Source organism: Dama dama, chromosome 29 (genome assembly GCF_033118175.1).
Source record: "Dama dama isolate Ldn47 chromosome 29, ASM3311817v1, whole genome shotgun sequence".
NCBI classification, from domain to species: domain Eukaryota; kingdom Metazoa; phylum Chordata; class Mammalia; order Artiodactyla; family Cervidae; genus Dama; species Dama dama.
In genome coordinates this window covers 53,610,711-53,854,503 of record NC_083709.1, presented here as the reverse complement: position 1 = coordinate 53,854,503, position 243,793 = coordinate 53,610,711, and the positions used below count along the sequence as shown (strand labels likewise).

General features: G+C 40.7%; 2 protein-coding genes and 1 non-coding gene across 5 annotated transcripts; 1 reads left to right on the top strand and 2 right to left on the bottom strand.

Moving 5' to 3' along the window:
• Positions 1-4,877: 4,877 nt before the first annotated feature.
• MAMDC2 (MAM domain containing 2) lies at positions 4,878-156,755 on the bottom strand. Of its 3 annotated transcripts, XM_061132353.1 has the most exons (14): positions 156,341-156,737; positions 155,899-156,012; positions 89,289-89,560; positions 87,497-87,581; positions 84,185-84,322; positions 67,467-67,723; positions 63,369-63,462; positions 54,632-54,775; positions 51,515-51,780; positions 27,818-27,911; positions 25,699-25,851; positions 12,298-12,557; positions 6,006-6,090; positions 4,878-5,867 (listed from the first exon to the last, which is right to left on the bottom strand). In XM_061132353.1, exons 1-14 carry the CDS (start codon positions 156,372-156,374, stop codon positions 5,803-5,805), a joined length of 2,061 nt encoding a protein of 686 aa, XP_060988336.1. In that variant the 5' UTR covers positions 156,375-156,737; the 3' UTR covers positions 4,878-5,802. The 3 variants fall into 3 exon arrangements, with proteins under 3 accessions (XP_060988336.1, XP_060988337.1, XP_060988338.1); XM_061132354.1 differs by lacking the exon at positions 84,185-84,322 and having other exon boundaries at positions 156,341-156,743; XM_061132355.1 differs by lacking the exons at positions 4,878-5,867; positions 6,006-6,090 and having other exon boundaries at positions 12,390-12,557; positions 25,703-25,851; positions 156,341-156,755.
• An 11,860-nt stretch (positions 156,756-168,615) lies between these two features.
• On the top strand, positions 168,616-168,687 carry TRNAC-GCA (transfer RNA cysteine (anticodon GCA)). The gene has a single exon. It is a non-coding gene; the product is annotated as a tRNA-Cys (tRNA).
• A 27,072-nt stretch (positions 168,688-195,759) lies between these two features.
• Positions 195,760-196,624, bottom strand: LOC133048672 (small ribosomal subunit protein eS1-like). Its single transcript, XM_061132454.1, has one exon. It carries the CDS (start codon positions 196,602-196,604, stop codon positions 195,849-195,851), a length of 756 nt encoding a protein of 251 aa, XP_060988437.1. The 5' UTR covers positions 196,605-196,624; the 3' UTR covers positions 195,760-195,848.
• Positions 196,625-243,793: the final 47,169 nt, after the last annotated feature.

The window sequence follows — 243,793 nt, the reverse complement described above, 5'->3', positions numbered from 1 at the left end:
GTAAGGTAAAATCGTTTGCTGGGGGAAGAGGAGGCAGCTGTCCTGTGTATTGCAGGATAGTCAGCGGCATTCCCGGCCTCTACTCACTAGGTGCCAGTAACACTTGCCCAGTTTTAATAACCAAAAAGGTCTCCAGACTTTGACAAACGTCTCCTGAAGGATAAAAGTGCCCCCAGTTGAGAGCCGCTGCTCTAATCCTACCCACTTTTTCAGAGAAATGATTTTTTTTATTCAGCTCCGCTTATGAATCTAACCTTGTCTAAATCTCCTAATTTCTAAGGAAATTAAAGATAATTCTTTGTCAATCTTACTCATGAACATATTTGCACACAGGTAGCAGTGTTTAAAAAAGTAAATATGTCAATACTAAATGGGCTTATTACAGAATTTGAGGGTGATTAAATATTGTCAAATCAAATCAATTAATATGATTCTTCATATTAAAAGATTGCAGGAGAGAGACTGAAGCAGGAAAAATCATTTAATTATTTTCAACACACATTGATATTTAAAGTTTCTAGGGAGCTATGCGTAGAAAAAAACTTCATTTAACCAATAAAAGGCAATACTAGAAACCTTTAGCTAAATCATACTCAATGATGAAATGTTTAGAAATATTCTCAAGTTCTGGGAAGATGAAACTATCACTACTTCTTTTGAGCACTATATTGGATGTCTTAGCCTGCCAAATAAGCTATGAAAATAAAGCAACTAGAGTTGAGAAGGAAAAACCAAAATTGGCCTCTTAAAGAGATCTGACAAAATAGCAAAAGAAAATTGTGGTAGGCAGAGCAATGGCTCCCCAAAGATGCCCACATCCTAATCCTGGGAGTTTGTGAATATAACACCTCCCATGGTAAAAAGGGAATTTGCAGATGTGATTAAAGATCTTAAAATGGGGTGACTATATTGAACCATCCAGCTAGGCCCAATATAATCACAAAAGTCCTTATAAGAGGGAGGGAGGCAGAGGAGATATGATAATGAAAGCAGATGTTAGAGTGATGACACAGCTGGAAGGGTGCCATGACATCTTGGGTATCTGATTCTGCTGTTTGTTGACATCTGATTTGTGCTTCTAGTGAATTGTTTCACTAAATGTTTTGTGCTTTTGTATTATGAGCCCTTCCATGTGGTTTAATATGTAGGAAACTTGTACAGCCTGGGTGTGGCCTTCCAAGGAGTCTTTATATTTGTTTCTACCAGGTGCCCCAACTGGTCAGTGACATATTTTTAAGTTAAACTTTTAGTGCATGGATTTCCAGACCATGAAATTTTGATAAGCCAAAGAGAATCCTTATATCCTTCATAATTTCTGGAATCAACATATGTACTTGTACTAAACTAAATGCTTTTATTGAGAATTTGTTTATTTAGTTCAGCAATATTTGTTGAATATGCTGGGCAGAATAGTTATATAACTGAATATGCTACCATCTTGAGGAGATGGATGTAAAAGCAAGAATTTAGGTTTAGCATGATAAATCTTGTGAGGGGTATGAATACAGGTAAGAAGCACAGAAGAACCATTTACAATGGCTGGAGTAGGAAGAACAAAGTGAAAGGCATTGCCCACATGCTGATTAAAATGAACCTTGAAATGCAAATAATAAAAAAAAAAAATGACAAGAGCATATGGTTGCTTTATCCTTAAGATGGCACTATAAACTCACAATTCCTTTGTAGAGAAAGGCTATATAAAAACAACTGTGATTTATCCAAAAATCTCAGTCAACCCTTATAAACTAGAAATGCTTTTGTGTGTCAGATACTAAGGACTCATATGTATCACTTTCATTTAAATTAATCTTTACAGCACCCTTATGAAGTAGAGATGAATATTTTGCTGCCCCATTTTGCAGACTAGGAATAGGAGTCAGAGATGGTAGAAGTGACTTGCTTTCAGTCACAAATCCTGTAAGTGGCAAAGCCAGGATTTAAACTGAGACAGCCTGAATCTGGAAACTGTGCACTTAATCATTGTATTTCATCTCTTTATAGTAATCCACGTGTTGAAAATACCATAATATTAGAATGGTCAGTTACAAAAACTCTCCCCACTCCCCTGTTCTGGTTAAATCACACTGGAGAACACATCCCTTGCATGAGAAGTCAGACAGCCCATGCCTTAAGCCCCAGAGAGTGACAGAAGACATCCAGACACCAGAACACTGTGTTAGTGTTGGTTCTGTCTGCTCTGCCCAGACTGAAGCTGGAGGCTTGGCCTGCCCTCCCTCTCAGATGCTTTTCCTAAGCACTCCCTGGGAATATGGTTTCTCCAATTTGGCACTCTGCTTATGGTAACAGGTTTAGATCTCTCTTTTCCTTGCTGACATATGAGGACCTTTGTGATCTCCGTGCTTAATATAATAACTGGAGCATAGATTTCTTAATATATCTTTGTTAAACATTTTATTCTTCCTCATTTAACCAGACCTTGCATCAGAGCCCTATTTTCCTTAGACTCTCCTTTGTTCCCCTCTAAAGAATTTCCAACACAAACAGCAAATTATAGGAGAAAAGGCAATCTGTGTGAAAAAGTAGTTTCCATCTGAAGCACTTGTGTGTTTAGGTGAGAACTGGAATAAATGCTAACACTGGGTTTAAATGGTTAAGCAGTATTTATTAGCTAGTGTGCCTTTCTCAGGGGCGTTTCTAAACCTGAGAAAACTATACTGTGCTTACGATACTTTGCAAATTTTCATCCAGGTGAAATATAGTTAAAATAAAGGGCAAGGGCAACATGCAAAGGAAGAATGGCATCCAATCAGTGAAACATGAAAAGGGGGCGAAAGTGAGAGAGGATAAGTAAATCCTCTCACCTTTCATCTCTCTTCTCTTCTATGAACATCAAGTTGTTTTTCAGCAACAAATGGTAATAGTTACTTCTTTTCTTTCTGCCCTAAGTCAATAATTAGCCCCCAACCCCTACCCCCTCTACTTCCCACCCCTACTGTCAGGGGAAGCACACTGATTGAAACCGCCCATCCTGGCCAGGCACCATAGTAACCATTTGCATGAGTTGTTTTACAACAGGAGGTCCTGGTAAGGAACACAGAACTAATAAGCCACCACCAACGGAAGAGTTCTGGAAAGGTCTAAAGGAGACACCACCTGTCTGACCACCTCCCAGAATCCTTCTCTCTGGCATCCATCTTGACTGAACAAGGCATGTACCACCAGGAAGGACTCTGAGTCAGAATGATTGGCTAAAGACAACCCGGAAACTAATCCCATCACCATAAAACTGCAAGCCACTGGCAGAGCTGTCCTTCTGGGTTCCCTTACCCTCCTGCTCTCCTCCCGGGTGCCCTTTCCCAATAAAGTCTCTGGCTTTGTCAGCACATGTGTCTCCTCGGACAATTCATTTCCGAGTGTTAGACAAGAGCCCAGTTTTGGGCCCTGGAATGGGTCCCATTTCCTGCAACACTTCCACCACCAACTCCCCCCACTGCCCCCAACCCCCCCACCTACTCCCCAAAGCTGCTGTCCCAAGTAGTATTTCTGGTTTGGCAACCTCCAGGGTAGCCAATAAATCCTCCTGCCTGTGGGAAACTTGGAACCTTAGGTATTGGGAGTGGAGTTGGTAGCGAAGCCGGGAGGTTCAGGAGGCAGTCTTGTGAGGATTAGAACACAGGTTTGGCAGTGTTGAGTAAAAATTCAACCAAGTCGACTGTCATGATATAATGGCTTTACTGAACAATTCATGAATTGGGCAGCATTCCATCTAGTGAGCAGAGAAGAGTTCCAAGGATTTCTAAAAAATGGAAGGCTTTTGTAGACAGGAAGGGAAAGGGAAAAGGAGAGAGTGGATTACTTCATCTTCTTTTTAGGGATGGGAAGGGTCTATGTGGCTGATTACCTCACTGCTGCTGACCAGAAAATTCCAGACTGATCTGTTAAGACTGCAATCCTAGGGGAGGTTATAACTGCAGTTAGGTTAGCTATTAAGTCTTGGTCTGCTGATGTGGGACTTAGTACAAGTAACTACATTTTGGGCCTGTCATTTCTTTTTTAAAGAACAGTGAAACCAAGGTTCAAAGACAAGCCCTACACCAGTTGCTGAACTTAAACAGATTTAATTTCTTACTTACAAAATATAACAACCACCACTAGCTCTACCTTATGGATTGTTATAGGATTAACTGAGCAAATTCATGTAAAGCTCTTTGAACAATGTCTGATAATAATAAATATTCAATACATATTAGCAACGATTATTACCACGTGTGCATGTGCAGTTGCTCAGTTGTGTCCGATTCTTTGCAACGCCATGGACTGTAGTCTGCCAGGCTCCTCTGTCTGGCAAGAAAACTGGAGTGGATTGCCATTTCCTTCTCCAGGGGATCTTCCCGACCCAGGAATCAAACCCTCATCTCCTGTGTCTCCTGTGCTAGCAGGCACATTCTTTACCCCTGCTTCACCTAGGAAGCTGATTATTACCATGGGTTTATGTAATCTGTAAGCAGAGTCTGGTTAATTACTTCATTCATTTATAGAATCATTGTCTTCACAGAGTTTACATTCTAATAAGATACAATTTTGGAGAAAATTGAGATCGCTTATGTGAAATGAAACACTTTTTAAAAATTAATTATGTATCTATGCTTGCAGTGCTTATGCCACTAACAAAAAGGATTAAGAAGCATTTAATTGTAGCAGAGAAGAGATTCAAATTAGAATCAGCAGTTATACAGTGAAGCTATTCATTCAAAAAAATATATTGGGACTTCCCTGGCAGTCCGGTGGTTAAGACTTTGTGCTGATCCCTCATCAGGGAACTAACCACGCCAAAGAATAAAAATAGAAATTTTTTAAAAACAGAGAGAAAAATATGTTGAAGAAGGTTACTTGAGAGTGAGAGATTTTCAAATTATTTTTTATTAGGTAGTCATAATTTCATAATAGCTGTTTGGATATATAAACATGTCTATATAATTTTTTAAACATGTAAATAAAAGATAGTAGTTTACTACATCTGTTTGAATTCATATAACTCAAAACATTACCAAAACATTTATTTTAAAAATCAGTAAAATTGTTTAACACACTAGAAAAATTTAGGGGTGTGTGTACATAAACATTTTCAAGCTTGCTTTATGAAAAAAAAGAGTGCAATTTCTATCCAAGTGTTCAGAATGACTTTCAAAAATAGAAAAAAGAAGGTAGCACTGCTTTGTAATACAGCATTAATTAATACTGACTTACCCTGGAACACTGAAGAAAGATCCTTTGTTATCACATATGGTAAACATATTTAAAAATTAATACTCCATTTCTATGAATAAAACATAGAAAATAGACTTTATTTTCTTAGAATAACTTGTTACCATGAAAAACTGCATTCATTCTGCAGATATTACTGACATCACACATTATTACTTTAAAAATATTTATGATACTTGAAGTTCAAAAGGAAACCCACAAGACCTGTCCTCCTCCCAGTACATTCACTGAATGCAGATTTAAGTGAGCACATCTCATTTGATTGTGCCCTTTATTTGTATACTTTAAAATGACTACAATATAGTACATTTGTATTTTTAACTGGTACCAAAGTTAAGATGTATGATCTAGGTAAAACCAGCAGCCTGTACTTCTAGTAACAGTTGTCATATGCAAAAAAGAAAAAAAAAAAAAAAAAGCCCTGAGTCAGTATTTTTTGCAAAAGTTATGAAAAAGAGTGCTCTGAAGTCATTTTATAACTTATGAAATGGTTAAGATTGTCCAGTATTATTTTGTTTTCATTTTGATTGAAGAGAGGTATGGCTTTTGTTTAGTTAATCCGATTCAGATCATTGCTTAATACTCAATTTCATTTAAGTCCTCAGAATATCCTGATGATTGCTGACTTTGATCTTCCATTTCTGTCAGGAAAGACAAACAGACAATATAGTTTTCTCTATTTTTAATGTAGAAAATACTGAATTTGCATTCTTATGATTTGAAACTACTGCAAATTCCCTTTTCAGTCAAACTTAAATAATTTGAAAAAATACTGTTACCTGCACAGGATCCTGCTTGAAATTTAACATCATCAATGGCAGTATCACTTCTTAGTGACATTCCCCGAATGGCTTCAAAAATTATCTGAAAAATAATGAAATATGAGTTTAGAAATAGAGTCATCCTGCTAAAACAATGCTGGTCAGAGGCAGATCTAGGCTGTGTGGGTTTGGAAGCTTAGATTGTTCTCAGGGGCCCACTTTCAGGAAAAGAATACAAAATCACCAATTCAAATTTAGGTACAAAAGAGAATACTTATTTGGAATGTAAAGAAATTCACAACAAATTACTGGAGCCTTGGAAATTTGAGTTCCTTTCTTCTGAGACCTCTTTAGGCAATTTCCCAGAAATGTTCACAAAGAAATGCCTCTCGGTGGTGACCTGTTTTCCCTTGCTATCTAGAATATTCTACTCCTGCCACTCACAGGCCCTGTGGAAGTGAAGGGCCCAGGAGCTTAAGCTTCCGTAGTCTCTCCCTAAATCTACCTTTGTACTAGTTCTAGGTGGGAGAATTAAAACAACAGATGAGACCCAAGTATGAGCAGCACTGTATAATAGTTAAATTTACCAAAAAGACAGTGGTTCACTGATCATGTTAAATACCATAACATCCAAGACACAGCCCAAGAAAAAGAGGAAACCAGTTTCACGACTTTAGATCCTAGAAGAAAATAACTGATCAAATATTCAGGTTCTAGGGAAAATATATTATCAGCTCTAAAACCACTCTAATAATAGCTAATAAACCATGGAATACTCCAGGGAGGCTTGTAGGTAATGAAAATTATCCAGAAGACACACTTGCTCTACTAATTTTATGAGCAAATTATTCCCCATTGGACTAGTTCATGATTTAAATTAAATAAACAATATAAAGTGGATAAATAATAAGCATATGAAACTATCTTGAATTTAATGACTCAAAGAAGCTTCAACAACAGTAACGTGGCAAGATAACATTAATAGAAATTCTAAAAATATAACCCTAAACAAGAATTCAAGTAAATGGTAAGAAGAGGAAAAAGTGTTCTAATATATCTAGATAGGAGGATATATGAATGTAGTTAATAACTGTTTTGGTTTTCTGGACAACAATGAAATCTGTTTTTTAACCTCCAACTCTGCAATGGAAGTACAACAGAAAAATCACACGATGGAATTATATTCTGAATAGTCTGTGATTGGGCCATAACCTTGATTTCATACAACTCTTTCCTTTGAATTTCCTAAATATCTGAGTGATAACCATTTTATAGCATTATCATTTCCCCTTTGTATTATTCCCCTATTTGTATTTGTAAAAATTCTATTAAATAATTGTGGTTATTTTAGAATTAGATAAAAATGTAACTTTTTCTTTCAGTTTAAGTGTATTTTATTTTCAAATGGTTACTAAGTCATTGTGCATGCATGCTAAATCACTTCAGTCCTGTCTGATGCTGTGCAACCCTATGGACTGTAGCCTGCCAGGCTCCTCTGTCCATTGGATTCTCCAGGCAAGAATCCTGGAGTGTGTTGCCATGCCCTTCTACAAGGAATCTTCCTGACCCAGGGACCGAACCTGCATCTCTATCTCCTGCATTGGTAGGCGGGGTTCTTTACCACTAGCGCCACCTGGGAAGCTCAAGTCATTAGGACATAAATACTTACAGTTTTGACTCAACTACTTGATAAAGGGAACATTAGCTATCTTTTGGTCCAGGGGCACCAGGAAAAAATTTATTGAGATTAAGGGCACATGAGCAAGAAAATTTGAAGACCCGGTCTTAGTTCAGTACCCAGCACATAATAATTCCTACTAAATGTCAGGCAGTATAATGAACAACATGAATGATAGAAATATTTCACTGAGCTGAGAATTTGTCTAACACTCTCTTTCAATGACATCAAAGGATAAGAAATCAGGAGGAAAACACCTGAGAGCAAAGGAGGAAAGGTAAGCAAGGAATTCAAAGGAAATAAAATCATTCTGTGTTTTTGATCAACAGTGAGTCAGCTTCTGCTTAGCACTTTAATAAATCCCTTAGGAAAGGACATGATTAAAATTTTGCTACTTGATACATTTTTTTCTACAAAGAAAATTTGATGACTGGAATATCATCCAGAGGCCACCCAGATACTTCTCCTATATCAGGGGTCTCCAACCTCCAAGCGGCAGACTAATACCTCCTGTCATTTTCTTTTTTTTTTAAATTGGAGACTCATTACTTTACAATATTGTAGTGGTTTTTGCCATACATTGACATGACCCAGCCGTGGGTGCACATGTGTTCCCCATCCTGAACCCCCCTTCCTCTCCCCTCCCCATCCCATCCCTCAGGGTCATCCCAGTGCACCAGCCCTGAGCACCCTGTCTCATGCATCCAACCTGGACTGGCGATCTGTTTCACATATGATAATATACATATTTCAATGCTGGCAGATCAGTGGTGGCATTAGATTAGAAATTAAGTGCACAATAAATGTGCTTGAATCATCCCGAAATTATCCCCTGTCCCCCCATCTGTGAAAAAAATTTCTTCCATAAAACTGGTCCCTGGTATCAAAAAGGTTGGGGACTGCTACCCTACAGGATAAATCACAAATGGCAGCAGCACTGCAGTATTCTAAAAATCATCTATACCTGACCACTCTCTCTGATGATGTACAGATTGACTTGACTTCTCTAGTTCTCTGCATTTTCCTGATTGCCTGGCTCATAGCCTACTGTCCACTTGACATACCCACTTTGGATGTCTAGTAAGATCAAAACCTATGTGTGTTAAAAACAATAGTAACTGTTAATTTGCCTCCTGCATAAGCTGCCCTCCCTCTTCCAGGTCTGTTCCACTAAGGTCTTCCTCATCTCAATAAATAGCAACTCCATTCTAGCAGTTGCTCAGGCCAAAACTTTGGTATCATCCTGGCTCCTCTCTTTCACTCAAACCCCACTTTCCACAAGGAAGGCAGTCCTGTGGGCTTTCTGATGACATCTCATCTCTGCTGCACAGCCCCGCCCACCATGTCTGTTGCCAGGCCCACTGCAGTAGCTCCCAAAGTCTCCTCGCCCACCACCACACCACCACAGTCTGTAGTATGGAGTAAGGAGCTCCATGTATAGCTAGAATGATCATTTAAAAGTATAAATCAGAACATACTACCTTAAAAGCCTCTAATGGTTTCTTATTGCTCCTGAAATAAATTTCAAACTGTACCATGTGATCCAAGGCCTTTCATGAGTATTTCCTGATACTTCTTTGACCTCATTACCTGATCAGCTTGACTTATTCTTTTTCATAGCACTTACTATCACTTGATGTTACATTATATATTTTTGTTTCACATTTTCTACCTCTCCCCCGCAACTAGAACGCAAACTTAAAAAGTGTAAGAACTGTATGCTGTGTTCATTGCAGTATCCTCAGCACTTAGAAAGAGTAAATGGTCAATAAATACTTACTGAAAAGAGATATTTTGGCCTGAGCTCCTATAGTAGCTCAGTCTGATAACTGATATAGCTATTGAGAATACCAGGTCTGCCATGGTTATAAAGACCAGAAAGATTTGGGAAAGAACATATTTTTAGAAACAATTATATCTTTTTTTATAGTTTGGTACTTTAAAGTTTATAAAACCCTTTCACAAACATCATCTCATTTGACTGTGACTTTAGTGATGTCAGCATGGCAGGCATTATCATCCCATTTTGAAAATGTATTAACAGGCTTCCCTGGTGGCTCAGATGGTAAAGAATCTGCCTGCAGTGCAACAGACCAGGGTTCAGTCCCTGGGATGGGAAGATCCCCTGGAGAAGGGAACGCCTACCCACTCCACTATACATGCCTGGAGAATTCCATGGACAGAAGAGCCTGACAGGCTGCAGTCCAAGGGGTTGCAAAGAGTTGGACATGAATGAGCAACTAACACAAACAGTCTCAGAGGGACTGACATTCCTCCAAGATCACCCAGTGCTTGTGACATCCAGGGCAATGAGTGTATGTTGGGATTTCTATGGCAGGAGGGAGTGTAAAACAGGGACTTAGGGATGCAAACATTGGAACCAGTTAAATCTGGGACTGAGTTCTCACTCTGCAACTTACCAGCTGGACATTTGGTTTTCCCTATCTTTAAAGAAGAGCTACAAGATCAGCTGAAAGAACTTATGCACAGCTCTTAGCACTGTGAGTACTCGGCACATAGAAGATGACCATTTGCACATGGGTGTCTGCGTGTTTTATTAGACACTAAGATGTTTTGGAGAAACTAGTTCATCCTGGTCTCCAGATAGTCATTTGGGATTCCTGAGGGAATCAGAAAATCAAGAAGAGCATTCCTCATGGCAGATTCATATCTGTTTCATTCTAAGCCTAAAGGAATGATATAGAATCTTTTTTCCCAAATTGGGAGCCAAAAATCTTTCAGGTCATTCTTTACCCTTTGAGCTCAAATATCCCAAGATGCCACCCCAGGTGCCTCACTACTTTGTGCTCAACAAGTCACCTGGCAAGTCTAGTATATGCAAGGACCTATACCCAGGGCTCAGATGCTGTGAAGTCACCTGCTCCACAGATTTCAAATTCTAGAGCTCTTGTGCATCAGCACCGTTTGGGGGTTTTAGAAAACATCAATGCTCAGGCTCTGCCTGAGAGACTCAGATTTGTTCCATCTGTGACACAGGTTCTCCATCTTTAGAATGCTCCAGAATCACCACAATTCTTGTTAAGACAGATTTCAGGGCCCTAAGCCCCAGAGTTTCTGGTTCAGTAGCTCCGAGGCAGGGCCTGAGAGTGTGCATTGCAGGTGAGTTTCATTTTAGATGAACATACATTTCAGGGGTTGCTGCTGGTGTCAGGACCACACCTTGAGAATCTTTGAATAGTGTGAGTACCCTGATAACCTAAAAAAATTAATCCATCATCTCTGAATGGTGATCAGTGATATAAGGAAGTTCGTGAGTGATCCATTTTCTTTCTGTAAGCAGACATTAAATCACTATCAAAATTATTCCTGGGGCTACATATTTTCCTTTACTAAATGTTGAGATAGTTTTATCCACACCAAGATAATGGGACATCCTTGAAGAGTGGCGCATCTTCCCTCTGTCGTTTGTTCTTAGCAATAGCAGCCTAGATGGCACTGCAGCCTGGCCATTCCTATTTAGATCTGTAGAAAACCAATTTTGATTAAGGGGTGGCATAAAATAATGTCTTTATTTTGGATACTTCTTCCTAGGAAGACTTGCTTAAGCCAAGCAGCCAGTGGTTAATATTAAGGGGTGCTCTGGTCCAGAAGAAAGGATAAGGAGGAAGTAGGGCTTTTAGCTGAAGGTCACTCCTGGAATTCCATACAGCAATTTCAGGAATAGTCAAGGGTCTAATGTTATCTGCCCTGAGCTTTCTGGAGCTTTGACTCATGGTAGGCAGGTAAAGGCTTCCTTGCTAGTTCAGCGGTAAAGAACCTGTCTGCCAATGGCAGGAGACATGGGTTCCATTCCTGAGTCTGGAAGATTCCCTGGAGAATGAATGGCAACCCACTCCAGATTCTTGCCTGGAAAATCCGATGGACAGAGGAACCTGGCAGGCTACAGGCCATCAGAGCCACAAAAGAGTCAAACATGACTTAGTGACTAAAGAAAAACAACCGGCAGGTAAAGTCATAAGCTTTTACGAGGCTGCTGCTGACTTCTAGGCTAATTGGCTGCTTGATCTCACCCACTGGAATTGAAAAGGCTCCTTCTTATTGCTGCTCAGATTCCCTTATAATTGGGATCCTGCAGGAAGGAAGTCTTCTACTGCCTCAAGGCAGGCCCAGGACATAGGATCAAGATTCAGTTTCTTCTGCATCAGTGCAGACAGAGGCTTAAAAATGTACACTGGATCATGTACTCTGTTAAATAGAAGCTTACAACAGCAGCCCTTGCATGTGGCTAATGATGAGTGAAAGATGCAGCTGCAACAACTAATTAGGTAATACCAGGTTTAGAAGAAAGAGAAGCTCTGTTTTGGAGGTTTTCAGGACACAGAATGTAACTGACACTCAAAATGTACCAACATGAAAATAGCTATGGTTTCACTATTGAGTTGCGAAAATTACTCTATGTACAAATACCCAAAGCTTTCTCTTTCTAATTCCCCTTTCACTGCTTAGGTTCAATCAATATAGACTAATTATGTTTACTCTTAAACAAGTACTGCCTCTGTCTTTGACCCCGAAAAAGAACAAAGCAGTCTTGATGGTAGCAAGAAAAAGAAAGAGCATCAGAAGCGTACAGGCACGTTTCCCATCATTTGGTTCTCGTCTCCCTTGGCTCACCTGGTGCTGCCTCTCACAGCTGTATTCAATCAGCGCCCGTAGCCAGGAGATGCTCTGTTCACCTCTTCTTCTCCACAAGAGAGACTCTTCACTGTCGCCTTCCTTTTTCAGATAAACATTCAGGAGGCCGGTCCCTGCTCCATACATGTGGTAGAAAAAGGTCAAGCACTGTTTTCCAGTGACTCCTCGTAGAGGCCTGGATGAGAGTCGTGCTTTTTGTCCATATACCAAGTGGGAAGCCTCTATGTACATGTAGTAGCCTTGAGAGCAATGCAACATCAGGTATTGTTAAAAAGGACACATCATATTCTCTTCTAACATATATACATATTCAGATTATTTTCCATTATAGATTATTACAATATATTAAATACTGTTCCCTGTGTTATATGTTAAATCCCTGTTGCTTATCTATTCTATGTATAGCAGTTTGTATCTGTTAACCCCATACTCTGAATTTATTCTGCCCCTCATTTCCCTTTTGAGTACTTTTCTGGAAACAAATTAGAGTCAATGAACGACTTGACTACAGTACTGAGAAAGGAGTTCATAATTTTGGAGAATGTGTATAATCCAAGAAAGATAAATATGCTACAAGATTTTGACCATCAAAATAAGTGTTTTCATGTAATAATTTATAATTCAGTTTAATATACAGGAGGTAATTAATATACTAGTATTGTGCCACTGAGGTGGTAATTAACATGAGAATTTATCCTACTAATCCATGGACAATATTTTGAACTTCCATCATTGGTTTAGGGGAATGGTCGGGTAGATGAGGTTCAAGTCTTGGTTCTAATAGTTATTGTCTGTGTGACTGTGATCTAATGGATTATCCCGTCTGAACCTATGTTCAATTAAAAAAATTTGTTTTTGTTCAGTTGCTAGGTTATGTCTGACTCTTTGCAACCCCATGAACTGCAGCATTCCAGGCTTCTCTGTTCTTCACTATCTCCCTGAGTTTAAAACTAATGGTTAATAAACCTGGGCTATAGAGTTGTGAGAATTAAATAATGTGTGTGACATATGTCCACATGTAATATGTATTCAAATATGTTTTCTGCCCTGCTTTCCTGAGATTTTTCTGTGACACTTCTTGAAAATATAATTGTACAATATTTCAGTTCAGTTCAGTTGCTCTTTGCTACCCCATAGACTATAGCACACCAGGCTTCCCTGTTCTTCACCAACTCCCAGAGTTTGCTCAAACTCATGTCCATTGAGTCAATGATGTCATTCAACCTTCTCATCCCCTGCTGTCCCCTTCTCCTCCCGCCTTCAATCTTTCCCAGCATCAGGGTCTTTTCCAATGAGTCAGTTCTTCACATCAGGTGGCCCAAGTATTGGAGTTTCTGCTTCAGCATCAGTCCTTCCAATGAATATTCAGGATTGACTGGTTTGATCTCCTTGCAGTCCAAGGGACTCTCAAGAGTCTTCTCCAACACTACAGTTCAAAACCATCAATTCTTTGGCACTCAGCTTTCTTTACAGTCCAACTCTCACATCCTTACATGACTACTGAAAAAACCACAGCTTTGACTAAGCGGACCTTTGTTGGCAAAGTAATGTCTCTGCTTTTCAATATGTTGTCTAGGTTTGTCATAGCTTTTCTTCCAAGGAGCAAGAATCTTTTAATTTCATGGCTGCAGTCACCATGTGCAGTGATTTTGGAGCCCAAGAAAATAAAGTCTCTCACTGCTTCCATTATTTCCCCATCTATTTGCCATGAAGTGATGGGACCAGATGCTATGATCTTAGTTTTCTGAATGTTGAGCTTTAAGCCAACTTTTTCACTCTCCTTTTTCACTTTCATCAAGAGGCTCTTTAGTTCTTCTTCGCTTTCTGCCATAAGCATGGTGTCACCTGCGTATCTGAGGTTATTGATACTTCTCCCAGCAATCTTGATTCCAGATTGTGCTTCACCTAGCCTGGCATTTCGCATGATGTACCCTGAATATAAGTTAAATAAGCAGGGTGACAATATATACCCTTGATGTACTCCTTTCCCAATTTGGAACCAGTTTTAACTGTTGCTGCTTGACCTGCATACAGATTTCTCAGGAGACAGGTAAGGTGGTCTGGTAGTCCCATCTCTAAGAGTTTTCCACAGTTTATTGTGATCCATACAGTCTACAATATTTAATGTTATTATGACATTTAACATATTTTATATCTTATACTTTATACACTATATACTGTATGTTAATTATATAACACTTTACATTTGTATTTTCCTTTGGAGCCTGTCTCCACTGGCTCCAACAGTCAATTATGTGCCTTCTGTTGGTAGGTCCAAATGGCTTCACTCTGGTAGTTTGAAATGGTCTACAATGGAAGTATTCATACTACAGAAATGGGACATAACTACAAGTCAGCCCCCCCCCCCCCATAAAAAATAGAGCTGGTTGGTGTTAAATAATTACCATGAAGCCACTAAAATAAGCAATATAATAATAGTAATTTCCAGAATAATACACCCATACTATAATTCTATGTACCTCTGGCTCATGTTTAAAAAAAGCCATGAACTCTATATAAATAGTTCTTAACCTTCCCTCATTTGATGAAAAATTTATATCTCTTCAACCTGAAAAAATATGCATAAATTTTTATATCCAGTTGCATCCTCTTCTTTGCCAATATTGACTTTTTTACATACATGATGTAAAAATTTTTTACATAGTGTTATCTCTCTATTATTTCACATGGAAATTAATGGCTGCACTGAAGGAAAAAAAGAGTTCCCAAATATTGCATGCAAAGAAAATGGCTTCTAGAGCATCTTTAAAGTTTCAAGTTTAGTCAGTGAAGTCTATTAATTTCTCAAAAGGCAATGCTTGAGACACCCCAACCAGAATTGATCAGAGGCTCCATCCTTGCTCCTTCAAGGCATTCCTCCTTTTCCTTTCCCTCATTTCCACAGATCTGAGAATCCAACGGTCTATTATAAGGGTGGGAGAAAAAGTCCTGCCCCATTTGGTCTTATCAAATCTTGCGCACTGTGCAAGCCCTCCCTCAGTGTTTCACTCAGCAAAGTTACTACCCTGCAAAACTGGGCAATCGGTCATGGGCTTTGTCAACCAGTCATCCACATGACCTCCTCTAAACTTCTGGGATACTGTTGCATGTCTGCTGTGCTCACCAGTGACATCCTCATGACTAAAAGCAAGGGTCAGTCTTCAGTTCTTGTCCTTCTTGCCATTAGTAGCCCTGGACACAGTGGATCACTCCTGCCTCCTAGAAGGACTTTCTCATTTGGTTTGCAGGACGCTGACCTCTCCTGGTTTTTCTCCCACTTCTCTGGTCACTCCTTTGCTGGTTCACCTTTTCTTCTCTGACCTCTTGATCTTGGAGTGCTCCAAGACCCAGTGTTTGAATCTCTCCATTCTCGCTCACTTCTTTGGTGATCTCATCTTGTTTCAAGGCTTGAAATACCATATGTGTTGTTATATCTCAAATTTTAATTTCCAACCTCTTTCCTAAAATCCAGACTTGTTATTGAAAGTTCCTAATGGACATCTCCTCTTATTGTGAAGTAGATATCTCAAACTGAACTTGGTCAAAACTACACTCCTAACAGCCTCACTCTAAAGCTCACCCCGCCCTTTTTAGTTGTTCAGGCCCCAAACCTGGCCATTCTTTATATCCTCTCACTCTTCACAACCAGATGGTCAGGAAATTCTGTTGGTTCTACCTTCAGAATATGTCCAGAATCCAATCACTTCTCTCCTTTCCACCTCCAATGCTACCTCCCAATCTGAGCCAGTATTATTTCTGACTTGGATTAATTCAACACCTCCCAACAAGTCTGCCTGCTTTTAAGCTAGTTCTCTGCAATCTAATCTGAACACAGCATCCATAGTAAACTTTCTAAAACAATAGCTAAATTTTACCATTCCTCTGTTCAAAACCCTCCAGTAGCTCAGCATTTCACTCCAAGTAAGAGCTGAACGCCTGACAACATACACGGCTCTACATAACTCCCGCTCATTCTCCTCCCTCTCTGATTCCTACCACCTTTCTCCTCACTCGCTCTGAGTCTCGAGGACACACTTGAGCTCTATACCATTCCTGGAATGTAGTAAGTTTGCTACCACCCCAGGGCCTTTGCATGTGCTAATCTCTGCCTACAGTGGCTTTTCTCTCAAATAGTCTCACGTCTCACTCTCTCACCTCTAAGTCTTTGCCCAGATATTACCTTTTCTATTAGGTCTATTCTGACTACACTGTTTCAAATAGCAATCCCCCCTCCTCTGGTACTCTTCTTTCTCTATACCCTAATTTATTATTTTCCATACCATTTAATTGCCTGTTAACATATTATATAACATTCCTGTTTTTATGTTTGTCTGTCTCCTTCCTCTAGAACACTCAAAGGCAGAGATATTTCCTTATTTACTTTACTGCTATGCCCCCAGGTCCTAGAGCAGTGTTTGGAACATAGCAGGTGCTCAATAAATATTTGTTGAATGAACAAAAAAGCACAGACCAGTCTGACCATTTCCAGAGCACATGGCTCTACCAAGGTTACTCCAGTTGTGTGAAGATCTTGGCAATGAGACATGTACTTGACTAGGATGCTCCAAAGCAAAGTAGGAACAAGTCCAAATTTTGAAAAAATCACATTTTAAAGAAAATGTTCTCAACCTAGTTCCATACCATCTGACTGTCTTTTTTGTTTTGTTTTTTTTTTTAGCCAAACACACATTCTTTAACTTCATTACCTTCATTCTTTCACTGGCAAGAAAATTGCTACACAAGAAGCACTGGGGTTTTTACACTTCCAGCAATGAAAGAAAATCTTATTGTTCTTTTCTTTAATATTTTCTAACTCAAGCTAGGCTTGAGTTAGAAATACTGATACACAAAATTGATACACAAAACAAATACTGATACACAAAACTCTAACAGAAGGGTGTATTTAATTTAATCCCATGGAAAATAAAGTCAAAACATGAACATGGTTTATCACCTACTATGCACAAAGGTGTTCTGTACTAGCCTAAACGTAAATTAGTATAGCACACTGAAAAATATTGCCTCCAAAAATAATTCTTAAGGAAATAAGAAGAAAGTCAAAGGAAAATAACTTTGGTACCTGCCTTCGGGACTCTCAAAAGGTCCACTTGAATCCCAAGAAAAGGATTTTCATCTTAGCTAAAGATGAAACACTTAATGGGAGGGGGAGGCTAGGGGACAGGGAGGCTCCTCTGAAAGATGCTGTCACTGGAAAACTGGAAAGAAAAGAGTATTGTGGGCCTACAACAGGAAGTCTTTTCAGAATGGAAAGAAAGCAATGGGTCCATTATAAGTGAGAGATGACGCAAGAAGTATCTTCCATCTAGCGATGATGGTATGCAATCCCAGTGATGACATATGCTGTCACATGTGATGACATCACATATGTGATGACTAGTGATGACATCACTAGTCGCTCAGTCATGTCCGACTCTTTGTGACCCCAGGACTGTAGCCCACTGGGCTCCTCTGTCCATGGGGATTCTCCAGGCAAGAATACTAGAGTGGGTTGCTATTTTCTTCTCAGGGGATCTTCCCAACCCAGGGATTGAACCCAGGTCTCCCGCATCACAGGTGGATTCTTTACTATCTAAGCCACCAGGGAATCTCAAGTCCTGGTCAAAATCATCTGAGGTCCTGCTAGAGGGGTAAACCTCCAGGATTAACCAACTGAATCTTCCTTTTGTGAGTACAGTGCTCTAATCAGTCAGCCTCAACTGGGTGAAGCATTACTCATGAGTCTCTGGGTCTTGGGTATCAGGCTGAAGCCATTACCTAAGGTTTCTAGTTCCAGAGATCACTGTGTTTAGTACCATGATATATGAAAGGAAAGCTCCTGAACTGTTTGACATGTGTAACTGCTGCTTTTGGAAGAGACGGGGAACAGCCAGGGGAACATTAGTATAATTACACCTTTCTGGGGCACAGGCACCAGTCTACTTTTCTGGAGTAACGTTGACCTTTCTAAAACTCCTTCAGGCTACAGTTTCTGTTTTAAGCCCATACATATATCCCTTTAGGCAATACTGATTTAGACTAATCTAGACCAACATCTATACCTAAAAATATTTGTCCCATATTTGTCAACTGATCAGAATCTGTCTGTCTGATGCCCAGACCAATTATTCCTCTTGATTCCAAATATGTTTTTCTTCTTGACTTGCATGTGACATTTCCTTTCCCCAGAAAAGATCAGAGCTTCATGGAGAGACAGTCGGCCTCACATGTGTTTGGAAAGCAGAGAAAAGCCCTGTGTGTTGACAAGCGTTGCCACATTCCAACTCCAAATGCTGTCTGTCTCAGCAAACAAAAGCTCCCTGGGTGGGAGCCAGGCACCCCAGCGATGAAACCTCAAACTGGCTCATGTGTCCCTGCACATGAAGGAGTCCAGTCTGTGGAAGGGATTATTAACTGGAGAAAACAAATTACTTTCTTTCTGTGGATCACTGTTTAACATTCAAGATAGGGGTTCCAGTGGGTCTACTGGGAGATCAGGGTCCCATCTGTTCTTTGCTCAGCAACTGTGATGTGTTGAGACACAGCAATATTCGTAATTGGGAGCAGTGACGCAGCTGTTCATCTAGCCTTGCGGCCCTCTCTCACCAGGGCCGGGAAGGAGTGGGAGGCCATGTGGAATGAACAGCTAGCTGCTTCATTAAGCCAGAAGACAATTCTTAACAATCAGGGGGAAAAGATATCAATATTTTGGGAAGAACAAGTGCTAAATATGTCTCTCTCTAAAATTATTGTTCTTTATTATATCTTTTAAATGGTTTTTAAAGTGTGTCATAAATGAGTGGTTACTAACTTATTGGGGACAGAGTTTCAACTTGGGAAAACTTTTAACAGTTCTGAGGTGGTGATGGTTACACAAAAGGTATATGTACTTAATACCACTGAATTACGTATGTACAAATTACTAAAATGGTAAATTTTATGTTTTGTATATTTTACCACTATTTTTAAAAAAGCCTGTCATAGAAGTCTCCTCTTGGGTAAGTAGGGTCCAATAATACCAGAAATTAGTGTGATAAGATAAATTATGAAAAAGCTGAGGAGACTGGAGATTTTACTGTTCTAGAGCTAATTGCCCTTATAGTTTCAGACTAGTTGAGTAGCATTGTTACATGTCTGGATATCAGCTACCAAAATTCTTAAAAGACAAGGACTTGAATGAGACTGCTATTAAATTTCAGCTATTAATATATAACCAACACATTAAATATACAGTTTTTATTTTCTTTTGTGTCAATGGAATAATTTATAAGTGAATGCCATTATTTGGTATTTTAATGTATCACTCATCACAAGAAGGTTCATATAAGACTCCTACCTTTATTTAGTAGTGTGTTGGAGAGAATTTAATTGCCAGAAGTACAGAAGATGTAGTGAAACACTGAACAGTACCACAGAAGAAACTGATGGTGTCTCTTTATTTGGAAATTATTTTTTAAAAAAATGATGAATAGCTACTTTTCTAGGACATAGCTGTGGGAAAGAGATAGGGAAAACTGGATGACTTTTAATCTATTCACTGGTGGACTCAGCCAGCTAGGAAATGTTACAGTTGAAGGCATTTTCTCACTAAACTGGAGAATTATCTGTTGACTTATTTATTCTATTATCTTTTGGTCACAAAACCCATGTAAACTCCAGGACAACTAAAACAATTATTTAAGAAGAATTCTGACAGTATGGCATCACATTAATAATATAATATTATTATATAATCATATAATAAAATTATAATAACCAATAAAACCCTTGGAACTTTGTTAAGATTTGTCTTTACTATCTTGTAAAAGAAATAGCATCAGTGTCAAGGAACTTTCTGATTCTGCCAGGATAGAGCTATTCAAATAGATGCTGACAAGAAATGGACAAACAGGTCCTGCAGAGTCCATTTCAGCTCAATGGAAGTCAAGATTTATCTGTCACAAGTGCTTTTATTATTTTATCAAACAGGGAGCCAAATGGTTGGGCTAGAATATTGTCTTTGTTGTTGTTCTAGTAGAATGACATGTTCTATTAGATGACTGACAAACACTGGAAATGTTTCCCCAACTTTAGCCACACAAATACCACTATATTTATATTACTTATCCATATACTACCTGTACTATTATTCATTTGATATATTTCTTCAAATAGATTTCATTTTTTACTCCTTTGATCTTAAATCCATTACTCAAATAGGAAACTGCATATTAGCATGAAAACAGAAAATAAGCTATAGATTTGGGAAATAATGGTGTTGCTGTACTGATTATATATTTTGCTTTTACATGAATAGTACTATCAAATTAAAAATAGTCATCCACTTAACCCTTAAATCACCCAGTGGTACTCTGGAAGACACTGGTTTAAGGCCTAGCAAATCTTTTGATTACTACTGCGTCATTTTATTTGTAATTATATGCCATGGTTTTCTATGTATAAAAACACAAATGACACAAAAGACTGAGTCCAAGAAAGTCTCCTAGAAATGAACCCCAGATGAACATAAGATTTTGTGAATGAGTCATTAACTATAAAAATAGTAATATCATTTTCATTTTAGTGGAGCTTATATAGTATTAGTTCTTTCAGAAATACAACCTTGGTTAATCATCACAGCAGCCCGAAGAGATTAGCAGGGCATCCGCTGTTATGTGATGCATGACGCATAATAGGTACTTAGAAAATATGGAGTAAATCAAGATCGTAGAAACTCTGCTCTATATAACATGACAACTGCTCCCAGTTCTAAGATGTTTCATCTTATAAACATGTAGCTTATGACACTGGTGGCTTTAACAAACGTTCGTTTTAAAGGGGTATTTAATTGCTTATACCTTAATTTATGAGTGGGTGATCCTTGTCATATTGTAATATGAAAGCCAATATATCAGCCCACATTTGGCCATTAGAGGCCATTGTGTATATTAACCCTCAAAGGTGAAGCTACCCTTTGTGGGTTTAGGCTACACAGTGGCTGTGGGCACTGGTCCTGCAGTTAAACTGACAATATTGGCTCAAAGACCAGAGGAAACTTAGATACTTTCTGATGGGTTACATTTCAGTGGATGTCTAAAAATACCATCAGTTTGAATATATCCTTTCCAAGAGCAGACACCTTTTTCTGGTATGAAGGGTGATAGGTATGATATTATGTGGCTGTGTGAAGAATTGTGCTTTTCACATGTAAGCTGTCCCAGCTGTTTGAAGTCGTGTGTGGTCTCCTACGATCATGTGGGCTAGAAAACTCTGGTGAGACAGTGTGGACAGAATATGGACATGAGAGCCCAGCATTCCTGAGATACAGTCCCTGCTCTACCAATCATGGCTGTGTGGCCTTGGAAAGGCATTTCTCCAACCTTCAGTTCTTTCATATGAAAAATGGATACTTTCACTTACAAGTCATGGTAAGGCTGTGTTATTGATTTATTTCCCCTCTTCCCAAATTTATATGTTGAAATCCTAACCCCCACTATGATGGTAATTGGAGGTATGGTCTTTGGGAGGGGTTAGGTCCTGAGAGCCAAGCTCTCATAGGTGGGACGAGTATCCTTATAAGAGTCCTCAAAGAGCTCACCTGCCTTGTCTGCCGTGTAAGGACACAGCAAAAAGACTGCTGACTATGAACTAGGAAGTGAGCCCTCACCAGACCTCAAATCTGCCAGCACCTTGATCTTGAGCTTCTCAACCCTCAGAACTGTAAGAAATAAATGTCTGCTATTTAAGCCTCTGAGTCTAGGGTATTATTGTTATAGCAGCTTAAACTGACTAAGGATATAAAGATCCCAGCACAGTGGCTGCACATGGTAAACACTCCATAAATGATCAGTAGATGTTATTATTTCCTTAGAAGGATAACTGTTAAAGTAATTTAAAGAACAAGATCAAGATAGAAAACTCCAGCACTATATTATCTGTAGGTAACCCTGGGCACAGCATAGCAAAACTTGCAGCCTTTGCATTGTTATACTTAGGAATAAAAAGGTATAATCTGTAAAGATTTTATGTGGTTAGAAAATTAAAAGATGTCCCAAGACCCTTTAGGAAGTTTGCATTGAAACAGGTGAAATAAATGATGGAAAAAAGGGAGACCCTAGAAAAATTTACCGAAAAATAATCAGAATGCTCTGTATTGTTCACCAGAGAATCTAATATTCTCTGGTCAAGTATTTTCTGGGAAAAAATATTGAACACACTAAGAAGTTTTTACATTACAATTTTTGTTATGAAGTTTCACCCCAGTCAGCTGAAATATTCTTCAAAGTTTTCAGAGAGACAAAGCAAACACAATCATACCATTTTCTTTAATCAAAGCCACACCAAGTAAACTAACATGTGCCCCTACATGTAAATAAGGAGCAAAATTATGAGTAATGAAATATCTACTGCATGTACTTTTGTCAGATTTTCATAGATTTTGTCTTTAGGCAGGAGGGAGAATGTCATCCCCAAGTTGATTAAGTTTAAACTCAACCATCCTTTGAAGTACATAAACAGACAAGTAGCTATAGTTATTCCCATTTTCTAGATGATATCACTGAGACCTAGAGATTTTAAGTAACTTTTTCAAGGTCTCATACCTAGTGAGTGGGGAACTTTGACTCCAAAGTTCATGGGTCTGTTATATACTGGCTTGGTGACCCTCCCTCACCCTTTTCAGAGACTCCCTCCCTCCACTCCACCTTATTTTTGTTTTGTCCTCTCTTCTGTGTCCAAGACATTGCACAGACTGTCACCCAGAAAATTCCCCTGTGGTACTCTACCACAGCACAACCCTCTTCTCAGATCTGTTGTTACTAGATTTTTTGGTGTCCCTGAAAAATGGGAGAGAAGCTATCAACTCCCTCCCCAGAAAAATGTACATACAGACAACATCGTGATTATAATGGACTCAAACTAAAGCTGATTTATTCTTGATACTTCTCTATCCCTCTCATAATTTAGTTTCTCCCCATTACTACATTTTCTATGGGTCTTATTAATTAAGTGGTTATTCTTATATGCACCAGGGAGGGCTTATCGATTCATTATTTCTTCCAAGGACTTTTTTGAGCCTCTGTAGTGTATAAGGTACAAATCCTGTGGGGATTCATACAGGAATTTGATAGTATTCTGCCCTCATGAGGCTTCCCTCATAATTCAATGGGTAGAGAATCTGCCTGTAAGGCAGGAGACCCAGGTTCGATTCCTGGGTTGGGAAGATTCTCTGGAGAAGGAATTGGCAACCCACTCCAGTATTCTCACCTGGAGAATCCCATGGACAGAGGAGAACGGCAGGCTAGAGTCCATGGGATCACAAGAGTCGGACACGACTTAGCGACTAAACCACCACCACCTGCCCTCATTACACTGCCAATCAGAGTTAATGAGGCTAATTTTTTGTTTGTCGATTTATCTCTTTTCACTAGATTCAGTGTTGAATGGCCACGAGGCTGCCACTGCAGCAGCCTCTTGCTACCATGAGAGGACAGACTGTTTGCAATTGGAGCCAACTCAGAAAAACCAGAGCAGAGAGGTGGAGAGAAGGAGGTCCCAGTGACATGGTTTTATCCTCTACATCAAGCTGTGCCTCAGGTCAGCCCTAAAATGGCATTTTTTTTCCTGTTACAAACAGCAACAAACTATTTCCAACCAAAATAGTCTTAACATATACACATCTTTTTATTATCTTTTTAATTTCATTGTCTTTCCTGATATAGCCTCACACTCTCTTAGAATCTTCTACACACTGCTGGAAGTAGAAATCTGATCTTTGAACAAAGGCTGAATCTCTTCAACAGCTACCCTAGCTGATGCAACACTGTCCCAGAATCTCTGAAGTAATGGGAAGAAAAGAGGTCAGTGGTAGGACCAAGCTTCACATCATCTTCTTAGGCAAAGGTGCATTTAGGATCCAAGGCCAAATGGATACTCACTACTCACAGGGATAGTGGCTGGAACCAAGTGTTCTTGAAAAGACCCAAGTCCAAACTGCCAGGAGGGATGCAAGTAGAAAATCTACGTGAGTTGTATCTCTATAGTACAAGTACTAGGGAGAAAGAGGGTAGCCACAGATCATCAGCCAGAGAGTACAGTGCCCAAAATGGTGAGATGCAAGAGAGCCAGTACTTAGATATCTGTCATAACAGAAGGTATCCAAGAAAGAATTTGAAGAAACACTAAACATTTTAGAAGTTATTTTCCTTTAATCCATCTTCCACTCACTCTGGCTAGAGGATCCTGATGATGCTGGGCAGGGGAGGAAGTAAAACAAAGAAAGTTCAAGCACAGACAGTCTTCTCTTTTACCATCTCCAAACTATGAACCAGGCCCATGCTGAGGGAGAGAGATGATTCGATTGAATGGGAAACTGAAGCTGTCGTTTGAATTGGACATCTTAACACACCTGAATGTGTGACTGCTCCACTACCTCAACAGGACTGGGAAACTATGGGATCTGCCAGGGGTGGGAAAGGGAGAATTCTCTAGGGTATGTTTGAATAGAGTGTTGGAAAGAAAAGACAAAGCTGTTCCTGATTGCACCCCACCAAGTTTAGCCAATACAGCCAATATTTTTTGTTGTATTGCTGCTGTATGGTGTTATACCCTAGGCTTATTTTTGAGGTAGACCATAAGAAACAGCACTATGCCACTCTCTGTAAGGACCCTTCAGGAAATATCTCTTTAATATTAATATCAGGGGTAGTTCTGCGTTGCTGGACCAAGTGATGTGCTTTTATCCAACTGGTGTTCCTAGAGAAATTGAGAGCCTTAGTGGAAAAGGTCTATTCTTCAAGGAGTATTTTATCATGGACATTGTTTGCAACTGCTGACACATGGTGATAATAAGAAGTAGAACAACTTTTAGTCTGGTTTAGTGTAGTTTACACATTTCCTATAGAAAAATGCACTGCTTTATTGCCTCCATCCCTTGGTGGACTGCTTCATCTGTTTCTATCCTAAGAACACAGTAAATCATGTTTTACAGATGACTTTTCCATCTTTTTCAGCTTCTGGAAAGTGAGGACTCATACTGATACATCTTTCCTGTCTGCCAGATATTTCTATACTAGGCCTCAGTCCTGGGCTTCATTTTAGACCACTATTTTATTTTTTTCATTTTTGCCCATCTCTCTCTTATTTTTAAACCTTACTTCTAATTATCTTTGTGTGCATATCTTTGTAAGCTCATTTAAATCCTTTTTGCATCTAGATAATGAGCAATATAATAAACAGAAAGAATGATTTTAAATGCACATACTGAATTACCTATCCCATGTGTGTAATATCCCACATGCAGTTCACTTTAGACACCTTAATTTTCACATATCAGAATGCAGTAAACAACCCCTAGAAAGCTATTTCGGGTTTCCTTAGGAAACAGCACCATGTGGCATAACTCACCTACCCCAGTAGTGTGATCTCCCTTTGGTCCGGTGTAGGAGGTGGGAGTTTCTCCCCTCCTCCTTTGCCAGCTGCCCCGGTTTCTTCTCTCCTGAGTAAATATACATTCATCTTGTTCAAAAGTACACTCTCCTGGTGGAGGCAGGAGCTTATCTGCAAGGAAACAGCAGGTGTTGTGACTGCTGAGGCTCTTTCAATGAATATATATTCCAAGACTCACTGGAAACCCACACTAATGTGTGGTTATCATCTGGCCACATGCCCCACATAGAGAGGCAACCCACCCACCAGCACTCCCTCTAAGCCAAGCTCTTGCCTCTGGCTAGAGTCTGGACTTCACCCTGGTTCTGCCATAGAGGCAGAGAACAATCAGAAATCTAGATCCAAAAGTACTGGAATACTTTGAGAAAGAAACTTTCTCTGACTTGTGAATTTATTTGTATGAATGAGATTTTAAAACTCTCTGACAGTTGGAGGTATATTGGCTTTATGGAAACATAAAAAGAATAAAATTGCAAGCAGGAGGTTTCTTCAGAAATCCAGAATGAGTGAAGGAAATCCTCAGAGCAAAGCTATAGTCGCTTTGGAAGAAGGAGAGAATGTGAAAGAATTAAATGTGATTTTGGAGACACAGCTTAATACATGTGGAGCAGGTTACTGAATTTTTCTGTGCCTTGGCATTCTTATTTGTAAAGTGGGAACATTAATGGTATCCACTCCAGGGGGTTGTGAGGATTAAATGAGATGATGTATGTAAAATGTTTAGAACATGAAGTTCTCAGTAAATATTAGATAAATAAATATTAAAACTTGGTGTTTTTCTACCTGGAGGCTTATTTTCCATTTCCAAAAATAAATGTTTCTGTCTTTGGGTGTTATCTTTAATAACTCTAATAATGATTATATTAGAGTGGTGCCACCTCCCAACTTCTTGGGAACTTTTTTGGCTGAACTTGGTTGTACCTTCCTACATCTAGATTCTCCAATAAACAACCCATCTTTTCCTTCTCTAGCATGATAATTGTTTTACTTCATTTTATTTTACATACACTACAAGCTAATGAAGGTTCATTCTCTTTTCTATGCCTTGAGTATAGAGATTTTTATCTTGTTTTATGTTGTCCTTGTAGTGCCACACAAATCAAAGGACTACAAACAGTCTTTTAATTAAATAAACATGGAGATTATTCTCCAGTGCCAAATAGATACCACGATACACCTGCTTGTTAAAGAAATGGATACCTCGTGACTTAGGATGCAGTGGTAATTAATAGATAGATACCAATGATCTGGGTTGAGGTATGCATAATTTTCTCATTAGACATAATGTCCAACACATAGCCATAATATTTGTCACTATCATCAATGCTTGGTCCATTGTTTCATTGTCATTTAATCCAGTTAGAAAACATTTATTTTATTATGATTTAGAAATTATATGCTTAGCCTAGTATATGTATATGTACAATTTCATCAATATAGCTTGAAAATCTGCATTCAAGTAAGGCAACAACAGTAATCGTAACAAGAGTAATTATCAAAGACGGTATCTGTTTTTAAAGCACTGCTTTGTGCCAGGTCCAAAGCTAGGGAGTTTATATGTGTTATCCTCGCTACTCAAGTAGGTATTACCACCTGTCTTATAGATGAGAATATAGGGGTCAAGTCATGTGCAAAGTCATACATTGCATTTAAGTCATCACTTCTAAATGAGAGAGGCATTTCTGGCAAGAAAAGCAAAGGACAGACTGCTGCTGCTGCTAAGTCGCTTCAGTCGTGTCCGACTCTGTGCGACCCCACAGATGGCAGCCCACCAGGCTCCCCCATCCCTGGGATTCTCCAGGCAAGAACACTGGAGTGGGTTGCCATTTCCTTCTCCAATGCGTGAAAGTGAAGTCGCTCAGTCGTGTCCGACTCCTAGCAACCCCAAGGACCACAGCCTACCAGGCTCCTCTGTCCATGGGATTTTCCAGGCAAGAGTACTGGAGTGGGGTGCCATTGCCTTCTCCGAAAGGACAGACTAGGAGAGATTAAATCTATGTTGTATATTATTAGACAAACAGGACATGCCATGAATTGGCCAGGGAGACAGAGAAAGCTGAAATGACAGTCATCTTACCTGGAGACAAGCAGCTTCCCAACTCTATTGTAATGTCATCCAAGGCTACTAGACCACAGTCCCACAAACTTTTGCACAGGCTCATGAAAACCACCTACAATGAAGAAAAATAAAACTATGAGTTCAGTTAACTGAAAATTGGAAACTCTTACATCCTGGGATGTCCATAGCACAATAGGAGTACAGAAGCAAACTACAGGCATGTCTTCATTGTCTGTGAACTACAGATACAGTGGCGTGAGTAATGGTTAACCACTTATATATGACCCGGGAATCACTTCTTATTTTTTTCAGCAGAGTCAAGCTCGCAATGATATAGTGTATACACTAATGCTGAGATTAGTTTGCATTCTTTAAAGAACTGAGAGAGGAAAGCAAGAGGTTAACTGGGTGACAGAGGAAAACCTGTCAGCTTTTAAATATTTTCCCCCACATAGTCCACAAAGTGCATACAGGGTTGATGGCAGGTCAAGCATTTTTACAAACATTTCTAGGCAAACACTACTGATTTTTTAGAAGTGACTTTCTTACAACGTGGTTCATTCATCTGGTTAATGAAATCTCAGTGATTCGCCACCTGGACTCAAGTTCCATTTCCAAAGTAAAGATCTACATCCCTGAGTGTTATCACTAATAAAAGCCCTAAATGCAGTTATTTTATCAAGTCAAACATTTTGCATGTGAAGGAAAAATAAATCTCTACAACAAATTATTAAGTCCATTGTGCCAAAAAGAAAGAAAAGTCTTGGATTTCTTAAAACAATTTAAAAGTCTCCTTTTCATATATAGGATGAGCAAAGAGCACTTTTAAAAACATTTTTGTTAGATTTTCACTGCACTTTGCAGTGTACAAAGTTGTTTCACATGTATAACCTAACATTTAATGAGCACAAAGTCTCTAGTCCATGTTCAGTCCCTCAAATACAAATCTTAATTAAAAAACAAAGAGATACAACAAAAGAGCAACCCAGATTACAAGCCATGAGAACATTTGATTTTTTTAGGTTCTTAAACCTAAAAATCCTAAAAATTTTTTTAGGTTCTTAAACCTTTTTTAGGTTCAGGATGCAATGTCTTCAATTTACCTGTGTTATTGGTAGGATCCCTTTGGTCTTTGATGATCAGAGCCACCAGAATATAGAATTTATTTAAAAAGAAGCTGAAAAAGTCACATGATAGTTTATCACTATGCAAAATATAAAATGTCTTAGCCCAATATCTTCAGAATAACTAATTATAAGATGTGTGAAAGTTTACTGAACTGGATTCATATTACTATATATTATAAGAAAAAGACAGTTTAGAGATGTAATACATAACTCTGTGTGTGTGTTAGTAGCTCAGTCATGTCTGACTCTTTGCAACCTCATGAACTGTAGCCTGCCACACTCCTCCGTCCATGAAATTCTCTAGGCAAGAATACTGGAGTTGGTTGTCATTCCTTTCTCCAGGAGATCTTCCTGACCCAGGGATCGAAGCTGGGTCTTCTGCATTGCAAGCAGACTTTTTACCATCTGAGCCACCAGGGAAGGCCTAATATATAACCATATGTATCAATATTTACAAGGAACAAACTAAAAGGGGTATTTCGGTTTTTTCATTTAACTTTTGTTCATTTTCTTACCTTTATAGATTCTAGAGATGATCTGACTATGTAAAATATATTACTTGCAGGATTTATACATAGGAACTTATTCTCCATTTACAAAGCAGAGGTCTATGTCATCAGCCCTGAGTGCAATTCCATTTTTATCAGTAATTTTTCTTGTTCTATGGGAAGGAATAGTAATCTGCCTTTTAATTTACTGAATTAATTGTGCTGCAGATAAAAATCTTGGCTTTCTTTTCCTTTGGCAGCTTTAAAGTCTATTTTTGACATGAATAGTGAAAAGCACTTTTTCAAAAAGATTCTGTGGTACTGAAATGATTCACCATGTATATTATTACCTAAATAAGACTCAAACATATGGCATGTAAACATATCCTAAAGAGGAGAAATGTTATCATGCTTTCACATGTTTACTACACCATTATTTTATAATGACCATAAAACCAAGCAAGTAAGCAAGCAAACAACCCAAGATTTCAAAAACAGAAGAAATACACAAATCATGGTGCTGCAATCTAAAAAACAGGCCATTATTAACTCTGATGATTTGCAAATATTATTTAGTAGTAGAGAATATATTCCTCTCATAATGTTAAGTGATGAAAGCCAGTGATATTATTATTATTAATAAAAATTAATAAAATAAAATAATTTAATTTAATTATTTAATAAAATTAAAATAAAATTAGATAAATTACATCTAACTCATCTAAAAATACATAGGAAAAAAACCTTGAAAATTTACTAAATATATAACACTTTTATTAGGTTTGAGAAATTGTGGGTATTGAATAGAATTTCCTTTTAGTTTCTAAACATTCTTTAATTTTGTTATATTTATAATTGAGGAAAAAGAAGGAATCAAGATATCTATAATTAAGTTGTGGAATAATGGGCTACTGTTTTTCAGATTGGCATTGTTTATTATAGTGGCTATGAGGACACGTGGCTATTGAAATTAAAATTAAGTAAAATTAAAAATTTTCTTTCCTTAGGTGTACTAACCACATTTCAAGTACCCAATAGCCACATATAACCAGTGATCAAGTGAGTTGGTCATAGCAGATTTGTAACATTTCCTCATTGCAGAAAGTTCCACAGGATAGTGCTTCCTTTTTGACATTCCAAACAAATTTGTGAACTGTCATAGCGGGTTAAGTGAAATGTTAAAGATATTCTGGACAACAGCAGGCCACTAGGTTATTACTATCTTAGAACTCTTTCCACACTTAGAGTACTGGCCAGACCACTTGTTGTTCTGTCTGATGTCTGACGAAAGATTCACAGTCTGCTACCTAGCATATTCAAACTATGGCCTCAAAGCACAGGTCTGTTTGGCAGCTGTCTATCAGCATTCCAACACACAAAAGAAACCTGACAAGATCACTTGTTTGCTCTAACACATTGGATTTCCACCCTGCTATTAATAGCGAAGACAATGTCAGTTCCTATTTTTGTGCTGCCATCTTTCATTTTGAGGGCTACTTGAGGTGGAGAGGTTATTTTGGGGTAGTTGATGACTGAGTAAGCTGATGACTGGGTCTGGCCGACACAGACAAAGAGAAAGTCAAACATTTTGGTCTGTTCTTAAGAACTCTGTTCTGGGTCCTGTTAAGAATGTGACAAGAAAAAAATTCCCCGTAGTCTAAATTCTTAAGGGGACTGAACTCTTGTTTAATTACAGATCTTAAAAAAAAAAAAAAAGTTTATTTCATTTTAGGCAGCATTTCAAAGCAAACAATACCTCTAAAGAATGAGAAAAAGATCTCAGGCAACTTAAATGTATACTAGTATCTATTTGAAAGAGAAGAGGGACTGCCTTCCCTTAGACAGATCTTCTTGATTTTATGTAAACCTCTTAAAAGTTAGGGGAAAATTAGATTTGTGTAAATCAGTTTGTTTTAGTGTACTAAAGGTTCTACTACTTTGGGACTAGTGTTACATTAAAATTTTTGTTTTGATAGAGAATATTAATTATTGAAAAAACTTAGCTAGACTAATTTTGGAAGGCAAATAGGCAGTGAATGGAGAGCTATAAACACACATTTGCAAACAAATCATTTTAAATATAATTAAGTAAGGTTAAAAAACATGATTTAACTTACTTTTTATCATACTAAAAATAGACATTATACATGCTCATTTATCTACAGTAAGGTGTTCCAATCTTAGCACTACTGATGTTTTGGGTCAGATAATTTTTTGTTGTGAGGGATGCCCTGTGCATTGCAGGATGTTAAACATTCCTGGTCTCTACTCACTAGATACCAATATCACTCCCCAAGTCATAACAATAAAAAAATGTCTCCAGACATTTCCAAACACCCCTTTGGGAATGGGGGGCCAGGGGAAAAAAAATTTTGTCTGGCTGAGAACCACTGGTTAAGGGTAGTAGAAAACTGTGTGGATTATCAAGCCCCATTTGCTAAATTCGTATTAGGTATAGTCCCTATGTGAGGCACTTTCAGATTCGTTACTTCCTTTTGGATTCTCAGTTTCAACCTGTTCATTCTCCCCAGTCCGTTGTTTATATTTTAAAAGTGGACTAGATTGAATTAGTTTGCTCTTCCTCACATCATCAGGTGGTAGTTCTAATGAGCATGAAATATCCTTAAGCCCTAGAAACAAAAGGCAAAGGAAAAAAACAGCAAGGGAGATGAACTAACTCTCCAGCTGAATAATCATCATCGAGCCGATCAGGGCTTCACTGTTTCAATTTCCTGTTTCAGAAAAATTCAAATTGTCAAAGGGGAATAGAATCTCTTCTTTGTTTTCACTTGTCTTCCTTTCAAAAAAGAAACATCTACTCCCTCAAAGTAATAGAATGATAAGGAACAGATCTGAAGGGTTAGGGTAACTGAGCAAACTTTCCTCATACTATACAAATTATAATTCTCTTTTAAAGTTACCTTTTTCTTCCCCCCAAGGAGTGGGAACAGTGGGGTGGAGGAAGAGTCTGTACAGACATCCAGCTACAAGGCTGCCTTAGTCAGAGGGGCTAGACTGCTGCTAAACCAGTAAAAGTCCAGAGAAGTTCCTGGTTAAAGCATGAGGGAAAGAAAAAGTAGGGAAACAGATAAGTCAGGAACTTATTTTCTCAAACCAAATCAAGCTGGATTTTTAAAAAATAATTAGGGTTACTAATTTTAACTTTATTAAATGTCATAGTTTAAGTGATACCCAACACAATGAATAGGATTTTGCTGAGGGAGGGAAGAAATGAAGCTTTGCAGGGAACTGTGGAATATATAACCACAAACTTTTGTTGTGTAGTTTAAAAAATATGGTTAGTATTAAACAGCTCAACATTAGCTGAATTGACTGGTTTTTCACTGTCTTTTAAAGTACCAGGTTGGCCAAAAAGTTTGTTTGGGATTTTCCATTGGAAAATCCTCAATGAACTTGTTGGCCAACCCAATAGTTTCACGGCCTTCTGGAGATACATGGTTGGCTAGATTGCTGGGTTAATCCACCACCTACATTACCAATTGAAGAGCCCAAATTGGGCCTATAATGAGAATGTAAATGATAGTTTCCAGAAATGGCCTCCTATCTTCACATAAAAACATTTCAATCCTACGCCAACAATACCATAAAATATTCAAGTTCACAAAACAAACTTAGGTTGTTTTAAGTGGTAGACCTCAATAATTTACCAGAGGGTTTGATTCTGGGTTAAATTTAACTTCTCTTCTGATGAAGTTTGAAGTCTTTTGGAATCACTTGCACAGATAAATGTGGAAATGGTGACTACAGAGTTGGTAGAATAATTATTCACTAAATTACTATAATCTAGTCAGTGAAGTTCTAGAGCCCTTCATTAAGATGGAATTGACATAACTGCAGGATATACTATACTGTATAATGCAACTGCTTTCATTTAACAGTTTGACAATAAGTTGTGAGAGAATTTAAAAAATAAAAAATAACAAAGCAAAACAAAAATTCTGACATTAGACACTTGGCTAAAAGGATGGAATTTTCACAGATCCCTAAGGACAGATTGTGTGGAGCTTTATCGAGAAAAATGAGTGTAAGACTTTAATATTTTTAGAATCCCAGCCATGTTTGGGGAAATAGTTGCTGAACTGTAATAGCATGCCTCCTGCAGATACTATATTTGGTCTTCAGATCCCACAAAAGGCAGAATGACCATATGTTTTTAAATAAGTCTTTAGCTGACCAACCCTTTTACTTAAAAGATCCATCTGGTTTTGGTTTTTTCTTTTTTAAAAGACCCATCTGATTTAATTCTGCTCTTGGCTTTCACAAGCAACAAAGGTTGAGCAGCTTCCAGCTTTACCCAGCATGAGTCCTGCTCATGCTTCCGTTCTAGGGTAGAGGGCGCCCTGTGGTAGATTTGCAGACCTGCAGCCAAAGATTTTCACAGCTGTTTGGGTGATAAACACCCACATGATTCAGTTCAGTGATTTTAGAAATCGACTTTATTTTCAAATCATTTGGTCACAGAAAAGGGACCTCAGAATCAGATGCGTTTTAGAATGAGGAAAAGAGAGACCCTATGATACTAGCTCAAGGCCATCCAATAGCCAGCTGTAGACCTAAGCATGAATTATCATACTCTGAATGTCTGACACAGCATATTTCATTATACCAATCAGCTCATTTCCTCCTTTTCACTTTAGGTATTTTAAAATATGATTATGGAACTCCCCAATTAACAGCATAATTAATAGCAGTGGACAAATACGTGTCTGACCAGCATTTAGAACCAGCTTCTTGTCATTTTGCCTTATGTATGTTATAAACAGTTTTTGGTCACCTGGCACCAGAACCTGAATCTTACATCAGTTGGGACTAAATTTCATGGCTGGTGATTGCTGAAACCTCTCCTTTCCACAGGAGGTGTTCCCTCACCTCAGGGATATCCTTCTCTCTCTTAGCTGATGACCTTATATTTGCTCCACGTGGAAAATTTACTCCACATGGAAAAAAATGAGGAAAAAAATGCCCTCAACTCCCCACATCTACTCCTTCAATCTTATCTTCATTTGCACTCATTTTCATTTCCTTTCCTTTGTTTTGGAAGCAAGGTCTGTCTGACTCCAAAGTTCATGTTCCTCTTTTTCTGGGACATAAATCCTGTACAATCCTGACAACTAGTATTGGGAGTTTAAATGGAAAATAAACATGAAAAGCCTTTGAAAAAATTAACATCAGACAAAGGAGAGATGGTATCATTTTTAGTGTTTTAAGGGCTAATGCCACACCAAAGTAATGAGGACATAATTACATATAATATTCCTATAAACCTTTCATCATCAGTAAAGGAAATAGGCGTGAATGCCTTCCTCAACATACAATGTGGTTTATCTCTGGTCAACGTTCCTTAGGGAGGACCTCTAGTTAAACACTTCCCTGACCAACATAATATAAGGACCAATTTATTTATTATGAATGGAGATCAAAATACAGACCTATTGTGATTACTTGGATGGAGATATAAAATGTCAGTCTTCCCAGAAGACTCAGAGAATGCAATCAACTGCAAAAAAGGTGGAATCTATGTTTTGTCTTGACTCTCAAGGGCTCACCCCTGCTCTGTATGAATTTCTCTGGGTCAGGAGAAGACAGTGACTTTAGCTAATACCCAAATAATGACTTCATTTTGCTTGTATATGAACCATAGAGACAGTTGTGGGTCTAATTTTCATTGATTCCCAGGGCAAAGTGGAGATCTTTGATGCAGAGCTGCAGCTAAAAGCTCATATAATGTTAAGCCCCTTTTAGTTGTGTCACAACTTATTTAACCAACATCTACAATTACACTAATTTCACAAGCTAGCAAGGGAATGCCCCAAATCCTTCAAGCTAGGCTTCAACAGTACGTGAACAGAGAACTTCCAGATAAACAAGCTAAATTTAGAAATGACAGAAGAACCAGATACCAAATTGCCAAAATCCATTTGATTACAGAAAAAGCAAGAGAATTTCAGAAAACGATCTCCTTTTGCTTCATGGACTACACTAAAGCCTCTGACTGTGTGGATAACAGAAAACTGTGGAAAATTCTTAAAGAGATGGGAATACCAAGCCACCTTACCTGCCTCCTGAAAAACCTGTATGCAGGTCAAGAAGCAACAGTTAGGACCAGACAAGGAACAATGGACTGGCTCCAAATTGGGAAAGGAGTACGTCAAGGCTGCATATTGTCACCTTGCTTATTTAACTTATATGCAGAGTATATCATGCAAAATGACAGGCTGGATGAATCACAAGCTGGAATCATGATTGCTGGGAGAAACAGCAACAACCTTAGATATGCAGATGACATTTCTACCCTAATGGCAGAAAGCAAAGAGGAACTAAAGAGCCTCTTGATGAAGGTGAAAGAGAAGAGTGAAAAAGCTGGCTTAAAACTCAACATTCAAAAAACTAAGATCATGGCATCTGGTCCCATCACTTCATGGCAAATGGATGGGGACAAAATTGAAACAGTAGCAGATTTTCTTTTCCTGGACTCTAAAATTATTGCAGACAGAGACTTCAGCCATGACATTAAAACATGCTTGCTCCTTGGAAGAAAAGCTTTGACAAACCTAGATAGCATATTAAAAAGCAGAGATGAAATTTGCCAACAAAGGTCCATCTAGTCAAAGCTGTGGTTTTTCCAGTAGTCATGTATGGATGTGAGAGGTGGACCATAAGGAAGACTGTGCTGTGCTACGCTTAGTTGCTCAGTCAAGTCTGACTCTTTGCAACCCCATGGACTGCAGCCCCCTAGGGTCCTCTGTCCATGGGGATTCTCCAGGCAAGAATACTGGAGTGAGTTGCCATACCCTCCTCCAGGGGATCTTCCCAACCCAGGGATCAAACCCAGGTCTCCCACATTGCAGGCAGATTCTTTACCAGCTGAGCCATGAGGGAAGCCCAAGAATACCGGAGTGGGTAGCCTATCCCTTCTTCAGTGGATCTTCCTGACCCAGGAATCAAACTGGGGTCTCCTGCATTGCAGGTGGATTCTTTATCAGCTGAGTTACAGGGAAGCCCAAAGAAGGCTGAGCACCAAAGAATTGCTTTTGAACTGTGATGCTGGAGAAGACTTTTAAAAGTCCCTTGGACAGCAAAGAGATCAAGCCAGTCAATTCTAAAGGAAATCAATCCTTAATATTCATTAGAAGGGCTGTTGCTGAAACTGAAGCTCCAATACTTTGGCCACCTGATGTGATGAGCCAACTCATTGGAAAAGACTCTGATGCTGGAAAAGATTGAGGGAAGGAAGAGAAGGAAATGACAGAGGATGAGATGGTTAAATAACATCACTGACTCAATGGACATGAGTTTGAGCAAACTCTAGAAGATAGTGAAGGACAGGGAAGCCTGGTGTACTGCAGTCCATGGGATCACAAGGAATCAGACATGATTCAGTGACTGCACAACAACTGATAGATGGGCTTCCTTGGTAGCTCGGTTGGTAAAGAATTCACCTGCAATGCAGGAGACCTAAGTTTGATCACTGGGCTGGGAAGATCCTCTGGAGAAGGAAATGGCACCCACTCCAGTCCTCTTGCCTGGGAAATCCCATGGACAGAGGAACCTGGAGGGCTAAAGTCCATGGAGTCTCAAGCACAACAGCTGGACATGACTGAGCGACTAAACCACCACTACCATGCACTACATAGCAGTTTCCAGTTTCTCAGTATTACTAACAGGGCTTGGTAAATGTGGTAGGTAAATCTTTGTACATAACTATGATCATTTCCTTATGATAAATTCCTAGAAGTAGAATTGTTATGTCCAAAAGTTTGCATAATTGGGGTCTTTCTTTTGGTACATATAATTTAATTATCATCTAGTAATATTATATTGAGCTTCCCAGGTGGCTCAGTGGTAAACCACCTACCAATGCAGTAGTCGCAGGTTTGATTCCTGGGTCAGAAGATCCCCTGGAGGAGGAAATGTCAACCCATTCCAGTATTCTTGCCTGGAAAATCCCATGGACAGAAGAGCCTGGTGGGCTACAGTCCATGAGGTCACAAAGAGTGGGAATGTCTTAGTGACTCAACAATATTACATCAGTTTACCATCATACTAGAGCTTATGAGAATTCTTATTTCCTTGAATTCTCACCTCTCTATGGCAATACTTTATGTATCATATACTTAAATATATGGGATCCCCTGGTGGCTCAGATGGTAAAGAATCTGTCTGCAATGTGAGAGACATGGGTTCAATCCCTGAATTATGTAGCTAAATATATAAATATTTAATACATCTATAACTCATATATTATATACATATATTTTGGGGCCTAAATGAAAGATCAATTTTTTAATTGATAAATTGAACAGTATGAATATGATTGTGCTATTAATACAAATATGCTTCTTCAAAGTATTATATTTTAAAAACATCTTTATCCATTTGATGGAAAAATGTGCTGTTTTGCTATTTTTCAGATTTCTTTGGTTATAAATGAAGTTGGACATGTTTGCATATTTATTTTCCAGTAATAGTCCTTTTCTTCTGATTTGCCTGTATATATTCATTGCCCACTTTCCTATTGCTTAGTTCATCTTTTGCTTATTGATTTATTAGAGTAAATTGAAATCTTAAACATATTAGGAGTTTGTCATATATGTTGAAAACTTTTTTGTCTGGCTTGACATTTGCCTTTCAGACGTGTTTATTAGGCAATCCTTACTTGGAGAAAGAAATTAAAGGAAAACTAAGAAATTAAGGGAGTACGTTAAGGCTGTATATTGTCACCCTGCTTATTTAACTTATATACAGAGTACATCATGAGAAACGCTGGGCTGGATGAAGCACAAGCCAGAATCAAGATTGCCAGGAGAAATATCAGTAACCTCAGAGGTGCAGATGACACCACCCTTATGGCAGAAAGTGAAGAAGAACTAAAGAGCCTCTTGATGAAAGTGAAAGAGGAGAGTGAAAAAGTTGGCTTAAAACTCAACATTCAGAAAACGAAGATTATGGCATTTGGTCCCATCACTTCATGACAAATAGATGGGGAAACAATGGAAACAGTAACAGACTTTATTTTTGGGGCTCCAAAATCACTGCAGATGGTGACTGCAGCCATAAAATTAAAAGACGCTTGCTCCTTGGAAGAAAAGTTATGACCAACCTAGACGGCATATTAAAAAGCAGAGACAGTACTTTGCCAACAAAGATCTATCTAGTCAAACCTGTGGTTTTTCCAACAGTCATGTATGGATGTGAGAGTTGGACTGTAAATAAAACTGAGCGCTGAAGAATTTTGAACTATGGTGTTGGAGAAGACTCTTGAGAGTCCCTTGGACTGCAAGGAGATCCAACCAGTCCATCCTAAAGGAAATGAGTCCTGAATATTCATTGGAAGGACTGATGCTAAAGTTGAAACTCCAAAACTATGGCCACTTGATGTGAAGAGCTGACTCCTTTGAAAAGGTCCTGATTCTGGGAAAGATTGAAGGCAGGAGGAGAAGGGGACAATAGAGGATGATGACTGGATGGCATCATCGACTCAATGAACATGAGTTTGAGCAAACTCCGGGAGTTGGTGATGGACAGGGAGGCCTCCTGGTGTGCTGCAGTCCATGGGGTCACAAAGAGTTGGACATGACTGAGCAACTGAACTGAATTGACTGAAAATACTTGAGAAAAGATTTGCTAAAAATCCACCCATTATGAAATACCAGATTAGGAATTTGGAAGTATGGAGGGAGGTAGTGTTTTTAGGCTCATAAACAACCTTTGGAATAAATGTTTGCCTAAATTAAGCTTATTAATAAGACTATGGGGAAAGAATATCTCAGATATTCCCATGTTGCTGGAAGGATGAATGTGGTAATCCAGCAATATTCCATGAAATTAATTCCTTGGGAAAGTCATGTAAGAATGCACTGGCATGAACATCACCCTCATATAAGCTGTGTTAGCAACTACCAGTTGTCCTAGTCAGTCTTTCCAGTCATTCCCCTATAAACTGATATGAAAGACAGAAGCCCAACAACAAATATCTGAAGGGAAATTAAAGAGAAGGAAAACCAGAGTAGATCAACTCTGCCTTACTCATATTTAAAGTAATTTATAATTCCTGTACTGACAGCTGACACTGAGTTTTGCTTGGAAAAACTCAACAGTAGGCTCCTTTCCCATACTTAGCTCCTCTATCCAATTTCACATTAAAACTTATTACACTTGACAGTATAATTTTCCTGGCTCTGTATATGGAACTACCTTAATCTGTTCTAAAATGTGTTGATTATCTTGTCAGAAATTAACGATCTTGCTATTTCTACTTTGCACTCAGCTGCCCTGCTTTAATTATGCTGGAACATTAATATCCTGGAGCAGCCATTTCTCAGTGTTCCCAGACATAAAGAAATATGATAGGAAATTTATCTTTTCTCATATATCTTGTCTACACATTGGCTTTCTAGTTCCTTAGTCCCTTTATAGCAGGGTGTCTTGTTATTAAATATGCACTTAAATCTCTTCAGAAATTTACTAGACCTGCTCTTCTATCTGAGTGAACTTGCTAAGTGTCATCTTTAAAAATTTCAGAACCCTAGATATTTTATATCTAGTGGCATTTCCATTATTAAAGGGCAAAGTGAAAAGGAAGATTTTAAAAGCAGAAATCCAAATCACAGACTTAAATTTCATTGATGTTTTGCTGAAACAAAAAGATTATTGTGAGAGGAAATAAACAGAGAAAGCTATGCACAAGGACGGTGCTGCACGATATTAAAAAACATTGTTTTACACTAAGATGCTTAAAAATATCTTAATGAAGGTAGGAGAGACTTAGCAGACATCAGGAAACATGTTTTCATTTCATAGAGAGGTGACATGACATTCTGATTTGCCAAGTGCATGCATGTGTGCTCAGCTGCTCAGTCATGTCCAACTCTTTTGTGAACCCCAAGGACCAGAGTCAGCCAGCCCCCTCCTTCCAGGGGATTTTTCAGGCAAGAATACTGTAGTGGGTTGCCATTTCCTCCCCTAGGGGATCTTCCCAACCCAGGGATGGAAACCACCTCTCCTGCACATCTCCAGCATTGGCAGATCCCTTACCATCTGAGCCACCTGGGAAGCCTCCTGATTTATCACAACTTGAAGCCAAGTCTTCCTATTTCTGACTGGGATCTTTTATTTGTATAATCTCAACCTAACAAAACACAAATTAATGACTTATACAAGATTCAAAGAGGAAGGGACTTTTGAGATGGACTTTGAGAGAAAGGTGATTTTCTCAGGTTGGTTCCTGCAGCATGATCAATGAAAAATATTTGCTGTTGATAAATCAAAATTCTCCAAGCTAGGCTTCACCAGTACATAAACTGAGAACTTCCAGATGTTTAAGCTGGATTCAGGAAAGGCAGAAGAAATCAAATTGCCAACATCCATCAGATCATAGAAAAAGCAAGAGAATTCCAGAGAAACATCTACTTCTGCTTCATTGACTAAGCTAAAGCCTTTTACTGTGTGGATCACAACAAACTGTGGAAAATTCTTAAAGAGATGGGAATATCAGACCACCTTACCTGCCTCCTTAGAAATCTGTATGCCAGTCAAGAACCAATAGCTAGAACCAGACATGGAACAACAGACTGGTTCCAAATTGGGAAAGGAGTACATCAAGGCTGTATATTGGTCACCTTACTTATTTAACTTGTATGCAGAGTACATCATGTGAAATGCTGGGCTGGATGAAGCACAAGCCAGAATCAAGATTGCTAGGGGAAATATCAGTAACCTCAGATATGCAGATGACATCACACTTACGGCAGACAGTGAAGAGGAATTAAAGAACCTATTGATGAAAGTGAAAGAGGAGAGTGAAAAAGTGGGTTTAAAACTCAACATTAAAAAACTGAAGATAATGGCATCCAGTTCCATCACTTCATGGCAAATAGATAGAGAAACAATGGAAACGGTGACAGAATTTATTTTCTTGGGCTCCAAAATCACTGCAGAGTGACTGCAGCCATGAAATAAAAGATGCTTGCTTCTTGGAAGAAAAGTTATGACCAATCTAGACAGCATATTAAAAAGCAGAGACAGTACTTTGCCAACAGAGGTCTATCTAGTCAAGGCTATGGTTTTTCCAGTAGTCATGCACGGACGTGAGAGTTGGACAATAAAGAAAGCTGAGCGCCAAAGAATTGATGCTTTTGAACTGTGGTGTTTGAGGAGACTCTTGAGAGTCCCTTGGACTGCAAGGAGATCCAACCAGTCAATCCTAGAGAAAATCAGTCCTGAATATTCATCAGAAGGACTGATGCTAAAGCTCCAATACTTGGTCACCTGATGCGAAGAACTGACTCATTGGAAAAGACCCTGATGCTGGGAAAGATTGAAGGCAGGAGGAGAAGGGGATGACAGAGGATGAGATGGCTGGATGGCATCTCTGACTTGATGGACATGAGTTTGAGCAAACTCCAGGAGTTGGTGATGGACAGGGAGGCCTGGCATGCTGCAGTCCATGGGGTCACAAAGAATTGGACATGACTGAGCAACTGAACTGAAATCCTTTGAGGAAGCAGTGGGGGAGTAAGGCAAGGATTTGAAGAATGAGAAACTGCACTGGATCCTAGACAGTGATTGAAAACACTTTCCAAAGAGTTTGAAGACTAAAGGGATAGGATAGGGTGACAACTTAAATGGATAAAAAGGTGAAAGGAAGGTTTGCTGTTCATTTGTATGATCAATATTTGCTGGCAGTATGCACAGGACTAATGAAATTAATTAAAGATTTATGAGAGAGAGAAAAATTTATGAAATAAGGGTGGCAGGATGGTGAAATCAAATAAATGACTGGTTGGTTTTGAATGAGAAACCAACTGTCAGAGTCAAAGAGACGCAGGTGAGGATTTGGAGAGAAATGGAATTGAAGGGGCTTGTTCTCAATGGCTTCCTTCATTCTTTTGGGAGATGAACCCATGAGGTCACATCCTAAGAATGAGGCAGAGAAAATCAAGCTGGAGACTTGTGACTGAAATGGATCTGAATATTTGGGGTAAGGAATGAGAAAGGAAGTCAGTGAGAGATGATCTGAGTAAAAGATGTTCCCAGCAGCTTGGATCCAGTAGCATGGAGGGGACAGAGGAAACTAATCTTATTTTCTCCAGTTGTGCTGAAAAGCTCAGGGCAAAGAAGATGAAAATAGTTGCTGAGGTTCCCAGGGGTTCAGAAGACCAAGGAGGAAGAAGCCAGAGGACCTGTGGAAAGGAAGATTATGAAGTGGAGGTGAGTGCTCCCTGGACCACAGCACAGAATGGAGGCTTGAGAAACTGTGTTGGGAGACAGGAAAAGGATCAGGAAAATCGAGACGGCTGGGAAAAACCTCATCTCAGTCTTTGGGAACAGGGAAATGGTGTGATGTAAGTTGTTCCAAAGAAAAGAGTTACAGCTTTTGGTCTTAATAAAAATCATCATAAAAAGCCTCAAACCAGATTCAGCATATATGTGTCTGTGTGTATCCTTATATCTACTCCAGCAGGTTATTCCTGCTTTTAACTGTTCATATTCAAATTCTTTGCAGGACCCATGGCACTGGGCTATAAGAGATTATGGTTTATATGATTCAAAGGCAGAAACAGTTAATTTTCCTTCTTCCTGTGATTGATTTACATTGTTCTTCCTTGCCATCAACACATTTTCCTTGAAAGCTCAGTACCCTTTGAGTACCCACTTTGTTCTAGAAATTGTGTTACATTAGAAATCAAAAATAAATAAATAAGATATAGGTCTCTGTTCTCCAGAAGCTTACAGTCTGATGTAAGCTAATGAAGATAGGTAGCTAAGGAGATAATTTCAGTACAACGCATGATGCTAGGATAGTTCAGTTCAGTTGCTCAGTCGTGTCTGACTCTTTGCGACCCCATGAACTGCAGCATGCCAGGCCTCCCTGTCCATCTCCAACTCCCAGAGTTTACTCAAACTCATGTCCATTGAGTCGGTGATGCCATCCAACCATCTCATCCTCTGTTGTCCCCTTCTGATCCTGCCTTCAATCTTTCCCAGCATCAGGGTCTTTTCCAATGAGTCATTTCTTCACATCAGGTGGCCAAAGTATTGGAATTTCAGCTTCAGCATCAGTCCTTCCAGTGAATATTCAGGACTGATTTCCTTTAGGATGGACTGGTTGGATCTCCCTTGCAGTCCAAGGGACTCTGAAGAGTCTTCTCCAACACCACAGTTCAAAAGCTAGGATAGTAGTATTTCATTAAAAGGGGCTACACAAGACAAGGGGTCTATGTCAAGTACTTTGAGAAAACTGCCACCTTACACAATGTTAAACAGGATTCTTTAATGTAGAACTTACCAGAGTTTCTAACATGTTACTGTGCAGGACAAACCTTCCTATGTGTATGTGGAAGAGTAGAGACCTAGCATGCAAAATTTCTCCAACTCATTTGACCACATAACCTGTTTTCAGTAGAACAACTCAAGGGATTTGTACTCCATAGGACATACTCTGAGAAGTGCTGACTTATGGAAGCACTTTGAGACCCCAAAGTGACTCTTTGTGACCCCATGGACTATACAGTCCATGGAATTCTCCAGGCCACAATACTGGAGTGGGTAGCCTTTTCTTTCTTCAGGGCATCTTCCCGACCCAGGGATCGAGCCCAGATCTCCTGCATTGCAGGTGGATTCTTTACCAGCTGAGCCTCAAGGAAAGCCCAACAATACTGGAGTGGGTAGCCTATCCGTTCTCCAGGACATCTTCCTAACCCAGGGACTGAACTCAGGTCTCCTGCATTGCAGGCAGATTCTTTACCAGCTGAGCCACAAGGGAAGCCCAACAGTACTAGAGTGGGTACCCTATTCCTTCTCCAGTGGGTCTTCCTGACCCAGGAATTGAACTGGGGTCTCCTGCATTGTAGGTGGATTCTTTACCAACTGAGCTATCAGGGAAGCCCACTGATATAAGCTTCTTGCTTGGTTAAAAAAAATGTATATTTTTTCAAACTGGCTATATGGAGGTTTTCTCTATATTCATAAATGACTTTTGAAGTTTGTTCTTTAATCTTGCAACAGAATAAAGATGTAGATTTAGAAGGGTTTACCATGCAGATGTTAATGACTACTGAGCTGATCATTAAGCCAGAGCCAGATGAAAGAGTATGTCTGGTCATGCTTTCATTTATGGGCCATTTAACATTTTTTTTCAAAAGAAACATTTAATGAGCATGATACTGAGTTCCTTCCAGTGCCTCTAATTAACAGATCACTTAATGATTTTTGTTAAAGGGAAAATTCGTTTCAAGTCAAAAGATATTGCAGGACCTAACATAGGTTCTTTAGTGACCAAGCATAATGTCAGCCCAAGGACTTGAAAATAAAGGCTAATATTTGTGCTTCATCATTACAGACTTTCTGACAATGACTCTAGTCTCTCCTGACATTTGGCTTTCAAGAAAAGCATTCTGGAGTGAATTGTTCCCTCCTCATGACTATCTCTGGTGTGTGAAAGACTCAATGTAAGCCTTGATTACCTGCTCTATATTTGGTAATGTGCTGAGGACAAACAGATCAAGAAAACCCATTTCATAGGACTTCTCTGGTGGTCCAGTGGATAAGAATCTGCCTTGCAATGCAGGGGACTTGGGTTAGATCCCTGGTCCCACATGCCCTTGGCCTTCTAGAAGTCAAAGTTATACCAACCCAGGGTCACGTCTGACTAGAAATGGATGCCTAAGCTCAGAGTTCACTGCACATGTGTCACTGTTGTGAGGAAAACCCTTCCCTGCCTCTGCTTCAGGTCCTTACCGCCCCATTCCTGAAGCCAGTCAAGTGCCAGTGGTCAGGGCCCAACTCACCGAGAGTGAGTGGCTGCCTTTTCATACCTGTTCCCTGGCTGAAAGCCTTGTATATGAAGTTTGAATACACCTAGCCTAATTTTCACTGGTAGAGATGTTTGGTACATATGTTTGAGTATCTGTGCTGTATAGTCAAAATAATAACAATAATCTCTCACTTTCACATTGCTCCTTAGTGTAACCTGCTTTCATGAACATTATTTTCACCTCTCAGTGAATTGTCTTGTGAGACTAGAAATGAGCTGAGTGAGGGCAGCCTGCACAGGACTGTAAAAAAGTCAGGACTTTTGCCCTCTTTCCTTTTGGTTCTCCCTACTTGTTACCTCATCTGTGCCTTCCCAGGTAGCTTCCACTCTGGATGCTTGTTTACCTTTATTTCAACATTTGCTCTTACCCAGACCATTTTAAGGACAATGGCTTGGTTTGATTAACAAGTCCCTGCTAGCTCCCCTACATAATCTAATATTTGAAGGAAACTATACTATATATTAATATTTCTATTTAAGGAATAATAGCAATGGTAAGAATTTTCCTGAGATCATTCTAGCCAAGTAGCCATATGGATGGATTATGTATAATGTCACAGCTGCCAACAGGACTAGGAACTTCCATTGAATGCTTTCCATGTGCCAGGAGCTGTGCTAAATATTCGACATGCGTTACTTCATTTGATGCCACAACACCTTAGGAAGGAAGGCTGTGTAGTCCCATTTAACAGATGAGGAAAATTAAGGACCTTGTTCAACATCACACAGTGACTAAGAGGCAGAGCAGAAAGGTAAATCCAAGTCTTTTTCAATCCAGAAGCCATGCCTTTTGTACTATACCTTTATGTCCCCTAGCTCTCTTCTGGCCTATGTCAAAAATATAGGATCAGGTGAGGAGAGACCAGCCCTAACTGAAGACTTCTAAAGATTTCCAGGACTTTATTATTGACTCTCAGTTGTTCTATTTTAGAAATCACTTTGGCTCCAAGGAGCCAAAATTCAAGGCTCCAAAGTCAAAATTTTGGCTCCAAAGGTCAAAATTCAAGGTGGTTCAACACAGACAAAGGAGATCTGTGGGGCAGAGGGAAGAATGGCATCATGCCTGAGACTTGGCTGTGGATTCTCTGGCTTTTATGCCTTTATACTTGGGGCTAGTTTTGTGAGTCTCTCTGAGCCTCGCTTTTCTTCATGTACAAAATCGGTATATTAGTAGTACCTACCTCATAGGCTTATGGCGCATGTAAAGCCCTTAGCTTAGCGCCCGGTGCATAATTGGCATTGACTAAATGTAGCTGGAGAGAGAGCAAGAGTGAGAGAGAAGAGAAAGAATTCTTTAGTCTCTTTTGAACAGAGAGACTACAGGATATTTTTTTCTAGGTCCTGATTCTCATAAGGATTCACAGGCATCATCTCTTTAGTACATGACTAATTCTGCACCTTAACTTTTCTTTAAATTAAAAATCAGGTCCAAATTAAATCTTCATTTTGATAGTACCAGACTGCTATGCTTACATAATCATCAACTAATATATTTGTTAACGTTTTTGAAACATTTTGAAAAAGCATGAATCATGAAATGTTTTTTTTCCTTTTTTTAAAATGTATTTATTTGGCTGCTTTGGGCCTTTGTGGGATCTTTGTTCTATCATGCAGGATCTTTCATTGTGGCACTTGGGCACACTAAAAGGAGATACTTCACTTCCCTTACAGGAATGCTGTGAGAAGTAAATAAAATAAAAGATGATGCCTTTGCCCCAAGGCACATTTGGGAGCCTCACCTTCTCCAGCTGCAGAAGAACAGGCCTTCCCCAAGACTGGATGGAAATCCTGAGCACCCAGGATTTCCATCCTGGTAAAGGGCAGGCTTCTGACAGTCTGTAGACCATGGATTAAACCCCAGCTCTGTCACTTGCCAGCCTTAGAAAGTCCACTCTCATTCTTTTACTTACTCATTTTTCACTGTCATATTTTTATGGGAAAAGAGATGGACAATGGACAAGCAGACAAACAAATGAGACAATTTCAGATGAGGGTGAATGCTATGCACAAAATAAACTAGGTGATATCTTGTAGAATAATCTGGGGATGGAAAAAGCCATTACAGACCAGGTGGTCAGGCAGTTCCTTTCTACAAGGAGACACCTGACTGAGACAGTAGAACAAGAACCATCTTGACGTAGGATAGGTGGGCGAGGGGACTGCAAGCATGATGTCCCCAGTGAAGGAAAGGCCTTGGGACTCAGAAGACCGAGAGAAGGCCAGCGTGACCATGGGGACTGTGTGACCATGTGATCATGGGCAGAGCAAAGGAAGGTGAAGTTCGTGAAGGATGCAGGGGCCAGATGGTACAGGGCCTTATGAGCCACAGGAGGGAAAGGGGCTTTATTCTAAAGACCACAGGACAGTTTCTGGCAGGAGAGTGGCCTGATCCTATTTCCATTTCAAGATGATGATTCTGGTGGCTGCATGTGCATGTAGAGAGCAAGGTGGAAGCAGGAAAACCAGACAGAAAGATACAAAGCAATTTAGGTAAGAAATGATGGTGGCTTAGACTAGGGTGGTGGTTGGGGACACAGAGGTAAACATATCTGAGATGCATTTTGGAGGCACAACTGTAAAGGATTTTGTCTGGGGTACAGTGGCAAGGCAACAGCAAGAATAGGACTATATTAACTTTTTGAAACTTCAGTTTCTTCCCTTTTAAAGTTATAAAGAGCAGCATGGTGAGTATATTTAACAAACTATATTGTATATTTATAAGTCGCTCAGTGAGTAAATCTTAGAAGTTCTTATCACAAGAAAAAATACTCATTAACTATGTGAGGTAATGGATGTTGACTAGATGCACTGTGCTGATCATTTCACAATGTATACATATACCAAACCATTACACTGTGTGCCTCAAACGCACGTCAATCATACTTCAATTAAGGGAAAAAACCAAGATTGCAAAGTCATTTAAGTGGTAGAATGGAGATTTGAAAACGGACTCCTCGGTCATTTCTTCTAATTGCTGTGCTAACCTGTCTCCAGAATGATGGTGAAGAGGCCTAGGAGGCCCAGGGAACACCAATCTATTTTGAGGAATGAGCCAGAGAAGGAGTCTCTGCAGAAGGGAAGTTCAAGCCAGTGACTGAATTAACAAAAGTGTAGGCAGAGGAAACTGGGTGTTCAATGGCCCAAGGTGGAAGAGAGCAGTGTGTTCCAGGAATGGATGGCAATGTTATTAGAGTGGTGGGAGTAAGAGGCGAGGCTAGGGAGGGGCTGATGTCGGAGCATGTGAGCCTTTTCCCAGAAGAGCAACAGGAAGCCAGAGGGTCATTGAAGGGGAGGCTCCCTCATCACCACTACGCTGCTCCGCAGAGCACAGATCCAAGGACTCAAAGGTGGATTGTCGGCGGGGCTAGTTCTTAATTTCAATTTTCAGAATCAAGTTAGAAAGCTACAGTTCTCATCCAAGGATGGCCTGGCACCTCTGGGGCCATATGGAAACATGTGGAAATAACTTGGGTTGTTACTGCCATTGCAGATGTCAAAATCCCAATCATGTGAGGTATGGCTGCCCACAGAGGCAGCACTGTCCCTTCCAAATTGCCAAGGGGGCCCATATGGGGAAATCCTGCTATTGGCAAAGCTCAAAGTCTTCACTGTAGGAATAGAAATGTTTTAAGCCAATTCTATGTACAAGCAAATGTATTGCTGAGAGAACTGAGAGGTGGAGAGGGTAAGTGAGGGGGAAATAGAGGAGTGAAAATGTATTCACCATACATAGTGGAGTGTCATAGGACACGACCTGAAGTTGATGGGAGCAAAAACAGATGGTTAGGTGTATCACAGTCACAAAGGGAACCAAGAGAAAGTTAAAAATAAAAATACAACTAAAAAATTGAAAGGAGGATGGAGAAAACAAAAGGAAGTAGTATAAATAAGCTAAATTTCTTATCTTTTATAGAAGGGAGTCAGCAAATACTGCTAAGGTTGATGAATCAAGAAATGAGGCAGAAATAGAATATCTGGAATTATAGAGAAAAACATCAGAAAATCAGGGGAAAAACCTGTAGAAAAAGAAGTAGAATTGGAGTTTGAGTACTGGGGTGGCAAGGGAAACTTTGACTTTTCATTTTATTTCTTCTCTGAAATACCATGTGTATGTTTGTTTCCATCTATATATGTTATGTATTAGTTTCCTACCTTACTCAGTGCTGTCTGTATGAATGTCAAATGCTTCTCTCACTCTCTGAGAAACTGGTTCTGTTTAGCAGGGACCTTCCAAAAACTACTCACCAGTTTCAGACAAGTGTCCAGAGTTTGCTTGTGTTGAACTGTACTGTCTCCTCATCAGCTCCGGGACTGAATTCATACTAGCTCCTCTGAGGCTATGAGAACTTCCTTGCCCCCACTGGATCTAGATCAAATTTTCCTGAAGTAGATGGGTAGGATTTGTGTGGTTGCTGGGAGGGTTGGAAGTCAGTCAAAGAAGAAAAGGGCAAAGTCTCTGGGGGCATCCTTAGTTGCTGGGTGGCTTCCTCCCATTCCATGGGAGTCAAATAAGAGCAGGGACTGACACTTAGGAGCAGATAAATTACTAACAACCCATGTTTTGTGAGTAAAGGATGAGGGGCTGGGGGGAGGGAGGAGAGAGGAGTCAGGTGGGTAGTGCATGAGAGGAGTTAGAATCTAGCATGGCCTGAACCTTTACCCTCCAAACACCAGCTCAGCTGGTCCTCTATTCATCTTTATTTTCATATGTCCAGTGGTAGAACTGCTCCTCTATTTTTCTGTATAACCGTTCTGTGAGGCAGTGAGATTGTACTGTTGTTAGCTGTTTACATATTTGTATCTTAATATTTTATCATCTGTGATCTCATTCTCAAAAGTAGAATCTGAGCCTCATTGATCTTTATATCCCTTACACTGAACTTACACCTAATAAATTATGGTTGAATAAAAGAATAAATGAATAAGTAAATGAAAGTCAAACAAGTGAATGAAATGCTTGTTATACTTCCCCTCTTTTAAAACATTAGCAACAGAGGGTGTGGAGTACAGTAAAAATTTTATTATGTGCATCCCTGATTGTATGGATCAGGTACGTGTTTGATGTGTGAGTGTTACCATAAGTACCTGAGAGAGTTAAATAATTGGTAATGGGGACTACCCATTTAGTCAGCATGAAAACATTAAAAGCAGTGTCTATGAGAATGTGGTAAAACTTCTGTGCTTATATTCTACTATAGGTATCACAAATTGGTTTGACTCTTTTAGAAATCAGTAAGTCAAGGAGGCTTTCATGTCATAATCATCATTTTTTCTTGCCTAGCAATGGGAAACATTTTTTTTTTGGTAAATATTTTCAAAAGATCTTTGATTAATCATTGTAAAGGTTTAATCATGCCCTGGTGTGTATTCTAATGGACTAAGAGTAACCAAGCAACATCATGATGGAGATGGTGTACAAAATTTCTTTGCTAGGAAGTTATAGACAAAGCTATGTTTCTGTCCAAATGGTTATAACTAAGAGAAATTTTGACCATGAATGTGTATGAAGAAAGTTCTGCTCTGCTCTGTATATCTTTTCTTTGGGAGCCTAGTTATGAACATGATCAACTGAACCAGCCATTCTTCAATGATATATCTATTGCGCTTCCATTGTGTGAGGCATCTGCTTGAAGGAAGGGACCGTCTTTCTTGCACAGAGGGTGCATGAGGGAGATCTTCTCACCAACCGGCAGGTGAAACAAAATGGGTTTTCCCATTCTAGTTGTAATCTGGGTTGTATTAATAGTTGACAGAATTTATCGTATCTGTTAAGCTTCCTTAAGTTTATGAGCTGTAAATTCAAGAGATCACAATTTTCTTTTGCATTTCCTTTGCAATAAAGATCTCTTTGTTTTCTTACTTCTATCAAATAAGCTTCTGATGGTTCCCTTATGTAAATTCTTTCTGTCTGAGTTGGCTCTCATATTTTACTGAGCTTCCCCATCCTGTGTTCAGCTAGAGGTTCAGGATGCTGACCTTAAAACCTCAATGTAGAACTTTATTCACATATTTTCTCTCTTTGGACTATTCTCAGGGAATCTAAGAATTAAACAACAAGCAAACTCCCTATGTGGCCATGATTCTGAGAGTCAGAAAACTGAAAAGAAGTGAAGGATATAACTCACACATGCCTGGGGACAGGATGTGAGGGTGGGGCTTTCAGCTTGAACAGAAGAAAAACAATGCATCAGCAGTTGAAAATAAGTAAACAGAAATTCACTAACCCAATCCAGTGACTGGAAATTGCAGAAAGAATCTACTGTACCTTGGTACGCATGGGCTTTTTAAAGGTGATTTCAGCTTGCATCCAAACGCCCCTTGGGGACTCCAGGACAGACCAGATCTTGTCTTGAACCACATGGTTCTCTTCAAAGATATAAACTGCTAGGGTGTCACTCATTTTAAAAAATCCATAGATGGCATAATAAAAACGCAAACAATACTGCAGGTTTCCTGGCAGGGAGGGACCGTAGAGCCTTCCAATGTAGCCAGGGTGTGATGTAAATTTTGTGTTGGCCAGCAAGAAATACCCTGTGAATAGGACAAAGCTTTCAGTGCATCAGCAATGAAAAAAACCTAAATAATTCAGCCCATATCATCAACTGGGAAAATTTGGTTAAAGTAGTGGAATTTGCCAAAAGAGATTACTCTATAGGCTTTAAGTGATAGCATTTAACAATGTCTGTGGCTTCGGTGATAGAAAATATCTGTGTGACTCTTTTGCTAATAAACCTCCAATTTTAAGGTAACTTCATAAACCAGTATAGATTTCCAACTGCGTATGCTCAGGTTTTAGCCATCAATCAGGATTTATACTTTTTTTTTTTTGGCCATGCCATGCGGCTTTATAGGATCTTAGTTCCCTGATCAGGGATGGAACCCTAGCCCTTAGCACTTAAAAAAAACAACATGGAGTCCTAACCACCAGACTGCCAGGGAATTCCATAACCTTTCATGAAACAAAAAGGATGAAATCATCTTGAGGTTCTCCACTTTTTGGACAAAGAGCTGACAACTAGACTGAGTATTACTGGGTTACAGAGAACCCAAGGACCAGAGCAGACTTTCCTATTATCTCTGCAATGACCAGTGGAGTGGGAGAGGCTGCAGGGTCTGGCAGTCCTTGAGGGGTGAAGGGCAGGGGTTGTTTATGTATCCAGGCAGAGCTTACTCTCCTGGTCGTATATTAAACTGGATCCTAAAAATCAGGTTTTTAATCAGATAGACCCTCTCAGGTCCTGAATATCTGATTTTCCCCTACTTCTTTTAAATAACATGAAAAAATAGGATCAAGAACCTCCCCTACCACCTGCTCTACCATCCCCATGGTAAACTTAAAACAGGTCCCTGTGTCTTACAAAGATGGGGCAGAAAGAAAAAGCCTAATACCTTAATTTTTTTTTTTCCTTTCCTTTTTCTGAGCCTCCTCCATCAATTCTCTTTTGGGAGCAGTCTTTGGTATAGTTTAGTTTTATTTAATCTGACAAAAGCTTCTTTGGTAATTTTATGAGTGTTGTTATGGATTGAATTATGTCTCCCCCACCCCCACCCCAATTCAGATGCTGAAGCTTTAACCCCCAATGTGACAGTATTTGGTGATGGGGTATTTAAGGAGGCAATTTAAGGTTAAATGAGGTTACAAAGTCGAGGCTTTATCACCTATGCAACTGGTGTCCTTATAAGAAGAGGAAGAAACAACATCTCTCTCTCTCCCCTCCTACCCCCGCCCCACGCCCCCATCTCCCCCTGTGCACACACAGAGGAAAGGCCAAATGAGGAACAGTGAGAAGGTGCCTTGTCCAAGTCAGGAAGAGACATCTCACCAGAAACCAACCCCAGCGGTGCGGTGATTGTGGACTCCCCAGCCTCCATAGATGTGAGAAAATAAACTGTTGTTTAAGTCACCTAGTCTGTGGTATTTTGTTATGGAAGCCTGAGCAGACTGACACTGGTAGGCATACACCAGCCAGGGCAATCTTTCTTAAGTCTAAATTTAATCCTTCACTGCTCTACTTAAACCTATCAATAGCTCCTCATTTCCTTTGTACTAAAATTCCAGTTGCTTACTCTGGCCTGCCACATCTATGGTCTGCTTCCCTTTCTAACTTCATTTTACTTTACTTTCCTCTCAATGGTACAGCCACACTAACCTAATTCCTGGCAGTGTCTGGCTGTTTCCAAACTCCAGGCCCTCACAGATGCTGTTCCCTCTGCCTGGGTTGCTCCCATCCTTCCAGCTAAAACCCACTTCTCTGAATCTCCAACCAAAAGGAGGTTCTTTCCTTTATTCTCTCTCAGCTCACTCTTTATGTCTTTCTTAGCACACACCACAATTTGTAATCATGAGTCTATCTGTGTATATGTTTGCTGTTTCTCTTGCCCACTAAAATAATGGTCAGCCAGTGAGGGTGGGATACAGACCTGATTTGTTCACTATCATATCCCCCAGGGGTTAGGCTGGCCAAGGTCAGAATAGGTTTTTATTCTGTAATTTTTTAAGTTTTGCAACCTCTAAGCAAAGAATACAAAATTACAAGTATAAAATTGCAAGGGCCTGGTGAAAGTGAGGGGCCCTGAAACAAGCTTCATCAGCTTTCTGGTAAGTCACCCCCATACCCAGTATATAAATATTAATTAGACAGTAACCCTTTGAGAACAGGCCCTTTCCCGCAGTCTCTACTGGAGTGGACTTCACATGGGCTGTCTTTATGGCGATAGATAATCCTTACACAAGGGGAGCTCACACTGATTTCTAAGAGCTTCCTGAAGGCCTACCCATCAAGTGCCCACCCAACATTTCCCAACAGCTTATGTGATAGCTTTTATGTCCCACGATGTATTATTTACTGCAATAAAACACACATAGTGCAAATTTTAGCATTTTAACCATTTTAAAGAGTACAATTCAGTGGCATTTAGTACTTTCACAATGGCTGTGCAGCCACTATTACCCACTTCCAAAATATTTTCACTACCTCAAAAGGAAATTCTACACCCATTGAATGTCACTCCCCACCCCCTCTCCTTAGCCCCTGGCGACCACTAATCTGCTTTCCGTTTCGGATTTGCCTATTCTGGATATTTCACGTAATTGGAATATAATAGGTTTTTAAAGGTACTTCTCTATCTAAAGTGAAGAGCAATTTCCAAAGGCTTGACTACTTAATTAACTGGTAAATACACCTGCTAGCACAACAACTTGAATTCCAGTTTTGAAAAACGCTCATACCCAAGATTACCTATTGTCTTTGTTTCTTCACAGCTGTCCCCACACCCACCCCCTCTTTCAAGCTGGTGTCTTGGTGAGAACAACTGGGACATGGAGCATGAATACTAACCCCCACCCCCACCATGACACCCCACACAACAGACTCCGATTTACCTAGGCCTGAAGTGTGGTCTCCTGCCTGAAACATGTTTGGTTTGACTTTCACTCGGGTCCAGCCTGAACCTTCTTTGTCTTGGTAAAAGTTGCAGAGGTCTTCCTCAAAATTGCAGCTTGCTTCTAGGGCACTAAAAGGACGCTCTGAGCAAAGGAGAATCAAAGTTAAAGTAGGCCAAACCCAAGAATCTCAAAGAATGACAATTGATTGACAAATATGTACACATTTGTACTAGGGGAGCTTGGAGAAGCAACACACAACAAAAATATTTTTACCCTAATGGCATGCTGACAGGTTAGCATCAAACCCACGTTTCAGCGTGACAAGAAAATTGTTCTTTTCCTCCCTAAATGGGTAGAAAGAAGGAGCTCTGTTCACGTTCTCTACAAAAAACCCAAAGTACCAGACTTCAAAAGAAATTTCCTTCCCTGATATAAAGATAGCATTTATTCACATACTTCTTCACAATTCATACAAAATTAAGAGAAAAAGTAAGGATTTTATAGAATTCTTAATTTCTTTCTGACAGATATGTAGAAATAATATTTTCCAGAAATAATTTTCCTTTGTTGATCAATCTCTATGTCAGAAGCACAGCCACTGTCTATTTATAATTGACATTAGTAGTAGGAGCTGATCTGCTGGAAGAGAATCATTATTCAGTATAAATCACACTGTTCAAACACCAATTCTGTCACTGGTTCTGCTTTTATTTTGGCTTTTGCTGAGTTCTGGTGTCATTTACTCTGTATAAACATCACCTCATTCCAGATTGCCTGGAGGAAATGGAACATAAAAGGTTCCTGCTCTTTCAAAAATAGTGTGGTCCTGGCAACAAGTAAATGTAAACCTCACTGTTCATATTGCCCACCGAGTCCAGAGGGGATGAGACTGCAACAGTCTGGGACACACTCACTGTGGCCAAGTATAATCTTATTCTGCATGCTGACATATACTGGCTTAACCTTTCAGGGCCAGAGACAGCACTGTTTCGAATAAGCAGAAAATTATCTCTAGACTCAGTGGTAAAGAATTTGCCTGCAATGCAGGAAATGCAGGAGGCAAGGGTTTGATCCCTGGTCCAGAAAGATCCCCTGAAGGAGGAAATGGCAACCTAATCTAGTAGTCTTACCAGGAAAATTTCATGGACAGAGGAGCCTGACAGGCTAACAGTCCTCTGGGTCACAAAAGTGTTGGACACAACTGAGTGACTAAGCACACACAACCTTTTAGGGCCAGAGATAGCACTGTTCTGAATAAGTGGAAAATTATCTCTAGAGAAACACTTGAGTTCTAGGTACGGGAATCTGATGCAAGAGAGTTGTTCAGGGACAAAGACTCACTGTTCTCTCAATTTGTCAATATTCAAAGCAAGAAAACATTCCAGTGGTCTGAGGAGCTGGCCTAGCTAAGTGGATGAAAGACACATGACAACCAAACGCTACAAGGGATCCAAGACTCCATCTTGGTCTAGGAAAACAAACAGCTCTAGAAGACTTTATTGGGGCAATTGGTGAAATTAGCATATGGACTATAAATTAATTGATAATATTGTATCAGTGTTGAATTTCCAGAATTTTATAATTATTCCATAGCATGTTGGAGAATGTCTCTGGTTTTAGAAAATACCTAATGAAGTATTTAATGATAAAAGGACATAATATCTATAACCTATTTTTAAATGGTTGATAAAGCAAATGTAGATTTGGCAAAATCTACATTTGTAGATCTGGGTGAAGAGTATATGGGAGTTCCTTATCATAATCTTGGAAATTGTGCCAGAGTTTAAAATGATACACAAGTAAAGAGTTTTAAAAATGCTAAATTAAAAAGAAAAGTAAGTGACTAACACCACAATACAAAAAAAACAATAGGAAGAAAATGTTCTTTCATAACTGGAATCTGAGTATATCTGAGACAATATGCCTTCGCAACTTGTACAAGGAGAGGCCCCTGAAGAGCTAGCCAGAAGAAAAGCAAGAGAATTTTCAGCAGTCTAAGACTGGTGGTAACCCACTGCTCTGCCTGACTCTGTCAGCATCAAGTTGAATCTTGAAGCTGTGAAGATCAAGTCATGAAGATACACATTTGAAAATGATTATGATAACATACAAGCAAGGATCCTTTGACATCCCCCCACAGAAATTTGAGCCCTTGGGAAACCCCATAATGGTCTTCAGTCTTAGTCACCCCTCTGCCACCTGGTAATGAAAAAGCAGATGGAAATTCAGACCTACAGATAGCCATTCAGCTCAGAAAATAGGGCAGCACTCCCAAAAGCCATGGATAAGGAGAGAGGAAGGTCAGTGACATTATTCATCAGGAATATATCCCAAGGAATATCTACCTGGGTATCCAAAAGAGATCCATAACCCATTTTCTAGGTGTGTGGGAGGAGGTGAGAGGTGATAGTAAAACTTGTAAGTAAGCAAGACTCTGTTGTCTCCATAGTGACAAACTGAGTCAAACGGAGAAGATTTTTCTGAGGACACAGTTATATTCTTTTGCTAAACACTTAGTCCTAGCAGTGGATTTGTTGGGGGTCCTGAGACAGTCTGATAAAAAGAAAACCTCAAAAGCACAACTCAAAACCTAAATCTTTTTCAACTAGAATGCTTATTCTAGCATGAGACACTATCTAATTCCTGAAGATGGGGGCCAGAGGGCTTATGTATGACCTAAAGTGAGATCCCCAAAGACTTGGGGTGAATGAAAAGCCTTTGCTTCAGGCTTGTTTCAAGAAGCCTGTGTCAAGTGGCGATTGGATTTGAGGAGTGTTAATAACATATTTGAAGCATAGGAAGGAATCAGAGGAAACTGGAAGCTCCTGAGCATCAGTTGATCACCCTGTCCCATCAAAAAAAAAGTTCTCTTTGAGCATCACAATGTACCATTTAGTTAATTACTTGATTTCCAATGTTTGAACTTTTTAGAATCAGGAGGCTCTGAAGATAAACTAATCTGATAGAGGGTATTGACGTTTGAGAAGAATGGTTGGGAATATTTCTCATCTTTTCCTCTGCTTCATGGAGTTCAGAGATGAACTCAGTATCCATCCTTGAGATCTAAGAGGATTATCAGCCCCTGTAGTGCTAGAGAGACTTTGGGTGTGGTGCTCTTTAGACTGTTAGACTTGCGCAGTAGCTCTTATTTTAGCACAGGCCAGCCTGAAAGCAGGCTGGGACAGCTCAAAGCTGGCAAAGGACTACAGTGAGTGGGACCTAGCACCAGACTGAGGAATCACGATGGAGCAGGGCTGGGCCGCTGATCAGGCTGTGGAGATGCTTGAAGGCCTCTGAGTTAAGGAAGTGAGGAATCACGACGGAGCAGGACTCGGCCACTGATCAGGCTGTGGAGATGCTTGAAGGCCTCTGAGTTAAGGAAGTCTGTAATTCTTGCAGCTGTAGCCTAGACAGCAACTAGAGCCGTGTTTCCAAACCAGACAAGAGGTCTAGGCAGTGTGTTATTGGTGAATGGCCAATTTGGGGACTTAGGCCCACACAGACATCCTTTTAGAGGTATATCTGTGAGTGTCAGTATCCTCCCAGAGCCTGGCCTGGGTGTGGGGTGGATCCAAGGTCAGAGAGGAAGCTAGGTCTGCATATGGCAGAGACTGGAGGTCTCTGTCTGGCAGTTGGGCATTAAGGCATTATTTCTAGAAGTGAGAAGTGAGTGGAATCACCTGTTAGGTATTCAAGGACTTATTCCTATGGTCTAGGTTCTGGGCCAAATGTGGTAGGATGGGGAGTTTTCAGATGGGAGAGGCCTGGAAAGGGAAGGGCTGTAACTCAAGCTGGGAGGGATGGGATAAGGTCTCACTGTCCTCTATAAGCATCCTGGGGAAATATCTGGGGGGATGACAAGCAGCTGGTGCTTAATACCTGTGACTCTGAGATAGGTCTCAGGTCTGGGAAACTGGATTAATCTAAGAGCAACCAGATGGTGGGAACAAGATGCTTCATATGTTGAAGTAATTCCTGTCTCAACCTACTAGGGAGATGAGGGAAGAAAATGTCAGATCCAGCTGGGAAAATCAGAGACAATAAGTGTGGAGGTAACCAAGATAAAGACAAAAATGTTGGTACCTACTGTGAAACAGAAGGACATAAACTATTTGTGAAATGTAAAAGAAAGTATGAAAACTAGAGGGCTCAGCGTCTAAGACTCAGAATCTGGCCCACAGGTGCTTAATGAAGGGCATAAAGCAGACTCCAGCTTACACATTCTTCAAGGCAGTACCCTTTGCTGGTTCTCTTTAGTTTCAATCTGACTCCCTGTTCTCTAGGGAATGAATGGGAGTATTTTGAAAATTAAGTAAATAATATTAGGTCTCATGACCAAGCATTTTCTGTGTGCCATACTCTTCTAAGGCTATCACAGACATTAAGTCATCAATCTTCCTGACAATTCTATGAATCAGATTCTTCCATCCTTGTCCCATAAACGTGAAAACAGTCTCAGAGACGTTAGGTAACAAGCTGAAGGTCACACAGCTTGTAAATGGCAGAGTAGGGATGTGAGTCCAAAGTCCTGGTTCTTAAGCACAATACTTTGATCATGCAGTTAAACCATTTAAAGCAAAGCTGGTGTACTAGGAAATTCTGAAGGCCAGTAGGGAACCTTGGTCAACTATAAAAATGTGAATCCCTCCCTCCCTATGGAGGAAGGGTCTTTATCTGGGCTGGATTTCACTGAGGAAGTGGTCACCATCTCTCTTTACAAATGGTCCTTATTGTGCTGGAAAATATCTTTTCATCAGTCAGCAGAAAAGAGTTCACGTATACTCTGTAACTTTTTTAATGGGAAAATGTTTCTAAACGTTACTTCTATGGTGGTTCACTAGATTCTATCACCTTCTAGCTGCCTTCACTCCACCTGCTATCCAGTATAGATGTTAAATAAATACCTCTTCTTCTATATGCATAACTTGGAAATATTTTTAAAAGCTCAATGTAAATGTCCAGTGAGTGAGAAGAGAAATTTCTAAAAATAATGTTAAAGAGGTTGTAAAACTATTATTAACATCACTGAAACATTAACTGATGGAGTTAGGGAGCAATCATATTTAGAGAAGTAAAGTCACTTTGTTTTCTGTGTTCTGCCAAATTTAGAGACTCTTAATTTTTGGTTACTGTTAGGATTAAATCATTTTAATTAGAGCATATAAATATGTAAATCAAGTCTGTTCTGTTTCACTAGTTTTTTTTTTTTTTTCAAATTAGAATTAGTAAAAACTAATATTTGATTTCAGCTAATTAGTAAGTTTCTCTGTAATTTGGAGGTAAAAATTTAGCTCGCGTGGAAAATATTCTAAGATCCTTTGCTTATAGAATATATTTGAAACTCTCCATCCCCATTCTGATGTCTATATCAGAAGCTTTCTCTGTCCCTTTTTATCCTTTAATAAAACTCTGCTTCACAAAAGCTCTTGAGTGATCAAGCCTGGTCCCTGGTCCTGAAGATAAATCTTCTTCTTTGGAGATCAAGAATCTGATACCGTTCACCATAAGCTATCATCTTGGGGGCTTGTCTGGGATCTTTAGGACAAGCTTTCAGCTTTTCAACCTCCTCATCAATTGAAGGCTTCCCATGGTGGGTTTCTCTGCTTCAAGGAAAGGACTTTCTTCAACTCTGCGAATACCTTCACCAACAGCAATCATATGTGACACCTCTTCTTGATCTGATGACATCTAACAATCCTAAGATGGACTGATGTAACTATGGACATAATATGAATTTGTGACTGTTTTGCCCCATAAAATCCAGAGGAAGTGATGGTATGCAACTTTTGAGGCTGGGTCATAAGCGGTGTTACAGCTTCCTCCCGGTTCTCTAGAAACATGGATTCCCTGGAAGTCAGCCACCAATGAAGTAGTCTGACAACCCCAAGACCACCTTCCTGGAGAGACCATGTGTAAGTGGTTCAGGAGGCAGACCTAATTGAGCTCCCAGACAACTGCCAGCAGCAACTGCCAGTCACGTTTGTGAGTCGGCACCAAAACACTCTTTTCATGGTTCTTTAATCTTTTCTAAAGAAAAGCCCTTTTGATTAAGAAGGAAAAAGAATATTTTATGGAAAGCTGTGAGGATGTAATAGAAGAGGTCGAGAAGGCTGAACAGGAAGGAGGCTGGCAGGAAGGAGGCTGGTAATTCCAGAATGCCTTGGTAGAAAAACTGCTCAACTATCTCCCCTTAAGGTTTCTTCCATCTCTGGTTCACTCCAGACAAGATTAAAAGTCCTGAAGAGAGTTTGGTTGGCCCCAGCTTGAGGCATCTAACAGTTCTTTGGTTGATCCAGTGTGATCAGATTTGCAAAGATGTAAAATTTACCAAGACCCGTGGTTGGTATAGGTGTGTAGAAACAGGCTTTCTCACATGTGACTTTCAAGTAAGTTGCCTTTGCTTTTTCTGGAGGCTGATAGTACCCTAAGATATATATATATATATGTATATGTATATATATATATATATATATATACAGACAAACACACACATATTCTTAAGGACATACTCTTCAATCAAGATATTTCATAATGTAGAATTTTTCTAAGAGAAAAAAATTAGTTAATTGAGTGATGATATAGATAATTGGTTATTTTATTATTGCTTGGAATAGCAACATTTGTTATTGTTATTCAGTTGCTAAGCTAAGTCATGGCCGACTCTTTGCAACCCATGGACTGCAGCATGCCAGGTTACTCTGTCCCCAACTATCTCCTGGAGTTTGTTCAAATTCATGTTCATTGAGTCAGTAATTTGATCCAACCATATCATCCTCTGTCATCCCCCTCTCCTCCCGCCTCCAATCTTTCCCAGCATCAGGGTCTTTTCCAATGAGTCTACTCTTCACATTAAGTGGCCCAAGTTTTGGAGCTTCAGCTTCAGCATCAGTCCTTCCAGTGAATATTCAGGGTTGATTTCCTTTAGGACTGACTATTTTGATCTCCTTGCAGCCCAAGGGACTCTCAAGAGTCTCCTCCAGCACCACAATTCAACAGCATCAAGTCTTTGGCTCTCAGCCTTCTTCATGGTCCAACTCATATCCATACACGAGTACTGGAAAAAACCATAGTTTGACTACACAGACCTTTGCCAGCAAAGAGATATCTCTGCTTTTTAATATGCTGTCTGGGTTTGTCATTGCTTTTCTTCCGAGGAGCAAGCATCTTTTAATTTCATGGCTGCAATCATTGTCCGCAGTGATTTTGGAGCCCAAGAAAATAAAATCTGTCTCTGCTTCCACTTTTTCCCCTCTGTTTCCCTGAAATGATGGGACTGGTTGCCATGATCTTAGCTTTTTTAATGTTGAGTTTCAACCTAGCTTTTTCACTCTCTTCTTTTACTCACATCAAGAGGTTCTTTAGTTCCTCTTCAATTTCTGCCATTAGAGTGGTATCATCTGCATATCTGAAGTTGCAAAATTGGAATGTCCTAATTGTCCAACAGTAGGAAACTGTTTAAATAAATGATGATAAAGCCATATGCTAGAGTGCTTTATAGCCATTAGAATTACGATGTAGTCCCATATTTGTTTACATAGATACATGTCCATTATGTACTGTTCTATGAAAAAAAGCAAGTTATATATAGTATGTACAGTATGACTTTATTTTTGTAAAAATACATACATACATATATGCACATTAAAAAAAAGAATATATTCAAAACTATATTAAATTAGAGACCAACTCTATCTTAAGCGAAAGTTACACTACCAAAACCAAGTTCAAAAATTTACTTCCCGCACTCCAAAACCCAGAACAAAGGCTCCTTAATAAGATCGATGACCACTGTGTCTCCCTGGGGCCTCTCAAGGAATCAAATTCATTAAAAGGTAAGGTCAACTGCATTTATTTGTGCATGCATGCATGCTAAGTCACTTCAGTTGTGTCCAACTCTTTGCGACTCTATGGACTATAGTCTACCAGTCCTCTGTCCATGGGATTCTCCAGGCAAGAATACTGGAGTGAGTTGCCATGCCCTCCTCCAAGGGTTCTTCCTGACTCAGGGATCAAACCCATGTCTCTTATGTCTCCTGCATTGGCAGGAAGGTATTTATCTGGGTTATCAATTATAGTGTCACCCTTCTAATTCTAAAACCTTTGTTTTCTACTTCACTTTGAACTGATTTGCTTACCTATTTTCCAAGGAAGTAAAAATTCCCTCTCTTTACAAACACAAAGTTTATGGAAATTACAGAATTGGTCATGATAAAATTATGTGAGCATTCACTTGGAAAGAGAAATTGAATACATACTCTGAAGTCAAAACCATCATACAGAATGTATACCAAATACTAACATCTTTAAACAGGAGGACATTTAAAAATTAGATTCATAAAATTAGAAAGAGTTCTTATAATTCTACTCAGTAGATTTTGAGAGTTTTTTCTGTCTACTCTATATACATGTCTATGGACCCAAGATTTCTTTTAAAAAGAAAGATGGATGTGGGGGGGGGGGTATTTAATTTTAATTTCCTAGTACGTAGAGAATATAAAATCTCCTTAACTCAGATAACTGACCTCTGGTGTTAGGAAAATCAGTTTCATTCTGTGAGAGGAAAAAAAGAGTAAAATAACAGAGAAATGACTATTTGGTTAAATAATTTTTTAAGGATGAGATAAAAGAGGAAAAGAAGAGGAAATTAGAAGGAATTAAAGCAAGTCCTGACCATAGGCATCTGTTGACAAAAGAAGATCCTAAATGGGAGGAAGAAGAAAAAGAGAATGCTTACCTGTCTGATTTTGGCAGTGAACAGGAGAGAAAGAAATATCATCCAGGGCCACATATCCTCCTTTGGGACCATTGAAGGCAACTTCAAAAATAACCTGCAGAGGAGAAAGACATGTTACATGTTTACATATTTTCTTTTAGGCTTAAATGCTTGTACTATGACTTAAAATGGTGTGTTGGTCGAGCCAGGTATATAGGTATTTGAGCAGCTCCCTCCTTAACTCACAGTTTCTTCGGGGGAGAGTGACTACTAAGCCCTAAGTTGCATTTTATTGGTGGACTTTTCCCCCTCCCTTGCATGTCCAAGTACCTATATCACTTGCTGATAGGACTGCAGGCTCAATAATCTGTTTTATGAACTTCAATTAAAGAGTCAACATGCTGCTTGCAGAAGGCAATCCTGCCCTTCACAGAGCCCTAAGCCCTTCCCAGGACATAAAATTCTATGTCCATCTAGACAAAGATGCAGCAATCAGAGATGATTACCTGATGCCTAAGGCAGAATCAGGCCCAGAACTCCCATGTACAAATGTTAGGTTTTCGGCATACCCTGGCATGCTCAAATAGAGAGAACATGGGATTATTAATGAGTTCAGGCCCCTTTAGTTATACTGTCTTCTCTGCCACCACGTTTAACTTTGAGTTCAATGGACGACTTTCTGTTTGTGACTCTCTGCTTCCCATGGGGATCAAGTATGGGGAGCACAACACTCATCTGTGTTGGGAAAACCACCGACGTGTGCAGACCACTCTGCTGGATTGATAACATAAGATACGCTGTTGAGCAGGGGTGGACATCCAAGTGCCCACCCGGGCCAGGCACGTAATGTAAATGCATGATATGGGTTTCATCTGATGCAGCAGGAAATGGTGTGACTTGGGGAGCAAGGCTCATCTACCAGGGCCAGCTGCTACTTAGCTTCGTCAGCTGCTGGCAGGTGCGAATTCAGGCCTAACATGCCTGGACTCACCAGATTGTCAAGAGGACTTCATCGCTAGATTTTTATTTGAAATCTTCAGATTTTTCAATGCTAACAATTCATTCAAAAACTAAAACAAATGTGTGTACAAAATAAAAACAAATACCACTATAGCAGCTAGACAAATCCCTATAGGCTAGATCTAACCCATAGGCCTCTAGTCTTCACCCTTTGCTAAGGAGAATGGTGTCTTAGAGGCAGACAGACCAGAGTTCAAATCCTGTTGCTGTCAGTTTATTAACTAGGTGATCTTGGGGACATAGCTAACCCTTTCAGAACAACACTTTTCTTGTTATAAAATAGCCATTTTAACATCTTCCTTGTAGGACTGTAGATATGATTAAATGAGATACTGTATATATAGAGCCTATGGAGTCAGGTGCATAATAAGCCCTGAACTAAATCCATGCCTTTTTCTCCAGGGTGACCCCCTCCTGAACTGATATTCATGTGTGAGTCTAGTTGGCCACTAATTAACTCTAGTTTGTCCCTTTTCTCCTCTAGCTCTCAATTTCTTAATTTTTGAGAAAAGAGTTTGGATAAGATTGTCCCTTTCAGCTTAACAACAATGGTCCTTAGACACTTGGCCTCTCCAAAATCTAAGACAACCCTGGAAGTTTGTCTCTGGCAATGGAGGAAGGGCTGAGAACCAAGGGGACAGATTTGGGTGAATGAGGAGGAGCAAATTCAGCTTACAAGCTCAACATAGGCCTATGACATTTCATTTTCAAGGTGATAAAGCCAACAACAAATTGATCTTACTGATTGATCTAAATATCCTTACTGGATAAGGATATTTCTAATCATAATTTGCAAATCACAGCCTTTGTGTCATTGTGTTCTCTCTTGTTCAGATATTTGTCTTCCTTTAAAAAATTCATTTGAGAATACGGGGACATTAAATTCGCTGACTTCCACAGGGTAGGTTTCTTTTCTCGGCAATTACCAGGAGCCAATAATCCTGATGTAATGAGTACCAACTGCCAGGGCAAAATCATGCCTGTGTGACTCAAAAGGATATGTACTTAAGTTTACTAGTAAACTTAAGCAGTAAACAGAAATGGTAACTTTTCAAGCATTGATTAAAAAGAAAATTCAGCAAAGTCTCACTCGTATAAATGTTGCCCCAGGAGTTTACGGTTGGATGAAAGGAATTTGCAAGGACAACGTCTGCACTGTGCATGTGACTTGTGACTTTAATAGAAGGAAAACTTTCTCAAGCAGCATGTGCATTTCTTTTTCTCCTTGTAACCCAAACTCTCAGAAAATTTTCCACTGGGCTGCAAGAGCAAATCAAGGCCTGGTTAGACTTTGGAATAGGAAATAGCACACATACTACAGAAGTCCCCTCTCTGGGGCTGTCTGGGGTAGGGGGAATTGGAAGAGGGAAAGGGAGTGGCAGGCACACGATCCATGGACAGAACACTTCCGAAACCGAGACCCCACCCCAACACTCACTGAAACGCCACATCAGGTGAGCAGATGGCACTACTGAAAAGCATCCAGAGGATCATCAGCTTCTTTTGCACTCTAAACAGAACTAGGGAAGATACTGCAAAAAGTGCAAAGTGAAAGTAGGGGATGTTCATAACCTGTGGGAACTAAGACTCTCTTTAGAGCCCCAGATCTGCAACCACAGTGCTGCATTCCTGGATTCTAGAGGTCCCAGGGGTCACTGGACAGAGCTCCCCTCTTCCTTCAAATTTAAGTCAGATTTAGTGCAGGAAATTTTCTTAGCACCCTGGCACTCACCAGTGGTGTGACCTAGAACAAAACAGCAAATGTCTTGCACTTTCCGTTTCCTCCTCTTTCATCTGGAATATGGGGATAATTTTATCCGCTTTGTTGGATTGTTGTCAGCACTGAAATACGTGTGTGTGTGTGTGTGCTCAGTTGTGTCTGACTCTGCGACCCCATGGACTGTAGTCTGCCAAGTTCCTCTGTCCATGGGATTTCCCAGGCAAGAACACTGGAGTGGGTTGCCATTTCCTTCTCCAGGGGTCTTCCCAAGCCAGGGATTGAACCCGGGTCTCTTGCTTCTCCTGCACTGGCAGGCAGAGTCTTTACCACTGTGTCACCTGGGAAGCCCAGAATACATGTATAGATATGTATTAATATATGTGCTTACAAAAAAGTCTTCAAGGATGAATACAAAGATGTTAGTTCTTTTCTTTGCAGGGCTGGTGTAGGGCGTTTTAGTTTGCTTTGCTTCTCTGAATTTTCTAATTCTTCTGCACTGGACATTTACACTGAACAGTTTTAAACCATAAAAACTTTAAAAAAACTTTAGAGGCCCCAAGGCTTGTTTCAAATTAGGGCCAAAATCATGTTTATTTCTGACTTCTATGACATTATTTATACTATAAAGTAAAAAAGAAAAAATAAGTCTTTTTTTTTTTTTTCTAAATTTAGAAAGAGTGTTTCTTCAGGTAAGGGGAACCTTCACAGCTGCTGTCAGGAGCTGAAGTTTCAGAGTGAGGTTCATGTAGAAGGAGTTTCACTAATCACATCTGAACTCACATGACCACAGTGCAAGTTCAGAGGGAGAGTGTGGCCAAGAAATCTAGTTGGTTGACTGGCTTTCCCATATTTGTCTTTATTAAGAAATACTCGTCTAGGGAGAAGGCAAGGGTGGGATGTTTCGAGAGAACAGCATGGAAACATGTATATTATCAAGGGTGAAACAGATCACCAGCCCAGTCTGGATGCATGAGACAAGTGCTCGGGGCTGGTGCACTGGGAAGACCCAGAGGGATGGGGTGGGGAGGGAGGTGGGAGCGGGGATCAGGATGGGGAACACATGTAAATCCATGGCTGATTCATGTCAATGTATGGCAAAAACCACTACAATATTGTAAAGTAATTAGTCTCCAACTAATAAAAATAAATGAAAAAGAAAAAAAAAAAAAGAAATACTCGTCTAGAAAATGAAGTGATAGAGGAGGAAGGCAGAGAGAATACAGAGGAAGGGATAAAAGTGGAGAAGGCCAAGGAAGGGAAAAGGGAGATTAGGACTGAGACACAGAGGCAAAGGAGGAATGAGTATGAGACTGCAGTATCTCCTGAACTCCACGTCTGGGTGTGGGTGGCATCTCTGCAGAGTGGCCAGGCACACCTACCTGCATGGGGTACGGGGCACTGAACTCCACCTCAGCAAGGTTCCAGCCAGCAGCCCCTGGATCGCCTACTTTCCAGATCTCCTCATACAGGCCGGCTGCATCCCTTGTGTACACAGAGAAGATGTTGTCATTCCCCTGCTGGAGTTGGTAATAAAATGACAGGCAGCCAGACATGGGGGCCGTAGTCATCGGGGAGATGAGCTGGGCCACCTCCTGGAAGTGCTTGACGTACATAGAGTCCACGTACATGTAATGGCCTGAAATCACACAGAGAAAAAAACCTAAGACCAGCAGATGGATTCTCAGACGCGACTACACAACTTGAGATTTACTTCAAAATAACCCGGTGGGAGTGGAGGAGGGGAAGAGAGTGAACACTAGATGAAAGAAGTTTGGCCATGGATTGATGAAAGTTGCAGCTGGGAGATAAATAGTGGAGTTCACTGTGCTCTGCTTAATATAAGGACCACTCTTTCTCTTTCCTTTACCTTTGATTGAAGCAAAACATACATATAGAAAGGTAGGTATGTCATCTGTAAAGTGTTTGAGTGTTTATAAACTGAACACAGTTGAGGAAAAGAAGCAGAACATGACCCTGAAGGCCCCTCCAACAAGCCTTCTTTGAGTGATGAGGTTTCTAAGAACATATGGAGCACACCATCTGTTCTCCTCTACATCTTTGCCATATGCATGTAATGTCACTGTGTGTTCTTTGAGTGAAACAAAGATTTCGAATTCAAACTAGATGACAGTTTGTACCTCTTTAATAGAACATGGAGGTCAGTCAACACTGTCAACAGGGTTAGGATTTGGGAAGTTGAATTTGGGACCACGCCCCCTTCTCTTGATGGTTGGCAAGGCCTTGGTGGACTCCAGACCCAATAGCTGATCTTCATTAGAGGCATTTTGGTAAAATGAAGAAACTGAGAGGTGGAAGTGGGAGAACTTGGATTTGGCATTAAACCCGCTGGCTTTGAATCCAGCTCTACATCTTATGCCCTGTGACTTTGAGCAAGTTACTGAATATCTCTGGACATTTTCCTGATCTCTAGAATAAGAATCAAATATTTCTCTCACAGGGTTGATCTGAATGTTAAATGACATTGTATATGTGAAGTGGTCAGTGTGTACCTGGCACATTGTAATTGCCTAAGATAGTTATAATGAAGTAAAGGAATGCCATTAATGTTTTTATACCATGCTCCTCTCATATGGTACTATTAATATCAGCAATTTTATTTATTAGTCTAAATTTATTTGAGCTGCAGTGACAGAGGAGTGTGAGGCAATGCATCTATGATAGAATGGCCTTTCTATTTATAAGTTCAGAACAATTACAGCTTAATGTCTTTGCTTTTATTACATGGTGCCTGGTTTATAATCTTTTCTTTTATTGCCAGCAAAATAGCAGTAAGTATATTAGGAAGAATATATGCATTCACATACTGGACACTTGTTTTGCAGCTAACACATCACCTGGAATGTGGTGGGCCCTCAACAACTGGTGATTCAAAGCAGAAACATGGTCTCAGAACAATCCTCACTGCAATATGGCAGAGGGGAAAGGTGGATAAATCAAAGCTCCTTTCTCCTGGTAGCAAATTGTTCAACCCACTCTGAAAAATCTCCCTGGCTTAAATAGAATTGTCTGACTATCTTGCCAAGCTATGTGACTGTGAATAAACAGAAATCACAAACTCAGATGATCAGAGGAGTCAGCCTGATCAAGTATATGACTGAAGTGGAGTTGGTCAGGGAGAAAATGGAGAGTGATGGATTAGCCGCCAACAGTGGAAATCACATTTCACCAGCAACGGGAAGCAGATATCAAACTTCCCCGAAAAAAATCAGAAAATCTGATAGTGCTGGGCCTGTATTCTTGGGCTGTGACAATCAGCTGGGGGTGAGGGGCGCTGGCCCTGTGCATGGACCCATGCTCCTCCCTGAGAACCCATCCGTCTACTTCCTGCCGATGCCCTCACATCAGCCAGGGGCTGCAGGCTTCTCCCGCTGAAACTCAAAATCCAGATTTTTCTGGCAAATACGTTCGTTTAAAAATGACACCACCTCTATTATTTTGTTAGGGTTACCATAACAGTAACTTAAACTGGATGGCTGAAACTAAAGAAATTTGTCTTTCCACAATTTGGGAGGCTAGAAGTCCAAGGTCAAGGTATGGGAACAATTAGTTCCTTCTGACAGATGGCAGGGAGACCCTGTTCTATGCCTCTCTCCTAGCTTCCATGGCATTGGCAATTTTTGACACTGACTGATAGATCTCTGCCTACATGGTCACATGGTATTCTCCCTTCTAAGCTTGGATCTCTCTGTGGCCAAACTGCCCTTTTTTATAAAGACACCAGTCATACTGGACTTGGGTGGAGCTTAGGTTCACCCCACTTTAGTATGACCTCATCTTAACCAACTAATCTTCAATGACCCCATTTCCATTCCCCCATTCTGAAGTTCTGGGGGTTTAGGACTTTAACATATGGATTTTGAGGAAATACAATTCAACCTATAACACCTCCCACCACAATTTTTTAAACTTTGTGAGTGCCAAATAAATGTAACTGCAAGACTGGCAGCAGCTGATGAGCTCCCAGTTGGCTGCCTCTGGGAAGGGATTTTAAAGGAAGCATCAGAATGTTGGACTGAGCAGAATCCAGGAACTTCTGATAAGGAGGCAAGGCCACGAGTGCCCCTGGTAAGGTCAGTGTCCTCTGAAGCACTGCTGGTGGCCAGCCAGACATGAAGAAGGAATTCAGTCTACCCAGGTGAAGCACACCTCCAAAACTCCAGGAGACCTCAGGAAATCTAGGAGACCTCACAAATCCACTGGAAATTATTTGTTCTGCTTCCAGAGTACATGGTAACTCTGTTTAGGAGCAATGTCTCACACTCCTTCCCATTATGAATGTATCTTCCTCACAGCTGACAGATATCTGACAGTGCTTCTTAAAGGCTACTTACTCACCTCCTGGGTGGACAAAATTTAAATACCTGAATTTGCAGCTAGTGCCTAGTTAAAAACCCACGCACAAGACAGGAGGTTAATGAGCCACAGTCCCACTTCTGGTCCCAAACAACAGCAAACGCAACGTGACCTGCCCAAAGTGAGTCAGAGAGGCTGCTGGGAATCCGACCAGGACTGCTGACACCAAGTCTCCCATGGAACCACTAGACCAGACTCCCCACCCTTTCCTCTCTGGCATTCATTTGTTGCCAAAGTTAGGTACTATTTACTGACTATCTGAGTAAGACACTTTCTCACTGGGAAACAGAAGGTAACTCATCAGAAGCTTATCATCTCAGTTGAAGGAGTGTGGATGATTCAGAAATCACCAGGTGTCAGCTGCAGGAAGCTGGGCCACAGGAATGACCACCAGCCCAGGCTGAATATGTGTCATCAGGTACAATCTGCTCTGAGGTTGGGAGCAGGTGGTGGTGCGGGCACTGTTCTGTGTACCCTTCCAAGGGGAATGAGGAAGGTAGCCTGCAGTGCTTGGAAACTTACGGCTAGTGTCTTATATTATGAGAACTTTTCTGCCTAGCTCAATGAGGCCAATTCCTTAACTGGTCCGGGGTTCTGGAACCTCCAGAATCTCTAGAAGAAGCCTTTTAGAAAGAAAAATCAGATCCTTTAAGTCCGAGTAGATTAAAATAGGTATAGATAGATCTTAGGTGGAAAGGATCCTTATAATCAACCAAACCATTGGGGATCCTGTTAAAAGAGCAAAACTCTCTGTGACGCAAGCCAAAGCTCAGGCCCCTCTGGCAAAACGCCTGTGATAGGAGCACATGCACGCTCTCTTCTGAAGAGGGCTTCCCTCCTTTCTTACAGAAGCTCTTTGTCTTAGCTCAGCTTTTCATGTGGAACCAGTGGCTCACTGGTAGTCAGCCATTTTCCCTTGAATTAGGAAAAGAACTCTGAAGGCAGCTCCTGACCTTCTATTTTCAAACAGTCTGGCTAACCAGCATTCCACAGAGATTGCCCTTGGCTTGGCTGCAATGCCAACGGTATCCTCTGACTCAGCCGTGATTCGGTCCTGTTGGCCACATTTGTGCTCCAGTTGCAATGTCTGCCTCTGTGTCACAGTTGTCTGGACGAGCTCTCTCCTGGGTGTGGGGGAAGACCCAAAGAAAGGCATGCCAGTGGGTCTGCAGCCATTGTGAGGAGGCAGCACCCAAAGGCATCTAGTTACCATGCCTGCTCTCCAGTCTACAGGTCTGGCAGTTACCTGCTGAACCTTTAGTTCTAAGGGTTTAGTAAGTTTTACTATAATAGAGTCTGACCCTACAGTAGAGTCAGTATATGAAGTGGGACTTCTAGTTTCTGCTAAGATCTCAGTGATAAGGACAATGGGGCAGAAGTCCCTCTATTTTCTACAGAGTGGTGCTAAACTATCCCTGTTGTATATGCTACATTGTGGCAGACCTGGAGTCTAAACCTGCTCTACCAGATTAGACCCTTTCACCTCCCTAATAATCCTAACCTTCCCTGCTCACCCGCCTCCACCGGCCTGTATATATGAGAAGGCCAAGGAGGGATCAGAGAGACTGGAGGCAGTTTCCTCGAAGAGACTTGTGGAGCTGACCCGCCTTGTGTTTCCTTTTGATCCCGCAAGGGAATGGGAGGAGCTTGCTTCCCCTTTCTTACCTTTACCCAAGGGAGGGGGTTTCAGAGAACCACTTGTAGAGAAGGTGGGGGAGGGCAACTACCATCTAATCTCATTCCACCCATGCTTGCAAGTTCCTGGGTTCTGTGACTGCCTTGGGCCTTGAGAGGAGGGTGGCAGAGTTACTGGGAGAACTCCAGCAATAGCTGGAGTTTGTGCATTGCAGAGGCTAGGCCTCTGTATCAGCCTTGACGGCATGCAGCTAGAGGCTGTGGGGACCTGGGGGCAGAAGGGAGAGAAAGGACTTTTGTTGCCAGTGAGCCGGACTTCCAGAGTTTGATGGGGGAGACATCTGAGTTTTCCCAAAGCCTAGGTGGAAAACTCAGAAGGTAGCTGGGCTAGAGTGCCTTAAGACTCTTCTCAAAAGGACTGCATCCAGGGCGGTAACCCTATCAAAAAGGGGCTGGTGGGGTGTACCTCATAACCATCACTAAGGGGGATTCACAGATGGCCAGAGAGTGCATCATTTTTGTCGTTGGCTGTGAGAGACATAGCCAGCATCCAGCCACCTGCAGTGTGAAGGTCATCGACTCCAGATTAAAGAGCAGGTCACATATGACCTTTCGTCCCCTTCCCTTCCCCATCTTGCCTCCCCCAACCCTGGAGAAGCCAGAAGCAGCATCATGAGTGGGGAAAGACGAAGAAAAGAGCAAAGGGAAGAAGTATGAAGAAGTAAAGCCCAATCCCGTCTCTACAGCTGCTCTGTGTTCTGGTTGAAGGATGAGAAATTGGAGTTCCGAATCAACTGAACTTAATCCTTAAAAATGAGGCAGTTTGTTAATATCAGAAGGTGCCTGGAAAGCCATGGTGAAGTCACCCAAGGACAGAGAAAGGAGACCCAGCAGAGCTTGCACAAAGGTAACGGTGAGAAAATTAATAAAGCTGCTTCCCTGTTGAGTGCTTTTGCGATGAACCAAATGGATCAGTGCAGATAGAGAACGAATAAGTGCTATGAAGATGATGCTTGAACTCAATCCAAACTGAAATGAGAAAAGAATGTTGTGAGTTATGGAAAGATGATCCATCCATCTCAGGGTCTTTGATGGAGTGAAACAACTCTGACCTTATTCTACATTTTGAAACTTTGTTCAGCTCCTTCTGTAGCAGCACCAGATGCAGACCTGATTTTTAAAATTTCAGCAAAAGAACAGATTTCCCTTGTTATCTTTCCAGCAATTATCTTCTTTTTGCTAAGACAGGTGGGAAACAGTAATGATCTGAGCTGTCAGTAGCTTATCCCCTGAAGGATTTTGTTTCACTTCATAAAATATTAACAAAGGAAAGAAATCCACATGTGGTGAATCCAAATTGAGTAAGAAAAAGCAAGATAATATCCCAACCCCTCCAGTGTTCTATCACACTCCTACTGCATTAGTCATTTCCACCATAAGACAAGAATTTGAAGACATAGAGCTCATTTGAAAAATCTGACTCACTGTTTGAGGCTGTTAAAAACACATAGGCAAGTGAAGGAAAACTGACATCCACAGAGTATTTTTCAGATATCACATTCTCTGTTCTCTTTTCTAAAACACATAGGCCAGAGTCCTCTGGAGAAGACTTCCTTCAGCATCTCTGCAGCTCTGAAGTTTCTGAGCAGGCACATAGCTTCCCTCCCCCCTGCTGTTTGTTTCTCCAGTTTTTACCTGAAAGCAAAAGCATAACCTGCTTCCAGGATATGAATGAACAGGAGATGAGTTTATATAGAGCCAAATCTGCTGCTGCAGGCAGACAGCTGAACCATTTAATCTTTCCTCTGCCACCCAAATTGATGGAGCTCAGGGAAAATCAATATACCTGGTAGAAGGCAAGTGTAATAAGAAAGGCAGCCTTCCTCTTGTTTAGAGCATTGGAGGCTTTTTTCCCAGGAGTAATCCTGGTCAAACCTTTGAGTCATATGAGCAAAAAGTGTTTCAAATAAAAAATTTTAGAATGTTTAGAACTCATCTTTTTTAGCCCCATCCTATGTAGGGAGAAGTCTCACCTAGGAGTCTAAGTGTGAGGAGTGTGAATGTGTGTGTGTGTTGGGTGGGAATGAGAAGGCTCTTTGGTTATTCACTGGGCAATACCTTACTCCAAAAAGAGAAGCCAGAGTGAAATACGAGAGAACAGTTGGAAGAAGTGAATGGAAGGGAGGCATCCAGGCTTCCTGCTGATCACAAGCAGAAATACAACCTAGGATCTAGGCCCTACTCTGTCATTATCATGCATGCTATCATCCTCAAAAATGCTCCAAAACATCAAAGAAACTACCCATTCTCATGCCTGGACACCTCTGCATACACTATTCTTATCTTCTCCTTAGCCATCAGGCCAAATACCAGTTCTGATGTGACTTCCTGTAGAAAGCCTTCCCCAAACTCCAAAACCAAGGTGGTCTTTCATTTTTCTGTGGTCCTATATCACTTATTTCATAACTCTACTAATCATACATCCCTGTGCATATTTACATAGCACCTCAGTATTTGAACATTTTGAAAAAGGCCATAATATATATTAACACAGAAGTATATTAAAGGCACTGAGCAGCCATCAAATAGAGGTTGTCCGTTTAGCTTTCTTTAGCTCAGCATTCCCCCAGTTCACTTGATGACATAGATATCCCTTCTTCTCACATAAAGATTATTATTCTCAAATAGTGACATTCTAGGGAACAGGTGGAAGTTTTTGTAGCACTAGGTTATGCAAGAATACCTGGTCTATAAAGAGGGTTTATTATGTATTTGTTGAATGAATGAATGAGCGATCAATGAAGAAGCCTCATTGTGATTAATGAAGAAGGCTCTGACTAGGCTGATTATAACTCAGGATTGCTGGAAGCAAGTAAAAGTCTTCCTTCCCTTCAGTTCAGTTCAGTTCAGTCACTCAGTTGTGTCCAACTCTTTGTGACCCCATGAACCGCAGCATGCCAGGCCTCCCTGTCCATCACCAACTCCCAGAGTTTACCCAAACTCATGTCCATTGAGCCGGTGATGCCATCCAACCATCTCATCCTCTGTCATCCCCTTCTCCACCTGCCCTCAATCTTTCCCAGCATTAGGGTCTTTTCATATGAGTCAGCTCTTCGCATCAGGTGGCCAAAGTATCAGAGTTTCAGCTTCAGCATTAGTCCTTCCAATGAACACCCAGGACTGATCTCCTTTAGGATGGACTGGTTGGATCTCCTTGCAGTCCAAGGGACTCTTAAGAGTCTTCTCCAACACCACAGTTCAAAAGCATCAATTCTTCAGCACTCAGCTTTCTTTATAGTCCAACTCTCACATCCATACATGACTACTTCAAGCTTAGGGTCAAATACTTTGTTGGGCCTTCATACTGATGTCAGTGAACTAAGCAATGCTAGTGGACAAAGCTGCCTGCCTTTGGGAGAAGTTTTAGAATAGCCAAGGAAGAAGAGAAAAGATAGGAAAAATGGAGAGGAGGAGATGGGATGGGGAGTGGGAATGAGAGAAGAGAGCAGTGAGTGCCTATGGCAGGGCTGACATGCTCTACTACCAAGTCTTTGTGCTCCTCAGGGATGACCACATCATCATGCCTTGATATAGATATTAGAAAATCTATTGGTCAAGATATTAGAAAAGCCAGGTCCTCTTTTTCTCATTCCTTACTCCCTTTAATCCTCCTTTTTCTTTTTTTCTAATGCCAAATGCAAAGTGTTTATACATATTCAGGAGGGACTCAAACGCATTTTATTTTTAAAATTAATTTTTATCAGAGTATAGTTGAGTTACAGTATAGTTTTTGCTGTATGGCAAAGTGAATCTCACACACACACACACACACATATATATTATATACACACACATGTATATCCATTCTTTTTTAGATTCCATTCTTATATAGGTCATTACTGAGTACTGAGTAGACTTCCCTGTGCTATACAGTAGATTCTTATTAGTTATCTTTTTATATATAGTAGCGTGTATGCGTCAATTCCAATCTCCCAATTTATCCCTCCCCCATTTCCCCCTTGGTAACCATAAGTTTCTTTTCTGCATCTATGACTCTATTGTAAATAATAAATAACCCATTTGTAAATAGGTTCACTTGTACCATTTTTTTTAGATTCCATGTATAAGTGATATTGTATAATATTTATCTTTGTCTGACTTACTTCACTCAGTTTGACAATCTCTAGGTCCCTCCATGTCGCTGCAAATGGCATTTTGTTCTTGTTTTAAATGGCTGAGTAATATTCCATTGTATATACGTACCACATCTTCTTTATCCATCCCTCTATTGAAGGATAATTAGGTTGTTTCCATGCTCTGGCTATTGTTAATAGTGCTGCAATGAGTATTGGGGTACATATATCTTTTTAAATTATGGTTTTCTCCAGATATATGCCCAGGAGTAGGATTGCTGGATCATATGGTAGTTCTATTTTTAGTTTTTTAAGGAACTTGCATACTGTTCTCCATAGTGGCTGTACCAATTCACATTCCCACCAACTGTATAGGCTGGTTCCCTCTCCACCACAACATCTGTAGTATTATTATTTGCAGATTTTTTGATGATGGTCATTCTCATTGTTGTAAGGTGATACCTCATTATAGTTTTGATTTGCAGACAGGAGAATGTTGGATCCCACCAAAGATAGGCCATACCCAAGCGCAAAGGAGAAGCCCCAACAAGATGGTAGGAGGGGCAAAATCGCATTTAGAATCAAACCCCATACCCACCAGATACACTCAGAAGGCTCAAACAAAACCTTGTGTGCACCAAGACCCACAAGAGACTGAGCCAGACCTTCCTTTGGGTGTTTGAGTGTCTCCTGCAGAGGAATGGGTCAGCAGTGGCCTGCCACGGGGACAGGGGCTCTGGCTGCGGCAAACCTGGGAGGTGTGGCATGTGGCACAGGTCCTCTTGGAGGAGGTCGCCATTAACTCCACCATAGAGCCACTGAGCAGACGACCCACAAACTGTAGAACAATTATAACAAAGAAGTTCTAACACTGTTGCAAAAGTTCTAGGGCCCACAATAGATTTCCCAACCTGGGGACTTTGACTTCGAAAGCCAGTGGGATTTGCTTACAGAACTTCCACAGGCCTGGGGAAACCTTCCCCAGACACAGGCCTGTGCCTGCCAAGAGTCTTCTTGGAGGGCACAAATAGAACCTTGTGTGCACAAGGACTCAGGAGAAAGGAGCAGTGACCCCAGAAAAGACTGAGCCAGACTTGTCTGTGAGTGTCCAGAAGTCTCTGGTGGAGATGTGGGTTGACAGTGGCCTGCCACAGTGTCAGGGGCACTGAATACAACAGGCCTGGGAGCCACAGCATACAGTCTTTGGAAGGAGGTCACCATTGCTTCCATTACCCTACCATAGTTTGGCTTCAGGCCAAACTACAGAGAGGGAACACAGCCCCACTCATCCACAGAAAATTGGATTAAAGATTTGCTGAATATGGCCCCACCCACCAGAGCAAGACCCAGATTCCCCCACAGTCAGTCCTTCCCATCAGGAAGCTTCCAGAAGCCTCTTTTTTTCCCCCCAGAAGCCTCTTATTCTTATTCATCAGAGGGCAGACAGAATGAAAACCACAATCACAGAAAACTAACCAAACTGATCCATGGATCACAGCCTTGTCTAACTCAATGAAACTATGAGCCATGCCACATAGGGCCACCCGAGATGGATGGGTCATGGTGGAAAGTTCTGACAAAATGTGGTCCACTGGAGAAGGGAATGGCAAACCACTTCAGCATTCTTGCCTTGAGAAGCCCATGAACAGTATAACAAGGCAAAAAGATAGGACACTGAAAGATGAACTCCCCAGGTCAGTAGGTGCCCAATATGCTATTGGAAAAGACCAGATAAATAGATCCAGAAAGAATAAAGAGGCTGAGTCAAAGTGAAAACACCACCCAGTTGTGGATGTTACTGGTGATGGAAGTAAAGTCTGATGCTGTAAAGAACAATATTGCATAGGAATCTGAAATGTTAGGTCCACGAATCAAGGTAAATTGAAAGTGGTCAAACAGGAGATGGCAAGAGTGAACACTGACATTTTAGGAATCAGCAAACTAAAATGGACCAGAATGGGTGAGCTTAATTCACATGACCATTATATTTACTACTATGGGCAAGAATCCCTTAGAATAAATGGAGTAGCCCTCATAGTCAACAAAAGAGTCTGAAATGCAATACTTGAGTGCAATCTCAAAAATGACAGAATGATCTGTTCGTTTCCAAGGCAAACCATTCAATATCACAGTAATCCAAGTCTATGCTCCAACCACTAATGCAGAAGAAGCTGATATTGAATGGTTCTATGAAGACCTACAAGACCTTTTAGAACTAACACCAAAAAACGATGTCCTTTTCATTATAGAGGACTGGAATGCAAAAGTAGGAAGTCAAGAAATACCTGGAGTAACAAGTGAGTTAGGCCTGGGAGTACAAAATGAAGAGTTTTGTCAAGAGAACACAATGATCATAGCAAACACCTTCTTCTAACAACACAAGAGATGACTCTACACATGGATATAACCAAATGATCAATACCGAAATCAGATTGATTATATTCTTTGCCTCCAAAGATGGAGAAGCTCTATACAGTCTGCAAAAACAAGACCAGGAGCTGACTGTGGCTTAGACCATGAACTTATTGCCAAATTCAGACTTAAATTGAAGAAAGTAGGGAAAACCACTATTCTATTCAGGTATGATCTAAATCAAACTTCATATATATATATATATATATATATATATATATATTCTATATATTCTATTCAGGTATGATCTAAATCAAACTTCATATATATATATATATATATATATATATATATATATTCTATATATTCTATTCAGGTATGATCTAAATCAAACTTCTTTTTTATATATATATATATATATATATATATATATATATATATCAGAATATATATATATTATATAGCAGAAGTGACAAATAGACTCAGGGATTAGATCTGATAGAGTGCCTGAAGAACTATGGATGGAGGTTTGTGACACTGTACAGGAGGCAGTGATCAAAACATCCCCCAAGAAAAAGAAATGCAAAAAGGCAAAATGGTTGTCTGAAGAGGCCTTACAAACAGCTAAGAAGAGAAATGAACAGCAAAGGAGAAAAGGAACGATCTGAATGCAGAGTTCCAAAGAATAGCAAAAAGATAAGAAAGACTTCCTCAGTGACCAATGCAAAGAAATAGAGGAAAACAATAGAATGGGAAACACTAGAGATCTCTTCAAGAAAATTAAAGATACCAAGGGAACATTTCATGCAAAGATGGGCACAATAAAGGACAGAAATGATATGGACCTAACAGAAGCAGAAGATATTAAGAAGAGGTGGCAAGAATACACAGAAGAACTGTACAAAAAAGATCTTCATGACCCAGATAACCACGATGGGTGTGATCACTCACCTAGAGCCAGACATCCTGGAGTGCAAAGTCAAGTGGGCACTACCAACAAAGCTAGTGGAGATGCTGGAATTCCAGCTGAGCTATTTCAAATCCTAAAAGATGATGCTGTGAAAGTGCTGCACTCAATATGCCAGCAAATTTGGAAAACCCAGCAGTGGCCACAGGACTTCAATTTTCATTCCAATTGCAAAGAAAGGCAATGCCAAAGAATGTTCAAACTACCGCATAATTGGACTCATCTCAAACGTTAGTAAAGTAATGCTCAAAATTCTCCAAGCTAGGTTTCAACAATACGTGAACTGAGAACTTCCAGACGTTCAAGCTGGACTTAGAAAAGGCAGAGAAACCAGGGATCAAATTGCCAACATCCGTTGGATCATAAAAAAGCAAGAGAATTCCACAATATTATCTACTTCTGCTTCACTGATTACTCTAAAGCCTTTGACTGTATGGCTCACAACAAACTGGAAAATTCTTAAAGAGGTGGGAATACCAGACCACCTGACCTGCCTCCTGAGAAACCTATATGCAGGTCAAGAAGCAACAGTCAGAACTGGACATGTAACAACAGACTGGTTCCAATATGGGAAAGGAGTACGTCAAGGCTGTATATTGTCATTCTGCTTATTTAACCTATATGCATCATGAGAAATGCTGGACTAGATGAAGCACAAACTGGAATCAAGATTGTGGGGAGAAATATTAATAACCTCAGCTGTGCAGATGACACCACCATTATGGCAGAAAGCAAAGAGGAACTAAAGAACCTCTTGATGAAAGTGAAAGAGGAGACTGAAAAAGCTGGCTTAAAACTCAACATTCAAAAAATGAAGATCATGGCATCCAGTCCCACCACTTCATGGCAAATAGATGGGGAAACAATGGAAACAGTGATGGACTTTATTTTCTTGGGCTCCAAAATCACTGCAGATGGTGACTGCAATCATGAAATTAAAAAGATGCTTGCTCCTTGGACGAAAAGCTATGACCAACCTAGTCAGCATATTAAAAAGCAGAGACATTACTTTGCTGCCAAAGGTCCATATAGTCAAAGCTATGGTTTATCCAGTAGTCATGAACAGATGTGAGAGTCGGACCATAAAGAAAGCTGAGCACTGAAGAATTGATGTTTTTGAACTATGGTATTGGTGAAGACTTTTTTTTTTAATTAGTTGGAGGCTAATTGCTTTACAATATTGTAGTGGTTTTTGTCATACATTGACATGAATCAGCCATGGATTTACATGTATTCCCCATCCCAATCCCCCCTCCCATCTCCCTCCCCACCCGATCCCTCTGAGAGTCCCTTCGACTGCAAGGAAATCAAACCAGTCAATCCTAAAGGAAATCAATCCTGCATATTCATTGAAAGGACTGATGCTGAAGCTCCAATACTTTGGCCACCTGATGTGAAGAACTGACTCATTGGAAAAGACCCTGATGCTGGGAAAGATAGAAGAGGGGAGGAGAAGGGGATGACAGAGGATGAGCTGGTTGGATGGCATCACCGACTCGATGGACATGAATTTGATTTCAAAATCAGTCTACTTCCATCTGGTGATGGACAGAGAAACCTGGCTTGCTGCAGTCCATGGGGTCACAAAGAGTGGGACATGACTTGAGTGACTGAATTGAGCTGAGTAGTAATGTTGAGGATCTTTTCATGTGCGTCTTGGCCATCTTTATATCTTCTTTGGAGAAATGTCTATTTAGATATTCTGCTCATTTTTTGATTGGGTTATTTGCTTTTATGATATTGAAGTGCAATAGCTGTTTGCATATTTTAGAGATTAATCCTTCGTTGGTTGCTTCATCTGCAAATAATTCCCCCCATTATGTGCATTGTCTTTTCATTTTGTTTATAGTTTCCTTTGCAGTGCAAAAGCTTTTAAGTTTAATTAGGTCCCATTTGCTTATTTTTGTTTTTATCCAAAGTATTTTTGAAATAGATCTCAGCGAGTGGTGAATTTGGAGATTTTGATGTATAGCATTAGGTAAAGAAAAAACAGTAAAATATTAGAACTCAAAGGCATCTTAGGGATCATTGAATTCAAATTCCTCATTTTCAAACAGGCTGGTGGAGACCCTCAGAAGTTAAGGGACTACCCAAAGCATTGAAGGACATTTGATCCTGTCTAAAATGTCCCTAAGACAGTCTGTGCACAAAGGTCCTTGATATTTGGTCCTGCCTAAAACCATTTGATACAGACCAAATAATGCTCACAGGTGTTTTGGAAGGGACCAAATTTCAAGGACCTTATGGAATAGGCCAAATAACATACAGACATTCTGCTGCTGCTGCTGCTGCGTCACTTCAGTTGTGTCCGACTCTGTGTGACCCCATAGATGGCAGCCCACCAGGCTCCTCCATCCCTGGGATTCTCCAGGCAAGAATATGGGAGTGGGTTGCCATTTCCTTCTCCAATGCATGCATGCTAAGTTGCTGTAGTCATGTCCGACTCTGTGCGACCCCATGGACAGCAGCCCACCAGGCTCCTCTGTCCACGGGATTCTCCAGGCAAGAATACTGGAGTGGGTTGCCATTGCCTTCTCCTATAGACATTCTAGACAGGATCAAATATCTGCAAATCACCTAAAGTAATATAGCACTCTCATAACCGGGTCTGGAGCACAAGCATTCTGACTCCTGGCCTGGTCCTCCTCTTCATCCCCTGTTAAGACAAACATGGTTGGAATGTTCTGTGGTCACAAATGAGAGAGAGGAAGAACTAGTGGTGATGCATTTTTCAAACAATGGGTTACATGCAGTTAACATAGGCTTCCCTGATGTCTTAGATGGTAAAGAATCTGCCTGCAATGCAGGAGATCTGGGTTTGGTCCCTGGGTCAGGAAGATCCCCTGGAGGAGGATATGGCAACCCACTCCAGTATTCTTGTCTGGAGAATTTCACGGACAGAGGAGCCTGGTGGGCTACAGTTCATGGGGGTTGCAAAGAGTTGGACATGACTGAGTGACTGACACACACACACACACAACATAGTAAAAGGGATGATTTGACACTAGTCCATAAGCTTGCTGCCTCTCCCAAGAACATGTGTTCTCCCAGCCAGCTGGTCCTTGCCATCATTAAGAATGAAAAATTACGCACTGAACAATAGTCATTAGATTATGACATTGGTTACCCAGAGGATCTGACTTTAGAACTAATTTTTTAGTGATTTGTGAAAAGTTCTCTAATGCCAAAGGTTGTATCTCTGTGGTAATGACACAAAGGATTATTGCAATTTTAATACACTAGTCTTTCAAGATTCTTTCTATTCCTTGCACTAGAATTTTTAAAGATGGCAGAAAACAATCTCAAAATCAGTCTACTTCCATAAATTAAAAAATGTCATCTGGCATTTGTTTTTGAAACTCCAAGACAGTGTTAGTTGTTTTATTCATTTAAACAAAGGTTTCAAGAGGTAGTAACATTTTATTATTTTGAGCTAACCCTATTGTCATTTAAAATACTCATGCAGATTCCTGAATTAATCTGTCATAACAGCTGATAATTCACTCTATACATAACACTCATTATAGGTGTGGTTCCTACAATGGCCACAAGTAGAGAGGGGTTGTGTGTCTCTGGGACCAAAATATGTACATACATTTGGAAACCTGAATCTTTTGTGCTACACCTAGGAGCAAAGAGAACAGTCAGGACCGGATGAAGACTGTCCAAGGCCAAGGTAAGTAACAAGATGGACACTTAAAAAAAAGTTGGAGACGTGGTTAAAAATATTCACACGAAGAGAAACTACAGTGAATGAGGAATGATGTAAGGTTGCCATAAAAAGTTGCCATGTGTTCAGGCAGCTGAAGGGGACACACTGTCACCATTAGCGATTTATTGCGACTGAGCAGATCACCTAAATATCCACATCACAAAGGATTAAAAGGGAAAATGTTGCTGTTTGTAGCAGAACCAACATTCCTATTCTGTCCCTGATGGAAAGCCAGTCACCAGAACCTTCTCTCTGGTCAACAAGAACTTGGGAGTTGACAAAAGGAATGTGTTGCAACCGTGAGGAGACCTGGGTTTTCATGAAGCCTACCAAGGTCCAGGTGAGAGCTGCCATAATCCACAAGGAAGCAGGCCCTTGCCGGGTCTCCCTCAGTAGGTTCTTTCTCCCCCAAGCCCATTGATGACTGACACCCTCTCCTCTCCATTTTCCCTGCAGAGAACCAGCCTACTTGGCCACTAGGGGGCCCTGTTGCTCACCACATTCAGGACTGATCATCAGTATTGGCTCACCTCCCTGCCAAGAGAGAAGTTCTTACCAACTCCTTCTCATCATTCAATCTAGTTTTAGAGAAAAGTAACTTAGGGTTATTCCAGCTTTGTCTTTAGAAATGCTGAACAACAAACAGAAAAGAAAATAAAGCATAGTATGGAAATGGGAAAATAGCAAGGCCTGGTCACAGGGCAAGAAAAGCCTTGAACTGGGTGGCATTCTCAGTTACAGCGCTCATGTCTGCAGATTGTCTCTGTCTCAAGGCTTACTCTTCCCTAGTCTCCTGCCAGGTCTCTTAGGGCCTACTCACCTTCCTCTCACTGCCTCCTTTTCTGTTGACAGAGCTATGGACTGGTCAACATAGTGGGGAGATAGCAAACACAGTTATCCTGGAAAAAGGTGTCCCCAGCTCACCCAGTTCAGTCTTGAAGGTGTGATCCTGTGGGAGGATAGAGTGGGAGCTCCGAACATTTCCTCCTCCAACAAACCAGTTCACGTTGGGGTTCCAGTGGTTCACAAAGCCACAGAGATGGTTTGCTTCAAAGTCACATTCTGGCAGAAGAGAAATAAAAACAGACTTGATGGAGATGTGGTTGTGCCTGCAGCTGCCCAGACTCCCTGCAGTGTGCTCTTACTCAGGTATGTTTCTGAGGCCTTTGTACCAGGAGCCCTGGACAAAGTCGGTCAAGAGGAGAGATCCTGTAATGAGCAGAGATAATAATTCATCATTGCTTCTTTGGACTGTGGCCCATGTGGCTTGCAGTGTGACCTCACCTAGCCGCCATCTCCTCCTATGGGAAATGGGGGAACACGCCCACCACGCAGGGCTGTGGTAACGGTGGACAGCTGCCAGCACGGTGCCAGGCGCGTGGTTGGTGCTTGGTAGATCAGCCAACTCTGTGTCAAAGCACTGTTTACAGCTACACTTTTAGCTCCAGAAATTTTATCCACCACCTTTCTGGGAACCCATTCTTTCATTCCCTTCTCTCTTGATGGTAGACAAGGTACTAAGCTGACGGCTAAGGTGCATGTTTTCAAGATGCTAGAGTTCTCTGCTTTTCTTATAAACAAGATCTTAGAATAGTTGAGACAGGACTATCTTAGGCATTGGGCCCTTTGGCAGCTACTGACTAGAGAAAAAAAGAGAAGACAAAGAGACCCTCTCTCTCCTTTTTAGTAGCATTGACATGCTTGCACAGATAAATTGTTCCCAGCCAACAGACTCCTTTGGGGAAGCAAGAAACTCACAAGCCAGTTCCTCCGTTGACCCCCATGAACAACAGTTAAAAATATGAAGTTGTGATTGTGCTGGTCATCTCCTATTGGCTCCTCCAGACCCACCCACCTTTCTTCCACCCTACTCCATCCTCCAGAGGGTGATGTGTATGGACCTGTATGGGCTTCCTTGCCTGCTGGCTTCTAAAATGGATTCAACCAATGGAAGATAAGAGGAGAACAAGGTTGGGCTTGTTTATTCCTGCAGTTCCCTTTCTGCCAGGATGCCATGAGTTGGCTGTGCCCCGCTACCGAGGGACCACACAGCTCTATGTTCTGGTAAACCCTCCTCTCTTGCCCCTTCAGACCTCCAGTGCTGATGGTTCATGAGTCATCACTCTGACTCGTCTTGGATTACTGCATTTTGACAGGCTTCCTTCACCCACCCATACCTTTGCAGTCCCTTTGGTGAGTTTTCCTCAAATTACTAAGGTTGAATGTAATCTGTTTCTACTTTCTTGCCAGGGTCCTGACTGATAGAGTTAACAGTGTGCTTTTGCGTTAGCAAGCACTTAACATTTTTAAGATTTTCATTTTCAACTTTTCTACTACAGGATCCACTAACCTATGCCCAACAGTCAGTGCTAAAGGCTGCTGCAGAGTAAAAGAGAAAAGCAAAATATTCTTCAATCACCAGGCACTAATCTGAGTACTTTATATGAATTAAATTATCTAATCCTCAAAACAACCCCACAAGGTATGTACTATTATTAATCTCATTTTACAGACGAGGAAACAAGAGAGGCAAAAGGAGTGTACAGAAAGAAAGATGAGGTGAGAGCAAGATCATACAGTTCAACAAGATAAAACATCAGGGCTCCTTTTGTGTTTAAAAAAAAAAAAAAAACCAGAAGCCATCCAGTGATTTGAAGAAAGGAAATTAACATTTTTGAGTGCCAAGTACAGTGACAATCACCTTCATATCCATGATCTTACTGGTCTCCACAGCAGTCCTTTCCTATGAGGGAAAGATTTGAATCCCCATTTTGCAGGTAATGAGACAGAGGCTGCGGGGCACAGTGCATTGACTGAGCTATAGCAGATGGTGCTCCACCAGATGCGTGACTAGCCTGTGAGGGTGTTCAAGCCCCGGGCAGCTGACACTAAAGAGCTACACGGAGGACCAAAGAAAGAAGATACAGTTTTAGCTCACTGTATCTTCACGAAGTGGTAACAATCCAGGTCTGCTTTCTTTCACTTGCATTAGCATCATCACTAGCAGGTCAAAACAGAGAGGTAAGACTCCAGGAATTAGTAAAGGCTCCTTTTTGTTCAGAATTGCCCTTGACTCCTGTCCCTTCCTTTCCACAGCCATTCAGCCTCCAGTACCGTCAGTGCTGGAAAAAATCTCTCACACCTCCCACCTTTATCCCATTCCACTGCCGACCCCAATTTTAGACTCCTATGTCCCCTCTTGGAGGTTGCAACCACTTCCCAAGGGTTTTCCTGTCTCTTAAATACTTTCCTTGTTCCCAGCTCATTTTCCAGGTGGCAGCCAGAGTCAGCATCTGAAAGCCCAGCTGCAGGCCCGTCCCCACTGAATGACTTCTGGTGCCTCCCAACAACATAATCCAGGAACCCAGGCTCCACAGCTGGGATCCAGACTCTTTCGTAACAGCCTCCCTCAGCACTCCTGACTCACACTTCACACACTACCCAGTCCCTGGCCTTCGCCTGGACACGTTCTGCACTGTCCTGCACTGGGGTCTGCCCAGAATGAGTGCTTTCCTTCCTGCCCTGCTCCTTTGCCAACTGAATTCCTAAACTTCCCCTTCTTGAAAATACAGCTCAAATGCATCTCCTGGATTCAGTCCTGTGCGGTTTCCTCCCCACCCCTCTCACCTGCAGAGCGTGGCATGTCCTTCACCAGCAGAACTGATCATTTACAGAGACAGCTTCAGTAGGAGGCAATGGAAGGTGAGCAACCTCAAACATAGAGAATGTCTGCTCTTGATGCCCTCCAAGAAGCTGGCACTTAAGAAGAACCTCACAACCCTGCTCAAGGGAATCTAAGTGAAAATTGTGATTGTAAGGACAGAGCAGTGGGGTGTAAGAGAGGAATGGAGGAGAGTGAGGAAAGGAGGTAATATGGAGGTAAATAGGATGCCGCCTTTCTGGCAAATGTTACAAAAAGCTGAATTTACAGCCAACTGGAAATTATGTTTATTGGAATATGGAATATGTTGAGTTTAAGGCAGCAACTCAGGTTACAGTCACTTCACCTACTTTTCTTTCATCAACCCAGTCAGTCCAGGCAAACTCTTAACGAGCCTTCCTCTGCTAAAGACAGAGAAACCTCATACAGCATTCAAATGATGCAAAATTCAAAATGCACTACAGAGTGTAGTTTGTAAAATACTCTGCCTTTATGATTGATTCAATTACCTCTGGCAACAGGAGATTTTAGAAAAAGATGCATGCTCTGATACAATGAGAAGGAAACCCACTTACCAATACAGTAGCCGGTTGTCATCTTGATTTCAAAGACTGCGATGCCGGTTGTATTTCCATGTCCTAGCACACCTTCTATTAAAATCTGCACAATACATGGGGTAGAAGGGAGCTAGACTTTAAAACACCATATGTCCATTTTTAGTATTTCATCTATTAGTCAGAAGCTGTTCAGCAATTCAAGGCAAAATGAGATTGTTTGTCTCAGTTCGTTGCTGTTGGATACTAATCCCATGATGGACTTCACTGAAAGAAGGCAAGTGTGTGCATGTGCATGTGTGTACACAAACCCATACACATATTTTCAGAACTTTGAGGTGATATCCAGTAGAAGCTCAGTTGCCTTCCATTGTAACCCCAGCCACCACCTTCTCCCATACCTGTGCTGACACCAGTTGGCTGCAGATGGAAAGGAGACTTAGGTCCCTGGGCAAACCCATTCTGAGCATGGCCAGGAACTGAAGGCAGAGGCCTCAGAGGGAGATAAAAATCCCTTGGAAGAGGAGGCAGGTATGGAAATTTGACCAGTGGTTGGGGGATTTTGGCATGAATGGAAGAGGCTCAAAACTCAACTCAACTTGTAGCTTCTATATCAATGAAAATTTGATAATTTTACACGAAGAACAGAGATTTTTTTTTGCTTCAGTAGTATCCGACTCTGTGCAACCCTGTTGACTATAGCCCACCAGGCTCCTCTGTCCATGGGATTCTCCAGGCAAACATTCTGGAGTGGGTTTGCTGTGCTCTCCTCCCAGGGATGTTCCCAACCCAGGGATCGAACCCAGGTCTCCTGCATTGCAGGTGGATTCTTTACCATCTGAGCCACCAGGGAAGCCCCAAAGAATAGAGAGAAGCAAAACAATTTATGTGGCTGATTTCAAGCACTGTTTACCTTGGGTCTTGCTTCTGAAAATATTTGCCTTTCCTTATGTGATTTTAGTCCAATATTTTGCAGCTATTCTGGTAGATATCAGGTGTGATATACTGTTAGGGGGACACTTTATAATAGGGAACTCAGACCTCTAGTGCTCCTTCCCTCAATCCACCCTGCTGTCTGATGGGAGGACTATATGCAGATATGGAATGTAGAGTACAGTATTCCAAAGCTTGTTGAGGAAGAAGAGATAAGGGATAAGGAATTGAAAAGGGGATTAGAAATGGACAAAGTTTTCTGGAAGCCTCCGCTTTTCCCCCATGACAAGTTCTCACTAAATGTCACACTTCATGGCCAACTGAATCCAGGCTCCATCCTCCTTCCTGCTCCAATCTACATCCAACTTTCTGTTATATTCTCTACCATACTTCCCCAATACTTTTGATGGAACAACTTTCATCTTTGAAATCAGAACATATCCTTTAAATATCTTTCCTTTTTCAATGTATTTTCATTTTTTATCATAGTTACTGTTTTGTTAAAAATTATAGCAAAGGAAGCATTAGGAAGACAACACAAACATAAACACACAACTTAGGAGAACAAAACAAAATTATAAGAAATGAGAATACTCCCTAAACCCCATTGGAAAATAAATTTTCACTGAAGAGGTTGGTTTAAGCCCCATTTAGATTCTTACACAAATCCCACTTAAATAGAAAACAAATCCAGGAAGAAATTCTTCTAAGGAATAAACAATATTAATTTCCATTACTAATGTTTTTCTGTGATGCAGCTCCTTCAAAATGTCACATCCTAACACAGGAGATAACTAACTGCCATGAATGGCAGAAGTTTTCATAAGATCTCAGAATAGTATAATGTCAAACAATAAGCCTGCATCTAAATTTTTTCTACCTTGAATTTTTTGGAACTGTTTCGCAAATCCAAGCTGGCTATGAGCCAGCTGTCCGAAGGCTCCTTGGCTGACCAAAGCAAGCGATCAAAGTTTTCATCTTCAAATCTCATGTAGAGGTTCAGCCGGCTGGGATCTGATAGAGACCCTGAAGATGTGGTTATCTGGTAGACCAGTCGGAGGCAGCTCCATTCTTCAGCCTGCAGATCAGGACTTAGCAGCACAGCTTTCTCCCCTTCCTTGGCAAAGGAGGTGTCCACATAAATATAATGTCCTAGAAGAGAAGGGGACCCAGGGAAGAAATCAATCTTCTGTTTGTGACTTAGGAAAATGCACAACTGCAGTCCGGTAAACCCCAGGGCAGACACAGCCAGCACATGCATTATGCGGGCCCACTACATGTTGCCTGAACACTGGATCTCTGCTTCTGGTGAGAAATCAGAAGGTCTGGGGACACAGAGGCTACTTTCACACAACAGTAGCCGCGCAGAGCTCAGCAGCGCTGCCTCTTTAGAGGTGGCATGTGGGCTCCATTTGCCATAATCCCCACTTCTCCCTATCACCTCCTGACCTTGAAGCCAAATATCTGTTGCTTACTAGCACCTACCATCACTTTATAACAGGCCCATCTAGCACACTGCTTTCATCTCCCTGGCCCCCAAAGGCATATGAGTTCGAGAACCCAGGCTAAGGAGCTTCCGAATCTGGGGGAGCAGTATTCCTCTACTGGAGTCAGAATACCTTGGTGGGTTCCTTCCCTTTCCATCATTCCCCTCATACCTAATGATTCAATCTGCATTTAATGTGCCTCATTATAGTAGATTAAATTGTTTTGGTTACTTCAAACTTGGGGCCCAGGCAGAAAAAAAATTATCACAAGCTAATTTTTAATTAGCATAGGACTCTCCTTCTCTGGGTCAGGAAGATCCCTTGCAGAAGGGAATAGCTACCCATTCCAGTATTCTTGCCTGAAGAATTCCATGGACAGAGGAGCCTGGTGGGCTACAGTCCATGGGGTCATAACTGAGTGACTGAAACTTTCACTTTTCTCCTCCTCTAGACTCTTCCTCAATTGAATCTCCTAGTTCTGACAGCTAAATGAGAAAGCTCAGGTCAAACATGTAGGACAAGGCTTGGAAATCAGCAGAAGCGCTGATTATTCCCACCCCCATCCCCTTGCCCCCTTCCTCGCCCTCTCTTTCCTTCCCTCCCTTCTGTCTTCTCCTTCCTTTTCCTCCCATCCCCTTCACCCCTCCTATTCTCCTTTCCCTCTCTTCACTCCTCCCTCCTGCTGCCTCTCTCCTCCTTCTTCTGATATTGTCAAGGGCTCCACTGGCTACACTAGGATGTAAAATAGCATTTCTATGACCAAAAAAGGAGGTTGGAACCAAGAGCTCTCACTTGAGCTTTCCAAATCTAACTCTGGCCATTGGCTTCCTGTAGCAATGATGTGATCTGCTGGTGGGTCTTGAGGACCCTCTGCCCTTCTAACCTGCACCCTCATATTTGTTCAGAGGTTCCCACATTCATGGCCAGCATCTAACATGCAGTCTTATATATGTGACCACCCACCTCACCCCTTGCATTTGAGACTCCCCAACACTAAATTCTTACTGGAAAGGCCCTAAAAGGCCTCTTTGCTTTTCTTGATGTTCTTCAGCCCCTTCTCCCACACTTGCTTCCCAAATCTGATCCCAGCCCGAATCCTGTGGTGAGTGCAGACAGGCTAGCAGTAGCTCAGTGAATGGCCATCCTCACAATTAGGACACAGTCAGGGCATTATCTTCAAGGAGCCTCACTTGCCTGCAAAAGCTTTTAAGATCAAGATTTATCTCCAGCTGGCAGTCTTCTCAACATAGCAACCACCCACTAGGTGCAAATAGCAACTGCTTCTAGATGCCAACCCGGGCACTCTCTGAGAATAAATCTGGTCCTTGCAGTAATCACCAGCAATACCACTACCTCCTCCATACAGCAAACACTCATTAGGAACCAGGTGCTGCTCTAAGTGCTTCATATATGTTTAGTAGCTGTGGGGCCTGTTGGGTTTTGAAGCACTAACTAAGCTGGGGTTCTTGATGCCAACTCCTTTTTGAAATGTACTGTTGCTTCATTGTGACATGAAGGAATGCATAAACATATCCTCCTTGTCCCACTCTGCCACCGCCATAAAGGAAGGGATTCTAAAAAGACTAGTCGTGGGGTAGGGCAGGGATGGGAATTGAGGGAGATCCTGAGAGCACCTCAAACCTTTCCCGAGGAAGTAGAGAACTGAAACACGGGGTATAAAAGAGGAAAGAAAAAAGAAAGTCCATGCTGTGTCCTATGACTGTTTACATCACCTGCCAACTTGGCTGCCGAACAAGGCCCACTTCTCCCTGGATACTTGCCCAGCTTCTCTCCCTCCTGCCTTCCAGAAGGGAAACAACTCACAGCAGGGGCTCTCAAACTTGAGCTGAGTCACTAGGAGAGCTTGTTCAAACCCAGGTTGCTGGACCCACTCCTTGAGTTTCCAATCCAAGTAGGTCTGGGGTGATGCTGCCCTTCTAACAGACCACATTTCTGAAAAGTTCCAGAGAGCGCTGATGCTGCTGGTCTGGGGATCACAACGTGAGAACCACTGATTTACATATCGGCCAGAGAAACAGGACTCACTCTCAGGACACTGCTAATCTATCAAAGAAAGCATGCAGAGGAGGGAGGAAACAGTTTTACTTGGAGGTAAAATTCAGACATATGTAAATGTGTGTTATAGGATGCTGAATGAGTACATCTGCTGGTGACTATCTTGACTTTTCAGTGAATGCCATAAAAATTCTTTCTCGACATAACCTTTTATCATGTCAGATTTTATTATAAGCATACGCTAATACTCTTATGTTAAAAACCTTTGAAAGCACAGAGTATATAAAATGTATTATTTTAAACACCTTGATATTATAAGAAAGCTAATGCTATTTATTGAGTGATTTTGACATCTTGACCATAAATATTAGCTATTTAAATTATAAGATTTTACATGTAAATTACAGACCTCAAAATCACTCTTAGGTCATGCTGTGTGGATATGCCAATTAGCTATATTACAATCCATCTAAAGATTTATCTACCCAAGTGATTTTGCAGCCACTCAGCAGAATAATGCATTTTCCTAGATCAAATAACTAGCCCAGTTGCTAACTACCTCCACTACCATTGCCAACCTCATGTCAGATTTTCTTAATTAATTGTTACTGTTTTTTTCCTGCCTAGCTTGGATGTAGCCTCTGAATCCTTTTAAATATATTATTCCATATAACTACTACCAATCAATCTGATTTGGGACCTAAGCTGGAACATCCCTGCTTGGGGTCATATTATATCCTGTGGTCATATTAGAGCTAAGTTGAACCAGAGGAAATGTGGCACATTATGAAGGCGTTTTAGAAAATTAAGAAAGAATGAGGAAGATACTGGTATCAGGATGGTGCCTTTCCCTGGACTGCCACTAATAAAACTGCCATTCTAGAACAAACTGATAATTGTTTTGGTGAGTTGTTTTTTTCTTACTTTATTAAAAATAATGTTTTCAATAAACAAATGGGGTCTAATGAAACTCACAAGCTTTTGCACAGCAAAGGAAATGATATAACAAAACAAAAAGACAACCTATAGAATGAGAGAAAGTATTTGCAAACAATGCACTGGAACAAGGGCTTAATTTCCAAAATACACAAACAACTCATACAACTCAACAACAACAACAACAAACAACCCAATCGAAAAATGGTCAGAAGACCTAAATAGACATTTCTCTAGAGAAGACATACAGCCAATAGTCACATGAACAGGCGCTCCACATCACTAATTATTACAGAAATGAAAATCAAAACTACAATGAGATGCCACCTCACACCAATGAGAGTGGCCATTATTAAAATGTCTACAAATAACTAATGCTAGAGAGGGTGTGGAGGAAATGGAATGTTCCTACACTGTTGGTGGGAATATAAGTTAGTCCAGCCACTATGGAAAACAGCATGAAGATCCCTCAAAAAAAAACAAAAACAGAATTACCAATGTGATCCAACAATCCCACTCCAGGTCATATATCTAGGCAAAACTATAATTCAAAAAGATACATGTGCCCTTATGTTCATAGCAGCACTAATCACAGCAGCCAAGACACGCAATCAACCTAAATGTCCATTGGCGGATGAATGGATAAAAAAGTTGTGGTACATATATACAGTGGAAATATTACTCAGCCATAAAAAGAACGAAATTATACCATTTGCAGCAACATGGATGTAATTAGCGATGATCATACTAAGTGAAGTAAGTCAGAAAGAGAAAGACAAATACCATATGCTATCACTTATACGTGATGATATGGTAAATATTTTAAAATATGGTAAATATTTGGTAAAAATATGGTAAATATTTTTTCCCATTCATAGGTTTTCATTTCACTTTCTTAATGGTACTCTTTGAAGTACACAATTTTTCATTTTGATGAAGTCCAGTTTTCTATTTTTTGTGTGTGCTTTTGGTGTCATAACTAGGAAGTCATTGTCTAATTTAAGGTCATGAAGGTTTACAACTCTGTTTTCTTCTAAGAGTTTTATAGTTTTAGCTGTTACATTTAGGTCTTTGATCTATTTTGAGTTGCTTTTTGCCCATCGAATTGTCTTGGCACTTTTGCTGAAAATCAATTGAGCATAGATGTAGAGGTTTATTTCTGAGCTCTCAATTCTATCACATGGATTTACGTCCATCCTTCTGCTACTACCACATAGTCTTGCTTACTATAGCTTTATGGTAGTTTTGAAACCGAGAAGTGTGAGCCTTCTGATGTCATTCTTCTTTTTCAAGACTGTTCTGAGTATTCTGGGTCCCTTGCATTTCCATGTGCTTCTAAAGATCAGGATAGGAATAGAATAAGTTAAAATGCACACAAGTTTCAGTGTCCTTGCTGATATTCAGTTGTTTTTCTTGAATAAATGCTCCCAAATATTGCAAGTCTTTGGTTAATTTCAAGTTCTTAAAAAGCTGATTTTAACAATTGTTGCCAGTGCTTTCATCGCTTTTGTGGGGAGAGGATTTTCTGAAGTCCTTACTCCACCATTCCCACAGACACCACCCCCTTTCCCAACTTTTTTAACCATAGGAAGAGAAACAACTCTAACACAAGTAAGAAAAAGGCAAAGGATGGCAGAAATCACATGTGGACAGGGTTGTTGATTATAACACAAGGGGTGAAGGGTCTGGGGGAGATTTAGTAGCCACAGTGTTGAAAACATGATGATAGGAAGGTAGGGAAGGATCTTCTTCAAACACAGCTACTTAGGTAATTTGATCTAATTTATGAGACAGTTATTGGAAATGATAAAATCTTTATAAGGGGTTAGAAGAGGGCCATAAACTTCCAAATAGATTTTTAAAAAGGACGGCAATCAAAATCAGTAATTAAGCTATCTTGCCAAAATGGTTAGGCTCCATATGCCTCAAGGGTCTGAATGTGTCTTCCAGTCATGTGCAGGCGTTAGAAAACAAAAAAAGGCTTCTCCGTCTCAGTGAAGGCAGACTAAAGAACTGACTTTGAGGTTACACCCCAAAGCTAGACATATCTGCATGGTTTGAGTTCAATGTATTATTCATGACTTCTAACAGCCAAAGCACAGTATGATGGGTCTAAATCCCAGGCAATCACTATGGGGGACTTCTTGGTAACCCATGCAGTTCTTTTTGCTAATGAATGTTCTGTCATTCAGATGTAAAGATCATGGTGGGGTGATCATAGGGTACAGTGGACCCCACCCAGGATTTGCATAACTTTGGCTTAAAATTTCATCATGCATATGCTAACTGTATCATCAGTTTCTTTGTCTACAAAATGGGAATAATAAACAGGGAAGTCCTATTACACACACATTCAATATTTGAGAAATCACTCAATGTACTTAGACAAACCAACAAAAAACAATCCTATCACTGCAATACTTGCTTACTTGTATGAAATAAGTTTTTTTATATGAATAGTCACAAAGTGGGACTTATGTATTTCAAAACAAAAAGGAAAATCAGCTGTGTTGTACATAAAAATGGTAATAATATATAGAAAATCATGTATACTACATTCCATGTGTAATTTAAGGAATTTTCAAGGGCAATTTTGATGGTATTCCATTTTCATTTTTCATGCTGACTTTAGAATACAAAGCTCAGGTGAGAAATGACTTCTTATCTACAGAGTTGTGAGAACCTGATAAATGGCATATATAAAAATGCTTTGTAAAGTGTAATGTTAATTGTTAATTATTTCTCTTATTATCAGGGGAGGAGTCCTTTAGTTGTTTCAGAGATAGAAATTTCTATTGTCTTCTTTTTTTCCACTATGGTTCAGAGATGCTATTTATTCAGCTAACAGACCAGCAGCACATTCACAGTGCTGATGTGAGAACAATCTTCATTCGTTTCATCTTACTTGACTCTTTGGTGCTGAAGGCTATACCTTTGTCCTCTTGAGTACTGGGGTTCTTCTGGCTGCCAATCCTCAGCAGTTCCCTTCCTGACAGCTAAGCACCCCCTTGCTCTCACACAGGGTTAACCACCATCTGAAGTACTGATAGAATTCAATATATTTACCCCTAGTATGATTCTGGCTGAAACCTCTGGTGACCCAGGTTTGATAATAATGCCTACTTCTCTATTTGTTTAACTCTCAGCATCTTGCATGTCTAAGGCAAGGACACTGCCTTCTTTTTGGCAGCTTCCTTCCCAGGGCTGAAGTCCAGTCCCTGACCTAAGGCAAGGATCTTCTTGCCAGATTTCCTGAATGCCTTACTGCCTGCCCATCTGGACTGGGCCCTGTCTGTGGAAGCAGAGTGCTTAAAACTTGGTGGTTATCAACCCCAGCCAGATGTTGGTTGAAATCCCAATTACACTACTTACAAATCATGTCACTTTCAGCCAGTTGCATTTGCTATCTGAGGCACTTTCTTCACTGGTAAAATGAGGATGCTAAAATACTGACTTTGCAGAGTTTTACAAAAGATTATATAAGTAAAGCTCTTAGTACAGTGCCCAAGGGCATGTGATAAGTGTTTAATAAATGTTGGGTCTTATTTTTCCAAATGTCTGACCAGCATGATTTTCCTGATGGCTAGCCCATCTCATCATCTCATATTGGACCTCCTTGATATTAACTGCTACTAGCTCTGCCTGTTGCCCTTTGTCTTGCCCTTCTGACATTGGTTTCTGCCCACTATTTCAAAGATCCATATGCATCTGTATTCATTCTCCCTAGTGCCTGCTCTACTCCTCTGGGCACAACTTTTTCTACATCCCAGACCCTCCCAGTCTGTCCTGTCCCATTGCCGAACTATGCTATCTGTTGACAATCATTTTTACACTCCACCAGCTGATCAAAGCAGCCTGGACAATAATACATGCAAAGCATCTGGCAAATGCTCATAAAGTATTTTGCAAAGGACCCGATTCCTATCATGGAAAGAGGAGGCTTCCAAGTAATTGCATCCTCAATTATGTATAAGCCATCAGTTTATATTTTGAAGGAGTCTTTCTTTCTTTGCACATCAAAGACTTTTCAAAAATTAAAAAGTATAGAAAATGCAATGGGCATAGGGGTTCTCAAAAACAGCTGATTGTGCTATTAGAAAATAAATGTCATAGCATTCACCAAATGTAGAAATCTGTATTAAATACTTGTTAATCAATCAGATTGATAATAATTCATAAATGTACTGGTTACCTCTGGCAGAGGAATGTTTTGTTCTGAAAATATCTAAGAAAAAATCATAAATTTCTATGACTACATAAAAATAATCTTATCCTCTGTTTGAAGTTTCCAATTTTACTATTATCCTCTAGTTTATTTAGTAAGTCACTATATGAATATAATTTTGATCATATGAAAATGAAGACGGCTTTCAAGAATTCATCTTAAATCATCTGTTAAGAATAAAAGATTTAAAGGGAACTAATACTCATGGAGCTGCAGGCATTAGGTTCTCAACCTAATGAGTAAGAGAGGTTCTTCTCTCTTAATCCTGATGAATGATCCTATCATGTGGGAGTTACCACTTCACAGTGGAGGAAACAGATACAAAGACTAATTGAGCAGTCCAAGGTCACAGCTAGTAAATGAAGGTTTGGCTCCAAGTTTACTTGATTTCCCCAGCTCCACACTGTTTCCAAATACTTTCTTGTATGCTCTATTAATTTATCTATTTACAATTGTATCAATCTTCCCATGGCAGGAGAGCAAAGTTTCCCTCCTTTCCCTTACTCTGAGATCCTGAAGGTGTGGAGGCTTTTATATGGAAGCCTGTATAGGCAGGAGGAGAAGGGGATGACAGGATGAGATGGTTGGATGGCATCACCGACTCCATGGACATGAGTGTGAGTAAACTCTGGTAGTTGGTGATGGACAGTGAGGCCTGGTGTGCTGCAGTCCATGGGGTCACAAAGAATAGGACAAGACTGAGCAAATGAACTGAACTGAACCGATAGGCTTTTCTACACATACTGTTCCTGTCGATAACACAACAAGCAGATTACCTTTTCTATCACATTGCCTCACATCTGAAAGAGTTATAAATACATAGTTTTCTAAAATTTCTAAAATTAGGGTATGCCTTGTACTTGATCCACAGGAGGGCACCTTTCCCCTACCGAAAGGATGTTAACAAATCAATGGTTAGAATTAATGCATACAGAGTAAGTTTTTGCATCCATACTTTGGTTAGTGATGGTGGACAGAGACCCCACAGTCTTGGGCTCAGAGAATCCTAGGCCATACCCGAGCAAGTGCTGGGAAGTGGGAAAAGGGGCAACATGGAAATGAAGAGTTTTCAAGTCACTCAGAATGAGGGCAATACTGACAGATCAGAGAACGCTAAGTACAAGGCACAGCCCAGAATTTCAACCCAGTGTCTTATAAGTATTTACTGACTTGCATGGAGCAGAAGGCACTGCATGTGCTTCTCATGGGTAATCCATTTCCAGGCTGGATTTGGACCCCTATGTGCCAGACACTAGGGTGCTCTGTGCTGTCCAACATAAAACAAATCCCCCAGATTCCCAATCTCCCTGCTGGGTTAGAAAGAATCTCTCTACAGAGTTTTGCAAGGCACATCTGCTTTCGGTAAATGTTTTGATGGGAATGGCTTCTTTTCTTCCTTCTTTTTTGCCTTATGAGGTTCTTAATAATGACAGTTTCAAGAAATTTCTCATTCTCATTCAATAAAACGGCATGAGCCCCCCGGATTTTGGTTAGCTTCCATGGATAAGGAGATGAATGAGATTTAAGAAGTATGAGCTTAAATTTAAATCCCCCCAGAAATCAATATACTGAGGGTGGTTGATGGGTAGCACAACTTTATAGGCAGGACCCGCTTCTGAAGTGCAATGGAGAGAATAATTGAGAAGTGAGTGCATTTACAGTTCTGTTTTGGTTCCAAGGAGTAAGAAACCCCTCCCAGAATGAAACCTTTCATAGTGCAGTGAAGAGGCTCTTAAGTTGGGGAACATTTCAAATATCACCTTGCTTGAGGAAAAAGAAAAGCCTGCATTTAAAGAGCAGCATAAAATTGCCACATACAGGCTTCAGTGACATCCTAGCACACAGGGCTGGGGCAGGGTGAACCCTATTCCTTGATGTGGAAACTGACTTTTCAGTTTTCCCAGTATTCATGTATAAACAAGAATTTGCTCCTTTCACCAAGGGAGCCAGAGCAATGTTTTTTTACTTCAAACTTTTGTTGCAACTTCACATGTGGGGCTGGAAGGAACCCTGATGTGCAACAGTGGCCATGCAAGACTTTTTCACTGATGTCACTTTGGATTAAAATTGAAGAAAACTGTGAGGCCCAGTACAGACCCACTGAACTGTATCACTATCAGTCCTGTCTGTGCTGGTCATGGGAGAAGGCTGGGGGTGGGGGGGGGGCAGTTAGGATCCCACTTTGTCCTTTAACTTACTCAGCAACTTCTCCCACATGTGGAGTGTTTGGCTCTCGAGAAGGAAGGGGAATTTCCACAGGAAGCTTGTGGCTCTTTTTTCGAAGTGGCCTATGTTAATAAAACCACACTGGGGCAGCATTAACCTCTGGACCCTCTCTTGGTCTTAAAGCACTTTCTCCCTCTGAATTCCTTGACACCTGCTGTAGTAGTTCTGCTCCTACCTCTACTTTTGTGTCCTCTCTGTGGGATCATCTAGCTTTGTCTGATCTTCAGAGTTTGTACTTCTCTGGGTCTGGGTCTGGTTTCTCTGCTCTCAGGAGTCTTCCTCATTGGGGCAGGAACTGCTAATTGCCCACCCAATATCCATTCTCTCCTTCTTCCTCTCTAGAGAACCATACTTTATGATGGGGCTGCCCATGTGCCCAGCCACGACACTGCTGTTGCCATTCACCCTTGAATGGAGAAGTGGCCAATGACAGTTTTAGACAGAGATGTAAGAGAAAGTTGTCAGGTGGGGCTTCTGATAAAACTCCTTAAAGAGGGGCTCAGTCAGCTGACCTGTCCCTTTTGTCCTTTCTTCCTCCTTCTTCCTGCCTGAAGTGTGGGTGCAAAGGGCTGGAGTTGCAGTGGCCATCGCAAAACCAGGAGGTGCAGAGGTAACCAACTCATCCCAGGTAGCTTGGGACTTTCCTGGTTTTAAAATGGAAAGTCTCACGTCCTAGGAACCCCTTCAATCCCAGGCAAACCAACACAGTTGGTCACCCTAGCAGGCGACCCTGAGGATGGAAGCCATTGTAGTGGGCAGGGCAGAAACCCAGAATGAGCTGGATTACTACTCATGTTGTGGAGTCTTATAACCAGTTTAACTTCCTACCTCTGCACTGTTCACTATGAAAGAGAAAAACAGATCCCAGTTTTAACCACCGTTATCTTTGTTTTTTTGTTACAGGCTTCCAAACTACCTGATTCACCACCCCTATGTCTTCCAGAGTAATTTTTATACAAGTGATTCCCAAGTCTAGTTCACCAATTGGATGCCTTAATAACCTCCAGACCCATGCATCTAACTTCCTGTTGGTGTCTCCATTTGTACAAGTCATAAACACAAACGCCTCTCTTCCCTCAAAATCCTGCTCTTCTTCTGTGTTCCAAATTTAAGTGAATGGAGTTCTGGCTATCCAATGACCTGACTATAGATGACTATTGATATCTGACTATCCAATATAAAAAAATCTTCATATTTTCATTGATTCCTTTACCTCCTTCCTTCTCCAAAATTGTATGGATCTTGATGACTTAATTTCCTAAATTTCTCTCAAAGCCATCCATTCCACCAAGTTCCCTCCACTGCTTCAGTTTAAACCCATCTTTTATCTAGATTGTTGCAAGAGATTCCCAATAGGTCTCCAAGCTTCAGTCAATCTTGCCCCACTAGAATCTGATCTCCACACTGTGTCCAGAGTGTTACTTCCACTGTGCTAAACTGATCATATTACTTTCTGGCCTAAAACTAAATCTGTTCCCCACTGACCTTGATTTATAAGGCCCTGTTTTTCTAACCCTCATATTTAACCACTACACTCTTTTCACAGTCTACGCGGCAGACACAGAATTTCTTTTAGTTCCTCTACGTTAAGTTATCACATACTTGCTTATTTCCAGGCCTCACATGCTTCTCCTTTACTTGGTATGCATTCCTTCACATGTTCCACTCCACCACCTCCTGCTTCCTTTCCTAGGTCACTACTATGTGTCATTAAGGTCTTAACAGAGTCAAAAAGTATAGTTGTGCAATGCACCACCTAGATAACTGTACACAGTGGTCCTGTTAAAAACTGCCTTTGCCAGTAGTCTTTGCTAACCTCCACCGCCAAACTTGTTTAAATGTCTCTTCCAAGTCTCTTTTAGTATCAATATTATAACTTTTATTCTTAATTTTCTGATCACTTGTCGATATTCCTTGCTAGGCTGTAAGCATCTAAGGACATATACCACATCTATCTGGCTCCCAGTAGCTACTTTCTATATTTGAAAATAAGGTAAACTCCTCCCTAGATTTAGTTATGTTTACACATCAAGGACACCTTAAGACTCCTTTTTATTATGGAGGTTTTGCATTAGGTTTGGATTTCATAAATGACTCAGTTTACTATTATTCTGGAAGCTGTGACATTTAATGAGAGCTGTAACTTTACTGGAAACTTACAGGACACAATATTTTCACATATACTTCGACTGTTAACACTTTCTGAAACACAAATTCTCATTATGTCAAGGTACATAAAGGATTGTTAAAATGCATAATCCTTTGCCTTTCTGGGATGCAGAGTTTATGAGACACATTCAGGAAATGTTTCAGTGTGTACATTTCTAGATTAAAGAGAGCTATAGTTTTAATAGCTTCACATTTCAAGGAGTTCTGTAAGTGCAGGGGTCAGCGATACATCAGGAAGTGATGAGGTCAGCATTGCTCAGATGTCCTGAATGCCATTTTGGTTCCCCCTGGCAACAGGGAAATTATTCTTATACCCTGACTAACACTGCAAAAGTAGTCTTAAAAGATTACAGAGCATTAAGCCTAGCAAAAGGAAAACAAATGCCAGGAGGCAATCTCCAGTGTAAACAGTACACCAACATTTGAAACCACTATCGCAGATGTTCGCTTCCCTGTTTTTCACAGGGTCTGGGAAGGGCACAGCTTTGAACCCTGTTGGCCCCAGTGGCAGTTTTAGAAGAAAAGTTTACCTTAGCAACTACCAACGGAAAGCCAAGTGATAAGTCCACAGTGAAAGGTCATGGGGTATTTGGAAAGGGAGCTACACTTTACATAGTATTTAACAAAGTATGAAAATACAAAAAAAAAAAAAAGGCTGCATCACCAGATAGTGTTTATTCTACCAAAGACCAGTTCTCAGGACATATTTTCCACTACATGAACTGCCAGGGAGGGGAGATATTTCCTGGAAACTTGGAAGTGCCCTCTATTTAAGATAAAGAATGCAGAGGGTGATGACATCCGGGGATGGTTATGCGTAGGTAACTGAATTCTCTCTTCAGTTTCCCTGGGTGTACCTGGAGGGAAACAGGTACTGTTCTTCCGTGGAATATGCATTCATTTACAAGGAAATTTTCTTATTTTGACTTAAAAGAGACCCTAACTCTCTATCTTACCAGTTTTGCTAAAAACACCACTGAGAGCACAGCTGAATATTTTTGCTTATACATTATGCAAGGCACTTCTGTCAAACAAAATGAGTTATACACATTTCAGCTTCACTAGCTTCATTCAAATCAGAATAAAGTAGGAGTGCCTATGAAAATTTCACCATGGTACAGATAAATAAATAAATCTGAATTTAAACAAACATTTATACACATGTGTATATATGTATGTATAAATATATACATATATTACATTTATTTGCACATTCTCATTTCAGGTTCTGCATTTTATGCCTATTAAACAGTATAAAAGCTAGTAGGAACAAGAATGTTCAACTTGAGAATATATCTATAGAGGTAAACACATTTTATTTTGTTGCCTTACAGAGAAGATATAACTTTCAACAGTGTGAGCATAATAATAGAAAGAGGAGTTTAGATAAAAGTAAACCCCATAATATCTGTAAAATGACTGATCTAGATTTGCGGTTTCTTCTGGTTTTTCTATCATAACTGAACACAGATGTCTATTAACAGATCAAAGAAAAGAGGCTGTGACTGCCAGGTGGGTTCAATAGTTTTATGCAGTCATTTGAGGTCCAGGGCAATTTTGCCTACCAAGTCTGTAACCTCCCAATCAACCTCCTTTCCAGGAGCTCTGAAGCTCACTCTCAGGACCAGATTTAGACAGTCTTGAGCCTCCCCAATAGGGCAGTCTACGTACACCACTGAACTGCCCACTCCAAGCTGGACTCTTGCTCCTTTCATGTCTGTTTCATCCAAATAACTAGGTGTTGGGTCGAGTGCATGCACTCACTCTCTACATGTCTATGTAAGCAACCACATTCTTAGTGGCTGAGAAGTCCTCATTTGCCAAATAGACTCTATCGAGTTTGAGGGCCATCATGCTCTACACTCCTTCTAAGTCAGGCATTCTCAACTGTGGTACACCTTGAAATCACCAAAGGAGGCCTTGGTCTGCAGTGCAGACTTGACATCAGTCCACATCCTCGGGAATCCCTCCAAACTAGATGAATTGGCCTGGTTGGTCACCCTACTAATGGTAGAGTTTTCAGAATCCCTCCCCATGTGATCTAAAGACAAGCCAGGCTTGAGAGAAACACTCATCATACCTATCAATCTCCCTTTTTGGGCCTACCATGGCTGAATCTCAGCCAGCCCATGCATTCAAGGAAGGCAGGATCTAGGTCTGTTTCCTCACTCCTTTCCTTCTAACACCTGCCACATACTGGGTGTTCAATAAATATATGCTAACTGAATTAAGCTGTACACTAATGCCACTCAACTTAGGGTAAAGGTGGTTTAAAATAAAGGTGAAAAATTTAAGTCCCAAAACAATAATAAAGTCCCTGTTAATGTATTTTAGAAATCTTTCTTGCACCTAATCAACAGCCAGGTTCTGGCTCCCACTTGGATAAATGAAATGTATAACTAAATGCCTATGGCTTATAAGAAATCATAGCAAAGCTGGCAGAAAACAAGACACTGAGTTTCAATAAGTTGTCTACCGTGGAGACTAGGGTTTTCATAACAATGACATAGAAAGCAGCTGTGTTCACTCTTTATAATTTTAGAACACTTAGTTATTCAACAAGCACTGGGGCATATTTAATCCTCAAAACAACCCCATGATAAAGCCTTCATTTCACAGATCACGAAAGGCAGGCTCAGAGAATACATGCAGACTGATGAGCATCTGGGTTCTGGATCCCACTCAAACTGCCAGATTAAGCAATTTAAAATACTTTTTGTGTTCCAAATTCTGCAGGGGACATACTTATGCTGAAAAAAAATTACCTTTTTATTTGAAATTCAGACTGAATTGGATTTCCTCTATTTACCTAGTAACCCTAGGCTCCAGGCCATTTTTTTTTTTTTCCTGTGAAAAGAGAATATTTGATTGGAGGGTCACTGTGGACCCTCTCAGATAAAAGGGCTCAACTGTGGCTCTTTCCTCTCCCATTCTGACTCCTCAGGTATCAGGCCTTCCTGAAGGTTCCGTGCCTGCTGGCCTGAGATGTGTGCCTTACTCCAGTGCAGCAGAGAGCCAGACCAGGCAAAAAGGACATGAACAATGACTCAGGACTCCAAGGCCAAACTCTCCATGTGGACTCAATGCTTTATTATTATTTGAATAGGTGATACGGAATGGTGCAAACTTAAAGATATAAGATAGTGAAGGGAATCCTGTTTGTTACTCTCAGTTTCTGGGACAGCCTTCCAGAGACTTTATTAATATATTAATACTTGTATGTATCTTTAAACATAGCTTTTTGAGTTCTTATACAAATGGTTAACAAAAACATGTTTTTTTACTTAATAGATCTTGAAGATGATTATATTATTAATATCTATCAATCTATCTATGTATATCTAAAGCTGCCTCATATTTTTAAACTGTTTCACTGTATGTGCATGTGTGCTAAGTCACTTCAGTTGAGTCCGACTCTTTGCAACCCTATAGCCCACCAGGCTTCTCTGCCTATGGAATTTTCCAGGCAAGAATACTGGAGTGGGTTGCCATATCCTCCTCCAGGGGATCTTCCCAACTCAGGGATCAAACCACTTCTCTCTGTCTCCTCCATTGGCAGGTGGGTTCTTTACCACAAGAGCCATCTGGGATTCCATTGTATAGCTATGCTATTAATTTAATTATTGGTGCCCTAGTGATGTACACTCACATCCCTCCAATCTTTAGCTATTAAAGCAATGTGGATTTTTGGAGGAAACTAAGATGGCAGAGGAATAAGACGAGGAGACCACTTTCTCCCCCACAAATTCATCGAAAGAACATTTGAATGCAGAGCAAACTACACTTCAACTTCTGATCGCTAGCAGAGGACATCAGGCGCCCAGAAAAGCAGCCCATTTTCTTCGAAAGGAGGTAGGACAAAATGTAAAAGATAAAAAGAGAGACAAAAGAGTTAGGGACGGAGATCCGTCCCGGGAAGGGAGACTTAATAGAGGAAGTTTCCAAACAACAGGAAACCCTCTCACTGGCGGGTCTGGGGGAAGTTCTCGAATCTCGGAGGGCATCCTAACCAGGAGGAAAAATAAACAAAGCAATGTGGCAATAAATTTCCTTGAACCTATGACTAATGCACATTTCTAGGTATAGCCCATGGGAGGAAGTCCTAGAAAGGGAATTGCTAAATAAAAGGGAAAATGGACTTATACTTGGTTTACATAATGCCCAATTTTCCTTCTTGAAGTACAAGTTGATGCTTCCAGCCACAATAAGTAAGAGTATTTTTCCCGTCCTCATTAATAAAGTGTGTATTACTTAACTTTTTGATATTTATCTCTTATAGAAAAAATAGGATGGCATTCTAGTTGTAATTTGAACTTTTCTCACTATGAGTGAAGTTGAACATCTTTTTACATGCTTTAAAACCATTGATATTTCCTTTTTGTATTGTCCTTGGCCCATTTTTAATTTTTCATTATTAATTTACAGAAATTCTTTACATATTAAGGCCATTAACCTGATACCTGTCATATGCATTGCAATGCTTCCCAGTTTACCATTTGTCCCTTGATTTATGACATTTGTTTACAAAGAAATTAATGAGTTTTCAAACATCTTATATTTAAGGGAGCGTAAGATATATCACAGAGAAGGCAATGGCAACCCACTCCAGTGTTCTTGCCTGGAGAATCCCATGGATGGAGGAGCCTGGTGGGCTGCAGTCCATGGTGTCACTGGGAGTTGGACACGACTGAGCGACTTCACTTTCACTTTTCACTTTCATGCATTGGAGAAGGAAATGGCAACCCACTCCAGTGTTCTTGCCTGGAGAATCCCAGGGATGGGGGAGCCTGGTGGGCTGCCGTCTATGGGGTTGCACAGAGTCGGACATGACTGAAGTGACTTAGCAGCAGCAGCAGTAAGATATATCAAGGTTAGAAAAAGATTTTCAATGGCACATGATATTACACCATAACTATGATTGCTACCATTTCCACGAGGTATAATTTTGGGTCAAGCTCTGTGCTGATCACTCAAACGCTTATCTCTTTACATCATAACAGCAGACCTATGAGGGAGGCACAATCGAGTCATTGTACAAATGGTTCCTAAGATTTATTTTGGACCTAGAGGTAGACTGAGAAAAATTTATAGAACCATGTGGGAGTTTGTCTTTGGTACCATCCCAAGTTTTTCATCAATCTTCTTCCTTCACCATGGGATTTCATTCTTCTCTCTCCCTCCACCATCCTCACTCTCCTGATACCTCCTGTGTACACTCTGAGGAACTGCCTATTAATAATTCCCTGGGTTTTCCTGCCAGCTATCAGCTATTTCCTACTAGGGTATGAACTATATGGTAATCTCAAACTTGCAGAGCAGGGAAACAATTTTTTGAGATGCAAAAAATTCATATATATATAGAGAGAGCTATAATTATGAATTGACAAGCTAGAGGGCAGAGAGTTATCACAGAGTCAGACAAAGTAGGAAGTTTCATATTCTGTCTGCTCACATGTCCAGCCCTGCCCAGGCTGTAAAGGGCTTCAGAAAGCCCCTCTTGAAGCTGAAGCAGTGAATTTTAGAGAAAAGTCTACCAGGAGTTGAAGTCAAAGATACAAGGTTCTGTCCTGGTTTTACTTTTTGATCAACCATGAATCCTGAAGAGAAAGTGTGGCTGGTGGAAAGAGCATGGTTTTAGAATCAGCTAGTTCTTACTTAAATAATAACTCAGCCAACAACTTCCTGAAAAGTTAATTAATCTCCTCCAAGCTTAAGTTCCTCAGGTGTAAAATGGGAATAAAAATATGTACTTTGAAGGATGTTTGTAGAAATGAATAATTTCATGCATGGGAAGTACCTAGCATAGCAACAGGTGTAAGTAGGTTCTCAAAGTGTGGTCTCAGTTTCATATTTGTCAAATCATTATTATACTACTCTATCAAAAAAATTTTTTTTTTTAGTTTTGAGGTTATGTATAGCAGAGTTTACAAAATTGTATAATTCGCATACCATGTTTGGGATTTTGCCATATCTATGTACCAATAATACTAATATTTTTTTTTTCTTTAACTGTACTCATCTTTGAAAAACTATATTGATTTTATCTGGTTCCTTAGTAATACTATCCATGCAATTGGGGAGTTGCTGTGCTGGCTAATCTAGTATACATGCATAAATTGCCTGTCAATTATATCTCAATAAAACTGTGAAAAATACAAACATAATTATAAAAATTTAAAAATACAGCCACATGCCATCTAAAATAATCTTATGAACCATCAGGGTATGCATGGTAAAAACTCTATGTGAAAGTTAGTTGTTATTATATTTTCAACCTTTCCTTTTCAAGGTTTGGAAACTAAGGCCCAGAGAGAGTAAGAAATTTGATCAAAGTCAACTCAACAATCTACTGCAGAATTGAGACAAGACCCAAGTGTCTGCTTTTCCAGGGCTACATTTCCATTAGCCAGTCTCCTGGCTGGCTACGGGATTAACACTGTAATATCATAAAGCAATATTGTTCTTCTACCACTGTTAATATTTTGTCACCTAGGAAACCTGAAAGGCAGGCTTTTCCTCTCTGAGTGTGCTCACCTGAGCCGACCTAGCCATGAGCCTTGCTCAATTTATAGCCTTGCTTGGTACAGGAAAGCATTCCACCTGGGTGGGTGGTGATAGAACAGAGGAGAGCAGAACAATCCGGGGTTGTCAATGCTACGGGCTGTTAAGAGATTTTCTGGAAGTTTTCTGACTTTATTCCATCCTCTCCCAAACAAACACTCTCAAATGTATCATGCCTCTGATAGATTATCTGGCCATTTCTACCAACTGTCTCCAAAAAGAAAGGATATACTTAAATTCTGTGCTTTTTTAAAAAACCAAGAAATCCCTATATGTTCTCCAATTGCATAATGATAAAATAAAGAGTCCATAATACAGAAGAATTTGGGGTCCTACAGAAATAGAAACTGAGCAGGCAGCTCTGTGGTGAGCCCTCTCACCTCTGATATCAGTCTCACAAGCCAACTAAGAGTTGAGGGTGTTTCAGTAGAACATATTGTTTTTAACCTTCCCAGCCTCCATTTCCTCCTAGTCCTGATGAACAGCAGCCTGTTTCTTCCCTCAAAAAGAGGCCCTTCCTTATTTTCAGTCCAAATGATTTGATTGGGACTGACCTCAACCTCCCCTTGCAGGGGTGGTCACTTGACCCGGGCTTGACCAATCAGATCATTCAAACCCTTTGGTCACAGAGGATGAGCACATAGACCAACTCAGGTAAATGAGGCTCAATTCTGAGAATGCTGAAGTCAGGAGAAACTTTCTTTACACAGGAACTACCTGCTATAAGAACATTGGAAGCCTCCACCTGCTAGAGTCCATGAAGGAGGCCCCCTAGAAATGAAGCCAGCACAACAGAGGCTAGAACCAAAAGATATGAAAAGAAGGAGACTGAACTGGATGCAATTTTTAAATCTTCTCATCAGATATCCCTGAACTTCTAATTTATATTAGGCAATAAAATCCTTTAATTGAAGCCAGTTTAAATTAGAGTACTTTTTAGTTGAGGACAAACAAGCCCTGTTAATACAAAAGGCAGAGTGAGTGCATGATGCGCTGCTTTCAATCATAGGACTAAGGAAAATGGAAAGGAAGCAGGTAGAGGTTGAGTACTGGGCAGTAGAGGATGGTCAGGAGACAATTTTTTTCTCAACTTTATTTCTACTTAGCAATGTAGCCTTGAACAGTGAGTTAATCTCTTCAAGCCTGAGTTTATCCAACTGTAAAGTAAAGGAACTGAATAATCAGCAGTTCTCAGAGCTTCATGGAGCCCTGCAGTGCCTCAGGTGACGGGATGGTAATGGGGACCCAAGTTCCCAGACTTTCATTCTGTGGAATTCAGTCTCCTTTTATTGATATTATTTTCCAGGCTCTTTAATAAGGTTTTGGGCTTCCCTGGTGGCTCAGCTGGTAAAGAATCCCCTTACAATGTGGAAGATCTGGGCTCGATCCCTGGGTTGGGAAGATCCCCTGGAAAAGGGAACAGCTACCCACTCCAGTATTCTGGCCTGGAGAATTTCAGGGACTATACAGTCCACAGGGCTGCAAAGAGTTGGACACAAAAAGAGTCGGACACGACTGAGCGACTTTCACTTTTTCTAATAAGCTTTCCTGGAAGAATAGGCTCTACTACTACAATGGATTAGTTGACCATTAGTTCTGTTTATATTGAAGTTTAAATTGAGTTAAGACTAACTCAGGGGAAGAAAGAATGTGGTCCTTCTTTGGTAAGAGTTGGTCAGAAGCCAAGAGCAAGAGCTCAGTCCCTAGAGGACTGATTAGCTTAACGCAGACATAAAAAAATTTTAATGGCAATGATCTGCATCCCTAATCTTCAGAACTGTCTTAGAGATGCGGGTCACTGCTCACACAGGGACTGGGAAAAGGAATGGGCATTGTTCCATATAGTCATTAGCTTTGCCTTAAAAGCCAATACAAACACCACTGGTAATACTCAAGGCAGACAATCTCTTCATAGCTAGAAAACAGAGGGTGTTGTGCTTGAAGGTTTGTTTTTCTTTCTCAAGATAGTGTGATCATTGTAGAAGAAGTGAAAGAAACACAGAGCAATTGTTACACAATCAATTGCACAATACCTGATGTGTGTTCACAGCGCTCTAAACTAATATTTGATTTTCCTTATAGAGACAACATACACATGTAGAGAAAATCAAATGAAACAATAATTTTTATGAAAGCACAGAAAATCATTTTTATGGGATATAAATTATTATTCTTATATTAAAATATATTTATTTGCAGGCAAATTTGACACTGCCTATAAATTTGGAGTGTTCCAAGTATTTTTAAAATGCATCTTAAAAATACATTTTAGCACCAATTGCCAGAATGGGTTGTCTACTGCTATTGATGCTAAGTTGCTTCAGTCGTGTCTGACTCTGTGCAACCCCATAGACGGCAGCCCACCAGGCTCCCCCACCCCTGGGATTCTCCAGGCAAGAATATTGGAGTGGGTTGCCATTTCCTTCTCAATGCATGAAAGTGAAAAATGAAAGTGAAGTCGCTCACTATAGTCAAAACAGTTTTCTTTGTTTTATTTCACATAAAAACTGAAAATGTGACTAGAGTCTTTATAACAAATACATGTTCCTGGAATAGTATTTATTGCTCCTTGGAAGGAAAACTATGACAAAACTAGACAGCATATTAAAAAGCAGAGACATTACTTTGCTGACAAAGGTCTATCTAGTCAAAGCTATGGTTTTTCCAGTAGTCATGTATGGATGTGAGAGTTGGACCATAAAGAAAGCTGAGCACTGAAGAATTGATGCTTTTGAACTGCGATGTTGGAGGAGGCTGAGAGTCCCTTGGACTGCAGGGAGATCCAACCAGTCCATCCTGAAGGAAATCAGTCCTGAATGTTCATTGGAAGGACTGATGCTGAAACTGAAGCTCCAATACTTTGGCCAATACTTCCAGTACTGATGCAAAGAATGGGCTCATTTGAAAAGACCCTGATGTTGGGAAAGACTGAAAGCAGGAGGAGAAGGGGACAACAGAGGATGAGATGATTGAACGGCATCACTGACTCAGTGGACATGAGTTTGAGCAAGCTCCAGGAGTTAGTGATGGACAGGGGAGCCTGATGGACAGGTGTGCTGCAGTCCAGGGGTCTCAAAGAATCAGACACAACTGAGAGACTGAACTGACTGACTGAGGATAGTATTGATCTTGTCCACAATAACTGAATATTGAATTTACTTTAGCAAATATGCTGGAAGATAATTAAGAATGAAAATTATTTTTTAGTGTGTCCATCTAGGCTGTACACTTAGAAGTTTTCTCATTAGGGAACTTTTTCAACTGTATATAACTTAGGCAATTTATATTAATACAAAAATAAAAACATATACAACAGGGTTTAATTGCTCTTGTCGACTAACTTCTGATTTATATTACTTTGCTTAGATGTGGTATGGATACTGAAAGCCCAGATGGAGAACAGGGTGAGAGAGGACAAGTGTTAAGTCAGACCAGGCAGAGTCAAGACAATGCGGGCAAAGGGTTAGTTGAGAGCAGGCTGTGAATGCGTCACAACATATCTCAGGATTTGGAAGCAAGTAGTGGTCAGGAAAGATCCAAATTGGGAAAGACAAATGGTTTCAGAATTAGACAAATGCAGAAGGGTGAGGCTCAAGAGAGGCAGAAATGTATGTCAACACTGGGACAAAATATTCAGATCTACTAGAAGACAAGGAGTTTCAGATAGCACCTTGGATAGCTCCCTGGGCAAGAGGTACACTGACAAAGCTGGGACCCTAAGAAATGAAGGCTTTCATGCTCTCTGCCCCAGAATTCTCAACTGGTACCTTCACAGATGGAACGAACTTGGTCCCTGGAGGTTTAGGGAGCCAATTGCAACACTCCACTGAAAGGTTTGGCTTAAGGCTCTAGGGATGATGTCTGTGCCTTCTGGTAATAGTCTCTTTGGTTATGCGCCAGGCAGGCTGGAGGGGTGGGGAGCAGATGAAGTAGTGATGGAAAGTATTGTCCTCTCAAAGTTCAGATAATTTGTTTTCCAAGAGTCTATCCCACTTGATTTGGGAACAGAAGTTCATCCCAGTACTAACACTGGTGTGAACAACAAGGGGCTTTGTGGCACAGTTTTAATGGGCTAATGTGTAACCTTTGCATATTGATTCTCCTGGGCATCTATACTGTAGATAGGAGGAAGTAGGGTACAGTATCTATTAGATGTTATAAAGTCTTTTATTAAAACAAGTTTAATTTTTCCCATTACTCCAACTTCATTCATAGTTTATAATGATTCCTGGGTGTGACTTTCATGCCGGCAACTGTTCCCAGACTATATTCCCCTCTGACCAAGTACTATTAATAGCATAGAAAAATTTGTTTCAGTTGACTCTTTACTAGTAGAGCCCAAAGTCTCTTGGGTTCAAAGACAAGCAATATCAGTTCTCTCAAAGTTCTCTGGATGTATTCACTTTATGCAGCCAGCCAGTGGATCATAACAATAATTGGGAAACCAAATTCAATCCAAATGGCTTATTCATTAAATGATAACATGACATTTAGATAATAAATTAAGTGACTAGGAGATTTTTATAGATTAACCTAGGAGAAGAATCAGGTAGAAGGAAGGGGAAAAACCCAAGTTTTAAGTAGAGTGATGGTTGAGCATGGGATGGGGTGGTAACAGAGAAGAGACTGACTGGTGACACCCATCCAGTGTGTGATTGTGACTATGTGGAGCCCAAGGCATTATGATGTGATGCTAGCTCTGAGTTTAACAATATTGAGATACTCTGTACAAGACATGTTCTAAGATCCTGGAGATATAGCTATAAACAAAATAGATGCTCAGAGCATTATTTACTCCTTTCTGATGGCCTGAAGTCCAGTCACTTTGATTGAGAGCTATCTGAATAGCAACTCTTCAAAGACTATAGCCAAGATATAAAATAAGGAAGAGGCAAAATAAGGAATAGACCTGGATAAGAAATTTAGGAGCTATAAGTCCCTCACAAAAACCAGCCCACATTACATAAGTTGAGAGTGTGCAGAAAAAGAGAACTAGGTTCCAGTTGGTATTTTGAGCTCAGGAGGATTTGACGTACTAAAGGAAATGTCGGTAATATCTAGTTGGGTTTCTTCATATGGTTTCTTTGAGATCACAAAATATTGACATTAGGAAAGACTTAAGACATCATTGAGTTCAACCCCCTCTTCTCAACTCTTAAGTTTCCCAGCTAATTATCATTAAAGCCAAAATATGCTAGTGTTTGTTAAAATAGAATCAAGATGTTTAGCTGTATGACTTTTACATCTCAACCGTGTCTGGCTAAAGAATCTCCTTACTAACAATAACTAACTGAATCCACATTAATAAATATAAACTTGAGGGAATACAAGGCAGTTGTCTCTGTTGCTTCCTCAGGTCCCTGGGAGGCTGGGCTTTGGGTTGTGATGAGGGTTGTGAGAGGCTTGTGAGAAAGAAGAACTCATCGGTAAGGAGGGAAAGAGGAATGAAGCCATGGGAATAGGATGCAAGGTCTGACCTGGAGCTCACTGGCTTCTCTCATTGAGACAGATCATCCTTGTTTTTGGTTACAACTCCCTCTGGTCTGGTGATTGTTACTACTTTTTAACAAAAGAGACTGTCATAAGTGATCCATTATACATGACTTGCTTTGTCTTAGAAGTAGAATATCATCACTGAACTATGGAGCCCTTCATTGCTTTGATTATAGAACAAACAACAGAAAATAAAAAACTGAAATGTGCACTATTTTCCAAAAACTCAGTCCAAAACCACTGTAAGACTAAAATTAGAGAATCCCTTAGATATACACTTTTAAATGAATTGGACTAGAGAATTTATGGCTAAACCAATGGTACAACATGAATATAAAGACAGAGGGGAGGGCAATAACAAACAAACCACCTGTTCATATCTGAAATTGTTCTCATTCTTGGGAAAAGACAACCCAGCCACTGCTCACTTTCACAATTTTGAAAACTTGGTCACACTGGCTATTCTGGACTTTGATTTTACTCATAAAATAAAATGCCTTAGGTTTCCTTTTGTTCTTATCAATCCTTGGTGGAAGATACTAGGAGCTAAAAAAACAAAACCATGCTTTGAAATTTCATGATGATAGTGTCTCCCAGAATATTCCAATAGTAGTTTTAAATATATATACTTAACATTTTCAACATTTCTCTGGTGCAAAAAGGCTAGCATTTATCAGAAAGTTCCGATTTGCAGGTAGTGTTGTATTAAATGCCAAAAGTAAATCAGGTAGAGGAAACTGCTTGTTAGGTTTGCATGTCTGAAAGAAGGGAATTCTCTCTCTTCAAAGAAAAGTAACTTCCATGATTGGCACTATTTCCTAAACAGGAATGACACCAGAGACAGACCCAAATCTGGACTAAGTTTATACTTGTAGTAGGCTCTTTAGGTATAAGGCTGCAGGAACACTTGAGCTGCCTTTCAGAGAGAAGCCCAGCCACTTCTTTGAATTTTTGGATTAAAATACAGGATATACATATAGAGAAAAAACATACCCCAATATTTTTTTGCAGAGATTAAAAGAAAACACTCCAAATCAGAAACAATTGAGGCAAAGGCATAAACAACCAGTGACATTAGATGAGAGAACATACTTTTCACCAAGTTTTCTCATATGTGGATAACAGACTTTCATGGGGAAATTACAGTAGACTGAAGCTAGGCTTTCAAAGACAGCTATTTTTAGAATATTTAACCTAATGAATTTTGTATTCTAGAACAAGTAATAAGTATAATTCACAGAGCTTTCTTTCTTCTTTTTTCACAGTTTCCTGAAGTTTACAGAGAACTTCTGTCCACACTCTTTTTATTGAGTTTTGCAATACTCATTTGAAGTTTCTATCATTCCTTCATGTTCTTCACATATTAACTCTTCATGATCTGTATCAAGGAGCAAGATGGAAAGTACTATTTATCTTTCTCTTTGCATTTCCCCCTGCCTGTTAGGCTTAAGCCACACCTATCTCATGGGCCTCACTAGATCTGGGACAGCCTGGTATGTCCAGGTGTCCAGACAGGATATCTTTTATTCCTAGAAATTAGGTCATCACAAGTAAGAACATCCAAAACAGGTATAGCAGCACAGAGACAAATATTAGGTAAATCAGTTTTAGTTGGTTTTATATATTCCTGGAAGGAAGTGTTGGCCTACAAGGACCTCCAAAAAAAAAGAAAAAAAGATGATATTTGAAGCTTGTTAGTGAATTGAGTCTAAGGCTAGCTCGTACAATGAGTTATATTAATAGCAGAGATCCCCAACCTTGGGGATCTAATGCCTGATGATCTGAGATGGAGTTGATGTAATAATAATAGAAATAAAGTGCACAATAAATATAATGTGCTTGAATCATCCTAAAACCACCCTCCAACCCACGCCCTATCCATGGAAAAACTGTCTTTCACAAAACCAGTCCCTGGCACCACAAAGATTAGGGACCACTGAATTATATGACCTCCAATTTTCTGAATCTATCCACAAATTTCTACAGCCTTTGAGAGACTGGCTAAAGTTTTGGAGGCCACCAAGAAACTCAGGAGGATTGAGGACTAGGAAGGAAGTTTCATCATTCTTGAAGGGTTTTTAAATTGTTCCCCAATTTAAAAATTATATTTTTAAATATAATATAAAATAAAAATTTTATATATAAAATTATATAAAAATAATATAAGTAAAATTATATATTTCTTGATGCATTTGTAGAAATGAGTGGTATGTATATACATGTACAAAAATCAGACTACAGACCAATTCACAATATGAAAAATTAGAGTTTTGTTTCTATTGTTAGCAATATTCTTTGGTGTATAGAAACCTGGTAGAACAAGCTATAAAAATAAGGTATAACAAACTCATTCCATGCAATGGGCAGGAGAGAACAGTCCCAGGTCATCAATCATAATGACATGTAAAAAGCCCCAGTCAGCTTCTCCACTCACTGATTCGGCCATTCCCTCCCGATCTCCATCCCCCCAGAAAGGTTCTTGTGGCTTTCCATTGCTCTCAGGCCCAAGGTAAACATCCTCAAGATCTGATTTAGCATCTATCACTAGAGCAAACCGCATTACCTCATTTTCCTGGTCTCTCCTCCTACTCCCAAACAGAATCTTATGCCAGGGCTGGCGTTTCCCTACTGTCTTACTGTGTATGTCTCACATTACACAAAAGTACAAAAAGAGGCCTACCTTGGTAAGCTAATAGCCTAGCACAGAAGCTCTATGTTAAAAACATTCTCAGTCTTTGCGTGCAATGTAAACACTTAAAGGGAATTTTTTTTTAAATTACGTGTTTCCAGGCTATGCTTCACCAAACAAAAACTAGGCCTTTCTTGCAATTAAAACCTTCCTGACCCTTTAGAAACTTTGCAATATTTTCCACTCCTTGACGTCCAGTCTGCATTTGGCCACAAGACATGGTTTAGGAAGAGCTATTGGCCGCCAAGTCACACAGATTGGCAATGACACAGAGAAACCTAGGAAACGACCATGTAAACAAACAATACTCCCAATGCTCACGCAACCAACCAACTACCCTGTAAGCTTTACCATTGTACAGAAAGGCACTTTTCTCTTCCTCTTTTCTTAATAAAGGGTACTAAGATGAATATATATATATTTTTAAAAATCAACTGCCATGTGATGGAAAATCTAATTAAGAGGAGCTTAAAACAAACTAAAACTCAAAATGAAGCACATGACAGAAAGTCATAAAGCCAAGATAACAACCTTTGCTTTTGTTCTTATCACTTAAAAATAGAGGAAAAACTACAGTGGCTAGCTCTGGGGAAATGATTAAACAAATTATGGACCACATTATAGACTATTAGGCAACTACTAAAAAGAACGAGGTATTGCTGTATTGACTTGGAAATATAAGTCTATAGAAAATATATGTATATATATACACACACATACATATATATATATATTGGTATATGTACATAGCCATAGAATATTAAAGGCATATCAGTGCTTTTGTAAACTATAAAGATAAGAATTTATATTTCTACACACATAGAGAGGTTATGAAAAGTCACCTGCAGTGCATTACATTGATAACATTAGTTACCTCAAGAAGATTCAGTCATTTATACAATTCTGTACTTGAATTGTTCTGATCATTTAAAGCAAACACAGGAGACTGGGAAAATATCCTTTTTTATAGAAAATGAATGATCAATTTTAAATGTCATAACATATACAGAATAAATCAGGGTAATATTTAGCAATAACACTTGTAATTGCATAACATCTAACCACTAAGAGACTCTGTTTGCAGACAAACATTCGTTGGTTCTAATCTACTGCAGCTGCACACTCAGCCAGATAAAGAGCAGGTGTGTTTTGCTTGTGTTGGGGAAGACGGAAGGCACACCTGGCCAAGACTTTCTCAAGGTCGTGCCGGGGGCTATGGATCACAGGGAGGGCCTCTAATCTCACCCCAGAGTCCATTCACATGTCCATGCTGGGGCTCTGATTTATAAAGGGCGGGTATATTATGACATCTGAGAATAATAAACAAGTAGCCATTTTCCTATCAAAACTCCGAAAGTGGCCATTAAATGTGCAGTTTAGGATCAATTAGTCAAGTGCTCACAAATAACATGTGGAGGTTGACCAAAGCACAAAACCTTTTGGCTTTGACTCACAACCCCCAGCAGACCACCCACACTGTAGGCGCAAGGACCATGTGTGCTCATCAACAAAACAATAAGATCTGAAATTCCAGGGCTGTTTATATTCATGGTGCTCTGCTGGGTGGCTCACTCAGTAGGAGAGGAGAGTAGTTCATGTCATTGTTACAGCAGCTTGTAATGCATTATGAATTTGTTCCTTGAATAAGCCGTTTGGCGAGTTTCTATGTCTCAGTGTCACAAAATCATCTTAGGTCCATGAGACATACACAGCAGCCTATGCCAAGAGGATTCACCCTTTCAGGAGTTCTAACAACTGTAGTTGTTACTGGTCTAGAGTATTTCAAGGCTTCCTCTTAGGGGAATAAGTAAAGCATGCTTTATTACCAATGGGCATGCATCAGAAGACAAGAGTTGGTGGCCCAACACTGGGCCCTGACCATAAAGCACACAGGCTAAGTGGAGTCTGGAGAGAAGACGAGTTCTGGAGGACGGTTCCCTCTCAGCTAACCCTGAAGGTCTTGGGATTCCCAGAAGGACAATCTTAGGAATAAAGATCAATGGGACTGAGGACCTGAAGCAGATTGTGTTTGCTTTGGGCCATCCAACTTCCCCACTTCCTAAGGAAACAGAATTCCTAAGGGAAAAAATGATTAGACTTATCTCTTAAAAATTCTGGAGTCTAGGCCTAGAGATGTGAGTATATGGGGTTGAAGATGAAGACTTTTATTGTTAGGACCTCATGGATTACATGATGGGAGGCTCAACTATGCACTGTTTTTTAACCAAGCAGCATAAAACAAAATATTAGGTACCAGGTGATTTGGAAAATACCACTGATTAGACTAAGATAAAACATGAATACTCTGAAGGGAGAAACAGGAAGTAAGAAAGAGTGATCAGACTGACTTAGGGTTAGCAGGATACACAAGACTGAATGATGTTTGCTTTTACAAAGTCACCTTGGATATCTACTTTACATACAAGATGGTTTTATAACAATAAATTGGTCCCTAGTGTTACAACACCCAAAACTTTGCACTATGGCAATTAGTTCCTTTCTATTTCCTAGTAAAACTTATAAGCAAGAAATGGGTGGAGTTCAGTTTCATGTAAGGCAAGGTAAGTCCCTGAAATTAATGAACTGATTCTGCTTTGAAGGAATATACACACACAAAAGAAGAGTTCTCACTTGTGATTATCAGTGTTGTGATTTCATACCTTCTGCTGTTTGAGCATGCTTTCATATCAGTCTGCCTCTCCAGGACTAAATCTCTTGTTCAGTTCTTGCATAAAGACCAACACAGTCAAAGAACAACTTGGCACTGATATCTCTGGTTCACAGAACCCAATAAGGAAGTTGGGAAGGCCCATTCTTCTCAGAATATCCAAGTGGGGAGGCGAGGGTCAATTATATATTCTAGAAGATGAACAATGAATGCACAAGGCACTAATATGACAATACTGTCATTTTAATTTGGCATACAGACTGGTTCCAAATAGGAAAAGGAGTATGTCAAGGCTGTATATTGTCACCCTGCTTATTTAACTTTTATGCAGAGTACATCATGAGAAACGCTGGGTTGGATGAAATACAAGCTAGAATCAAGATTGCTGGGAGAAATATCAATAATCTTAGATATGCAGATGACACCACCCTTATGGCCAAAAATGAAGAAAAACTAAAGAGCCTCTTGATGAAAGTGAAAGAGGAGAGTGAAAAAGTTGGCTTAAAGCTGAGTTTCCAGAAAACTAAAATCATGGCATCTGGTCCCATCACTTCATGGCAAATAGATAGGGAAACAATGGAAACAGCGACAGACTTTATTTTCTTGGGCTCCAAAATCACTGTAGATGGTGACTGCGGCCATGAAATTAAAAGACAGTCCTTGGAAGAAAAGTTATGACCAAACTAGACAGCATATTAAAAAGCAGAGACATTTCTTTGTCAACAAAGGTCCGTCTAGTCAAGACTATGGTTTTTCCAGTAGTCATGTACGGATGTGAGAGTTGGACTGTAAAGAAAGCTGAGTGCCGAAGAACTGATGCTTTTGAACTGTGGTGTTGGAGAAGACTCTTGAGAGTCCCTTGGACTGCAAGGAGATCCAACCAGTCCATCCTTAAGGAAATCAGTCCTGCATATTCATTGGAAAGACTGATGCTGAAGGTGAAACTCCAAAACTTTGGCCACCTGATGAGAAGGGAGGCCTGGTGTGCTGCAGTCCATGGGGTTGCAAAGGGTCAGACATGACTGAACGGTTGAACTGAACTAAAAGACAGAGTTCAGAAATCATAATTCCTGACTCCCGCTCCAGGTTCTGGGAGATATGCTATCCAAATGGTAGCCACTAGCCATTTAAATGAGACTATTTAAAGTAGTTGAAAGTGAAACTGAAAGTCACTCAATCGTGTCCGACTCTTGGTGACCCCGTGGGCTGTAGTCCATGGGATTCTCCAGGCCAGAATACTGGAGTGGGTAGCCGTTCCCTTCTCCAGGGATCTTCCCAACCCAGGGATCAAACTCAGGTCTCCCGCATTGCAGGTGGATTCTTTACCAACTGAGCCACAAGGGCAGCCCAAAGTAGTTGAAATGAAATACAATTAAAAATATGGTTCCTTCGTTACACTATCTACAGATCAACTGCTCAATGACCATTGGCTACTGGACAGAACATGTTCACAACATTCTCATCATCACAGAAAGTTTTACCGGACATGGCTGGTCCAAATTAACCTTGGATATAACTTTGGGCCTTTGTGACAAGAACCATCTACCAGTTAGATTGCCAAGGTGAGGCCTGACGGGGTGGTGAAGGAGAGCTTTCCTTCTGCTGTCCATCAGCTACCCCTTCACTCTTGGGCACAGTCAGTTTATACTTCTTTGATCTTACATAAAGGGCCATGAAAATGCAGCTTCAAACTCTCCCACTCCACATTCTGGAACCACTACTGGCCATGACAGTACCCAGAAAAAATTAATCCAGGCCCCAAACACAGGAAGCAACAAAAATTTTATTGTCCTAACAGATCATCTACTATTTATCTACTTCCTGATGCTAGAGTATTTTTAAATTCTTATATTTTAAGTAAAGAAAAAAAGAATTGACCTGGCCTTTGGGTTTCTCTCTGCTTAACTCGTGAAGTCTTCCAAGTTCTGCCTTCCTGGGGTTTCACGGCCATATATGACAATCTCCAGGGAACACTCTGTGCTGCTTTTCCTCTAATAAACTGCTCTAACTCTGAGCTTTGACACCTAGTTTAATAGGAAAAACTGAAGGGACTATTTTTAGAGAACAATCTGTTATTGAAACTCCCTTGTATTTCCAGTCAAGAGTGTAAGCCTTCTCTTAGGTACAAAAGAAAGCAACCTAACAGGAGAGAGCGATCTAAATGCAAGAGGAGACAGGCATCGTGCAGAGCCAGAAGAGCACCGATCATCCAAACGCACTTAAAAAGTAAATACAAAATGTCTGTTCCCCACAAAGGTCTGAGGCAGCAGCCTTTCCAGCGGGAAATGATGAAAAAGTTAACAGTCTAGGAATCATTCAACACTCAAGAGCTAGGTTTACTGTTTCAAGAGATGTGACAGATGGTTTTCTTTTGCCATGGAACTGATGAACAGGACCTGCTCTGCCTAGGGCAGAGAGGTCCTAAGTACCTCCGCTAGTTCTAAAGACAGCTCTCAGGGCACCTTTAACAACCTAAGGTTTACTAAGAGGGGCCACAGCGGATGCTACTGCCCCCACCTGCCATGCCAGCCCTGAGATCAAAGTTTGTAAAGAGAGAACTGTTTGTGGGAGCACTATTCCTGGTGAGAGGTGATTCTCTGATCTGTCTGTACTATGCACACTGTTGGCACCGTGCTTTCTTCACCTCCCAAGATGTCCTGGAACCTTCCCACATCAGAACTGTGTTCTTCCTCATTCTGTGCTACTGTGTGGACGGACTTGGCCACCTCTCCACTGAATGTTCAGGCCGCTTCCATTATTTTGCTGCGATGAACAATGCCACCGTGAATAACCTTGCACCTCTGCCATTTCATACATGTGTAGGTCTATTTGTAGGATAAATGTCAGGAAGTGGGACTACTGTAACACAGGCCAATGCATCTGTAGCCTCCATAGATATTGGCAAATTCCCTTTCATTAGGTTGTAATATTTTGCTTTCCTGCTGCAGGGAGCCGGCCTGAACGTACAGGCCCCTTACGGCCCTAAGAGAGAACAAAGGGTCTCTCTTTGTCCTGCCACCCCTTCTTGTTAAAGTATAGACTGGCATTTGTCTCCTTCAGGGAAAAAACACACCGGTGACCTTTTGCCTGTTTTTCTGGTGCTGATAAACTCATCATGCTCGAAACCTGTTTTCCATCTAGATAATGTTCTATTGATGAAGCCTGTTTTCTATCTAATGTTCTATTGATCTTAATCATGTTGGGCGCTAGGGTAATTAATGCTTTACTGATCTTAAGTGTGGGAATGCAAAACATCTGTAGCTCTGCACGTATGCAAATCCTCGATCTATTCTTAGTAACTCCTGTTAGCGTATATATAGGCGTGGTGTTCTTCAATAAAGTTGGCGGAGTCAGACGCAAGCGGACTCCGTCCCTCTCAACCCCATCTTTCTCTTTCTGAGTCTTCTTTCTGAGTCTTATTTTTCCTAGGTACTCTGGTAATTGCGTGCTTGAACAGTTCGTTTGCCGGCAGGCTCCGGCATCCTGCCACTGCTGCTAAGTCACTTCAGTCGTGTCCGACTCTGTGCAACCCCATAGACGACAGCCCACCAGGTTCCTCCGTCCATGGGATTTTCCAGGCAAGAGTACTGGAGTGGGGTGCCATTGCCTTCTCCGACAGTGTATTACTATAAGTATCCATTTCTCAGCTTCCCTGGTGACTCAGTGATAAAGAATCTGCCTACAATGCAGGAAACTCAGGAGACATGGGTTTGATCCCTGGGTCAGGAAGATCCCCTGGAGAAGGAAATGGCAAACCCACTCTAGTATCCTTCCCAGGGAAATCCCATGGACAGAGGAGGCTGGCAGGCTACCACCTATAGAGTCACAGAGAATCGGACACAGCCATATGACTGAGCAGGCACACATACCCACATACACTTCCTAATTCTCACACAACATTTCTCTCAGGAAGTGTACAGCAACCTAAAATCTTTGAGCAACATTTCTTAAAGTTGCTAAGAATCACCTGGAGGAATTTGCTTAGAATGAAATTTCTTGTGACCTATCCTCAGATATTCTGGTTCAGTAGCCTGGATTAGAGCTCAGGAAGCTGCGTTTTAAACAAACATTGCAGTGATCCCATGATCTAACTTTTTATAAGGCTGTTCACTGTCTTAGTAAACTAGAGCATCCCTGCTGAGTCACAGAGGATGGTTTTTGCTGAACTGCAAGGGCAGTGCCACAAAGAGATGCTCGACTCAAAATCCAGATTGCCCAGATTTGAATCTTGGATCCATCACTTGTGAGACTGTGTTCTGGGGCAAGGGATTTCATGTCTGAGTGCTGCTGCTTTATCTGTAAACTGGAGCTAACAGTACTACTGCCTTCAAGATTAAATGAGGTAAAATCTGTAGACATTTTCAATAATCCTTGATTCCAGGTAATTATTTTTAAAGTGTTAACTTACAAGGTGGAAACTGCTAGTTATCTACCCCAATATCCATTATCCCCATCTTCCATGGTAACAGAACTCCTGATCTGGGACTGGGCACAGTCACACAGAAAAAAGACTATATTTATCAGTCAGCCTTGCAGTTCTTTGTGGCTGGCCACTGAGACAGAGCAGGCTGACTACATAATTTGTAGGGTTTGGTGCAAAATTAAACTGCAGAGCCTCTTGTTGAAAAAGCAGGAAAAGGGTGCTACTAGGACTTCCCAGGTGGCACTAGTGATAAAGAATCCACCTACCAAAGTGGGAGCTATAAGAGATGCAGGATTGATCCCTGGATCTGGAAGATCCCCTGGAGGAGGTCATGGCAATCCATTCCAATATTCTTGCCTGGAGAATCCCATGGACAGAGAAGCCAGGTGGGCTATAGTCCATAGAGTCACAAAGAGTTGGATACAACCAAAGTGACTTAGCACACATGCAAAGGTATAAAAATAAAGCTTTTACCTTTTTTTCAAAATTTCTCTTGACCTGTCATGATGATTTTTACTTTCTGGTTACTGTTTCTCCTTTGGGCACACAGATATACTGGTGGGGAAGGGGAGACACTCACAGGCACCAGGAGGACAGCCCAGGGGCTGCTGGGTTCCCCTCCTGTTCAACACTGGGGGCTGGGAAGTCACGCTAGACATCTGCTCTTTCTACAGGCCTGCTGCCCCACCCACTGCAGATGTGGGACGTCCAAGTGTGTTACGACCTCTGTGTACTGGGATTGTCTTGGCTTTTATGGTGAAGGTGAATGAATTGCTAAGTCCCCGGTGAGCCCTGCTTTGTGAGCTCTGACATTGGTCCCTCAGGGTAGGGACCGCAGTAGCCACACCCTGCCCCAAGTCGCCTTGGGACATTTCACCTGATCCCAGTCCTCCATGGGTGCATGGGCAACTGCAACTCTGCACAGAAGGCCACAACAGCTGCTAGGTGGAATAGGTGATGGGGAGGCTGAGATGGCCCAGGGTACTGGGGGAGAGGGGCTAGCTGTGGAGAAATAGTCCTGGGGAAATAAAAAGAGGCAGGAAGTGGACATTCTCCATTGTTTCAGTGAACTTCACTTACAAAACACAAATTCAAACATGAATTTATTAAGCAAGTTAAGATGGTGGCTACAGAGCACTAAACCCCAGCCAATAGGCCTCATGTAACTGTACCGGTTGCATGCTCATGGAGCCAGTCCTGCACAAAAGCATATGGATTTAGGCAACTTTTGGGAGATGCCCTTTAAATTATCTTTCTTATCTACCTTGCTGCCTGGGATGCATTTACAATGGCTGGAACATTTACCACTATCTGAGACCATGAAGATAAGGGCTACAGCTGGGGATGGCAAAGTGTGAGATAGGAGGAGCCTGGATCCCAAAATAAAACCTTTCATTTAAACTTATCAGGGCCAGGATTCCTACCCTGGTTACAGCAATGGTTTCAGAAGTTCATGACATTGTAGACAAACCATTATATGCCTGGATATTTTGCTGGGGGAGAATCCATAGCTTTCATCAGAGTCTCAAGGAGGCCCATGACCCTAAGAGTTTAAGGACTGAGCTTCATGCAGCTGCAGACAGAGTTATCTTTAGCTGTTTACATGTTGAAGTAATACCAAGGCATTAACCAGAGCCATGGAAGATACTGAAGTGAGTAACATGGATAAGACATCAACGGGACTAGAATGATGAAAGCAGGGGATTGTAGCCAGGCCAGAAGAGAGATTCTAACCCCTTTGTTCCCAGCACTGTTTTGGTGAGACGAGCTTCATCATTTACACCAGAAATATAAAGGACTTCCACTTGATCATGATCTGAAAATTGCCAGGTCCCTGTGTATAATTCATTATTCAAAAGCTGCTGCACACTGTTTATAAATCACTGCAAAGGAGTCACTCTTTCCAATAAGTCTTTTCAATGTCCTTGGCCAAAGGCCAGGGTGTAAGAATCTCTTCTGTAAGTTCAGTGGCTGCATCTGAGCTACAGGGACCATAGCCACACTTGGAGTGGCCAGCACGGCATCTGGACAAGTCCGTTGTCTCCTCCCACAAGAATTTTCTGTTGCCTGGATGGAAGTCTTCCCTTTGGAATAAATCAGCCCTGACACCAACTCTTGGTTTTATTTTGGTTTTAAACCAACTAGGACACTTTATTACAAATATTCAGTGCTGCTCAGGTACAAGATGTACAAGTAGTACAAATTAAAACAAACTTGGCTTGTCAAAAGTGCAGCCTTCTCCCTTCTAAACCACATATTTGCACATACTTAAGCTTGAAAATGAGAGCTTTGCCCTTTTTTAGCCGATTTTTCATTCCCTTATACAAATCTCTGTTGCATCTTAAATAGAAGTAATAAAAATGTTATCCTCTTTCCCCTTAAGATGTGCCCCTCTTGACTTCAATATTTAGTGTATTTTTTTTTTATTCTTTGCTTCCCCCATCCTGAACCCCCTCCTACCTCCCTACCCATAGTGTACATTTTTATCTCAGACTTGTCCATTATAAAATGGCAGAGATAGGAAAAAATACTCTTTTCATCTTTCAATATTTCAAAAGTTTGGGAATGCATGTATTTAGAGACAATAGTCTATAGGTTAAGAACTCAGTTGCCTAGATTCAAGTCGAGTTTAGAATAATCAGCTTATTTAACTTTTTCACTGTGCCTCAATTTCCTCATCTGCAAGTAGGAATATTAACAGTACCAATATCTAGCTCATGGATTTGTTGTGAGGATTAAATCAGTTATAGCTGGTATGTAGAAAATGTTTGATAAGTATGAAGCTACCATATTATTCTAGTACATATATAATTCTAAAATGAAGACAATTTATAATCTACATTGGAATGGACTAGAATTCAAGGTTGTTTATTGAGAGTTTATCCTGAGGAAAGGGGGCCTCAGCTAGAAGCAGAGATTTTTCCTTGGGAACTTGGGATCCAGGTAGATGAGTCGCACAATGATGAGACCAGTAAAACTGTAAGCCAGATTTCTCTGAGATTGGTTGTATATGGAGATGGTGTTGCTGGGCAGGAAATCTCGATATCTTGTTCTTCTCAAGAGAATTAAAAACAAGACAAACTAGATGAGTGTCAATATCTTCTACCCTCTCCAACTTACCATAGCACTAAAGACTTCCTAATAATAAATTATTCTTAAGCTATTATCATCAGTCATAATATTGATGGCATCTACTTAATGGGCAGCCAATCTGTAATATACTCTATGAGGTTTTAATCCCAAGCAGTTCCTGAAATAGTTGAAATGAGGGCTCTTTTAAATATTCCACATTTATATTTTAAATTCAAGCTTACAATATGACCTCCTTCATATTGCATAAGTTCTCTGTGAAATGTATCCCTGGGAATTTTTGGCAAATTAAAAGAAAAAAAGTTAATTTAATTTTGGTCCCTTCTTTTGGCTCTTTATTCATTGATGTATAACCAATCTTCTCTAAGCCCTTCCACTCCCTAACTTATTAGTTTCCTTAATATCATCACTTTGCTTTCCTTCTATAATTTCTGACTCTTAATTCCTTCCCCTATCTGCAGGTCTCCAGATGAAATTGATTTCAACTAATGCTGGAGCAAAAAATTACCCAAAGGTTATTCTTTCCTTGGCAATTAAAAAATAAAAATAGTAAGACCTTAAGTGCCTACAGAACATTTTATATCTCCATTGTCTCCATTGATTTCACAATAATCCTAGGAGGAAGGGAGGGCATATGATAATTCAGAGAAATTTAAAAAGCAGGCATTTTGATCTTATAAAATTTGAGGGTCATAAAAAGAAAGAACATTTTCACCAAAGCCCTAGAATTATGACTCCTATTAGATTCCTTAGCTAATTATTTCTACCTGAACAGAAAGAAAAATAGAGCAATCTCTTAATTCTGAAGCCCCTGGCATGTAGCATGGACCCCATCAAGGGATTTTCTGGTTCATGAAAAGAACCAATGACATCTTGGGTAAATCTGGTAATGCTTTCCAGTTTTCCTTCATCTCGCAGTTGGTCTCCATTTTGAGGAAGAATGGGCCAAAGTGTATGGTAAAATACACACTATTAACCCAACATAATCCAAGTTAACTGTCAAAACTAGTGTCAATAAAGGCCACTCTCTCTGGAAAACCAGTGCTTTCCTTCTGCTGAAAATCACTATTTATAGAAGAATTCTATTAGGTTCTTATTTCTTTCCTGTAGTTTTATAGCATTCTATATTTGGGATATCTAGTGTTAAGAGATTAACAGAATTGACCATTGGTATTCAAATATTTGATTGGTCATGATTTTTTTGAACACCTTGCAACATTGTTTATTGAAAAAATTATTTACTGACATTACATATCAAATGTCAGACTATTTACCATAAAAAGGCAGGAGGAAAAAAAAAAAAAAGGCAGGAGGAGACAATTGAGTCTGGAAATAATAGAATACATTCTGCTAAAATGGGCAAAAGAGAAAAGGGATCGGATAGTGAGTGTATTAGCCAAGGATCTATGGCAAATAAATGTCTATAAAGAGTCTAGAAATGGCCTGGAGTATGAATATAATTTACTACTCAAGGTCTGAGCCAAAAGACCACATTATATGTGAAATATATCATTGGAAGATCTTCTTGTCTCTAATCAATCAAACATGTGGTCAGCAGGAAGTTACTGGACATCTATGGTGTTCTCAGCCCCATACTTTCAGTGACTCAAGTCCTGGATATTGCTCAACACTTCCAGCTATTTATACCATACTAGCAACGTGTGTGTGCATGGGAAGGGTAGAGTTGAAGGTACAACCTCCTTACCTCTTACTATCCTTATTCCAAAGGATTATTGAAAGAGAAAGAAAGTCCACTCTCAAAAAAAAGGGGGGAGGGCAGCTCCTCAAATTGACATTATATATCAAATGTCAGATAATGACTGAGCTACAGTTTTTTAGTGGTGGAGCTTTCTAAAGTCCATACACCCATATTGGCTTAGTATTTCTTCTCTTTCTTCCCTATGCTTGTATTAGAAAAGATCTGTGCCCAGTTACCGATAGGATAGTGTAGATTTTGTTTCCTTTCCTCCCAAGAAGCAGTCAGGTCAATGCCCACTATGCACATATATGTTTCTCAGGAACCTCAAGAAGTCAAGGGGTCACTGGACAAAGAAGGATACAGTATTGGTGGATCTCCCAATTAGCATGACTATTTCTAACAACATACAATGAAACCATCACCCACCAGCAGCCCTCACTCACCTGACACCATTTCTCAGCTTATCCCTTTTGAAACCACTCCCCTGTGAGGGACAGCAGAGCAGTCTTGGACATGGCTTCAAAAAGGTACAAGATGATTATTCTTAGTTGAGGAAAATTTAAGAGGAATAAATTCTTTTTCAGCCAAGATCATGCTGACATGAAAATAATGTCTTAGGAAACGAGGTGGGAATAACAAAAAGGACAAATGTTTCTGGCTAAAACGCTTCTCCACCTTTTCCTGTAACTCTTCAGGAACAAGAAGTTCTGGAAAGCAAAGCAGTTCCCTTCCAGGTGCTACAGTATGGGTCACTGTGCAAATGTTAAATATTCCTGATCATTTTCAAAAAGTTCCCCACCACAGGAGTAAGAAACATTGTGCTAGCTACGAAGGAACAAACTAGTGTTCAATTTATACAAACTTGTCAGGTCATCTGTTCTAAACAAATTACCAGAAGGCGTTGTAAATCGACAGTTTGCTTCTGACCCCATCATCTATGAAATGTCTACAAAGATACGTCCCAACTCTTTGACCCACAAAAGTATGGAGGATCCTGAGACTTAGTTCAGCCTATTAGCCAAGAAAGAAGCTGGGATAAGCAAGAAAGCTGGGCTATGATTAGAAAAACACATTAAAATTACCTTTGGATATACTAAATATAATTTCTTATAATTATTTTCAGTAATTATATGAGTCTTTAACTTGACCAGTAAAATAACAGATATAGTAACAGAAAAAAAATTCACAGGAACAAGAAGAATAAAGATTTTGCGGGTGTGCATGGGAATAAAATGCCATATGAGACAGAACAAGTGTGGAAAAAGAGAAGGTAATGTCCAAGAGACTTACCCAAGAATGAATCTAGGGTTTATTTCATTCAGCTCATCCCTCTTACTCTTGCACTCACACTTCTTCCATCATTCCCTGACCTTCCAGGCAAATATAAAATCCTACCCATTCTGTCTAAAGATGTCTCCAAAAGGGATCATCTGCATCCTGGCTCCACCCGCCCTTGGCCCTTCCATAATTACTCCCTGAGAGATTAAGGCTGGAATCCCCAGCACTGATGCTAATCGTTTGTGGGCCGTTTTGGCCTCCCCTTTCCCTGGCTCTGCATTATACGGACTGTTTTTCCTACTTCAGCCAATGGGAGGTGTCAGAGAGAGGAGGTTAGAGAGTTGGGTGGAGGGAGAAGCAGGAGTATTTCTCCCTGTTTCTCTCTGCCTTAGGGTCTTCCCTGGTGGCTCAGAAGGTAAAGAATCCTCCTGCAGTGCAGGAAACCCAGATTTGATCCCTGGGTTGGGAAGATCCCCTGGAGAAAGAAATGGCAACGCACTCCAGTATTCTTGCCCAGAGAATTCTATGGACAGAGGAGGCTGGCGAGCTATCACCCATGGGGTCTCAAAAAGTCGGACACGACTGAGTGAGTACAGTCTCACTCACTCACTTTGGCTTAAGTGACGTCATCTGTAGCCTAGTTCCGATGTGAATCCAGTTTTGCCAGTGACCTTGATCTCTGGGACTCCAGCATGACCTTTTCCCTTTATCCCTCTAGCCTAGGGGAGGAAGCTGCTTCTTGAGCTGCTGCAGTGTACCCACTCTGGCTCCTCAGTTCCTGTATCACCTATGTAACCTAGGCATTCTCTCCACTAAATCTCCTTGCTGTAAAGACTTGGAAGGACTTCTGTCTTCTTGGCTGAATACTGACTGATAGAGTCGACTAAAACATAACCCCGCCTCTTTCACTGTTGGACCCTTTAATCAATCCTAAATGTTGGGACATAATTAACTTCCCTACAGAGTATGTCTGACCATGCTTTTCCCTTTTCTAGCAACTTTAATTACTTGCATTGCCCATCCAGTGCATCCTCAAACTTTAAGCATTCAAATACTACTTTCATGGTTTTTGACATATCTGTATATCAACTGTACTATTATTTACTTTTTCTTTAATAAATTTCTTTAATAAAGTTTTTCTTTGACCCATCTTAAAAAATATAGCATCATTCTAAGTAAAAATTTCCATGATCAAGGTTTTGACATGCAAAATACATATTAAGATAAATACATAACTTCTTAAAACTAATGGGCAGTGTCTGAAGTATCATCTCACTAGTAGCCTGTGTGCCAATTTGGGGGAACACTGGTCTTTGAAATAAGAGCACACTTGTACCTGCTCCTAATACTTGCATGTTAGTATAACCCCAGAGGAGATATTCAGCCTCATTTCAGCTTTTCGCCTCTTAGAATCTGAGAATGTGACATAGCCCAGTGGTATAAAATTTAGACTCCTGAATGATACTATTTGGATTTTAAGTCTTGCTTCAGTCTCTTACTAGCAGGGTAACAATGGGCAATTTACTCAATCTGCCTGTGCCCCACTTTGCTCATCCACTCAATGGCGTCAGTGTCTATCCCATGGGGTCACTATGATGATTCCTGAAGAAGCATGTATAATGCCTTTAGGACAGCCTGACATGCAGTAAGCACTCAGGAAATATTCGCCATTATAATTCTTCCATTTTGACCTTTGCTCCATTCATGTTGGACCACTTTTCAGTTCAGTTCAGTCGCTCAGCCATGTCCAACTCTTTGCGATCCCATGGACTACAGCACGCCAGGCCTCCCTGTCCATTGCCAACTCCAGGAGTTTACTCAAACTCACGTCCATTGAGTCAGTAATGCCGTCCAACCATCTCATTCTCTGTTTTCCCCTTCTCTTCCTGCCTTCAATCTTTCCCAACATCAGGGTCTTTTCAAATGAGTCTGTTCTTTGCATCAGGTGGCCAAAGTTTTGGAGTTTCAGCTTCAACATCAGTCCTTCCAAAGAATACCCAGGACTTAAATCCTTTAGGATGGACTGGTTGGATCTCCTTGCAGTCCAAGGGACTCTCAAGAGTCTTCTCCAACACCACAGTTCAAAAGCATCAATTCTTCAGCACTCAGCTGTCTAATCCAACTCTCATATCCATACATGACTACAGAAAAGCCATAGCCTTGACTAGACGGGCTGTTGTTGGCAAAGTAATGTCTCTGCTTTTTAATATGCTGTCTAGGTTGGTCATAACTTTCCTTCCAAGGAGTAAGTGTCTTTTAATTTCATGGCTGCAGTCACCATCTGGACCACTCATACTGGCATAAACTTTGCAACATACCTTTGTATATTTGCTCTGCACCTGGCTTGCCTTATCCAACTTCCAGCATTCCATCCATCCCTCACAGCACATCAGAAATCCCACTTCTTTAAGAAAACTCCTCTGCTGCCCTCTCTTATCTAACAAAACTGCCCCACTCTTTGGACTTTGTGAACCTTCAAATCTCTTCTGCTACACATATCACATTCTGTCCTGGAATTTGGATGTTTGCCTCCTAGTCCCTATTGGTTTGAAATCTTTCACAGGAAGGATCCCTGTCTCCATACTGGCTAAATCCTACCTAGCCCAAAGCACCAGCCCCCCCTTCCCACCACACGCCAACGCCTGCAGAAGAGATACACAATAAATGCTATTTCCCATGATCCCCAGTTCCAGGTAGTGCCACAGAATACAGGCTTTCCTAGATGCAGAGTCTTTACTGTGCCTTTTAAAAAGTAGGCATGTGTGCCTTCGCCTAATTCACAAGTTAACTACAGTAAATATTTTCCTTACTTTTATAGTCTGTCATACTTTTGAGATGTCAAATTGTCAAGCTTAATTTGGTTCTGGATTCTCTTTGCAAGTCTTATAACAGCTCACAATTGTATAATGCTTTACAGTTTATAATATGCATCCACTCAAATCAGTTCATGTGAGCCTCACAGCACTCTTTATGGAAATTCTCCTCCTTTTGTAGATGCTGAAAATAAGACCTGGGATAAATGCCTTATATAGACTACATGGCTAAGCATACCCAGACCCCAGATGGGGCCGTGCATAGTGGTAGGTTGAGATCTAGTTCTCTGATCCAGCTTCTTGTAAAGAACTGTCGCCATAGTGATGCCATAGTGGTGAGCCATATAGCCAAGCAGGTCTATTAGAGCCACAGAGGGAGGCTAAGAGGTGTTTTCCTCACACTTAAAGTGATTTTATTAAGGTATCTGAAAAAGCTACATCTCCCACTTGAGTTTTCCACTTGTATTACCAAAGTGAAAAATCCTATCTTTAAGTAATAAATGCATATAAAGACCATGCCAGTCAATGATAGGTCCTGCGGACCATCTGAGTGTATTGTCAGATCAAAGATCTCTAAAGCCATCATTCTTTTGCTCGATGTATGGTTTTCACCATTGTACATTGTAAGCTTGCTGAGGCTAGGAGCATTGGCAAGTTCCATCCAAAACGTGTGAGACAAACAGGCTTAACTCCAGAGTCATGGGAGATGTTTACTGGTATCTGCCGAGAAATCTGCATGAGGCTGTATCCGAGCAAGCAGGAAAGAGTATCTTAGTAGTGTGCATGCCATAGACGTGGGACATAGAGTGTTTTTCAGACTTTCATCAATGGAGTCTTCTGTAATATCCTAAAACATGACCAAATCAATGAAGCTGATTCCATTTGATAAGTAACATCTCAGATCAGAAGCAAGCTAGAAGGTAGAATGCCTGTCTCAAGCTACCTGGGACCACTATTCTAATATTATTCAACTGGGTGCATTTGGCAATGAGGGGGTAGAGTTATATGAAGCATGAAGGCTACATGCAGTGAAGTTGAAAGATTCCTGGATTCTACCCTGCCTCTATCATTCTACTTTTCCAAGCTTCTTGTTTCCTCATCAATAAATTAAAGGGATTACCAACATCCTTACCTCTGGGCCCCTTCATGAGCCCCATAATTTCAAAATTAATAAATAAAAAAATAAGTACAAGTGAAGAAATAAGACTGTTTTTTTTTTTATGAAACAGAAGATGCCAAAAACTGGTTAACTCTATACTAGAGAATGTAACCATTTTCAGTCTGCTCAACAGTAGAAGGAAATTGGTATATTTCTCTGTACGCCAAGAGATAAAAATTTACAAGTTACTTCATAGAGGGGTCATGAATCCTACCTCCAGCCAAAGGGAAACTACTCAAAACTGCTTTTTCTAATCTAATCAAGCTGTTCTTGCCAAGATCACCAAAAATGTTCAGTGTTCTCCAAATCCAATATTTTCTGTTTATCTTCATCTCATTTCTCCACTGCATTCAACACAGTTAGATATGCACACCTGGAAACTCTTTTCCTTTAGAATCTACCACATCCCTCTGTCTTGGCTTGCCTTCTGCTTACCTGTCCGTCTTCTTAGTCCTTCTGGTTGGCACCTTTTCCACATCTCCACTCTAAATTTTGGACCATCCTTAGCGCTTAGTCTTCTAACCTCTTGCTCCTCTTTATATTATTTCCCTAGATGACCATCTAGTCCTGTGCAATAAATACTAATTGCATGCTGATAATTCCCAAATTTTCGTCTCACCCTCAGACCTCTATTCTGAACTTCAGACACCTATATCAAACTGTCTGTTGGACATCTGCACTAAAAGCTCCGTCAAGGGTCTCTCTCAAATGCAACATGTCAAATCAGGATTCTTGATTCCCCTCCCTCATTACAGCCCTCTCCCATCTGTCCCTCCCCACTCTCCATCTCTGTAAACGGCACACCTCTACTCAGCTGCTCAGATCAATTACCTAGAAGTTATTCTTGATTCCCCATACTTCCCACATCCATTGCATTAATGACTCCTGTTGACTTACTCCAAAATATATCCCCAATCCACTTTTCAACTCCACAAGCTCTCAGTTCAGTTCAGTTCAGTAGCTCAGTTGTGTCCAACTCTTTGCGACCCCATGAATCGCAGCACGCCAGGCCTCCCTGTCCATCACCAACTCCTGGAGTTTACTCAAACTCATGTCCATCGAGTTGGTGATGCCACCTAGCCATCTCATCCTCTGTCTTCCCCTTCTCCTCCTGCCCCCAATCCCTCCCAGCATCAGGGTCTTTTCCAATGAGTCAACTCTTCGCATGAGGTGGCTAAAGTACTGGAGTTTCAGCTTCAGCATCAGTCCTTCCAATGAACACCCAGGACTGGTCTCCTTTAGGATGGACTGGTTGGATCTCCTCACAAGCTCTACTAGTATTGAAATCACCATTATCTCTTGGATTTATTACTGCAAAGGCTGGAGTCCTAATTTCCATTCTCACGGCACATTTATTCTCCACAAAGTAGAAGAGAGGCCCTTTTGAAATAGAATTCATACTTAAATACCTGCAATAGCTGTCCATTTCAATTAGAATAAAATCCAAACTCCTCAGTGTCACCTCAATGTCTCTCCAAGGTCTGGCTCTGCCTATCTCTTGACCTCTCTCCTTAGTTTACCCCTACCTCAGGGCATTTGCACTGCTGACCATGCACTGGTATACTCTGCACCCTCCCTCACTGGTGCATGATTGTTTTTCCTCCTTACTCTGTTCTCAATTCAACATCACCTCTCTAGGGAAGCTTTCCTAACCATTAACTACAGCAGACAGTCCCATTCTTCCTGATTTCCCATCACCCTCTTTCATTTTATTCAAAATGTACACGAACTGTCTTTCTTTGTTTATGTGCCCATTGCCAAAATTCTCCAGCAAATTATAAGCTCCACAAGGGCAAGATTATACCTGGCTTCTGGGTACCCAGGGTCAAAGCACTAGCTCATCTCCACTTAAAAGTCAGAGTGATTTTTATAAAGCAAACATCCTATCAGGTCATTACTTCTAAAAACCTCCAGAGGCTTCCCATCTCTCTCAGAATACAGTCTTAAGTCCCCATGGCCGGCACTAGGCTGACATGATCTGACCCTCAGATGTGTGGCCTTGTCTCCTCTCCCTACCTTCCTCTTTCACCAGGCTGCAGCTATACTGACCTCCTTGCCTTTCCCAAACATGCCATTCCAGCCTTAGGGCACACAGTTCCTCTCCAGAGATTCTTTCCCTGTCCACTTGAGCCAAAACAACTACCCTTACCCTGTCTCACTTCTCTCCGTGAAGCTTACACCATCTGCCATATCACATTGTTTGTTGCATCGTTTATCTCAAGCTCTCCCCATCAAGATGCACACTCCCGGGAACTATTATTTTGTTCACTACTGAATCCCCAGCACCTGGCTTATTTTGGTCCTCAGTAGGCATTTGTTGAATGAATGAATGATCTGCTCTTCTGAAAATTGCAAAGTCTTTCTAAATTGAGCCTGTCTAGGTAGATTATACCTAAGCATAGAAAGATTTATTCTGATGGCAATTGTTCCTTCTTTTCAACAGTCTAGAGCCCAGAGCAACGACAGCCAAGCTCCAGATCAGACAGCCACACTTGAGGGACAGAGCCGCCTCTCCCAGTCCCTCATTGGCATAGCAGCAAGGGCACCTCTTTCCTCATTTCTAGTTGGTCTGACCATTTGGGACTTGAAGCTTGTTTTCAACATTTTAATTCTATGACTTTGAGAGATAAGCCTTTGGAGAGACTAAAGTTCCCCTGAAAGTGGTGATTCATTCTGTAATGGAGCCTGTTTACTGAGATGAGAAGCTGCCCAGTGGGCACTTAGACCCTAGATTTCTGTCTTAGTAATTGCTGCTGTGAATGACAATGCAACTGCATTCCATTTACAGATTCATTGTTTGGCTAAGTCTTTAATGTTCCTAACACCAGCAATGGAAACAGCATGAAAGAATGGGCTTAACTGAAGTGAAAGCAAATTAGACCTGCTGGTCTTTTTGGACTAAAGCTTTTTGTCAGCTATAAAATGGTGACTTCAGATGAATCTAATATACTTAAAATTAAACTATTCTTTTCCTACAGTTCATGTCCTACAATCCAATTGATAAATTCACAATTATTTACTGAGCTTCTTATTATTTACTGAGCCCTGGTGGAGTCCAATGCGAACAGTGAGAGAGACATCGATACACACACACAGAAAATCTATATATCTCACACACACACACACACACATCTTACAGTGTGCCTTTCAAAATAACCATTCCAATTTCTTTAAACAAGAAGAATAAGGAAAGTGGGAAGATAACAAGATGAAAGAGAAATTTCAGGAACTTTAGTATCTTAGACAACAAAGGACAGTTTTTAATTTAGAGTTGTTAAGAAAACTCCCCCCGTTGGGTAGACTGCTGCTCAGGCTAGTAGGGAAGCAGGACCGTGGTGGTTTTTCCAGGCTGGGGTGAGCATAACCAGTACATCTGAATCAGTATCTTCATGGACAGACGGATAGCAAGAAAGACCCAGAGCTTTAGTGCACTTGATTCACCAGTGAATTCTGAACAGTAATACTTCACTAGATCATTAATGACACCCTTAGCTCATGTAAGCCAAACACCAATTCTACAATCCATTCATTCAATATCTTTTAAGTGCTCTCACAGGGCTGGGACTAAGCAAGGGAGGCCAAGTTCAGGATCAGGGCCTATCTTTATTTAAATTTTTTTTTTAAATTTCAAAATCTTTTATTGGCATAAAAATGAACAGAATTTTGTGGTTTTCTGTCACACATCAACAAGAATCAGCCATAGGCACACTCATGTCCCCTCCCTCCCGGACATCCCTCCCGTCTCCCTCTGCATTCCACCCTTCAGCCTGTCACAGAGCCCCTGTTTGAGGTCCCTGAACCATACAGCACATTCCCACTGGCCATCTATTTCACATGTGGTATTGTAAATTTCTATGTTACTCTCTCCAGACATCTCCTTCTCCCTCCTCTCCTCCTCCCCAGACCCATAGGTCTGTTCTCTATGCCTGTTTCTCCATTGCTGCCCTGAAAATAAATTCATCGGTGCCATCTTTTTAGATTCCATGTGTATGTGTCAGTATATGATATTTATATTTCTCTTTCTGACTTGCTTCACTCTGTATAGTAGGCTCTATTTAAATTTTAATATTTTGTTCATCATGGAATTTTTGTATTAATTTTACATTTTTAAAATAGACATTTTTTTTCCAAAGAAGACATACAGATGGCCAACTGGTACATGAAAAGATGCTCAGCATCATTAGTTATAAGGGAAATGAAAATCAAAACCATAATGTGCTATCACCTCACACCTATCAGAATAGCTATAATCAAAAAGACCACAGATAACAAGTATTGACAAGGAGGTGGAGAAAAAGGAACCCTTGTATACTGCTGGTGAGAATGTAAATTAGTATAGCTACTGTAGAAAACAGTATGGAGACTGCTGAAAAATTACAAATAGAACTATAATCCATATGATCCAGCAGTTCCATTTCTGTGTATTCATATAAAGAAAAATGAAAATAGTAACTTGAAAAGATATATGCAGTCCCACTTTCATTGCAGCACTCTTTACAAAAGCCAAGATGTGGATGTCCGTCAATGGGTTAATGGATTAGGATGATGCGGTACATATATAAGCATATATTCATACACAATGGAACAGTATTCAGCCATAAAAAGAATACAATCTTTCCATTTGTAACAATACGAATAGACCTTGAGGGTATTATGTTAAGTAAGTCAGAGAAAGACAAGTACCATACCATGTGATTGCTATTATATGTGAAATGTAAGGGGAAGAAAACAAGCTCACAGACATAAAGAACAGATTGGTGATTGCCAGAAGTGGGGATGGAGAATTGGAGCAACCTGTAGAGGGCCAAAAGATAAAAACAGCTTTAAAAAAATATCAGTAAATAATATGTTTTGATGACTGTGTTTTTAGAGCGTCCCCTTAACTTTTACACTCAAAGTGAGGGCCTCATTAACTTCACCCCAGCCCTGGCCCTGATTTATTATGTGCAGAGCATTTGGTTAGGTATATAGGGGATTAAGAGAAGGAAGAGACATGGATGCTAATTTCTAGTGAAAGTGTTAGTTGTTCAGTTGTGTCCAACTCTTTGCAACCCCGTGGGCTGTAGCCAGCCAGGTTCCTCTGTCCTTGGAATTCTCCAGGCAAGAATACTAGAGTGAGTAGCCATTCCCTTCTCCAGGAGATTTTCCTGACCCAAGGATAAAACCTGGGTCTCCTGCACTGCAGGCAGATTCCTTATGGTCTGAGCCACCAGGGAAGCATAATAAAAGGGAAAAGATAAATTCTTAAATAAAGCCAATGAAACGAGAGTGATAGGTGCTTTGCCTGCAATGCAGGAGACCTGGGTTCAATCCCTGGGTGGGGAAGATCCCTAGGAGAAGCGAATAGCAACCCACCCCAGTAGTCTTGCCTGGAAAACCCCATGGACAGAGGAGCACAGAGGGCTACAGCCCATGCTGTTGCAAAGGGCTGGACATGTCTGAGCGACTATCATTTTCACTTTCTTTTCACGTGCTTGAAGAGGGGTTTGAAAATACTGCCAGGGCTATGGGAGTGCTGTGACAGGGTAGATACCATGATAAGCCTCTTGCCCAGTCCTGACACTTCTAGCTATGTGACATCAGGCAGACCACTTAGCCCCTACAGACTTCCATTTCCTCAACTGTGAACTGGAGGGAATGCCACCTACCTCAGAGGATGATTGTATGATGAAATGAGCAAGGCACACACGGGCCCACAATAAATGACAAGGATCCGTAGTTGTGATTCCAAATGGGCCTAGGGAACACAATCTAAAACTTTGGTTGTGACACTGGTTATCACATACCTCCAGAGAGAGAAGGTGGAGAGATGCAACACGCTGTGTGCATTTTTACAAGAATATATGAGAGCTATGGGCAAACTTCATGTCCACTATTTATCAATTTCTTTTCAAACTGCTTCAGGGGCTCCACACTGATGTTTGTGTTTTGGGATCTTAAAAGAAAAATCTGTGATAAGGGAAAATCTTTTCCATGTGACCTGGAGTCTGATTACCATGATAGATTTCAAGTATCAGCTTGGCTGATCTTAGGGGAAGAGAAAAAAGTTACAACAGTTGCTTGAATAATTCACACACAACCAGTACTAGGAGAAACTAGCCAGTTTTCTGAAAAGTCATTCTCACACCACAGACTAACTAAGGATTTCTTGTTCACACATGGGCACATGCACACACACACACACACACACACACACACACACACACACGCACACAGCTTCTTATTCCTGTTTGGGCAATGTTTTAGAATTTAGTTTTTAAATGTTCTTCCATATCTTTTTTTGTTTCATAAATTGCTTACTACATTTGTTAAAAGAAGAAAATACTATCCTGTATCTGGGTGAGAAATCTCTGTTCTCCCAGTAGAACACTCACTCCAACGGGCAAAGAGAAAGTTGGTAGCTCTGTAAGAGCAGTACCAAAATGTAACTGAAAAATTCACCTGTTCTATGTGATGTCTCTGCCTAGACATATCCTAGAGATAGTCGCATCACTTACACAGAATGTCTCTGTGATGTCCAGGTTCATCTGGGATTTCTTTTCATTCAACAAATCCTGATAATGTGTTGGCCTTTGTACATTTCCAAGGCAGCAGTTCCACAGTGACTAAGATTGGTTCATCCACTTATCAGATATTTATTGAGCATCTGTCTGGTCATAGACACTGTGTTGGGCATGAGAAAATCCACAGTGACACAGTGAGACAGTTTCTTTGCTATCACAAAGCTTACAGTTTAACAGGATTGGCAGACAATAAATATTTGCTTAGATAAACAAGAAAAACATCAGAACTAATGTGCTACAAAGTGAATTAAAATTGGGCAATGTGGTATTGACCATGAGGGAGGTCAAATGGGAACTGGGGTGCTCTGGGAAGAGGGTTACACTTCAGCTGAGGCTGGGATGATGAGAGGGAGACAGCTATATCAAGGTCTGGGGGAAGAGGGTTCCAGGATAGGAAATGGCACTATAGCACATTCCCACCTATTTTATTGATCAGTGCCCTGAGAACCAAGTAAAGGATCTTGTGAATTGCTATTAGGTATGGGAGGGCAGGCTTCATGGGGACAGAACCGTTGAGGCTTGTAAGCATTTCTTTCAGCTAACGGAACTATGAGTCATCACCGTGTCCCTGGAGAAAGGATGAGGAAATCTGTTTTTAAGGATTGAGGACCAAAAGAACTAGCAGGCAAAAGCTTTCTCTCCACTTGAACTTTACCAAAGTTGGCTTTGGGAAGTGGGACATGATGTTGATTTTGTGATAATGACACCAGGTTCCCTAAAAGACTGAATTTTTAGGTTTGGAAGAGCAACATAAATGACTGAGAACCAGCAAGAGCGGGCAAAAAAGGGAGATGATCATGAAAGCTGAGCTTACAGAAAGGGAGGGAGAAAGATGAGTGGAACTGCTTCCTGATAACTCAGTTGGTAAAGAATCCACCTGCAAAGCTGGAGACCTGGGTTTGATCCCTGGGTTTGGAAGATCCACTGGAGAAGAGAAAGGCTACCCACTCCACTATTCTGGCCTGGAGAATTCCATGGGCTGTATAGTCCATGGGGTCACAAAGAGTCGGACACAACTGAGTGACTTTCACTTTCACTGTAGAGTCTAATAAGCCCTCCCTAAATGTCTAACCGTGATGAGGTCAGGTACTAGGGAGCACAAAGCAATCCCTGGTCCTAGTGGAGTTTGGGAGAGACGTTCATGATGGATGATGGCTAAGGCCAAGAGGTAAAGAGGCTGGTTTGGGAAAAGAGGTTGTCAAAACAGTCAACATCGGAGAGGCCGGAATCCTACTCCTTCTAGAAGGCTGACGTTAGGTGTTGCCCTTCTTTGGAAGCCCCTGTAGCATCAAATCCAGTGCCAGACACCCGATGGCAAGACAATGGAACAGACACTGGCTTTGGCACAGACAGACCTGGACCCTATCCTGCTCTGGCTGTGTGATCTGGGGCAAGCTGAGTCACCTTGCTGGTTCTCAGCAGCTGTGTCTTTAAAATGGAGGTGGCCACACGGATCATATAAGGTTATAATAGGATTTGGAGATAACATGGCCATAGTATCTTCAGCATAGAGACTAAATGGTCATTATTATTATTTCATGCCTGAGGATCTCATTGACAAGTAATTTTCCATACTATATATTACAGCACCACATAAGTAACTGACCAATCATCTAAGAATTGAATACTGAGCCTCTTAGTATAATGTCCATCAGGCACTTGCATTTTATAGACAGATATAAACTCATTGATCACCTCTCTAGGGTTATGCTTTCACTGCTGACTACTCATAAGTTTATATTTTCAGTCAAAACTCAAAACCGAATATCACTTCTATGTGGAATCTAGAATACGACACAAATCAACATATCTGTGAAGCAATAACAGACTCACAGATATAGAGAACAGACTTGTGGTTGCCAAGGTATGGTAGCAGGTGGGGGAATGGAGGGAAGGCATGGGAGTTTGGGAGTAGCAGAGGCAAACTGTTATATATAGGAAGGATAAACACCAATATCCTACTGGATAGCACAGGGAACTATATACAATACCCTGTGACAAGCCATAGTGGAAAAGAATATGAAAAAGAATCTGTATATCTATCTCTCTCTACATGTATATGTATCACTGAGTACTTTGCTGTACAGAAGAAATTAACACAAAATTGTAAATCAACTGTGCTTCAAAGAGTAATTAGACATTAAAAAGTAAACAGATAAATATGTAGTCATGACTGAAAAGAAAGACAGAAAACCTGAAAGACTGAAAGAAAGACTGAGATGCACGTATTTCTTTAGCTAAGTTACAAAGTAAGTTTTATCAGGGGGTCATTTGTTGCCGTTGTTCCAAGGATGAGGGATTTTCATTGTCTTTCTGCTTATATGGTGTCTCCTGCTTATATCCCTACTGATTTGAGTTCCTTGTTCCATAACCCAAGAAGACAAATATTACACTTTTACTTCTTTCCTTTTGCATGAGGATACTTGACATATTTAAAAAAAAAATATCAAGGAACATAAGTTTTACTGGAATCTGTCTAGAGAATGCAGGGCAGTCATGGGGGTGCTTGGAGTATGAGACTCTCACAGGAGTTCCCAATGTAATCTCATTTAGAACTTGGAACCAGGCAGGAATTCTTCTGTTGTCCCAGGGTCCCATGCCATTTCTAAAGAAAAGGACTGATTTAAAATTTCTTCAGATTAGAATTTATTTGGTGATAGGGCCCTTGTGTATGAAAGAATCTGAAAGAATGTCCTTACATGGTTCTCTTAGTCATTCACGTCAGAACTTAAGGAGAAAAGTTTCTCACCTCAAAGTGCAGTGGGAAAAGAGAGAATATTATAATTGCTATATCCTTCACAGAACACAGACTGGAGCCAGAAGACCTGTTACAAAATACAGTGTTGCCACCTGGGACCCCTGTGACCACAGGTATGTTACCTGTGGATGCCTCACTTCCCTTAATCCTAAAATGCGAATGAAAATAAGACTCAACTCATTAAGCTGTTGGGAGAATTAAATTAGTTAATAACATCAAACATAGTATATAGATGAGTATTTAAGAGTTAGCTATTTATAACTATCATTATTATTTCTATCCCAAAGATCTTTTGAGGCTCCATGTTAAGGGAGAGTGTGGAAATAAACTGGCAGAATGATTCTTTTCCCAGTCTTTGGAGAGAAATGTAGGTTAAAATTCAGGCTCCATCAGTTATCTGCTCTGTGACTTTGGAAATGTTAAAAAACAAAAAACAAACTCTAAATCCCAGTTTCTTCATCTGTAGCGAGTATCTCCTTATTGGGTCACTGTAAGAATTCAGTGAGATTATACATGCAAGGCATCTAGCAAAGTGCTTGGTATATAAGAACTGCCTAATAAGTGTTGGATAAAATAGTTGTCACTATTCATCGACTGGGTCTTCTGGCTCAATGCCAACACATTCACCCAGTACTCAGTAAATGCTTGCAAATGGTCTTTGAGTTTTAGAAACTCTGAAAAGAGATCTACAGGTAAACATTAAAAAAAAAAAGAAAAAAGATCATCGATGAGTCCATTCTCAAAATATTTAAATAAAATACACCAGTCATCATCCTCAGTTCCTGGCTAGGGAAACCTTGATGGCAAGTCATTCAGCTGGTGACTGGCAAACAAGGCTAAAAGAGATTGGAACTCTGAGTCTCTGCTGTTTACTCTCCATGATCTTTCCTTTGTCCAATGTTTCTAAGGAAAAGTTCTTAAATCACTTGAGTGTCAAATTCACTGTCTACTGTGCATGCCATGATTCACTGCACATTTGGATAGAATGATGGTGGATGTTATCTATTTTTCCAAGACCCATTAATGTTCTAAGAAATCTTAGACAACTAGGCTAATATTTGGCTCAGCAAGAGATCACCCATTAATGTGTCCAAACTTATTTTATGACAGAATATTGTCTCAAACTTGTGAATGACTTCCTGCTTGCCAAAATGACAAATGAATGGAATTAATTAAAAATATAAACAATTTCACACCCTTTTCACCTCCCAGCAATTTTTATTGTGAGTAGCTGAGTTTGTGGAAAGGCGAGAGGCATGAGAGATATTCTGAGAGACCAAGAAACCTTCTTGACAACTAAGCTGTCCGTTTTCAGCTGTTATGAAGCAAACAGGTTGCCTTCATCCTCTCCCAAAAGTTGCTTAATGACATACTTGACAGACAAGAGGCCCATTTGGATCAAAATTGAATATGAAATCATTGATAATTATTGATATGTTTTTTTATAATGGAGGTGGTTTAAAACCTGGGATTTATGCTCTATAGCTTTCAGAGTCTCATTTTACAGAACACTCTTTAGAGTTTATGCATATGGAAAGCAAATAAGTCCTATTTCACAAGTGCAAGATTAAAAATGAAACATGCATGCCTAGTAGCCAAGATATGGAAGCAACCTGAATGGATAGTGCCCATCAATAGATGAATTGATAAAGGAGATGTGGTGTATGCAGAACCGAATGCTACTCAGTCATAAAAAAGAACAAAATAATGCTACATGTGACAACATGGATGGACCTGGAGGACACTGTGCTAAGTGAAATAAAACAGAAAAATACCATATGATTTCACCTCTATGTGGAATCTAAAAAAGAAATGAATAAACCTAACAAAACAGAAACAGACTGATAGATACACAGAACTAACAGGTGGTTGCCACAGGGGAGAGAGGTGCGAGAATGAGTGAAACAGGTGAGGGAGATTAAGAGATACAAACTTCCAGTTACAAAACAAATAAGCCATGGGGATGAAATGCACAGCGTAGAGCGCAGGCTAAGTCACTTCATTCATGTCTGACTCTTTGCAGCCCTAAGGAGTGTAGCCCCCCAGGCTCCTCTGTCCATGGGATGGGATTCTCCAGGCAAGAATAATGGAGTGGGTTCCCTATCCCTTCTCCAGGGGATCTTCCTGACCCAGGGATAAAACCTGTGTCTGTTACACCTCCTAAATTGGTAGGCAGGTTCTTTACCACTAGCACCACCTGGGAAGTACATTGTACGGAATACAATAAATAATATTGTAATATGTATGTACAGTAGCAGATGGTAACTAGACTTACTGTGGTGATCATTCTGTAATATCAAAAATATCAAATCACTATGTTGTGCAACAGGAAATTAAATAGTGTTGTAGGTCGATTATACTTCAAAAACCAAACAAACTCATAGAAAAAGAGACTAGATTTGCAGTCACCAGAGGTGGGGTTTGGGAGGGAGGGGGAATTGGGTGAAGGTAGTCAAACCTAGACAGCGTATTAAAAAGCAAAGTCATCACTTTGCCACCAAAGGTTATGGTCGTTACGTTGGTCATGTACAAACGTGATGGTCGGACCATAAAGAAGCCAGAGCGCCAAAGAATTGATGCTTTTGAACTGCGGTTCTGGAGAAGACTCTTGAGAGTCCCTTGGATAGCAAAGAGATCAAAACAGTCAATCCTCAAGGGTGAGCTTCACTTTCACTTTCAAAGGCAATCAACCCTGAATAGTCACTGGAAGGACTGATGCTGAAGCTGAAGCTCCAATATTTTGGCCACCTGAAGCGAACAGCTGACTCACTGGAAAAGACCCTGATGTTGGGAACAACTGAAGGCAAAAGGAGTAGGGGCTGACAGAGGATGAGATAGTTGGATGGCATCACCAATTCAATGGACATGAACTTGGGCAAACTCTAGGAGAAGGTGAGGGACAGGGAGGCCTGGCATACCGCAGTCCATGGGGTCCCAAAGAGTTGGACATGACTTGGTGAATAAACACACACACGGTTAAAAGGTACAAACTTCCAGTTACAAGATAAAGTACTAAGAATCTAATGCACAGCATAGGTATAATTAGTGCTGTTGCTATGTTACACAGGAAAGTTAAAACAGTAAATCCTAAGCATTTACATCACAAGGAAAAAAAATTTTTTTCTTTACCTGTTATTTTGATTCCATATGAGATGATGAGTGTTTACTAACCTTACTGCAGTAATCATTTCATGATACATATGTAAGTCAAATCATTATGCTATATACCTTAAACTGATGTAGTACTGTATGTCAACTACATCTCAATGACACTGGGGAAAAAAACAAAACTCATGACAATACTATGCATCTTCAGGTATGTTATCTTTCAATATAATCTCTCTTTTATTATACAATATTCAGAGCTGACTCATTTGAAAAGACCCTGATGCTGGGAAAGATCGAGGGTGGGAGGAGAAGGGGATGACAGAGGATGAGATGGCTGGATGGCATCACCGACTCAACGGACATGGGTTTGAGTAAACTCCGGGAGTTGGTGATGGACAGGGAGGCCTGGCGTGCTGCAGTTCATGGGGTCGCAGAGTCGGACATGACTGAGCAACTGAACTGAACTGAACTGATTCAGTAAAGAACCACATGTGGGTAGGTTATTGACTATTTCATGTTGACAACGAAGATGAAAATCTTCAAAGATAACAGTAACCTATGATATATTAGAGCTTTTTAAATGTGAGTTCAAAAGGTTCTATTCTTCAGTGTTTTCTTTTTTAAAAAAAGGTACCAATGCATAACTCACATTTTCTGCAACAGAATTTGTGGAAAAGAAAAAAGATTTTCATATGCTTATTCCCAATTTTCAGGATTTATAGTGGAAAACCAAAGGCTTTCCATAAAGCTTATATTTTAAAAAGGGCTAATGCAGAGTCACAAAACAACTTAAACACATTCCAGTCTATTACCCATTTTTTTCATAACGTCAAAATTAGAAGAAATCTGCAGAAACTTAAAAAAGAAAACATTAAGTTATGGTATCAGACAATATGGTTTTAGTCATGAAACATTGGTAATCCAAGAATGCAGCTTCTCGGTGAAGTTAAAGCATATTAAAGTCATCTTCATTACAAGCATGGCCACAAGTAACACTTTAGCTCTTTTTGGCAGTGAGGCAAAAGTTTTTCAAATAAGGAATGGAAATTTTTCTGAGCGTAGAGCTAAGTTATATATCACAATATTGTATAATGTTGCTGGATAGCAATATTGCGATTCTGTTAAGAGTAATGGAATAAGTACCAAAGTGCTTGTGTAGTGGGGCAACTGGCTTGCAAAAACACATTTATCTGTGTACTCTTTTAATTTGTTCACAGTAAGAATAGATGAATTTGAAGTTGAGGAGTATTCCTTAAGACTGCCAAAGTATTTTAGGTCGAGTCATAAATTTTCCCTGAAGTTCTGTGCCAAGATTATGCTGAGGACCAAGAAGAGAATCCTTCAGATGGTTCCAAAATTAAACTTTAATCTATTATGGAAAAAAACAAGTAAAAGTATATTTCCCTATCTTGGCTTGATTCCATAGGCTTACTACCATACAGCAGGCACGCTGGCTGTTGCTAGGGCCTGAAACCTAGGGCAGAAGTGGGAATGCTGGGACACCATGAGCATTTTGCAGTGGATTCCCACTGTCTCTAGGGAAGCATGAATCTTTCAGGTCTGTCTTCCATGGTGGTGGCCTCTGGAAGTATGAAGGTATCATCCTATTCTGATGGGAAGGTGCCCAGGGTCCAGTGAGGGTCAAGTCTTTTGAGTTGGATGAGCTTGGGTCCACATCCTGACTCTTTGTATTGCACTGGGCATGTTACCTCCATCTCTCTGTGTCTCCTACTTCCACATCTGTAAAATGTTGATAATAACCACCTCCGGGATGGTTGGTTGTTATGATGGTTACAGACAATGACAATGAACGTACTAGACAGGCACCATGGTATGCCACCTATGGGTCACAAACCATGGCAGCGTAGGAAGCTATCGTGTAATCGTTTCACTAGGTATCGCTTCACACTTCTCATCTCAAGCCCTCATCATCTCTTAGCTGGACCACTGCATAGTCCCCTATCTAGCCTTCCCATTATCAGCTTGTCTTCCTCAAATCAACCCTTTGAATTGGAGAGCAGGCTGCATCACACTGCTTCCTGCCTCCAGTATAATGAACAGGCAGGTCCGGAGGTGCCGTAGTAAACAATCATGGCAAAGTCACACAAATGGTTCCTTCAGTAGGATCTCGCCAACACATGATATCTCTTTACTCTTGCCCAAATGTAACTCAGATCTCTAGACTTCCTGCTGATCCTAAGGGCTAACTGATACCCTTCCAATAAACTTCTTTTGTGCTTAATTTAAACAGTCTACTTATGCTGTCTGCAATGAAGATCCTGGGCTAGTATACAGTTCCTTTTGCTCTCTACCATAATTACAGATTTGTGTTTGCTCCTATTGATCTAAGGTGACCACAAATGGCAGGGATCATGACTGTGAATGTATTCCATATACTATCTGTACTCCAACAACCAACATAGTGCCTGATGGAGAGTGGGTATGCAAATGTGTGTTGACAGAATGAATATTCTTTAGAAGTATTTTCTGTAAAACAGTTGATTTACTCATTATACTATGAAATTATGGCACGATACCACTTGTTTTATTTTATTCATAAACTCAGAACCCTCCCTAAAAACACAGATAAATGTCTCACAAGGTAGAAAAAGCAAATATCCTTGCAGATGTCACTGAATTTCTCCATAAGTCACATCAGCATGGAAGACTCCTTTTTTCAAGGAGCAGACAAATATCCCTGTCTGCTTTTACCCATCAGGGTGGGTACTATTAATGTCTCACACTTGAGTTCCTTGGAAACAACAGCTCTCAATAGCTAGTTCAAAGTTTGATCATCTTTTGCCAAAAATACTTTTTAGACCAATCAGTGTCACTCTCAAGGTTCACTCTGATTGTTTGTGATGGCAGAGGATCAAAGGACTCAGGCAGTCCTGATGGGTAAATAATCCAAGGGCTATTTGTCCATTGGTATGTCAGGGATGAAACAGATCATGTATTGGTGAGGCAAACTGAAATACTGCTTCACTGTTATATTTGGAAATTGCAACAGAAGACTCCAATGTCTTTGAAGTCTTATGGTAGGAAGGATTATTAAACACAACCTCTTTCTTTACAGGGGAAAATGTCAAAAACATTTTTCCTTTTTTTTTTTTTTTAATTGATCTCCATAAGGGCTTTAGAGATTGATTAAATTCAAAATGTTTGTTGATACCACACACTGTCAGGTGCTGTGGGAAGTATGTGATCGCTGTTCCCAAAGCATAACTCAGATGAGGTGAAGAGGTGGGGACTCCAATAAGGAGAACTAAGAAGATTTACAAGGTGGAAAGTGAAGAGAGCCACGGGAAGGGGGAACAAAGAGGAAAGGGAGAAGTTTATTTACTTGGGAAACTCAAGGACTGTTTCAAAGAAGAGCCACACATTAAAGCACAGATAGATTTAAACAGGCCAGGATGGAGCCAGGGAATGAAGAAGCAGGATAACAGGGGTGTAGAGGACAGCACAAACAGAGCAAGGAGGCGAGAAAGTAAAAAGCTCATTGAGTGAACAGCATGTTGGGAATTAACAGGAGGGAGGAGCAAAAATATAATTGAGGGCAAATTACAAAGGACCCCGAGTGCCAAGCTAGGCAGTTTGTACTTTATTCTATTGGAAATCGGTAATCATTAAAGGATCCTTAGCAACAGCATGTTCCTTCTTTCTACATCTGACTGGGAAGAGGAAGGAGGAGTTGGCCATTCTTCTGGACACTGTCCTCAACCCTGGCCACATATCGGAATCACCTAGGGAGTTTGTTCATTTATTAATGTCTGTTTGTTAACAGGGCCAAGTCTGGCCCTATATGTGGTCAAGTAAATCAGAATCTCTTGTGGTAGGGCCTGCGTATGACTATTTTTAAAGAAAAATTTAAGTAATTTTAATGTTCAGTCAGAGCTGAGAACCATTGGCATAGGTGTAAGAATTTCTCTAAAATTTCTATTTTTGTCAGGAGTGCTGTGTTGATATTAGGTATGACATGATGCTTTACTTAATTAGGTTTGGCCTAGTGGATATGATGGGCTTCCCAGGTGGCTCGGTGATAAAGAATCCTCGTGCCAATGCAGGAGACTCAAGAGACGCAGGTTCAATCCCTGGGTCCAGAAGATCCCCTGGAGAAGGAAATAGCAACCCACTGCCTGGAAAATTCCCTGGACAAAGGAAACTAGCAGGCTACAGTCCACGGGGTTGCAAACAGTTGGACAAGACTAAGCAACTGAACACACACACACACAGTGGATGTGATAGAAATTTCTGATATACTATAAAAGTTCCTCATTTATCACCAGCAATATGTTCTGTGTTCAGTACCACCTTCTTTCTCTAGGTATTTCATATACATACCTACATATGTATAAAATTAAACATATAGTCAAACACTCCAAGAGCCTAGATCTGAACGCATGAATACATTTATATGACTGAGTTGATTAAGACACACAGAAGAGAAATTGAGGGAGAGTGGTGGGATAATTGGCAGAGGTGAAAATCAGGGTTGACCAACCAAAATGCTCAGTTCAGTTCAGTTCAGTTCATTTGCTCAGTTGCGTCCGACTCTGTGACCCCATGGACTGCAGCACGCCAGGCTTCCCTGTCTATCACCAACTCCCGGAGCTTGCTCAAACTCATGTCCGTCGAATCGGTGATGCCACGTCAAAATGCTCAAGACACATTCAACTGTCTGCTGATCTTATGCATCAAGATACCCACCACTTCTATTAACATAAATTCATTTTAATCAACTTCTTAAAAATCAAATGTTATTTAATAAGACAGAATTAGGACTATCACTGAGATGACCTACCAAAAAGGTTCTGTTATTTTAAGAACCAGGATTTTTTATGAATACCATATCCCAAAATGCAAGCCATAAAACATGGGGGTTGCTTGCATGCTGAGAGATTTGAAGATAACAATAAAAGCAGAAAGTCCTATGACAAGAGATTACTTTTTCCTCCCAATATATTGTGACCATAGCTGACTTCTGTGATTATGAGAAGGCAAACATTCCAAATCCAGGACACCTTGTTAGGGATCAGGCCAGGAACTGGGTAGCCACTTCCCATTTAGCAACTCTATCTGAGTAAAGAAGACCCAGACTGGGCGTTGGCCTTGATAGGAAGAAGGCTGGCTAGACAGAGCCTATGTTCAGAGAAGTGAATCACGGCAGGGAGGAGCAGGCAGAGATTACCAGTCCAGGTAGGTTAAGTCCCCAGTGGAGGAGCCATGTGAGACAACCTGGGAACTCAGAATGACATGGAGGCTAAGGGTTAGGGACATGCCCCCAAACTGAGGGGCTGAGAGCTCAGGGGCCTCCTAGAAGGCACCAGCAGCATCAATATGGAGCCTGATTAATGCAGAGCCTTTCCGGGCCCCAGTGTGCTCCTCCATAAAATGAGGAGGTTGTACTGGGTGAACTCTATGGCCCAGCCCTAGGATCCAGGATGCTGGGCAGAGCCAGGGCAGAACTAAGGCCATGCTTAGGCACAGCTCACAAGAGCCAGGTTGGACTGGACATCAGTAGCAGCCTGGGTGGGCCCAGGAATCCCCTGTGCCACTGCAGGAAGAATGTGGCCTGGGGTGGACTGTTTCTCCAAGAGGCATATAGGGAACATCCCAGACTTGTGCTGCTCCCAGCCTTTCCACAACGTGGGGGCTGTGCTTCAGCAGAGAGGGTGTCGAGAGACCAACCAGCAGAGGTGATGAAGGTTCAAGCAGGTCCAGAGGGTGGGAATTGCCTGGGTGAACTCAGGGTGATGTCAGAGTGGGATGTTGAGCCATTCCCCCAGCATCAGGAAAAGAGCTATAACCTGCAGAAAGGGAGGACTGATCCTTCTCCTTCAGGAAGGTCTTTGGGATCCTGACCAGACTTTGGCTTTAGCTGGGCCTCAAGAAATATCAAGCAGGATTTATCGCTATTAATAATAACTCGCACATGACTGAGTAAAGAACTGAAACTCAGCTGACCAAGTGACCGTAAGTGTCCTTAAGAGAGAAGTAAGGGGTTTGGTGAAGAAAGGAGGGTGACAGGAAGAGAAATAGGCACGTACTTACATTGAGATTTCAGTATATTCTACCACCACCCCACCACCCCACTCTCACCCCCTTGGCTACGGCAAACTTCTAGCTGGCCAGCCTGCCACAGGTACTATCACTTGCTCCGAGGTACAAATACCATCCAAATTCTTTCTGTATCAGGCATCTCTTCAAACCTTGACCCCCACTGTTGTAGGAAAAAAACCACCTCCTCTACAACAAGTGTTTTGAATTTCCTTTTTTACCTCCTCATAACCTGACATATGTCCACATCTGCCTTACTCTCTGGGGTGCTTCAGTGCCCCAAACATCTAATAAAGGAGTAGTACCTGGATTTGGATTTTACTTTCTTCCTCCTGCAGTTCCTCCAATGACTTCCTCACAGAGCCAGCTTAAAGATACTAAACCAAGGTGTCCAAAAATCAGAACGAAGCCAAAACCCATCCAATGACTAATCTGAATCATGACTATTCTGATGTGAGGCCAACTTTATAGTCTCCAAGAATCCTCAGCCGAAGGGCTTCGGCCCCCACAGCTGGCACAGGGCAAGTAGACAATCTTGATTTCTGCTAAGGACGACCGTTAAAGGGGTTCCAATATTCTCTGAACTGTGAATAAATAAAGATTTTTTGAGATAATGAAGAATGAATGAATGAAGATTTTTATAGGATAAAGTAGATCTCTTCTTTCCAGGATTTAATTCAAACCTAAAACTTAGAAGCATTTCCAAAGTTTGATTCTGATACAATCTCACTTGCCTTGACAAGTGAGAGAAAATGAAAATATTCTACTAAAACCATGGAGGTAAATCAAGAAAACAAGGCCACATTGCCAAAATTGGAAAGTAGATGAGACCAGATTCCAGTACATGCTCAGCTACTCTGATGCCATCCTCTGTTCCCCAGGGGCGCCCTCCATGGTGGGGCACAGTCAAGTCAACACATTACCTTGTCAAAACTCATCCATTCTGTGAGAGGAGATCAAGCATATTTCAAAATGACCATGAGCTAGGGACACTGGAATTGTAACTGGAAAGGCTTAGAGACCTAATACACTAAGTAAATCAAAGGGGTGGACCTCACATACGATTTTGGGCAGCTGGGAGGTTATTTTGAGACAACTCCTAATGTGAATCTCCTGTCCTAAAAAGGCAAAGGTGTTAGTCGCTCAGTTGTGTCTGACTCTTTGCGACCCCATGGACTGTAGCTCACCAGGCTTCTCTGTCCATGGGATTCCCCAGGCAAGAATACTGGAGTGGGTTGCCATTCCTTTCTCCAGGGGGTCTTCTCAACCCAGGAATCGAACCCAGGTCTCCTGTATTGTAGGCTGATTCTTTACCAACTGAGCTATCAGGGAATGAAATTCTAATTGGCAAATTTGTTTCTCCAGTTAACCCTCTTCACTGGGCTTTAGCATTGACTGCTACACCATAAATTAACCTACTGACCAAGGACATCAAAGAAAGTGCTATTTACATTCCAAATTCTTGTGGGCAAAAGTCATGAAACTTATAACTTTCTATGCTACCATGCAACACACAGGTGGATGGAACTAGTTTCAAAAGGTTTTCACAGCCAGATGAAGTAAATCTGCAGAAAGGCTGGCGAACAGCTTGCCAAATTTCAGCATGGGACAATTTCATTCTCTTTAATTTACCAGCCTAGCAATGGGTTTATAATAGAAATTCTTAGTGATGGCTTCTCAGGAGGCAACCACAGCAGTTGGCACACACCTACCTTACTGCACCTCTGGAGTGGACTGCTATGTCCAAGTTCTGGCCACTGAAAAACACGATCTGTAAGGACAGAAGCCTAATGGGCTTGCTCCCATAGGAATGCTCAGAGGCGACTGAATTACCTTCCCCTAGCCAAGCCAGGAGTCCCAGCCTTGAGCCAGAAAGCAGTGACTGTTAGACGTTGGAAAGAAAGCAAAGAGGAAAGCAACAGTGCCTTCATTATATGCTGTAGCCGCAATCACCTTTCCCTATAAGCATCTTCCTGTTTCCCTGGAGGGGCACTGTTAACTGCCACTGCTGCAGAGGTGCCAACTCAGCAGAGAGCACTTCCTGTGGGTCTGGACAGCAGTCGAGTGTGGCGGGATGTGGCCTGCCCACTGACCCAGGAGCAGGCTGCCAGGGGGCCACCATCCTGACAGAGGCCTGGCAATGCGGGCACAAGACTGAGGCTCCTGGATTAAGGGGTGATGCCGATTTCCTTTTCTCAGAATCAGACTAGGGTGAAGCAAAAGGGGTGTCTAGGGCATAAGATTGAAGGAGGTTTTCACTCTCAGGGTCATGCAAGTGGCTCTTTCACCCTGGTCCTAGCCCTGTGCGAAGCCACCAGTAGAGGTGGGGGGGGGGGTGTAAGGTCAGTGGTTCTCAAAGTGTGATCTCCTGACCAGCAACATCACCTGAATACTTACTAGGTATTGAAATTCTCAGCACCCTTCCAGACCCACAGACTTTGAAACTCAGAGGTGGGGGGCAGCAATCTGTGTTTTAATACCACCACCACCCCCCACCCCCCACCGACCCCAGATAATTCTGATGCAGCTAAAGCTCTGTGCTAGAGAATAATGCTCTCCAAAGCCTGTTGCATGGCCCAGGCCATTGCTCAACATGCTTCACACACAATCAGAACAGGGAAAGGAGTAGGGTGATGAGATGAAAGAGATTTCCCTAAGGCAATCAGCAAGGTAGGAATTCCTCAAATAATAAATCAGGAATTGATTTTTTCCCAGCTATCCTTAAGTACTCGGTACTGAAGCCTTAGCAAGTGTTGGCAATAAATAACGTTTACTACTGAGTAGCTTCCTCCTGTTTCTTCCCTGATCTAGTCAGTTCAGAGTTGGCTACTGACTGATTACCTTGGTACGTGGGCCAGTCGTCTGAATATTCTGAGATTCCCTCCTCTGGAAACTGGGGTTAACATCACCTCCCTGCCAACATCAAAGAAGCTAATATATGCAAAGCCCCAAGGAGAAGCCTGAGGCAGAAAAGCTGTGATGACAGTTTATACATCCTGAGCAGGGATTCTGGGCCCCCACCTTCTCCAGGGAGGTTAGATAATCTGGGGGCCTGAAGACAACTGAGACGGGAAGGAGATTAACTGATCTCTTTTATGCTGCGCTGTTTTTTTAAAGGAGGCTATTTCCCAGTCCCGGTGACCTAGGACATCAGGCTTCTGATTGGGGTGGCACAAGCAAAAGAAAGGAAAGAAGTAGAAATATATTTACTAAATAAACAAAGGGCAAAAAACTGTATCACATTTAAGATCCCACATTTAAACTTTGTCACTAGAACCCAAACAGTGTGAGCGGTGAGGCAACGACCAATGCAAGCCAGCTGAGTGACCTCAGACACACAGCCATAGACTTGGTTTCCTCTTTTGCCAAGTGCTGAATTATAAACCAACAATAATATGAGGATGATGTCATGCAACAAAACGCTGTCAAGCACAACACAAATGTGAGGTTCACACTGAGGTCCCATCACAGAGGAACAGCTCCACTGTTTCCGCTGGATGAAAGGAAAACTTATCTCACCCAACTCTCCCAGCTCACAAAGGTGTCTACTGAGGACGAGAGAGCCTGTTGACCTGCAGAGGGCACCCAGCTGGTGGGAGACAGGCATCACCTGTGTCCCCTTTCTCCCTTTCATTAGGGAGTAGCGGGGAGGGGCGAAATCTCAGCGCTTCTTGCCAAGGGCCAGGTAAATAAAGGACGCCCCACCAACCCCCATCTCTTCATTGGCCATTCATGCAGCACAGCTGAGAACTGGAAAGATGATTCACGACACCTTCTCTCCCGAGAGTATGTAACTCCAAGATAATAACGTTATCCATGTGAAAGGGCTTCCCTTGTGGCTCTGTGGTAAAGAATCCGCCTGCAACGCAGGAGACCTGGGTTTGATCTCTGGGTTGGGCAAATCCCCTGGAGAAGGGAAAGGCTACCCACTCCAGTATTCTGGTCTAGAGAATCCCATGGACTATATAGTTCATGGGGTCACAAAGAGTCGGACACAACTGAGCAGCTTTCACTTTCATGCAGAAGAGCCGCCCTCTGTTCAGGCTGGGCCCCTGGGCCCCGAGCCCCTTACCTTCCTCATTTAAAATCCACGGCAGGAACTCGAACACCGATTCAAAGCCGCAGGTGCTCTCCTCGAAGGTGCAGGACCCCGCGGGCAGGTCCAGGGCACCGGCAAGCTGCAGGGCTGTGGGTACAAAGCGGGTTTCAGTTCGGGCTGGGTCTCGTTAGCAGCAACTCAGGGCACCCCGGGGAACCACCTGGTGAAAGTGGAGGAAGGCGTTCGGAAGGGGCGGGAGAGGGAAGCGCTGCTGCCGCCCCCGCCCCGGCAGCTTCCACTGCAGGACTGTGCGCAGCCGCTGGGCTGGGGAGGGAAGTTAACTGCTGCTGAGACGCTATCCGTAGGCACCCTTAGATGGCCCAGCCCAGGACCGCAAGCTGGACTACCAGGGCTGCAGGATTGGGAGAGGGTTGCGAGAGCGCCCCGCGGGGATAGCCCCCGAGTCCAGGCTTACCTTGCACTGCCAGGAGGACGCCCCTGAGCAGCATGGTCGGGGAGGAGGACTGGACAGAGGAACGAACCGCCAGCTCGCCGGGACAGGCTGCTCCGGGTGGAAGCAGCGTGGCAAGCAGGGGCAGCTCGAACCGGGGGAGGGAGAAATCAGAGGCGAAGCGCGCTCGAAGCTGCCCAACTTTGCAAGGCGGCTCGGGAGCCGAATAGAGGGCTGAAGGTGCCTGAACTGGGAAGCGGCGCTTGTTGAGCTGCAGCCGCGAGGCAGCTCGCGTCCCAAATGAAGCCGGCCTCACAGCTGGTCCTGCGCTAGGATGGGGCTGGGCGGGGAGGAGACAACGGCACACGTTTGAAAAGCCAGCCAGGACTGGCTGAGACAGGAGAGGTCGGGAGGCAGTGACTCGGTTCGGATTCTTAACGCTTGGTATCAGACCCCTGTCAGCCACTGGCGAGGGCAGGCCTCCCAGGAGCCCCTCGGGGTGAGTTGGGGCTGGAGGCGCCCCGCCCCTCCCGTCCGCAGGGGGAACCAGCTTATTTCTGGGTACAGCCTCTCTCTATCTGGAATGCCGGTCCCGCAGGGCTGGCCCTAATTTTAACCTTTTTTCCTCAGGATGGAAAAGGGTGGAATTCTCTTAGGAAAACCTAGAGGAAAATTTGGAAAGTGTTGTGTTGAGTGGAGTAAGGTTTATATCTATCTAGGAGTTCAGCATTTATGGCCCATTAATGTTAACCTTGGAATACCCGCCCCCCATACACACACTTTTATTTAGCCATGGAATGTCTGGCATGCCTGGTGCTCAGCATTGCCTCGGTCCCTAAAATGGGGGCATTCCTCCTCTCCAAAGAGCCATGATAAATTAGTAGGAAGTTTCTAAATTGGGACGTGAGAGATGGGGGTTACTCCCTCCCTAATACCCACTGGCTACACATTTCCCTTAAGCACTAAGTGGGTCTTTAAAAATATTTTCTTGCAGTAAAGAAAGTGGTGGTGGTGGGGGGGGGGGGGTGAGGGTCTTCTTAATGCTGTTTATAATGTTGGGCATGCAACTGTATGGCTAGGGCAATGGTTCTTAAATCTTAAAGTATATCAGAAACCCAGCATCAGAGTTTCTGATTCAATAGATTAAGCTTAGGGTGCAAAATTCTGCACATTCCTCACAAGTTTCTATGTGTTGACACTGCTAGGTCTGGGACCACACTTTAAAGACCACTGGCCTAACAAACTCTTTTTTAACCACCAGAGCCCTGCATACATGCCTTCACTTGGTTTCCAGACTCCTTGTTCTTTGGTCTTTGTGCTATTTCTTTCTTCCTCTCTCTGACTCCTTGGATATTATTAGGTTGCCTCCAAGTTCTGTTATTTCAACTCCTGTTGCCTTCTCTCCTCACTTCCTCAATGATTTCATCCAGTCTCATAGTTTGAAACACCACCTATAGCCCGATATCTCCCCAACAGATATTTCTAGTCCAGATGGCCCACTAACTCCCCTGCATCTTCCTCATCTCAGTTAAAGGAACCTTTCTCCTTCAGTTGCTCAGAAAAAATATTTAAGAGTTATCCTTGACTCTTCTCTTCTTCTCAGGACATTACCAAATTCTGTCAGTTTAGGATTCAAAACGTAGTAGGTACTGACCATTCTCCATTCCCATGGTGACTGAAGCTGCCACGGCTGTTTGCCAGGGATGCTACAGTAGCTTCTGAAAGGTGGTCTTCTTGCTTCTTCCGCCTCGCGCACCTCCATTCCATTTTTAACACAGTTGTCAGGGCATCCCTTTAATACAGCAATTGGGCCATGTCACTCCTTGGCCCCAGACTCCTAACAATTCCATCAATTACTTAGCAAACCCCAAACTCTTCACAATGGCCTACCAGGCCTACAGAACCTGTCCCCAACCTTTTATATGTCTAACTTCATCTGCCATGCTTAGTCCCCTGCAGCCACATGAATCTCCCGGCTGGTCATTAAACACAGTCTAGCTGTCCTCTCAGAATTTCGCACTGGCTATTCCCTCTATTTGAAATGCTCTTCCTGGGAGAGCCACATGACTCACACCTGCACAGCCTCAAGGTCTTGACTCAGATGTCACCAGGAGAAGAAAACTTAAAAGCCTTCTAATAAGAAAACCCCTTTTAAAATATGTTTAGACAGGTTTTTTTGTTTGTTTGTTTTGAGTTTTCTGTAGGCAGTGACATAAATGATCTAAAATTTGCTTAGTGTGTGTATTTATATGCTTTATGTCAGGAAGTACCTAATAATAATAAATAATAGTTATCATGCTTACTAGCATAAACATTTTAGATAGATAATCTTATCTAATTTTCTCAAAAACTCTATGGGGATTTGCATCATTATTATCACCATTAATAGATGAGGAAACTGAGGTGCAGAGTTCAGTGACAGCAAATGGTAGAGACAGACTCAAATTCAGATAGATTTATTCCAAAAGCCTATCTTCTCATCTTCTCAATCTGTACAGTAACCTGTCTCCTTTGTCCTTCTTTTTTTATTTCTTGCTCACAGATGGTGATACATATCAGTTTCATCAAGTTACTTAAACATTTAAAGACGGACGTGAATCCAGTTGAAACTTCAAACCACTATTTTCAACTAAATAAATTTTCAGCAACTATCAAACTAGTGTTCCTTTCCCCCAAGTGCATATGGAATCTTTCAAAGTTTTAGGATGGCCTTATATTCATCTGCATGTCCTCAGTGTTAGCAAAATGAAAAACTGCAAAGCCCTAAAGAGATCTCCAAAAATTTAAAAATATGATTTAATACTTAAAGGTGACATCATTTATTGCCACCCACAGAAATCGAATCATTACACACAAGTGCAAAATTAGTTGGAGTAAAGTTTCTATTTCACATATAACTGCATGCTCCCAAGAACAAATGACCGTTTGACATTGGCACAGCCTGGGAACTCTGAGCAGCAAGGGTCTGACTTGGAGTTTAGTGCAGAGAATGGTCACTAGGGGGCGTCTTTGGGCTCCACGTCTGTGGAAAGCGGAAGGATTTGGCCCTGCGAGAGTGACAACGAAATGCAAGTCCCCCTGAAGCCCTTCTGATCCCACAAGAAATTTTGGGGTTTAAATGGCCCATTTGACTTACCCTACATTAGATTAAAAGGGCCCGGCTGTTTGTACCACAGCCTCCATCTGTCACTCGATGTGGTGCTCGCTGGGACACTGAACTCCAATGAGGCAGCCCTCCTCACGGAGGCCAACCTAAGTGCTAACCGGTGAAGGCTGTTTGATGACAACACTCCCAGCAGCGGGGACAAGTCCTTTCTGGAAGACATTTTGCAGAGAAAGGAAAGGATATTGTACATGGAGAGAGCCAAGGAGGGAATCTGGAAAAATCTAGAAATTACGTGTGTCAACCCGCTTTCTTCCGTCACTAATCACGAAGCCATAGGGCCATTCACTGCCACATTACGTGGGAAAACAGCATAAGGCCCCAAGGTAAGAACTTCCTGGGCCTCTCTCTCCAAGATATAGCTTAATTGAATAATCAAATATCGCACATAAAGCTCTGATTTTAGGAAGCACTCAGTAAACATTAGATAGGATAGGGGGTTGAATGGTAGCCCCCTAAAAAGACATCCTAGAAGCTGTGAATGTGACCTTATCTGGAAAGAGGGCCATATGGATGTAAGTTAGGGATCTTGAGATGTGATAATCCTGGATAATGAGGTGGGCCTAAATTAATGGCAAATGTCCGTATAAGATAGGGCTTCCCAGGTGGCTCAGTGGTAAAGAATATGCCTGCCAATGCAGGAACACACAGGAGACACGGGTTTTATCCCTGGTTTAGGAAGATCCCGTGGAGGAGGAAATGGCAACCCACTGCAGTATTCTTGCCTGGAAAATCTCATGGACAGAGCCTGACAGGCTACTGAGCACATACACACATCTTTAAAAGAGATAGAAGGACAGTAACAGACACATGTAAACATGGAGACCGAAACTGGAGTGATGCATCCCCAAGTAGAGAATACCTTGAAGCCGGAAGAAGCAAAGAACATTCTCTCCTAGAGCCCCAGAGAAGTGCAGCCCGGCAAACACCTGGTTTTCGGACTTCTGGACTCCCCCGTTGTTTTAAACCACCCAGTTTGTTGTAGTAGGTTCCAGCAGCTGTAGGAAACTAGAAGAGTATTATACATCAAGCAAGCACATGCCAGGCACTCTTAGTGCGTTATCTCATATAATCCACACAACATTCCTATGAGGTGAAGACCACTGTTATCTCCACTTACAGACAAGGAAATGGGACCAGAAGGGTCATTTGTCGTCGTGTTCAAGGTCACACATCCAGGCAGTGTGAAGATGGAATTTGATGTCACACACTGCACTGCCCCTAAAATCTTCTTTACAAAGTCCTCTCTCCTACAAGGGCTGCTTAGACCACAGGCTGGCAAAGCGACCTAACCTGTGGGCTCTGTGGGTATGAGCCTCACCTCACACACAGCCTCAGGCAGCCTCCTGCTCTTTGCTACCCTGTCTGCATCTCTGTCTCTGGGGGTCTCTGAATAGGCTCACCTCTGCCTCTCACGCCCACTTGACACTCAGCATTTCGCTACCTTACTTTCACATTGTCTGTCTCTCTCCGCACACACACACACAGACATGTCCCTACTCATTGCACACCATCAGGTTGAAAATGAGCTGATAAAATAATTCCAGGCTCTGTGGCTTGTCCTGCCAGTGACCTTCATTGCATTCCAGCAGGAGGTGTCTGGGGGCTCTGCCCCGAGGCTGGTTGGCAGTATCGTTGCTTCCTGCCCAGCACCAGCTGCCTCTCACCACGACAAGCAGTCACGTGTCTGCTATGGGTCTGAATCATCATCCACTGTGAGGGACCAAGGCCCAAGTTAACCAGTTATTACAAATCTCCTCTTATTACAAAATATATATCCCACTTAAATTGCTGCACTCAAATGAACTGAACTATAAAGCAGATATTTCTTTCAGAGTGAGCATTTAAAAGAAAATAGACACTAAAATAAATACTTTCTCTCCATCATTAATCTTTAATTCACCAACTTACTCTGAATCCTAGCTTGGAGTCAGACATCCTTCACGGTGATTTGAATGCAACCTTTCAATTTTTTTTTTTTTTTTTTTTGAGTCAAAGTTCCTTGGGCTGACTCGTGACAGTGATGATACTAACACTTTTTGTTGAGTGTGATGTGCCAGGTGGTTTCACGCTTACTTTATGGAGGAAGAAACTATACCCAAAGGGTTTAAGTGACTTACCCAAGGGTAGGGGGCTGGATGTGAGCTCACATCTAGCTACCAGAAAAGCTCTCTTGATCTCTCTAATCTTCCAACCCTGGGGAGGTGTGAGCAGACACTTTGAAATGTCCTGTTCTCAGATCCCCACCTCCTTCCTCAACCCTAAGCTGGGCTGAGGCCAGGAAGGCAAGTTTCTCCCTGCCCTAGTGAAGTGTCTATATGCCAAGTCCTGCTAGAAAACCCCCTAGTGATCAGAGTTGAAGCCACCTCTCCACCCCTGCCCATCCCGCCTCAACACCTACCCCCGACTTGTCTTTCCCAGACTGTGTCCTCTTTGCCCTCTCCTATGTTCACACACACTCCTTTTTGTTGAGAATCAAAAAGCCTTCCTCCTCTTCTCTTCTTGGTAAACTCCTTGTTATGGGCTGAATCGTGTCCCCCACTCCCATGTTCATCTGTTCAAGTCTTAGCCCCCTGTACCTCAGAATGTGACCTTATTTGGGAATAGGGCCACTGAGGATGTAATTAGTTAGGATGAGGCCACCCTGGAGTATCGTGGGCCCCAATCTTATATGACTGATGTCCTTATAAAAAAGGAGAAATTTGGACATGCACACAAGGAGAATGCCATGTGATTGAAGATGACGGCAGAGATCAGGGCAATGCTTCTACAAGCCAAAGTAAGGGCATGATAGCCAGCAACCAACAGGCCTGGAACTGACTCTCCCCCATAGCTCTCTGAGGGAACCAACCCTGCAAACACTTTGATCTGGGATTTCGGGCTTCCAGAAGTGAAATTTCTACTGGTTATACTACCCAGTTCGTGATACTTTGTATGCAACCCTAGGAAACTCATGTGCTCCTATTCATTTAAGACCCAGTTTCAATATCCCTTCTCCATGCCTGTGTTTCCCTGTCCCCCCTCAAGCTGTGGCATGTATTGCTCTGTATTGCAGTGACTTTGTGTCTCTGTTCTGCAATGGAAGCTGAGATTTCGAGAGTGGAGAACAAGTTTGCTTTACCTTTGTGTCTATACCTGTCCCATATCTGTGCACTGTGGATTGTAGGTGCTCAATAAATGCTTGTTGAAGGAAAGGAACAGCATAGCTCACTGGTCCACATAGCCTGGAGGCCTGCCTTCATCCTGTGGTTAGAGAAAAAAAGAACTAAATCTAAACCATGGGTCATCCCGGGGGACGTTTATAGAAATGAAAGAGCTACACAGATGTGCGCTTCCACACAGTCTGAACGGGGAGTCAAAGCAGGCTTGTTGGTGTCAGAGCAGCACAGCTGGTGAACTGGGGGATGGGGAGGCTCCCAGAGGCCTACTTTCATGAGAGGGAGGCGCCAGCAAGAGGGCTCAGCCCCTGGAAGGGGGCCTTGGTGTTGGAGGGAAATTGAGATGATGCATCAGTCTGCTTCCTGCTTCCTGAGTTGTCCCAGCCCCCACCCTGTAGACTCTTGTCTGGGTCCAGGAGGAAGACTAGGCTATTGGGAAAGCCAGGAAGATCTCTTCTCTACCAAACACTGGGCCCCAAAGAGCTCTAGACTCCTGTGGCCATATTTACAAAAAGAGCAGGTGAGCAGTGTCACTACTCACTTTGCTGCTGACCCCAGCCCTTTGGCATTTTGGAGTTCAGTGCAGTGAGAATGGGTGCAGGCTGGTTTGTGCACAGGTATGTTCTCCCCTGGGAATTCCCCCAGTCCTGGGAGTTGAAGCTCTATATCAACTGTTCGGGCTAAGAGAGAGGTGAAGGACATTAGAGTTTAACCTATTATAGCTAATGGCGACTCCAGAGACTGAGGAGGCCTGTGGGAAGTTGGGCTAAACCCAGGTGATAAGCTTCCTCCTCTACAAATTTTGTCTGAGTGCTGTGGTATGGGAAGAAAGAGGAAGAATAAAGCATTCTGCAGCCAAAAATATTTCCAACAAAGAGCAGTGAAGTCCCAGATTAGCCTCTGACCTTATTAATGTGCCATATTGAGGATCTACACATTAGGTGATTTGATCTAAACTGAACAAGGACAAGATGACATTCACAACTAGTAAGTCCTGGCCGCTGAGACATAGAACAGCACCAAATGGGAAAACAGGCAGCAAATTCTAGCTCTGAAGAGGCGTATGAACTGTGTGCATGCATGCATGAGTGCACGCTGTGCAAAGATACATTAACCATGAAAAGCCAAGTCACACTATTACTACTAATCTGGATGATCAAAATGCAAAGAACTGAAACACTTAGGATTCAGAGGCCCAAGTAATCGGTTAGAATGAAGAAATTCTACCACCAGACATCACAAGGTCCCTCAGTGAGCTAATCCAGTGCATCACAATTTCAGATGAGCAACAGAACCATCTGGGGAGTTGATTCTTTTAATGCAGAGATTAGGCTCCACCTGACCAATGAAATCATGATTTCTGGGGTGGGACCAAAGCACAGCTATTTCCTTAAAGCTCTCCAAGGTGATTCTATTGAGCCAGGGTTAAGAATGCACTGAGTTAATCTTTTCATCATCAACAAAATTAAATACTATTAGTGTTAACAGTGGGAAAAAAGCTGTTTAAAAGAACAAGGGAGTGTTGCATCAGGACAGGGAATATAATTCTATCATTGAGACCATGGACTCTGGAGCCAGACCACTAAAGTTCAAGACAAAGACACTTGTCTTGTGTCACTTACTATCTGTTAACCTTTTGTGCTTGGTTGCAGCTCAGGCGTGTCCAACTCTTTGGACTGTAGCCTACCAGGCTCCTCTGTCCATGGGATTTTTCAGGCAAGAATACTGGAGTGGGTTGCTACTTTTCTCCTCCAGGGGAATCTTCCTAACCCAGGGATTGAACCCATGTCTCCTGGGTCTCCTGCATTGCAGACACATTCGTTACTCACTGATCCATCTACAGTACATCATTTGGCCTCTCTGTGCCTCAGTTTTCTGTAAAATGAAAACAATAACAGTACCTATCTCACAAGGGGATCATGAGCACTGAAAGTGAAAGTTACTCAGCTGTGTCTGACTCTTTGTGACCCTGAATTCTCCAGGCCGGAATACTGGAATGGATAGCCTTTCCCTTCTCCAGGAGACCTTTCCAACCCAGGGATTGAACCCAGGTCTCCCACATTGCAGGTGGATTCTTTATCAGCTGAGCCACAGGAGAACCCAAGAATACTGGAGTGGGTAGCCTATCCCTTCTCCAGTGGATCTTCCCGACCCAGGAATCGATCTGGGGTCTTCTGCACTGCAGGCAGATTCTTTACCAACTGAACTATCAGGGAAGCCCGATCATGAGCACTAGGTGAGTTTATATTGTTAGGATACTTTAAAAAGTACCTGGCACTCTGTCAGCACTATATAAATATTTTCTATTAATTGTCTACAAAGTTAAGTTTTTCACAGGTCTAGGCTTGTGGTTGAAACTGAAGATGTAGCCTATCCATCAAGATAACCTTTCCTATAGTGTCCTGCCTTTGAAAGTTGAGTATAGGGGGTACAGAAACTAGAAATGTAAACTGGACCATTGGGAAACTGTAGCTTTGAAATTCTATCAAATAGAAGAAAAATCTAATCTATTGGTTGAATTCCATTATAACTACCAACAATTAGAACATTAAAAACAGTAATATAGAAAACAGTGTTAGTCTAAGAAGGCAAGAATATATAATGGAGAAAAGACAATCTCTTCCCAGATGATTCTGGGAAAACTGGACAGCTACATGTAAGGATGAGATTAAAACATTTCCTCACACCACATATACAAATAAACTCAAAATGGATTAAAGACCTAAATGTAAGACCTGAAACCATAAAAATCCTAGAAGAGAAACAGGCAGAACACTCTTGCACATAAATTATAACAATAATTATGTTTTATAAATATATAATTTCCCTAAGGCCAAAGAAATAAGATAAAAAATAAACAAATAGGACCTAATTAAACTTAAAAGCTTTTGCACAGCAAGGGAAACCATTGACAAAATGAAAAGACAACCTACAGAATGGGAGAAAATATTGTGATTGACAGATAATATGATTGACAAGCAGTTAATATCCAAAAAATATAAACTGCTCATACAACTCAATATCAAAAACCAAACAACCCAGTCAAAAAATGGGCAAAAGGGAGACCAAGATGTGACTAGGGAGATAGATCAGAGTGATGAAGCTACAAGCCAAGGAATGCTCTCAGCTACCAGAAATTAACAGAGGCAAAGAAAGGATACTTTCCTAGTTCCTCAGAAGGGAGTTTTGGTCCTGTGTTACTAGTTTTGGACTTCTGGCCTCTAGAACTATGAAAGAATAAGTTTCTTTAGTTTTAAGCACAAAAAATAACCAGCAAAACAAAACCTTCAAAATGGGCAAAAGACTTGAAGAGACATTTTTCCAAAGAAGATATACAGGTGGCTAACAGGCACGTGAAAAGATGCTTAACTCTGCTAATTATTAGAGAAGTGCAAATCAAAACAAGAATATATCTTACCTGTCAGAATGGCTATCATCAAAAAGTATAAAAATAACAAACTTTGGTGAAAGATGTAGAGAAAAGGGAATCCTTGTATACTATTGGCAGGAATGTAAATTTGTGCAGTCCCTATGGAAAACAGTATTGCTGCTGCTGCTAAGTCACTTCAGTCGTGTCCGACTCTGTGCGACCCCGTCCCTGGGATTCTCCAGGCAAGAACACTGGAGTGGGTTGCCATTTCCTTCTCCAATCCATAAAAGTGAAAGTGAAGTCGCTCAGTCGTGTCCGACTCTTCGCGACCCCATGGACTGCAGCCTACCAGGCTCCTCCGTCCATGGGATTTTCCAGGCAAGAGTACTGGAGTGGGGTGCCATTGCCTTCTCTGAAAACAGTATTAAGTCTCCTCAAAAAACTAAGAATAGAACTACCCTATGATCCAACAATTCTACTCCCTGGTACATGTCTGGAAAAAAACTGAAAACGCTAATTTGAAAAGATACGTATACCCTACCATTCATAGCAGCGCTACTTATAATAGCCAAGATATGGAAGCAATCCAAATGCTCATCAACAGAAGAATGGATAAAGAAGATGTGGTGATATATATATATATCATATATATATATGCATGTATGTATATAAAATGGAATATTAGTCATTAAAAAGAATGAAATTCTGCCATTTGCAGCAACATGGATAGAGATAGAGAATATTGTGCTTAGTGCAGTAAATCAGACAAAGACAAATGCTGTATGATATTGCTTACATGGAAATATAAAAAATGATACAAATGAATGTATATGCAAAACAGAAGCAGACTCATAGAGAATCAAATACTGGTTACCAAAGAGGAGAGGGAAGAGGGGAGGTGCAAATTAGGGGTATGGAAGCAAGACATACAAACTACTATGTATAAAATAGATAAGCAACAAGGATACATTATATAGCACAGGGAATTATAGATGTTTTCTTACAATTACCTTTAATGGAGTATAATCTGTAAAAATATGGAATCACTATGTTATACCTGAAACTAATGTAAAATTTAAGTCATCTATATACTTAAATTTAAAAAATAAAAAAAGAAGATAGTTTTGGATTAAAATAGAAATCTTTGACAATGCTTGAGGTGGAGCAAACAAGATGGAATCATCTATACCAAAAGGCATCTTACAGGACTTTGTTTTTAGAGGCTAAAGGAAGTATCTTGGGCCCTGGTCATAGTAGAGCCTGAGTGATAAGTCTGTCTGTATCCAGTAAATATGTCTTCTGAGAAAAAGAAACACAGAGAAACTTTCAAGGGAGATATTTTGTTTCTGAATTGCTGGAAGCTCCCATAACTCTTTCTGAAGTGAAAAGGTGTGTTTTTTCCACAACCAATTTGACAACTTTATATACACATTTTAAACTTACTTTGTTATGAGGAAGTTTTATTTATTCACTCACCCAGGTTCAAATTAGACTTCTGGATATCTAACTCATTGGGTGCAGACTTTCTCTAGTGATAGTGGGGAATGGGGATGTTCCATGGGGAAACTGATTCCTTCACCTCTAGGCTTCATTCCAGAATCAGACAATGGACTGGAATGGCTTCCCTCACTCTAGTTTTGGAAATGCTTTAGAGTGAGGGCTGCCTTCTGTATGCCTTCTGTATCTTTTCTAAGTTTCCATACTGGGCCAAAAACATCCCCACATTCTTCCAGAAGATGGGATACATATATACAATAAAATATTAGTCATATAAGAGGACAAAATAATGCCATTTGCAGCAACATGAATATAACTAGAGATTATCATACTAAATGAGGTAAGTTAGAAAGAGATAGACAAATACCAGTGGTATCACTTACATGTGGAATCTAAAATATAACACAAATGAACCTATCTACAAAGCATAAGCAGACTTGCAGACATAGAGAACAGACTTGTGATTGCCAAGGGGCAGTTGAGAGGGAGACGGATGGATTGAGAGTTTGGGGTTAGGTGTAAGCGATTACATTTAGAATGCATAGAAAACAAGGGCCCGCTGTATAGCACAGGGAACTATATCCCACTTTCCGGGATAAACCAAAATGAAAAACTGAGACAAGTTGCTCTACGGCAGAAATTAATACAACATTGTAAATCAGCTGTACTTTGATAAAAATAAGGAGTTCAAAAAATAAAGCAAGACATCACCATATTCTTCCAGAAGGGAATAACTGCCCCATAGGTGGCATCTACCTGGATCTTACCAGGTTCCCAAGTGTATTGATTCTTGCATTCTGTGCTTTCTTTCAAGGTTCAGTTTCCTGATTTTTGAATTATATCCTTCAGTAAACTTTTCCAGCAAAGATCTAGAGAGGTCAGTTTTCCAAACCTTTGAAAACATCTGTCATAAAAAATAGTTTAGTTGGATGTAGGCTTTTGGACTGAAGTTCTGGGTAAAGATGGAGGATTGAACATACTCATCCAAATTTTACTTCTCCTGAAACCATATAAAAACCACAATGAGTAGACAGATATTATTTAGAAATATATAAACACTAAAATAATCTAAATAATATTATTTAGAAATATATAAACACTATGATAATCTTCCCTGGTGGCTCAGATGGTAAAGCGTCTGCCTGCAATGTGGGAGACCCAGGTTCGATCCCTGGCTTGGGAAGATCCCCTCGAGAAGGAAATGGCAACCCATTCCAGTATTCTTGCCTGGAAAATTCCATGGACTGAGGAGCCTGGTAGGCTACAGTCCATGGGGTAGCAAAGAGTCAGACACAACTGAGCGACTTCACTTTCACTTTCAAACACTAAAAATATGGAAAATGGAGGAGAGACAACAACACACTTTTGGAAGCTAGAAAGAGGATGGACAATAAAATCTGACTAAGTAGATCAATGAAAGTCAGGTTTGAAGCTGGCCTGGTTAGTTCTGCAGAACCATCAAGAGTTCAGGGGATGGTGACACCACATAAGGTCAGAAATGGGCATGAGGAGGGTGGTTTAAAATCAGGAGGGCTATAAAGCCATTTGGGAAGCACTAGCTTCCTAGATCCCCTCCATACTCCATGCTATGGATGACCTGTCCTCCCCACCTATATTAGTCAGTTCTCCAGAGAAACAGAACCAAAAGTATATATAGAAAAAGAGATTTATTGTAAGCAAATGGCTTATGCAATTATGAAGGCTAAGAGGTCCCATGACCTGCTGTCTGTAAGCTGAAGGTCCCAGAGAGCCAGTGGTGGAGTTCCAGTCCAAACCTGAAAGCCTGAGAACCAGGGAAGCCAATGGAGCCCCCTGATGCAAGTCTGTGGGCCTAAGAGCCAGAATGCTGATGTCCAAGAGCGGGAGAACATGGGTGTCCCAGCTCAAGCAAAGAGTAAATTCACCCTTTCTCCATGTTTGTTCTCTATTCAGGCCCTCAATGAATTGGATGATGCCCACCTAGCATTGGTGAGGGTGACCTTTTTCACTCAGTTCAATTCAAATGCTGATCTCTTTTAGGTGCACCCTTTCAGACATCTCTAAACATAATGTTTTACCAGTTATCTGAATTTCTCTTAGTCCAGTCAAGTTACATGTGAAATTAACCATCACACCCCGCTAGCACTGTATGGATGTTTACTCTCTATAAAGGGAAAAGCAGAAGTATACTGGACTTGGATGACACAGACTGGGTTAAGAGCAGCAGTACCATCCTGAAAATGGGGTGAGTGAATGACTATGAAGACACTGTGAGCTGAGTGGCATCCTACCTCCAAGCCCTGTTCACCCACTGAGATTCCAGAATGGTTGTCACCAAACCTTTTCTCTTCAGGTGGAAGAATCAAAAGACTCGAAGAAGTATCTCTAGGGTATCCGATCAGCCCAAGAGAGAAAACTTAAGATAATGCTATTGAGGTTTCCCCCAACAAATAGTCCAGACATACTACCCTCCAGTGAAATCCACTCAGATCTTCCAGTCAGCTTTTTTATGCACCCAAAATTAAATATGAGCAGATACCTAACTATTGCCAGACAACTGAAGAATGCCTCTAATATGTAAGATAAAGATTGAACAAACAAAACCACAAACAGAGAAGAACAACTTGGAGGAAAATTACACTATGAAGGAAAGAGAAAACTTCAAAATAAAACTATTACTAATATCTTCAAAGAGATAAGCAATGATAATGAATCCCAGAAACAAAGTCAGAATGTTATTTAAAAGGGAACATTCAGAGAACATAAAAGAACCCTTAGAAATTAATAACATGATAATTCGTTGCTCTAAGGTGACCTAAATGGAAAGGAAATCCAAAAAAGAGGGCATATGTGTATATGCATAGCTGATTCACTTTGCTGTACAATACAAACTAACACTGTAAAGCAACTATACTCCAATAAAGATTAACTTAAAAGAAAGAAATTAATAACATGATAGCAGAACTGAAACACTCAATAGAAAGTTTGACAGTTCAGGTAAGTCAACCTTCCCAAAAGCTGAGCATACACCAAATAAAAGAAAATATGAGAAATATACAAAATATAACATATTATATAAAGTTATATTTGTATATGTATAATTTTATATAGAAAATATAAACCCTTACATTATTTTATAAAGCATTGTATAAAACTGTCTAGGAAGGCAAGTGAGTTTTGGAAAGAGAAAACAGAGAAAATGAATGAGGAAAAAAGTCAAAGAAATAATTTGAGGAAAAATATTTAGGTGAAAGCGAAAAGTGAAAGGGAAAATCTTTCAGTCATGTCTGACTCTTTGCAACCCCATGGACTATATAGTCCATGGAATTCTCCAGGCCAGGATACTGGATGGGTAGCCTTTCCCTTCTCCAGGGGATCTTCCTAACCCAGGGTTTGAACCCAGGTCTCCCACACTGCAGGTGGATTCTTTACCAGTTGAGCCATGGGATGGATATAATAGATTGCTACATGGAATGTGAACTATTGTCCAGAGATTACAAGAACAAACATCCAGAGAATGGGTGTAATAGCATGTTGGGACGTGACCAAGTGCTCAGAGATAAAGGAGGTGTGAAATGCCCCAGGTTTGAAAGAGAAACAAGACCAAGTGGCAATTCTTCCAGGGTTATTAAGAAGTGGCCAAGTGGACTCTGGAACCATCAACTTCTGCCCCACATGTCCTTCCACATCCAGATCATATCAGAAGATTAGGGAGAGAAAGGAGAAGTCTGAGAGTGGGGTGCTGCTGAAGGATGGGGGCACTGTGGCTTTTTCCTCCTCTCCCCTTGGGAGAGAAAAGGGAAGCTGCTTTTGTTCAAATCCCTACATTGTAAAAAGGAGTTCAAGTGGAAACTCTCAGGGGTCTAAAGTGTCTTACTGACATTTTATTCCTTAGTTTGGGTTCTGTTCATACAATGTGCTTGCTGATCTGTGCCCTCTACCTATATAAATAAATGGGAAAAGCTGTCTTGGCAGAGAGGATGCAAGTGTGTAGAGGTCTGTCTCTCACTATTTGGTGGGGCCAAAGCTGTGTCAGTTGCCTGTGAGCTGACAAGTAGCCAGGCTTGAGCTGCTTTATTAGCACCACCACCAAGACGGTGACCCATCAAGCAAGGACCCCAGTAGCCGGAGTCTATGAGGTGTTCTGTCGTGGAGTATGCTGGGGCCTGGGGTGGGGTGATAAAGTCAAGTCTGAGAGGATCTCTCAGGTCAGAAGATGGGTTCAGGCAGAGTTGGAAGCGAGACCTGCATATATGCACAGGGCCCTGGAATGGAGGCACCTTCAGTAACTAGCATGTTAGACAACCTGAATTCAGAGAGGCATAAATACATAGACTGGTTTGATAATTTTTTCCCCATTTACTGCCTTCAACTTGGTTTTAGTTATTCTCCCTTGGCTTTAACCACATCTTGTGCACATTCCACAGTACTTTCTGGTCACTTGCATACATAGAAAAGCTCACCAACAGAGAACCAATATTTATACCCAGGCAGCAGAGAGGGGAATGCTATCTGAGAGAGAATCGCAAGGCACCAGTTCACCAGGTGAACATTCTTTTTTTTTTTTTCTTCATCTGTCATCCCTGCTCCTCTACTGCAAGAAATCAGAGGAAAAAAAACAAGGAAATGTGAATATGTGCATGCTAAGTTGCTTCATTCATGTCCAACTCTTTGTGACCCTGTGGACCATAGCCTTCGAGGCTCCTCTGTCCATGGGATTTCTCCAGGCAAGAATACTGGAATAGGTTGCCATGCCCTCATCCAGGAGATCTTCCTGACCCAGGGGTTGAACCTGCATCTCTTGCTTCTCCTACATTGGCAGGCAGGTACTGCAAGAAATTAAATCAGAGGAAAAAGACAGAAGGAAGTGTGAATGTGTAGACAATGCCTTTTCCTCACTCCAAGGCCCCCAGGTGGAAGCATAGCTGCTAGCAAGGGGCAGAGTGAAGATGAGTATTCAATTGGCTATGAAACTGAAGTTTTAAATTAGATTGTAGTGGAATTTTTTGGTTGCAGGAAAATGGGTGGGGCTGGGCTTCCAGGAACAATGCCTCAAATCATGCCACAGAAATAGTTTGATGAGGAAATTTCACTGTCATCTTAGATTTCAAAAACTGGATAGCATTAGACCTATTGCCACTGTGAATGCCCCCCAAAGCCAGGCTTCATGGCTACCACCTAGGCCAACTAAATGGAAACACTAAACTGAGTTTATGTTTTTATTAGTCATTTAGAAATTAAAATCTTGCTTATGTACATCTACTTAGAGAATCATGCAAGGTCCATTTAGCTGCAAAAGAACTTGGGGACTTGAACTCTGAGCTCTATGTTGGGAGAGGTAAAATTTGTAGAAACTCTCCATATTTAGAAAAGCTATTCAGAAAATGGGTCTTCCCAGGTGGCTCAGTGGTAAAGAATCCGCCCACCAATGCAGGAGATGCAAGAGACAGGGGTTTGATCCCTGGGTTGAAAAGATCCCCTGGAGGAGGAAATGGCCATCCACTCCAGTATTCTTGCCTGTAAAATCCCATGGACAGAGGAGCCCGGCAGTCTACAGCCAAAGCGGTCACAAAGAGTCAGCCACGACGGAGCACAGAAGCCCAGCACATTGAGAAGATGGGTCACTGCAAATGTGACACAAGTCTACCATAACTAATACTGTTTAAAATCAAACTGATTAACCGCTTTATACCCACTAGGACGGCTATTATCAGAAAAACAAAGTCATGAATGTTGTTGAGGATGTGGAGAAATTAGAACCATTGTGTATTGCTGCTGGGAATATAAAATGTTGCAGTTGCTGTGGAAAACAGTACTGTCTTTCACAATATATATTATATGTGTGTGTGTATATATATTGTATATACACATATATATGTATATATATTGGTATATACAATATATATTGTATATACATTGTGTATATATTGTATATACATATATATATGTATATATATGTGCATATATATATGTATATATAATGGAATATTATTCAGCCTCAAAAAGAAATGAAATTTTGGCTCATGTTACAACATGGATGAACCTTAAAAACATTATACTAAGTGAAATAAGCCATACACAAAGGGACAAATATTACATGATTCCATTTATCTGAGGTACCTAGAGCATTCAGATTCATAGACACAAAAATAGAATAGTAGTCACCAGAGACAGTTCTTGGGCAATGAAAAAAGATTTAAAAGGCATGAACTCAAGAATAGGAGAATGAGCTTATTGATAAGAAAAATATGAAAAGCTGATTTTCTTTTGTAAAAGGTCTTCAGACTCATTTTCTCCAGCTTTAAAGAAAACCAATTATTAATATATGCATAAATCAGACAGAGAGAGAATAACTGAATGATAATTAGCCAGGAAGTTTGGAGCCAAATATTCCCTGATCTCCAATTGACCTTGAGCAAAGCACTTAAACTCTCTGCTCTTCAGCCTCCCTGACTCTACAATGAAAAATATAGCTTCCTCAGAGAGGCGTTAGGAAATTTCCTGAATTCACTGTTGTCAAGTAAATCCATGGCATGCAGAAACCCAGGGTAGACATTTTGCTCCTTTCAAATTTATAGAAAATCTAAAAACAGTATATTGAGTGAGAATCACCAAGTGTTCATTTTGGACACATAAATGCTCCAAACAAGAAAATAGAAGCTTTATATATACTGTTATATATATATATATATATAATATATATATAATATATATATATATAATATATATATTATACTGTTATATATATATATATATATATATATATATATATAATATATATATTATACTGTTAATATATATAATATATATATTATACTGTTAGTTTTCTTTGTCGTGACAGTCAGAAGTCCACACACGTTTGTTGACCCCTGCAGTGCAGTTCCGCCCTCTGTCCCTCTGCCTTGTCTTGGTGACTTGTGGTTGTGGTTTCAAACGCTCAGGACAAGTAGTTCAGCAAAGGGTCAAAAGTGCTGATCTTTTCCTTTCTTACCAGCACTCGTTTTTTGCTTTTGTTTTTTTCCCCTAATTTTGCATCCTAGTGCAATTATGGTGTGACCCTAAATCCAAGCATGTATTCACAAGAACCTCTCAAATGCACGATTTACAAAGACTGCTTTGGAGCTGAAGCAAGCTGCTGTGCTGCGCTTAGTCGCTCAGTCATGTCTGACTCTTTGAGACCCCATGGACGGTAGCCCACCAGGCTCCTCCATCAATGGGAATTCTCCAGGCAAGAATATTGGAGTGGGTTGCCATGCCCTCCTCCAGGGGATCTTCCCAACCCAGAGATCGAACCCAGGTCTCCCACATTGCAGGTGGATTCTATACTGTCTGAGCCAACAGGCAAGCCCAAGAATACTGGAGTGGGTAGCTTACCTCTTCTCCAGGAGAACTTCCTGACCCAGGGTCTCCTGCATTGCAGGTGGATTCTTTACCAGCTGAGCTACCAGGGAAGCCTGAAGCAGGCTACAATGATGCTTTAAATAGAAATGGCATTTTTACCTTAAAAGGAAAATAATAAAGCTATCAGAAGGAGTTTTAGGCTTAAATTCTTTTTTGAGGATACCAATTAAAAAGGACAATATACAAAAGAAGATGACCTTTTTCATAAAAGCTATAAGTATGCCATCATTAATGAATTGCATTACAGGCAAGAAAAGAAAATGAGCAGTTCTGGTTAAGGTCAGCTTTTAACTTAAGATGATGGAATGGCAGACAGTGTAGTTAATGTTTTAAGTAGTTAAGATATTTTTACAAACCTTTCTTTAGAAATAGAACATAATAATAGAGCATAATTCTTTAGAAATATGAGCATTAAAAATAAATGAATACTCTGAGGCAATAAACTTTTGTTTAGACTTTGGGGTCATATTAGCAATTCATCTTTCTTGTGTCAGCTAAAGATAATTCAAAAATATTAATCAGAAAGAATTATGGTGCTGACTACATCTGACTTACAACATCCTTTCTTGTAGTTAGGTGGCTTTTTATTATATTACCTTGGTGAAGGGAAATTTGTTTTACCTTAATGGCAAAGCAAAACAAATTCAGCCTTTGTGGTAAGTGGAAAATGCTGTATTTCTTGAGCATAATTATATTATAATGTGCTGACAAGTTCAAAACAACTGTTCTGAGTAATGAATGCATAGGGAAACTCCAGACCAAAGGGATTGGAACAGTAATGACAGAAAGGAAATACCCTGATTTTTTTTTTCCCCTAAAAACTGAGCTAAAGTTCCAAGTGCTTTTCACTCTGCAGTTCCAAATATCTTTCAACAGTGTCACTACAAAAATGAAATAAGGGGAAAGAAAGAGCCATCTGTATGCCCAATCTGTTTGCCTTAGAAATACATGGTTGATTTTCATGATTAACAAGTCTTCTTTCGTTAAGCCCAGCTGCCTCCCATCCAGACTGGTGGTAGGGGAATATGGGACTCCATGCCAGGAGCACCACTGTAGTGTTACTGTACTCTAGTTTCAGTACCAAGATGTTTGCTGTCGGATGCCTGGGTTTGCATCCCAGCTCCACCACTTAGCAGCTCTGTGACATAAGAGCTGCCTAAGTTCTTTAACCTCTCTGAACCTCATTTTCTTCTATAAATGAGTGATAGTCACTGTGTTAAGATGAAATGAGGTGATGCTTGTGAAGCACTCAGCACAGGCCTGACACAAAATAAGCAGTTAATAAATGCTTATTTCTTATTTTTGCTATAAGCTTGGATGACTTAACAACTCCCAAATGCACAACTCACTATTCAAAAAGCATTTAGGCAGGGGATACCCTTATAATCAAATTAGTAGAATTCATGATATCTTTCGGGTGCCAGGGTTACTTTCTGGCATAAATTAGAAGCACAGGCACAGAAGTTTCAAAGAAGGAGACAGCATAGCAGAGTCCATACTACATTGATCTTGGATCAATGATCTTGGATTGATCAGAAAGAACCTGGATTCAGTTCTTAGCTTGGTCACTACAGTGGGTTGAATTTGGCCTTCAAAAGATATGTCCAGTTCCTAACCTTTGGTACTTGTGAATGTGATCCTTATTTGGAAATACTGTACAGTCTTTGTAGAAGTAATGAAGTTAAAAATCTTGAGATGAGATCACCCCAGATTCAGGATGGGCCCTAAATTCAATGACGAGTGTTCTTATAAGAGATAGGAAGGAAGACAGGCATACACAGAGGGGAAGCCCACATAAAGATGGAGGCAGAGTTGGAGTGATGCATCTGTAAGACAAGGGATCCCAAGAACTGTGGGCAGCCACCAGAAGCTAGGAGAGAGGCACAGCATGGATTCTCCCCAGAACCTCTAGAAAGAATCAACACTGCTGACACCTCAATTTTGGACTTTTGGTCTCCAGAACTGTATAAACATGTTTCTGTTTTTGGAAGCCACCCTTTTTATGGTAATTTGTTACAGCAGCCCTAAGAAAATAATACAATCAGTAAGTTGGAAAGTTAGTGGACCTCTCTGAGGACTAATGAGATCAAGAATACAAAGACATCTGGAGATGAGAGGCATTCAATAAATGTTAGCTGAAAACATTCTTTCTCTTCATCTCCACAACAACCCGGTTTTGTAAGTTAAGTATTATCCTAACTTTCCTATGAGTAAATGGATTCCCTGAAAAAGTTGACCAACCAGCACATGGCCAGGTGAGTGAGTGAAAGGTTTTCTGGCTCCAGTACTAGTCAACCACGCCAATTTGTCCTCTTTCATGTCTCCAGAATTTTGCCAAAATTCGGTTTGTTACTTATTACATTATGTTACTGTACCAGACTAAACTGCTATGTATCTCATGAATCCAAAAGAATAAAATATTAGCTGAGGAAGGAGAGAAAGAGACAGTAAAAGTGGAGTGTAAAGAGGAAGCTGAGGGAAAGGACACAAAATTCAGAGGCAGATTGCTTATCTCAAGTAAAGATGTTAGAAGAAGGTTCACGGAAGTAATAAAAGTTTTACAGTAAGCCCTAAGGAATAGAGAGGACGTCTTTCTTAAATTAACAATTTTCCTGATAAAGAGTGAAAGTGAAGATCACTCAGTCATGCCCGACTCTTTGCAACCCCATGGAATTCTCCAGGCCAGAATACTGGAGTGGGTAGTCATTCCCTTCTCCAGGGAGAAGGGGATCTTCCCAATCCAAGTCTTCTGCATTGCAGATGGATTCTTTACTAGCTGAGCCATCAGGGAAGCCCGAGAATACTGGAGTGGGTAGTCTATCCCTTCTCCAGCAGATCTTCTCAGCCCAGGAACTGAACCAGGGTCTCCTGCATTGCAGGCAGATTCTTTACCAGCTGAGCTACCAGGGAAGCACAATGCAAAGAGGGCTGTGGAAACTGCAGACTGATGAGGATGGGATAAAGAGTGATTATCATCTAATTATAATGTCTCAAAGCCATTACTGCCCACCTGGAAATTTCAGGCTGGGTTTGAGAGACTCCAAGAATCACAAAGGGACTAAATCCTCATAGCGTACTCATTTATAGAAGGAAGGAAAATAGCACCTTTTGAATGATTGAAAGGTCTTTAGGTTTACCTGAAATGCGCGTTATCTCACTTTTCACTCATCTCAAACATTTGTTTTGTGTTAACTTTTTTCAGGAGTTGAGAAAAATACAAGCAGTTCTTAAACATAGAAAAATAAGTGCTCAAATTCATTTATAAAAGAATGCACATTAAATCCACACTGAATTAAAACTAATATTTTACTTAGCAAAACCCAAAACGTTTGAGAAAATTCTGTTTTGTAAGGATGTGAAGTAGTGGACTCTCTCATGGTGGAAGTAAAAATATTTGCATTCTATATGAAGGGCAATGTGGCAATATTTATCACAATTTAAAATATTCATATCATTTTAACCCTGTAATTTTATATCTAGGAATTTATAATGCAAATAGACTTATATATATCCAAGATGACATATATATATCCAAAGTAATTCATATTGTTTGCAATATTAAAAGGTTAGAAATGACTGGAATATGCATTAACAAGGAGATGGTTAAATCATTATGGTACATCTATGTAATGCAATACTCTAAGGGTATTTTAAAAATTAAGATACTTTTTATGGACTGATTTGAATAATCTTCATGAAATATTATTTTAAGAATAAAACAAGATACAGAACGCTGAATACATTACGCTAAGTGGGAAGAATATGTATGCTTATCTTGTCAGAGTACAAGGTAATCTTGCTTCACAAGAAACTGGTGACATTGGTTGCACTGGTAAAAATAAACTGTGTGACTGCGGTAAAAAAGAGCATGAGAGGGTGCATGATGGTTTTGAAGCATCAAATTCTTTGACGCTCCTCTCATCAGGAGGTAGAGTCCATGACCCTTCTCTTGGAACCAGGTGGGCCTTTGGGACTGCCATGATGAGTAAAATGCAGTAGAAGTGATGCTGCTGCATGATATCCAAGGCAATATTTGAAGAGTCTGCAACATCTGCAGGATCCCCTTGGGAGAGTCACTCCAGGAGAGAGAGAGAGAGAGAGAAATACCCCAGAAGCCCCAGCTTTTTGAGTCTTCCTGACTCCAGAATCAGACACATAAGTGAAAAAACCTTTGAGATGACCCTGGCTCTAGCCACTTTCTGACAGTAACAGTAGGAGAGACCCTAAAGGAGAACTGACCCATTGACCCCTAGCTTCCTTGCCAACTAATGACATACTGTTTTAAGCTACTATTTATATGGAGTGGTTTTTGTTGTTGTTCAGTCATGTCCAACTCTTTGTGACCCAATGGACTGTAGCACATCGGGCTTCCCTGTCGTTCACTGTCTCCTGGAATTTGTTCAAACTCATGTCCATTTGAGTTGATGATGCCATCCAACCATCTCATCCTCTGTCGTCCTTTTCCCCTGCCCTCAATCTTCCCCAGCATCAGGGTCTTCTGCTCTTCACATCATGTGCCCGAAGTATTGGAGCTTCATCTTTAACATCATTCCTTCCAATGAATATTCAGGGTTGATTTCCTTTAGGATTGACCGGTTTGATTTCTTTGCAGTCCAAGGAACTCTCAAGAGTCCTCCAGCACCACAGTTCAAAAGCATAATTCTTTGGCGCTCAGCCTTCTTTATGATCCAACTCTCATATTCGTAATGACTACTGGAAAAACCATAGCTTTGACTATGTGGACCTTTGTTGGCAAAGTGATATCTCTGCTTTTTAATATGCTGTCTAGGTTTGTCATAACGTTTCTTCCAAGGAGCAAGTGTCTTTTAATTTCAAGGCTGTAGTCACCATCTGCAGTGATTTTGGAGTCCAAGAAAATAAAGTCTGTCACTGTTTCCATTTTTCCCCCCATGTATTTGCCATGAAGTGATTTGCTTCATGGTTTGCTAGGCAGTAAAAGATAACTTGAAGAGAGGCCCTTCACTGTTAACCCTTTATACATTTTGAACATTGACTCACATGAATATATTTCCTATTTAAAAAAAGGAAGTAAAACTAAAATTATCCCTTCAATTTCCTGGTTTAATATTTTTCCTATATTTAACCCTTAAAATGGTTTTAATCATGAAATTATCTAAGGTTTCCTTGGCCTGATTATCCTCAAGGACTTACTGATAAGTAGGAGTCTGCCTGGTGTGAATTGAGAAGAGCTGGAATCCCGCATCCCTGCTCCAGACAGACAAACAAAAATCTTTGCTTCCTCAACAATGTAAGTTAATTCCTTAGCCAATAACACATGCAAATATGATTAATATTCTTAACATTAAATAAATGCATTCTATAAATTACCTTCTAATTATGAAGTGAAAAGTGCACCTTTACAATGGAGGGTACCATCTGAACTGAGCATTATGAATAGAGGGTAATGTGACATGACGTGCCCAGGATGCAATGCAACATGCAGTATACAGCATCACCTGTGAACTATTTGCTCCAAGAGTGTAAACCTGAAACTGCTCAAACTCTTAGATCTAACTTCAAGTTTACAGGAAGTTCGAGTGATAGAGAAACAAATTAAACACCCCCATGAGAAAACAATCAGACAAATTCAGAATATGGAACATTCTACAAGATAATTGGCCTGGTCTCTTGTAAATAGCATTGTTGAAGAGATGGGGAAACAGGCATTCTTATGCATTATTGTTGTAACTCTAGATTTATCTCCAAGGCCATGTACATCCCTGGCTTAGAAAAATCCCTCTATCCACCCTGAATGCCAACACACATTCACAAATGAAATTTGTGTTCATCAGGATATACAAGAGGAGGAATAATCATCTAAGAACTGACAAAGCAGGTGTCATTTAGGAAAAAACATTAAAGATTTGATGAAATTAGATTTATTTCAAGTATACTATGTAATATCAGTTGAGGTAGCAGGTATTAGTGCCTAGATTATAACTTAGCTACTGTGAATATTAGTGAAATAAAGAGAGAATTTAATCAATATCTCTATGCTTCTCTCAAACTAGAGTCTTTTTTAAATTTATTAATCCTTCAGGCTCATGTAGAATTCCTATAACAGTGCCAAATTGTTCTATGTACTTAAAGCAGCCTGAGACTAAGTTAGAATTGCTATGCTAAGATAGCTAGTAGTTGCACTCAAATAAGTTAATTATATCCAGAAAAGCTTTTCATCTATCTACCGCCCACGGTTGTTCTGAGATTTACTATGCCATCAAAAGTGGGACTCAAGCAACCTAATGAAATTCACTATTTATGCCTATAATCACAGCAGTGATATTTCAAGGCAGTCTCATTAGCAGAAATATTTGTAGTCAACTCATTTGGGATGCCCTTGGAAAAGAAATATGCCGAAGCATATCAAAAGGGCATTGTTCTCTTTGAGAACAGGGATTTATTTATTAAAACCTTAGAGTAAATACCAAGATTAGATTAGTGCAACTGTTTCATTCTTTTCCCCAGACAACAATAGAAGATGTCAGGCAAGCTAAGAAAGTGCTGAATTTAGAGTAATGCAAAGTTGTAAATAGTGCTTTGCATTGAGAGAGAATAAACATTTAGGAGAAATTAGAAGCCAAGATTACTGCCTCTATTTTTTTAATCTAGTGGCTTCCAATCAGTTAACACAGTACCATCCACAAACCTATTTAGCTGTATTACTAAATTTTAATTTAAGAAATTAGGATCTATAAATTTTTTGCTAGTAAGAATGCCCCATGGCTTCTGAAAGTAATGGTTCAGGGTCCATAAGCCAGAGAAGAGTCTCATTCCTGGGACAGTGAAATTGAATTCAGATTCAAGCATCTCAATAAACATTGTATCTTCCTTTCTTTCTGTGACACAATCAAATGACATGTTCATTGCTTCCCAAATCTAAGACCGGTTTACCTACTCAAAACACTAAGACTTGGTCTTCATGCCAGTGTACTAGCTGAGACAATGGGCTTAAATTCTCTCTCTTAACATTTACTTCACTTAAACAGGCAAATCACTCTGGAGGCCATGGTTTCTTCATTTGTAAAATGGGAATAGTAATAGTAATGACCTCATAGAACTGTGAGGACTCAATGAGGAAAACCACATAAAGCACTGAGAACTCTGATGAGCACGTAATACCCACTCCTCTTATGCTCAGCATTTACTTTAGAAGGCACATACAAGGCACTGGTATTCAATGATGGGGAAGACATCTTCCCCTCAGCGATCTCACAGTCCAACTGAGGAGCAGACATGGAAGTAAATCATTACAATGTTATCACTGAGACAGCAGTATAGAGGACGTACACAACCCTCCCTGATTTGCTGTGGATTATGCCAGGACCCCAGAAGTGTTGCAGAATTTCACTTGATAGAGGTACTTCGGCAGGCACTTAAAAGATGAATAAACCTTTCCCATGAGTTGAATGACCTAAAATTATACACACTCAGTAATTTAGCATTATTTTCAATTAAACTGCACTGCATAATGCTGCTACAAGTAAGAGTCAGGGGCAGGCTTGCATTGCTCTCCAAAACTCTCATTTTGGATAAAGAACATTTGGTATATATATACAATGGAATATTACTCAGCCCTAAAAAATGAAATAATGCTATTTGCAGCAACACTGATGGACCTAAAGATTATCATACTAAGCCAAGTAAGTTAGAAAGAGAAAGATAAATGCCATGTGATATCACTTATATGCGGAATCTAAAATACAACATAAATGAACATATCTACCAAGCAGAAACAGACTCACAGACAGAGAGAACAGATGTGGTTGTCAAGAGGGAAGAGAAGTGAAGCAGAGACAGATTGGGAGTTTGGGATCGGCAGATACTATTAAGTATATAATGGATAAACAACAAGGTTCTACTGTATAGCACAAAGAACTATATTTAATATCCTATGACACACCATAGTAGAAAAATATGAAAAAAGAAAGTGCATATATATATGTATACCTCTATTACTTTGCTGTAAAATAGAAATTAATACAACACTGTAAACAATTATCAGTTCAGTTCAGTCACTCAGTCATGTCTGACTCTTTGCAACCCCATGGACTGCAGCAAGCCAGGCTTCCCTGTCCATCACCAACTCCCAGAGCTTGCTCAAACTCACATCCATTGATTTGGTGATGCCATCCAACCATCTCATCCTCTGCTGCCCCCTTCTCCTCCTGCCTTCAATCTTTCCCAGCACCAGGGTCTTTTCCAAGGAGTCAGTTCTTCACAAAGTATTGGAGCTTCAGCTTCAGTATCAGTCTTTCCAATGAATATTCAGTGTTGCTGCTGCTGCTAAGTCACTTCAGTTGTGTCTGACTCTGTGTGAACCCATAGACGGCAGCCCACCAGGCTCCCCAGTCCCTGGGATTCTCCAGGCAAGAACACTGGAGTGGGTTGCCATTTCCTTCTCCAATGCATGAAAGTGAAAAGTGAAAGTGAAGTCACTCAGTCGTGTCTGACTCTTAGTGACCCCATGGACTGCAGCCTACCGGGCTCCTCCGTCCAGGGGATTTTCCAGGCAAGAATACTGGAGTGGGTTGCCATTGCCTTCTCCAATTCAGGGTTGATTTCCTTTGAAAATGAAAGTAAAAGTTGCTCAGTCGTGTCCAACTCTTTGCGACCCCATGGACTATACAGTCCAGGCCAGAATACTGGAGTGGGTAGCTGTTCCCTTCCCCAGGGGATCTTCCCAACCCAGGGATTAAACCCAGGTCTTCCACATTTCAGGGGGATTCTTTACCACCTGAGCCACAAGGGATGCCCAAGAATACTGGAGTGGATTTTCTTCTCCAGTGGATTTTCCTAACCCAGGAATCACACTGGGGTATCCTGCATTGCAGGCAGATTCTCTACCAACTGAGCTTCCTTAAAGGGAAGCCCTTTAGGATTGACTGTTTTGATCTCCTTGCTGTCTAGGTGACTCTCAAGAGTTTTCTCCAACACCACAGTTCAAAAGCATCAATTCTTCAGCACTCAGCCTTCTTTATGATCCAACTCTCACATCCATACATGACTACTGGAAAAACCACGGCTTTGATTAAATGGACTTTGTCAGCAAAGTAATGTCTCTGCTTTTTTAATATGCTATCTAGGTTGGTCATAGCTTTTCTTCCAAGGAGGAAGTGTCTTTTAATTTCATGGCTGCAGTCACCATCTGTAGTGATTTTGGAGACCAAGAAAATAAAGTCTCTCACTGTTTCCAGTGTTTCCCCATCTATTTGCCATGAAGTGATGGGACTGGATGTCATGATCTTAGTTTTTCGAATGCTGAGTTTTAAGCCAGCTTTTTCACTCTCTTCTTTCACATTCATCAAGAGACTCTTTAGTTCTTCTTCACTTTCCGCCATAAGGGTGGTGTCATCTGCCTATCTGAGGTGATTAATATTTCTCCCAGCAATCTTGATTCCAGCTTGGACTTCACCGAATCTAGCATTTCACATGATGTACCCTGCATATAAGTTAAGTAAGCAAGGTGACAATATATAGCCTTGAAGTATTCCTTTCTCAATTTTGAACAGTCTGTTTTTCCATGTCCAGTTCTTTCTGTTGCTTCTTGACCTGAATACAAGGTATTCTGATATTCCCATCTCTTTAATAATTTTTCAGTTTGTTGTGATCCACACAGTCAAAGGCTTTAGTATAGTCAGTGAAGCAGAAGTAGATATTATTCTTGAATTTTCTTGCCTTTTCTATGCTCCAACAGATGTTGGCAGTTTGATCTCTGGTTCCTCTGCCTTTTCTAAATCCAGCTTGAACATCTGGAAGTTCTTGGTTCACGTACTGTTGAAGCCTGGCTTGGAGAATTTTGAGCATTACTTTGCTAGTGTGTGAGATGAGTGCAATTGTGCGGTAGTTTGAACATTGTTTGACATTGCCTTTGTTTGGGATTGAAATGAAAACTGACCTTCTTCAGTCCTGTGGCCACTGCTGAGTTTTCCAAATTTGCTGGCATATTGAGTGCAGCACTTTAACAACATCATCTTTTAGAATTTGAAATAACTCAGCTGTAATTTCATCAATTCCACTAGCTTTGTTCATAGTGAAGTTTCCTAAGGCCCACTTGACTTTGCACTCCAGGATGTCTGGCTCTAGGTGGGTGATCACACCATCTATACTTTAGTAAAAAAAAAAAAAAAAAAAAACTACCCTCATTCTTATGTCCACACATAGGAGATCATACATTATAGCTTTGTTCCTTCCATACACATGTGAAAAGTACCACAGAGTTTTCCTAGGCCCAGGACAGCTAAAAAACTGTCCCAAAGATTTTGCATTGTCTAGCAATTCAGGTCAAGCTAGCACTTTGACAGTCATTGCTTTTCTTAGGGAAGGTCATACAGAATTCCCTGTTGGCTTGAGAAAAAGTTTAGATTTGTATTATCAATCTGTACCAGTTAAAACTAAAGGGAAAAAAAAAAACTAAGGGAGTTTTCCTCTTTGCTTTGGTTACTGGGAAGCTTGGAAACAAACTGGCTCTCTGACAACCTTGACTACATAGGGCCAGGTGGTACTCTTTCCTCTTGTTTTGAATTCTTATCAATATCTGACATCTTTGCAATTTCTTTAATTTATACAGCATGTATTTTTGAGACAAGTTCAAATCGTCTCTTGATTATAAGGAAACTGATATGTTTTCTCTCAAATTATGACTAAGTCATAAAGTAGCACCTCAGTGAGTTAACACCTTGCCCAAGGGCTTTATTAATTCCCTGGGAATTTATTCATTGATGACAGATCAAGCATGAAGCTCCAAACCATCAAACACCAAGGGGATATTTTTCTGGGGATAAGAAGAGTACCTTAACGAAACTTTTCTGGCAAAAGAAAGCATTCAGATGCATTTGCTAGAGCAAACAGGCCATCTAGCTAACACTACACTAGCTAAGGACATATCTGAAGGAGAATGGCTGTTTGAGGCCAACGGAAATTCTGAAATCAGTGAGTTGGAACAGCTCCACTGGCCAGACCAGTTGGACAGCCACCAGGACTTCTAACAGAGATTTCCAGAAGACAAACTGACAGTGGAAAGAACTGGAAAATTAAGATACACACACACACACACACACACACACACAACAAACCTAATAACCACATAGTGTCTAAAAAGAAGGCCATTAAATTTTTTTTTAATGGGCAACTCACTCTAGAATTATCACTGGATCAGCATGAAATTCCAAATGATCCCTATGATTAGAGAAAGATATTTATATCAAATGGCCCACCAAAGGAAGGAGGATATAAAGTGACAGCTCTACATAGACCCACATAGACACAAGGACACATACCATTCTTGAAGATACCTGTACACACATCACACACTCATAGCTTGACTTTGTGCTAGTATGTTGCATATATTAACTCCTTTAACTCTCCCAAGAGGTAGGTTTTAGGTCTTATGCCTTGTTGTCAGGAGTTATAGAAATTAACAAACTTTGTTTGGCACACACACAGGGTGTCAGTGTTTGAGCTGGACTTCTATCTCAGGTCTGGTAACCCCTCTGTAGATCATGGATCATGTAATTTCTACTCCACCATGTGAATTGGGGAGGGGTGGGTGGAAAGAAGAGTTGGAGATTCCTTGGAGGCCACTGAGGAAAAAGTTATTTGACAGAGCATGCTTCTTTGCTCACATGTAAGAGAGCAAATGTGACACAGTCTAACCTAAGCCTCAATTGCTATTTTGTTTGGTACATGCCCCTGTATGAATCATAAGAGAGCTAAAAACCATATATAAAAATAAACTCAAAATGGATTAAAGACCTAAATGTAAGACTGGAAACCATAAAAACCTAGAGAAAAACATAGGCAGAACATTCTTTGACATAAATCATAGCAATAATGTTTTGGATCTGTTTCCTAAAGCAAAGGAAATGAAAGCAAAAATAAACAAATGAGACCTAATTAAACAAAAACTTTTGCACAGCAGAGGAAACCATCAACGAAAAGAAAGGACAACCTACTGAATGAGACAAAATATTTGCAAAAGACAACAGGTTAATATCCAACATATATAAGCAGCTCATGCAACTCAACATCAAACAAACAAACAACCTGATTTGAAAATGGGCAGAAAACTGAACATTTTTCCAAAGAGGAAATGCAAATAGCCAATAGGTATGTGAAAAGATGCTCAATATCACCAATTATCAGGGAAATGCAAATAAAAACCACAATGATCTATCACCTCACACCTGTCAGAAGAGTTATCATGAAAAAGAACACAAATAACAAATGTTGACAAGGATGTGGAGAAAAGGGAACCCTTGTGTACTGTTGATAGGAATGTAAATTGGTGTAGCCACAGTGGAAAAGAGTATGGAGGTGCCTCACAAAATTAAAATTAGAACTACCATATGATCTAGCAATTCTACTCCTGGATATATATCCAAAAACAAAATCACTAATTTGAAAAGATACATCCACCCCAATTTTCATGGAAGCATTATTTACAATTGCTAAGAACCTCAACTGAGGTTGGAAGCAACCTCAGTGTCTATCAAAGATAAATGGATAAAGAGGGTGTGGTATATATATACAACAGAGAACTACTCAGCCATTTTTTAAAAAATGAAATTTTGCCATCTGTAGCAACATGGATGGACTTGGAGGGTTTTGTGCTAAGTGAAATAAGTCAGACAGAGAAAGGTAAATACCATATGATTTCACTTATATGTGCAATCTAAAAAATACAATGAACTAGTGAATATAATGAAAAAGAAGCAGACTTACAGATATAGTGAACAAACTGGTGGTTCCTAGTGGGGAGGTGAAGATGGGAGGGGCAATATGGAGGCAGGGGGTTAAGGGGTAAAAATTATTATATATAAAATAAGCTCCAAGGATATACTGTACAACATGGGGAATATAGCCAGTATTTTATGATAACTACAAATGGAATATAATCTTTAAAAATTGTGATGTATTGTACACTTAAAATTTATAATATTGTATATCAACTATACTCCAATAAAAAATAAAATAATTACCTCCACCAGAAAAAAAAAATCAAAAGCAAGAGCTAGAAATAGGGAGCAGTAGAAGGCAAAGCAGCACAAGCCTGAGGAAAAGCAATGCATTTCCACCATAAATTACAAAGGGATGGGACCCCGTGGACCTTAGCTGGACCTGAAGTTTGGGTCTGAGACCAAAGTGATCATGAGAGCCAGAGGTTCCACTAAAATGGAGGTGATAAGGGAGTTCTGGGGTCCAATAGCAAAAGAAAGAGGGTGAACAGTATTCCAGAGAAGCATAGGTTAAGAGAGGAGTTCAGATTTCAGAGCCCAGAAACAGGCAAAAAACAAAAGAAGGCTGGGATGAAAGGCACAAGGGGTAGATGCTCAGAACCCTCCTGAGGGCCAGCAGGGCATGGACATGGCAGGAAAGGACACTGGCCGTGATTTATTGAAGTCCTATGTGTTGCATTTCATTCATTCAGTTTGAAAAACAAGGAGCCTTAAGTACATGTTCTACTCATACCAAAAACTGTTCTTGTTAAAAATTGATATTAATAATCAGCTTCCCTTCTGGCTTTTGCTTTCCTGTGGGAATAAGAAGTAAATAGAAGATGGCATGTGTAAGTTGAGGAAAGGGTGTGAACATTATTTTCCCTAATTTAGAACCAGTAACTTAAATCTTCCTGCCAACAGTACTAGCAGTGACAAACACCTATGGGGAACTACCACACCAGCCACTGTGCCTTGAGCTTTACATTCTATCCCCAAAACAATCCCAGGAGGTAGGCACTCTTATCATCTCCAGAGGAAAAAACTGTGGCTGGAGAGGGTGAGTAACTCGCCTGACACCCAGCCAGGACTCTCTCCAGAGATAAAATCCTCTGCTTTGAATCACTCTGGTTTGCGGTCTCTAGATTTTGGAGTTCAAAAGCCCTTCCACATACAATACAATGGTCTTTACAACAACTCTGAAAACAGGCCTGATTTCAAATGTGAGTTTGCCCCTTCTCAACTGTGTCACCTTGGTCTAAGCACTCTGAGCTGGGAGTTGACCATCTGTAATGTGAGGAAAGCAATAGTGTTTAACCACCCACTGGGTCACCTTGAGGAATAAGTACGCTACCTGCTGCATGAGTGTGCCCATCAAAGAGCAGAAGCTAAAGAAATGACAGCTCTATTGATGGGGCAGGAGCTGGGGTCTATTTACTGACAAGCAGGAGGCAGAGCTTATCCGAGGCCACTTGCCAGGCAAGAGTAGCATGAGGAGTTAAACTCAGATCCAGAATCCAGCATCCTTTCTCCTGAGACTTGGCCCCAAGTTGTCCATGACACCATTTTGTGGCGCTCAGTCTGGCTCGCCTTCCCAAGGGATCCTGGCAGCTGCGGTTACAAGCAGCCTCTACTGCAAGTGCCCTTCAGCGCAGGGAGAACATCTGGATGCTCTTCATGGCAGTGCTGAAAGGAAATTTTCCCCATTCTGTTGGCACAAGTGGACAACAGGTTTTGAAAAGTGCAGTTCAGAGCACTCCTATTCCCGGGTCCCCCTGAATAAGGACATGTGTTTGAAATGCTGCCTCTGGCAGGCCCAATGATGTGTGAACTACAGGCAATGTTGTTGAAATGATTGAGATTTAGCTGACGATACCTGGCACCTGTGACAATTGGGAGAATCTGTTTCTATCCAGTATAAAGGTTTGGAGAGAGAGGAGGGGAGAGGGAAAGGGTGGTGAGGGAAAAAGGAGAGAAAGAGGGGCGTGGGGAGGGAGAAAGTGTGGGTGGTGATGACTGCAGGAGGGAAAGGATTCTTAGATTAAAGACAAAACCTTTAAATCTTTGACCTTTAAAGGACAGGGTCAAATTTCTTCCAAAGGATTTATACTGAGCTTGATAATGAATCATCTGATCTAAAAGTAAGCCCATTTCCCTCACATTAGAATCTAGCAGTATCAGCTTTAAGCAAACTTGTGAAGTAGGCACTGTTTGCTACTCTCATCAATCTTTTAAATGCTTAATCTGCTTTCCTTCTCCCTGTCCTCACTCTGCGCAGTGAGGCCACACTCTCCATTCCAACCCCTGGCCCATGATTCTTCTTTTCCTTTGCCTCATTCTTCTCCAAATGTGATTGATCTCAACTCATGGGGAGGAGGAAAGCAAACCCAGGGAAAGGAATCCATATTAAGTTGTGAATGGCTGATGGCCTTCCCACGGTGCTCGTGGTTTAAGAACTGGTATACTCTATGTGATGAATTTCAGATAAATTTCATCAAGCTCCGAACCAGTTAATTTTCACAAAAGTAGACGATTACATTGAATTCAAAATTCTAACTTCAATACATCACTGACCCACTGAAAAAAAAATATATTGACTGACAGATACTGTGCTGGGGATTAACTGGTGAGAAAGAATCCTTGTAAATATTATAGTAAAAGAATCTACAGCTTCCACTAGGGAATAAACTGGTCACCCAGCCTGCACTGTCTTGTTGGTCCAACGCTTTGTAAATAGCAGAGGAGGAGGTTATGGAGGAGGAAGAGGAGCTAAAAGACGAGGATGGGGAGGAAGGGACTTGAAGGTTTACCGGCAAGGCTTACAGCTCCAGTTTGCGAGAAACCCCTCCACTCTATCGACTCTATACCTCATTACTTTCCTGTCTCCAGAGTTTACTACTTGGAATAGGAAGATATTCCTATAATACATATTAGTACCAAGGTTATTTTATAATGTGAAAATTTTTGTTAAATATCAAATTTAGTGACAAAACTTTAAATACAAAATTAGAAAATAGGCTTCCTTAGAACATAAAGTTACCTCAAAGGTATTTGTTTCATTTACTCTATCACCTTCCCATACTCCATACTCTCCCACCCCTGCTAAAATACGCATGCTAAAAATTAGAAGAACTGGATTCTAGCTCTCATTCTGTGTTACTTGTTAGATGTGTGACCTCGGACAAGTCACACCTCTCTGAGCTCTTTCTTTATCTGTAAAGATAGTGGATTGGATTTTACAAAGTTTCTTTCAGGTCAAATAATGTTGTAATGCTGTGTTTCTTCACTGATCTCACAGACTTCAGTGAGATTTTAATAAAAGAACTTGGCAGAGTTCACTGGTTACATGACTCAGGAATCTACCTCAAAGAAACACAAAATAAAGACTGTCAGAGAAAACAGCAGACTTCCATTTCCTGGGAAAAAAGCTTCCTCTAGGACTAAAGAATGTCCATGTATTAATTCCCGTTACACAGAAAGCTCAAGGACCTATAGAAGAGTAAAAATCAACAGAAAGCATAGCTGACCACAAGTCGGATGCATCTACAAGTCAAGATTTATATAAAATGGATGCTTTTTGGAACCAACAATGAAATCTAAAATTCAAAATTAGTTTTATAGGAACCTTTGTGTTTCAAATCACAAAACAGGAATATAGCTTGTCTCATCAGGCTGTGTTAGCAGGTCTGAAAGTGGACTATTTTCTTCATGCAGAGAAAGGAAGAATCCTCGTACCAGACTCTGTCTTACTAATGGGCAGAGAGACGATGGCTAGGGAGAAAGACCTGTTTCGTCTAAATGGATGGTTTCTGCAAGAGAAAAGAGAACTGATGAGCAGGGACCACACAGAATGGTATAGCTGGTGAACCAGTTGTAAATGGGCCAGTGCTTAACCCCTAGGCATGTCCTCATGCTGCTTGCGGTGAACGATGTATGGAGGAAAAAGAGTAAAAGAAATAAATAGGCCTATAAAATACTAATTAGAATGTTAGGACCAAAAGAAAATCTAGAGGCATGCTAATTTCACCATCTTATTACATATGAGGAAATGAGACCTAAAGAGGGAAAGTGACTTGGCCAAGTATGAGCAACTCATGACACACCCCTGCCCCCATTCAAGTCAATCTAAATAAAACACTAATTGGTATCAATTAATTCGTTCCTTCCTTCCTCAGCAGACTGTTTGTCTAAGGAATGCTATTATCATTCACTACTGTAATACTCAAGGTTTTATTTAACAAACTTACTCTTATTTTAGCCCTAAAATGTCTGGACAGGGAATCGAGCCCTAGATACAGCTGCAAAACTAAGTTGATGCAAGTGATACACAGTAATGGGGCTGCATGTGGCTGAGGATTGTGAGTTAATACCACAGCAGGAAGGGGTGTGGTTGTCATGGCCAATGGGTCAACTGGTGAAGAGGACAGAATTCAGGCACTCTGAGCTGGTTCTGAGACCAATGTGACCACCATCAATTTCCAAGTGGTCTTGAGTCTCAGTTTACGGAAATCTCAACAGTGTCCAAGGTTACTAGAATAACATTCCCTACAGCTATGAGGAAATGCATTCCTAAAAAACATTCACCCTTCCTTTCCCCCCACCTCCTTATTTCTACCAACTCCCATTTCCCAAATCTCTTTGCCTTGACAAATATATTATAGCTATTCATAGTAGGGATAAAGAAGGAGGATTCTTTGTTATATGACAATGGGTCTACATTGGGTTTTGCTTCTTGATCAGTTTGACCAATTATATCTCATTGAGTCCTAGTTCTAAATGTGCCTGTTACATGATCTAACAAAGCAATCTCTGTAAGCCTCAGTTTCTTCACCCATAAAATAGACTAGGAAGCTCCAGATTCCTAATTCTAAAATTCCCAAATTTAATAACATTTTCCTGATATTACAAGTAGGCAACCAACTTGCAAAAAACTTGTCATTGTTTATTAGATATAAAGTTGTAAATAGAACGAAAGATTAAAAAGCTGCGTACTTTTTAAAAGTCGATTCTGTTCCTGCAACATACCCTAAACATTTCATTTTATTCCACCCTCACCATCCATTACAGACATGAGGACACAAGAAACATCTGAGATTATGGGTCCATAACCAGAAAAGAGCAAGCTCTGACATAAGGTGAAATCAATGTTGAGTTCACTATCAATCACCAGATATAGCTCCTTCTACTAGACAAAACCTGAATGAAACTAAAACCAAGATGAGTCAGATTTGCGTGACAGAACAAATCATGGTTCAGCCACAGATGGCAGAGGTTGTTGTTGTTGGCCCTTCATCCATCTGTCTATTCATCTTTACATTCATTTTTTTATTTTTTAATAACTTAAGGTAGCTCATCTAAAGTATTAACCAAACCCTCAAAATGCTCAAAGGGGTCTGCTATTAAGACATGTTACTAGAGGATACATAGTAACAATGAAAAACATTGCAACACAAGGTGTGACATTCTTTCCTTTTGGATAGTTATAACTCTGCCCACTCTTGGAGCTCAACCATGCATAGCCAATAATTAAGATGTGGGAAATTCCCGTGAAGAAACAGGTCTAAGTGAAAATACTGTCCAAAGTAGTCACCTGTGTGCAGCTGTGCATTAATTCCCCTTCCCAGGGAAGAGGAGACAGGAAGAGTAAGAGCCATTAAGCTGTCCTCTCAGTTCAGAATATTTATAATCCTCTCATTAGAACAGATTTCGTTTTTGTCTTGTACACAAATGCATACATTGTTCTGTGGACTTGGGGTATTCGCAAATATACAGGCAAAGGACCTCCTTAAGCTCAGAGTTACATTTCGGTACAAATACAAAGCTCATAGAACTGAACAGTCTGGAGTTGAGCATTTCATACACTACAAGAATGGCCAGTTTTGTCTCTTTGCCAAGGTCAATGGGCCAAGCTTTCCCCTAGTACTAGAGGAAGCTGAATCTATCTTAGAAACATGAGCAAACTGGAAAATCTGAACAGAAGTTATTTGTTCCACAAAAAGCAGCAAATGTGGTACAACTTTAAAATCCTAATGGTTTCACCACAGCCCTGGACTTCTGTCGCCTTAGAAAGGCTGCTGCCTCAGGCTTCCCAGCAGAGCCTAACATCACCCCCTCCTCTCCCCAGCCCCTCCCCCGCCCCCTACACACACTGCTGGCAGGGAGGCCGCCCTCTAGAGAAAGGCTTCCAGGTCTGCAGTTTGCTGACTGGAAGAATACAGCCCTTCTCTTGTCATTTTCTTTGTCTCAGTTAAAGTGGGATCTGTAAAACTGTGAAAGCTAAGTGCTCCCAATTGAAGTTACTGTACATTTATTGAACAATTACTATGTGTCCAGCTTGATAGCTAGCTTAGCAAATGCCAGCCTTAACCAAATATCACTATCACCTGGGAAGCTTTAAAAAACAATCTGCCAATGCCCAGTCCCTAAGAGATTCTGATTTAATTGGTCTGGAGACTTGGACAGCAGTATTTGCAAGGCTCCATGGTGTTCGTAACACAGTAACAGAGTTGAGACCCTCAAGCTCTGAACTGGAGATACAGAAAACAATGCACCCCAGTCTCTGTCTTGTAACAGATCCTGTGTCTTTGGCTAACTTTTAACTGGCACTGACGTTTCACCTTGGGTAAAACAATCTTCAGTTCAGGCTTTGTTGACGCTGTGTGCACAGGACATCGATCACTTTGGGGAGAAGTACGCACTATCTGCTAGCCAAATGAATGGGCTGCATGGTTATTTTAAAATGTCTGCGATTTATTTCCGTGATTGTTTCTCAGAGGCATAATTTCCTCTCACAGCTGAAGAAGTCCATTAAACACTGGTAGCTGCTCTCTCCTGCTCAAAATTCTCCCAGTGCCTAGCAAAAAAATTGGCACGAAGACAACACACCATCAGATTTGGTTCAGCCAAAATCACCCAGCAAAGCCAATCACAGACAGAACATAAATTTTGTCACAGGAGACATGCCTAGCGAGGTGCTTATGACTAAACTGTTTATAAAACATTGCCACAAATACTATTCTTAATCACATGGGGTAGGTTAAAATATCCCCTATTTTTTTTTTTTTTTTTCGGTCTCATCCTTTTAAGCAGGAGTCAATGATGTTTTCCACCGGCTCAGAGTCTGGCCAATTGCGACCAGTGTAGGAGGCATCCCAGGAGTCTTGGCCCAACTGGCCAGTGGGAGCCTGTATCTAAGGGGTGCCAGTGTTCCATTGGACCACCAGGGGGGAGATATGGCAGGCATCTCCTGTCCTCTCCTCTCCCCCAACCACCACCATCACGACCCCCAACCGTGTCCAACTGAACAGATGTCTGCCTTAGTGTCCCTATTTGCCCTTAAATTCTTTGCTGATTGGAATCCTGACCCCAAGCCAAGTTTGCTTACCCTTGACCTCCACCACAGAACCAAATCCCAGACCAGAGCCATAACCAGAAATCTTGGAAACAAATGTTTTAAAATTAGTCTTCCCCGCCTCATTCTGCCCTGTCTGGACACAACATACACACAAGACCCTCTCTCAACCGGGGAGGAGGTTTTGTCTCCATTCCTCTCAACCAGAGCCACAGCTAATGCTCATGGGGTCCAGAGCAAGGATACAGTTGATGACTGCCACATCATAAGTGTAACTGTTTAAAAGTTACAAATCAAGTACACTGTTAAATAAGACACATCTTACCCTCCTGCCTTGACAAATACATCTTCATAATGATGTTTAGTTTTTCCTCTTTGGCTACTTAATGGAACTACATTTTGGTATGTTTATTATGCTTGCTTTTATTTTGTCATGATTGAATTTTCATGATAATGATTGGTAACCTATACTTATTTATCATTTATCACTGCAACCTGTAGTCACTCCCAATGATGTAAAGTATTAAAATATAATTTATTCAAGGTACAAAATCTTGAATATATTTTTATTGAAAATTTAAATGCTAAAAAATAAAATTTTTTCATGGCTTTGGAATTTTATTTCTTCTGACATTGAAAATTATATATTAAAATTAAAAAGTGAACGCAAATGATAACTAAATGAGCATCAGTGTTAAATTTAAAAAATTTAGTAATGCTGAAATTATAAAACTTGCTCTTTTGAAAATTTATTTAAATCTTAATTTTTATTTTTATTTATTAATTTTTTTTTTTACCACAAATAAGATCTTTTATTTGTCACCATTAAGAGTCTGCATTTTAAACCGATTCTTGGACTGGTGGTTCGTATCCATCAGCTCATTCAACTTTAGCACCTGTCTCGTCCCCAGTAGCTTTTCCAGAACTACTACCTTCACCATGTAGCTCCATGAGTTTTCCCAATTCAAATTTAGGCTTCTTCAGCATTTTTACTTTTCTAACGAAGACATCATGGAGTGGATAAATAGATTGGCAAGCCTTTTCTATGTCTTTTCCAATGCTATCTGGAATCAATTTGTTGACCACCTCTTTCAAGTCGTTTGTCTGCACCTCTCGGGTCATGATCTCCATCATCTTCTTACGGATCTGGCGCACCTGCTGGTACTGGGCATAAGAAGTCTTCCGGATCTGATTGTTGCGCTTTTTAGTAAAGCCCACACAGAGCAGACGAAGCAAGTAACCATCGGTAGTCTTGACATCAACGTGAGCTTCAATCATGGTCTGCCATTTTTTGACCATGGAGCACATTTTGTCACGGGTAAGATCCATACCATGAAAATTAGTCAGGCAGTTTTTGCCCTGAACATCCTCAGTAATTAGCTTGAATTTTCTAAATGCTACTTCATCATTCTGCAGATCAGCAAGACTCACTTCAAAAACACGACCTTTGAGGCCATCAGACGCGATTTTGGTTCCTTGAGTTCTCGTGACCAATGTTTTCCCAATATTCCTTATATTGAACATAGCTGGTGCTTTCACATCATACCAATCTTTTTTAGAAAATGGGTCAACCACTTTCTTCTTGGCTCCCTTTTTGCCTCCTTTCGTAAGGCGCTTGTTCTTGCCGACCCCCATGGTGCAGCTCAGAGAGCCAAAAGGGCTATTTAAATCTTAATTTTTAAAGAAAACCTATTCAAAATTGTAGAATTCAACATTGGTTTAGCTGGTGAGGTTAAAAGTCAGTATCACACTTTACACATGATATACCTACATCTATGCTGTGTGCACAGCCACTCAGTCGTGTCTGACTCTTTGAGACCCCATTGTCTGTTACCTACCAGGCTCCTCCAACCATGGGGATTCTCCAATCAATATACTAGTGCAAGGAGGCAGTTCACAGCAAGTACAATAAAATCACTGAGTCCAAGAGACGAAGTTTGAAGTTCAGGACGCTGAAGGCAGCTGGAATCCATGTGGCAGGGAACGAGCTCCAGATATTTGCACAGAATTCCTCTTGAGTCCACTGCCAGTATTAAGCTTGAGTGCAAAGGATGAAATTCTTCTATGTCAGGCAAAGAATGATGGGGAAACTGCAGACTGGAAAACTCTCAAGAGCTCACACAGGACATCCTCAGGGCATTCAGCAGAAACTACAGGAGGGTCACACTTATTGATAAGATAAACTAGCCCAAGATTAAAACTTACTCCAAACCACCCTAACAGAGCTTTTAAACAAATCTTGAAAGGATAAAGCTGATCAGCAAATATTGCTACCTAATAGAGCAAAGTATAAATAGAGAAAACAAATTCAGGATTCAATACCCTAAAATTCACAATATCCAGCATTCAATAAAAATTACAAGGCATAAAAAGTAGCAAATTGTGACCCACAACTTGGGGTCGGGGGGAAATCAGTCAATCAAAATGGACTCCCAACCAAAAAAAAATAATGGAAATAACAAAGATATTGAAATATCTATTTTAAATGTTTTCACATATATAAAGGAAAATATAATGAGAAGAGAAATTGAAAATATAAAAAGAACCCATAAAAATTCTAGAAGTAAAAGTATTCACTGTGTAGAAAGAAAAAATTCACTGGGTGGGATTAATAGCTGATTGGATACAGCAAAAGAGAAGATCAGTGTGTTTGAAGATAGAGCAATTGAAACTAAACAAACTAAAGTACACAGAGAAAAAAAGATTGAAACAATGACCATAAATTCAGTAATCTGGGAAAATATGAAGCATTCTAATATATGCTTGTGTGTGTGTGTGTGTGTGTGTGTCAGTCACTCAGTCATGTCTGACTCTTTGTGACCCCATGGGCTGTAGCCTGCCAGGTTCCTCTGTCCATGGAATTTTCCAGGCAAGAATAGTGGAACTGGTTGCCATTTCCTCCTCCAGGGGATCTTCCCAACCCTTGGATCAAACCCGGGTCTCCTGCATTGCAGGTGGTTTCCTTACTGTCTGAGTCACCAGGAAAGCCTATATATCTGTATATAATTTTATTCCCAGAAAGACAGGGAACAATTTAAACATTTGAAGACTAAGAAAACAAGGACAAGCCACGGACTGGGAAAAATTACTTGCAAAATGCACATTTGGTAGGATTGCTATACAAAACATACAAACAAAAACAATAAGCTCAATAAGCTTTAAACAAGCAACCCGGTATTATAGTGGGCTAAGACTTTAACAGGCATCTCACCAACAAGACTTGCAAATGGCAGATAGGCATAAGAAAGGATGCTTAACATCATGCCATTAGGAAATTGCAAATTAAAATAACAATATGATACCACTACACACCTATTGTGATATAGTCACTAAGTACTGTCCAACTCTTTGTAACCCCATGAACTATAGCTCACCAGGCTCCTCTGTCCACAGAATTCTCCAGGCAATAATACTGGAGTGGGTTCTTCCTGACCCAGGGATTAGACCCAGGTCTCCTGCATTGCAGGCTGATTCTTTACCAACACACCTATTAGAGTAACTAAAATCTAGAAAATGACAATACCAATGATGTGGAGTAACAGGAACTCTCACTTATTCCTGGAGAGACTGCAAATTGGTACAGCCACTTTGGAAGACAGTTTTGCAATTTCTTAACAATTAATCATCCATTGGATCATCCATTAAACATCTGTTGGACCATTGAAAAAGCAAAAGAGTTCCAGAAAAACATCTATTTCTGCTTTACTGACTATGCCAAAGCCTTTGACCGTGTGGACCACAACAAACTCTGGAAAATTCTTTTTTTTAATGTAAATTTATTTATTTTAATTGGAGGCTAATTACTTTACAATATTGTATTGGTTTTGCCATACATTGACATGAATCCGACACGGGTATACATGTGTCCCCCATCCTGAACCCCCCTCCCCCCTCCCTCCCCATCCCATCCCTCAGGGTCATCCCAGTGCACCAGCCCTGAGCACCCTGCATTGAACCTGAACTGGCAGTTTGTTTCACATATGATAATATATATGTTTCAATGCCATTCTGCCATATCATCCTGCCCTTGCCCTCTCCCACAGAGCCCAAAAGACTGTTCTATACATCTGTGTCTCTTTTGCTATCTCACATACAGGATTATCATGACCATCTTTCTAAATTCCATATATATGCATTAGTATACTGTATTGGTGTTTTTCTTTCTGGCATACTTCACTCTGTAAAATAGGCTCCAGTTTCATCCCCTTCTTCAGAACTGATTCAAATGTATTCTTTTTAATGGCTGAGTCATACTCCATGGTTTATATGTACCACAGCTTTCTTATCCACTCTCCTGCTGATAGACATCTAGGTTGCTTCCATGTCCTGGCTATTATAAACAGTGCTGCGATGAACTTTGGAGTACACATGTCTCTTTCAATTCTGGCTTCCTCGGTGTGTATGCCCAGAAGTGGGATTGCTGGGTCGTATGGCAGTTCTATTTCCGGTTTTTTTAAGGAATCTCCACACTGTTCTTCATAGTGGCTGTACTAGTTTGCAATCCCACCAACAGTATAAGAGGGTTCCCTTTTCTCCACACCCTCTCCAGCATTTATTGCTTGTAGACTTTTGGATAGCAGCCATTCTGACTGGCATGAAACGGTACCTTATTGTGGTTTTGATTTGCATTTCTCTGATAATGAGTGATGTTGAGCATCTTTTCATGTGTTTGTTAATTCAATTCAATTACTAGTAAGGAGATTTTATCAGTAGCCAAAAACCCCCCCAACAAACCAAAATTCCAAGCTTTTGTTCACTGGTGTCTCTAATGAATTTGATCAAAAACTTAAAGAAAGATTCATACCAAACTCTTCCCAATATATGTAAGAGGAAGAAAAACACATTTATTTTGCGATGTCAGCTTTAGCCTGATACCAAAACCAGACAAGGACCCTACAAGCAAATTACAGGCCAATATCCCTGATGAACAGAGAGCAAAAATCCTCAACAAAATATTAGCAAACCAAATTCAGCAGTGTATTAAAAGTATCATATTACTGTGGTCAAGTGGGATTTATCCCAATGATGCAAAAATGGTTCAGCATTTGCAAACTGATATGATATACCACATTAACAAAATAAAACATAAAGATGATATGATCTTAAGAAGTGCAGAAGAAGCAAATATTTTTCTTTTTTCAAATGAAAACTTCAATATCCATTTATGATAAGAGCTCTCAAAAAAATGAATATACAGGGACGTTACTGTTGGTTTGTAGCCATAGGAGCTCTCCAGGTAAAATTCAAAACAATCTTCCATTTATAGAGGGAAAGGAGAAATAAGGAAAGAACCAGATTGGTAGGTTGAAGCTTTAATAAGCAATGGAACTTACATACTATGCTTGTCTTGGGCAGTCACGAGATGAGTAGATCTCCACACCTGCATGTCAGGAACTCAAAAAGTTTATATACAGGCCTTCAAGGAGTTTAGTCATGTATACAGGACAGGCCAGATGTTCTCAACAACACATTATTCTCTCAAGGCTCCATTCTTTAAATGGATCTTAGGACAGAAACAATTGACAGTGTACGTTTCAAAGATGGCAGAAGAGATAAGGAGCCACCAATTGTCTTGATCCAGTCCACAGGTCAACCACAGTCATTTTCTCAACAACTACCTCCAATACTTAACTCACTGTATTAAAGGTCATATATGACAAGCCCACAGTTAACTCAAATGGTGATCAGCTGAAAAGTTTTCCTCTAAGACCAAGAACAGGACAAGAATGCCCATTCTCACCATTTTATTCAACACAATATTGAAAGTCCTAACCAGGGCAATTATGCAAGAAAAAGAAATAAAAGACATATAAAATGGAAAGGAAGAAGTAAAGCTGATAGAATATTATATATAGAAAACCCTAAAGACTCCACCAAAAAGATTTTTTATGAAAGCAGGAAAGCTGCAAGATTCTACAGTTCAGTTCAATTCAGTTGCTCAGTCATGTCCAACTCTTTGCGACCCTATGGACTGCAGCACGCCAGGCTTCCTTGTCAATCACCAACTCCCGGAGCTTGCTCAAACTCATGTCTATCAAGTCAGAGATGCCATCCAACCATCTCATCCTCTGTCATCCCCTTCTCCTCCTGCCTTCAATCTTTCCCAGCATCAGAGTCTTTTCCAATGAGTTAGTTCTTCACATTAGGCAACCAATGTATTGGAGCTTCCGCTTTAGCATCAGTCCTTCCAATAAATATTCAGGGTTGATTTCTTTTAGGATTGACTGGTTTGATCTCCTTGAAGTCCATGGGACTCTCAAGAGTCTTCTCCAGCACCACAGTTCAAAAGCATCAATTCTTCAGTGCTCAGCCTTCTTTATGGTCCAACTCTCACATCAGTACATGACTACTGGAAAAACTAGCTTTGACTAGACAGACCTTTGTCGGCAAAGTGATGTCTGCTTTTCAATATGCTGTCTAAGTATGTCATACCTTTTCTTCCAAGGAGCAAGCATCTTTTAATTTCATAGCTGCAGTCACCATCTGCAGTGACTTTGGAGCCCAAGAAAATAAAATCTGTCACTGTTTCCATTGTTCCTCCATCCATTTGCCATGAAGTGATTGTCATGATCTTAGTTTTCTGAATGAAGTTTTAAGCCAGTTTTCACTCTCCTCTTTCACCTTCATCAAGAAGCTCCTTAGTTCCTTTTCTCTTCCTACCATTAAAGTGGTATTATCTGCATATCTGAAGTTGTTGATATTTCTCCTTGTAATCTTTATTCTAATTTGTGTGTCATCCAGCCCAGCATCTTGCATGATGTACTCTGCATATAAGTTAAATAAGCAGAGTGACAATATACAACCTTGTTGTACTCCTTTCCCAATTTTGACTCAGTTTGTTGCTCCATGTCCAGTCCTAACTGTTGTTTCTTGACCCACATATAGGTTTCTCAGAAGACAGGTAAGGTGGTCTGGTATTCCCATCATTTTAAGAGTTTTCCACAGTTTGTTGTGAGTCACACAGTCACAGGCTTTAGAGTAGTCAATGAAACAGAAATGGATGTTTTTGTGGAATTCCTTGGTTTTTCTATGATCCAGCAGATGTTGGCAATTTGATCTTTGGTTCCTCTGCCTTTTCTAAATCCAGCTTGTACCATCTGAAAGTTCTTGGTTCACGTACTGCTGAAGCTTAGCTTGAAGGATTTTGAGCATAACCTTGCTAGCATGTGAAATGAGTGCAACTGTACAGTAGTTTGAACATTCTTTGACATTGCCTTTCTTTGGGATTGGAATGAAAACTAACTTTTTCCAGTCATGTGGCTGCTGCTGAGTTTTCCAAATTTGCTGGTATATTGAGTGCAGCACTTTAGCACCAGCATCTTTTAGGATTTTAAATAGCTCAACTAGAATTCCATCACCTCCACCAGCTTTGTTCATGTAATGCTTCCTAAGGTCCACTTGACTTCACACTCCAGGATGTCTGACTCTAGGTGAGTGACCACACAATCGTGGTTATCTGGGTCATTAGAAAATCAATGAACAAATACAGTTGCATTTCTACACACTAACAAGGAACTATCAGGGGAAAAGAAAGAAAGAAAATGACCCCACTTACAATTGTGACAAAGAGAAAAAATACCTAGGAATAAATTTAACCAAGGAGATGAAAGACATGTACACTGAAAACTATAAGACATTGATGAAAGAAACTTAAGAAAACACAAACAAGCAGAAAGGTATACCATGCACATGCATTGTTGTACTAAGCAGAGCAATCTACAGAATCAATGCAATCTCGATGAAAGTTCTAATGGCATTTTAATAACAGGACTAAAACAAACAATTCTAAAAGTATAGAATGACAAAAGACCACAAATAGCCAAAGCAATCTTGAGAAAGTAGGACATAGCTGGAGTTATCACACTTCTTGATTTCAAACTTTATTACACAGCTATAGTAATTGAAACAGTGTAGGATTTGCACAAAATTAACACATAGACCAGTGGAACAAAATTGAGGGCCCAGGCATAAATCTATGTATATACATTCAATTAATTTATGGCAAAGAAGTAAAAAACACACCCAGCAGGTTGATATTGGCCTGTAGTTTTCTTTTTTTGTGGCATCTTTTGCAGGTTTTGGTATTAGGGTGATGGTGGCCTCATAGAATGAGTTTGGAAGTTTACCTTCCTCTGCAATTTTCTGAAAGAGTTTGAGTAGGACAGGTGTTAGCTCTTCTCTCAATTTTGGTAGAATACAGCTGTGAAGCCATCTGGTCCTGGGCTTTTGTCTCCTGGAGGATTTCTGATTACAGTTTCAATTTCTGTGCTTGTGATGGGTCTGTTAAGATTTTCTATTTCTTCCTGGTTCAGTTTTGGAAAGTTGTACTTTTCTAAGAATTTGTCCATTTCTTCCAAGTTGTCCATTTTATTGGTGCATAGTTGCTGATAGTAGTCTCTTATGATCCTTTGTATTTCTGTGTTGTCTGTTGTGATCTCTCCATTTTCATTTCTAATTTTATTGATTTGATTTTTCTCCCTTTGTTTCTTGATGAGTCTGGCTAATGGCTTGTCGATTTTATTTATCTTCTCAAAGAACCAGCTTTTGGTTTTGTTGATTTTTGCTATGGTCTCTTTTGTTTCTTTTGCATTTATTTCTGCCCTAATTTTTAAGATGTCGTTCCTTCTACTGACCCTGGAGTTCTTCACTTCTTCCTTTTCTAGTTGTTTTAAGTGTAGAGTTAGGTTATTTATTTGACTTTTTCCTTGTTTCTTGAGTTATGCCTGTATTGCTATGAACCTTCCCCTTAGCACTGCTTTTACAGTGACAGGTTTTGAGTTGTTGTGTTTTCATTTTCATTCGTTTCTATGCATATTTTGATTTCTTTTTTGATTTCTTCTGTGATTTGTTGGTTATTCAGTAGTATGTTGTTCAGCCTCCATATGTTGGAATTTTTAATAGTTTTTCTCCTGTAAGTGAGATCTAATCTTACTGCCTTGTGGTCAGAAAAGATGCTTGGAATGATTTCAATTTTTTGAATTTCCCAAGGCTAGATTTATGGCCCAGGATGTGATCTATCTTGGAGAAGGTTCCATGTGCACTTGAGAAAAAGGTGAAATTCATTGTTTTGGGTGAAATGTCCAATAGATATCAATTAGGTCTAACTGGTCTATTGTATCATTTAAAGTTTGTGTTTCCTTGTTAATTTTCTGTTTAGTTGATCTATCCATAGGTGTGAGTGGGATATTAAAGTCTCCCACTATTATTGTGTTATTGTTAATTTCCTCTTTCATACTTGTTAGGATTTGTCTTACATATTGCGGTGCTCCTATGTTGGGTGCATATATATTTATAATTGTTATATCTTCTTCTTGGATTGATCCTTTGATCATTATGTAGTGTCCTTCTTTGTCTCTTTTCACAGTCTTTGTTTTAAAGTCTATTTTATCTGATATGAGTATTGCTACTCCTGCTTTCTTTTGGTCTCTATTTGCATGGAATATCTTTTTCCGGCCCTTCACTTTCAGTCTGTATGTGTCCCTTGTTTCGAGGTGGGTCTGTTGTAGACAGCATATATAGGGGTCTTGTTTTTGTATCCATTCGGCCAGTCTTTGTCTTTTGGTTGGGGCATTCAACCCATTTACGTTTAAGGTAATTGTTGATAAGTATGATCCCATTGCCATTTACTTTATTGTTTTGGGTTCAAGTTTATACACCCTTTCTGTGTTTCCTGTCTAGAGAAGATCCTTTAGAATTTGTTGGAGAGCTGGTTTGGTGGTGCTGAATTCTCTCAGCTTTACTGGTCTGTAAAGCTTTTGATTTCTCCTTCACATGTGAATGAGATCCTTGCTGGATACAGTAAATTGGGCTGTAGGTTATTTTCTTTCGTCACTTTAAGTAAGCCCTGCCATTCCCTCCTGGCCTGAAGAGTTTCTATTGAAAGATCAGCTGTTATCCTTAAGGAAATCCCCTTGTGTGTTATTTGTTGTTTTTCCCCTTGCTGCTTTTAATATTTGTTCTTTGTGTTTGATCTTTGTTAATTTGATTAATATGTATCTTGGGGTATTTTGCCTTGGGTTTATCCTGTTTTGGACTCTCTGGGTTTCTTGGACTTGGGTGATTAATTTCTTCCCCATTTTAGGGAAGTTTTCAACTATTATCTCCTCAAGTATTTTCTCATGGATTTCTTTTTGTCTTCTTCTTCCGGGACTCCTATGATGCGAATGTTGGGTGCTTAACATTGTCCCAGAGGTCTCTGAGATTGTCCTCATTTCTTTTAATTATTTTTTCTTTTTTCCTCTCTGTTTCATTTATTTCTACCATTCTACCTTAGCCTCACTTAACCTATCTTCTGCCTCCATTATCCTACTGTTGGTTCCCTCCAGAGTGTTTTTGATCTCATTTATTGCATTATTCATTATATATTGACTCTTTTATTTCTTCTAGGTCCTTCTTAAACCTTTCTTGCATCTTCTTGATCCTTGTCTCCAGGCTATTTATCTGTAACTCCAAATGTTTTCAAGATTTTGGATCATTTTCACTACCATTATTTGGAATTCTTTATCAGGTAGATTCCCTATCTCTTCCTCTTTGGTTTGGTTTGGTGGGCATTTATCCTGTTCCTTTACCTGCTGAGTATTTCTCTGCCTTTTCATCTTGTTTATGTTGCTGTGTTTGGGGTGTCCTTTCTGTATTCTGGCAGTTTGTGGTTCCTCTTTATTGTGAAGGTTCCTCGCTGTAGGTGGGGTTGGGCGTGTGGCTTGTCAAGGTTTCCTGGTTAGGGAAACCCACCAGTGTTCTGGTGGGTGGAGCTGGATTTCTTCTCTCTGGAGTGCAATGAAGTCTCCAGTAATGAGTTTGAAGATGTCAGTGGGTTTGGTGTGACTTTGGGCAGCCTGTATATTGGAGCTCAGGGCTATGTTCCTGTGTTGCTGGGGAATTTGCATGGTATGTCTTGCTCTGGAACTTGTTAGCCCTTGGGTGGTGCTTGGTTTCACTGTAGGTATGGAGGCGTTTGACGAGCTCCTATTGATTAATGTTCCCTGGAGTCAGGAGTTCTCTGGTGTTCTCAGGATTTGGACTTAAGCCTCCTGTCACTGGTTTTCAGTCTTATTCTTACAGTAGCCTCAAGACTTCTCCATCTATACAGCACTGATGATAAAACATCTAGGTTAAAGATGAAAAGTTTCTTCACCATGAGGGACACCCAGAGAGGTTCACAGAGTTACATAGAGAAGAGAAGAGGAAGGAAGGAGATCGAGGTGACCAGGAGGAGAAGAGGGGGAATCAAAAGAGGAGAGAGCACATTAGCCAGTAATCACTTCCTTATGTGCTATCCACAGTCTGATCTGCTCAGAGATGTGCATGGAGTTATACAGAGAAGAGAAGAGGGAGAAAGGAGACAGAGGTGACCAGGAGGATAAAGGAGGGAATCAAAAGGAGAGAGACAGATCCAGCCAGTAATCAGTTCCCTAAGTGTTTTCCACAGTCTGGAACACACAGAGATTCACAGGATTGGGGAGAGAAGAGAAGGGGGTGGGAGGAGATAGAGGCGACCTGGTGGAGAAAAAGGAGAGTCCAAAGGGGGAGAGAGCAGTCAAGCCAGTAATCTCACTCCCAAGTAAAAACGGGTACTCAAGATTGGGTTCTTAAAGGTACAAAATTGATAACAAATACCAAAAAGCAAAGATTAAAAATCTAGAGTAGAGGTTGGATTCTCTAAAATAAAATATTAAAGAAAAAAACAAAGTGACAAAAATTATAAAATATATATATGGTTTACTTTAAAAAATAGGGTCTTTTTTTTTTTTTTTGCAAAGTAATAGGTTATAAAAATGAAAATTAAAGCAGTAATAGGAGATTTAAAAATAAAAATTTTTTTTAATTTTAAGAATGATAATAGTAAAAATACATCTAGGATTTTCTCTGGTGTTGTTTTGGACAGTGTGGGGTCAGTTCATTTTCAGATAGTTCCGTGATCCGACTTATACTTCTCAAGATTTGTAGGCCCCTTCCTATGTATTCGGTTCTAACTACAGGGTTTTAATCTGTTGCACCTGTCACTTCCAAGGCGGTTCCCTCTGTTTATTTTAGCTTCTTCTGTTTGCGGGTCTCTTCAGTATCTAATCCGCCCTGACACAATGTGGGCGGTGGTCACTGTTTTAGGCTCACTTGTTCAGTCGTGCTGTGGGGAGGGAGGAACACTGCAACAAATGTCACCGGCGTGTGTGGGGCGTGCTCGCAGTGATTCAGCCACACTGGGTTTGCCCCCGCTCACGGCCTGTGTGCTTTCCCCGTCTACGCTGCTCAGGCTCTAGGTTGCTCTGCCGGGAACTGTCTGAGGCGGGCCCTGGGTTGCATGCACTTCCCAGGTCTAAGCCACCCAGGTTCAGGTACTCGGGTGCTCCACAATGGCGCAGACTCAGTTGGGCCTGCGTTTTGTGCCCTTCCCAGGTCCCAGCAGCTCAAGGGACCAGGTGCTTGGCGAGCGCGGTCACTGCGACTTATCGCCTGCGCCGTCCCAGCCGCTTGGTTTTCTGGGTGTACAACGGGCACACCTTCTCAGGTGTGCCGTGTGTCTCTTCTGGGGAGCTGATCTCTGGCTGCGACCCTCTCGGCAGATGTCGACCGTCAAAAATCCCAAGAAGTCTTGGTTAGCAACGAAGCCTACTTGCAGTTTGGTAGATGATGCCTGTCTGGGCCTGCGATTGCCCCCTTCCGACTCCAGCTGCCCCGGCCTGCTTGTCTCTGGCGGGGGATGGGCCGGTCCGCAGCTGGCTAGCTCTGCTCAGTCCTTTGTTCTGTGAGCAGGCCTGGCGGTGTCTTTGGTTAGGGCTTTTTGCGGGATGGCTATCCCACAGTCTGGTTTGCTATCTCAAGTTAGTTCCCTCAGATTGCCCTCTGGGCAATCAGGCCCGGTCCTTGCCCTCAGCAATGCAGCCCGTGCCTCCCTGCCCAGCCCCCGCTTGCTAGTGGTGGATGCGGGTGTCTGCGCTGCTTCTCCGCTGGGCGTTACTAATGGGCATGTAATCTGTGGGTTTGAATTATTTATTTATGTTTCCTCCCAGTTATGTTGCCCTCTGAGGTTCCAAGGCTCGCCACAGACTCGCAAGCGAAAGTGTTTCCTGGTGTTTGGAAACTTCTCTCTCTTTTTTAAGAATCTTTTCCTGGGACGGATCTCCATCCCTACCTCTTTTGTCTCTCTGTTTATCTTTTATATTTTTCCTACCTCCTTTTGAAGACAATGGGCTGCTTTTCTTGGTGCCTGATGTCCTCTGCCAGCATTCAGAAGCTGTTTTGTGGAATTTGCTCAGCGTTCAAATGTTCTTTTGATGAATTTGTCGGGGAGAAAGTGGTCTCCCCATTCTATTCCTCCATCATCTTAGGACCACCCCCTGGAAAATTCTTAAAGAGATGGGAATACCAGACCATCTGACCTGACTTTTGAGAAATCTGTACACAGGTCAGAAAGCAACAGTTAGAATTAGACATGGAACAACATACTGATTACAAATTGGGAAAGGAGTCTGTCAAGACTGCATATTGTCACCCTGCTTATTTAACTTATATGCAGAGTACATCATGCGAAATGCTGGAGGGGATGAGGCGCAAGCTGGAATCAAGATTGCCAGGAGAAATAACAATAACTTCAGCTATGCAGATGATACCACCCTTATGGCAGAAAGTGAAGAAGAACTAAAGAGCCTCTTGATGAAAGTGAACTAGGAGAGTGAAAAAGTTGACTTAAAACTCAACATTCAGAAAAAACTAAGATCATAGCATCTGGCCCCATCTCTTCATGGCAAATAGATGGGGAAACAGTGGAAACAGTGATAGACTTTATTTTTGGGGACTCCAAAATCACTGCCGATGGTGACTGCAGCCATGAAATTAAAAGACGCTTGCTCCTTGGAAGAAAAGTTATGACCAACCTAGACAGCATGTTAAAAAGCAGAGACATTACTTTGCCAACAAAGGTCTGTCTAGTCAAAGCTGTGGTTTTTCCAGTAGTCATGTATGGATGTGAGAGTTGGACTATAAGGAAAGCTGAGTGCCAAAGAATTGAGGCTTTTGAACTGTGGTGTTGGAGAAGACTCTTGAGAGTCCCTTGGACTGCAAGTAGATCCAACCAGTCCATCCTAAAGGAAATCAGTCCTGAATATTCACTGGAAGGACTGATGCTGAAGCTGAAACTCCAATACTATGGCCACCTGATGTGAAGAACTGACTCATTTGAAAAGACCCTGATGCTGGGAAAGATTGAAGGCGGGATCAGAAGGGGACAACAGAGGATGAGATGGTTAGATGGCATCACTGACTCAATGGACACGAATTTGAGTAAACTCCTGGAGTTGGCAATGGACAGGGAGGCCTGGTGTGCTGCAATCCATGGGGTCACAAAGAGTCAGATGTGACTGAGCTACTGAACTGAATGAACAATTAATTAATCATAGTCTTCCCAAGTGATCCAGCAATCATGCTCTTAGGTATTTACACCAATAAGTTGAAAAACAAAAACCTACACCCACATGTTTACAGGAATTTTATTCATAATTTTTAGCAACTGGAAATAACCATGATGTTCTTCAAAAGGAAATGGATAAATTATGTTTCATTCATACAATAGAATTTTATTCTGAAAAAAAAAATAAGCTACTGAAAAATACAGAGGGATCTTAAATGGATATTGATCTCTGAAATAAAACATTTGTAAAAGGCTATATAGTGTATGATTCTAACTATGTGACATTCTGAGAAAGGCAAAACTGTAGTGACAGTAAAGAGATCAGTAGTTGCCAGGGGTTGGGTTGGGGAGATGGGTGAATAGGTGTTGCAGAAGGGGCTTACTGGGCAATGAGGCTACTCTTTCTGTGTGACACTGTAATGGTGAATTCAGGACACTATGCATTTGTTAAAATCCATAGAACTATACAGTACAGAGTGAGCTCTAATTGCAAACCATGGATTTTAATTAATAATTATGTATCAATATCAGTTATCAAGTATAACAAGTGCACCACTAATGCAAGGTGTTAATAATAGGGAAACTATGATTAAGGAAGAGAATATATACAGGAACTCTCCGTAAGGTCTGCACAGTTTTATTTAAACATAAGGCTCTAAAAAAGTCAATTAAAATAATGAAACAAAACCCTGGGGGTCAGCAAGGGTTTTTCAGCTGATTACTGTCATGGTCCAAGCTACAATTCTAATGTCTTCACCCCAATTCAGGCAAAAATGCTCATTTCTGAGAAGAAGGGAGAGAGATAGAGGGGAGAAATCTTCCTTTATACTGGAGCTGTCTACCAAGCTACAGATGGGAGCTATACCAGGCAGCTTTATTCTTATAGCTGTTTGACTATACATGCGGTTTGCCTGGAATAGTCTTGGCTTATGCCTGTGGCCAGCATAAATATTAATAATGCCCCTCTTGACATGGAAACAACCTAAGTATTCATCAACAGATGAATGGATAAAGAAGATATGGCAGATAGACAGAAAGATAGATAGATAGAGGGGAAGGGAGAGAACGATAGTTCAGTCATGAAAGAGAAGGAAATTCTGCCATTTGATAGAACATAGATAGACTTCAGGGCTTCCCAGGTGGCACTAGTGGTAAAGAATTCACCTGTCAATGCAGAAGGATATAAGAGATGCAGGTTTGACCCCTGGGTTGGAAAGATCCCCCGGAGGAGGGCATGGCAACCCACTCCAATATTTTTACCTGGAGAATCCCATGGACAGAGGAGACTAGCAGGCTACAGTCTATAGAGTCGCACAGAGTCAGAAACAACAGGCAATTTAGCAAGCATGGATGGACTTCAAGGGCATTATGCTAAGTGAAATAAGTCACGTACAGAAAGACAAATGCTGTATTATCTCATTTATATATGCAATCTTAAAAAACTGAACTCATAGAAACAAAACAGATTGGTGATTGCCAGAAGTGAGGGGGACAGGATGGGTAAGAGGTGGGGAAAATGAGAGAAGGTGATCAAAAGGTACAAACTTCCAGCTATAAGATAAATAAATCCTGGAGATGAAAGGTACAACACAATAAATTTTAGTGAGCAATAAACATTAAATTATATATTTGAAAGTTGCTAAGAGAGTAGATCTTAAGTTCTCATCACAAGAAAAAAAATTATAAGTATGTGAAGTGATGGATGTTAACTAAACTTGAAAGTGAAGTGAAAGTGTTAGTTGCTCAGTCATGCCCGAATCTCTGCGATCCCATGGACTGTAGCCCGCCAGGCTCCTCTGTCCATGGAATTCTCCAGGCAAGAATACTGAAGTGTGTAGCCACTCCCTTGTCCAGGGAATCTTCCTGACCCGGGGATTGAACCTGTGTCTCATGTATTGCAGGAAGAGTCTCTACCATCCGAGCCACCAGGTGAGCCCTATGGTAATAATTTCACAAAATTTACAAACATCAAACCATTATGTTGTATACCTTAAACTGATATGAAATTATATGTTAGTTATATCTCAATAAAATTGGAAAATATAGTATCCCTTTCCAGTCTCAAAATTTGTCAGTTTTATACAATTCATTATATGACATTCTATTGGAAGCAAACTTTTAGTACCTTCAATAATTACTTTATAAAATATATATACAATTATTATTTCCATCTCATATATGAAAACTGAGGCACTAAAAATATTTGAAGATATAATGGCCAAAAAAATGTTGAAATTTGACAAAACCCATAAACACATAGATTCAAGGAACTCAATGAATCCCAAGCAGTATCAATACACATACACAACCCACACAAAGCATCTCATAATCAAATTGCACATGAGTGAGACAAAATCTTAAAAGTGACCAGAGGAGAAAGATAGAGTTCAAAGATAGTGAAATATAGTGAAACAAAAGAAAGATAGTGAAACATAGAAAGATAGTGAAACAAAGAATGATTACATTATCAGAAACTATGCAAGTGAGGTAATCATAAAACACTGTTTTAAAGAGCTAAATGAAAAAACTGTTGAAATTATATATCTAATGGAGATACCCATCTGTGTTCTAGAAAAGTCCATGCTTATCTATTGTGACAGAAAGTAATCAAGTGGTTGGCTTACACCAGGAATGGTGGATGGAGGTTGATTACAAAACAGGCATGAGAGAATTTGGGGGGGGGGGGGTGACAGAAATGCTTTTTTATCTTGATCATAGTAGTAGCTGCACATCTGTATATTTGTCCAAAATTATTGCACTGTACACTCAAAAGAGGTGTGTTTAATTAAATTGAATTAATTTTTACCTCAAGTTGGTTTTTTTTTTTTTTTTTTTTAGTTATTTGACAACTGCAACTCTTTAAATCTCCAAACAAATCCTTGGTTGCTCTACTCTAGTTAAAACTCAGCTCTTTATCTTTCAGCTGAATAGATATTTGTGAATGACCTGGAGGTAAGCCTTTGAAAGCTGCCTTACAGTCACCCCATTCTGTCTTTCAACAGGACACTATGCTTTCTGAAAAGTGGTCCCCAATACGCCATCAGAGGTCCAAACAATACTCAGAACCATTCCAGATGTGGTCAGAGTTCTCTGATTTCTGAAGCCTGGTGAGATTCAGGGGACCTCTATCCCAGTCACTGAGAGCGAGTTGAAGTCCCAGTATCATCACCAACCGGAATAAATGCATTTCCTACATTGGTTTTGTCATGAATTACAAATATCTCTAACAATTATATAACAACTGATTCCACAGGCAATTTCAAAACACTCATCGTTCTTTCTCTTCAGTACATTCCCCAGATTCTGAGTAAAAGGTTTTCAAATGTTAGTGGGTGATTGTTTATAATACAGATTCTGTCCCCTACAACTCTACTTCTCCACATGAATTAGTAGGCTGGAGCCTGTTATCTGACTGTTAAAGAATCATCTGGCTCACGGAGTCTGAGGACCACATCTTGAGAACTATTTGTGAACTGGAGGAGCCTCAGGAGTGCTAAAGACTCACAGGAAAGTCATCTGGAAGCAGGAGCACAAGAAATTTCTAGAATCCCCTGAAGGTAGGAATGGATGAAAGGCTTTGAAGGTTGTCAGAAAGAGGATTGAAAGGGTAAAACTGTTCTAGGTGAAAAGTGCTGGAAGGAAAGGTTCAGATGTGATTGCCTTAAGCTGGTGACTGATCCTGACTTCTCATCCTACTGCCCTTCAGGGAGTCCAGGTCTTGGTGGACTCTTGCTTATCGAGATGTGATATTCTACACCTTCTTTGATCCTATAATATTTAGTTATCGCTCTGTCCCTCAGAAGAAGGCACTGATATAGAGATTAGCATGCAGGAAATTTAGTAGAGAGTGTTCTGGGATCAACAGTCATGGAAAGAGATTCAAGCAGGACTGGGTGGAGGAAGAAGCTGGGCTGTGATGGAGATAGACTCAGCCAGTCCCTGGGGGAGCTCTGAGATAGGAGTGAGCCCTTCAGCACTGTCTCAACCTGGGGCACATCCAGCTGGCCTGTTATTGCCTGTGCCCCAGAGAAAGGATGCAAACTTTGGAAAGGGAACTCCTTTCAGACAAGTCCTCCTGGAGAAGGCTGATAGCTGATCTCTGCATCACTCTCAGCAACCGGGGAATAAGCCCATAAGGTCCAAAGCAGGATTTGGGTGGTGCATTGTTATAGCCATGATACATCCTCACTTTCTTTTGCTGATGTTTTTCAAGAATAATATTAATATTTTAGCTGAACATTTCATCAGAATAAGTTTCTCAATCTTCTAGGCTATGGTTGTATATGTAGATGATTCCACTGAACCCATGACCTCTCGGTTCCCCTTTCCTGCTCTCTTCCACCTGATAAACTCCTACTTATTCTTCAATTATCAATCCAATGTGATCTTCTCTGTGAAGTCTCTCAATTTCTACTGGTAGACACAGGCTTTCCACCCTCTGTGTTCCTAGGGACCTCTAGTTATCTCTGCAAAGACCCAGTCTGTGGTGTTTTCATGTCTACATGTGTTTCTCATGATGAGAACATAAGATCCTGGGGAAGGGAACTGGGTCACTATTTTATTTGTATGACCCCAGCACTCTGGTGCAGGCACAATACCAATATTTAATTATACCAGTTGATATGAATGTAGTAATGGCTCCATGATCTTGGAAAAGCCTCTCCTAAGTATTGTGGGACTCTAAGGAAAGCTAATGACTTAGCACTTGGTCAAACATTATTTCTTCATGCTTGTTACTTTTTAAGATTAGAGAGAATTTGAATTTGAAAGCCTTTGCTTTCAGAAATAAATTTAATTAATAATGTATTTTCTCACATGCTAGTTAAAGTAATGCTCAAAATTCTCCAAGCCAGCCTTCAACAGTACATGAAACGTGAACTTCCAGATGTTCAAGCTGGGTTGAGAAATGGCAGAGGAACCAGAGATCAAATTGCCAACATCTACTGGATCATCAAAAAAGCAAGAGAGTTCCAGAAAAACATCTATTTCTGCTTTATTGAGTATGCCAAAGCCTTTGACTGTGTGGACCACAACAAACTCTGGAAAATTCTGAAAGAGATGGGAATACCAGACCACCTGACCTATCTTTTGAGAAATCTGTACACAGGTCAGGAAGCAACAGTTAGAATTGGACATGGAACAACAGACTGATTACAAATTAGGAAAGGAGTCTGTCAAGACTGTATATTGTCACCCTGCTTATTTGACTTATACGTAGAGTACATCATGCAAAATGCTGGGCAGGATGAAGCACAAGCTGGAATCAAGATTGCCAGGAGAAATATCAATAACCTCAGATATGCAGATGATACCACCCTTATGGCAGAAAGTGAAGAAGAACTAAAGAGACTCTTGATGAAAGTGAACTAGGAGAGTGAAAAAGTTGACTTAAAACTCAACATTCAGAAAAAACTAAGATCGTAGCATCTGGCCCCATCTCTTCATGGCGAATAGTTGGGGAAACAGTGGAAACAGTGTCAGACTTTATTTTCTTGGGCTCCAAAATCACTGCCGATGGTGACTGCAGCCATGAAATTAAAAGACGCTTGCTCCTTGGAAGAAAAGTTATGACCAACCTAGAGAGAATATTAAAAAGCAGAGACATTACTTTGCCAACAAAGGTCTGTCTAGTCAAAGCTGTGGTTTTTCCAGTAGTCATGTATGGATGTGAGAGTTGGACTATAAAGAAAGCTGAGTGCCAAAGAATTGATGCTTTTGAACTGTGATGTTGGAGAAGACTCTTGAGAGTCCCTTGGACTGCAAGGAGATCCAACCAGTCCATCCTAAAGGAAATCAGTCCTGAGTGTTCATTGGAAGGACTGATGCTGAAGCTGAAACTGCAATACTTTGGCCACGTGATGAGAGAAGCTGACTCATTTGAAAAGACCCTGATGCTGGGAAAGATTGAAGGCAGGAGAAGAAGGGTATGACAGAGAATGAGATGGTTGGATGACATCACCGACTCAATGGACATGAGTTTGAGTAAACTCTGGGAGTTGGCAATGGACAGGGAGGCCTGTGGTGCTGCAGTCCATGGGGTCGCAAAGAGTCGGAAATGATTGAGTGATGGAACTGAACTGAACTGAACTGTATTTTCTATTGATCAAAGTAAGATCATTGTTTCTAAAAGCTCTAAGAATACACTACCATGTGTAAAATAGATAGCTAGTGGGAAGTTGTTTTATAACACAGGGAGCTCAGCTTGTTGCTCTGTGATGACCTACAAGGGTGGGAAGCTCAAAAGGGGGTGGGGGTATATGTATACTTATAACTGATCCACGTTGATGTACAGCAGAAACCAATATAACATTGTAAAGCAAATACCCTCCAATTAAAACTAAATTAAAAAAACAAATAAAAGCTCTAAGAATGTGTCACCCATTCTTCTGTACGTCGTCTTCTCATTTCTTTTGTGAATTTAAAAATTAGTGTATTTGTAGGCAGATTGAGGAAACTGAAATCAGATAACTGGTCACTTATACTTGGTTAACATATTATAACAAACATTCTGTAGTTCCAGGTTTTTTCAGCAGACTCTCAACTTCCAGCTGTCTGTACCAATAGAGAGCTGTATGTGAACACCTGAGTTATCTGGTTCTGATTGCTCATTTATCTTAGTGATGGTTTAGTGCTCTTTTTAGATTGGCAGCTGAGGCAAAGCTATTAATAACTAGCCATCTTCCTAATCGGCTTGTGTTGTACTTCAGTTTCCTCATCTGTAAAATGAGAAAAGTTCCCCCAGAAATTCTAATATTTCTTCCAGTTCTAACATTCTTTATTTTATGTTCTGTCTATATTGAAGCATAGAGTTGCTAATTCTTAAATGTTTTGATATTTACATACAATTTAAAACATAGACAATGTTGCCCTCATAGGACATGATTTCTATCTAAAGGTAGTTACGTTTCGGAACCCTTTTTCAGAATAGTCATTCCTATTTTTCTTTGGGTAATCTAACAAAATGTTGTTACATTAAAAATTTCATATGAGTGTATAATAACCTAAAATATTTTTAAAGCAGTTTTTTGTTTTTTGGTTTGTTTGTTCATTTTTTTGACCATGCCATGTGGCATGAAGGATCTTAGTTTCCTGAACAGGGATCAGATCTGTGGCCCCTGTGTGTGGAGGCATGGAGTCTTAACCACTGGATTGAAAGGGAAGTCCCATCCTAAAGTATTTTTATCAAGAAATATGTATATGAGACAAAGGGAAAGGGAGATCAAAATGGGAAATAGGTGATGTAAGGCTGCTACTTAGAAATAATTTCCAAGCCCTGAGACTAAAATTAGAACCCTTACTCATGGATCATATCTATGGCAATTGGCAGAGGATAGAAAAGTGGGTGCTTGAGGATGGTATTTAATCTCTCTGTGTGTATCTCTGTCTCCCTCTCTGAATTCTCACATAATGCATTTTATGCAGTTACAAATAAAAGGCTCATTTCTGGGGAACTAGACATACACGGGGAATCTCTGAGAAGAAATGACAAGAAGTTAAGTTAAATGGTGTGTGCAGAAGAGAAAGTTGGAACAAAACGATGTGTTTTTGGAGATGTATGGCATCGTCAAAAACATCACACTTGTGGTTTCCTGGTATCTATGAAACTTGGACCAATTTAAGGTGCCATATTTGATAGATTATTGGAGAAGGAAATGGCAACCCACTTCAGTATTCTTGCCTGAAGAATCCCAGGGACAGAGGAGCCTGGTAGGCTGCCGTCTATGGGGTCGCACAGAGTTGGACACAACTGAAGCGACTTAGCAGCAGCAGCAGCAGCATTTGATAGATTCTGGCAGAACTGAAGAGAAACTGGGGTGGTGTATGTTTTTTTTTAAAGCTTTATTGCTTTCTGAAAGATAAATTTCTTCTTTGAACATTATCTATGTCCTTCTATGAGATATATTACTATACTCCCTGGCCAGTTGGGAGCCAATAACAGTTAATTTCTTTTTCTGGCTGCCTCCTGATCTTACAATGAATTTTTTAGGTAACAGTCTTAAAAAACAAGAGATGCAAGGATGATATAGAATCAGAGAATTTTGAAGTGGGAAAGGGCCCCTGAGGACCAAATTTCACAGCTGCTCTGTGACTTCGTTTCATTCCCTGTACATAATAAACCATCTAGTCCAAGTGAGATGCCGAGACCAAGGTCTGTGTGGGAAGTAGGGCTATGGAGTTTTAGCTCTCATTTTTCAGCCAGCATGTGACTTCCATGTACAAATCACTTAACATTTGGTTAACTCTCAGTGAACCCCTGGTTGACCTTGAGCAAAACATTTAATCTTCAGTGTTATTCATCAGAGAATAGAGTTGAATTAGAAAATTGCAAGAGCCTCTTTCAGTTGGGAACATTCTGTCCCTTCTTGATGCCACACCCAAAGCTAAGTGATGTGTATTTCCCTCTCAACTGCCCGATTCGGTTGCCCACTGCCCTAAGAAAACTTAATATACACAAAAAACAATGTTCAAAGAAGCTAGGGCATTGCATTCAAATTACAAAAGCACTCTCTCATTTAGAGGCATAAATTTCCTTTAAGTAGTTAACTACTAAATACATTTTTATTTTATAACAATTACATTTTTACATTTTTTGGTAATGCATGTTTGATGAAAGGTCAAATGTGCCCTCCAATAATCAGCACCCTCAAGTTTATCATGTCCCACCCACTCTGACCTCATGTTTACAGCCTGAGCAATATCTTGCCATAACTTCCATATTATCCACAATTCCTCGTATACCCTCCACTCTTTTCTCTAAGCCACATCCCTCAGCACCATTCTCTCTTGCACTAACTGATTCCTTTTCTCATCATTCATCATCTTTTTCTCCCATTTCTCCTGCTTCACCTGACTCTTATAGTTCACCCAGAGTTCACTCCTTATGCCTGGTTCAAGTTCAATATCTAAACGAGCTCTGCTCCTTAAATCTGTGTTGCGTGGTTATGGATGTTTTGAAAATCAAGAGGAGTTCCCTTCCCTATTCTAACACTGAAGCTCACCCCATTTCTTGCTTCTCTCTGAGTTTCAACTGATTAACATAAACACTCACTGTGATCCATAAGTTATGCATATTTTTACATTATCACTGAGACAAGTCAAATTAGAAATTTTATGAACAAGAAAAATAGAATTTCTGACTTGGATAAACTAAATTCTTTTGAGAAAGGTGCCAAAAAACTCTAGGATGTTATTATTGATTTGTTGTTTAACAAGGAAGCAATGCTCTTCTTAATCAACATTTTTTTTAAAGAAATGTGCAGCATTCTTCACTCACCTAAAGCCAGACATCCTGGAAGTCAAGTGGGACTTAGGAAGCATCACTATGAACAAAGCTAGTGAAGGTGATGGAATTCCAGTTGAGCTATTTCAAATCCTAAAAGATGATGCTGTGAAAGTGCTGCACTCAATATGCCAGCAAATTTGGAAAACTCAGCAATGGCCACAGGACTGGAAAAGGTCAGTTTTCATTCCAATCCCAAAGAAAAGCAATGCCAAAGAATGCTCAAACTACCACATAATTGCACTCATCTCACACGCTAGTAAAGTAATGTTCAAAATTCTCCAAGCCAGGCTTCAGCAATACATGAACTGTGAACTTCCAGATGTTTAAGCTGGATTTAGAAAAGGCAGAGGAACCAGAGATCAAATTGCCAACATCCACTGGGTCATCGAAAAAGCAAGAGAGTTCCAGAAAAACATCTATTTCTGCTTTATTGACTATGCCAAATCCTTTGAATGTGTGGATCACAATAAATTGTGGAAAATTCTGAAAGAGATGGGAATACCAGACCACCTGACCTGCCTCTTGAGAAAACTGTATGCAGGTCAGGAAGCAACAGTTAGAACTGGACATGGAACAACAGACTGGTTCCTAATAGGAAAAGGAGTAGGTCAAGGCAGTATATTGTCACCCTGCTTATTTAACTTATATGCAGAGCACATCATGAGAAACGCTGGGTTGGATGAAGAACAAGCTGGAATTAAGAGTGCTGGGAGAAATATCAATAACCTCAGATATGCAGATGATACCATCCTTATGGCAGAAAGTGAAGAAGAACTAAAGAGGCTCCTGATCAAAGTGAAAGGAGAGAGTGAGAAAGTTGGCTTAAAACTCAACATTCAGAAGACTAAGATCATGGCATCTGGTCCCATCACTTCATGGCGATTAGATGGGGTAACATTGGAAATAGTGGCTGACTTTATTTTGGGGGGCTCCAAAATCACTGCAGATGGTGACTACAACCATGAAATTAAAAGACACTTGCTCCTTGGAAGGAAAGTTATGACCAACCTAGACAGCATATTAAAAAGCAGAGATATTATTTTGCCAACAAAGGTCTGTCTTGTCAAGGCTATGGTTTATCCAGTAGTCATGTATGGATGTGAGAGTAGGACTATAAAGAAAACTGAGTGCCGAAGAATTGATGCTTTTGAACTGTGGTGTTGGAGAAGACTCTTGAGAGTCCCTTGGACTGCAAGGAGATCCAACCAGTCCATCCTAGAGGAGATCAGTCCTGAGTGTTCACGGGAAGGACTGATATTGAAGCTGAAACTGCAATACTTTGGCCACGTGATGAGAGAAGCTGACTCATTTGAAAAGACCCTGATGCTGGGAAAAAAATGAAGGCAGGAGGAGAAGGGGATGACAGAGGATGAGATGGCTGGATGGCATCACCCACTCAATGGACAAGAGTTTGAGCAAATTCTAGGAGTTGGTGATGGACAAGGAGGCTTGGCGTGCTGCAGTCCATGGGGTCACAAAGAGACACGACAGAGTGACTGAACTGATTCTACATTTTACCATATAGATTAAGAATCTCAGGAATTTTCCCATCTATGCTGTATGGGATTTGGCCTTTATATTCCTGTACCAGTGTCAGGCCACGTCTTAACAGAAATCACATTTTAAGACAGGAAGTTGATCCAACATGGGAACAAAATGCATCACTTTTTCCGTAAAAAGTGGACATTTACTTCCAGAATTTATTTACCTTGAAATAAGGCTGAAAACTGTGGTGTCATTCCTGGTAGGACACTTTAGCATTTTCCTAAAGTTACTAAGCTTTAAAGCTTTTTATAAAATATTAATTTCAAACACAGAAAAAGTCATCTCCAGAGAGTTAAAGTGACTTGCCGAAATTGACACAGCTAGCTGGTGACAGGAAAAAAAAAAATGGGCTTTCAGATTTTTTGATGTAGTTTCAAAGTCACACAAACAGGGAAAACAGGAAAAATAAATACTCATTTTTCTATTTCAGTTCCTATCATTTTGGCCACGCTTACTGTTTTAGCTCAGCTCAGACTAATCCTCAAATTCAATCTTGTTCATTTTAATTTTTTTTCTGTTTGCATTTCTACAAGTTCAGTTTTGAAAGGAAGTTTTAAGGTGCTCACTGATATATGTTCTATGATAACCTCAAGTTTTAAAGTTACATATTTTATTTTTAATTTACTCTGTTGGTTTTACTACATTAAAGCTGAAATTAGTGCTCATTTTTAATTCAGAATGACAGTTTTCCTGTTATTTTACTAAGTTCACATGTGGGTGGTATAATTATTCTGTTTACTTTAGCATCTCTAAAAATCATTACAAATATGTTGTTTTAATTGTTCATGGAAATCAACTAATGTGTAAATAACTTAAAGTCTATTTTCATTTCTTACAACTTGCATTTTTACATTCCAGATATGCTTGTGCAGGAAGATGTGAAGTCTGATTACTAACTGCTTAAATACATAAGGTAGTTTCAAGAGGCACAGAACAAATCTGCATTAGAAGGAGCCTGTTCAAAGAATATAGGAAGGCATACCAAAGAAGGCCAGTGTTCACTGGGGCTTATTCAAAGGCGCATAATGACAGCTGATGAAAAGGTGGCATATTGGTAGCTGGTGATTCATTCTTTTCATTCAGTTCCCCCTATGACCCATGGCTATCATTTTGTTACCTACATATGTACATAAAAGGTAAATAAGAAGGTGATATGAAATTGCATTGATTCTCTCCACTCACCTTCAGAATATAATTTCAGAATAGCCCCTAAGAGGTGAACTCTTTCTGGTAAACTTGATGATATCCTGAGGAGTAATCAGTGTGAGACTCTGATGCCTCATACCAGCTTTCAAACTTGGGATCATAGAATTTAAAGTTGGAAGGGCCCTGGGCTGTCCTGGTGGTCCAGTGGTTAAGAGTCCACCTGTCAATGCAGGAGACATGGGTTCAGTCTCTGGTCCAAGAAAGATCCTACATGCTGTGGAGCAACTAAGCCCATGTGCCACAACTACTGAGCCCAAGAACCACAGCAAGAGAAGCTGCTGCAATCAGAAGCTCACACACCTCAACTGGAGGAAACCGCCGCACAACAACAAACACCCAGGTCAGCTGAGAATAAATTAATAAATAAAAATTAAAGCTGGCAGACCCCTGAAAATTCATCCAATCACTCTCACTCATTGTCTACCTGAGAAAGCTAAGGCCCAGAGAGGCTGAGAGACACACTCAATGTCACACAGATGGCTAGTAACCAAAGTAAGAAAGAGAACCCAAGTGTCTGGGTTCCCAGACCAGTGCTTCTTCCCTCAATTCCATTCTAGGATTCCATATTGATTTCTGTCTCAGCTGTATCTTTTATGTACAGGGACACCTTGTACAACTCAAAGATACCTACGTTCTCATATGATAGCCTAGCAGATGTTGTAGAAACAAAGCAAGATAATGATCAAAAGTTTAAAGAGGCAGCACCCTAACACAGAGCCACAAACGATAAGTTATGTTTCTGAAGTTCAGGATTCTTTCTATTCATCATTCACTATGATCAAGTACTTCAGCCTTGCTGAGCTTCTTATTTCCTCAATTATGAAATAGAAAGGTAAGGGGATGATCAGTGATCATCAGTGTAGCTGGAAGCAGCTGACACATCATGATGTTCAATAATAGTTGTCCAATCTGGATTGATTGACTAATTCAGGCACCCAAATAAATGGCAGCATGAATGTGAAGTCGCTCAGTCGTGTCCGACTGTTTGAGACCCCATGGACTGTACCCTACCAGGGTCCTCCATCCATGGGATTTTCTAGGCAAGAGTACTGGAGTGGGTTGCCATTTCCTTCTCCAGAGGATCTTCCCAACCCAGAGATGGAACCTGGGTCTCCCACATTGTAAGCAGACGCTTTGCCATCTGAGCCAAATCACTGTAGACATATTCTTTGGACAAAGAATACCCATTTTGTCAAGAAATATTTGTTAAGTGCCTACTGCGTGCCCGTCAGGCACTGTTCTAGGTACAAGAGGGAAATTGCAACCTAAAGACATAGCCTCTGTTCTCAAAATTTTATGGACTGATGGAGGAGACAGTGACTTGTTATGATGACACAACACAGGGGAGTGGACCTTAATCTAGAGCAAGGGGATTTGAGAAGGCTCCCCAGAGGAAGCCACTTGTGAGCAGAGCTCTGATGAATAAGAAGGAATTACCTAGATCAAAGTTAATGGGTGGAGTGTTCCAGGAAGAAAAAACATAACATGAAGACCTAGAGGTGAAAAAGTTTCATGCTCTGGAGGAAATGAAAGAAACTGAATGTGCTCTGGTGGGAGTGTGAGGTTTGAGTCTGCAGCAGAGGCAGGGGCCAGTGCATCTAGATCCGATAGACCAATTTAATGTACTTAACTGAAAAATTTTAAGTACTAAATTGAAACAATCACACAAATGGCTTTCTTGATGAAGAATCAAAAACATTGTTTTTTATTTTTACCCAGTGGCATGAACATACCTATGCATGCTCATTTCAATATTTAAATAGTTCATTGTCTTTTGCCCAGAGTCCATATAAATCATTATTCAAATAATAACCACCCCCACCAGGCCTACATCTTTAAAATAAATAGCATAAGCAAATTTGGTTGATTTTACTCAAAATGATAGCAATGACCACAATCACAAGTGACCAATAAGGTTAAAAGAATATGGGATAAATACATGCATTGCAATATTTTAGTTAAAATTTCCAGCATTTGATACAAGGAGAAAAGACAAGAGCAACTAGGGTAAAAAACCAGAGTAAATAAGCAAAAGAAAATGTGAAAATACACTCTAAGCTGTGGGCTTATTAAAATTGCCACACCCACCCTATTTACGGGATACAGGCAGCTCTGGAAAGCTACACCACCACTAACTAACTTTGCTGGATAAACCAGGTCATGACAAGCAAATCGGGGCCTCAGTGGAAAAAGGACATACTTTGCCAGAAGTGATGCCATGACCAACTTTTCCTGAACCTCAGCCTAGAAACTGGCTCTGCCTATGCACTCAATGGCTGAGGTCCTGGGAAGAGAGCTGGTGTGTCGGGGTCCATCTCCTATGCAAATGGGGGCCTGGAAGGGCGCCAGGCTTTTATATCAGAAGCCCTCTTGTGAATAGGAGACTTGTACTGTTCAAGGGTACCCCAAATGCTGTGGGCTTTGTTTCTCTTGATAAAATACACGAGCTACTTTCTTGTCAGCTTTGCTTGAACATCTTTTACATACTTAGGATCTATAAAGCAAATAGAAACAGCAATAATTTGCATTTATTGAGTATTTTTCCTTCTAAAGGGCTTCCCTTGAGGCTCAGCTGGTAAAAGCCTGAAGCTTCAGAATTTGAGCACAATGCTGTTTGGGGAAAGCAATACCCTCAAGCTGAAGAGTTTATTTTATGGAATAAAAAGATTTATTGACCACAAGCAAGTGGTAAGTGGGTGGCAGCAGCTATAGGGGAAAGTTGAACATCAAGAGGCCCTCAGGTGGAAACAAGAATAACAACAACCAAGCCTTCAGGTTAGAGATATGACAGCTCTCTAGGAGATGGAAGTAGGGAAGGGCTCTTTGGAATTTCTGTTAAGTTCTAACTTTTAGCGCTTAGTTGTTTAATTGCACACATTATACACAACTTTCTAAATATTAGATATAAAACATGTTTATTGTCCCTAAACTTGGAAAATACAGATAAACAAAATGAGAAAAGATAATTCTGGCACTGAAATACAATCACAGTTAACACTCTGTACCTATCTTTCCAGATTTCTGTTGCTCTAGCTCTCCACTTTCTCTTTAAATGTAATTATACACACATGATCTCATTTTTTAATGTACTAATTTATATATTCAAATATATGTAAAAAATAGATCATATTGTACTTGCCATTCAGAATTTTTTTCTTCTTAACAGTCATGTACATTACTCCCTGAATTATAAATTTGATAACGGTAGACTTTGCTTGTTCATGGTTCTGTCTTTAGCATCTAGAATAGTACCTTCATATAGGCATCCAATAATACCTAGTGACAGAATGAATAGTGCATGAATATTGTTCCAGGGAAATCAAGTATAGCTATGTATGCATGTAGCATATTAATATATAATATACATAATTAAATATAGGTATACAATGAACATCCCAGCACCATCATCTGTATGCACTAATCCTGCCTGCTCCAAGTCAAATGCTACCTCTATCAAACCCACCTCAGCTTCCCCTGACTCCTTCCAGCTATTCCTCCTCTGACTACCATGGGTTGTTTCTTTACCTTTCATTGGTACTTAACATTTTCCATCTTGTTTTATAGATATTTCAGTCTGTGTTTCTTCATCTGAACTCAGAGTAGTTTCAGTATAGCATCTAAGTCTAGTTTATTTTTGTAATAATAATAATAGCAAAAATAATTCTATGCATGTATTCATCATCTTATGCATCAGGGATTGTATGGTTACATGTGCATTCTTACAATCATAAAAAGTAGGTGTATTAGTTTGCTATGACTGCCATAATAAAATACCACAACTAGCTAGCTTAAACAACAGAAATTTATTTTCTCACAGTTTTTGAGGCTTCGAAGTCCAAGATCAAGGTGCCGGCAGTGGTGAATTCCTCAGGCCCACAGATGGTCACCCTCTTGCTGCTTCTTCACATGGTCATTTCTATACACACATGCACCCCTGTGTCTCTTCCTTTTCTTAAAAGGACACTAGTCATACTGGATTAGGGTCCTATCCCAATGGCCTCATTTTAACATAATTATCACTTTAAAGACCTTATTTTAGAACTTCCCTGGTGGCCCAGTAGCTATGACCCCATACTCCCAATGCAGGGGGCCTGGGTTTGATCCCTGGCCAGGGAACTAGATTCCACTTGCTGTAACTAAGAGTTTGCATGCCACAACTAAAGATTCTGCATGCCACAACTAAGACCCAACCTATATGCAGTTGATCAGTCATTTCTGACTCTTTGTGATCCCATGGGCTGTAGCCCGCCAGGCTCCTCTGTCCATGGGATTCTTCAGGTAAGAATACTGGAGTGGCTTGCCATTTCCTTCTCCAAGGTATCTTCCAGTCCAGGGACTGAACCCAGGTCTCTTGCATTGCAGGCAGATTCTTTATCATCTGAGCCACCAGGGAAGATTAATATCTGGCACTGCCAAATAAATAAATTTTTTTTTTTAAGACCTTAGTTTGGTACTTAACATATGACTCTAAATAATAATTCTACCTATAACGGAGGTATTATGATTTTTCACATTTTATAGATGAGTTATTTGAGGTTCAAAGAGACAAAATGACTTTCCTGAGGTAGAAATGAGCCTTTCACTCAAGCCCATCTCTCCAGAATCTGTTCTCTGGAACCGCTGTTCCCCTCACCCTTACCTCTCACCTCCTACTCCCAGATCATTTGCAGTAGTGCCTGTGTATATGGTAGGTACTCAAAGAGTTCATGTTGAGTAAGTAAATGAAACATGGATAAACATGCTGAAATGATGAAAAAATAGGCCCCAAGATTGGGATGTCCAAGGGGCTTGACCTGAGGGCTAGGAGGGAGTTGAAAGCATGGATTTAGGGAAATAGTTCAAAGTGGCCCATCTAATATTCTCCTGTTCAGTAGTCAGAAGACATGAGGACAATGAACCTTTCTCCAGAAAAAATAATTCAGGCAATTTAGAAAGGAGATTCCAGCCCAACAAAAGCAGGAACTTGACAGTAAATAACTGTGTGTCTTCAGAAGGGCTAAGATATTGTTTGGTGTAAAAATCAGATGAATAAAAAAATCTGGGACCTAGATTTAGGTGAATATAAAAGATGAAAGTTAAATCGGCAAATAATGGGATATTGTCTAAAAGAAGGGAACTACAGGTAAAATTCTAGAATCTTGATGCAGTGAACAGAAAGGTACCAGTCTATCAGAAAGTCTACCTTCCCAATAAACAATAGATTTAAAAAGTAACAATGTTCTCTCCAGCTTTCCCAGCTTCCAAACTGTAGCAGACACTTTCAAGTGCCCCACCCTTACCTGCCTGGTCCTTAACCAGTCGGCCTGACTTCTAGATGTCAACCCCTGAGTACCTCTGCCAGCTTTCTTCAGCCCCTGGAGACTGCTCTGTTAATGTGGGTAAAAGACAAGAAGTGCCAGAAAATTAAAAGGAGCAGCCCCCAATTAGTTACTGGCAGGAGTTGGTGGACAAATGTCCCAAATCCCTTGGCACTTTGGTAGAATAACATGTAGATACAGAGGCTATACTACCTCCCAGAGGTCCCCAAAGCCTCGGGTGTCCCTAGTAAAAAATTACTTTAGAACACATTATTTATCCACTCCCTAACCTTCTTTGCTTTACTTTCTCACTTCACCATGAATGTTTCCTGGGATCACTTCCCAAATAAATTACTTGCACTTAAATCTTTGTCTCAGAGACCTGCTTCTGGAAGTAGAGGAAGGAAGTAGGGGATGTCTTTGGGGCAGAGCATGTACATAGATTCCTAATCCAGCTGCCCCTTACATTATAGCTTTCTCCTCTATGACACCTCCCCTTGTGGGAAAGTTAGCAGAAGGTGGCAGTTAAGGAACCAGAGACTTGAAAGATCACCTCCCAGAAAAATGTCCTCATATTTTAAAAGATGAAACAAAAATTAAATGTGCCCTATATTCCAGGGTCCCAGGCTTAACACAGATTTTCCAAAGTGATTTTTAAGCATGTATTTTAGTTCTGCCGCTAAAGAATATATACCTAAAAAAGTTCCATGGATATATATTTGAGAAATGCTGAGTTAAAGTCAATCGGAATTTTAAAGCAGGAATTCTTCTAACATTTTTATGCTAAGGGATACTCAAAATACCCAAGAAGGGGATAGAGTGTGGAATGTCTCCCAGTTTACTTCCCTAAGAGCCTCTTTTGGGGCTAGTGATCCACAGAACACGTAGAGGAAAACACTGCCTATTTCTAAAATAATCCTTAGGGAGCCCTTCTACAGTTAAGTCTTGGTCTCCTTATTTAGCACCATCTCCTATTACTCTTTTGTCTGCCCCCATCTGCTGCCCAGACTTCAACACAAAAGTATTTCTCAGAATCTTCTAAACATATCAGGCCTGTTCATGACTCTGGGTTTTTGTGAATGCTACTTCTCAGCGTGGAAAGGCATCATTCACTTTCCCACCTGGTGAATTCCTCAGTTGATCTTTCCAGACATGCCCAGAAATTACTTCCTGTGGACTAGCTCCTCTGGCAACCTACATCTTATTTATTTTTCTGTTCCCAGCATTTTCAAGGGGCTTAGAACCCTCATGGCAGAGACTTGTATGAATGAATGCAAGAAACATATGAGTGAAGGGAGGTATAAGGAGGTTAAATGATGCTGGACAAGTCATATTTCTTTGTGGCTGACTCTGTAACTTTTTGGATTATAGCCCACCCAGCTCCTCTGTCCATGGGATTTTTCAGGCAAGAGTACTGGAGTGAGTTGCCATTTCTTCTTCCAGGGGATCTTCCAACCCAGGGATCAAACCCGCATCTCCTGTGTCTCCTACATTGCAGGCAGATTCTTTATCCACTGAGCCATCAGGGAAGCCAGCACAGGGAAGTTAAGTGATGCTAGACAAGTCATACTTCTTTGTGTCTGATTCCTTATGACCCTTTGGACTGTAGCCCACCAGGCTCCTCTGTCCATGCAATTTTTCAGGCAAGAATACTAGCCTGAGTTGCCATTTCCTTCTCCATGGGATCTTCCGACCCAGGGATTGAACCTGCATCTCCTGTGTCTTCTGCATTGCAGGCGGATTCTTTACCAGCTGAGCCATCAGGGAAGCCCACATAAGGAAGTTAAATGATGCTGGACAAGTCATACTTCTTTGAGTCCAAAGCCAGAAATAGAATGAGGGCTTCTCACTCATAGTCTGGGCTCATCCCACTACCTCTGTCCTTATTCCAGAAATTGGTGATATTCTTCAGGAAATTTTATTATTTTTAAAAATTGTGATAAAATATACATAGTGTAAACTTTACCTTCTCAACCACTTTCTAGTGTATAGTTGAGTAGTGTTAAGTACATTCACATTGCTGGGCAATCAGTCTCCAGGTCTCCAGATGAAGAGATAGCTCTTCATCTTTCAAAACTGAAATTGTATACCCATTAAACAATAACTGCCCATTCACCCCTCCCCTAGCCCTTGTCACCCACCATTCTACTTTCTATCTCTATGAATGTAACTACTCTAGGTACCTCATATAAATGGACTCCTACTGTATTTGTCTTTTTGTGATTAGCTTAAGTTAGCATAATGTCCTCTTGTCTCCTATATTGTAGCATGTGACAGATTTCTTTCCTTTTTAAGGCTAACATTCCATTGTATGTATATATCATGTTCTGTTTATCCATTCCTTTGTGATGCTTGCTTTGGTGGCTTCCCCCTTTTTGGTATTGTGAATAATACTGCTATGAACATGAGTATATAGATATCTCTTTAGGACCCTACTTTCAATTCTTTGGGTATATCTAATTCATCTTTTTTGACTCACATTTAAGTTTAACATTTTCCTTTATGGTCAGAAAGGTACTGAATAATGATCTCAACCTTTCTCTTGTTAGCTATCACCAGAAGCATGAAACCATCAATTTGATAAAGAAAAACATTGTGTCAATTAGGACACTTTGATTAGCTGTAAAAGAAACCAATTTCCACTAGTCTAAGCCAATGCAGAGATTTATTGGAAAGGTGTGAGGATATCTGAGTTACCCAATGAAGAGTCAACCTCACACAAGAAAAGGCACTACTAGGCTGCAGGAACTAGGAGGACCAGACCTCCAAGTTGCCCTTGGGACTCTCCATCTCTGTCTCCTTTCTCCTCTTCCTGCATGCCTGCTTTAATTTTTTCCCCCCTCATTGAGCTCTGGTTCCACCTGGAAGAAAAATGGTATCTGAATCCCCTTGTAACCAAAAATGAGGTCTGGCTGCTCTCTGTCCAAAGCTGATGAAGAGGCAAGATTGGTGGAAAGGAGGAGGGCTGTGTTGAGGGTGGGATCCTGCCCAAAGGCTGACTCCCCCCTACCCCCCATCCCCAACAATTAGGAGGCAAGAGCTTTTATAGACAGAGGAGGACAGCTGCATGGGGCTACATGCAGAAATGGCACAGTCAACTCTGATAGTTATCTTGAAATTGGTCATTGGTGGTCTGACCATTGTCATCTTAATGGTATGTTTTACAGTTAACTGTAAAAGTACAGTTAATCGTCAGTTCCATGGTCAGTTTGTTCCCATTTCTCTGAGGTCAATTCTTGAAATTTTGACAGCTTATGTCATGGCTACAGCCTGGTCATCACGTAGCTAACTTCTTCCACCTGGTGGGGGTTTCAGTACCTATAAGACAGCTCACAGGACATGGCTCAGAATGTTATCTATAGCCCTTGAGGAGGAACTAAATGTCCTTGACTTTGCTTAATGACTAAACTATTATTTGGTCTTCTTTGACTGTTTTCCTTTGTTTCTGCTTTTTCTCACTTCTCTGATTAAACTTGTTCTTTGGCTAAAGTTTCTCCACAGATGAGAGGCAGGCTGAGGACATGGAGGGAAAGGACCATGGAGTCCTGCTCTGTTTCACTCTTGCTTTCACATTCATGGCTTTAGCCCCTGTAAAGACACTGGCTTAATTCGGTCTCAAACTCAGCATCCCAAATGCAATATCCCAAAATCTCAGTCCCAGATCCAGTATCCCAGGGAAGACTGTTTTTGTTGAGCCCCCAGCCTCTGATAAAGTATGGCTAGGAAGGCATAGTCAAGTTGTATAAAATGGTTGCTCCCAGTGCAATGATGTGAATATATACATTGGAGAAGAGCAGACAGTTACCAAAATATCCAGAAGGTCCAGAATGACAATATGTCTGCTAACACCTTAGAATACTGAGCTGAGAGTGAAAGCAATGGAATGAGAAAATATTCAACCACACCTACCCCTGACAAATGAAGTCTCTCATGGAGCCAAGGGGATGGTACTGTTTAGGAAGCCATGAGCTCCAGAGTGGAAAAACACTTTAATCAAAATTCTGCTTCAGCAACCAAATGAATCCACAGATAATGAGGTAGGAAAAATGCCCGCAAGCCCTGAAATCTCTTTAGACAAGTGTTTGTGTCATAGGGCAATTCTAACAAGAGACTCATGAGAGGAAAAGGAAAAAAAAAGATTTTCTATGGTATCAAACAAGTCCAGAGGCCAAGATTAAAAGGAAATAATAACAACACCAGAGAGATCCTGGACTATAACATTTCCAGGAGAGAAAGCCCAAGTTCAGGTACCTCCAAGGCATCTTATTTGATAATTAGATGGAAAAATGCAGTTGGCTATAGGAGGCAGAAAGAAGAGTATAAAACTATGACTAAGAATCAAAGCTAAAGCTCACATCCCCTGTGGCCTGTCTCTGGGAAAATGTTTCTCCTGTTTGTTCATTGATTCTGAATGTTAAGTAAGTCTTTCCAGCAGTGGTTCCAGAGTGCTGGAGCAATGCATCTCAGACAGCAAATGAAAAATGAGGGCTGCAAAGTTCAGAGAATAATAGAAAATTAAATCTTAACTGAGCTGCTGTAAATATCACAGCCAGCAAACAGAGCACATCAGCAAACTCTACAGGCAGTGAGGATAATAAATTTCTCCCCTCCACACAAAAATTACCAGTGGTACATAATAGGGTATTCTAGGTTTGGGGGTAAGGAGGTAGTAATGAGGCGAGAGGAAGAAAGGAAAACAAGTGAGATTTGTAAACTAAAATAGCTCTTTAGTAAAGAGCTCCTTTTCTCAGCCAAAGCCAACAGCCCAGCTTAAATGACCCTCTTGTCCAGCTTAAATGACCCTCACCAACCACAAACTCGCAAGCCCATTAGCTCTTTCACAGCACTCATCATTTTAGGGCATCTGTTTGTGGACATGTCATATCTCCACAGCAAGACTGTAAACCCCTGGAAGTCAAAAGAGAGAGAGGGCTTGTCTCCTTTGTTCATCTTTGTATGCCCCACAGCATCCAGAGAACTGATATTTATTCACTGCCTCCAACATGCTGTGTGCTGGGTAATACCTTATGATACAGTATCCCCCTGGGGCCTGCCGAGCACTCTGCAAGGGAAGGAGGGCTAGCACATATGGCTGAAGAAGAGACCCAAGCTTAGAGCAGTAACCTGCCTAAATTCACACCACGATGGAGCTGAGATTGGAGCTCAGATCTACCAAATTCCAAAGCCTCAACTTTTTCCTCCCCACTACATTGCCACTTAGCAAATAGCCATCATATTTTTTTCTAATAATCTTGCAGATTATAGGAACAATAGATAATACCAAAGACTTTCTCTAAACCAGGTCCTGGGGTAGATGCTTTCCATGAATTATCACATTTAATCCTTACCACAGCCCAAGAGTTTTGTAGTATTGTTGTTCCTGTTTAATAAATGAGAAAACTGAGGCACAGAGAGGTTAATAAAATCATCTAAATCTTATAGTGTGTGCTTTCAATCATTATCCTACATTGATTTCAAAATAAAAATAAATAAATAAACACATATACACAAACCAGTCAACATGTTTGGAGTAAATAGTCAGCATCAGGCTTTGTGAGTTTTCTAATTTAGTCCTCATTACAGTACTTGGGGCAAAGCAGTTGTTCAGTAAATCGGGGAATGAAGAACAACTGAGGATAAAAACAGAGCCACTACTCTCACTAGTTGTTAAGGTAGAAAAATCCAGAAACTCATCTGTGTTGCATTGGTAAACCACAGGTCCCAAGCTATGAAGGGTCAGTGAATGAGTATGAGAAGCATAAGAACAATTCAGACAGTAGAAAGGATTTTAGTTTGAAAAATGAGTGCTGTATAAGATCAATAACAACCTACCTAGTATGAACAGGCCTCTGTTATTACTGTAGCATCTGAAATGAACTGTGCCAGAAAAGCAGCATTTACAAAAAAGACAAACAGAAGCCTTCAACTTTGTCTTGATTATATTTCAGAAATTCAGCCTTCCCAAGCTATAACAAATCTGTAGGATACACCAAGAAGAATTAGATTATTCTGTAGTTGCCTTGGAAGTGTAGAGAGCACTGAACAAAAACTAAAAATGCTGGGTGTTCTACTTGTGGCCCTCCCAGCTTTTTTCATCATTTGCACTATTCACCAATGCTTTTGTACTACCCTTGAGGTTAGGAATGGTCATATGTCTTGCTTTGGTCAATGAAATATGAACAGTAATGATGTGTTCCTTTCAAAGGGAAGCTTTAGAATCAGTGCATTGTTCACAATGCTCTCTCTTCTTCTGTCATGACACATGATGTTCTAGATGACATCCATCTAGATGTATTCCAAAGTAAAAATTATATGGAGCAGAGCACCTAGCCCAATTACAGTAGAAACATAGCATGAATGAGAAATAAATGGGAAGCGGTCGTAAGATGGCGGAGGACTAGGACGGGAAGACCACTTTCTCCCCCACAAATTCGTTGAAAGAACACTTGAACGCCGAACAAATTCCACAAAACAACTTCTGAATGCTGGCAGAGGACATCAGGCACCCAGAAAGGCAGCCCATTGTCTTTGAAAGGAGGTAGGACAAAATATAAAAGATTAAAAGAAAGACAAAAGAGGTAGGGACGGCGATCCATCCTGGGAAGGGAGTCTTAAAAAAGAGAGAAGTTTCCAAACAACAGGAAGCACTCTCTCCAGCGGGTCTGTGGTGAGCCTTGGAATCTCAGAGGGCAAAATAACTTGGGAGGAAATATAAATAAATAATTAAAACCCACAGATTACGTGCCCAATGGTAACTCCCAACGGAGAAGCAGCGCAGACGCCCACATCCCCCACTAGCAAACAGGGGCTGGGCAGGGAGATGCGGGCTGCATTGCTTAGAGTAAGACGGGTCAATCTGAGGGAACTAACTTGAGATAGCAAACCAGACTGTGGGATAGCCATCCCGCGAAAAGCCCTAACCTAAGACACCGCCAGGCCTGCTCACAGAACAAAGGACTGAGCAGAGCTAGCCGGCTTCTGACCAGCCCATCCCCCGCCGGAGACAGGCAGGCCGGGGCAGCCAGAGCCGGAAGGGGGCAATTGCGGGCCGAGAGGCATCATCTACCAAACTGTAAGCAGGCTTCGTTGCTAACCAAGACTTCTTGGGATTCTGGATGGTCGACATCTGCCAAGAGGGTTGCAGCCAGAGATCAGCTCCCCAGAAGAGACACATGGCACACCTGAGAGGGCGTGCCCGTTGTACACCCAGAAAACTGAGCGGCTGGAACGGCGCAGGCGATAAGTCACAGCCTTCAATTGGGGGTGACTGTGCTTGGACCTGGGATGGGCACAAAACGCAGGCCCAACCAAGTCTGCGCCTTTGTGGAGTACCCGAGAACCTGAACCTGAGCGGCTTAGACCTGGGAAGAGCATGCAACCCAGGGCCCGCCTCAGACAGTTCCCGGCAGAGCAACCTGGAGCCTGAGCAGTGTAGACGGGGAAAGCACACACGCCGTGAGCGGGAGCACACCCAGTGTGGCTGAATCACTGCGCGCACACACCAGTGATATTCGTTGCAGTGCTCCTCCCTCCCCACAGCACGACTGAACAAGCGAGCCTAAAAATCAGTGACCACCGCCGCCCCCCTTGTGTCAGGGCAGAAATTAGACACTGAAGAGACCAGCAAACAGAAGAAGCTAAAATAAACAGAGCGAACCACTTCGGAAGTGACAGATGCAATAGATTAAAACCCTGTAGTTAGCACCAACTACATAGGAAGGCACCTATAGACCTTGAGAAGTACAAGCCGGACCAAGGAACCATCTGAAAATGAACTGACCCCACACTGTCCACAACAGCTCCAGAGAAAGTCCTAGATATATTTTTATTATTATTTTTTAAATTTAAAAAAAAATTTATTTTTAAGTCCCATATTACTCCTTTAATTTTCATTTTAATAACCTACTATTACCTTGCCAAAAAAAGAGACTCTATTTTTAAAGCAAACTTCATATATATATATATTTTATAATTTTTGTTACTTTGTCTTCTTTTTTTAATATTGTATTTTTGAGAATCTAACCTCTACTCTAGATTTTTAATCTTTGCTTTTTGGTATTTGTTATCAACTTTGTGCATATAAGAACCCAATCTTCAGTACCCATTTTTACTTGGGAGCGAGATCACTGGCCTGATTGCTCTCTCCCCCTTTTGACTCTCCTTTTTCTCCACCAGGTCACCTCTGTCTCTCCCTCCCCCTTTTCTTCTCTGCCCAACTCTGAATCTCTTTGGGTGTTCCAGGCTGTGGAGAACACTTAGAGAACTTATTACTGGCTGGATCAGTCTCTCTCCTTTTGATTCCCCCTTTCATTCTCAACCCACTCCAGTACTCTTGCCTAGAAAATTCCATGGATGGAGGAGCGGGTGGGCTAGAGTCCATGGGTCGCAAAGAGTCAGACATGACTGAGCAGCTTTTCACATTATCTTCCTGGTCACTTCTGTCTCCTTTCTCCTCTTCTCTTCTCTTCTCTTCTCTTCTCTGTGTAACTCCGTGAACATCTCTGAGGGATCCAGACTGTGGAGGGCACGTAGGGAAGTGATTACTGGCTAGCTTGCTCTCACCCCTTTTGATTCCCCCTCTTCTCCTCCTGGTCACCTCGATCTCCTTCCTTCCTCTTCTCTTCTCCATGTAACTCTGTGAACCTCTCTGGGTGTCCCTCATGGTGAAGAAACTTTTCATCTTTAACCTAGATGTTTTATCATCGGTACTGTATAGATGGAGAAGTCTTGAGGCTACTGTAAGAATAAGACTGAAAACCAGTGACAGGAGGCTTAAGTCCAAATCCTGAGAACACCAGAGAACTCCTGACTCCAGGGAACATTAATCAATAGGAGCTCGTCAAATGCCTCCATACCTACAGTGAAACCAAGCACCACCCAAGGGCTAACAAGTTCCAGAGCAAGACATACCATGCAAATTCCCCAGCAACACAGGAACATAGCCCTGAGCTCCAATATACAGGCTGCCCAAAGTCACACCAAACCCACTGACATCTTAAAACTCATTACTGGAGACTTCATTGCACTCCAGAGAGAAGAAATCCAGCTCCACACAGCAGAAGAGGGACACAACCTTCCCTAACCAGGAAACCTTGACAAGCCACACGTCCAATCCCACCCACAGGGAGGAACCTCCACAATAAAGAGGAACCACAAACTGCCGGAATACAGAAAGGACACCCCAAACACAGCAACATAAACAAGATGAAAAGGCAGAGAAATACCCAGCAGGTAAAGGGACAGGATAAATGCCCACCAAGCCAAACAAAAGAGGAAGAGATAGGGAATCTACCTGATAAATAATTCTGAATAATGGTAGTGAAAATGATCCAAAATCTTGAAAACATTTGGAGTTACAGATAAATAGCCTGGAGACAAGGATCAAGAAGATGCAAGAAAGGTTTAACAAGGACCTAGACGAAATAAAAGAGTCAATATTTAATGAATAATGCAATAAATGAGATAAAAAACACTCTGGAGGGAACCAACAGTAGAATAATGGAGGCAGAAGATAGGATAAATGAGATAGAAGATAGAATGGTAGAAATGAAATGAATGGTAGAAATGAAACAGAGAGGAAAAAAGAAAAAATAATTTAAAAATTAATTAAAAAATAATTAAAAGAAATGAGGACAATCTCAGAGACCTCTGGGACAATGTTAAGCACCCCAACATTCGCATCAGAGGAGTCCCAGAAGAAGACAAAAAGAAATCCATAAGAAAATACTTGAGGAGATAATAGTTGAAAACTTCCCTAAAATGGGGAAGGAAATAATCACCCAAGTCCAAGAAACCCAGAGAGTCCAAAACAGGATAAACCCAAGGCAAAACACCCCAAGACACATATTAATCAAATTAACAAAGATCAAACACAAAGAACAAATATTAAAAGCAGCAAGGGGAAAAATAACAAATAACACACAAGGGGATTTCCTTAAGGATAACAGCTGATCTTTCAATAGAAACTCTTCAGGCCAGGAGGGAATAGCAGGGCTTACTTAAAGTGACGAAAGAAAATAACCTACAGCCCAATTTACTGTATCCAGCAAGGATCTCATTCACATGTGAAGGAGAAATCAAAAGCTTTACAGACCAGTAAAGCTGAGAGAATTCAGCACCACCAAACCAGCTCTCCAACAAATTCTAAAGGATCTTCTCTAGACAGGAAACACAGGAAGGGTGTATAAACTCGAACCCAAAACAATAAAGTAAATGGCAATGGGATCATGCTTATCAATAATTACCTTAAATGTAAATGTGCTGAATGCCCCAACCAAAAGACAAAGACTGGCCGAATGGATACAAAAACAAGACCCCTATATATGCTGTCTACAACAGACCCACCTTGAAACAAGGGACACATACAGACTGAAAGTGAAGGGCTGGAAAAAGATATTCCATGCAAATAGAGACCAAAAGAAAGCAGGAGTAGCAATACTCATATCAGATAAAATAGACTTTAAAACAAAGGCTGTGAAAAGAGACAAAGAAGGACACTACATAATGATCAAAGGATCAATCCAAGAAGAAGATATAACAATTATAAATATATATGCACCCAACATAGGAGCACCGCAATATGTAAGACAAATCCTAACAAGTATGAAAGAGGAACTTAGCAATAACACAATAATAGTGGGAGACTTTAATATCCCACTCACACCTATGGATAGATCAACTAAACAGAAAATTAACAAGGAAACACAAACTTTAAATGATACAATAGACCAGTTAGACCTAATTGATATCTATAGGACATTTCACCCCAAAACAATGAATTTCACCTTTTTTTTCAAGTGCACATGGAACCTTCTCCAGGATAGATCACATCCTGGGCCATAAATCTAGCCTTGGTAAATTCAAAAAATTGAAATCATTCCAAGCATCTTTTCTGACCACAAGGCAGTAAGATTAGATCTCACTTACAGGAGAAAAACTATTAAAAATTCCAACATATGGAGGCTGAACAACACACTACTGAATAACCAACAAATCAAGAAATCAAAATATGCATAGAAACAAATGAAAATGAAAACACAACAACTCAAAACCTGTGGGACACTATAAAAGCAGTGCTAAGGGGAATGTTCATAGCAATACAGGCATAACTCAAGAAACAAGCAAAAGTCAAATAAATAAACTAACTCTACATCTAAAGCAACTAGAAAAGGAAGAAATGAAGAACCCAAAGGGTCAGTAGAAGGAAAGACATCTTAAAAATTAGGGCAGAAATAAATGCAAAAGAAACAAAGGAGACCGTAGCAAAAATCAACAAAGCCAAAAGCTGGTACTTTGAGAAGATAAATAAAATTGACAGACCATTAGCCAGACTCATCAAGAAACAAAGGAAGCAAAATCAAATCAATAAAATTAGAAATGAAAATGGAGAGATCACAACAGACAACACAGAAATACAAAGGATCATAAGAGACTACTATCAGCAACTATGCGCCAATAAAATGGACAACTTGGAAGAAATGGACAAATTCTTAGAAAAGTACAACTTTCCAAAACTGAACCAGGAAGAAATAGAAAATCTTAACAGACCCATCACAAGCACGGAAATTGAAACTGTTATCAAAAATCTTCCAGCAAACAAAAGCCCAGGAGCAGACGGCTTCACAGCTGAATTCTACCAAAAATTGAGAGAAGAGCTAACACCTGTCCTACTCAAACTCTTCCAGAAAATTGCAGAGGAAGGTAAACTTCCAAACTCATTCTGAGGCCACCATCACCCTAATACCAAAACCTGCCAATGATGCCACAAAAAAGAAAACTACAGGCCAATATCACTGATGAACAGAGATGCAAAAATCCTTATCAAAATTCTAGCAAACAGAATCCAACAACACATTAAAAAGATCTTACATCATGACCAAGTGGGCTTTATCCCAGGGATGCAAGGATTCTTCAATATCCACAAGTCAATCAATGTAATACACCACATTAACAAATTGAAAAATAAAAACCATATGATTATCTCAATAGATGCAACATTATCCTCAGTGGTGAAAAATTGAAAGCATTTCCCCTAAAGTCAGGAATAAGGCAAGGGTGCCCATTCTCACCACTACTATTCAACATAGTTTTGGAAATTTTGGCCACAACAATCAGAGGAGAAAAAGAAATAAAAGGAATCCAGATAGGAAAAGAAGAAGTGAAACTCTCACTGTTTGCAGATGACATGATTCTCTACATAGAAAACCCGAAAGACTCCACCAGAAAATTACTAGAGCTAATCAGTGAATATAATAAAATTGCAGGATATAAAATCAACACACAGAAATCCCTTGCATTCTTATACACTAACAATGAGAAAACAGAAAGAGAAATTAAGGTAACAATTCCATTCACCATTGCAATGAAAAGAATAAAATACTTAGGAATATATCTACCTAAAGAAACAAAAGACCTATATATAGAAAACTATAAAACACTGGTGTAAGAAATCAAAGAGGACACTAATAGATGGAGAAATATACTGTGTTCATAGATCAGAAGAATCAATATAGTGAAAATGAAAATACTACCCAAGCAATCTATAGGTTCAATGCAATCCTTATCAAGCTACCAGCAGTATTTTTCAGAGAATTAGAACAAATAATTTCACAATTTGTATGGAAAAACCTCAAATAGCCAACGTAATCTTGAGAAAGAAGAATGGAACTGGAGGAATCAACCTGCCTGGCTTCAGTCTCTACTACAAAGCCACAGTCACCAAGAAAATATGGTACTGGCACAAAGACAGAAATATAGATCAATGGAACAAAATAGAAAGCCCAGAGATAAATCCATGCACCTATGGACACCTTATCTTTGACAAAGGAGGCAAGAATATACAATGGAGAAAAGACAATCTCTTTAACAAGTGGTGCTGGGAAAACTGGTCAACCACTTGGAAAAGAATGAAACTAGAACACTTTCTAACACCATACACAAAAATACACTCAAATGGATTAAAGATCTAAATGTAAGACCAGAAACTATAAAACTCCTAGAGGAGAACATAGGCAAAACACTCTCCGACATAAATCACAGCAGGATCCTCTACGACCCACCTCCCAGAATATTGGAAATAAAAGCAAAAATAAATGAATGGGACCTAGTTAAAATTAAAAGCTTCTGCACAACAAAGGAAACTATAAGCAAGGTGAAAAGACAGCCTTCAGAATGGGAGAAAATAATAGCAAATGAAACAACTGATGAAGAATTAATCTCAAAAATATATAAGCAACTCCTACAGCTCAATTCCAGAAAAATAAATGATATGATAAAAAAGTGGGCCAAAGAACTAAACAGACATTTCTCCAAAGAAGACATACAGATGGCTAACAAATACATGAAACGATGCTCAACATCACTCATTATCAGAGAAATGCAAATCAAAAACACAATGAGGTACCATTACACGCCAGTCAGGATGGCTGCTATCCAAAAGTCTACAAGCAATAAACGCTGGAGAGGGTGTGGAGAAAAGGGAACCCTCTTACACTGTTGGTGGGAATGCAAACTAGTTCAGCTACTATGGAAAACAGTGTGGAGATTCCTTAAAAAACTGGCAGTAGAACTGCCATATGACCCAGCAGTTCCCACTTCTGGGCATACACACTGAGAAAACCAGAACTGAAAGAGACACGTGTACCCCAATGTTCATCACAGCACTGTTTATAATAGCCAGGACATGGAAGCAACCTAGATGTCCATCAGCAGGTGAATGGATAAGAAAGTTGTGGTACATGTACACAATGGAGTATTACTCAGCCATTATAAAGAATACATTTGAATCAGTTCTAATGAGGTGGATGAAACTGGAGCCTATTATACGGAGTGAAGTAAGCCAGAAAGAAAAACACCAATACAGTATACTAATGCATATATATGGAATTTAGAATGATGGTGACGATAACCGTATATGTGAGACAGCAAAAGAGACACAGATGTATAGAAGAGTCTTTTGGACTCTGTGGGAGAGGGCGAGGGCAGGATGATATGGGAGAATGGCATTGAAACATGTAAATTATCATATGTGAAATGAATCACCAGTCCAGGTTCGATGCATGATACAGGGTCCTCGGGGCTGATGTACTGGGATGACCCAGAGGAATGGGATGGGGAAGGAGGTGGGAGGGGGGGTTCAGGATGGGGAACACAAGTACACCCGTGGTGGATTCATGTCAATGTATGGCAAAATCAATACAATATTGTAAAGTAAAATAAAGAAATAAATAAATAAAACTAAAAAAAAAAAGAGAGAGAGAGAAATAAATGTGTTGTTTTAAGACATGGACATTTTGTTCTTTGTTACTGTAGCATAACTTAGCCCAACCTGATTGACACACCAACTAATGATGTGTGTGACCTTAGGCTGGCTAGTCATTTACTGCACTTTACTGACTGGGTATCAGCTTCATTTGTGCAAACCTAAGGAATGAGCCTAGGATAGGGAGGTTTAACATGGGGGTCCAATGAGTGGGCTTCAGGATGACAATGAACCCTTAACTCATAGGTAATGTTCTATGTGTGTGTGAGAGAGAGAGAGAGAGAGAGAGAGAGAGAGAGAATTTGCAATTTTAAGGGAAAATGGTTCACAATTTCCAAATTTTAATAGGGTTTATGTTACTCAAAATGAGGTTAAGAATCTGGGTAATCTCTAAGGCCATTTCCAACTCTAATATGTTTTGTAGCATCTAGAGTAAAAAAAAAAAAAATACCTAATTAGGCTCCTCTCTGATTGGTATTTCAGGACTTGCCTTGAGTCAGATTTTATTAAGGTTGTTTTCAAATAATTAAGTTTAAGAGTTCTGCTTAATAGGATTGCAAATATTGAAATCTCAGGAGGTATTCCTTAGTGAAAAGAGGGAATTCACAGTAATTCTTTTTAAACTAAAGAAGGAAACATTCTTCATAAGCTGAAAATAAGGTCCCAGATCCTATGTGGTGTGTGGAACAGAGTGGGACCTACTCCTGGTGGAAAGAAAAAAGCGTTTCTCTTCCATCCCCAAATATAAGTTAAGGCCTGAAAGTCCAGTGTAATACTTTAGCTAAAGAAAATGAGTTCTCTCAAACATGAAGACGGTTGTATATACAAGTTAGAAGAGAGTCTGAGATTTGCAGACAGATAACCTGAGTTCAACACTATTGGGCCACAGTTTTTCACCTACATAGTAGGGATAGTAATACTCAGCTGGAACAGGGAGAGTCCCAGCAGCAAATAGATAACACACTGAAACAGGGTGACTGAGGAGGTTACATGAGGGACTGATTACAAAGCTGAGTTCAGGGTTCAGAGAAACCAACAAGACATACTGAAGCACTGCAGGAAGGGACAGAGCAGGAAGCCCTTATCACTCCTAGATTTGAAGGGACAAGGAGAAAGGACAATTATCATGAGAGAAGAGACCTACAGCTATAACTAGAGGAAAGGGCTACAAAGCAGGAGCTTTCAAGAGAAACACAGATGGTATTAATCCCTAGTCCAGCATGAAGGGAGCCAGAGGAAAATGTACCTTTGTCTTCTCCTCTTGCCCACTTCTATCCTTCTGGGGCCTCCCATTGGCCAAACCCAAGGATAAAAAAAAAAACATGGGCAAGGGAGTCTGTGACATAGTCCACAGAAAGTCCATCTCCTAGGGACAGACAGGACAGAGAAAGTTATGGTTAGGTTAGTTAGGACAGAGAGAGGATATGAAGGGGGAAATGAGCGTTCCAGCTCTTGGGGTCATTATAAAGATTCAAAGAGAGAACATTTAGAAGCATAGGAAGCATTATACAATAATATGAGCTATTTGCTCTTTTCATGAATGAATACTTCACACCCTTTGCTAAAAGCAGATTCTGCTAAGGCTGTGTGGGGAGATAGTCCTTGGCTTTGAGAATGCAGGCTAGGGGACAGGGATAGACATCCAGGCCTCAGAGTGCAGCCACTTTGCTTAGGGAGGTGAGTTGGAGGTTGAAGAGCTATTTCTGAATGCTTTGACTCAGGATGAACTGGAATATTGCAATGCAGGAATGGAACTGCTGAGACTTGTCTGCCATTCCCCAGAACACTGTTTAAGGTGGCCAAGACACCAGCCCTTCTGTGACTCTTCCTGCTGCAATCCCTAACAGCTCCTGTTTTCCGGTTGCTTAGAAGAGATACCTTTCTAAGCAACAAGACCTAGAATCGAAAAAGCTTCTTGTTTACCTTTCAGGAGATGTATTTCCAGATACATGTATAGATGCCAAAATACTGACTTCTTGCTCAAAATGTGGTCCTGCCATGTTTGGGCTGTGTGAGGCTCAGTACTGTTTTCAGATTAGATTACTCTGAAGCATGTTCCCTCACCAACAGGCACACATGTACTTAGCTCAGGAGTGATATGCCAAACGTGGACAGGTTTTGGTGAATCATTCTTTCACAGTACTTGGTAAAGGCAGCTTCCTCCAAAGACTGTGGGGCAACAGCATCAGGAGACCATGACTTTTCTACTGAGAGTCCTAACCTGAGGAGAGACAGTCAACCTTTTGATCTACTCAGTTTCCCTCTTCCTTCTTGAAGAAAACACCCCTCTTTCATTGCATGGGGTCTGGGTGAGACTGTGAACATGTGACCTGTCCTGGACAAGTCAGAATTTTTTCCCCAAGGATGTTCCCAAGTTTGGGAAAATCACTGAAACTAATCAACTCATCGGTGGGATCCCCAAAAGGCTGCTCAGTCATTTCTGCCTCCTGTAGATCTCGAATAAGCCTAGACTCTCTTCTGTGGAGGCTTCCCTGGTGGCTCAGTGGTAAAGCAGGAGATGTGGGTTCGATCCCTGGGTCAGCAAGATCTCCCGGAAAAGGAAATGGCAACCCACTCTAGTATTCTTGCCTGGGAAATCCCATGGACAGAGGAGCCTGTGAGGCTACAGTGCATGACATTTCAAAAGAGTTGGACACTATTTAGCAACTAAACCACCAACTGCTGCCCTTCTATGGTTGCTCAGCATTTCTCTTCATCCTCTGACATACTCTGTATCCTTCCCCCCCCCCCCCCCCAGTGGGTTTTGTCATACATTGACATGAATCAGCAATAGATTTACATGTATTCCCCATCCTGATCCCCCCTCCC

Coding starts and splice junctions, on each gene's coding strand:
- MAMDC2 (XM_061132353.1), bottom strand. CDS start 156,374: ATGCTGCTCAGGGGCGTCCTCCTGGCAGTGCAAG. Junction 84,323..87,496: donor GACAACCGGCTACTGTATTG/GTAAGTGGGTTT, acceptor CTCTTCTGCCAG/AATGTGACTTTGAAGCAAAC. Junction 63,463..67,466: donor GTGCCCCGTACCCCATGCAG/GTAGGTGTGCCT, acceptor TCTCCTCTGCAG/GTTATTTTTGAAGTTGCCTT.
- LOC133048672 (XM_061132454.1), bottom strand. CDS start 196,604: ATGGGGGTCGGCAAGAACAAGCGCCTTACGAAAGGAGGCAAAAAGGGA.